The sequence below is a fragment of the Megalops cyprinoides genome, chromosome 1 (genome assembly GCF_013368585.1).
Source record: "Megalops cyprinoides isolate fMegCyp1 chromosome 1, fMegCyp1.pri, whole genome shotgun sequence".
NCBI classification, from domain to species: domain Eukaryota; kingdom Metazoa; phylum Chordata; class Actinopteri; order Elopiformes; family Megalopidae; genus Megalops; species Megalops cyprinoides.
Window position 1 is genome coordinate 51,072,764 of NC_050583.1, and position 288,358 is coordinate 51,361,121.

A 288,358-nucleotide genomic window follows, 5' to 3' on the forward strand; every position below is an offset into this window, starting at 1 on the left:
ATAAATCCAGTTCTCTTGGTTTAACAATATATGTAACTTCACACATATTGTTGTCCGCTGGGGGTGATATCACTTCTCATACCCGCTATTAGGAAAAAATTGCATTAATCTTTAATGAAAATAAATCTTTTACAGTTGCTAAACTATTTGGTAATTACACATTAGAGTCCTTAAACATGTTTATGATATCCATATGTTGATTTTGTCAAATTTGATAAAAAATAATTGAAAAACACTGGAAGCTAAAAAAAAACTGATTTCTGATCTCTTTAGCTGAAACCCTTCATCATCTTGGAAAATGTAAAGGCCTAGTCAAGCAACAGGTAAAATAAAATTAATAGCTAATGATCCCATCCTAATTTCTATGTAGCACCTGAGCTGGAGCCAGGTAGAAGCAGCTGCACTGGAGCAGCTCTGGAGTCAGAGAAAGGGGTTGTTGGAGCCAGCCTGGGACCGGAGTTCACCCCCTGGAGCCATTAAGGAGCTGGAGCCAGCAAACCCAGGGCGCTGCCAACCCATAGCACCGCCAACCCTACACCTTTGAATGGCACAGGATATGAATGGAATGAGGATGGAAACTATTTTGTTAAATTCTTTCTGTCTTTCTTACCATAACACGTGATTACACATACATCATGTGTCTGCAGTGTTTCATGATGGCATTTATAAAAAAACACGTTCTGTTCTTGCCACATCTGTGAACGCCAATTTCTCTGGCCACATCCACATTCCGATTGATGAATTGATATCAAAATTTCAGTTATGCAATTGCACATTTGCTTTGTCATGACAGTGACAGTGATTGCTCCTTGTGAATAAAACAAGGAGGAAACAAAGTTCAATTTGATCAAACAGATCTAATCAAAACTATCCACTGTGACAACAAACATTTAAATGCATGCATACAGTAACTGTTGAGTGTAGAAGCACAGGGTGTCCGGAACTTGAGAAAAGAACACGACCGGCCAGTGAGAGCACCCTTGATTTTATGGTGACATTTTAATCAGTGAGGCCTCTAAGCTACACTAGCTAATTTGCCGTTCTGAATGTGAAGTTCACAGCAAATACACTGGCACATACAGTATGAAGCAGACAATCCAGCAACGCGTTCCAGCCAATGGTCTTCACTGGGCAGGAGAACAGAACATGAGCGTAAACAGGTTTTAAGCCAGCTTGCTGAGTCAATCTAACACAGCCTGAGCACCACACATAAATACATCTAATGGTCACACGTATATCTAATGGTCTGATATCTGATCTGATATCTAAAAAAAGTCTGATAAAGTCGCTATAGTAAATTGCCATTGGATGCACACCTTTTAACACACAACCACAATCTTCTCACTTGAAAAATAGCTATTCATTTCCCCGCAGGCACTGGCAATACCTAAACAAGAGTTTGGGCTCGTTTGGTGCACGTTTGTGCATGTTTGTATCATGAGTGCTTGATGGCACTTTGCTCATGGGTAACTCGGTCAGGCACAAATCTGTACAGCTAGTGAGAGAGCCATGCCTTCACATCCCCACCTCAAAGTGGTAAATTCAGCTATTAGCTTTATTTATTCCGGTGAATCCCATTGAGATAGAGATCTCATTTTCAAGCGAAACCTGATGTACATAAAATAAAATTAAAACAAAATAAAAACATTCATAAACAAATAATCTAAAAAGAATTTACAGTACAATTTAATTAATAAATCAGTAGAATATTGTATTAATATTGTATTAAAGTAACACATAAAAGAAATTTATGCTTGCAGCGGTGGTCACTGCGCTTTGTGCAATGTTCATGGCGAACTTCCTCTTCATCAGAACGAATGATATATCTCTCCGGAAATTAACTACTAGTATGCACTATATAGGTTCACACAGTGATAAAAGGGCTTTAAAAACAAAAGAGGAAAAGTTACATAGCCATTAGAAAACGCATTGTAAAAACACATGACTCATGAGATGATGGTAGAATAAATGAGGGTGTGTTTGTGTGACCCTGTTTGTCAGCTTCCTTTTGCGTTAGACATCCATGACTGTTTTGGCTTTGTCACATATATTTACTTTCCTTTTTAGTGTGATTGCGAAACTATAGTTAGTGTGATTGCGATGCGAAGCGTCGCAAGCACGCTATTGTTATCCGATAGTTTTATTCTTCTTATTCCACCAAATTTTGTATCGCTTCTCCTCCCACAGTTTTCGAGATATCGACCCCAAACCAACTGTAACCCGTCTGGTCTGTCCCCGATCAGGTTGCTTGTATACAGCTAAGCCGTACCCACACTCGTTCTCCGGTTTTTGACGTTTTTCATCCCTTTTTTCCCATAGACTCCCATTCATTTTCAAAATCACCCCCCCTCACACTTCATGGCCTTCTCACTCGGTCACTTTTCACCCCAGAGCCACCATACCTCACATGTTGCTTCGGGACAAATCACCCAACACTCACGCAAGGCTGTCTTGACCCGCACTAGTCGTTTTGTCATTTTTTTCATCAGTTTTTTTACTCATTTATTCATCCCTCCATCCTGCCATTGACTTCAGTTCATTTATCAAAGCCCTATCACACGTAGTTGTATAAATTAGCTAGTACTGCGTCCTCAAACAGACTTTGCTCTTAGCTGAGAACTACTGTCTCATTGTGGAACAGTACACATCTTGTCCCTGTACTGTTGCTATACTTACTGTATGCACTTTTGTATGTCGCTTTGGATAAAAGTGTCTGCTAAATAAATAAATGTAAATGTAAATCTAACCTTCTGTATGCTGTAAAGGAATTACTCCAAGCCATAAGGGCTGTATTCCAGCTTTGCTGACCAGTTTAACTGCTGCAACCATCAGGACCTGATTGGTCAATGTCATGGTGACAGTCATAGTGATATTTGGAGGTGAGGGAGAGAAGGTGGGACCTATCTTGCAAAGATTCTACATGTAACATCCTGAACTCTAATCCCTGTGCCAATCAGAAATATTGGATACCAATGGCAAGTGTAATGGCTAGAGAGGTGGGAGTACAATTCAAACTTGCAAACTGGAAACTAAAGTAAAAAAAAAGCAGAACACACAACAGCACTATAGTTAAGCGTGTGCTTCAACAGATCCTCAGTTTGACTGTTTGTGTTGTGAAAAACAAATTAGTAATTGCAACCACTGTAAGCAACCACTGACTGGTTTCAAAAATCAGTCCTGCTGTTCCGGCATTTTCATTCAGCTCTTCTCACATGGACACAGTGGAGGGACATTACGTTATTGTCATTTAGCAGACGCTCTTATCCAAAATGACTTACATGGGTTATTATTTTACATGATACCCATTTATAGAGCTCAATATTTACTGAGGCAATTCTGGTCAAGCACCTTGCCCAAAGGTACAGCAGCAGTGCCCCAGTTGGGAATCACACCAGCAGCCCTGCTCCTTACCACTACGCTACAGAACCACCGTCAGGCCTATACAAATGCACTGACAGTATCACATCCTGTGGATACATGTGTCCCTGTAAGAGACTTGGCAGACCTCTCTGCAATGAGTCACTCCTATCTTCCCAATGCCCACGATTCCTGTGCACAATCTGGTCCTGCACCTATGTAGCAATGGTGAAAACATCAGTGCTTTCTGATTGGACAACAGCAGCACCAAACATACATCAGCTTCCTACTGCCACATGCTGGTTTGCAGATGCTGCCGTGCTGCCCTCATGTGGGGCTACATGATGTTTATCTGTTATGGTTACAAGAGTGCATTTTTTCTGGCTATTTCTGTCCATACTGCACTATAGATAAACTCTAAAGATATGAGATCAGTTTTGTTGTTAAACTGGCTCACAAATTTGCTCCATATGCTCACAGTCTCTTAAGGTGTCATATGATGATGTCATTGCTCCTTCTCCTCTCACATATCTTTCAGTGTGCCTCAGATGTGTGTGTCAAGTACAGTCCTTCTATGCTGACTGTCAATCCATAAACTGGATAGATATAGTAAGCCATTAGGCCAAGACAGTATAAAGAATGTGGCATGGATTTCTTGGATTACTGTCCTCAAAAATGACATCAAGTTCATGATAATCTTAGCACAGTTTGGTTTGAGCTACAGCTGTCAGGGTTTGCAGGGAAAGGACCTACACGCAGACAGTATGGGCAGGTCAAAAAAAAAAAAGATATTCTTTAATGACGGATCCAAAACACACAGGCAAAAATGAAAGTGAGAAAAACAGTCCAAGTCGGTAGCCAAAAAAATCCAGAGGAAAAGCAAATAACTTCAAAAACAGCAGCCAAAAGAGTAATCTGGGACAGGCAGAGTCGACAACCAACAGGATCAGAAGCAGTTTACTTACAAGAGGCAAGAACAAAACAGGTACAACACTGAGACAATCAGGCAAAGAACAAAGAAAACAGCAGGGTATGTGTAGGCAGGCAGATGATGAGGGGACGAGGCACAGGTGTGTGGAACAGGCTGCAGGTGATGGGCATGGCCAAGTAACAGGAGGGCGGGGAGGCAGGCAGGCCAAGGAAACACAAGGACCTGAAAACTTTCTGTGTTAATTAAACACAATGCCCTATCTTGGTTACCACCAACACAGAAACTTTAATTCTGCTCATTTTCCCGTGATGCACTTGGTCCCTCTGCTGCAACCATGATAGGTCTTGCCCTGCGTTCATATATCCATCAAATGACAGTATGTGCAAGCTTTTTTAAAACTTCCTTTACTATTTTTTTGAAAGGGTACAGTGTGACTGCAATAATTACAATTTTACATATGAAGTGCTTTTCTTGCACTCCTCACAAAGTGATTTCCAAAATATAAAGCACAAAAAATATATACTGTACTGTGGATTGATACAATTACAATCCAGTGAAAAAAGAGTACATGGTGTGGAGGAATGTCACGAGAGCTGTAAAGGGTTTGACTGTGTCACATGACATTCTGCATGTGAAGAATATGTAGGTGTGCAGTTTCTGTTATTAACTTTGCAAAAAAAAAATGTGTGAATCAAGATATTTTGAAACTAGAAGATAGTAAAAGCATCTGATGATGACGACACTATGTTTTCCTTTTTTGTTTTTGGCCAAAGCTTGCTGATCTTAGCTGCAATCTTGAGGTTACAAATAGTTAAACACACAGATTAAAGTCCAGGAGTAAAAATCACCCTTTCCTCATATGAGGGATAATGGGAAAGAAAAATAGAGGTTTGGCATCTGTATGTATTATATGCATAATTCTAAGCCTGCTTTACCCCAAAGTATTATACCATTAGAAGTCTTCAGGAGGTTTTACTGCAGAGCAGCAATTTGCACAGTTCTAGTCAAAGAAAGAATGTGGGAGAGAACACATTTTGTAGCTTTGTGTGTGCTGCATTTATCGAGACAAATTATCCAATGGTTCCTCAGCAAGTCCCTGGGGGTGCGAGTGCTGACGCTAGTTGTACTGCAAAGGAACATCGGCCAAGGAGGCCTGCGTGCTTTCTGCTGGTTTACAGTTTTACCTGCAAAAGCAGAATGAGGCCACCAGAGGAGGCTCTCGCGCTGTACAAGCTATCCACAGATAAATGGAGTGAGGAGTGAAAAAAGGTGAGCAGATCAGCTGAAGAAGGCTGAGTTTTGCAGAGGACCGACCTTGGTGATCTTGAAGCTTTTTTTTTTTTTTTTTACCTCAGGGTCAATTAAGGTCTTTCATTCATTTGTTCAGCAATAAAGCATGCTCTTCGACCTTGATACATATCCAACTAATCTTCCCAAAGTAGCCAAGATGTTCAGACTTCAAAACTCGTGCAGCTGGACCTTGAGTTTTTCACGCTGTCTTCTAATCATAATACATTAAATTTTATTAGTTTAACTACACAAGTTTATTTAAAAAACATGAATAATACGTTGATGTTCTGTGCTTTACGTTTCTTATGATTATTAAACGCAAACACAATATATTATATGCTACACAATTCTTGCTATTTCAGCGTCCCGGGATTGATACGTGATTGACATAAGCACGAACACGTTTGCATGTAATGCCACGCTACTGCTGAAGTGTTCGCCTCCCATCGAGTCAGGTCTGTTGGTGTGAAGGTAGTTTTGCTATAGCCTAATTTCGTGATCATCTTGAAATCCTGTTATATTTTTCATCTTTATTAACACGTGAGTGGGACAGGGCCGTGATTCAGCAAGGTATATTATAAATTATTGATCTTTAAAGAATTTGGGAAACTTCCCATTTTTCTATCATCTCAAAATGTGGTGCGTACTGGTGATGTCTGATTTTATGTTTAAACAGCAATGCAGCAAATGTCTAGACACGAGCGAGAGAGGAAAGCGTCTAACATCGCAGCAAGTATTATCAGTTTTCATTTTTCATGTGATGTATGCCAGTATGTATGTTTAGCTACAACCTTTTATGTTGTGCTTTCTGCGTATGGAACACAGTTTGATCACAGACCGTAGCGACCCATAATTGTCTTCATGCCAGAAGGTTCGCTTACCTGCCGTCTGCTAAAGCATAATGCGGTAGCCTTTTGTGGGACGGACACTATTAAGAGGAGCAGTTTTACACGACAAACTATTGTTGAGAATAACACCTGGCCAATATCGTCATTTTCTTCTTTTCCGCAGTAGCCTAACTGTGGATCGGTGGTAAGTGCGCTTGTATTCGGACTTTAATATCTGTTACATGGATGGGTGCGCGCCTACGCGGTGTGGGCGTTGTTTTGCGGATTGCTGGTGTCACCGCATAGCGTTTGCCTGGTTTGGATTGATTGCTTGTGCAGTAAGACATGTACTGTATCAACTTAATTAGAACATTATGATGGAGAGAAATTTGGGTACGTCTGGGGATATGACGATATCAAACGACAGCAGTTATGCAAGTTTTGACTTTGTTTATTAATGTTAAAAAACATTATTATGCTTTCACGAGCGCCAGGTTGCCAAGTTTTAAATACAGGAATCAATAACACGATAAATTTACGTCAACGCAGACTTCATTTTTAGCATGTGTATGTGCGGACTACTTTAAAATATAAGCCCATAACGAATTGCTGTCAAAGTGCCGTTTTAACAAGAACATGGGACACATGCTTTAACCACACGTTCAGTTACGATTGGTCAAATAAAGCGCAAAATCAAAATAATCTACTATAGAGCGAATTAATTTAATTGTTGAAGGCAGTTTTCGGGATGCTCTTCGGCGAGGCTACCAGAATAAGCTCCCCATGTGACATATTCAAGTAAACGAGAGGGACGGCACTAACTACTTCCTGCCAAATAGTGACTCTTGGATTCAAAACGCTTGCATCAAGAGACTGCGTTCGCAACAGTCCGAAGCGGTGGTGGGCGACTGAATGAGAGCACCTGATTTTTGGCGGTGCGGGTACTTTTTTTAACTACAGCAGGTAAAACCGTTTTACTTCGATTTAATAGCTGTGCTACAGTATATTTAGGTATCAAACTTTACCAAGCTACGTGTATATGAACTTGATGGTTGTGATTTTAGTTGCGACTTTCGATGCACTCCGAAGAAATAGGCAAACTGTCTGCTGGATAATAGAAGTAAATCGATTTTCATGGGAGTTGCACGTGTCTAGCTCATTAGATAAGTGGTTAAAGGAAAATAACTAGCAAGAGGTATCTCAGATCATCCATAGTAAAAGAATATTCACTAGGTCAGGATAATGAATTCAGTGGTGGCACTCGATAGAGTGGGAACTATGGAAGCAACGAGCACACAGTTCTAGCAATATTCAGATTACTGTCTGAATTTGGATATAGGCATGTTTGTATTGGGTAGATTTGCGTTCCACGCGAAAGTTACTTGCCAACTTGTTAAACAGACGTGATGTAATTACGATGCAACTTGAGAGCATTCTCGCATATCGGTGTGCTGAATTATAGCAGGTGTCGCATAAATACAACCACACAGTCCACAAAAGGGGTATCAGATTTGAATGTACAGCATCTTTGATAATGATTAAAAACGAATATAAACGTTTATCCTATTCTCTATGCTTTCCCATAGTGAAGAGGACACCTTTGTAGTGGGCGCTTTATTAATCAAGCAGCAACACTTTAATGGCAATCATCGATGGTCAAAACTATTGTGGAAAATATAGCAAAAGTAAAAACTTTTGCTATATATATATCACTTCATCGGCCCAGGGCGCTCACACTTTGATTACCTGAGGTGACACATTTATTCAGAGACAAAGTAGACTGAAATTTATCGGAAGTATAACTTGCTTATGTTCAGTGTACGAGCAGAAAAGTTTGCAGGACATTGTTTATTACTTCGGGGTGGGGGACAAGATTGTTCTAGCCGCGGGTCCTGTTCACTTCACAGACTCCCCCAATTCCGAACACAGACACTGTATATCATTGTAAAAATAAACATAACCAGAAACAACATCTGTTCTTAAACATCTTGTAAATGAGAAGAAAAGTAAACGAAAGTGGTCTGGCGTATTTTCCTCTTCGAAATCAACCTGTTTCATGGTACAAGTGTAAACCAAGCATGTTGGATCCATTCCGTTAACCCTTTTTTTTTCTTTTTTTTTTCATCAGTCATTGAGTAGGCTATACAGTAAAGTACAAAGTTCCCGCAGTCAAAATAATGTCAACATGTACGGGGTCTTTGATGCACGTTTTGCTATTATTGTTTTTCAAAGTTGGTGTTTGTGGGAGTGCAGTGGTGGCTAGAAGTGATTTTATGTGAGGTTGCTATGTCAAAATTTAGTAATTCTAAAATGAGCCTTCTCCAGATAGTGTTTGTTTTCTTGCACCAGTTTATCAGTAATAGGTTTTGAAGAGATGGGTCTAAAAAGGAGTTAAGGGTCATTCTGTATGAACTTGTTTAAGAGTTAAGCCCTTAAAAGTAAGCTCTGTAAACTGGGTTTAGTTGTTTGGGCCAGTGTTGAAGAAGTAGGTTGTCTTCACATTCTAATATAAGAATGCAGAGAAGCAGCCCCATTGGTATGATGTACATGGGAGCATTGGGCAGTTAACCTTGTACCCACAGTGTTTCTTTGACTGTATCCTTGCAGGTATATTTGAATGATATTCTGAATGTGAACAGTGTTTTCATTTTATGTGTCATGAACTTTTTCTACTCCCGAATCCCTCTAATTATTACTGTACTCACTTGAATAATATCCCTTAGTAATACAGGGTTAAGGGCTTGAACTAGCAATGTCTCCATACAGCAGACAGAGAACAGTATCAGAATATTTAGGAATGTCTTGTGAGTGTTTTAGCTCTCTAGTACTCATAAATAGGTGACCTGACCCTGCCGATGCTTTGAAATAATGCAGGGCATATCCAGATTTGTTGAGGCCTGATAGTCATATATTGAACCATATCAGAATCATTGTATAACAGTATGATTAAACTTCATGAAAGAAAAAAAAATGTTTGAACACATTATGTGATGATTTCCTTTCATTCGCCAAGTTGAGAACCTTAATGAACACAGGGGTTTTTTTGTTGTCCACCATAATCAAAACAAAGGATGAGCCTGGATCCTATTCCCAGCTCTGGTATAACTGTGTCTTGCTTCAAGGTGCAATGAGGTGAACACACTGGCAGTGTGTTACATATAAAAGAACTAAATTAACTTGTCTAGTGTGTATTACATGGCATGGTGGTTACAAGTATTTTATGAACTTGGTTGTAGGTCCTAGAGTTGCTGGTCCCTAGGTCTGTGTGCTGCACTGTACTATAACTCTAAATGCCCCTTCACTGCTCAGTATACTTGACAGTGGACTGTTGGCTAATTAGAATGACACAAAACTCACCATGCATGCTTCAAAACGTGTGCGTTAATTAATACAACATGTTGCTTTCTGTCAATGCATGGTTCACAGCTGTAGAAAAAGAGTTGTTACCCAAAGTCAGTCTTTTTTTGTATTTTTACCTTTTTTTAAACTAGGCAATTGCACGCTTAAGAGGAGTTCTGGGTAAGCCTCTCGCTATTGCGCCTGTGATTCCTCTCACAGTCAGCAGCAGATCAAAGCCGAACCCAAGGCCCAGCTCCCTTTGATCATCAAATATAACACTTTAAAGAATTTTATTTGCTGTAACCTGTCTTCAGCTACAGAGATATCCATTTCCAGGACAGGATCGTTTGAAACGGATTTGAAGAACCGCTCCCCCTGAGTTTTGTGACGCCCATGACAAATTGCAGGAGAGCATTGGAAGCATGTAAACCGACACGGGTGAATTTTCATAATCTGCCATGCCCCCCCTTTAGGAGTAAGAGGGACAACCCAATCAGAGGTCAGAAATTCACCAAAGTATTACAAAACTTTAGGGCAGTTATTGGCAAAGCTTAAAGGGCACCTTCAGTCCAGTAGAAATGGCTGGTGATAAATCTTGTTTGCATGCTGTGCACATCACGATGCATGATGGGAGATCAACAAGAGTAGATTTAAAAATAGAGCGAAGTGAACCCCCTGCATGAGCAAACTCCTGTCCATTGGCCTGCGCAGGAAGACGAAAATGGAAGTAACAGGATGCGAGTCTAGGTAGCGCACAGTGGGTTTCACCTTCCACAAATAAAGGATTTCCCTCATGACGCATTGTAAAATTAGTAGCATACAGTAAATGTGTGAGTGCGTGAACACACAACTCTGTTCTGTGTTCCATTACAAAAAGATCTGTGGGCTTTTTCATGCCTTTGCCTACTGGGCTTGATGACGGTTAGCCTAAACTTTTTAAGGTTGGCTGAGTGCATCAAGGACAAAGAATTGCAGTGATACCCTTTGCTAACTTGTACTTGAGACAGTTACTTTCCTAGCTGAGCAGCAAGCTGGTGAGATAGCTAGCCTAGACCCTAGCTGGGTAGATGGACAAATGAATGAAAAATCATGCAGTATGGAAACCTTTATTTGTACCTTTGGGGAAAGGCGTAGTCTACTCTTGTTTTGCGGTTGAATATTATATTCGTTACAGAAACACGTCAGCCTATGTTATGTAGTGTCAGTTGTTTTCAGCAAGTTTGCAGGACAGTGTCCGGCACCTTGCCAGATAGCAGCATTGAGGGCCAGCTGGATGCAGTAGTTTTGCTTTTGGAAGTGGATGTGTATAAATTATAGTCTTTTCTTTCCCTAAAGTAGTCATGTCCATATTGCAATTATCTACCATCCCCATCATTTATGTCTTCATTATGAAAGGATCATAATGTAAAAACATTGAAGGACTAAGAACAGAATGTTATGTGCAATGTTATATCATACTGCTGTTCATTGTTGGTGGATCATTGCATTCTTCTGGATTGCAGTCATGCTGTTTGTTTTTTGTTCTTATAGGAGAAATTCAGATTTAATGAGCTCATGATCAATAATGTGAGGAAAGTCACATGGATCTTTCTAAGCATGAGATAAGCATTCAAGAGTAATCTTTCAGCCTAGATGTTTACACCAAAGAGGTAATCCAATAACAATAACTCATGTTTTCCATCTGATTAACAGACATAATTTTTTTCCCTGCATATATTTTAGGTATTTCAAAAGCATTTTTATCCACTGAGAATGTAACCAGTGAAAACCTGTGTTGTTTTCACAGCTTAGCCAGTGATTCAGAAGTTATGAAATGCAGACGTCTTCAGTACATCTTTTTCTCACTCTCCACCACAAAGTTTGCTGCAAAACAGCTTCATAGAAATGTCAGTTTCTTAGGGCTTAGCCTGGCGAGACCTACCGTCTTCCACTTTTATTCCTGAAAGCCCATAGCAGAATTTGAAGTATTTTACATTTTGTTCTTTGGAGATTGGCTCTGTAAAGTTTGACTTTTTTGTCGTCTGGTGCAGTGTAGCTCAAGCAAGCCTGTTGGTGCAAGCTTTGAATGCTGCAGGTGTCGCTGCCAAAAGTCATCTTCAGCGGCTCAGCAATTTCCTAGAAAAAAATGATTCATTCTCCCTTTAAAGTTTCCTTTTATTGCAATAATTCATGTCAATAGGATATTCTTGCGGTCAGAGTACTTACTACCAGTAGGTGGGTCAGAGATTATGTGATTGCCCCCAGCTGTTTGATGAATTGGGGATGTTATCAACATCTAGCACAGTATTTAGTTAATCCATTTCAAATATTGAGAATCATGTGGTTAACCTTTCAGTAGCAAAAGTTGAGTTCACTTCTTTAGGTTCACATAAACCATAAACTACCCCATCTTGTCTGCAAATGCAGCATTAGTTTACTTTATCAAAAACACAACTTTGAGAGCATTGTGTTGTTGCAGGCTCGAGAGAAACACGGAAATGAGGGTTCAAAGAAAACATAAGCTTTGATGCTTCAAAGTATTCTTAGTTCCCGCTGTCTTGACAGTCAAAGGGTCCTGTTGAACTGAACTGTGCAATAACTCATTACAAATACAGCAGACGACTAGTGCAATTGCCTTGGAGGTAAGTTAATTTATTTGTGTTGATCTAGACTCTGACTTTGCTCATTCTCTCACTGTTTTTCCAAGCTCGCTGTCCAAGTGGTGCTGCCCCCATCCTCCCACAAACTGCTTCCCTCCAATAATTCATGGCAGGTCCAGTCTCATGAGCTAGATCAGAGATGGTAACATTGTTACCGAAGATTTTGTCATTTATTGCATGGTTCTGTCCAGAGCAACCTGAAAAGACAGAGCACGAGGTGCATCTTTTAAAGTTGCAGAAAGGTAACCTGATGCAAATGAAAAACACAGTTCTTCACAGGAAGGAGAAGTAGAGCCACTGGCCCAGCTTCTTGGCTCCACACTGAGATTTGAGCTTAGATTTCTGCATGCTGGCTAGCAGTGGTATTGTTGCATTGGTGTTGATGAGTTGTCCTTGGAAAACCTATTACCTTACTCCATCTGCTGTCCATGTTGTTCTTAAAAAGAAAATGCTGATTCATAATCCAGAACTACTTTTGGGATTAATATGGATTTAAATTTATGAAGCCTGGAATGAAAAAAAATATATTTTTAAAAGGTATTATTTGTTAAACTGTTAAGTGTTACCGTTTGGATGGCCATTAGGCTAATGGTTATCCAATTACCTGCATATCCCTGATCCTATCTCTGAACAAGATAAACAAAAATTGATCTGGATAAAGCCTGATGAAAATAAAAAGGAAGGAATTACTGAGTTGTATGGCTGGTAAAGCGGATGTTTCTAACGGTGTCTAAGGAATTCACTTTACCAAGTGCCACTGTAGTTGAACATTTATTGGAAAAGCTGAATACAGGTATGTCTGCATGGAACAACAAATGGTTTTCATAGTTGTGTGGTTAGACTGTACACTTTGCACGTTGTCGGGCCGCAACAGTAAAATGCTATGCGGAAATGCTATGTTATCACAGCTATAGTAAGTAAGTATACTCTTCACCATACCCATAACCACATGAGTGTGAACGGATATGTAGTATTGTAATGCTGTAAACCATTTTGTTACTGAAAAAAATGAACTGACAGGATTTTATAAACCCCATCCATTTTGTGGTCATTTTCCTCAGGGATAGGAATACTGGAGAAGCTGTTCCCACTTTATCTGTGGTAGAGAAAGGGGATTAGCCTCTGTTAGCATCTGGGGACAGCCAGGCTAGTGCCCAGTCTGTCTGTAGTAGAGAAAGGAGATGAGTCTCTCTTAGCATCTAGGGACAGCCAGGCTATCTGTTATGATGAGACGGGCATTCCACTGACGCAAGTTGTAGAAGTATATTTTCCAATACATACTAGAGACTGGCATAGCTGGCATGCTGTTACTAGGGAAGCAGTTCTGCCATTTCATTTACAACTAATTACCTTTTACTCCTGTTCCCTCTTTAGCTAGCGCCTTAATATTGTGCTACTCTACTGTCATTAAAATATTGCCAAATGTCTGGGTATGCCATCTACCTGGAGTTCCTCTATAACATCTAGGCAAATGCAGCAGACTCTCTGCCCAAAATGCAGTCAGTCCAATTAAACACTTCTAGCGTTGGCTGAAATGAAGGTCATGTGACAGTGACCTAAATTATATCTTCACCCAAGCTCTCACTCACTGCAGTGTTTTGTAGTGTCTTGGGGTGATTTGGTAGGTGAAGTGTTGACTTGTTCCCCTGGTGATAGAATGTTGTGTTACGTCACACTGGGGGCAAGTTGGAGTGTTTCCTTCTGAACTCCGCGGCCTGGGAATTCATGAGGTCTGCTGAGGTCTACCGAGAGAATGGTCTGCCAGAATGCCTTATTTTGGTTGTTAAGTGACGTACTTCAGAAATACCATAGGAGTTGAAATGGATGCCTGAACAGTGAAGTTTATGGCAGGAAATGCTTTGTCTCATAAGCCGTTTTACTGAGAATTATCTTAGGAATGCAGAAAAATAGGATAACTGCTCTGCTGGCAGGCTGCCCCAGAAATAACCTGAAATGAGAGCTTGTGTAAGTGCCGACACTTTGTATATTCGCTCTTCAAGATTATTACTACTTTTTTAATGCGTTCACATCATGGACTCGTGGTGGTTGTTGTGCAACCTGAAATTGGGACAGAGCTAGGGGAACTCCTAGGGTATTACTTTGGGAATGAAGTATTTATACTTCTGTGTGCAATTTGTCTAAAGTGGTGTGTTGCAATATGCTGTGAAGTTTTTTTTTTCTACCCTTCTTTTCTTGTATTTTTTTTCTGTGTTTGAAACTACTTAAAAGTGTGGAGTATTTAGACTGCATCAGAGCTTTTTTTCCCCCCTCTAACCTGTCTAGAGGACAACTATGACCTCATCATTACCTCACCCTTCTCTGTAAAGCTTATCAAAAACATGTGGGCCCCATGTCTTTCTCTTGAGAAATTACAAATGAGTGTTTGGATATGGAACGGAGTGACTGTAGCTTCGGTTAAAAGGGTGCATGCGTGGGAGTCGCTGAGGATGGATATCTGGACCCTGCCTCCATCTGTGTCTTATTTCTTTGCTCTTTTTTTTAAATTCTGTTTTCTCCTGCTGGAAATATCCAGAACACCTTTCATCAACTCTTGAAGACATGTAGAAAGAGAAACTGGGTGTTGGTCTCAAACTCCTGTGTTAGGATTTAGGAAAGTGTTCAGCCTTACTGTTATTGTATTTTGACCTTAAGCTAAGTACCTGTTTAAGACAAGCATTAGCCTACTGTTTTCCAAACTTACACATTGTTGGTTTGGCAGTCACTGAAATTAATGACATATCCATTACTTAAGAATCCCACACGTAGCGTAACACTTGCATAACATTCCATAGTGGTTATACTTAATGCTGCCCTTGGCGTTCCTGCATTCCTTAAGTGTGGACATTTGATTTGAATAGCCTAGTTTTGAAATGTGCAGTATTTTAAATGGCACAGCCAATAATGAGGCAGACTCTCGCATGGTCTTCTGTTTCATGTTAAATATTTGAATGCGCTCAATGTATGTTTGCAAATGTAATGTTCCCAAAGGGGGGGGTCAGACCGTTGCCATTGGAGAAGGAGTGATTGTGTTGGATCGTCTTGGCTCTAGGGCTTCGGATATTTTTGTTCTTTCAGGGGGAGCATGTGGTCCGGAGCCCATGGCATGGAGAAGTTTTAGAGCATTCGATTTGGCAGAGGGCCTGAGAAACCTCTCTGGAGCTGTGAAATCCTTTTTGGGGGTGAAAAGGGAAGTGGGGTTGCATAGATATTAGCTTGTTTTTTGTTTTTTTTGTAACTATGGCTACTGGATAAAACTGTACCATGAAAGGTGGGACAAAATGAGCCAATTTATTCATTTATTCATTTATTTTTTTTATTTACTAGAATTATTTTTTGTTTCGTTTTTGAGCTTATACTATCTGTGCTGTTAAGATACCAACTCATTAACCTTTTGGCTTTTCACTGTATTCCTGGGTGATTGTGCATTCTCAGTTTCAATTGCGAAAGGCTCCTGTATTCGAGTGGCACTAATGATGTCTTACAGTTCTGAGAATCCACTCCTCTAGGGTCTCCATGGACTTCCAAGCGCATATTTTCCAGGTCGTTGTTAATCACCCTGTTCATTGTCATTTCATATTTGTGCAGCAAAAACCGACTATTGCAAGTGACAGGCTAGACATTCTGCACACTGTCCAGTGGTGTGTTTGGTGTGGTTTAAAATATGTCATTTGACTGCAGTTTGACATCCAGAACGGCTCTGCAGCATGAGGCGTCTGGAGTTAAAGGACAGGGTTGAGTGGGCATCGCAGCACGTTCCTGATTCACGAAGGCACATTTTTATCAACACGTTGTAGGCGCGGCTGCTGATCCCAAACCAGTGATAGATTGCGCTTTTGCATGAGTTTATTTCAGGATGTGCATTCAGGGGTCAGGAGGAGCTCTATGGCACCACGAGCTGAACTCCGCGGTATGCGCAAAAATGCCCCCACAGCTCAGAGGATTAAGTTTGGCATTCCATTCATTACTGCTCTGGAAGTGCATTCAGTCGGGCTCCTTTATTGAGGGGACGTCTCGGTGATGTTTTATGATGGTGTAAAAACGTCACCGCGAATTTATCTCCACCTTTCTTTGCCCCTTTAATCACGGTCTGACTAAATAGCTTGAGTCCTGCGGATGAAAGCGTGACCCATTTAAAATGAGACTTCCCACTGAGTGCTGTGGCTTCCTAATGAAAGGCATTTAGGGAGATCAGGGGGGTGAGCTAGAAGGTAGGGTCACGCTTTATTTACGGTAAGCGGGCTGTGGAGATTACCAATGTAATTACATTGTAGTTAAACATGGAGTGACTGTTTAAGTACAAGTGAGGACTGTAACTGCTTTGTAAGTACACGTGGCATTATAACATGTGTAAATGGACTGCACAGAGGTTATGGCTTTGGGTATGGAGATTGGGGTAGGGCTCAAACAGGTTACACTGCATAGATGCATGGATTTTCAGGTGTGTAGGACATTTGCAGGTATCACTCTCAGAATGTGTGGTTCTAAATGAATAATTATGTCCATAAATTGTTTTATTTGCAGTGTCTAAATATTTCCAGGCTGGAGTACTAACCTGTGCAAGCACGCTGGTGTGTTTGCATGCCTAAGTGTTTGTGTGTGCCTGTATTTATGTGCATGTAGTTTTTTTGTCTCACACGTCAGCTACTGTGTAATTGGTCATAAACAGCCTCAGTGCAGTATTTCAAGTGGAGTAGCCCAGAGATGCCAACCCCTATGAATTTGGTACAGCTGATTTTAAGCACCAACTATGCTGCTACGATTCCACACCAATATATGTTTTACTACTTTGTTTTTCACTTAGGTATGTGTAAACTGGGCATTCAATTGGAAATTTGAAATGGTCATAGCATGGAAGTGATGAAATGGGTTCACTCAGACGTGCCTCAGTAAATATCAAGCTATGTCAATGGATTACATGTAAACACTGTAACCTGTGTAAGTCGCTCTGGCTAAGAGCGTCTGCTAAATCACAGTAAAGTAATGTAATGTAAAAATGTAGGTATAAACTGTGGTTGTTTGTGTTGTACGATGAAATTAATCTCATCTGATCAACTTGGTATATAGAGTCCAGCAGACCCTTAAATGCCCTGATTTATGTAAACGTGTTGCGTTTTAAAAGGTCAGTGAGTCCCCTCGTATTGGCGTTTCAAAGATGTTGTGTAAAAACAGACCCGGGTGGCAGGGATGGGTCTCGCTGCGGGCAGATACGGAGGGACAGTATCATGTTTACTACGTCTGGTGAAATGAGATCCACTCATGCAGGGCGCTCACTGGCATGAAATAAGGATCACTTATTGCTTTCACAGCGAGCGATCCGATGGAATTCACTCGGAGCTATTAAAAGACCCGCGTTCTGCGTGTATCAGTTTTGTCTCTCTGTTGTACATTTATAGTGTCCCCATGGGTCTTTGCAAAAAAAAAAAAAAACGCATTGGAAGCGTTAAATCAACATGCCTTATTGCACCCCTTGTATCTTTGTTTCTTGAGCTGCTTCAGTGTTGGCCGTAGGCGTCCTGCGTTGTGCCGTACGGTGTTCGACCGCGTCTACGAGGAGGCCAAGGTGGTTCTCTGCTGTAAAATGGACATCGCTGTGACATGCCATCTGGCACAACTGTGCCACTGCCACCCCCCACCCCCTGACACTCCCCAGTGCTCACGTCCAGTCACTTTAATTAGAATGGAACCCTGGAGGGATGTGGCAAAGGCCACGCTAATTAGATAGATATGAAGTGGGTGTGTATCTGTGACTACTCCTTGACAGTCAGTGACATATTACACTGATTGCTTGTGGTTCTAGTAAAGGGCTCATTGGCGAAGCAGTATGGGCATATAGCATAGAACTTCTGGGATTGTGACAGCTTCAAATCCCTAGCTTAGCAGCGCCCTTAGTCTTGAGCAGTGGTCTTTGCTTAACCCGAATCTCTGTGTGAAATATCCACTGCATAAATGAATTATGTATGAAATATATGCTCTGCAAGCAGCCTTGTGTAAGAGCATTCACTCATCAAATTATTGAAAAGTGACTATCCTCCTTCCAATAAAGAAGATGACAGTAGGCCTTTTTTTTTGTTAAAATTCTCAAAAAAAAAAGAGCTGGTTAGGTCTGACGTCTTTGGGTAAATGTTTATGGTCCCCTCGATGCTTATTGTTACGGTCGAAGGGCTTCAGGGTGTTTCATGTACGTCAAAAAAGCAGGCGTGTTGTTTGGGATGGCACCACAGGGCACAGTCACCCAGATGGGTGATCTCGATGCGTAAATGTCATGTGCACCCAGTCGCCTCGCTGCTGAGCTGCCCGAAGGCCTCATGTGAATGCCATGCAGCGCATGTTGAACAAACAGTCATGGAGCCGAACCGTTGTTGTCATTCATTTGTCATTTCAGAGAAGACGCCTTTTTGGTCAGGGCTCGACAGTGCGAGCATTTCACTTGCATTTGTGACTAAAAATAGATGTGTGTGTGTGTGAACTGTAAAATGTATTTAGGAGAACGTGTGCAAATAAAAAGTATTACAAAATTCAGCCCAAGCAGCCTCTGTTTTTTTACCAGTCTAACCATAACCAGCCAAGAAAAAAAGAGACCTTGGCAAATTGAGTTTCTAACTGGTTTTCTTTGAACAATCATAAGGAATATTAGCTAACGTTAGCCAAATTAGCCAACAATGAAGTTAGGAAACAGATTGATTAGAAGTCATCACTTACTTGAAACCTAAAAATATCCTTAAAATTACAAAACAATCAGAGAATTTTTTTCACATTTTAAAGCGCCTTCCTGGTAATCATCATAAGCTGCTTCTGGTATCGGCATGTGATCGCTGAAGTAATGTGTAAATAACTGTGAAGCGAACGTCACCAAAACCTCATCGAGAATTCAACAAGAAGCTGCTTTGGAGTGTCCACAACTGAAGACTTGATGCGGATCAGCTTGGAGGGGCCTTCAGTAGAGCAATTTGATCCCAGTCCTGCTGTGGATCGCTGGCTGAGCTCAAAGCAGGCCAGACAACCTGTTGTGTCCTTTGACGTCCTTTGTTGATGTCCTTTGTGTCTAAACAGACTGAGCAAATTTTTTTGGTCTTTAGAACTAAGAACAACTACTTTATTATAGAGGTGTTCATACTGTTTATACTGTTTATACAGTTTAAAGCAGTCTAAAGTATAAATAATTACATAATTATTAAATACAGTTTGAGGCAGAAATAATTAAAAACCTAGTGTACTTTTTGTATTCAAATTAAATCGTTTTGCTTGTAAATGTCTCCTCGTATCCCTTTATTAAGAAAAAACACATTATTTGATAAATTTTCGTTGCACCCCTAAAGATTTTTTTATACACTTTTTATTTATTTTTCAACTTAGGAGCACATGTGCTGATCATAACAAGAGAGTTCACCACAAAAAATGTCCTTTTTCTGTTATAAACTCTGCTGGTTTTTAATGTGGCACATATTTCGTCATATTGTGAAACCGAAAACAAGCACGTTAGAAAGCGAAGTCATTTGAAGTCACCATTTCCTAATTTCTTTTCCTTTTCTTTTCACTTTGAAATAAATTGACCAAAGCTGCACTGTTTGGAACTACTATTCATAAGGTCCGACATAACAATGAAAAAGAAAGTGGAAAAATCTATTCCAGGCTGGCTGTTCGGTTACGTATGGTAAACATTTTCAGCTCCGGCCTTAAACGTATTCCTGTTCAAGACAGCAACCCTGCGTCTTTATCCAGTGACTGATAAAGACATTAAAAGTCCTTCCCATCTGTGTGTCTCCCATATCCAAAAGTGCACCAGCTGAGCTGTTTTATTATTTATGAAAAGGGGTTATGCACATATTGTATGTCAGATTAACTCAGCAATCAGAGGCCCAGATGTCGTTGATCTACTGATCAAATATTCTGTCCCGCCCTTACTTTGGGGGATTTTGGGGAACTGCACAAGCCAACATCTTAGGGAACAAAAGCTTTATTGCATATTGGTATACATGCATGCAGTATCTCTGTCACTGACCCTGACATGTATTTCATTGTAAATACTACATTCTGTTACATTCATTTGTAATGAAGGTGATGTAAACAGGGCGAGTTTTCCCAAAAGCATTTGTCTTTCCTCAAATGTTTTGTCTGTACTGCTCTAATGGTGGTTAATGGTGGTTAATGGTGGCTAATTGTAAAATGAGCCCATGTAAAATGAAGAAGGCTACAGTTTCACGCAATGCGGAAAATGGGTTAATAACCAGTGGGCTACTTTTCACGCATGTCTGTTTTGGACTTGTACTGTACTGTATTTATTCCAGATTGCATTTATTGATATGGGTGTGTGCACAGCCATGTGAAGTATTCGCAGTCAGTCTGCAGGGCATTGCATATGGTAGCTGGGTTTCTCAGGGGCCCTGCTAGCGGGGCTGACGGCTGATACAGACATCAAGTAGGTTTTGCCTCTTATCAAAACCACCCCACAGAGTTTCCACGCGGGAAGTGTCGGGAGACGAGAGAGATGCTTCATAGAGGGTGCTTGTGCAATGTCACTCCCACTTAAACGCCCTGTCCCATTAGTGCGATGGATCGGAGTGGAAGGAGGGAACGGAGTCCACCAGCCCCGATGAGTAGTCAGGTCATTTACCCTGTGGTGCAGAGGATTCTGGGAGAAGCTTACCAGCCTGTCTTTCTCTGTTGTTGGCAGTAACCAGGTTATGATTTCCAGCCTGTTTGGCTGACCTTTTTATTACATACGCTTGCTTTATAATATTATATATTTCAATAGTTTTCATATTCCTCAGTTTATGATGCCATGTCAGTGAAAATAAATTAAAAAAAGTTGTCTCTGAATGTAATGTTGGCCTGCAAAAGCATCCAGTTATGTGACCTTTGTTTTCCACAAAGAAACTGGTACAAACCTCCCTTTTTTGCATTATTTTACAACAGAGAGAAAGACAAAACCCTGAGGTCTTATTCATAGTTTCCTACTCTTGGATTGCGTGTCACGTGCCAGAGGAAAAGTGATTAAATCACGAAGGCATTCATCACTTACATGATTCTCTGGTGGTGATGGCCTTTCCCTGCAACCTCAAGGCCAGTGCTGAAATCTGGTTTTGATCAGAGAGGTTTTTGCATCTCCCTTTACACCAGTAACCCGATCCTGCAAGACTGCGGAAAAGAGTGATGAATTTTATATGGTTTGTAGTGGGCAGAGTTGACACAGTAGAATAAACAAATTACACAGATCAAGCTGGTATTGGGCAGCACAGAGAGATGACAAAATAACAATGATGGAAGTAACAAATGCTTGAATGCATTTGATTGCAAGCTGGTTTCTCTCAAAACAAGGAGTGCAGGCTTGAGTTCTGAGGGTGTACTGGGTCAAACTTTAAGTATGGCTGGACTGAATTTTGTGAGAGGTCTGTTTGTTTAGCTGGTGACACCTGCATTCACAGGATGAAAAGACGGCTGAGAAAGGGCTGACCCATCTCTTCAGACCCTCCTTTGATTAGTAGCTGTTTGTGCCTGTGGTCAAGCCACATGCTTTATGAGAGATGGCAACACACCAAAGAACTGGGGACTTGGCAGCAATGACGCTTCTGACACATGAAGTTATAAAAGATAAGGCTTTTAAAAGGGACCCTGGCTGAGCAATAAAGCACAGTATTGTGATTTTAAACAAAAGCGTGTTGTAGAATACGTGCTATATTTGGATGATCTTGCCCTTGAACTCGGTCAAGGGTAAATATTCGCTCCTGTAGAAGCTTGAGTTGCATGTGGAGCACTCCGATGGGACACTGGAGCATATTTGATGCGTTAACGCAGTCTGGCATACAGTACAAGTCAAAAGTTTGGACACACCTGATTAAGATAATGGGAAACATGCATTCAAAAACATTTTGATCTAAAGACTTAAATGCCTGAAATTTCTTTCTTAGGCATCCATCAACTTCACTATTTATATTTGTCTATGCATGAATTTCTTTCCAAAAAAATTTTAATTTAAAAAAATCTTTTTTGTTACTTTGAATAATCTGTTTAACATGTTGTTTTATAGTTTTGTTATCTTTACTATTATCCTAAAATGTGGAAAAGTAGTAAAAATAAAGATAAGATCTTTCATGAGTAGGTGTGTCCAAACTTTTGACTGGTACTGAAGGTTAAAGATTAGGACATCAGAGAAATTCATATATACAGTAATTGGGGGGAGGGGGGCTGTAGCGAAGGGCGAGAGCAGTCACAGCAGGCTCTTTGGCGTTGTGGTCAAGCTGCAGGTTTGGCACCCTGTAGACCCGGGTTCGAGGCCGGGTGGGGTGACTGCTCTCACCCTTCGCTACATATGGTGTCAGAAGAGCACTCTGTTACAGGGGGATTTTGCTCCATGTTAGATGGAGCTGAAGAGGCAGCGAGGCGAAGAGAGATCGAGGCAGAGGCAATATTCCTGCTGTGGATCCGTCTGATCTAGGATTGACCTCTCTTGCTGTCCGCGGGGGGTACAGCGGGGAAACCATTGCATGGACATTGCGCATATATTTGCGAGAAGTGTGGGCAGCAGTGTGGTGTAGTGGTAAGGGAACCGTAACCGAAAGTTTGCTGGTTTGATTCCTCGCTTGAGGCACTGCTGCTGTACCCCTGGGCAGGGTACTTAACCCACAGCTGCCTCAGTAAATATCCAGCTGTATAAAGGAATAAGTCACTCTAGATAAGAGCATCTGATAAATGACTAATGTTATGTAATGCAGAATTTCTCTAAAAGTTGCAACCCATAAGGATTCAGTATTCTGAATTTTGTATAAGTACTCGTAGAAAATAAAGTATTCTCTCCTTGGTAAAGCATTGGCTGCAAAATTAACACAAGAAAAGAGTGAGTTTGGTTTTAATCTGCAGAAGAATGCATGTATTAATCTACAGAATCCATCTGTTGCTGTACAGTTCAGTGTCCAAAATCAAAGATGACTACAAAATGATAATAGAACAGAGGGAAGAATATGAGTACTTGATTTCTGAAAATGGGAAATCCTTCAGGCATCATGAAGTTACAGGTTTAATTGGCCAACAGTTCTAACTCTTAAACTTTGTTGTTTTAAATGCGTGTTCTTTTAATTGGGAGGGACATTTTGGGGGGGCTTTGGGCTGTTTTTATACAGTAAATGTAGCCTGGAAGTAATTGCTAGTACAAAGCTGGAAATGGTGTTTTGCATTTAATGGACCCTATTTTAATGGGGGGGGGGGGGTGTGCACTGTGACATCGAGAATGTGGCGCTCTTTGCCAGATATCGGCCCCAGCAGTGGCAGGCCGTCTGTCTGAATATAATAGCAGTGCTGCTAAGAGTCCAGCCGTTTCTCTATAAAGCAGAGTCAACACAAACCAGATTAAGAGGCTTTCAGAGTGCATTGCAGCACAGGCAGAATCGTGCAGGCAAAACTGCTGCTATCAGGGAAAACCTCAAATAGTCTGCTTCTGCCGTCCGCTCCGCAGGCCAGCGTGGGATGCCGCACCTCCAACACCCCCGCCCGCCCCTTTTTTTTTTTTTTTTTAATTTAATCAGACAAAAACAATTTTGAGTCGCATGCTCCGGTCCATTTGTTCAGGAAACGTTCTGGTCATGGCAGCTTCTGTCATTTAGGGACTTCATCTGGGATTGTGACTCGTTCAGATTTTCCTTAGAATTTATCTGCTCAATTTGTGAACACATTTAAATCAGGTGTATTACTGTGGGAGCATTAAGGTGGTTAGGCTTTGCTCTAGCTATTGCAGTGGTTATAGAATTACCTTTGTGTTGATGTCTTTGCTGATCCTACAAGCACCATACACTGACCTGAAGTGACACTGCGCAGACAGGTACCTCTGGTACTTTTCCATCACTCATTGAGGTCTGATCAGTCGATGTGTTCCATGTGATATTCTATTTACTGTACAGTATATATGTATAACATAATATTTGTAATGTCTGATTTGTTTTCAAAGAATCAAATCCCAAGTGTTCAAGAGCAGGGCCCAAAGAATTACTGGAAGTAATTCCAGTAAATAACTAAATAAAGTAAAGTAAATAACTGCTGGTTCTTATTTGGGGGAATGGCATTGCTGTTGGACAGCTGAGTAGGGTGCAGAATCCTTTCTGCTAATATCCAGCTGTATAAATCAATATTATATGGAAGAAAGATAAGTTTTGTATCTTCCTGGATGATGCTGTTGGCCAGACAAATACATAATTGCAGTAAAAATGTACTATGACATATAACAACCATTGTATTGGTCATGGTAATTTGACAACCAAATTCACAAAAGTTTCTGAAGTTTGTTAGCCTGTTAGAGCAGACACAGAGGCAGGATTGTCAGACAGTTCATCGTTGCATTCTGCCTGACTTCTCTCTCTGTAAATGTACTCCTCTGATCACCTGGCTTCACAAGAATGGTGAAAAGAGGACTGCGTGGTAAAGCTGACACTCGATACAGGGACATTGTGTTCTGGCCGTGCCAAGTTGCACGGGTGCTTGTGACAAACCACCGAGAGAAGTTTGCCCAAGCTTTCTGAGCTGCCTGACAAAATCCAACTAATGACTGCACTTATGTAACGGCTTCAGCGGCTAAGTGGGGCCGTGTCCTCGATTTTTAATTAAGTACGGTGTCTGCTTACCATCACTAAATCCAACGGCGAAACATTGTACAGCGTTCTGATTTCTCTTGGGGTGGGGAAAAGCCATCAGTTTTGCAAAACCGCAGATTGTTTTGTCTCGGTTTTAAGTGGACGGTGAGCCTGTGGAATTAGAGTATATAATTGCATGATAACTTCCTGGTTGCATGATGTACTTTTAATTAAATGCTATGTAGCATCTTTGTAAGTAGACATTGTTACCCGGCAGCTAAAGTTGAGCACGAGTTGGCCGTTTATGTAATTACATGTGTTACCTTGTTAACCTCTGACCTGCATCTGTGAGGTCACCCCTAAGTCTGACCCCGTGGCCTTCACATAGTCACAAGTGCTCCCAGATGTAATTATGCTTGTGTACATGTGCATAGTTAAACTGTACTTCCTTCCAGTTCCATGGTGTTCTGTCTAGCTGCTGTGTGTTTATTGTGGCCCTACTGCCCTCAGTGTTGCATGGTCCTATGGTCTGTTTCATTTAGGTAGGGAGGTGTTGACTGTTCTTACAATTACACTTACATTACATTTCACTACATTTGTATATCAGCCACTCTTATCCAGAGTGACTTTCAGCATAAAAGAACAAAAGTGTGTCCATCCAAGTTAAATGAGCAACAGTGTCAGACCAGGCTAACAACAGTGTCAGACCGGTGAGTGTGAGGATAAGACCATTCAAGCAATACCACAAGTTAACTTGTGCTAATTTGAAGCTAGACAACCTGAAAACTAAGGGAAGTCAATTACATACACTGTGATGGGTTATCCAGCAACTTGCAGAGAGAGGCTCTTCAATAAGGGACACAGTTTGCAATTCATTTGATGTTCTAAGGGTCTTCTGCCTAAATCCCCCCCCCCCCCCACACACACACACACACACACACACATACACACACTACCACCAAAACACTGTGTGAAACTCCACTTACAGTACAGAGATCTCTTCACTAGCACTTTCAGACAGGGGTAAATGGACAACATATGTTAAGAAAAATACTCTGGATGTTTCATTTGCTAAATAAAATGTGTTTAAATACTAAACCAAGTAATTGATTGTTGTTTTCATGGTCGAACGATCAGAAAAATGGAGTGATTAGTCTTATCCATCTCAGCTCATGGGCTACAGATGTTTTCCAGGGAAGACCACCTGAGAAGTCATGCAGTAAATGTGCTGTGATTCTAAAAGTGAATATGGAAAACATCAACAACAAGAAAAAACTACACCCATAATGCAGCCCTCTCCCACCCATTCAGTTACAGCTAACGCAATGCAAAAGTGTTTGTTTTGTTTAGAGTCTGTTTTGTATTAAATTAAACAAAAAAGAATTGTGTGTGTGTGTAGCCAATAACTTGCCAGTGTGACTTGTAGCTTAGCAACAGTTACATCTGTCAGTAATGGGAATAACATCTCTTGTAATGGTGGCTGTGGAAAAAAAAAATGTTCTGTGGGGGGTGAGGGATCTTCAGCAGTTCTGAGGGTGGTCCTCAGTGGAAAATGCCCTGAGACATGAACTGTTGAACTGTCCTGCTTGGACTGTCTCCCCAGTTGCAGCTCAAATATTGATACAGTTGTGTTTATATACAGTATATGGCAGAGGCGTCTCTCATGTGCAGCCGTGGTCCCAAAGCAGATGTCCTTCTGTTAGGCCATCAAAGTGGGCTTGTGCTTATTATATTACATTACATTACATTATTGTCATTTAGCAGAGGCTTTTATCCAGAGTGTCTTATAATTTTATCAGTTTATACAGCTGGATATTTACTGAGGCAATTGTGGGTTAAACGGCTTGCCCAAGAGTACAACAGCAGTGCCCCAGCGGGGAATCGAGCCAGCGATCTCTTGGTCACAAGCCCTGCTCCTATCCACTACGCCACACTGCTGCCACAGTCCCCGTTAGAGCGCAGGCCACACCCACCCAATCTAGGCGCTAGGACCATTGCTTGGAGCCCTGCTGAGTGTTTCTCTGCTTGAGTGAGCAGAGACCTCCTCTTCCCTGAAGGGAGGGATGGGTTTGCAGACCCTAAATCCCTAAACATCACACCCCTCTGCATCCGTGTTCCTGTTCCCCTTCCTCTTTGCCAGTTGCTCCTGAGTTCACAGTCATTGAGCGCTCTGTATTTGACCTGTACAATATTGTGAAAAGAGTGCTTCATCATATGCTTCTGTTATTGGTTTAATATTGTTTTTTTTTTTGTTTGTTGCATTCTTGGGATTTCACATTATAAATATATAATTCTAATCTTTTTCAAGCTCTAGGAAATCTTTGATGTCCAAACTGCAATCCAAATCAGCAAAAGTATAGTGAATCATATAGGTTATCTTTTTGCTGGTTTTCACGCTGAATTATATTTGGCTCTTGCTCTGTTGCTCTGTTCACTGAAACAATAAAAACTACAAAAGTTTGTTAATCACTTATAAAATCAGGTTTTGGGTGTGTTCAGTCAACATTTCACTTTGGTGTGCTCTGGAGGCTTTTAGAAAACATGATTGATAAAAAAATAATATATCATTTGTCTCTGATTTGCTTCTAGGTGAGACAGTCCTAGCTGTGGGACAGAGGGAAGAAGAAACTTCAGAAGGTAAGTGGACAGTTTTGCATTGAAAGTCATGTGAACGTGGCACTGAAAATGTAGGTTTTAATGAATTTACTCCTTGCTGAGCACCCACCCTGCTAAAGTCACACTGGAAATTTGACATTTGAGGTGTGTCTGTATTTGCTAACCATTCCAGCTGTTCCAGTGTGTTTAAAATGATGTGGATTATCAGCAGTTCTTTCTGTTCCTCTGTGTCTGATGCCTGGTGGGGGGTTAGGGTGCGGCCAAGGAAGAAATGAGGGACACTTTGTAAAATGCAGGCTGTTTTATGTGGGTCAGCACCCAGTGATCAGGTTAAACATGCTTCTGGGGACTGGCGCCTGCCAGCTTCAAGTGTGGTCATTCACTGGGCTGTGCAGCTGGTCGTCATGGAGACCAGTTTATTTTGAAGTTACATGACACTGAAGTTGAAGCTTCCTGGTTGGTCACTGAATAAAATCACATCTGAAAGGCGACAGCATGTGTATTCTAATACGATCAGATGTTCAGGTCCTGCATAACTTTTGTTCTCGGTCTAGGAGTTTGTGGGCACTAGCAAGAGGTTCCAGTGCTGTTGTGCTCCTGGAGACCACGCCTCTTCAGAAGTGTTCATAACAAGTCACCAAATCAGAATACTTAAAGCTTCAACACTGCCAGAGACAGAACTTTCACTGTGATGTGCACTGAGCTGACTGACTGGAGCATATATAAAGCTCCAGACATTCAGTATATGGCTGATGTATAGTGGGCCAGCTGTGAATTAGACAGTGACATGTTATGGAATTTACAAATACAGGGTTGGATGGAGGAGGAAGAATTAGGATCTCTGTGTGGAATGTCTGCCCAGCGGTCAGTCGTCCTTGCATTTGGTGGCTTTCATGTTAAAAAAAAAAAAGAATCATGCTGATGTCAACTGGAAAAATGTCAGATGAATTCATTTTTATTTCTTAATTATACGGTACCAAGATTTCCAATCCCCAGTTTCCTGCTCTGGGGATATAAAACGTCCAGGCGCACAGAGCCGTTGAGAGTAATTGTATTAGCGTGCGTGCTGTCCGGCCCGATCTGCCGTCCCCCCCCCCCCCCCCCCCCCGCCCCGTCGGGATCTCGTTGGGCGAGACCGCAGTGTCTCTTGCTAATCGGGCGGATATTTGCAGGTCTCGCTGGCAGTGGCCAGGTCCCGGCCACACTGACGTACCTCATTTCCTGTGTCATGCCAGATGCCACTGCCAGTTGCAGCCCCCCCGGCCTGCACATACCCGGCCGGCACCGCTGTCACTCGGGTGGGCTCATGCTCCATTATACCTTTTTATGTCGCGCCCCCCCACCCCCCCCAGCCCCCAATAAAGCAGCCAGCTTCATGGTTGGTTGTACATCGATCGCTGACAGTGTCTCCTAGCAATTATCAATAGAGTCATCTGCAAAGGCCATGTTAGGGTAGGACTGTCCAGCAGCCAGGACTGTCGAAATGGCATTTAGGGCTCGGCTGCAGTTGAGAGGTGGGTCAGCCAGCACTTTATATCATGGCCTCCATGGCTTTACTTTTGGGGACATTTAGGTGTAATTGTTCATCTCCGTATTGTTATAATAACACAATTAAAAACAGGTTTGCAGATTAGGGGTTTTGCTTATTCCACATAATGTCACTGTCATTAGCGTTTCTGTGTGCTTCCAGAGAGGCCTTTTGGTTTTTCACATTTGTTCTGGAGAGTAATTAGGCTATGTAAATCAAATGAAATGTTTTGCTTAGCGTTTTATTTTCATAATCATTTCCTCCAATTATAGACAGCGCAAATTCTCAGGATTATATTGTGCTTGGCTTCCTGGAAGTTGATGAATTGATACTGATCTGTATTTGCAAATTAGGTGTTTGCGTGGAGGAAAAGTTAGCTGCTGGGTCATACTGTAGCACATTCCACTTGGTGCGAAAGTTCCCCTGTCAGGTTCAGAGTGGAATTCATAGCATTCCCTCTCGTTCCTGCCTCTCTGTCTCTCCATCCTCAAACCTGTAGCTTTCCCCCCTCTCCTCGTCTCAGGGCTTGTTTCATGTGATTAATTTATTCCATTCCGCTGAAGCAGTCTGATGTGACTAATGTCTGCGGAGGACTAGAGCGGAGGCCTTTCTGCAGCTTTGCAGAGCCGTTGGGTTGAGATGCATTGTTTCCAAAAAGGGGGGGGAGGGAGAGAAAAGAAGAGATAAGAAGAGCCACATGACCGGCAAAGCTTTTTTACGAGTGGATGGAAGTGCTGCTTCAGTGTCTTACCAGCTGGGGCAGAATCATTCTCGGTGACTCTGGCAATGCCACTAACAGGCCCCCCATCACGAGTCCCTCAGCAGGTATGAAACTGCCTCCCCTCCTGATAGGTTGAAACCCCATCCCTCAGCCTCCCCTGGAAGATGGAAATATTTATAGAGAGTCTCTGCTTCCCACAAAGGCCATGTGCCTCACTGTGATGTCATAGAAGGGCTGCACTGGTACTTCTCTGCTAGTGGAGGTTTCAGTGGCAGGTGTGATGTCATCTCTGTGTGACTATGAAATGACTCTAAGTAGGGTTTTTTAAAATAGTATAATAATGACTGCTGGATAATTATAGAAGCAATTTGGTTCAATAGCAGAGTACCACCCAGACCTTTACCTGACTATTTAGCGTCCACTTCCTCTGCCCACTCTCCCACGCTTCTCTCAAGTAACAGCGTATTTTGAGCTGGTCAGAAGAACCTCATGTCCATTATAGGCTGGTAAAGCACTTGGTTGTATGACATCATTGACTTGACTAAATTTTGAGACACAGATATAAAGTTCCAGGGCTGACGTAATGTTTTTGAATTGTGTCAGGGAGGGATTGCGAGGTAGGGGGATTTTTCTTGCCCGCTGGCATCCCTCAAGGCCATTGTCTGTCTTGTGTTGGCAGCTTTGTGATTTACCCTGTGTCTCGAGCGTTGTGTAATTGCTCCCAGTCTCCCCGCTCTCTGCCGGCCCCGGTCTCCAGCCATCCGTGTCCAGGGCCGACATATCGTATCTCCCACACTCTGCAGCTGAAGGATTTCTCCACCAATCACGAGGCTTCGCTTTGGATCTTATCTTAAGGAAAACAAGTGATGCGTGCGGGGACTGGATCCTTGCCTGTAAATCGTGCACTTTCTCATCGAGTGTTTCGGCCTGCCTCCATGCACAAGCTGCTTCTAATAGGCACATTAATTACACTCCCTTGAAACCTATGGCTTTGAGCAGCAGTGAGCTGTGCACTGCATTTGGGGCTGGGTGGATTGCTCGTCTTACCAGCGATAGCAGCAGTGAGTGATTGAGCCAGATGTTGAAACTTGCTGCTGTGTGCTAAGAGCAATGGCAAACTACTTTAGTGTGGTGGTGCTGGGCACCTGTTGCAAAGGACATTTTGCACTGGTCTTTCCCTGGTTTACCACATCTGTTGTCCTTTAACTGTAGCATGTACAAAGCTGCAGAGTTTCTTTGATGAGGCCAGTGGAGTAGCACTTATCTCTTACCCATTGGTGCACACCTTACTGTGGTGAACTGTGGTACTTGTAGTGTCAAAAATACACTTGCGTGTAGCTAATGCCTATCAGAGGATCACGTTCATCTGATTTCAGCACTCCTACACAGCTGCAGAGGGTGTCGCAGTGAGACAGGTCTAACGACTAATTGGTGATTCTAAAATAGAGAAGCTGTTTACTGGATGTCCTGGAGATGGATCACGAAAGCCACGGTGGTCAAGCAGCGATGGAAATGTCACTGCAAATTACCCAGAGAGAGCTGCGCCTATAAGAGGGCAAGAATCCACACCCTGTGCTCGGTGGTGATGGATGCCACAGAGGTCAAATTCACACCCCCACCTCTCTCTCTCTCTCTCTCTCTCTCTCTCTCTCTCTCTCTCTCTCTCTCTCTCTCTCTCTCTCTCTCTCTCTCTCTCGCTCGCACCCCCTCCTTCTCTTGGGGTCTGATTTATTCAGAGAGAACCGGGTGGGTTCCTAACCCTGGGTGTGGGTCCCCTCTCTCCCTCCAAAGAACTGATAAGTAAAGGGAGGATGCAGTTGTGACCTGGCCCTCAGTAAGGATGACCTCATGCGTTCTGGATGTAGCTAACACAGTGCACTGTGTTTGTCAGAGAGGCCTGGAAATAAAAAATGAATAAGAGTTTTGGAAAAGTCGCTGGGTGCTGAGCAATTAAGCAGAGCGGTGTTTTCCATGATAAATCTCAGCTCGGGGTCTGTATGACTCACGGTAATGGATCAGTTTATTGTTGTTTTCACCCGTGTTTACAAAATCTTAAACTGACGCAAAGTTTCACTGCAAGACATAAATGCTTCACCGCCAGAACTAATCGTTCTACTCATTTTAGTTCAGCGCACTGATTAATGCGATCAATTAGGCTTGGGCCATGAGTGAGCAATTCGATATCAGCAACTCATGGTGTGGATTTGGAAATAGAACATTGAGTCCTTCTCACACTTGTGGATAGAAGTTAAGCAGACAACACAAAGTGTGGCAGGTATTTTGTGAGGGGTAGCGGGAGCTTGGGGGGGTTATGGATCTTGCTCAGTGAGGTTGGGTTTAGTATGATGGGGAGTTTTTAGTACAACATCCTCCATGCAAACTTAGTCTCTCTCCTTGAGAACCAGATCCTTGTGAAAAATTGGGTCTTTGGACTTGTATGACACATTATATTATTTTTTGTATAGCAAATACATGGGACAACTCCTAATGCTTACAGTTTAAAGACTGCTGTATTCTGTGTACACCATTGGAGCAAATGGTCTTAACTGGCACCCTTGAGGTTAACTACTGAGGATAGGGGGCATTTGTAGTGCTTTGTGTGGAATTCCAACCAACGACCCACAGGTCGAACCTAGTCCATTGCTGTAACCTCTGCTCAGCGTTCTGCTCCTTAGGCCATGGTCATCTCTGGAACCCTCTAAGGGAAGTGGATTTTGTTTTTTGCACCCCCCTCCCCTTTCCAGCACTGGTGGTCTGTGGGTCCTTTGTAGTCCCGAGAGGCCACAAACGGGTGCTTTGTGCTCGGGAGCTTGGGAAACTCCGACGGGACCCAAATGTGCAGTGTTGCGTCTGGCTCCTTTGGCAGTGTCAGGCTAGTCCAGCGCTCCATTCAGCTCAAAGGGCTGTTTCATTTGTCTTCTCATGAGAGTCAACTGGGCCTAATGATAATCACAGGGCCTGCCAGTACTGCCTGATCGGGAGGAATCTCGCATCTCTCAGACCTGAGCCCTCATGGAAAAAATAGGTCCCTTTTTTGCAGAATAAACTCATATCATGAGTAGGAGTGGGAGACTTTGAGCTCTTTCATCACTGCTGGGAATGTTGCTTAATGTTTATAAAAAAGGAAATCTGAAATATGCTTCACGTGGCTAAAATATTAGTACTTGAAAATGCTGATAACTATAAGGTCATCTCAGATAGATAAATGAGAAGACCAGAGACTCCCCCAGTTCTGATAACTTCTCTTCATAAGGACTGGACTTTGCTACAGGTTTTTTGCAATAAGAAAATACACCAACACATCTTATGATCTGACATACTTTTCATGCATTTTTGGTATTTCCCTGCCCCAAAACAGATGGTGTCACATTTTGGATCAGCCCTCGGAGCATCTTGCCGGTCTGCTTTAGCGCAGAAAGATCGAGCCTGCATTATGCAAATAGTTACGCCCGCAGGTGCGAATTGCAGAGATTGAGACGCTGAATTATCAGAGCTGTTGGGAATTCTGAAATGTTCTGTGAAACATTCATTCAAGCCATGACCCTTCATTGTGAATCCCTCATTCTCTGACACAGGAATCCACCCTGGCCTCTCTAATGAAGGCCCGATCTCCTTTTTTTCCCCAAATATGCGATTTTTGTTTCCATTGTGCTAGAAAATACTTTTTATCTAATATCATCACTGTGGCTGGCAGTGTATCTGGAAATGTGTTGCAACTGTTGTTTACCTCAGTTTGCCGAGTGAGCTAAAGGCCTTACTTTTTGATGTAGCTTGTAAAATGGAAGTCGCCACAGTTGCTGTACGGTTGACAGACTCTGTTAATCCATAGGCCTACAGTATCTGCCTCTTTTCTTGTCTCGCACAGTCCATTAAATTTTAAGATGCACTTGACATGTTGGCATTTTGGTTGATGTTATAGCCGACAGTGACATTTTGTCTATCTCCTGAGGGGCCCTTTTGCAGCCTGTAGGAGAGCCTCAAACTTCATTTGTTTATAGACGCTTTAACGAGTACAGTAATTAAATTATTTGACTTGGAAATTCATACTGTACAGGTATGGTGTTATATACAGGAATTGTTTGACCGAAAGCTTTAGATATAGCCTAGACAGATACAGTAGATGGGTGGATAAATGGATGCTAAATCATTTTGTGTGTGTGCGTGCCTGCTTGTGTGCATGCGTGTGCATGTGTGCGTGTGTGCAGACCTAAAATTTGTATATATTTTATTTGTGTAAAGCATATTGTTAAATTTCTTTGTTTCATGTTGTCAAGATGATGTCTGTATGCACACTTTTTCACGATTCTAAACCTCTAAACAACTTCTAAACACACACACACACACACACACACACACACACACACACAGTGTGCACACAAGCATCTGCCAGCACACACACATGCACGCAAGCATGCACAAACATAGGTGGACCCCCCCCATCTCTTCCACATGCATAGACACACACACACACACACGATTTCACATGAGATGAGATCAGAGGGTCGCACAGTGATTGGCTTTGCCTCAGACTCCAGCGTCTGGCCCGTGGGGTAATCTCTTACTTTCACCCAGCCCTGGGGACCCATCTCACCTTGTCTGGAAAAGAGGGGGGCCCCCCAATTGTGGACTGACTGATTGGCTGTCTGCCTGTCTCCCCGCTGATCTCTCCAAGACATTAAGTGTACAGTATAGGTCAGGCGTATTGGGTATCACAGCGTTTCTCATGCCCTAGACATTTGCTCATTAGAGTCCACCCCAGTCCAGCTTTTTGTCACATGATATATTTGGGGGAAAAAAAAAAAACCGGGTAACATGAGCTTGCACGTCCATAAGTGGAGCAGGACGTGGCCTTGGGTCATGTCTGAACCATCTGCTTGTGAAAAAGATGGCAATTGTGAATTTAACCCTTTGCTCCAGGTTTGTCTTTGCGGGGACGGTGGCAGCCTTTAGCATTTCAAGTTATGGAGTGTAGGTATATCACAGTGTATGTTGATATTCCATATTGAATATGGCATATAATGCTGCACATTTTGATATTTGCTCTTCTGTGTACAGCAGTGTTTTAGCCGTTTTAAAGCAGTATTGAAATGTTACTAGTTGCTTTTCAAATCTATTTCATGTTGTTTTTACTTCATGTCAAGGCCCTTGTCCTGCAATATGTCTCTAATAGTGTTGACTCACTGGACTGTTCCATTTTGGCGTCTGGCTTTGTGCTGAAAATTTGAGTAATGTCATTTTTTTCTTGCACGGAAGACGCCCAAGGCAGCTGTTTGCTGAGTAAAAGTTCTTTTGCTTGACACACGACACACCACGTGGTGTGTCCCTGCACTCTCTCCAAAACGCGTGCAGCCAGGTCCATGGTGCTCTGACCATTGGACCAGACCATGTTGCTGCTTGTGCTGTAGAACAGTGGTCGGCCAAAGCACAGATTGTAATTCAGTGTCCAAGGAACCAGACATGAAAATAACAGATCTCTGCAACAAAAAATAAATAAATAAAATACAGAAGAGCCATCCAACATGACTCAAAATGGCTCACCCATCATGGCTGCCACCTCATAATCCTCCCTCATGGAATCTGTGCTTAAATGTTATTCTGTCAAACCTGGTCAAAACCTTTAAAAAACCATCATGCCACTTTCAGGCTCTGTCAGACTATTTTATGAGCCTGTCAACCTGCTATAGCCTTTCAAATATATAAGCATATACTGTATAAATCGCAATCTTGTGAACCATAGCTGATTTCAGATCAGCTGATACTTATATCAACACATTATATTATTATCATAGCTTAGCAGGTGCCCTCCTCAGGGGCAGGTTACGTGTTTTAGATTTGTAACCTGCGTGCAATAGTGCGGCTGGTCCACATTGGGACTCGAGCCCGTAGCTCTGCTTACTGACGTCTACATCGCACTGCTGTCAGAAACGAGTCTGCAGAGCTGTGACACTGCCATCGCTGTGACCCTTCCAACGCCTACAGCAATGGCAGTGTCACAGAGTGAGCGCTCGTTTCAACGGACGCTGATCACAGGGTAGGCCATCCAGCCGCCAGTACAGCTGCACTGTGGAGGAACAGAATGCTACATTCAGTAGGTTACCACACACACAACCAAAATTGATACCTTAAGAATAAACATGTATGCAAGATGTTTCATTTTAGTGAACTGGCCCACTGCTACAAGGCTTGTGTTTGTAGGATGCTTGTGTTGCCTTCACTGGGGACAGGTGTGATTGTCCTTGCTGGGCTGTAGTGTTTGAACAGCGTGAGCAGCAGAGCCTGCTCTCTCTCCTACATGTTGCTATGCGAGCATGGTGCAACATCCAAGCGTCCCTTTTTTAAACTGGAGAATGCAAACGGCCTGCAATCGCCACATAAAAACCTGCTAATGTTAGACTGCCATCCCTGTCTGGGGCTCATGTGGTGAAGGAGTTATTTCGGGCAGGTATGTGGTGTCTGTTTAAGAGGATCTTGCTTTGTGTGTGTGTGTGTGTGTGTGTTTCTTTGTGTATGTGTTTTTAATGGCATGGTTTGCTGCCTGTTTGTGGTCCAGCACCCTCACGCAGACAGTGGCTTGTCCCACTCCCAGTTGACCAGACTCTGGGAACCCATCCGTCAGTCAGGGACAGCCTGGCAGCAGAGGGAGAAGAACCCACCAGTTTCTTTTAGTTGGATGGGATTTAGGCCATCTAAAAAGTATCCCTTGTTCTCCTAGGGCATGCAATAGTTTAGAAAATAGTAGCTGTGAAAATACCGTTGTTACTGTCATCATTTACTTTTTCTCTTGTCGGCTACATTGAGATACAGGTAAAAAGTATTTAAACTGGTAAGAGGTAGCAGATTGTTTTGTTGTCATGATTTATACAAGCATACATGTAATGTAAATCTTTGGTGGCTTTTCCCCCTGTAGGCGTTGTATATGACACATGGTTATTGGTAGAAATTTAAGCATTACATTACATTATTGGCATTTAGCAGACGCTCTTATCCAGAGCAACTTATGTAGGTTATAATTTTTTTACATTTTACCCATTTATACAGCTGAGTATTTACTGAGGCGACTCTGGGTTAAGTACCTTCCCCAAGGGTGCAACAGCAACGTCCCAGCATGGAATCCTTTCGGTGACCAGTCCTGCTCCTTACCTTAACCAGCCATTTTTACTGGTTAAAATGGCTCCTGCTGCACTGACCGAAAGGAATTGCAGTGTGATATAGGCCCTTTAATTGCTTGGAGAATGATGCATACAGACATGTCACGTCTAAAATGATGCTGTATAACAAATATCAATTAACATGGGGGTGGAGGCTGTTTTCAAGAAATGTCACAGAATATTTTGGTCAGGAAAGCACATTTTATTTATTTATTTTGTTTATTTATCAGGGGAAAAAAGAAAGGGTTCTCTTCAGAACAAATCACCTAAATATTCCCCAGCGTAACCATTAATCAGTCAAGACACAATGGCACCTTTTAAAAAAGCAGACATTCAGTTGTTAATTCAGTGCCATGTAGATGGCCTGTCTTTATCTTCCTTGAGTTGACGAATTGACCTTAGAACCACAGGGAAGGCTACATTAAAAGCACATTAAAATGCCACATTTGCATTCCATGCCATTTTAATTTTTAGGTTTTTTTGTGTAAGTATGTATAATACCATTTTTTTTGACGCATGATTACATTAAAATCAAATTTCATGTAAACTGCTGATAGGTATATAGAAAAACGTTATGAAATGTACCATGGGAGCAACATGTGACATTTCAAATCTTACATCTTTCTTATTTCTCTCAGTGCATCATTTTTTTCCCTGACTCTACTGCATGTTTGAGCTCACTTTGCATCTGCACAGGTAGCTCACCACTTTTAAGGCACCCAAAGGACCTGCATTGCACTATGGGGTGCTTTCTGATCATTTACGTAACATTACATTCATTTAGCAGACACTCTTAGCCAGAGCAACTTCCAGTACAAGAGAACAGAAGTGTATCCATCCAAGTTAAAATGAGCAAAAGGAGTCAGACCAGGCTAATAATGCTCCCAGACCTGTGAGTGTGAGCACAACACCATTCAAGAACTACCATAAGTTAACTTGTACTAACCTCAAACTAAGACAGCTGTGAAAATTAAGGAAAGGCAAGTGCATACACTACCATTTATCACGCAGTCATTACGTCACGCTATCCATAACACATCACAATACTACAAGTACATAAGCAGCAAATAATACAAGCAGCAGGTGCTATTTAAAAATATATTGACGGTGCAGCAAAACCTGTTTGCCACAGTGTTGTGATTGATCACTCTCTTCTTTGGGTTGTAAATACAGGTTAAAGCCAGTAATGCACATCTGAGCATGTGTGAAAAATAGCAGTAGTAGGATTCAGATTGTGATGACCTGTTGAGGTTAATGATTTGGGGATGATTCCGTCAAAGTGCAAAGTGGTCTGCCATTGTCTTTCGAATACAAAATCTAAGGCTACAAGTTTGTTTATTGTTTTGGCTGAAATAATGCTGTTTTAACTGAATATTGCTCTGAGTGTGTTATTTAAGAAGGTGTAGCCACTTGCTGCATATCCTTGGAAATACTTCCATTGCTCTGAACATAGTTTGGACAAAAAAAAACATGTTTTGTGAAGAGGAGGTCATTGCAGAGGACGTTATTTTACTGTAGAATCATGATAATTTGTTAGACATTCATTGTGACGATTCCTTGCTTTTTTTTGCTTCTGTGCAAGAGAGATGATAAAGGAATATTTACCAGCTGAATATGTTAACTCCTTTTCATAAAAGAGAATGGGGGCTTATCCCAGAAAGGCGTCCCAGTGGCTGTGTGACTCATGAAAGGTATGTAACAGTGCTGTAAGCCTCCTCTTTGTGCTGGGTGCAGCCTTCCAGTTTTGACACTCTCCAAAGGGGGAAGGCAAGGAAGAGAGCTCCTACATACGAAAGCAGAGAGGTGGAATGTATGCAGGTGGGGGGAGGGAGAGGGGGGCGTTCCAGTGTCTGGATTGTCCGTGCTGGAAGCAGCTGTGGATTTTTTTTTTTCCCTCCTTTTTTTTCTTTGCAACGCTTTCGGTCCATTATTCAAACTTGAGAAACCAGTGTGAGTGACACGATTGCGTTTGCGCTTTCGGGAACAGTGGAAATGGGGGTGGTGGGCATGGTCGGTCCCTCGGAGGCCCTCTCCGATTAATGTGGGTGGGTATTCAGCCCCTCTCTCTGCGCACCGCCCCCCCCAAAAGTCTCCACCTACCAAATGGGACACAGAGTACAAACTCTTCAGAAGTGACCAAAAAGAGGGGTGCTGGATAGGGAGTCAGGCTGCCTTGCCTGTCATTGCCTTGCATGTGTTGGAAGAATTCTAATCAGTCCCCCCCCCACCCTCTCCGCAGGCTTTGCTCTCCCCAGCCTGTAGATAAAATCCCCCTGGTATCGTTTTCCCCTCTGCGTGCTGTGAGATAAACCAGGTCATGTTGGGGAGGGAGGAGGAGGCGGCGGAGTGGAGCCGTGCTCGACCGTCCCTCCTCTTCAGAACCAGCAGGTTCCACTCGCCGTCAGAATGTGAGGGGGGCGGAGGTCGGACGGAGAGACGAGGCGCTGTGGAATTCGAGAGCTGCGGGGGATTTGTCAGACTCCTGGGGTGGGGGGGCGTGCAGGTGAAGCTTACTCACCGGGAGTCGGGCGCCAGGTCTTTCCCAGGTTAGTCAAGTGCTGCTTTCAGCTGGACAAGGTGCTGCGATGCTTACTCTCGTACTCGTGATTTGTGAAACTCTAGCCAATATCCCCTGTGATGCCAGTGTGCTGGGCATAATTTTAACATTTGGATATTCCAAATTGAAAGACTAAATTACTACAAAAAATTTGTCAGTACAAACTGGATTTGGAGTAGAATTTAGCTTATGTTCCATGAGTTTCCAAGGTCAAGCTCTTTCCTTTGTAATAAGTGTGTATGTGTGTGTGTGAGTGCATGTGTGTTTACTTCCAGCAAATAAAGATTCATACGGCTTCGGATTCGTACGGACACAGATACGCATACGGACAGAGTCCCCCTGGGCTGTCTGTTTCTGCCGGGCAAAGATGGGGGCTCAGATGGTCTCACCCCAGGACAGCCCGACGTTCCATGCCTATGAGATTTGCGGTCTGTCCAGCTTTCCACGGAGAAGTCGACCTGTTCCTTTTTTTTCATCTCTTAGTTAGACTGTCGGCTGCTCTCAGGTGTGTATTATTACCTGTGTGGCAACCCGCAGCTCTGGGACTTGCTTTAAGTTCATCTGCATGCTCTGTACAGTATCTGTTTGCTCCTTGCGTTTATTGCCTGCGGGCCTCGGGGAGTTGTTAGTCATCGGGAGAAGCAATCCTGTCAAAGAGGGTGTTTGTTTCTCCCCAGTTTCTGTTTACCAATATGTACTTACACGGTGATAAGAGGCGATAAGCAGCAGGATTTTTTTTCTTTTTTGCAGCTGATGGGAGATTTTGGATGAATGCACCTCTTTCACGGCTGGATAACTTGCTGTGAAAACTCCTCGGTCCACATGACGCTCTGTGTGCTCCCCTCTCGAACTCTGCGGCGTTTGCGTGCTCTCATTTAAGGACCGAGGACCAAGTGCACTTATGGGGAATGGGCTTAACTGTTGAGAATCCGCTGCATGTGAGGTTTTCGGTTAGCCTTAATAGGATGAAATGTGCAGCCCGTATAGAAGGCCTCAGATGTCTCTCTGTTTATTTAATTTGCTTTCATTCATTTAACGTTTATTTAACTCAATCCCTGTGGTTGCTGTCATATATCATTATTAAGTGTTGTTTGTGCTGTTGCAGGCCTTGTCCAGGCCATTGTCAGTTCTTTCCCCTGCTTAACTCTTTGTTTGCGGCAGGCGACCCATAATCAGTTGATTTGTAACACTGACCTTACTGGGTTACATTTGCCAGTGGGATAGCCGCAGAGGGCACTGCAAAATGCACAACAGGAAGTTGATTTCAGTGAGGGTGAATGCTAATCTAATTAAATTAAGATAATTGCCAATTAGGAACAAGGAGTCAGTGAATGTCTTTCTATATAGTGTAGGTGCATTTGCAGTTAGAATTACTATGACACACTGAGAAAGACGTGAAAGCAAAGTTTGGAAATTTAATGAGGAAGATCAACTTTTTTTTTTGCTGTGTAATGACCCCTCAGCCTCTCATTTCTGAGTTAGCAGGCTTTTCGGAGAAATGTTGGTTTCTGCTCTTACGGAAGGCTCTAGAAGGGATTTTTTTTCCTAACTGATTGGTGATGAAATGCCTGCAAATATGTCCTGATTGAACTTGCAGAATGTAGCTGTAGACAAAGCTCCAGTTTGGATGTGTCTCCAGTTATTTAGACAGGAAAACGCAGCTTGGCGAGCTACTCTCTCTTCAGGCAAACCGTAAATCACTGATATATGCTGTTCCCAGTGCACTCAGTGCCAAAGTTGCACACACTTTGCTCTGTTTTTAAATCCTAAACCTGGGATCCTAGTCAAATATTTATGTAGTCTCCACCCCGAGAATGCTAAGGTCACATCGTGTTCTTTTTTTTTTCTTCCTTTTTTTTTGCCTTTTTAAAATATACCATACTTTGCAGTTGTTCCACAGAACTTAAAATGCCTTGTGTTGAATGCAATTTTGGTTTCTACATGGGGGCAAAAAATTAATTTCCCTTGCAAAATTATTTCATAGTAATGTGTTTTCCTTGTTTTTTTTTTCTTCTTTGTATTATCACAAGGGACTTCTTTTCCTCAAATCGATTTTTCACAAAAAGAGTTTCTGTCTCAATTCTAAGAAAGATTTCAGCATGTAAGGGTAATCAAAATAAACTAAGGAAGCTGCGTGGGTCATTTTTAATGTTTTCTCAGTCTGACTGCGCAAGTGAGTTTATTTTAAAGGACGTTGTTAAGTCATAGTAATTCATGAGAACAGACAAACTATGCTCCCCAGTGTACTCTCACTGTGCTCACAGTGAAGCAATTTCCAACGCGCACTGTGTCCATCCAACAGCAAATCCATTCTGAAGCCAGCTCAGTCTGACCTCGGCCAGAATTTCATAGCGAGGCAAGTAGAATTTACGAAGCCTCTGAAATAAATGTCATCTACACCTGTTTCCTTTGATTTTGTTGCACCGTTTTTCCACGTGAAATCTTGAGGAGTTGATAGTTATACCTCACATGGAGTCCAGGCCAGACATAAAAACCTGCCTGATATCTAAGCTGACGGTGCTTACACAAAATATTACTGTATGGTTTTCTGGGCCAGGTGGACTCCCAAGCACAAAACAGGGTGTTACCGGCCCCTCTGCATATCAGAGGGGTTTACGTAATGGTGCTGTAATGAGATTCGCTTTAATCGTTTGGCGGAGTGGCCCATGATTATGTCACTCTGCAGCATTGGTTCCAGCTGCTGAAGTCACCCAACAGCTGGGTTCACTTAATTCTCACCCTCCAGAAAAACAACACTATTTCATACATTTATTTATTTATTTACTCGTTTGTTTACTTACTTGCGTTCCCCTGCAAAAGCAGTTTTACAACGTGGACGTGAAGTCTGCTTTATTTACTGCGGTTGATTTGTGCGGTCATGCTGGTGCGAGTCTCTGAGAGTCGTAACCTGTAGGGTTAGGAAGAGGAGGGAAACCTGTCTTTTCGCGCAGCTAGATTGGGAATCGCTGCGCAAAACTCACTGTTAAACTGAACCAAATGGGCCATAGCAAGGGCTTTGTCAAGAACTTAAAAAAGGTGGGGTAAAAAATGAAATGAAAACAAATTTCTGTCCAGTGATGCAGGTGTTTGAGGAGGGGTGTAACTATCTCATATTTTCTTGTGTCAGGAGATTCCTAACGGTAAAAAAAGGGACAAGAAGTTTTTCTTGGCATTGTCTAAAGAAGGGAGGACTTGTCCATGTCCCATTGCTGTTCAAATACTGTTTGGGATGCTGTATGAAGAAGCTTGTGGTGTTGACATGGTACATTCAGCGCGGATTTCTTGAAAAGTGTGATATTGTCACATTTATCAGGGAAGACACGCTAACCAGACTCTTCTGATCTGATCTTTGGTGGTCTGTACTGTTTATAAATAACAGATCCTCTTAAGATTCTGACATTGTACAAATGATTGTAGTAAAAACTGTTTGCTTCCACTGAAGTGTAATTAAAGACATCTGTTGATATATACCTGGATTGGATTTTCCAGGTAGCCTCACTGTGATAGTTTGTTTATGCTCGGACATAGGAAGATAATAGCTTGGTAAACAAGTCAACTGTTTCCCCTCAAACAACGGCAGAAGTGTAGAAGTGGGTGGAAAAAAGAATAGCCTTTTTTTGGCTGAAGATTCCCTTTTTTTTGTGTTGAATGGGCCGGAGCCCAGCTCAGGCTTGGCGGCTGGGCTAGATTTATTATGACCAGTGGGTGTTTCTGGGTTTCTGCCGTGTGAAAAGCCCCAGGAGAACAGAGACATTTGACATTTGGGGTGGGGGCTCTCCACTTCTTCCTCCCTTTCCTTCTCCTCCTCCTCCTCCTGAGGGTTGACCACAAGTCAGCTCTACTCTACCTCAAAGGTGAAGGACAGGGAAAAGGAAGTTGCTCATTGGATCCTCAGCCAGAACTGAACCTCACTCCCCCCTGACTCTGCCCTCAGCCCACCTCCCGACACCACCACACCCACACACTTACTCTCGAGAGCTCCTTTCAGTGCAGCAAAGGGACAAGATGGGCCTTCAGTGTAGTGTACCACAACATTGGTCTGGGTCTAAAAGTGTAGATTAAAGTCATTGTTTTTGTTAACATTACTTTTTCAGTAATGTGGTTAGGTTGTAGTTGTGGTTAGTGTATAGTTTCATAATTAGAAATTGCATAAAGAATTAGTAGTGCAGAACGCTACATACATCTGTCACACCATCCCCATGCTATACCTCTCACATCACAATACCCCATTGTCATCACCTTAGGTGATTATCATGGCCATGGTGATGATCGTCAGTCCTTCAACAGTGTCGCTGTGTCATTGAGCTGGAAAAAAAAAACATACAATATATTGGCACATCTCAAATGAAGGCAGCTGCAATCACTAAAATCCAGTATACAGTTTAGCCAAGTCTGCTCACTTCCATCTGGAAAGCATTAAGCTTGTTTACATTGTTTTTTTTTTTTTTTTAAGGGGGGTCTTGAACAGGACCACCAGCTATTTCTAGCTGCAGACTCTCAGCTCCACTATTCTGCTGTCCTGATCCAGATGGCATACATTTCATACATAACTGACATTCATCCACAGGCACAGAGTGGATAAAAACACTCCTCATTATGTGCCTTTTGAAGACATCCACATGGTGCAAAAAAGGGACATTACCTGCAACAAAAAGAATACAGTGCTTTTTGAGTGCTGTGCCTCCAGGCCCTTCAGTCTAAAGCGAGCCTAGCTATTACGTCAGGCCAGTTTTCCTCCCATGAACCTGAACTCTGATCCTCTGATTCCATACAGCCTTAGCTTGCTTGCAGTCATCTCGGATAAAAGGGTTACTTCCTCAAAACGAACAAAAACACCGCCTTTTGGATACTGATATGCCCTTATTGTGGCAGTGATAGTCTGCACTTTCTGTACTCTTTCTGTGCGTAGCTGCTATTGTCAAGGACGTGATATATGGGCTGGCACTATTTGTAGTAGGATGTGTCAAGCCAGGTGTTCGTCAGATCCTCACTTTCAACTTTGCTGGTTTGCTCACTTAAAGTACATGACAGTAGTCTGAGCAGGACTCCCCTGTGCAATAGGTGTGACGTTTACTAATCCTCTCTCATTCTGTCATGAAAAGCTGGAAAAAAAGGAAGGGGGGGTTAGAGGAAGAAGGATATCAGCTTGCTTGTCAGGCCTTGTCACTTCCTAGACAACAATAGATATCCTCACATCCACCTTAATGTGCGTACTTCTGGTTAGGAATCCAACTCCCCCATACCCCTTAAAAATAGTGCCGGTTGCACTTTGCTTTTACAGATATGGACAGTTTTTGCTATTTTGGTATGAAGTGATTTCTTTTTATACTGAAGGCAATCATGTTCTAACATGTTTTAGCATTGCTAATTAGCATTTTAGAATCAGGCAGTACATGACCACGCAGTGTACCTTGTTTTTGGGTAATTCGTGGTTAGTATTTGGTTGGTGGTTGGTTGGTTTTGATGAAACTTTGCGAACTAGATGTCATCCAGATGTCTAGGACAGTACAAAAGAGGACACTTGGGTAGGGATACAGAGTTTAAGGGTAGGTCCAGTCTGATTTTTAGTTAAATAATTTTAGGACTCTCCCTATTAAACCCATGGGCTCAAGAAAAGAACCTGGGTTTCAGATGCTGGTGCATCGGCAAATCAGAACTCACCAAACGGAGGCCCTTTATTGAACCAGTTCTCTTATCTGAAAAGCTAATAAAGGCCTCCATGTTTGTTAAGGTGCTGACCTTGCTTGCCTTTTCTACTGGAAGTGAATCTCAGGAATGGAAATTGCAACCGTGGAAATGATTTAATGGAAACAGGGGAAAAGAAACTGGATTGGAATGAACCAGAGAGAATGGGTAGGGATTGAAAATGAAGTGAGACTGAATCGATCGTTCCCCTGAGTTGCGATTTGTGCCCAGCTGTTGTCGTTGCTGCTGTTGTTGTTAAGGCGGATGACGTGACTGCAGGAGAAAGTCATCTCTCGCGGCTCAGTGCGTAGTTGCTGATACGACTCCATTCGCAGCCTTTTGGATCAGACCTGCTGTTCTGTCCTGTGAGGCAGGATCTGCGAGGAAATGAGTATCAGAAGGATTGGAATAAAAAGGAGTTGAAGCTCCACGAACAGGATGCAGAAGCAATATGAAAAGGTTCTGAGGGCAGAACAGAAAGAATGTCAGAACGCTGCTGTGGTATGTTGGCCTTTATGGTGAAAACGCATCATGGCGCACGTCACTAAAAATGGGCACAAGCTCAACATTGCAGAGTTTAATATTTTGAGACACACAAAAAAATAAATGGACACATGGAAAACATCTTAATTTGTGTGTTGGCCTGTATGTGGTTGTAAGAAATTCTACCCGTAGTGTAAATGCTGATCAGTACAGGAAAAAGTAGTATTTCATTGTGAAAGACATGAGAAAAGTGCAGTGACCGCTGACTTTTGGCTGTCTTTTGGGAGAGGTGGGGGGAGGAAACCCACAATTCCCATGGAGAGAGATGGATTAACTCCAGTCACTCCGAATTATTAAAGATTAAACCAGCTTTATATCATGAAAATGAACAAAACGCCAAAAATCAACAACAGTTTGTTCCCAGCAGTGTGTTTAAATGACAAACAAACAAGTAGAGCTGATCCAAACAGAGGGCCGCTGCCCAAATGATGCTCTCCTCCCTTCTGCATTTTTGGGGTACAGTCCTCTTCTTGGGACACAATCTCAGTCCCTGCAATCTGGTTATAATTTTGGCCGTAGCTCCCCCAAGAACCTGCACGAATTCCTGCCGCATTAGAGAGCTCGCATCACGCATTGTATCAGTTTCCAGTGTCAGCTCCCCCGAAAAAGGGGAACGCCCAGGCCAGACTGTGCTGTGTATGTCCAGCTGCGGATGAAGTTATTGATTGCAGGGCCACATTGGCTGTTGTTTTTCCTAGCGTTGTCATTTCCTCTGCAGCTGCTCCAGGCTGGGAGAGTGAGAGAGAGGGGGAGAGTGAGCAAGAGGGAGAGATGGGGGGGAGAGAGAGACACGGAGAGACAGAAGGAGACAGAGAGAAAGATAGGGGAGAGGGACAGAGAGATTGAAGAGAGAAAGAGAGACAGAGATGGGGGAGAGAGTACACGAGAGAGAGAGAGAGAGAGAGAGAGAGAGAGAGAGAGAGATGGAGAGAGAGGGAGGAAAGTGGGGAAGAAGGATAACAAAACACAGCCAGCCCAGAAGAGCCCACAATCTAAACATTTAGACAGTGTCTCTTTTACTTTGTTTTCCTGCAAAAAAAAACAAAGAGGGGAAAGAAATCCTTAGATTGAATGTGTTTGGTACAGGACTTAATTGTATTTTAATAGCAGTGTTTTAGTTAATTTTTTTTGTAATGCCTTTTCTTTGTTATTTCTCTTTTTTTGAAGTATTATGGTTACCCAAGATTGAATCCTGTATTCCAGCCGAGTGACATCACTCATGGTCTTGGTCAAGTGTTTGGCTGTAAAACCTAAATGGGAATGGCATAGCACCAGCCCATCTTTGGGATGCTGTGCTAAAACACCATCTTTATCACCAGCAAATATTTTCAACAGTCAATGAACTGTGTAATTTTAAGCCCCTTTTAAGCCTTTAATGCAGCAATTTGCAGAAATGAACCCTTAACTTGTCATGAGAAGAGGGATGTGATGATATTGTCAACAAAAGTAGCAATTACAGCGACCTCAGGATAATGTTTGGTGTCTGTGGTGATACGACTAAGCTCAGTAGCTGAAATCCTCATTATGATATGAAGTGTTTAGAGTGCTCTAGTTTGACTTTGAAGAACGGTTTTACATTGTTTAGGGAAAAAAAATGATGCATGTTGTTCCTGTCAAAGTAACATGTTTCCACATTGTATTTACTTGAAATCGTAGGCTTGGGAAAGGAGAAGTAAAATGTGGTAAAAACCACTTGAGAAGGCAGGTATAAATTAACGGAAAGTGGTGGGTGGGGTAATGGCACCCTGCACAGGAAGCACTGAACCCCAAGTTTTTTTTTTCTTTCCATTTTCACAGCATTGTCTGCATGCTCAGCTGACTCCAATTCCGCTGATAGCATGAGCCATGTCCCCCAAGACCACCCAGTCTGCAGAGGGGAAGAAGCTCTTAGAGGACTCTTCCGTTCATTAAGCAGGATAAATCATTAAAGGAGCGTCTGCTTGACCCCACGCCTCAGCCTTCTTTTGCCGACGGTGTTTATATGACTTATTTACGGTAAGGAGGACCAGAGCCATGGGTGGGAAAAGGCCCGTGTCAGTACGGTTCAGGGAGGAAAGAGGGAGGCGACTGGTTGCAGCCGTCAGAGGCCGTTCGTTAGAGAGGCTCATTAGGCGGGTCTCCACAGAGTTTCGGTAATTGCCGAATCCGCCTTCGCTCAACTTTTGCTCAAGCTTGGCAGGTAACCCGGAGACATGGAAGTAATTAAAATTCCTCTGGACCATGTGGAGGCTTGTTTACTTTCCACGTGCGGTCCGGGGCCTGTGATCGCTGCGCCGTCTTTCGCTGCGACTCGAGTTCCGCCCGAACCTCAGCAGGGATGTGTGGGTCCCCCCAGCGTTCACCCCCCCAGCGAACAAAGGGGTCGATAAACAAGAGCCGAAGGGTCACTCAGGCAGACAAGAAGACGGATTAGTAGCGGATGGTCAGTCAGGAGGCAAAGCGACATCGTGGGAGGAGGGGGGTGGGGGCTGTCGTCCACTTCGCCCCTCCCTGTCCCCTGAGTCCTAATTGTAGACTGTGCGTTTGCGTTTTCTTGACGTTGCTCTGCTGCTTTACATACATAATTAAACTGTAAACAACTCCTTGCAACATCGGAAGGGTGAAGTTTCAAAAAAAGTTGTAATAATTAAAAACAAGCTAGTTGTACAGTGAGTCTTAGTAGCATGGAAGTGTGGAGGGAAATGCCCCCACTGCAGATGACAATGATGAAGACAGAGGAAATCCAGGGGGCAAATGGCCATGCCCAGCCGTTATACAAGGTATTTATGCTGTTATGCATGGTTTTGCAAAAATTGACTAGATGGAGAATGTGGCTGACCATTGGACAAGCCATTTAATGGACCAAGACACAGTGGTGTCCGATTCTCCCCCAACAGGAAATCTGGTTTATTTAATAGTGGGGCGTGATCTAGGTCTCCCTTTCACAAATAATAAATCCCCATTCCCGGTCACACAAAGTGGAAATATCGAATTCTTCACCAAGGACTTATCCCGAAGTCCACATGCTGTGGGACGTCTGTCTGATTTTTAAAACAGAAAGTGGGGGGGGGGGCTGCAGGGGTGGGGGGAGGGTGGTGTACTTGAAACGATCCGCCTTGAGGACGTAGGAGGGTAGACTTCCACAGGAGCTGTGGTGTATCGATTTAGCGGCTAAATCTGAGCACTTCATCTCAAAGGAATCCCACGTTCCCACCGTTGTCGGTATGACGTCGCTCCGACGTCTGAAGAATTGTGCGTTTGATTCCTGTCGGGGAAATCATCCCCACTAGTTGCGCAGCGGCCCACAGTTTTTGCCGTCCCAACAGTGTGCGTTTCACGTGGAGACTGTGCTTAATGTCTTGGAATGTCTGCACATAGCTGGAATATCGGCCGACGCAGCTGAGAAATGTATCAGGTTTGTCTCCTTTGGCCGTATCTAGAGTAACGATGCGCTGCTCCTTTTTTTTTCTTTGGGACCGTATGTGTCTCATCGTCTTCATTCCACCCCTTAGTTACATAACTGAGGCTGTCATTTGGATAGGGGACAGGCTACCTGCCTTTTCTAATCACTGGCTAATTGAGAGGTAACTGATCCCTAGCGAGGAGCCGAACCCTGGAGTCCTTGAAGTTTCCAATCCTTCGTCTAGACAGTTGACATTTATGCTTTGCGACATCCTGAGTCAACCAGAAACTATGTGCCCCCAAGGAGTTTTTTTTTTTTTTCCCCAACCTGCTCCACTACTAGGTGAAGGAGATAATGTGGTCAGCCTTTTGTGTCTGTGTCTGTGAACAAGATAACTTAGAAGGAAGCATTGGGACAAGGAAAAAATAATTTGACAACAGTTAAGGTAGCAGAGATACACATTGTAGCAACTGTTTTGAAAAGAGTTTGCGTGATTATAATAATTCAGAGCTAAGAGGAATGGCCCATACTTCATCCGTTGTCTGTTCTCTATTATTATTCATTTGTGGGTATAAAGGCTCTTGAGCTGAATTGGATTGCCATATCTGTCCCTCTACTTGTGTAGAAATACCAAAGGTGCATTGAGAAAAGGAAACTAAGGCAAAGCAGCTAAGCCGAGGGAATATATACCTCAGATGATTTGAATGTTTGATAGGACTCTTACTGTAGTGTCTGCCTGGAAATGACTTGGATAACCCCACAGCTAACCTTTAGAAACTGTTGTAAGTGAGCCAAGTTTATGGGCAACATGTATTCCTTTCCGAAAGTCTGACCTCTCTCACTATCGCTCTGGCCGATGTCACGATCCATCTTTGTGAATGAGAATGGTCCCCTGCTGCCTTAGGAAGTGTGATTGTACGGTTAGTCATTTCTTTTATAGAGCTTTATGACACCAGTCATTTTTAGCCTGTTTTTTTAGCCTGAATTTTCAACCTCCCCTTTACATGTTGGACTCTGGCAAATACAACCGAGATCAAGAGTCCGTGGGAGGGGTGAGGAAACAGCTGGGGAGGTGACCTTTGACCCCGTATCCTGACAGCGGGGATAGGCTGAGAGGGCGAGCGGTTGTAACTTACAGTAATCAGCTCTCTCTCTTTCTCTGAAAAGAGGAGGGGAAAGGGAAGAGGAGGGAGCATCCAGGACGTTGTGTGGGAGAGCACAGGACGCAGAGGGTGGTCTCACGGGGGTACAGTGGCCCTGGAGTCAGAGGTTTTGGAGGACCATCATGGCAATTTCGGCTGCTCAAATGATTACCCTGACTGTCATTTCCAATATGGTGGCACAGTTCTGGAATTGTCATGTTATAAACAAGAAAAAAAACATCTGATGGTGACTTTTGTTACTGTTGTTGAAATCTCAAGACTTCAGCTGGGCATGACGTGTTGAGGGAATTTAACAGGAAAAAATCCTACATGACATATGTCTTAATTTTTCAGTATTGCTGTTTTTTTGAATGAATGCATTGCGTACTTATAATCAAAATGACATCTGTTAAGGTTTCCTTGAAGTATAACTGAAGCACTGAACATCGATTCGAGTTTTATACTCTAAAGCTCTTCTTTGGCTCAAATATGTGTTAAAGCACTCATGACATTACATCCCCTGACTGAATATGGAGCACCACACAAGAAGTTATTTCAGTGTGACACTGAATGACATGTTCAAAACCTGATTGTTTAATGTTAGCATTGTCAACACTTCAAAGGATGCTGCCCCCCCCCCCCCCCCCCCCCCCCACACACACACACACACACACACACACACACACACACACACCCCTCTTCTTAATCCTGTGCAGGCCGAACCTCCCACAAGAACACCCCCCCCCTCCAACTATGTTCCAGCTGCTAGGAGAGTCTTGGCCCGGTGCCCAGTGCTCTCACGTCCTGTCAGGAAATGCTGGTTTCCAATTCATCCTCTCATTCAAGGCAACCGCTGGCGAACAATGGTCATTTAAACTCCCCAAAGCATGGCCATCATGAGAAAGCCAATAAGCCCTGGTGCTTCCTTCTCCATGACCAGTTTAACTGTAAAGGGGGCAGGGTGACACACACACACCCCCCCCCCCAGCAGTGAAGAAGGGCTATGAGGCCAGGAGCCACCCAGTGTGTGATGTCGACAAACAGCCTTTGCTTTCATATCTGAAAGAGCTCCTTTCATAAAAAACTGTTGGAGCAATCCAAATAAGTCTTGCATTAATTTTGAGTTTCTCTGAAAAACATGGGCTTGTTCGGTGATTTGGTCTATTTCCTCACAAATGAGCGCTAACGGAGCAGCAGCAGTGGCCCCAGTGGCAGTTTGGTGAGGCGGTTCTTAAACCGTGAGACCCCTGATGGCACTTCCGACAGCCCGTGATTGATGCTCCGCGTTAACAGCCGTTTCTTCGGGGTCCTCACGGTTTGCGCGGCATGTCAGAAATCAATCGGAGTGACGACCGCTGACAGGTTCAAGAGCGTAACACGTTTCTGCGCCCATTTCCTGGGCTGTTTCAGCCCTGCTGTGCCGGCCGGAACTCTTAAAATCACTGAGTTTGACCTCGCAGGATGAGGTCCACTGCAGAACCTGATTTATTGCGTGCACCAGTGAGCACCACACTCTTACGCTGAAAAAGTATCTTCTCCACATCCCTGACAGCAGCGTGAGATTTATTAAGAAAGATCCAAAGGAGAAGCGATGTTGATGTAAATATTGAACCAAAAGAATTGCATGTTTTATTTGCTTAGAAGACACCATCCTTCATGGCTGCACACCTTCCATCGTATGTTTTATTCATTAATAGTGCTGGAAGTTTTCAGAAACAATTTCAGGTAAAGTGCCTTGCAGACGTTTTTAATGGGGTCTCACCAGGGATTTGAACATGCGGCCCATCTGGTTACAATCCCAGACCCCCGTAGTGCTACAGCACAGCACTGCACTGCTCTGCTGCAGTATAGCAATATTAAAACGCATGATTTCACATTTCCACTTGTTCGCGGGCGAGACCGCACTGCAGCGGTTCAGGAGCCTGGCTTGTAAATTGCAAATGTGGCAGATTAGATTCCCAGGTGGCTCTGCTGTTTTTTTTTTTTTTTTTTTTTTTTCCCTCATTGCAAGGTGCTTCAGTTGAATCGGTTCACTGCGTATTCAACTTTATAAATGGAAAGTATGCAAAATGATGAGCTATGTAAGTCACCCACAATAAACCTAAGGGAGTAATTAAATTATTGTCTTTTTCCCTCTGTGATGCTGACAATTCAATTACAGCATATCCCTCCCGCTCCACTCACTGGTTCCTGGAGACTAAAGAACAGGCTGGATGAACTTGAATCTAATTGAAATCTAGCCAAACTTTCACTGGTCTAGCGTTGCATCAGGCTTCCTGTGTAGTGCTTTAGGCCTGGACGTGATTTGTAGAGCTTTAACACAATGATGGAGAGAGAATGAGACTGGTCAAGGTCTGTTCTCTGATCACGGTGTTTTATTTCTGAAGGGGAAGTGTGTAACCTCAGGTAAAGCAAACAGTAATGCAGGACATTCACAGAGCACAATAGCAATCTAACAAATATGGTACCTGGGTCTGCGTTATTTGCAGAAGCCCAGCTGGCTGCCTGTTTAGTTATTACATCATCGCCATAAATCCCTTTTTAAACCCACTGGCTCAGGTAATGTGGGGGCCTTGGGTTCCCTTTATTGCCGACAGTTTTGTAACTTTGCCACAGTGCCATTGAAAGGAAGCATTAGGGCCCTGCAGTTTAACAGATGCGGCATATTGCGTAGTGTCTTGTGGCTCAGGCTTTCTTTTGAAATCATTTTTCCCGACCCTTTTTCACACAAAGATCACAGGCAAGTCTGGTCGTGGGTTTCGGTTGAACCCACGCAGGGTTTGAGCCCGGTAATTGAGTCTTCTCTGTCTGTCATCTACTGTGTCCCCTGTCCTGAGACTGTGTGGCTGAGCATACCGATGCTTGAAAGGGTTTTGTGTACGAAGCATTTGGAATTTGGTGGGCGCACTTTGATGCTTGACAGGACTCCGGCAGAAAGCAGCAGGACCTGTTCACAAAGCCTGCTCCCAGCCGTAAATTAGGCTTTTATATGGGGCACTTTGCATGGGACGCCAGGTCAAGTTCATGTCAGCTAGGAGGACAGCTGTTAGCTGTGTTGGTGTTCTTTTATTAGTCTGAATAGCGGCTTGTCTATAAACCTTATCAATGGAACACATTTGAGTTTGAGGAAAACAAAATGGTTATGTGAGTGGCTGAAACTGATTTTTTACTGGTCTCTCAAAACAAAAAAAAAAAAAGAAAAGGTGTATGCTGGAGTGTGTTTTTCGTGACATATTAATAAATGTCTTATTTTATGAATGAGATCTCCATCAACAGCCTGAAACATCTGCTGGGCCCAGAGGAGTTTTGCGCCCAGCGATCGCTTTTTCGGTACCCTACCCCTGTGCGGGATGAGGAGGTGGCGTAGCAGTACGCATGAGTGTTTGTTTTAAGTTTCCATGGGAACCCTGGGAGAATCTAGTGCAGGGCAGATGTGAGAAGCCAGAGGGGTCAGACAGATTGCAGTGGGAAGCGTTCTGCTTTTCATTACGGCAGCCCATATGCCCCCGGTATCGCGGCCCGCCTCCCCGACTCCACGCGGTTTCCCGGAATTGTTAAATCAATTATTCCAGGGAACCGTTTCGTCTTCCTTGGGCTACGCTCTGCGGACGGAGGAGGTGGGCCTTGCCGTGGTCACCGAGGCCCAGGTGTGTGGGTCTGTCCACCGCATGGACATTACCTGTTGTTCCTGTTTGCAGCTTTCAGTGTGTAAGTTCATAAATAGTCAGTTGTTTGACCAAAATGCTTGAGCGTGACGCTCCCAAAACGTCTCCTCCTTTGGCAAGCATGAGAACAATGACCACAGACAACAAGGTCCCCACTGTACTTGGATTAACGGGACACAGACTCTGAAGGATTGTGATTGAATGAGCAGGGAGACTGTCTCATTGTGAATGCTTTCTCCATTGTGAGGGGAAGGGAAAAATTTTTCCAAGAGAATTTTAACTCCTCCACAACCATGCATACCCCCTTTAACTGGCCACAACCCCGCCTACCCCTTTAATTGATCACGCCCACCCCATTTAACTGGCTATTCTTACCCCTTTAACTGTCCACAGCCACACCTATGTCCTCAGCTGGCTACACCTACCACTTTGAAACTGACCACACCCAATCCATGCACAGATATGCTTCCCCTTTAACTGGCCACAGCTGTTTAAATGAAAGAAATGTTTACCTGTAACTATGGCCTCGTTTAGTTTTCCTCACTGGAATTTGTCTTGCAGCTTCAGGAGACAAGTAGGCTGGCAAAGCGAAGCAGTGCATTAGCAAAAATGAAAAAGTGGAAATAAGTGGAGTTTTTCACCCTCGTTTATTAGAGGTCATCATCTTTTGATCCGATGTTTGCTCTACATTATTTTTTTGCTTAGCACAAGCCCTCACCCGGGGGAAATGCTTGTATAGCGTGAATTTCACATACTTTCCATGTGTACTGCTGAATATTTACTGCAGTAATTTAAATGCCACACTTCGCTCAGGGGTACAGCAGCAGTGCCCCTCCTGAGATCTGAAACCTGGTAGCCTCCCAGATTTAAATCCAGTCGCTTAACCACTGCTCCACACTGCACCACTGTTAATCTGTTCAATTAACTTGTTTTCTGTTATTTTTATATATCTATAAAGTGTCAAGCATAAATTTAACCCGTATTGGCAAAATGCTACTTGGGACTATTTATTAAGGAGCAAACATTATTGAAAGAGGCTTATATGCAGGGGTCAGAAGATGCTTTTCATTCCTGGAACATCATTTTGGCTTCAGTATTGCCATGAAACGCATAGCTGGACACAGATCTCTTGTGTATCTGGTTGTGAATCATGACTTTGATAATTGCATGCTTATTACAGAACCATATTTAGAACCACCATGTGATTCTTGCTGCTGGTCAGTTTTTCACTCAGTAAACAAAATGCTGTCTGTGTTTGACCCTGAGAGACAACATACAAATCCTCATTGAACTGACTGATTGCCAGCTTCTTACCATATCACAGACATGGCCAAGGCCTTTACAATTGTCTTGTGAATGTTGCCAATCTCCATCAAGTTATAGTTGAACTGTGAATATTGAGTTACTTTAAATATTTAGTGAATGCTACAATGTAGTAGGTGCTAAGAGTAATGTACTGGTAGATTCCTAGTATCTGTGGAACTTGAAATAAAAAAGATTAATGCTAGTTGGATGTGAATTTGAAGAATTTGTGTAGTGTTGCATAGTGGTAAGCAGCAGCACTTGTAATCAAAAGGTTGCTGGTTTGATTCCCTGCTGGGGCACTGTCATTGTACCCTTGGGCAAGGTACTTAACCCACAATTGCCTCAGCAAATTAAAACTGTATAAATGGATAACATGTAAAATTGTAACGTATGTAAGTTGCTCTGGATAAGAGTGTCTGCTAAATGACAATAATGTAATGTAATGTAACTATGGTCTTCCAAAAATGGTCAAATAGCATTGATAGTGGTAAAGGGGAGGTCAGGGTGGTAAAGGGTTGTGTTTCAACCGTGGTCAATGTCACTGCCGTCTGGATATGTCATTGCAGTCTCAGAGCCGTCTGTGCGTGTAACAGACTGTGGACAACCTTGCATGGTACTTACAAATAAAGTGCCGAGAGCGTCTGGCGGGAGCTGTCGCTGAAATTCCACCGAGGCGGTCTCTCGCTGGACTTCGCCGTAGGCAGTTCTTCAGATTCCGATCTCAGGTTTCAGCCAGGTCTTGTGGTCAGCAGGGTGTGGGTGTAACACCAACACTGAACTGCTGCCATTAGGCTTGTAATCTGGTAAGAAGTCCAGATAGACGGGGCTCTCAGAACAGATTAGCACTACAGTTAATGCCTTCCCTAAAACCTGAGTTTTTTTCCTCTGAACATGGATGAAATGGAATTGCAGTGTAGATTATACATGTAGCTAGTTTTTGGTCTGTGCTTGAAAGATGAAAGTGTTAGCTTTTTAAGGGAGACCTTTAAGACATCTGTCTAGCCAGGTTGCTAGGGTTGAGAACCGAAACTCGGTTCCAAATTAGAACCAAATCAAAAATGCCAAGTACCAGGTACCCGTAAAAAAATTGAATTTCAGTTCTGCTTATTGGTTCCTTAACGCGATAACCCTTTATTATTGCAAACAAAGGCTACATATCTGCAAGGACGTACATAGCTATCTGCCAGGACTAGAGGTCGACCAATATGGGTTTTTCTTTGGCCGATGCCGATGCCGATCTTTAGAAATCAAGGCAGCCAATGACCGATATATGATGCCGATTTTTTTGGCTGATATGTTTGGCCGATTTTCTTTTTTTTTTTTTTCTTCATCTGATAAAATATAACAGTTAAGTAATAAGAAGTGATACAGAAAATTGCTTAAACATTTATTGAACAACACTTATGGTCTGCCTCTCCAATCTGCATTTTGCGTCTGCTTTGCAGTGCACTTGTATATTTTAAATAAAAATAATGTGTACGTTAAAGGTTGGAGACCCCTGGCCTAGAACAATAATGGATTCAATCATTGAAAACTATTTTAGACGTGGATTCACAAATCGTGAAATTCTAGGGCTTTTAGATTCAGGTTCAGGTTCAGGTTACTTTATTTGTACCAAGAGGTAGATTTGGTTTGCAGTAAAGAGTCCTACACACATGTAGTAACAGACAGACAATTGTCATACATCATTCATCTTCACACTTGCTCTACAGGCAACAAAGACCATAACACATGAAACATAAAACATAACATAAAAGTTCTCAGGGGTCCATTCTTTCCCAAAACATTTAAAAGTATACTAAAAGACAATAAAACAGTCAGTAAAGGAGTTAACTCAATTAAATAAATAAATAAGATAAATAAAAAAAATAAAACTGAAAAGAAAAAATAAATTAATTAAAATTATTTAAAAATTAACAATTATACTATGAACAATTATACTATGTCTTATTCTTTTGTGTGATGGCTGCTGGAACAAAACTGTTTTTGTATCGTTTTGTTCTACAACTTGGAACTAAAAACCTGTGACCAGAAGGAAGGAGCTGAAACTGTGTGTAGGGGGTGGGAGGCGTCACTTAAAACTGAGTTTGTTATTCGCTTTAGATGCCTGATATCTAGATGACATACATAGTATGAAAATAAGCCTCCAATCCTAGAAAGAACGCTGCAAGATCCACTGACATTATGGTAGTCACACTGACATTGTCGTGACAATAGTCAATGTACTGTATGTCATCTCGGTATTTCAGTGTTCGGAGAGACTATAAATGATATTGACAGCTACGTTTTATTCAAACACAATCTCTGGATGGCTCTGTCTCGCACCCTTCTCTGCTGTTTACCGTAAGCGGCACCAGAGATCAGACACAGTAAGGGCCTGGCATTCACACTAGACTCTGTTGCGTGTAGCCTAACCCCAAACCATGAGATAGTATCTTAAAATAAGGAGATAGTATCTCATTATTTCGACATATTATCTCAATATTTAAACATACCATCTCAATATTTTGAGATAATTTGTCGAAAGATGGATAGATACCATTTTCCTAGGAAGTTACCAGGTAGTTCTCCTCAAAAAGTTAGTATGTAGAGGGGAACATCACAGGGGTATGCTGGTAGAATGGCAATCTGATTGCCGCAAGAGGCAGCGGCTCATGTGTTCCACAACAACAACGCTTAGCTGCCGGCAGATGCACCTGCCTATTAATCGGCTTAATATGCAGCACAATTGGCCAATGCCGATAATTTTTAAAAATTCCAAAAATCGGCCTGATTAATCGGCCGGCCGATCAATCAGTCGACCTCTAGCCAGGACCTGTCTACAGCATGTCCATTTGGTTAGCCGTTTTGCGCATACGGCCATAATGGTGTGATTAGCCGTTTAGCATGTTTGCTAAAACCAGTGCGATGAGAACACTAGATTGGAAAAATTCTAGCTAATTTTAGCTTTGAGGAAACGGCAATTTAACGTTAAAAATATAGCATATGCTAACTGAAAACTATAAGAAGCTTAATAACGCTGATGAAAACATAACGCACCTTGTAACATAACACGCATGCGTCATAGCATAAAAATAAGTTATGTGCAAAAGGGTTAAATACGAGCTAGCATGCATGGATAACATCACAACAGTGTGAAAGATGGACCACGGTAGACGGTCAAAAGTGTGGCTTGACTTTAGAAAAGAAAACGATGACAAAGCACTGTGCAGTGCATGTGGGAAGCTAATTAGCTGCAAGTTAGGTTGCACATCAAATCTGACCAAACATTTAAGGCAGCATGGCGACGATCTGACAGACTGTACAGTGTTTGATGTCTTGCGATAGGCAAGAATAAGCAGAATCAGAATCGCAATCGATAAGCAGAATCGGAATCGAATCAGAAAAGAGAAAATTCAAACGATACCCAACCCTAAAGGTTGCACAAGCTGAAGTTTAATGGTGTTATGCTCACACTCAGTAGTCTGAGATTGTTGTTAGCCTGGTCTGACACTGCTGCTTGTTCAGCTTGAATGGATACACATCTATTCTTTTGTACTGGAAGTCACTCTAGATAAGAGCGTCTGCTAAGTGAATGTAATGTAACCTGATGGTTTTGGCTGAAACGGTGTCTCACACTTACTTCTTCACACAAAATTATATGTATTATTAAACAAGCATTTTATTAGATATTTGAACACCATTGTCAAAGTGAAATGTGTGGGTCTGTGGGGTGAAACCTGAACAGTACAAAGGCCTGCCTTATTAACATGCACGTATGTCAGTCAGCTAGCTTTGTACACCACAGTTGAGTGTTTGTCGGCATTGACTATTGACTTAATTTCACTAGGTGACCAGTCGCCCCCTCTGGCTTCGGTGGATGAGTACCAAGGTGTCAAACTCCAGGGTATGGCCTCCTTATGCAAACATGTAGCACGGTGATATCTGCACCTGGCCGCCCTGGTGTGAAGTTAACAAAAAGGCACAAAGTTCATAGAAGTTTATCTTTGTGACCCAATGACCCCCTATAGAATAACAAACAGGGCGGAGTCTGTAAATAGGACCAGGTTTGCCTGTTGAGGTGGAGCGTTTTTTTCCGTAGGGGTTAAAATGATCTCCGCCCGAGGGGTCCACACTGGGGCAGTAAGCCGAAGAAGCTCCGCAGAGAGCCGTCTCTGTTAGCCCCAGTGAAAGCAATTGCAGCGTGTTAAAGTACGCATCTGCGGGTCGCTCATTAAAACCCATAATTGCAGAATAACGAGCAAGAAGAATGTTTTGTGTTTGCGTTTCGGGACATGGGGGTTTGTGGAACTCTTGGCGGGTTCCCGTTCTTGTTACCCCTGGTTTGCTTTGCCTTAATCAGACCCATTCTTAATTTCCAGTAGCGGGGACTGAGGGTCATTAACAAACAATCTAAACCTCAGGAAGATTACATAATGCTGCATTCAAATTTGAATGCAAATGAACAGGATGAGCAGGCGGAATCACTTCGTTGTCAGGGATGATTTCCTAAAAGATTAACAGCACAGAGATTAGCCAAGGAACCAAAAAAAAAACAGAAGATTGCGCCTTGGTTGCATTTTCTGTTTGCGTAATTTTCTTGAATATTTTTGTGTGTATTTTTTATAATGTCTCAGCTAGTTAGTATTAACATATGCATACATGTTTGTGTTCAGATCAGACCAATATGTCCAAAAGATTTGCCAGTGCAAGAAGAAATGAAAGATGACTTCATCTCACAGTTGGTAACAGAATGGGCAAAGAGAACTCAGAAGTACAAAGCACATGTCATCAAGTTTTCTTTTATTCTGTTTTATTTCAAGTGCGTGTGCCTTAGTGCAGCTATCATATGCCCTCCTTTCCTTTTTGGTGCGCAGGCAGGTCAAGGTTGTTTTATTAGTCCCATCAAATGCGATAATGTTTTCCAAAGTACAGAAACACCACTGTACCTCATTTCTCCGGCCCTTCCAAAGATGAGGCCGGTTTGAATAAACAGTCTCAGATACTGGCAGGCCGCGCTTATTTCCGGCACGGGCATTGTTAAGGTGCATCCGGCCGTTTTGAAAAGGATGGCATGGTCCTCGCAGGAAGCCCTGTTTGGCTTTTAACTTTCTGTCACATGCAGTTCCTACGGGCTTCCCTCCGTCCTGCTGATCGGAGCTGGCCCCTGAGCGGGGACCCAGCGGGACAATGACAGGCAGTGCTGTGGCCCGAAGCCACGCGTTCATTTATATTTCAGAGGCTGCCTCTTTTCGCCGCGTGCGGCTTCCTGTTAAGCCGTTTTCCCTTTTGCAGAACTTATTTGGTGCCGTTCCATAACAGCTGAATAAAAGCCTGCGATCCCTTCTGTCGTAGCTAAGCACCCATTCAGCTACAGCGGTAATGTTGTTGTTGTGTGTTGTTGTTTCTGCGGCTTCTTGCTTAAGGACTACAGTCTAGATCGAATCAGATAAGGATAGGGTTGTTCGGTGGGGGTCCAGAGTTGTGTTTAGCATAAGCGGTTTTCCCAAGGGACTTGGAACATTTGCTATGCATTCTACAAGCAAGGAATGCTGTGATCGCTATCAAGTTTTGCTGGATTTAAAGTGCTTTGTTCAGATTTAACCTATATCTCTGTCTCGCTTTTTGGTATGTGTTGGTATGAAAGATGGTACTACGCTCTCAGGAGTGTACTTAAGGACAACCTACCTGTATGACAGATTATGATATTTAATACTCTAGCAACCTTTCCCCCTCAGTCACTATGGTGCCTCAGCTCCATAGAAGGCTTCCTTATGCAGTGAACACAGTTTGTAACAACTTCAGTACATTATTGTCAAGATTCAGATTTAGAAATCTTAAACAACAAAATAGTGTTTTTGTTAAATGTCACATCTAGGAATGTAGCCTTTGTGGTTCCTCATTTGTTCAAAGCTCAAGTCTACCACTTGCTGTTCTAGGTGGATGTGCTTGCAGAGTAGATGTGGTTGTCATTGCAGTGCAAATGTTTTACTGCGATAGGTTGCACATCCCAACCTATAATTTGTGACCTACAGACTTGTCAGAGAATTGTCCGGAATGTGTACAGTTAACACCCAAGTTGCTATAATCGAATCAGTTGTTGCGTTTAAACTTTTACCCTCACAGTTTCCTTATTAGCACACAAATTACACAGCCTCTGTTGTAAGCCACATAACCTGCAGCCCATCCACCACCCAAGTGGCCACTCTTAAGTATTATCTTAATTTGACCCTCCGCTGCAGAAGAGAGGGTCACAACCCCTGACTGAACTTGTGACTCCGGGCCTAGTTTCGTTATACAGGAAATGCGAATTACCAGCCTTGGGCAAACAACGGTCTGGGCTCTCTTTATCTTCCCCGCTCTGTCTCGACTCCCAGCCGAGGAAGTCCACAATTGCATGCGTGAGTAAGCTCCAGTAATGACAGTCTGTCCGGCGTCCTACATTACAGGTTATAGTGAAGTTCATTACCAGTGTGGCAGCAGAGTCATACAGTCACTGCCTTGTGCTGAATGAGAGAGAAAGGTAAACAAATGTGTCTAGGTTAAACATTGCCCACTGCCAAAGGATCTCAAAAGTAGTGTTTGGGATTTTCGGATAGTAATATGCTTGAAGTAATTCTTATTATAGATCTGTTCTCAAGTTGTTGGGTTCCTATCACTCGTATAGCAGCATATAAGATTAATTATCCTAAAGTGACAGGTAGAGTCATTAGGACAGATAGGATGGGAAATTCATGCCACAGTGATTTAACTGTTAAGAGACATTACTGCAGAGGTGGCACAGAGTCAACAGTCGTCCGTGTTGCTGTGGCAACAGGTTGTTTGTTGATGCTGCGAGAGTCGAAACTTGAAAGAGGAACTCAGACCTTGTGTCTGTCATTTGTCTGCCAAGTGTTTCAGATCATGTCATTTAGCGGTCTGGGTTTTTGTTTTGATACCCTGTGAAGGCACCAGATGTGTTCTCTGAACATGGTGTAGGTCCTGCCTCAGTGCTACTGTGTTCAGTGACAATGTTATTCATTCTTACTCTCATTTGGCAGTACAGCCTATATCTAGCCGAAACTTATTTCAAATTTAATTTAAACTTTAAAGTACGTACCAGGCGCACATTATAACCTGATTTATAAGAACTTTGACCCTTCAGATGTTGAAAGAATCAACGTTACAGATTGAAACCGACAGAAGAGTTTGTTACTCAGCTTTTCAGCTGAGCCAGTTTGGACTCCAACGTTGGCGTAGTTGTTTCAACGAAATTAGTTTGCGAAACAATAAAAAACGAAATCCTTAAAGGCCCCTGGGGGGTATTTGTTACTGCTGGGAAACAAGACACTCCATGATGTAGAATGTTTGCATTCCAGGCTTTCTGCATCATCTCGTGCCCCCACCCCCACCCCCCCACGTCTGATTAATTCGGCGTTCACTCCAAAAGTTCTGTGGGAACACCAGAGTAATGATAATAAACTGTTAAATGAATGGCAGCAGGTATTACTTCTCCTGGCCTGACTGTAGATGCATTAGTGGAGTTAGAAGGAGGCTGACTCACAAAGCATGGATTCCCTGGTGTCAGCTCAATCTAAACCTCAATCTAACCACCATGGTGTTTTGTCCTTCTCAGTAAGTAATGGATTCAAGTGAGTATTGCTTTCCTTCTATTCCAGCACTGTATTTTCTGTTAATTACACTTTCTATTCATTTTAGTGTATTTGCCAACCTCATGACATTACATTACATTATTATGTTATTGTTATTTCGCAGACGCTCTTATCCAGGGTGACTTACATAGGGTACAGTTTTTTCATGTTGTTCATTTATACAGCTGGGTATTTACAGAAGCAAGTGTATGATAAGTACCTTGCCCAAGGGTACAGCAGCAGTGCCCCAGAGGGGAATCAAACCAGCAATCTTTTGGTTACCAGCTGTGCTCTTTACCAATATTCTATACTGCCACCCAGTCGGTAGACAATTGGTCAATGCCAATAAAATATAATAATTGCTTAAATTTGTTACTCAAAGGAAAAAAACTTAAGTACCATGGCTGTACTGTAACATCGAATTTCCCTTCTAATATTTTTAACAATGGACAGTTGGGCAGCATGAGCCTCATATTGGATGCAGCTGCCATATGCTGTCAATCACTGACTGATATGAGCCAATCAAAACATTCTGCTCACCACAGATACTGTAAACACACTGATTGGTTCAGCTTGCCAAGCCTTTGAAATCACATGATGGCTTCATCTAGTGTGGAGGTCATGAAACCTCACCCTCCCCCCATCTACAGTATTTTTGGCTTCAAATTTGAAAAAATGTGGATACATTACATTCACAGTGAACAGCCCCCCCCCTTCTTGGTGTGCTTTTAATGTGGAACTCCGGATGTATGCTTAAAAACACAGAGGTTGGATTCGCTAAGAAAAATGTGAGATTGATCAATGAACAGGTTTGCCACCCCAGGGCTGTAACATGAAGCGTATTGCTTTCAGGTGGCAGAGTATATGACGTTCAGGGTTGGGGGGCCCAGATATTGACTCAAACTGACAGATGTTCCCAGTAGAGTAGAGCAGCAATACTGGCCTTTGCTGTGACTCTGCTCTTTGGCTTGTTAACTCAAATTCTACAGTGGGCAGTTGGAATTCTTAGCCTGAGTTATAAATTTCCAGAAGAACAAACGAACAGTGCAAAATCATTTCACATTAAGGCTGCAGCGCACAAATTTGTGCATGAATTTGCTTTGCACCACGTAAACCAGGTGCTCCAGCTCCTGCCTGCAATTCTGGAACCTGCCTCTCTCGAAAGACTTGTACGACTGATGAGTTGTAGCGTACTCACTGAGAAAATGTCTGAGCTCATTAGTTCCAAGTAGGTGATGCACCAAAATGCATAATCACTCTCTTTTGTGAGGACGTACCTCAAGGGATCGGTCAAAAATAAGTTGACTCAATACCTAATTTTCCAAAGCAAGTGTATTCCCTCAAGAAGAGTAGAGTTGTAGGAGTGCTGCTGGAAGATTCAAATTAAAGCAACAGCATTGATATTTCTGCTCTTTGTGACCATATAAAGTATAGCCCCCCTAAGAGAGACAGTGTCTTGAAAAAAGCCCATTGTATTATACTGTTCCAGCTGTTTGGATTCTGTAGTTATTGAGCAGCAATTACTGAATCTGTGCAATATGTGTGTGGTGAACATTGTTCCTGATGTTTTGCTATTGCTAGTATATATAAGAGGAACAGAATACCTAAGTCCTTTACCTCCATAAAATATTTAGCATGAAGAATGGGAGGGCTGCAAGTTTCCGCAAAACTGTCTGAGAGTACATTTCCCTAACAAAAAGCGACATGTGGACTGATCTGATCGATTTGCATAGGACTCTTATCTGATGCATTTTCTTTTTTTTTGGTGTACGTATATAATAGCTGCATTTGTTCACAGTGCCTGTCCCGCATTTGCAAAAAGTCAAAACACATCATTTAACTATCAACATGATCAATTTTCGGCTTTACTTTCCCTACTGCGTTAAAGATAAGCCAATGAAAGTGTGTGTGTTCCACCCAAGGCCAGTATAAATGGAGGCGATTAAAGGGCAGTGAGCGTTGTGAACACATTAAAGTGGTGGTGATTAAATATTGATGGAACCTTCCTGATGTTCTCAGACCTGCTGATAGAGGTCTCTCTTCCTCTGTCCCGCTCTCTCTGCATAATGTATTCAAACATTTTCATTTTGTGTTTGCCCCCAAGTGAAGCACTGTGTTTTGGCATTTAACAGCAGTGTTTGTGTGTGTTCTTACTAACCAACATAATGTAGTGTTTTGTGCTGTACCTTGCATGTTAATTTATTATCTGAAAGCAGCATATCCTACTTGTTGGTGTGGATTGCTCGGGGGCTATTTAATTATATCTTGAGTATCAATGCTTGTGTCTACAACATTTTGGTTATGGCACATGTACATATTTTTGATTAGGGAGACATGCTATTAATCTTGGTGTCAAATCCTGTAGTTATGCCAAGCATAATCTTCATAACTATAGAGGCATGCAATCAGCATGGTTTTCCTGCAGCAGTTTGCTACTTTACAGCACAACAGACTTCAGATATTGCCTCTATGAAAAATCATAGCTGAAGGTTTGTAATTTTCCTTACCCCTTGATGTGCATCTTGAAAGAGGTGCGTTTTTCATACGAAGGTGAAAATTATTGGACATGTACTGGCTTTTATTGAAGGTTTGTGACGTTTTTCTGATTAACATTTGCTGTCAAGGAGGGTCTACAGAGCGTCACAGTTTGGTATGTGTGGCCACCAATGCAACCGCTGCAGACAGGGGGTACAGGTTGTGTCCCAGAGTGCAGGTGCCTTCATTTGGGACTGCAGAGCCTCAACAGACATTGTTGATTGGTGTCTGACCCCTGGGTGTCACACACTACCCTAAATAACCTCATAAATATTCCGTGGGGCTCACGTCAAGTCGAACATCCATGGCTGAACTGTTGCATTGTCATCATGCAATAAGCACATTGATACACGAGTAACAGGTGGAAATCCACTATCCTGCTGGAATGTTGTTGTGTTGGGATCAGCCTGCAGGAAGGGAAGAAGGTCAGGTCTCTGGACATGAATTTATCAGTGCTCGGTCATTGTTCCATTGATCACCAGAGGCAGAGTTCTAACAGCCCAGCCCAAAAATTCCATCACACTGGCAGCTTCCCATTGATTGATCTGTTGTACAGAGCAGTTAGGATACAGTTCTGTGTGTTGGTGTTGTGCTTGGTGACATCCATCAGTGTGGTCCAAGCAGAACCTAGGTTTATTGCCTAAGAGTTCTTTGCTGTAAGGCTGGTCAGTCACTGAGACCATCTACTTATACTGCATTGAACAGCCTACACCCTCCTCTGCTACACTACTGAGTAGAGTGCTGTTGTGACCTGGCTTTTCTAAGGCAGTCCAGAAATGATCTTGATGAAGTCTTGCACCTTTCATTGAAGGATTGTGTTTGGCCATAACATCTCACCAGGTTAGGAATTGCTAGCTGTTAGCACCTCAGATGGCAAGCAGCAGTAAGTACAGTACAGCACGGACTCCATCTAGCATTTGACATACCAGCATAGCAAAGGCATTCTTCTCCAGGGGCATACTGCTTTCCTTTATGTGTTTTTCTTTCTTGAATTTTGACAATCAGCAGGTAAAATCACTTAATTAGCTCTGCCCAACCGTATCTCTGAAGTTATGAGGTAATGTAATGTTTAAGCAACAGCCAGAACCACTCCAGCGGAAAGGCATGAATGAACAATGAATCAAATTGATGGCTAAAGTGTTTCATTTCCAAAATCTGTAGTTTTTCTAAAAACACATGCGTAAATGCAGATGTGTCTTTTGATGCTGCGTATATATGTATGTAAACTCATTATTTGAAATAAAGCAAGGCAGCAGTATAGCATGGTGGTAAGGAGCAGGACTCGTAACCAAAAGGTTGCTGGTTCAGTTCCCCACAGAGGCACTGCCATTGTACCTTTGGGCAAGGTACTTAACCCAGTGTTGTCTCAGTAAATATCCAATTGTATAAATGGATAATATGTAAAGATTGTAACCTGTGTAAGTTGCTCTGCATGAGTGTCTCCTAAATGCCAATAATGTAATATAAATCAAGAACTCAACTAAATGATAAACAACAGGGATTGCAGTGTTCTAGCGCTGCGTAATAAAGCAAAAAATAATAATAATTTTGCAACTTTAAATAGGCACCGACGATATGAATATGAACCTTTAATTCTGCTCTGATTGACGAGGGCTGGGGGAGAGGTTACCGAAACCCTGTGCTCCAATTGGTCGGGCGACAGTAACGCGCGCTCCGGCAGTGGGTGGATTAGGGCAGTCACGTGGTCCTTTAGCTTCTTTTCGCTTAGACACGCCAACACTGAGCCCAGCGCGCACACGCACTTGCATACAGTACGATCACAGCTGTTGAAAAGAGAGTGCAAGGCAACACCGCGCGTGTCATTGCGGAATCTCGGTGGACCGAAACTGGTACCTCTTACGGGGCTCGATCTCGCAGGATTGCAATTTGGATGTACAGCAAAAAAGTAGTGAAACAAAAGATTGTTTATACGGGTCGTCTTGGATTCTGAAGTGAAGAAGAAACTATGTTTCATGACTGGAGAAATTCTCAGCGAAATAAATGACACGTTGAAGAAAGCATTAAAAAGGTTTGTTTTAGTGACGTTTTTCATCTTACCTTGGTTACCATTGTTTCAGTTTTAAATGTGTGTTTTTGACGCTTATCTACGGTATGAATCAGTACGTATATAACACGGGTGTGCTCATTAACTTCGCTGCTGCTAAACTCATTCTCGGCGTTCATTGTGCATAAAGTCCCCTGTACAGTAGCTGCAGTTACTGTTTTTTACGTTTTTTTCTGCTTCGAAGTACTTTACATCGTCTTCTGAGTAATGACGTGAGCCACACTTAGTGGCAGGTAGCTACAGGGTTTGTGCATGTCTTGTATATAAAATCTATGAATATTGGTATTCACAATCCAAGCAATTGTTCAAATGAAACCGTATTGGGAAGGCGTGTGCGTTTATGTTCCCGCTGTTTAGTTTAAAACCGAGCTCTGTTAGTGTCAATGCATAGCGAAAGTACGCTGCACATTAGATATTCTGCTATAATTAGAACGGATTCTTTCCTGGTATTGTTGCCATGTGGTTTGAAACCTAACCTAAAACCTTTCAACGCTATTAATAGAGGTGGTAGCTAAAAAGAGAGGGTGTTCTCTTCAAGTAATTTTGGTCTGGCTGGAAGAGACAGTCACTTTAATGAATGCTTACGAAAATGAAGAATACCGATTCTCACCAAACCCCTAGACGAAGTTTTAAAGTTGGACTATGGCGCAAATTTAAGAAATGACTTCTGTTGGGGATCGAACGACTTTGTCGTTTCCTTTGCCGCATTTTAAAACCAAGGTGTTCAGGTTACCATATCTGAGCGTGGTCCACGGCAAGGATCAGCAAGGATCAGCATTTTTTGAGTGAAACTTCTGCCCAGGGACGTCGCATACCTAACCATGAGGGATAATGTACCCTACAATACGCTGTTGATTTAACCGACACAGAATGCGAATCTTGTGACTTTACCGATATAGTAGTGTCCTCTGTTTTTACCAGTGGCCGTTCTAAGTCGTCGGAAACGCGGCGCTGACAAACGCGGCAAAGCGTTGTAAACATTGGAGGCGGGTCAGAATTTTATTTGGAAACACTGCAACTGTAGGGTAAGATGATTACTTTCACCAGTTTACGGACGTCCTGACAAGTTGCACACCGTTTACCGACTGTCAGGTCGCCAGCTTAGAGTAATTAAATGTTTGTTTTACAATGTTTGTGAATGCATTGTCTAAGTAGCCTGTTTGCACTTTGTTTGCGGTGTGGTTTTTTCGCTTAAGTGATTAGTCCTAAAGTTCTGTTTCTCACTATTACTGTTGTAGTGGTTAGAACCGACAGATTATGTAAGCAAGTCACTTACTATTGTTTGGCTGCATTTATTAAAAACGCTTTGTTTATGTATGAAGAGCTGTTTCTAAGTTACAAGCATAGCGTGAGAATTTTTTTCCTCTCAAAGTTACAGTTGAGGGTTTAATTTTCCTGGTCCATGAGATGGTACCAACATGACTTTGTGCTCAGTCCCAGAATTAATTCACTTCAAAAGACAATGCAGTTCATCTCATAATTCCTCAAAAGATAAAAAAAAAATATGAGTACATAAATTTTTATGATAAATTATGTCATTGGTCTGTGTCAGCTGTGGCAAATGTTGGCACCAAAGAGGAGGTTAAGAGTTTCATGTCTACACAGAAGCAGCTGAAGTCAAGACACGCTGGTCTTTGCTAATTTGACGTCTGAGCAGGTTGTTGTTTACCTGTTCTTAACCTCTGCTGATACCGGCCCTTAGGGATGGGAGTCTCACACTGACAGAGCACTGATTAGTGTCCCTAATTATTATTAATCTGCAGACAGCCAGAGCCACAGCACTCTGACGTCGCTTTGGGCATTTTTTTTTTTTTTTTTTTTGTGTGTGAATGTTCCGATTAATTTTGACACAGCAAGTGACATCACGGTCCCGTTTGCCCCTGAAGGTGACAGATGGTTGTCCGGTCGAGTCAAAACATGCACCTCCTGGATAACTCTACACTGGTAAAAATGATCCAATCACTGCGCTTTCTTGCTGGCAAAAACAGACTGGAGCTTGCAGCCCATTGGAGTTCCTGGTCCTCCCAGCAGCTGTGTGTTTTGAGCCCTGGAGCTTAGCATTGTCACACTCTCGGTGGCAGCAGTGTAGCATAGTGGTTAAGGAGCAGAACTGATACCCAAAAGGTTCCCGGTTCGATTCCCCGGTGGAGCTGCTGCTGTACCCTTGGGCAAGGTACTTAACCTACAGTTGCCTCAGTAAATATCCAGCTTTATGAATGGCTAACGTTGTAAAAAACTGTAACCGATGTAAGTCTGCTAAATGCCAATGTAATGTAATGGCTGTCAGACATATGGTAGAGATATGTTACATGTCAGAGGGGCGGAGAGTTGGGAGGGGCAGGGTAGAAAGTAGCAGCATGGCTACCCGCTCCCTGTCAGGCCTGTAGCATCTACGCTCCCTCTAATCTGCGCCAGCTTTTTAAGTGGCATTTGACCTGAATGAGCAGCTTAGCAACGCAAGGCAAAGAAAAGCACCTCCCCCGAGTCAAATCTTAGGACGGCAGGGGTTGTGGTGGGGAGAGGGGGGGCAGCCGATAGAGAGACTAACCCTTAAAGGAGCTTGTCACGTGACCGGTGTGTTTTGAACACAATCCTAACTGAAGGTCTTTTTTTTTTTTCCTTCCCCCCTGCCCATCTCTCTGGAAGACTGTTGATGCACCATCTGGTGGAGCACGGTCTTTCCCTGCCAGTCTTTAATGCGGTTGAGCTTAACTTCCACTCAAGGAGCCTCACCATGGATCTCGGATAATCGAGTCTCTCTCCGCACCTCTCCTCCCTGTCCCAGACCCTCAGCTGGACAGTGGGAAAAAATGTAGAGTTTTAGGGGAGATTTATGGGAGAAAAAAAAGCCCATTTACACCCCCCCACCCCCACAGCCTCCTCAGCTGGCAAACGATGAGACAGTTTGGGACAGGAGGAGTTGGATGAAAAGAAGGGGTCATCTTGTTTGATTTCAGCCTTTTTATGATGCCGAAGCTGTTTGAGTTAAGCCTGTGTCGTCAAGCCTTTTATCAGAGGCCATTGTTACTGCAGGATTTTTTCATTCTGCTGTTAACTTTTTTATTTTGTCAAACTTTCTTCAAGGCCTGCAGTGTGTACCCTGGTAACGAACTTGCAATTTGTACACCAGTAACAAACCTGCAGTGTGTTTACCCCGGTAATGAACTTGCAAAGTGTGTTTTGTGGTATTTGGCTTTAACAGCTGTTTTCTCGTAGTTGCGTTTCATTTTTGAATGTCAAATTAGGGGTTCCCCATGGGACTGATACTTCCTTCTGCTTGGCCGGAGTTCTGTGGGTTGCTGTCGTGCCGCACGTGCTTGTGTGGTGTGACTCCGCCTCTCTTGGTAGTGCCCTGTAATGACTCTGTCACTAAATCTGCCGCCCTCTCCTAACTTCTCTGCAGGTGAAGATCAGAGCCAAGCACTGAAGCATGAGCGCAGATGCTAGCCATGGGGTGGTGACGACCCCTCCCGCACCCAGCGGGGGACAGAAGGAGAGGTACTTTGACCGAATTGACGAGAACGACCCCGAGTACCTCCGTGCCAGAAACATGTCCCCTGACCTCAGGCAGGACTTCAATATGATGGTGCAGAAGAAGAGAGTCACCCAGATCCTGCAGAGTCCGGTAAGTGCTACTGTCAACATCCTTTCCAGTTCTGGTGTTTGCAGCCCAGTCTTGATTGAGTTTTCCAGCAGGTTCTGAAAAGTGGGGTTCCCAGAGGTCAAAGCCTTGGCATTCATACTTGGCTGCATATGTTCTTGCCAAACCCCAAAATGCCATGAGGGAAAATCCGGCCAGAAATGGAGGGAATGACACATCAGCACACCAAATTCAGGGGGAAGGAGAGGGTAATACAGTCCTCTGTGTGGAGTCTTGTTTATGGGAATTATGCAAGATCCAGGCCTGTTTTCTTCAACCCAATGTGTATGGCCAAAGCAGCACAACCTTAGCAGTGAAGGCCCCCTGACCATTAGAATGTATTACTGCCAATCCTGGAAGTCTCCCTATCAATAGCATGTCTGCACTGTGCATTTAACAGCCCTAGATTAAACCTGAACCCTCAGGTGACAGTGCAGAGTAGAGATTTGAGGCAGTCAAATACCAAGCTGGATACCACTCTTAGACCTTTAAGTAATGTTTTTCACCCCAATTGCTTTTTTTAAATGAAATATCCAGCCGAAAAGTACGTAAGGTTTGGAAATGCTTCCGGGCAAACGGCGTCTGCTTAGCGGGTAAATAATGCAACGTGAAGGGCCTGCCAAGGGACAGTGTTGGCCGTTTTATTTTTAAAAGTTTAAAACGCGATCTGCGTTCCCGTCGGGCCCACCGCGGCTTCTGGCGGGCCCCCACGAACAGCTGTTTCAGAAGTCAGGAGATGGGCACATGTTTCAGGGCGTCTCGGTTTCGCTTGACATGACCGGGGACCGGGTGCGTGTGCGGAGTGAGGCTATTTTTTAAAATAATAACAAAAAAGCACGATTAACCGGCACCAGGTGCTTCCCTGTTGGAACCGGCTTTGTTTATCTCCGCAGAATGGCGGTAGCCACTATTGCCAGCCGCACACCGAAAGTCAACATCACAGCCTTCCCTACGCCACGGGCTTTTTTTTTTTTGTTTTGCTTTCCTTCGTTGTAAGTGGATTAGAAGGGTTTCCCCCTCTGCTTGTTTGTCTGCCGTGTTTACCCAGGGAGTGCCATCCCCTAAATGACATGTTGCATTCAGATGTTCTCTGAAGTGTTTTTTTTAAGCTGCGCATATATTTTTTAAAGCCTGTGTGTGACTAGCGGTTATGTAGAGATACAAAACAGTGTACTTTGTGGTGTATGACGGAGGAGTCAGCGCCTGCCATTAAAAGGATCAGTGTTAAAATACCGTGAAGCTGAGCGCTGCTTTTTGTTACCGCCATTTGTGAATGACAGGGGGGAAAACTATTTTTGGGCCATATGTACGCTGTAGTGCTCTTGATATGAAACAAGTGCTATGCATAGAAGGTTTAAACAAATTTCAGCACACCTGTTTTTGTTGTTGTTTCTTCCCTGCATTCCATGTGTGGCAGAGTGGTGTAGTGGTAAGGAGCAGGGGTCCTGATCAAAAGGTTGCTGGTTTGACTGGGGCTCTGTCGTTGTATCGTTGGGCAAGATACTTAACCCAAAAAAAATTCCTCAGTATATGTCCAGCTGTATAATTGGATAATATGTAGATGTAGAATAATTATAGCTTATGTAACTCCTCTGCTAAATGTACTCTAATGCAGAGTCTTTGTGATTTTTGTATCGCTTCCTGCCATGCGCGTTTGAAACAAAGCATTTAATTCAGCTCACTATGCCTTAGCCTCACTGATTTAATGGTTAAATATTCTTAGCCAGTCAAGGATGTTTTCACTGGCAGCTGTTTGTCAAACGAAGACATTTTTGAGTTTGGTCATTGTGACTAACTGCATGGATTACTTGCAGCCCCTCAATGTGTGCTGAGTGAAGTCCCCAGGGACTGGGAGGGTTTTTGGTTGGGGGGGGGGGGGTTGTCATACTCATCTTTGAACTGTTTTGCAGGCACACCCAGTCCTAGCAGGACATTCTACTCCGCTTACTTTACTTGCTTTAGTTCCATTTTTATTTATTTATTTTTTTATTTTTTTATTTTTTTAAAGCATAAATGCTCTGAACATACTGATATTTGAAGGGGTACAGTCTGTCTCTTCTGCTTGCCCTAGCTAAGTGGCCTGGCTCCACCCCTCTCAGTCTGAGCTGGTCAGCAGATATGAGAGGTGACCCCATTAATGCCATGTGATACGCTGGATCATATCAGCGGTCACACCACCCTGCTGAAAGCCGTCTGGGGCTTGGGCTGAGCCTGGACGCTGCCTCGATGTGAACCAGGGCTGCCGTTGGAGACAGTCCTGGAGGGGCCTGGTAGGGGTCACTCCTCCCCCTGGCCCATGTAAAACCAATGACCCGATGCGGTTATGGGAACACTGTGCTGGAGGAGGTGCCGCATTTCAGATATAGAAAGAGTAGGAGTGTTAACCCCGGTGTCCTGGCCGAGTTCCCAGGCTCCCTATCTCAATCTGGTCATGCTGTCACCCTGGCACTTGCATTTCCTGTCCTTTCCCAGTTCCGCGGGTCTTTACTGTAAAAGCAGAATGAGCTCTCGTCCCACTCTCGCCGGCAGTGTAAAGGTTAAATCCATAAAGCGAATAAATAAACATGGGCAGTCAGCTGCTCTCTGCCAAAATGGAGTGAGCGAGCTAAGAACGTCTCCCTGGATAAAACCGCACGGGCTGTTTGAGCGTCTGACTGTAATTATACGCCGTGATTGTGCAGCATGTGTCGAAACTCCCCGAGCGCAGCCAGCTCTCCTTTGATCTGCTTCCACGTGTCGACATATTGAAAAATTAGTTGTGTAGATTTTTTTTTTGTTGTTGTTTCCCACAATTTAGCAGCGCATACCACGGAAGTAACACCTGAGGCAGACGCTTCGGTAAACCGGAATTAGGCCCTGGAGGAGTCTAGCCTAGCGCAAAGCAGCAATCTCCACTCGCAAATGGAAAGCAAAAGAGAAAAAAACCTGAAACCCAAAAAAAACACCCACTGGTTGACAGCTCGATTTATGGCGCGTCTGTAAAGTTTCTCTCCCCTCTGCTGACAGCTTCCTGCGGGTAATAAAGTAGAATACTGACATAATTTAAGGCAGGGTCTCTGACAAATTGCGGTCCAGATCTGTGATGTCATATGTCATAGCCAGCCTGTTGGGATGACCCGGCTCGCTTCGAGATGAGTTTGTAACCACATAATCTGCATTGGAGACACAGAAGTGGATAGACTCCCATCATACATGCATTTATGATTTTTTTATGATATTGCTTTTCAAGACGTTTGGTTGTTTTTGCAAAACTGCCATCGCAGTACTTTGTTGTCTGCTGTTCTTTAATGGGGAGAGAGAGCAAGACTCAATTACTCCTTTGGCCTGCTGGGGGATGTTTCTCAAAGGCCTGGATTTCTCTGGTTCATTTTTTGTTTTTGGGCAGTACAAGCAGAACCTTTAAAGTGACAAACCAGCTGGGGGGCTGAATGATTCACACTGCAGTTCTTTAAATCTTACCTCTGTCCCAGTTGGAATTATGCAATGCTTACACATGATCGCAAGTTCAGCAGTCATTGAAATCAGTGGCGCAAGAATGTTGTTGTGTGTTGCTGCTGTGATATACAGTATGTTGATGTTAACTATTCAAATGTAATGGGAGTGATTGAAGGTCCCTCATAAGCTGACATAGATGTGGCACCTTGGAAATTTGTCCTTTTCTTTTGCTGTCGTGGTGAAACATTTTAGATGATGCATTAATTCTCTCTCCAAGACAGCAGAGTAATCTGTTTACACAAAGGGACTTAATTAAAATGACAGCTAATTATGACTTTATTTTGCTTGAGATAAAAAAACAGCTGCCCTCTTTACCAGCATTCTTCATCTAGTCGGTGTGCGCGGGGTGCAGGCCTCTGTGGAGTGCGGGGCATCTCCAGCCCGGTGGAGGGGAATAAAAGGCCAGCACGAGGGCAGCGTGTGAAGGGGGGCGGAACCACACTGTCCTGCTCCTCAGCGGCGACGGCGGAAGTCCGGGTCGAGCTCATACAGGCCTCCGCGGCCCATCGCCATGGGAACCACACAGTGAGGGGCAGCGGAATGTTAGGCTTTTCACAAAATCCTCTGAAGCTGGTCCCTTCTTTTTACTTTTTTTTCCTTTGGAAAGGGTGCATGGGATTTGGACGCATCATGGGCATAACTAGATGGCTGAGCTCCATTGGGTTGCCCACATGGTGTTAAATTGGTGGGTATTAGGCGCAGAGGGTTGTCCCTGTGTCTTGTGTGAATTGGTGATGAAGACGGTGCAAGTAAACCACAGAAGCCATTCGTACACTTCCAGCAGAGGATTCAGAAAGGTTGAAAACCAATGTGACATTGGTTTAAAAGTTGTTGTATAGAACAATCCTACACCAGCTTGATTGTCACCTTCTTAAATCAGGCTAAGTGGAGTTTTCCAGGCAGCCCTCAGAACAGCTGTGTTGGAGAAGTGCTAGGTCAGAGGCTGAAAGTTTTGCCATGTGTTTGTGCATCAGAACTCAGGAACCGATTCAAATAAGGACCTCTCCACATTTGTGCGATGGAATGCAGCAATGGAAATGATTAGATTTATTTGTCATATGCTCTTGACCAGAGTAACTTGGAAGGCCACCATGGCAGAATGCTGGAGCAACAACAGCATAGTTACACAACCTACCCAGTAACACAGGGGATTGAGTACCACATTAATTATAATTGAATTTGCCATGATTAAACATTCTCTCAATGTCCTTTAGTTATTTGAATCACAGGAGTATCCATATTTTGAGAATTTCCCTGTAACTGAATCCATTAAATTTATGCTAATGTTGTTAGCAAGCATTATTACTTTTTAAATCTTGTAAATTGGCCTAAATATTATCCTAAATATCAAGCCAGTCAGAGTGCTGGGGGGGGGGGGGGGGGGGCTCTGAACAGAGGAGGAGTGGGTGTGAGTTAGTTGCATAATTTCCACAGCGGAGAGAGTGCTCTGCATTGACAGCCAGAGCAACAGCAGAATAATAGCCTTAATTACCTTTTGATCTCTGCGATATGCACGCGTTAGCTTGTCCCAGTGCGTTCACATGTGTTTCCCCAGTCACGGTTCAGCGTACTTACTATAGTAACCAACCCACAAGTGTCATCAACTGCGTTCGACACAATGGCGGCGGTTGTTCTCCGCCAGCAGCTCCGCGAGGAGCCGTGTGCCTTTATAATGAGTCCCAGCCTGTTCCCTGCTTCTGTGTTTCAGTGGGTTCCACCTTTAAGGTTCAAAAGACGTTTTTATTCCACCCACACAAAATTAAAATCCTGTCTGACATGTCGCAGAAGTCTTTATAGCTTCTACAATTGAACTGGAAAGAAATACCTCTCCTCTGCATTTATTTTTCCATGCTGTGTGTGTGTGTGTGTGCGCGTATGTGTGTGTGTGCGCGTGTGTGTGTGCACGTATGTGTGTGTGCACGCGTATATGTGTGTGTGCGTGTGTGCGTGCGTGCGTGTGTGTGTGTTTGTGTCTGTGTGTATGTTTAGGTGTATTTGTGTGTGCTTACACTGATCCTCTCAACCCTCTCACTCTTTCACGCACAGATACACTGGGTTTAGCGCTGTCCTCCCACACCCTGCCTTTCCTGTATATGTAGCAGAGCAGATTATCGGTGCATACGGTCTGCACTGAAATCCACGCTGAACTTTACAGGGGTTGTCAAAGTTCTATAGGAACCCTCCTAGAAGGGGCCTTTTACAAGATGTCACCTCACACGTCTTCAGTAACAGGCCATGCATTCTCCTCTGGCTCCTTTGTCCCGCCACACTGTCCCAAATCCAGTGGTGTCACGCTGTCTGGGGACAGTGGGACAGTGGAAGCCTTGGGGCCAGGGCTTATGGGCTTTCCTGGCCAGGCACAACAGGGCGGGGCTGGAGACGTGCTGCAGAGTGCAACGCAGCACAGGCTGTTCGCAAAGCGCCCTGAGCCGCTTCCGGCGGAGGAGGAGAACGTGCCGGCCCCGCCAGGGCGAGGATTAGCAGTCCCTGACGCTGTGGCTCACTGACTGGCCAATCCCGGCAGCTCGTGATGAGTGTGACACTTAAGAGTAGGATTCTAATCAGGGCACGTTTTACTCTCACTCTCACTCTCTCTCTCTCACGCTCGCTCGCTGTCTCTCTCTTTCTCTCTATCTCTCTCTCTCTCTCTCTCTCTCTCTCTCTCTCTCTCTTCATCACCTTCTGTCTTTGACTAGTACTCTAACTCTAGTACTCTTTTTGTAACTGGCTTTCTTAACTCAAATTTAAATGTGTTGGAACGGCAACAAAAATACATTATTTCCAAAAGCAATGTAAAATTAATATTAATAAAAACAACAGAAGCTCTGAGGAGTACGATTCTAATCAGGCATGCTTTCTTTAATTCAAATTCAAATGTGTTTTATTGGCATGACCCACAAAAATGCATTATGTCCAAAAGCAATGGCCTCAAAATAAATATTAAAAATGGCTCTGCTCTGTAAGCTCTGTTGTGGCTCACTCTGTACCCTCTGTCCTGCAGACTGTGGAAGGCAGACACAAACCAGGCCACTATGCCTGCAGTCTGCTGCTCTCCCAGTAGGATTGTGATTTTTATGCCAGTCTTGGAGGACTTTCAATTGAGCTGTTATGTTGAATTTTTTTCATGTATTTTTTTCTTTAGTTTCTCATATTTTGGGCTGGAAACCAGGAAGTGCATGTCGGACCCCTGCAGTTCACAGTGACTGTATTAATAATAAGCAGTGATTACTCAGTAATTGCGGTCTCTGTGTTTGGTCTCTGTTTTCCAGGCCTTTAAGGACGAGCTGGAGGGCCTCATCCAGGAGCAGATGAATAAGGGAAATAACCCCACTGGGCTGCTGGCCCTGCGGCAGATCGCAGACTTCTTCATGACCAGCACCGTGGCCGGCTTCTCCACCTCCCCCCTCAGTGAGCACCTGTCGCCTTTCACTGCCCTATCGGTGGATTTAACACGTACATTTCCGTCTGCTGGACGTTACAGTTCCAGGGAACTCGAAACCATTAAAGTCAGCCCCAGAAGTCGAAATCGATAAATCTAGTTCTAGACGCTGAAAACATTAAAGCTACCTGGTCAGAATGTCAAAATGGAAGTCAAAATGGTTAAAGCCAACTCCAGAGAAGTCAAAACCATTACATCCAGTTCGAAACCATTAAAGTAAGTTCTATAGAGAAGTCAAACCCATTAAAGCCACTTCTGTAGAGAAGATGAAACTTTAAAAGCCAGCTCGGCAGAGAATATGAATCCCTGAAAGCAAGTTGTGTAGAGAAGGCGAATATGTTAAAGCTTCACTCCTTCGCTCCATTTTGGCCTGTGTTCTTTCCTGGTTTTCCACATGTGGAATTTGTTCAAAATCATGACATTGGCATGCGGAACTAATGTCGAGTCGCTAGAGTGTAATACAGTGGCCCTGTATGGCTTCCCTGGTATTCAGAGGGAGTGCGTTCCTCGTCTCAGCATCAGATACAAAACATCAGAATTATGGAAGTGTGGCAAAAGATGGATCATAAGGTTACAAGGCCTCGTTAAACCTCGAGACAAACATTGAGCTGTGGGGTCCTTCTTCAAGCAGTGCCAACCACAAAGATGGAAGTACTATGACTGTAACAGTTATGAGTACTTACGTTCTTTGATCGTATCTTCCATTTCATGTAAATTGCTTTCTTTTTACCTTTACAGTCGTAGTAATTGGTTGTAGACATATAGTTTACATCATACCACAATGCTTGAGTCTTGAAAGCAAGTAATAACAACATGAAGTAAACCCACATTATACTTGATTTACATTACATTACATTACAATCATTTACCCTACACTTTAGAATGTAAGTGTAGAACATAAGTGTGTCCATTCAAGTTAAGTGTGTCAGACCAGGCAAATAACACTTCCAGACAAGTGAGTGTGAGCATAACGCTATTCAAGCCCTACCCCATGTTAGCTTTCAGCACTTTTAAAGTTTTAAAGTTTAAAAAATACCTTCAGCAGCAAGTCCCCACAAACTGGATTGCACTCAAAGAAGCGTAGTTTCCTTGAGGGTAGAGGTGTCATTATGTTAACTGACAGCCCCCAGGTTAGAAACATGACTCATTTCCCTAGGCCTGGGGATGGTCACCCCCATCAACGACATGCACGGAACAGAGTCTTCCACTCTGGTGAAGGGGGAGAAGCAGACCCGCTGCAAACTGGCCAGCCTGTACAGACTGGTGGACCTGTTCAGCTGGGCCCACCTCGCCAGCTCCTACATCACAGTAAGTGCAGCTCTCTCATCACTGTTTTCCCCAGCTCTGAATGCATCTCGGCACTGGGGCAGCAGTGTAGCATAATGGTAAGGAACAGGGCTTGTCACCAAGAGGTTGCTGGTTCGATTCCCTGCTGGGATTCTGCTGCTGTATCCTTGGGCAAGGTACTTAACCCAGAATTGCCTCGGTAAATATCCAGTTGTAAAAATTGTAACCTGTGTAAGTTGCAGTAGATAAGAGCTTCTGCTAAATGACAGTATTGTAGTGTAGTGTGTAGTATAATCTCCTACAGTTTGGCCTATGAGCTATCAGTGGTGTGATTGACAGGGGAAGTCCCAGAAGGTCTTAGTGACATTGTACCTGTATTTCTGGAATCAGATATCCTGCAGCACATTCAACATCTGCCAAAAAAGGGAGGAAAAAGCATCCATATTTATTCTCCTACAAGCACTGTCATGCTTAGTAACGCAATGTGTAGGACAGCTCCTTCCTGGCCATGAAACGCAATGCTTGCTTTGATGCTGATGGAGACAAAGTGCCTCATTTGCCGTAATGTAATAACATTTGCGTTTGTAAAGCCTCTCTTTATTTTTGCCCCCCCCCCAACCCAGGTTCGGGTCAGCAAAGAGCAAGACCACATTCTCATTATTCCCAGAGGTCTGAGTTTCGCAGAGGCCACGGCGGCGAATTTGGTGAGTTGCAATCACAGCATTCTGAGGAGTCGTTTCCGCATAAGTTTACCGCGCGCCAGAAAACCCGGGCCCGTGCCAGGTGCGGGCGTAGTTTTTTTTGGCAGCACTTCAGAGCTGTTCGAGAGAGAGAAAGAGAGAGGCCCCGGCCAAACGGTGCCAATGTTTGAGTCATAGTTAATCAGCAATTTATTTAGTTAAATTATACAAAGGCAGTATTAGATTAACTGAAATCCAAGCTTTTGGCTAACACGGTCACTGAGAGGCCCATGTGTAGAATAATCCAGCAAAACTGTAATTAACGAGCACGTTCAGGCTTTACTGTATGCTTCTCCTGTGCTCACATTTCTAAACAGGAATCCATGTGTGTGAAATAAAATGACGAGGGGCAGATTATATATGTTTGCATAAGAAAACATAACCTGAATTTCTTGTAAATTATGTCCACAGAGGGGATAAGTGTAGTAAGGATTTCTACTAAACAAATAACATGACCCTATATCTTAAACTTTTCCATGCTGTTAGTTTTTGTGTGTGATTTATGGTGGTAAATACAAATGAGTGGTGTCTGTGTCACACGTCGCTGAGCTGTTTGCCTCGCTGACTTTGCCATTAGAGTCAGCAACGGCTCAGCCGGGTGGTTGCTAGGCGCCTGTGTTGCTCGGGGTGCTGCGCTGGCCTGTGTTCTGACACTCTTGTTTTGCACTCTGCACAGGGTGAGCCTGACACACTGCACTGGTATGAACAGGCGTGTGCTCCGGACCTCATCCACAAGGCCAGACCGGGTCACCAGGAGTGTAGGCACTCGGAAAGCCGGAGTGATTTGTTGTGGCGTTAGTCAATGACGTCATTTTCCCGGGAAATTGAAGGTTGTGAGAGGACATTGTTTTCTTTTGGTCATTCCTGGTAGGAGAAAGAGTGCACGAGCAGCTTGTCATGAATGCCTCCTTCCATGTATTCCATGTTAGTGAAAAGAGTCCTCTAGCTTTTTTTTAGTTTGCGGTGGCATTGATTTCCTCCAGTGATGAAATGTAAAATCTTCCCCCCCCCCCCCTTTTGGGCGGACACCTCTTTAGCCTCAGGAAGCCGTGAAGTTTGTGTCAGGTCAGAGTGAAAGATTCGTGTGGGTGGGGGATGTTTTGGCACCTCTGGGGGGTATTGCATAGTCTGAGGTGAACGAGAGGGCGCCTGCAGGGTGTTGGCTTGCAGCACGGAGAAAGCACTTCCCTTTATTGCAGGACATAAACAAAATAGAAGAGAACTGAACCGGCACTGTTCATGTGGGCTGGGCAGACTGGGAGTCTTTTCGTTCTTTGGCTTCTCTAAGTGGTAAAACGGTGATGCTGCGACTGCAGTTTAGGCTCTCAGAAAGGCAGTGAGGGACAATAATTTCTAGGTTGGCATCTTCCTGGCACAGCCAAAATGCACTCTTAATAAACTGCTGTGATCTTTCTCATAGTGGGGTCCCATTTCATCATTTGAACTGCAAGTGTGACATCATGAATAGGTTACTCTGTATGGATGACCTCATTCCATGTAGCTCTGGAAAAAAATGATCCTAGAGGCCCAAGATGGTAAAAACGGTAATGCACAATTATTTTCATATGTCAGATTGTCACAGTTTTTATATGCTGCCCCTTCAGGGTCCAAAACAAAGGCAAGAAACCGCTGGGTTTAGTTTGACTTTAGCTTGGCTTTCACGCCTATCACGCAAACACATTTCATGTGGTGCTGGCTTCGACAATCAGGACGAGTTGTCGTGATCCTCCAATGTAAATCTTTCCTGGCCCTAGGAAATGACATCACCAGGGTGGTTTGTGCCTGAGGTCGTTAATGCCAGCTGTTTCTACAGAGGCACATCCCTTGAACACACAATCACCAGTGTCCACTGCACTAAGTGCTATACGCAGTCCTCAGCTCACACATTCAGCTTTTGTTACATGTTGTGTTTCATTCTCACCCACTGACTCACAGAGTTCTAGGGGAAGTCCCGTCACAGTCAAGGGGTTAGTTCATTCAAATTACTGTTTGTTTAAGGCTGTTCAGATAAGGCTTCTTGCACAGCTATCCTGGATTGTGCTGGTTCACTGTTCCTTGTTTGATTTGTTGTTGGGGGTTGGTTAGGAGCTTATCATGTTTGTTTTGCATCTTTTGATGTAATTCTCTGGCTGAGGTTGGACTTCAGTTGTACATCAGACGTAGCAGCTTAGGCCTTAATTTGGAACAAAGAAAGAAGTGCGTTGAACGCAGATGACATGGGAGTGAGGGGTTGGGGGTGGGGGGTCCAGTATAGGATGAACATACGATGTAGCCAGACATTCGATCGCCTCTCATCCCGACAGCTGTGGGTGAACGGGATGCCGGACAGAATTATCCATGATTCGCTGAAAGGTCAAGGACAGTCCTGCTCTGACGGCGTTTAGTCGAGCCTGCCACGTACAGCACGTTATTGATCAGATCATCGGATCCCTGTTGTTTTGGCTGTAGTCTGGTTAGTAATTTTCAATGTGCTCATGCTTTGTTTAAGCAAACAAAACAAATGCATTTGCACCTGAGTAGGGTTTCCTCAGTTTGTCAATAGATGGACTGACTCTTGATTTCAGCTGACGGTTTTTTCAAAGCTGCCATGTATTTGGAAGGTCTTTTATTTAGGAAGGTTTACCATTTGAAATATAAAATTTGTTTTATTTTCCAAGTATTGGTGGCCACTTTGTTCAGAGCTAGCAGTGTTAGAACCAATGACATCCTTGAACGGATGCAGTATATTCTCATATTGAGCAAGGCACCGGACCTCACTGCATGAGCAACAACCAATGGTCTAATAATGTACCGGCAATTAATTCATCATGCATGAAGTTTATTTATTTATAATCTGGTTTCTTCACCAATAAGATAAGGTTAAATGTCCTTTGACAGCATAGTAACGCAATTCCAAAGGGTGGCGTTATAAATCTGATTGACTGATAATGTGATTACCTCACCAACCAGTTCAGAAATAAATACTGTAATTTCCTCCATCTGAAGATAACCACAGGAGGATGCCGGTGTAACAGTAAAGTTTAGCGTCATTTCTCCTTGGTTTGACTACTCAGCAGCGCACCTTAACCAGGAAGGGGTAGATTGTTAACCCTGTGTGTGTGCATGTGTGTGTGTCACACTGGTTAAAAAAGTAGTAGCCTGTGCCCTGCTCCTGTTCCAGAAGCGGTTTACTTTCAGTAAAAGACAGTAGGTCTGTGTGATCCACATAAAGCACTCTCTTTTCTACAAGAAAACAGAGTACAGGCCTTACTTCACTATTGCACTGTTGACCCTCTGCCTAACATCTAACAAAGATGTGTCTTCTCCTCGCCCCTGCAGGTAAAAGTGAACATCATCGGGGAGGTGGTGGACCAGGGCTCCACCAACCTGCGGATCGACCACTCGGGGTTCAGTCCCCACGCCGCCATCTACTCCATGCGCCCCGATGTCCGGTGCATCATTCACATCCACACGCCCGCCACCGCTGCCGTGAGTGACCCCGCCGCCACTGCGCTGACCACACCCACTCACTACGCCCGCTCACTACACCCTCACCGAAGAGGATCTTTAACAAAGAAAATAGTTTAATCTAAAGATTTTTAAAAGCATGTGATTGTGTGCTGGGGCCCATATATACACGCACGCACGTATATACATAGATATTTATAATTTTTGTAATTAACCAGTCACTGATGTATTTGGCTTTGTTCACTCTTTTTATAATTTACACTGTCAAAGCCTTGAAGGTGTGCGTTACACAATCTCATAGATATTCATTATTATTTTACATTACATTATGTTACATTCATTTAGCAGACGCTCTTATCCAGAGCAACTTCCAGCACAAAAGAATGGAAGTATATCCATTCAAGTTGAAAGAGCAACAGTATCAGACGAGGCTGACCCTCCCAGACCAGTGAACGAGAGCATAATGCAAATCCACAAGGCCTGTCCCTGAAGCTGTTGTGCACAAATCCCGCAGGTGTCATCAATGAAATGTGGAATCCTCCCCATCTCCCAAGAGGCCCTCATCCTGGGCGATGTTGCCTACTACAATTACCAAGGAAGCCTGGATGAGCAGGAGGAGAGGATCGAGCTCCAGAAGGCCCTGGGCCCGTCCGCCAAGGTACTGCTCCCCCCCCCCCCCCCGGGATCAGTTCGGGATGTCACCCTTTCCATCACTCCGTTCTCACTTCTAATGGCTGTGCACACACCTGTCTTCAAGCTGCTGGTGCTGAGGAACCACGGAGTGGTCGCCCTGGGAGAAACCATAGAAGAGGCCTTTCATTACATCTACAATGCCCAGTACGCCTGCGAAATCCAGGTAAGGCACCTGCGTTTGCCTGCACTCCAGCAAGCTTGGAGAGTGTTCAGCCACGTGTCCAGTCTATTTTCTGACAGGTGAAACTATCAAGCTGTCACATATTTGGGAGGTGACATAGACAGAGAGCTTTCTGGTGTGTTTTGACTGCTGGACGCCCAGGGTGTGACCCGTGGCAGCTGTTGGTGTATGTTGAAGGGCCAACGCGAGGTCTCCATTTTCATGTTCGGTTTTAAGTATCGCAAACCAGTCTGGCGACTGTCTTGTTTTTTTTTCTGTTATTATTATTATTATTATTATTATTGCATAGAAAAAAGCTTTTCTCTCATGGGTTTGCCCTTGTGAGTTTGGTGCCAAGTGTCTCCCCTTTATGATTGGTGCCTGTTTGTCTGCTGTTCAGTTTAAATATCATTTTCTCTCCAGTTAAATTGATTGTTTGAATGTTTCCAAAATGTTGCTTGTGCAGTTCCCAATGGGAAAGTGCTTTACACACAAGTGTCTGCTGGGAAAGGCCTAGTGATCTGCTCAGCATCTGTTCCAACAGACCGAAAGCAAATACATCAAGTGTGTGGGAGTCAAACCGTCCAAAAGCTGTATCAGACAGAACTCTGTGTTCTCTCAAGCGAGACATCCTGGACACGGAACGTTTCATAGGACGGTGCTGCTCATAGGATGATCGTTCAGTCAGCCAATCAGATGCGTTTGTGTTCCAAAAGCTGAGTGTACCACAGAAAATAAGCAAGGCAGGGTGTAATCCAAGAAGATGACGAAGTGGGAGATTTTTGATGGCAAAATCAAAAATGAAATGAAAAAAATGGAAATATAAACACATATGGTACTGAAAAAACTAAGGCCTGAGATAAGTCTGACCGCAGCTGGAACGGAGCCAAAGCTATCAGACTCCACTTTAGCATACTGCTTTGTTTGAGTGGCACACGACAAAGAGCCCAGGTCAACAAGACCTTGCAAACCATGATACACAGTCCATGGACTTTCAATCACCAGCGCCTCAACAGAGCAGGAAGGGGGCACCACCACGCCTCCGTAGGGCACCAACACACTTTTTGATGGGGGGGGTGGGATTGATCATGATTTGTCATTTCGAGGGTGTGGTGACCTAGCACCCCATCAGCAACATTAGAGCAACAGGTCATCTTCCCTCCTTTTGTCACTTCTACCTCTCCCCCATCTGTTTGCTAGTTCCCTGATTAACGGCTTTAGGGAACGGGCAAATGCTTTTGCCTTAGTACAGCGTATAGCCATGAGAAGCTCATGAATAATCTCTCTCTTCTGTAGCAGCTTTTAATAAGACTGTTTTCGTGTTGATTCTCAGTTACCCGCTTGGTAGTTAAAGCTCTGGCTTTGCCATTGAAACTTTAGCTTCAGCAGGTAAAGCATACAAATGTGTTGAAGTGTGCAGGATTTTAACTGTGGCTTTGTTTCACAGGTCATGCTTGTGGCTTTTATACTGGAATAAACCCATTTTATTGTTAGTAATTACATCAAGTCTCCAATCACGTTTAGGTGGAAGTGGGTGAAAGTGATTTTGTGGCTTGTAAATACAGAGGAAATTACATCAAAGTGGGCGGTGCCCCTCCTGTAATAAGCATACAAAATCCCTGCTTGAATCTCAGCCATCAAACAAACCAAACAATAATCCATGCTGCAAAGCCTATTTAATCGCTAAAAATAAACCGTCATGTTTGACTTGTGGAAAAATGTCCTTGGGTCCTGATCCCATTACATACAGTAATGGCTCCACAGCTTTAAAAAAAAAAAAAAAAAAGTCAACAGTAGTGTGGCGCAGTGGTAAAGAACAAGACTTGTAACCAAAAGGTTGCTGGTTCGATTCCCCACTGGGTCACTGTTGTTGTACCCTTGGGTAAGGTACTTAGAATTGCCTCAGTAAACAGTAAATATCCAGCTGTATAAATGGATATAATTGTAACCTGTGTGAATTGCTTTCAGGTGAGCGCATTCTCCTGTGCCGGGGGAGTGGACAACTTAATAGTGCTGGATGCGGAGAAGTACAAGCCACTGACCCATGGGGTGGCCATCGCTGGGGTCAACATGGGAGGCCAGCACAAGTGGAAAGTGGGAGAGCTGGAGTTTGAGTCTCTCATGAGGATGCTAGATAACCTGGTGAGTGACCTGCGCAACAGTTAGTCTCAGAAATATATGTTTGTGTGTGTCTGTCTGCCTATAAGAGAGTCTTAGAAATATGTTTTTGTTTCTGACTGTGTCTATATGTCTGCATCTGTGACTGTATGTGTATGTGTGTCTCTGCGTCTGTGTCAATGCGTGTGCATGTGTGTCTAAAGTCTACATACATACATGAACATTTTTGGACTTACATTTACTGAAACAATAAAAGAAAAAGGAAGCTTTGTTGAGCAGTGGTAATGTTTGTTACCCCTATTAGATATGCTTGAACACTCTTTGAACCAGGTAAAACCCAGCACTGTAATGGATTAGCAATGGAGTCAGAGAGTGCAGTGAGTGAGTGGGAAAGGGAAGTTCACAGCTCCCCTGGCCCCATGAGGTCCAGCCCCTGCCCTCTGAGGTCACCTCTGAGCCCAGCACAAGGCGGGAAGGCTAGCAGCAGACTTCTCTACCTGTTCTCCCACTGAAGAATGGGTCCCACAACTCCTCCATTTATTCTTGAAGCCCATCTGGTGAGATGGCCACAAGGACAAGGTCCTGAATGTTGTACAGCTGTGGCCACTGTAAGGTCGGTCCCTCCCCACTCCGCAGTGATTAAATCACATCGCCAGACAGCAGCAGTGCGGCTGGGTTGGGGGGGGGGGGGGGGGGGTCTTAAGAGCAGCGACTGCACAGTCATACGGAGTTGATTGAGCAGAAAACTCTCAGCATCTGCTCGCCAGAGCCCGCCAGCAGGGATTGAGTGGCTTTTTCTTTTAAGTCGCAACCACGCAGGTCGCTCCAGCTTTGAGGCAAAACTGGCGTAAGGCATCCTCTCAGACACTGGTGTCACCAGACACAAGCAGTGTTGCAGAGCTACTACTTTCAGCGCTCTGAAGCTGATCACTAACCAAGGGCATACTGTGGGCAGTCACTCAGACCACAGATTATCCTTACATTACATTAATGTCATTTAGCAGACGCTCTTATCCAGAGTGACGTGCATGGGTTACAGTTTCTACATGTTGTCCATTTATACAGTTGTCCTGGAATTTGCTGCGGGCAAGAGCAAATGTAGTGTAATAAATGAAGCTCTGCTTTTTTTCTTGGTCGCCAGGGTTACAGGACGGGCTACGCCTACAGGCACCCCATCATCCGTGAGAAGCCGCGGCACAAGAGCGAGGTGGAGATCCCGGCCACGGTCACGGCGTTCATGTTCGACGAGGACGAGGGCGTGCCCCGCTTCCCCTTCAAGTTCCTGGCACAGAGGCAGCAGCGCGAGAAGACCAGGTGGCTGAACTCACCCAACAGCTACATGCGTGTCAGCGTGCCCGGGGCCGGCCAGGCCGAGGACAGCCACACCCGGACCAAGACCATGGTGAGCACCCGTCAGCGGGCCCTGCTGCCGGCTTACCACCCTCACAACTCTGTGTCCATTCTGGGATGATCCCGTGTGTCCTCCGCAGTTCTGTGACAACTCTGTGTCCATTCTGAGATATCCCTGCGTCTCTCTCCATTCTGTGATAACCACATCTCTCTCCTTACTGTGATAACCATGTCTCTCTCCTTACTGTGATAACCATGTCTCTCTCCCTGGTGCGATAACCATGCCTCCCCTTTCTAAGATAACCTTGTCTCTCTCTCCATTCTGTGGTAACGACATCTCTGGCTGTTCTATGATAGCTACGTCTCTCTGTTCTGTGATAATCAAGTGTCTCTCTCCTTTCAGTGATAACCCTGTGTCCCTCCATTCTGTGATAACCCTGCGTCTCTCTCTGTTTTGTGGTAGTCATGTGTGTCTCTCTCCATTCTGAGATAACCCGGTGTCCCTCCATTCTGTGATAACCCTGGGTCTCTCTCTCTGTTTTGTGGTAGTCATGTGTGTCTCCCTCCATTCTGGGATAACAGTGTGTCATCAAGCAGTTGGTGCTGCCCATTAGAATAGTGAGAAGACTCACTAGAATTGTCATTTTTATCCTAGAATGGTTAGAATTACTTTAGTGTGTAAAAATAAGTTATACGCTATAACCTTGCAAGCTAATAATATGTTTTGGATTGTTGTTTATTAGTGTTAAAAATTGCTAAGAATTCCCTTTTTACGGATGAGCTCTTTTTCATTTAATACTACTTATAGCAGCTTTAGTCTACTTCATCAGTCTGTACCCTCTCAGCTAGTGTGCACTTTTTCATTTTTCTTGGTAATCTGCCAGTTGATTTATGATTTGGGATTTTGTCCAATTTGATGTCAGTATTAGTTGAAAAATGGACCGATGTCAACTTGTCCAAATGTAGGATTTAGTCTGAGATTTTAGCTCTTTGCCTTAAATAAGCACTTCACAATGGTGGTCACGGTTGTTGAATTTTTGTATCAGACTGCCCTCTAATGGAAGAGTGGAGAAATGCATCTGCATTGACTGTAATCAGCTGAAACATGGCATGATGTAATGTCTTCCTATTTAAGCAAATGATTTGAGTTTGTGCTTAATGTAATGTTAAGGTGTTACATGCTCTCAAAATGTAAATTTTTTTTTTCCGTCAGTGGATGAAGTCAGAAGACGCCAGTAATGGCAGTGGTACTCCAATTAGGATCGAGGACCCAAACCAGTTTGTTCCTCTGAACACAAATCCCACTGAAGTCCTGGAGAAGAGAAACAAGGTACCTGTGTTAGCTACGTTATTTCACTTGCTAAACAGCCTTATTGTTTGACCACAGGAATGACTCCTCTATGTCAGTGGAGTCAGTGGAGATGGCTTAGAATGTTTTGGCCAAAGGTTACGTATGCACATCATGTGTGGTCACGTTACTTATGTGCCCGTCTGTAAATGTTGAGTCAATCCCAGATTTGACCCAATTAAAAAGAAGAAAATGAGTCAGTGTTCCTTAGCTCAAGACCATAATGGCATTTTTGGTGCCACTAAGAGTTTTTCTGTAATTTAAGTTTAGCAATTTCTCCCAAGCGAATGCCTGTAACCTGATAATCACACTGATGATTCTCATAGTAAATTGCTCAGTTTTGATAGAGTATGATCAGTGCAAATTCTGGAAATACTGCAGTTGGCGATTCATGTGAAAAAGTAAGGTGATATGTTGAATTCTCCAAACTAATAAATTAATAAGTGCAAGGCGTAACGATCACTGTAAGGTATATCGCGATGAGTACTGATGACAGTAACACTGAACATTGTAAGGAATATGAGTTATTGGGATATTTTATACATCATTGTAGGTAGTATTGATTGTTGTGATGAGCATTGATTATTTTCATGAATAATCACTGTGTTAACTGTGGTGGAAGTTGGATCGGTTTAGACAGAATTGATATTGATTACAAGCGAATATGTACAGTACATGTTGATATTGATAAATGTGAATGTAGCTCACAGTGGTAAAGATTGGTTATGTATTAATATAGATCACTGGCTTGTTTTGATCAGTGATCGCTGATTGCCTCTCTGCCGTTGGTTCACTTTCAATTGTAGAGGTAGAGTATGTATGTGTAACATATCCTTTCTGACTTATATCCAGCAGTTTCTCAGTTGCTGTTTACATTGTGTCGAGGAATCATTGTCCATTTTTCCCATTTAATATTATTAGGGTGTTTACCTGTTTTTTATTTATTTATTTCAAGTTCACAGTGACAATCTGATTGCAAAGGGTGATATACCAAATGGAAATTAATAGATGGAAAGGTTCCTTAGGAGGCCAGGAGGATTGTCAGACCGTCATGTTTATAAATATAATTCAGTCCTTTTTGGCCGCCTGTGTCCTGGAAAGTTTAAAGAGCATATATTCCCATATCATAAAGGAACAGGGTTGTGCTTTCACAGGAAGCACCAGCCCTGTCACGACCCATTCAGCTGCAGGTTCACCACTGCGGTCTTGTTCAGGAAGGCTGGGTTAAGTGAGGTTGGAGTGGTTGAGAGAGGGTTGTTATTTTTCGTCGTATTATTCAGTATCTTCTGGTCCCCTGTTTCCTGGAAGGATGAAGGAACTACTGCTTCATTCCCATATCAGAATGGAACAGGGTTAACAACATGTGCTCCTTCACAGGAAGATCACAGCAGCCCTGTCGTGACCCATCCAGCTGCAGAGTCACCGCTGTGGTCGCATTCAGGAAGGGTGGTCTAGTTGTGGCTTAGGGTGGTTGAGAGAGGGCGGTATTTTTCTCTAAATCTGTGCGCTGCTTACAGATCCGAGAGCAGAACCGATACGACCTGATGACAGCTGGGCCGCAGTCCCAGCTGCTGGCTGGCATCGTGGTGGACAAGAAACCCGGACCTGTGAGTACCTCCTGTATAGACACCTCTCATCTGGTAGTCCAGGACAGGCACTCTCACATGGCAGAGAAAACCACATCAACAGGGAGAAACAGAGTTCAGAAGCACCACTGCATGCTTTGTCTTTCGTGCAAGCAGACAGGAAAAATGTTATCACCTCACATCCTATATTCAATGTAGCATTGTTTAAACACTCTGCATTACCCAATAAGGAAGTGTGTGTAAGTGTTATCAATTTATCAGGTAAAAGAAACGTCCTTAATGGCATCAGGCGGTAAACCAAAAACGCTAACCTATTTATCAAATTATCCAAATACAGTTTAACATACAGCTATGAAAAGGACAAAACATATTTACCTTCTCTATTGAGAGAGGACAGTGTTTGGTTACCACCACTAGGTGGGGCTATGCGTTAGTGTTCTGAGCCAACGGGCCTTTTTAAAGGAGCCTGCATTTACAAGGAGCAGAGACAGGAAGCATTGTGTAACAATGAAGATGTTCAGTGGTGTTATTTTTCATTTGCATCGGTCTAAATTTCGCTGAAGGATGAGGTCCACGTAAAGGTAATGCTAACATGGTGTTTTTGAATGCAGTGTGCTTCCAGTGTGCTTTTTTTTCTTTGTTTAATTTTAATACTGGTGGATTTTAGTGTTTTTTATTTTTTTAGTGAAAAAGTGATGGTCTTGCATGTCAGAATAATTATTTTAAGCCTTGCCAAATTATCTTATCTGTGTGTCAAGTGAAAGATAATAAGTAGCAACTGAAAACAATTCAAAAACTGAAAAGCTCTGAAAATATGGCATAAACAGTCTTCAGTAAATTATGTATTTGCTCATGTATGGTGATTTGCATGGCCTACATACTAACACATGACCCATTTATACCGTTACATATGTAGTATAAGTGCTGTGCTTTCAGTTGTAACACCAGGGCCCTATTCAGGATTTGAACCCCCAACTCCACAGTTCAAGTGTAGCCAGACCAAAACATGTTCAAGGGTAGCCTGTGGCCAAGCATTAAGGCTGTCTAGCAAGTAAAATCAAATCGGTAACACAGGCGCCTTGTTTTCCCTTATACTGCCTGGTCAGTGACAGCCCGCGGAACATGTGAGAAACCCGCGGCTGCCACGTTCTATACAGGGACGGCTCTGGTCATATGGATGAGTTTCATCTGCTTTTGCAGCCGCAGGGCAGCCGATCGCTTAGACGAGCTAATCTGATTTCGCCCGTGCCTCCGTATCGACATTTTATATCGACGTGTCCCTTCGCGGTGGCGTGTCACCCGCTCTGCTCATATCATACTCTGTCTAATGGGGTTCCCTCCATAGGGTCCTCTGATCCCACTGTAATTTAATTGAATCTTAATGAGGCGGATTGAAACGGGAGAGAGCTGCTTTAGAGTACAAAGCCCCCCAGCACTACCACCACTCAGTGCATGCAGGGCTGTGGAGAAGCTTCCCACAAAAGAACAGAACAGGAAGAGCAAACATTTGAAAAGTATTAATTTAACAATAAATCATTTAATTTATTACCTGCGTTTAATTTACTTTTAATTGGGCAGGTGTGGCTCATTAAGCAGTGGGCTGGCTCACAGAGATGAAGACAATTATCACTTAACAATTAAACATTTATGGAATGGAATTGACCAATGAGCTCCCTTATTTACAAGGATGGAAATGGAAAACAATCCTTAGACATTCAACCGGTGACAATTTCACAAGCTGTTTTGGGGGAAAGGTGAAGATTCTCCTTCACAAGGGTCATTGGGCACAGTGAGCGTGAGGCTTCTCCTTTTTCCCATAGTTTCTGCTTGGTTTGACTACCTAGCAGCGCACCTTAACCAGGAAGAGTTGGAGTGTTGCGTGTGTGTGTGTGTGTGTGTGTGTGTGTGTGTGCCACAATGATTAAAAAAGTAGCCTGCACTCTCTTCTGCTACAGATTAGGGGTGCAACGAATAATCATTAATAGCGACGACTAGCTATGACTAAAATCAATGGCCAAATTAGTTGCTAACGAATTTAATTGTCGATTAGTTGGTGACGTCATTGCGTGTGTTTTTCGTGCTGACTCGGAATGCTCAGACATGTAGCCTAAGCTACATTGCTTTACTGGAGTGAACAATAGAGATGGCAACACCTTCCCGACCAAAGACCTCAAAAGTGTGGCAGCATTTCCCTCTTAGCCCTTTCACACATAACTTGTTTTTATGGTATGTAGCGCGCGCATGTTACGTTACATGGTTCGTTATGTTTTCGTTATGCATTATTAGGCTTCTCATAGTTTTCAGTTAGCATGTACTATATATTTTAATATTAAATCGCTGTTTCCTCAAAGCTGAAATTAGCTAGAATTTTATCCAATCTAGTTTTCTAATTGCACCGGTTTTAGCATATGTGCTAAACGGCTAATCGCACCGGTGTGACCATACGCGCGAAAGGGTTAACTCTGCCAAGAAGGTTGTGAACTGCAACATTTTTGCAAACCTGACCCTGCCTGGCATGGGAGCACATCAGTTATGCTTGAGCATCTGAAGAGGTGGCACGTTGGCTCTCTGGATGATGAAGACTCGTCTTGTTTAGTTAGTTAGCTAGCTAGCATAGCTAATATTAATGTTAAAAGCTATGTTACTACATGTTATGAACTGTAAAATTTTCTATTTTGAAATACATTTCCTCTTGATCAATAAATTATTAATGAGGTTAAACATACAGTGTAGCAAATAATAACCTATTATTCACAACAATCCTGTTCACATTCCAAATGTGACCTAACTTTACAATGTTAAACCAGAGTCCATCTACTGTTTAGAAATTCTCTGCTCAAACATTGCATTGTTGTCATGGCGATGTTTATGTCTGGAGATAGTGTTGCTGCCAAGTGCACAAGTTTAGAGAACACTGGAGAATTTGATACTTTATGAATCGCAAAAGATTACTCGTGTCTATGCGTGCCCGCCCATTGTGGATTGCATTCGAATTAATGGGTTTGTTGGATCTCATATTGCTGCCATGGATGGCCTTCTTCAAAGGAAGCAGACTTGTACTCCCCAGAAAGCAACTGCCCTCACTGAATTAGTCCTAGTAACCATTCATTCAAAGACATATGTTTGAATGAAGTTCTCAGCTTTATTGTGTTTGTTATTTCACATACGCCTAAAAGAACCTCAAGCTAAATGTAAAAGCCGATAGATAAATAAGAGCCATTGAGTAATTGTGTGATTCATAATGCGGATAGTCGATTATTCGTTTCAATAATCGATGGATTATTCAACTATCAAAATAGTCATTAGTTGCAGCCCTACTACAGATGGGGTTTACCTTCAGTAATAGACAATTTGTGTCAGGTCAATAGGTCTATATGATTCACGTAAAGAGCTCTTTTTTCTATAAAAAAACAGAGTGCAGGCCTTACTTTTTAATGCACTGTGTACCCTCAGCCTAACATCTAACAAAGATGGGGTGTGTGTGCGTGCGTGCGTGCGTGCGTGTGTGTGTGAGTGTGACAGTATTGTCACTCAGTCTTTTGTGTTACAAACCTAAAGATCCATGGTTCAGGGTCCTCTCTTTTCAGTGTGAAGTGTCTGTGTGTGTGTGTGCACGTGTGCATGTGCATTTTTGCATCTCTTCATTTGTGTGTAGGTGTATGTGTTATTGTTGCGTATGTGCATGCCTGTGATCGTGTTCGTGTTTTTCATATGGGTGTGTGTGTGCATGTCTGTGTGAGGTTGTTGGTTGTATAGGTGTGTATGTGCATTCCTGTGCGTGTGTGTGTGTGCGTGTGTGTGTGTGTGTGTGTGTGTGTGTGTGTGTGTGTGCGTGTGTGTGTGTGCGTGTGTGTGCGTGTGTGTGTGTTTGTGTGCGCGAGCGTGTGACCTCATGCGCGGTAGCATGCCGCGCACCACGCTAATGCTGCCAGGCCATCCACAGCCCTTCGTGGTTCCTGACGAGGAGCAGATGGGTCCCCTGCCTCCAAACCCCTTCAGTCAGCTGTCCGAGAAAGAGCTGGAGGAATACAGGAGGGCCGTGGAGCGCCGGCAGCTCGGCATCGAGGGTAAGACCCGCCCCGAAAAACCCAGGCCCAGCTCTCACTCACCGGTCAGAGTCCAGAGAGACCGGTGAGTGAGACCTGACCTTCCTCAGATTCAGAGGACTGAAAATTCAGTGAGTTTAAGGTCAGCAATGATACAAGGTCAGGATTTGGCCCAGACTGAAAGCCCAGCACTGAGATGCAGAGTTCCAAAGAGGAAGGTTAACAGAAAGCTAGGATCATTCTCTTACAAAGTCAATATATGACCTCTTTATTTGTTACAATTTAACACATACATTTCATTCGAAATAAGTGTTGCTTTGTAGCTGTTTGTATAAAGACAACATGATGTGATTTATTCCCAGCCAAGAATATGGCTCTTATAGGGGTATTTGTAAATACTCTGGATTGTTTTTAAATTGACACCCATTCTGCATGCACCTTAACAATAAGTCCGCACGTGGCTCCGGCAGACGTGGTCCAATCTCATTTTGGTAGTTGTTGACATATCTCTGCTCTTGAAGTGTAGAGACCAGGCCTCTGGTGTCCTCAGTGCACATGTGTTAGCCCCGCAATAGCCAGTCAATGTTGATCATATTACAGGGAGGGAGGAGGGGTGCCTTTCAGAGGACAATCAATGCAGTGTGGATAGCAATACATCAAAGGGGCCGTTTCAATGTGCATTACCTGTGTACAGGATTAGACCACCGTGATCTCTGAGGACATAAGAGACCGCAGAGACACACACACACACACAACATCTCACATTCTGTACTCAACTCTCAAGAGGAGCCAAACAAATCTTTTGCCGAAATAGACAGGTTTCCACATAACCACACATCTGATATTTTCAGAATGTATGATGCATGCCTTACTTGCCGTTAACAGTGACATGTTTGCTTTGCCTTATAAAACAGTATTAAGTATAGATTGCTCAAGGAATGTTCAATGTTTTTTTTTTTTTTTGAAGGGAAGATATGTGTGGGATATGGCTGCAACGGTTACACTTCTAACATCCGGGACTGTTGTAACATGATTGTCCTAGATTTGATCAAAGCTTGCTTAATAATGTATTGAGATGTGCTGTAACAAATCGGCAGTCAAGGCTTAGGTTTCTCAGTGTGCACACAGCTGTTTGGATGCATGCTAAGGTTATAGAGAGGACATGGACACACACACACACACACACATTTCTAATCCATACCTTATCCAGCAGGCCATTGAATGGATGAGCCCCTACTTCATTCAGATGAACTTTATGTATTCACACAAATCTAGATAGTGACATACTAACTGTAGAGAGATATTATTAAGGCCAGTGTTAACCTTTGCATCGTGTTGACATCATATTTGTGCTCCTAGCGTCCCGCTGCAGGTACGGCCGACTGACGAATGCATCTTTCCCTCCAGATGCAGTGTGACACGACCGCCTGTGCACGGCTTTCTAACACCTGTCTTTGGACACTAAACTCTCCCCCCTCCCCCCACCCCTGCAGATGCTGAGCACGAGCTAACATCCGATGACGGTTCTGCTCTCTCTCAGTCTCAGTCACAAACTCAGTCTCCACAGATAACTCCGGCGAAAGAAGGTATCGGAGAGAGAGAGAGTGTGAGAGAGAATGCATCCTACTTTTGAATGGAAATACTAATTTTTGTTCTGCTTCTGTTCCTCTCTGATGATGTGTGTGAATGTATGTGTGTCTTTCTGTTAACAGTATTACTGCACCACAGCTAAACTAAACTATAAGTAAACCTCGACTGCTGTGTTGAGCAGTAAATGTCCACATGCAGTTTGGTCTCACTCCAGTGCTGGGAATAACCAAATTTCTTTTTGGGCTTTTTTGTTTGGTGTGGAAACAAATACTCTTCATGGAGCATTACCTGTTTAACCGGGAGATTAAATGGCAATCCAGAGTGTTTGCATTACTGTGAAACCAGGAAGCCAGGTGTTCGCGCAGCATCGCTGATAAACCATATTCAGGACAGCCACTTCTCTCCCACCACCCAATTGTCCTCCTGCGATTACGGAGATGTTTGCAGTAAACACGGTCAAGATCGGGGGCCGTTTGATCCCCGGTCTGTCCGTGTTCTTTCATCCACCCATGAATGCAGCTTCCCGTCTCGCTATTACGGGATTTGGGATAAAATCAGTACTGTTGATCAAGCAGGCTTTTTTTCCAGGTCAGAAGGGGTCAGTTGTTGCGCAACTCTTTCGTGGCCTCTCGATGGCACGGCGGCACTTGAGATGGCTTACGCGTCAATGTGAGCAACTTTCTGAGTTAGAGGCGGGGACACTTGTGCTCTACATACGGTAACCATGGCGCTTGCTGTATCCTGTCTTGTGGGGCGGGGGGGTTACATCACTGCCAAAGGCACATTTGTCAGGGTGGCGCCTTGTTGTGTGAGCGCCCCAGATTGTCTCATCAGAAGAAGCGCTTGCCGTTCAGGCGGTCTACAGTCTGATGAAAAGCAAACAAATTGGCCGATTGTTTAAGAGACATTTTAGCTCTTTCAACGAGTAATACACAATATACTGCAGAACAGACATTGACTTAGTAAGACTACACTTTAGTCTGAGGCTTTTTTATGTGTTTATTTGAAACCTGGAGCCAAGTTATTGCTTCTTTACTTGTAGTATATGGTAAGTGTATAGTGGTTGTGTAGGAGACAGTTTAATAATACCCTTACTTTCGTTTTGGCTGTTTTGACCAGTCAGATGCGTGCTTTCTGGTTTTGAATGAACACAGGTTTGTTGTTTGTATAAAGAAACAAAATGCATGACAAGGTTCTACCAAAATCTCCCCTCTTTTCCCAACCCTTTTTTGGTCAAAAGGTATTGAAGGCAAATTTAGGATTATTGGGATTATTGTAGATTATAGCAGGATTACTTCAGAACTGTGCCCCAAAAGTTTGGTTGTTTTTCATGTGGGGAAAATATCTGAATATTTAAATGTGGGTCGTCACTTTGTGTACTACCAGGTTTCCCAATGTGGGGGTGCGCGGACTGCCTCTAGGGGGTGCGCAAGGCAAAAAATTGTAATGGTGGAAATTAAAAATAATAATTTTTAAAAATCTAAAATGTACTGTTTGAAGTGGGTTTTTTTTAGTTTGCATGCATTTAAAAATATAGCAGCTATGTAATCATTAGAATCTAAAATATCATATCCTGTTCCCCGGATATGCACCTGCCGACCTTTGTGTGGAGTTATCCAGCTTTCTGGCCATTGCCTGTCATTACCGGTGGCTAGCCCAGCCTGTGGCTAACTAAGTATTAACTGGTTAAAATCAGGAAAACTGCCGTGCAAAAAACGTTGTTCAGCTGTTGGATTCGGATATCAGAAATGAGGGAGGAGATGGAAATATTGAGTGTGAAAAGGGATCGGAGACCAGAGAAAGGGAGGGAGGAACGCAGGAGAAATGGAGCGGGAACAGGAGGAGAGTGAGGATAGAGAGAGACTGAAAAAAAAAATCTTCTATTTTTCTTCTTTTCTTAAAAGGGCGTATTTGTTTCTGTTTGGCCCAGGTTTCCTCGCCACCCTCATACATTTTCTTTGTTCCACGGCTCATGCCGTGCTTGACTTTGTTGCAGTTTGTTGAAATATTATTGCAGTGCTAAATGCCACGCGCATTTTGTTGCATTCTCTCCTAATCGAATTTGTTAGCCTTCGATTGTTCTAATGATTATGATCGTAAATAGCGATAAACAATTTTTATGTATTATTAAACTTGATGCAAATATTTAATTTCGCTGTAAATCTGTTGCTGTGTAGGGCTTAACCCTCTCCTCTCCCTCAAAAATTCCTTGTACTGTATATGTTTAGATGCTTATACACACAAGTTTAGCAAACAGGAATACATTGAACATTATAATACACAAATCAGAAAGGGACTGTGTTTGACTGACTTTGCTGTCATGTAGCGGTCAGGTTGATGTAGGACCCAGCCTCAGCGGTTGAGTGAACCGTAACGTGCACGCGGCAGGTTCTGGGGACACTGACGCACTGCTCCTGTCTACCACAGAGAACCACACGGTCATGCTGAACGGGAAGGACGACTCGCACGAGGCCGAGGACGATCTGAGCAAGCGTGTGAGCCAGCTGACCACCAGCGTGGAGAGCGTGGAGATCACTGTCAAGGGCGGCGAGAAGATCGAGGAGGCCCTGACCCCCGAGAGCTCCCCCTCCAAATCCCCTAGCAAGAAGAAGAAGAAGTTCCGCACCCCCTCCTTCCTGAAGAAGAACAAGAAGAAGGAAAAGGCCGAGACCTAGAGAGAGAAAGAGGGAGGAAGAGCTGATCCTCTAGGGCTTTTTTGTTTTGTTTTGTATGTTTTTGTTGGGTCGTTTTTATTTCAGTTTTTTTATTTTATTTTATTTTTTTTTATGAAATGATTCTGTTAAAAATGACACGGCATTCGGGGAAGAAAAATAATGTATATTCGATTGGTCACGTGAGTTATCAACTCTCAATTCAGGGGTGTGGGCATAGGGTGTTTGGGGAGGAACTTGAATTGGTGCGCTGAAATCAGTCCCAGTAACCTGACTCTCCCAAGTTCCAATCTCTTCCATTAAGGGCTCATCACAAATTATGACATCATCCTTGCTTTTTAAAACCCCACCCCCTACAGCCCTTTTCATATTTGATTTTAATTAGAATATACATGAAGTGCATTATGTATATACAATTATACATTCACTGCACAGTACTTTTTTTCCCAGGCATTCTCGCTACCTTAAAGAAGTCTCAGCCCTCTTAATAAAAACCATGTCATTTTTTTTGTTTTGTTGTTTTATTGTTTCTTGTCTGCCTCCACTCATGTCCTGGTCACATGATCCTCAGCGAAGCACAGTTGGAATGGCACGCAGAGAGAGATGTGACAGCCACACTGGAAAACTGCTTATGAAAACAAATAACAGGGTTCCCCCCCTAGATTGAATGGGTCTAAACTTATCGGGTCTTTACAGGTGGCGTCTATGAGACCGCCTGTATTACGTTCAGAGAAAAGCTAGTAACTCTGCACTGACTCATTTTCTTCTCAGCCTGTGTAGCGTTGTATCTGGAGCCTTTCTACTCTTTTTTTTTTTTTTTTTGCCAAACGAAAAGAAAGCATCACGTTTTAGTGAATTTTAATCTCATTTTACATTATTACTTTTAATCGCATTTAGATTTTAAAAGACAACAAGGACTCATCTCATAAAGCAAACCTTTTTTTGTATGTAACTCAAATCTGGTATTAGTCCAATCAGTTTTGTACTCATTTCTTATACTTTTACAAACAACACAGATTTTGCGCATGTTTTGCAAGAATCTAAATTTATACCGCTGACAATTAGAAATGCCTGTTTTTTGTTGTTTTTTTTTCTTCAAATTATATAGCATTGTTATAAAGGCATTGTAGCTCAGATTACTAAAAAATATATAAAGAAGATATATAAAAAACTGGATTAAGTGATTATAGATTTTTTTAATTATATATATTTTTATTTTACTGTGCTGCACTTTTATTTTGGTATATAACAAGTCACATGCAGTTGTTTGGAGGTTTCACCAGATGAAGAAGTACTGGAGGAAAAAGGGACAAGTTTCGAAGGTTTTGGGAAGATCAGAGGGTACATCGGCGTGCAGCATACAGGTTAGGGTTTTTGGAAAGTGTTTCAGACAAAGGATAATGTTTGTGTCATTCTTTCAAATATATATTTGTAAGCTCAATACATATTATTAAAATGTTGGTTCCCCCTCCCCCCCCCCCCCACAAAAATATATATCTTTTGAAAAATAAAATGGGCCATTGGAACAGGAGCAGTGATTTTTGGCATATATTTGTTGTTTGGTGTGTTGGGTATTGAAGCCATATATTTTCCTGTGGTGTGACCGCTGAGACAAGGGTTGATGGTAGATCTTCCTGCATGAGCAGGTGCCAGGAAGTACACTGTGCACCGGGTTTATGGCCAGTCACACTCTCACCCATATTCTTAATGAGGTGGGCTGAAAGGTTACCTGCAGACCTGTCGTGGAATCAGTCACCAGAGGTCACATTGTTGCTTGTTTTGCCTGTGACCCCCCCCCCCTTTACACACACACACACACACACACACACGTGCACATACATTTTTGTCCTTTTGAACACGTTTCAAATAAAACAGCAACTCTGATTTGCCTCATTTCAAACTTTTTTTTTTTTTTTGCAGTACAATGTGGTTTTGATGGCTCAAATAAGCTGAAGGTTGTCCAGAGTCAGAGCTATTGTACTTTGAGTGAAATCTGAAATGTGGAAAGTGGCTTGTCGTTTGATCAGGGGGTGGTGAGGACTGGACATCCCAGCTCGCAATGTGAACCACTCGCTTTGCGCTTTGATACAAAGGGAGAGGTGCTGTCGAAGCAGTGTAAATGGCATGTGACCTCCAGGTGGGCAGGGCCTGGGGGCGAGTAGGGGGAGGGGGGGGGAGTCAAAAAGACCAGTGGACAAGGGTGCGAGTTCGAAGGAGCGTAGTGGGGAGAGCCTGTCTAGCTCGTACTGTAAAAAAAACACCCTCCGGGTGACACCCAGTTCCAGCTCCCAATTTGTCTGTTGTCATGCCATTTTCTGTCAGGAAAAAACTACTTTTCCTTTTCTTTCCTTTTGTATCCTCATCTTTTGAGAATTAGTTTACTGAGCTTCACTGTGCTTTCATTAACCAATTACAAGCCCGAAGCGCTCTCAGATGAATGTGTGTGGCTTTCTTCTCTCCAGACATTTGCACCTTGTTTTGACTAATGCCTCCCTTCCATTTTTTGTTTGTTAAAAAAAAAAAAAAACAGCTTTGGCATGCGAGTATGAGCCAAGCCTATCTCTGACCTGTGAAAACTATATAAATGGTTATCTAACAGAGTTGCTTTTAGATGTATCGCTAATCCATGTAAATGCACAAATAAAAAATGTATTTTAAGGAACTAAAGCTATTTTATTTTATTTGTGGAATGAAGGATGTGCTCTCAAAGGAGAGCTCAAATTAAGGTGCTGTGGCAATTTAGATTCTCGTGTGACCAGCTCCCTGCTTTTTTTTTTTTTTCGTTCATTTTTGTTGATTTCAGTCACATCACAAGAAATCATTTTTCTTTTTGAGGGGGTGGGGCTTGTCCACAAGCATTAAAACCTCTTTTAGTGGATGCTGTCCTCTCAAGATTCATACCCAACCAATCTCATTATCAGCTTTCCAAATCTGAGGTCAATGACACCATCATTTCAGGTATTTAAATTCCTAAAAGTGCCAGTTTTGGCCAATTTTTTAAATCTTTATACTTTTTTTACACAACATAGCAGCAGAATCAAACTCTTAAACTTTATGTTTGTAATGCATGGTATGGCCTCATGGTCAGTAAGTAGCCATACAACCTGTGTAATTTTAGCTGGTCCTTTTCATTATTTTATTATTCATAAAATCATTGTTATATATTTATTTTGTTTGTTTTTTATATATAATATCACTTCACACTGTTACTTGTAGACCTTTAAAGAACATAGAACTCAGTTCCAACCCACCCCACCCACTCAACACTGTAAGGGCCTGACAGTGCACTGTATCCTCTCCAAATGTGCTGCTTGTCGATGTGTTTGTGTGTGTGAGGTTCATTAAAATGCCTTCAGAGAGAAACATCCATAAAAGCATTGAGCCCGCATTCCGTATTCTTTAGGGTACTATGGAACCGGACTCTACAGGCCTGGACGAGCATTCACATCCACCAAAAAGTGCAACTTTAGCAGAGAAAGTCAGATAATACATGAGAGGGCATTTGAGTTGAGATTTTTTGGGTTTTTTTCTACTGAAAAACAAAAAAAATGCCACAACTTCATTTCTCAGAAGAGGGGATGACGGCAAAGGCATACCATTGTGCCTTGATAGGGTTACACCCGAGATCCAGCACATGAAATATGCAAACGACTCGTGAGGAGTTTGATGTGCTGCACAGCCTTTGAGGGGATATGGGGATACAGGGTGGGGGGGTTGTCAGTGTTTCCATTTCAGTCAAGGGTTTCCTGTCCTCAATGCATTGAAAGATTTGCTATCCGTCTAAAGGAGGCTTCAGAAATTGAATGCATATGAACACTTTTGGTCTTTAGTCTATTTTCTAAGTCACCACTTTTCGTTTACACATAAAAGCTAGATGTATACAGTATTTTTGAGACCCGTGATCTAAATATCCATTAGATATTTCTCCTTTTCAGTATCAAATTGATGCAGCACCAACAGGGTAATACCCTTTAATAAATATGACCGATTTATGTGACATTGCTTCCCGGAACAAAACACGCACGCCATTACTATGTTGTTACCATTGGACAGTTATGTGCGTGATTGTGCGTGATTGTGTGTATGTGTATGTATATATATTTAGACAAAGGGAGATTTACTGCGGCTATTACAGGTTAAAACAATCACATATCAGGTTTAGGTTATTTATTGTAATCCTTCACGGGAAGATTGTGTAGTACCCAGACAGTGGCTTTGCTGATGACTGGCCAGAGGTATCATACGGAAAAACATGCATTCATCTCCGCAGCACATTTACATACACACATTTACCCACCCTACATTGCATTATGGTAATGTGTTCTGGTGTAGGGGCACTGCTTGTTTACAGGTCTCTGTGGCGGGAGTGAGGGAACAGGAGCATCAGAAGAACAATGCATTGACTCACTGCTCACGCACACTGTGGAGAATGCCTCTCCCTCTCTCTCTCTCTCTCTCTCTCTCTCTCTCTCTCTCTCTCTCTCGGTGTTGCTCTTTGCAGAGTGCGCTTTAAAGGGCTTTCTTGTGACGAAACCCCAGACCCCTGAGAGAAACAGGAACCATGGAGACAGTGTTGGGGGGGGCGGGGTGGGGGGACTGGAGCAGGCGGGGGTGTGTGTGTGTGTGTGGGGGGGGTTGGGGGGGGCACTCTAGCGGCCCTCTGCACTCCAGACGGATCCTTGCTGTGAGTGTCAAAACAATGCCCCAGCTCAGATCCAGATGGATGCCCCGCCAGGGGCAGGGAACATGATAGTCCGGCTGCGCTCCCCCCCCCCCCTCGGAGACAGCACAGATTCCCAGGTGAAGGGGATGGGGTAAAGGCAGAGCAGGCGAGAATCGGATGCGTTTACCCTTGGCCTGGTGCTGCTTCATGGAGTGAAATGTCTGTTTGCTGTATGCATATGTACTCTTAGCTATCCAGTGAGGTTAGATTATATACATAGCTTTTTTTTAAGGGAGGTCTTTGTAAGACCATCGGTCTGGTCAGGTTGCACAAGTTAACTTGTGGTAGGGTTTGAATGGTGTTATGCTCACACTCCCTGGTCTGGGAGTGTTAGCCTGGTCTGACACTGTTGCTCATTCAACTTAAATGGATACAGTTGAATTCTTTTGTGCTGGAGGTTGCTCAGGATAAGAGCATCTGCTAAATGTAATTTAATGTAATGTATCTGAGGACAGCGGGAGATTTCCTAATCAGAGTGTCCCCTTGTTTCGAGGCGTGGGTTTGTGGTTGGGTGTGTGAGTGCGCTGGGGGGTGTGGGGGTGTTTATTTACAAAGCAACAGCATACAAATACCAGGTGTTTGAGCCAAATTAACAATGGCATTTGTACTGCCCACACCTCTCGGACTACTCCTCAAAGGCCAACAAAGTAGACCACAAACGAATTTGCATTTAAACTGATTGCCTATTGTTGAGTAAATTCCACCTCATGCAAAGGGTTATAAGGCAGTCTCCTCCTCCCCGCACCTCTCTGATACATAATGCTTTTAGGGGGATAGGTTGTTAAAGGGTGTGTTCTATAGGCTTAAACTGGTCATTATGAAAATGAAACGCTCACCCCCCTTCCTTGCGCCTGCTATGCAAATTTGATTGTCTTAGCTGACTAGTTTGTCCTGTCCGTTCTCAGGAACCACTTCTGCCTCCCCCCCCCCAAACCGTAACCCCACGCCCGGGGTATGTACCCACACAGAGGTGGAGGAAGGAAGGAGTAGGGTGTCCAGGGAGGAGCAGATGGCACGCTGAAGGACCTCACCCTCCCTCCTCACAAGTCCGCACATCCCCTGTGCCCTGACCCCCCAACACAGGGCGCAACAATTGAGCTCAGACAATGAGTACATGGGTGCATTTGTGTGAAAACAGGGGTGGGGGGGGAGCGGCCAGTGGGGACCTGAAAAGAGGTCACACAGGTCCTGACAATGACAGACAGGACAGTGTACAAGGCCAGGGACAATGCTTTAATGGAGACACTGGTGTCTCTGCCACAAAAAGGGGGGGGGGGGGGGGGCTGTCCTCTCTCACAGGGGCCTCTGTATGCTTGAGTCATCAGCCAGCCCGCCCAAAAAATGGGTTCCCCTGCAAAGGGGTCAGAGAGGTACAACTCCTCAACTATGGGATGCCTCTGGCTCCTGTCTAGAGGTTGCTGCCTGTTTCTTTTTTTTTTTTTTTTTTGAGCCAGAAAAGAATGTGAAGCAAGGGTAGGATTTCCTTACAGGACACTGATGAGTCCATTCGGACCCCTTATTGTCCCTGTTACTGTGTGAACTTCACATATGAAGAGAAAAACTTGATTTATTTAGGCCATTATGTACGTATTTTTGAATAGTACCTATTTAGATGTAATGTATGTGTTTATACATTTGCAAGTTTTTAGCATATATAAAGGGTTAAAGACAGAGTAGACATGCAGAATTAAGGTTAATTTATGTACTTTGTTTTTAATTAATAAACTATGTACAGTGTAAGAGAGTATGTGAGAGACAGTGTGAGTGATCCTAGAATCACTTTCAAGTGAAATGTAAGTAAAATATATCACAAATTTTTCCTGCCAAATATTTTCAACCAGGGGATGGAGTCTTTCCTTAAACGTATCATATACTGCAGATAAAACTGTTTCTTTGAGACAGAAGTGTGATATTCTGCAGATACATTATTTAATTCCTTTGAGATACATAAACGCTCGAAGCTGTGTTTTTACAGAGCCCCAATGGTTGCATTGATACGTTTGTTTCAAACTGTACAAGTGTCAAATGTATTGACCTGCTCATAGCAAAACAGATCTGCTGAAGCCCGAGAATCGCTCAGAACCTTCTTGGGCGTGTCTTTGTTTGCCCCCTAACTTGAAATTAAAAAGGGATTAGCGCTGAGGCTGCTGAAAACGACAAGGGTAATATCCTGCTGCAGCTAGTTCCCTTGACTGGCTGCCAGCTGAATTTTTGAGTGGGTGGGGGAGCCAGAGGGCGGGGGGGTTGAAGGGGAATTCGATCCTCCCTCGTCCTCCTCGGCAACAGCCGTGTGTCGGGGGGAAGCCTCAGGCTTTGCAGATTAGACAGGATCAGATTCATCCTGTACTGTACCTGTTAGCTTCCCCCTCGTCCTGTCCGCCTCGGGTACAGAAGCACCAGCCTATTTTCAAAGGTTGGCGCCCCGCATTCGGCGGCCCTCCTCATCCCCACAACGCAGAGGGCTTTGAGGTCAACCCCACCTGAAGCGGCCGGGGGTATCTATCTAGGTCACCCGGCCCAGGAGGTCACCGCAACGTCCGGCCCGGTTACAGAACACCTCCTTACGCAAGCAGCACGACCGCGGTGGAGGCTTACTACCTCCCGCTCACTCTGCAGGAGATCCTTGGAGATAAGCCCCCGGGAATGGCAGCTCAGGGCACTGTAATACCAGCATGGCACATATTCCTCCCTACTCTCTGTGCCGGTGAATGTGGGAGTGGGGGTTACATTATGCAAGCACTACGGAACACAATACAACCGATTATGAGAATGAATTATATAAACTGGAGTTCTGGATCCTTAACTCCTGTAATCTGTTTGTTTTCCCCTGTCCAGACCACACGCTCTGGCCCAGATTTGACATGTAATTCATATTTTTAAAAAATGTGATATATTTTACAACTTGGAAGAAGCTTGGGTTTTCCTTTTTAAATGAGGTGTATGTGAAACGTAGCAGTGTGGAATGACAGTGTTTGTATCACTCCCACATTTTTCTCTTAAAATGAAATTTGTCCCAATAGTCAGATATAAAGGTCTTGATGTTTTTTTCATCTTATATTGATTGCTGAACGTTCGACCCCAAAACAAATGTCCTTGGCTATTCATAGTTTCCTCTGAAGTTCTTCTTCTTGTGAGAAGGGCCTCTCTCTCTCTGCCAGCTTTTTTTTTTGGTGGGGGTGGGGGGGGGGGGTGTCGGCTGAAATACACTCTATAGGAGGGCATGCTCTCTCCGAAGAGTCCGTTACTACCACGACTACATCTGCGGAGAGGCGGACATCTGCACCCTTTGTTTCGAAGGCCAAGCCAACCCCAGCGCACGCATGGCTGCCCCCCGAGTGGGGGTCCCGCTCTGACCACGGCTCCTTTCTCTGCCAGGAAAAGTGACTTATTAAGCAGTCAAAAGGCACAATGCAAATAGACTGTCAGACGGAAATAAATTCCATTCAGGGCAGATCTTTTATTTCTGCTGCAGCTGTGCAGACTTGGTATGAAACACAAACTTTTGTCTTTTCTTTTTTTTTTTTTTTTACATTGAAAGATTTTTTTTCCCTCTCTCTGCCTCTCTCTGTGGAACAATGAAAGCCTGTTTCTGTTGTGCGGAGAGGGAGATATTCTTGAAAATTGGTCACACAAGCTATTCGGCTCTCTGTGGGGGGAGACTACTGTTGGAAATGACTGTATGTCTTTGGAAAGATAATGTTACCATTATCTGCAAAATTGTTACTATTACATCTTTATAAATTGTTTTGATACAGCGCTCTGGATTTCAGCCCAGAGCAGTTGCTTGAAATATCAAGCTTAGCAGAGGAGCAGCTCAGTATTGCATTTTTTACTCTCTCTCACACTTTAACGGATTGTAATGCATACATAGGAGGTGAATAATCACAGAGAATGCTTAAGCCTATGCACGCATCGATTACTAAAATAGATTTTCTTAATTCCATACAGCGCCACAGGTTACAGTTTTCCCTTGAAAGCCCATGTTAAGGCTGACCCTGGGCTTATGGCCTTGTAGCATGGGGGGGATCATTATAATGCATGTTAAATCGCCATTCTGGGACGGTTAAGTTGTGCAAATGAATGGCGGCGCTTTTGTAAAACTGCGCAGATGTTCAAAAAGGGGGCTCGGTGACACAGCTGCAGGCTGGATTATTCGGCTCGGGGAGCCAGGGCAGAGCTGACGCTGCAGTGCACGGCTGGCCCTCTCTTTGTCTGGGGGGTGGGGAGGGGGGGGAGTCCAAGTTCACTGAATGGAGGGCCTCATTCTTGGTCAGGATCATCCTCCACCCTCCCCCGCACCCCCACATCCCCCACATCCCCCCATGACCCCCCTCTCTCTCTATCCCAATTGTTCTGTGAAGGGCCATCCTGGTTCCAATGGAAACCCTGGCGAGAAGATTGGTTTTCGGGATTAGCGGCCCTTGTGGGCTGGTGGAATCGGCCTGAGCAGCCAGTTCTGCTGTGAAAGAATCCAGCGGGCTCTATTCACCGAGCTCAGACAAGGTCCGACAGAAACCGAGAGGGCTTTCTCTGATTCCCAAAAAGAGGAGAGAAAAAAATCAATATATCTTTCAGTCATGTTCAATAAATACTCACAGATTGCTTTACAATTCTTTTGTGTTCAGATATTATTGTTTTGCTCTCAGTTTTTTCCCTTTGAGGGTAATAATCACAATCAATGTGCACATTTTTTTCAGAATGCATTTAAATGAGGCAACATTAACATCAGAGTAACTAAATTAGAATGAACAGATAGTGACCATTGCAGCAATGTAAGCACAGAGGCGTCAGCTCATTGTGAAGGATCAAAGGTGAGCCTGTGTTCATGAACACACAACTGTAAATCATGTCGTTGTTTGAACTTCTCTCAGGCTCACCCCAGAGTAAATGCAGACAAACCCAGACTGACCATCTGCACCCCCAGGAGAGTTTAAAAATTGTTCCATTGATGGAAAAAGGCTTTTGTTGAGGTGTAGTGTCAAAAATAATATCCAGATCATTAGACCCATGAAGATTTTAGTGCTGATTAGAGGAGGCGGGTTCACTGTCCAGGGTGGGGTGGGGGATTTGAATATCCTGTCACAGTAAAAGCAGGGGGGTTAAATGGGGTAATTAAATTGTCAGGGTGATGAGCATGGGGCGGGACCTGAAGTGCATGCTATAATGGTGATTTTGTTGGGGGCCCCACTGGAACAACTGCTCACCAGAGTAGTAAATATGTACCTCTATATATAAATATTCCTTACAAATTCACACCTTGTGGAAGACAATTGCATTGTGGTGATGGTGGTGGTGGTGATGATGAGAAAACAGAAACAATAATAATAATACTGTTACTCATACTGTTAGTATACTACTAAATAAGTAAGACTCCACTATCATCCTTATTAATCTTTTATTGTTATTAATATTTAAATGACATTTTCCAAAATATTTTCAACGCAACAGTGGGGATACTTCAAATAAAGGAGGACTGGTGTGGAACGATGTGGGGATTTTGACTCCAGGACTGTGACTGGAGGAGGACGGATTGCAATAAATGCGCTTGCTATTTCACTTCAGACCGCCTCGCAGAATGCCAGCGCTGAGATTTCGGCTCCCGTCTCATGAAGGAGATCCCCCCCCCCCCCACCCTCCCCCCTTTCTTCCTAAGGACTGTCTCGGCCTAACGGGATTGCCACAGTTGAAGCCTCGTGGATAATGAAGGTAATGGCGTCAGAAAGGACTTTGGGAAAGGTCAGCGCTCACGGGGGTTCCACTGCGGACCCCGTCCCTTCTCGCCTCACAGTACGGGGAGAGATGCACCACAGTTCACAACTTAAATCAAATTTCACATGGACATTATATCGAGAGTGTTGAAGCACATGGAATTTCGAATTTCACTTTCCAAAGAACCTGCTTTACGCAGAGAGTAGTTTAAAGGTTGCCACTCATTGTGTCTGGTTCACTATTATTTCATTAGCAGTTTTTTAAAGCAGCTCTTCTACGTGTGCTGTTGTGAACTAGAGCAACGTGTGAGGCATAGGCAGTCCTCACTCTGAAATGTTCAAAATGAGGCACGATAATGAGAGAATGCGCCCAGAAGACATGCGTATTATGGGATATGTAATAGACTGCAGCACCAGCACTAAAAAACTGCACAATGTGACATGTGAGACTTGTTTAAAGTCAGAAACGGAAGCCAGGAAACCGAGGCGAGGCTAAAATAATAACAGCGAAAACGACAAGGGCCTCCCCTCCTCGGGCGTAACAATGTTTGAAGATAAAACGGACCTATTCCTGTGCCTCCAGTCCCCGGGAGCAGGGGGTTGCTGGGAGGGTTGGCTTTGGCTGAGGTCACTCTTCTCAGGATGTTTGTCCTTCTTCAACCTGCTCTCTGACCCCCCTCCCCCCATCTCCCCTCGTCCCCTCTAATTTGGTGGAGCCCCACCACGCTGGGGCCTCATTTTCGCCGTACCCGGCAGTATCAAAGGGGTAGGGCAGGGACGATTTCCTTGATATATGAGACAGCGGACAGTTATCTAACGAGCGAGGACACTCAGCAAGACTGTCCATAATGACAGGTTAGCTGAAACCTCCAGCAAACAGGATCACTGTGTCATCTACCCTAATTAGAAGGAGGTGACATTCTGTGTGTGTGTGTGTTTTTTTACTGGTGCTTTTGCCACCAGATGGCCCTGCTTGGGAATAGAGTGAAACAATGGTCACAGGGAGCTAAAGGCTAATTGTCTGGGGAGCAGAACGGCCTTTTCCCACCAAACGAGTTCCTGGATCCCTTACTTGGAGGGACGCCCGTGAAAACAGGTTGATTTCATAGGTTTGAAATATAAAATCTAGTGAGGTCCAGAGAGAAAGAAATAGAAAGCAATAAAGAGAAATTCAGGTGGTTTAAGCTGAAGTGGTAGAGGAGCTAAGGTGTGGAATGGGATGTTTTGATACTGTATCAGTGCTGGGAAAACTCTGGAGAAGGAAGGAGGAAAAATAGCTTGACCAAGATAACACTCAGGAAGTTTTCCCTGGGTAACGTGGCCTTTGTCAAACAAAAGAAAGCAGAGAAAGGTCTAAAAATCTCTGCGCAGATAAACATCTCAGTCACAGCAGAAGTCCTGCTGGTGGGCTCTCTGAATTCACAAGGAAACGGGACACTCCAGAGCTCGGTTAACTTTTAATTCTATCCCACAGCACAACATGGCTTACATCCTGTTTAATTGTGAATGCCATAAAAATTGAAATCCTTGTTTTTGCAATGCTTTGAGGAGGGTCAAAGGTCACTGAAAACATTCTGATCGTGTGCCATCACTGTCTGTGTGCACACATGTTTTCAATTTTGAGAATTCCATAAACTATTTTTGCATTTCAAAGGTCTTTACTGAAAAACATCAACAGCAATTGAAAGCAATACATTGTGCAACCTCAGATATTTAAAAAAAAATGCTCTCGCACAATGTTCTAACCAATATTTACCCCTCTCTGAAGAACTTCTTGAAAGAAAAAGTGGCTCAGCACCTTCACATTTGGGTCACACCGCAAATTATATTTGGGTGGTCAGTCAAACAATAATTATCTTGCATTTTCTCCTTTCAAAACGTAATTCTGCTTAAATGCTTTTGTCAGATAACTGTTGCTGACAGGTAACAACAAGAGGTGAGTAAGACGAAGGCAGAAACTTTTTTTACCACCCACGCTAGTACCTTTCCCTTCGTGCCGTTTGTATTCACCATGAAGACAAACAGCGCTGAAGACGGATGGCAGAACAGTTCCTTTACCAAACAGGGGCATGTTCGCGCAAATCCGCTTTCACGAGGTTTGCTGAACCTGTGTCCTGAAAACCTGCGGACCACTCTATACAATAATGCCTTTTGAGCTGTCCCCTGGCAGAGACGGATTGTTGTTTCTGTGTGTTCATTCAGTCAGCCTGCCCGTTTTACCTTTAAGCTTGGAATTACAGTAATTGCCAAGCAGAATATCAAAAAAACAGCACAGTGTAAAGGGGTAAACGAAAGGCCTGTTTACTTAATGAGGGGCTCGCTTTTCATGACAAATACTTTTATTAGTTGTTGGAGAATGCAAAAGGAACCCACTTTAACTACACATAAACATGACAAAAAGACCAGGACGTGGTCCACTAGTGTCCTTTTACTGTATTTCAATTCATACAAAAATGCATATTGACGTATGAAAAGGAGTTGAGGACATTTACATATACACTGTGTTCTTTTAAAGTCAGAATAGTTAACTTTGGCAGTGGGTACAAACAGAACTTACTGTGACTAACATTACTGGGCCTTAGGTACAATCAGATCGTATCTGTTTCCTCAGCGTGATGTAGGTTGGTCATTCTGCAGAGGAACACACGTAAATTTGTGACATTTACGTAAATGCCAGCACATCTGCAGTATATTAAGCCATTTGCGGGGAATACCTCCCTTCAAAGTAGTCATTATTACTTCCTGCTTAATTTTCCCTCTGCAAGCTTTTTATTTTGCAGGATATGGTAAAACTTTATTTCCTTTGAGAACGAAATGAGGATTCAGCTTGCTCATTTTTCCCGCAGATAATGCTGGCAGGAGAAATATATAAAATATCAAAATTATTTCTTGTCACTATGGAGGCATTATAGTTTGGAATAGGCCTGTGTTATTATGTCTTGGATTGCATCATTTTTGAAGGAGGGCTGACTCTATATCTGAATGGTGTGAGACAGAGAAGAACTTGCTAAATATTAGTATTAGTCACCCTTTAAACTTAGGAGAATAGCATGTTTTTATTACAACAATTGGTCATAGCTTACTTATTGTGTAGGCTAGATTTTGCTTTTGTTTTGCATGTGAGTGGCTCTTAAATTAAAGAGCGTAAAATGTATTTTAACTGTAGTTTAAAGGGAGACAGGGGCCATAAATGGTCATTATTGACACAGCAACATTCAATTACCCACTCAGGGGTCAGCATATATTGTCTTTAACTCTTTTTGGCCTGGGTCATGCCTTCCTTAGTTAAAACACCTCACTACAATAAATACCATCACACTGTTCTGGGGTTTATGATGTTCATAATTAAACCAAACATGTAACAAAAATAATCAGAGGCCTGGGAAAGAAAGTAACTTCATACATACAGTAAGCAAATACTAGTGCCTTTTTTCTTAAACTCACAAAATGATCAAAATTATGTTAGATCTGTATGAAAACTGAAGATTAATTGGTACTTGCACCATTTATATATTGGTCCTGATGAAATGGGTCATTGTGTATAGTAATAGAGTAATAAAATACCCTGAGCATTTTGTGTCTTGTCTTGAGTTTCCTTAAATATGTAATGGGGGTTTGTTAGGCCTAAAGCACTCCTGTAATGTGAAAATTAATGTTAATATAAAACAAAATAAACTAAATGTTCTCATACTGTAAAAAATGTTCTTGGCATTTAGTTCCAGTGAAGTTGACTGTAACTGAAAACATGAAAAAGCATAGTTTTAATTACTTGTTTACTTACCGTTTTTATAAACCACTACAATACATGTGCTTTTTTACCTTCTGGGCTGCTGTGAATTAGGCCTTAAGTGTCTAATCCCCTCTGTCTTTTTTACCAGTGGAACCTGAATGGGTAAAGGAAACCTGATCAATAAAAATGAAGGACAAACATGTTGTCAATTTACTGGAAAAAAAAAAAAAACAGTCAGTGCAGGAATCGATGTAAGACTTTCAAACTGCAAGAGATGCGTTTGTGTCTTTTGTTTAGTGAACTGTGCACATTGCTGAGTTTCTCAAAAGCCCCCCCTCCCTTCATCAGAGAGCGTTCAGTGATTCTCTTGTGCTTTGAACCCTCAAGTTTTCTGTGAACTTTACATCAAAAACAAGCAGGCTGCTGCTGTCCCTTTGAAGTGGCGGATATTGGAAAGGACTGCACTGTTTTGTCTGTACTTGAACGGGAAAGGAGGCTTGTCGCAATGAAAAAGGCAGCAGTCCACTGGAAAGAGTCCATGGGAGGGCAGGCACCCTCCCTTGTCTACTCTGTTTGCTGTTTGTGTAAATTTAGTACCTTTGCTGTCAAACTGCTGATTTCCCCCCATTAACAATGTTCCAATATTAATTTTTGCTATTCTAATACATTCCACGTGACTACTGATTAAATAAAAGATTTGATTACATGACAATGGAACTGTGTTTGATTGAGTGAGTGACCATTACAGCATCCTCATAATCTATAAATCAAAACATATATTTAGGCATTTATTATTTGGAAGATATCCCAGATTTTTTGCAGATTCAATGGTCTGTTCCTAATGACAAAAGAAACTGCATACACAAAATGTAAACATAGCAAACATAATTTACATGGATAAAATGATCTAGATGCAATTTTAGGTACCACAGCAGAGAGTGCTTGACCGTGCTGAAATCCGACATGGGTCCCAGCGTATTTAGCCAGTCACAGAGACGCGTCTTAATACAACGGGCGTAAGGACCATGCGGAAACCGATGGGAACTACCATCCCATACATTCTACCCCTTCTCATTCATTGATCGCCTTCTCAAGAAGGAACACACAAGACAAGCTGACACTAAAGACGTCTGTCTGAAGGGAGAAATTATCTCAAAGCAAAAAGAAAATGGTACGAAGTGAAAGGCAACAGAAAGAGGTGAAATCCGAAGATGTTTTTCTGGAGTCCGAGACTTCTATGGATCAGCAAGATTTTAGCGACATGTCTGCTTGTCCTTTCAATGACGTCTTCAACTCCAGTGACTCTGCTATGGACCAGATTGGCACTTTTCTGAAAAATGTACAAGTTTTGCTGGAAGCAGCAAGTTATATTGAAAATAATGAAAAGAAAGATGGAAGTAAGTCGATTTGTGTATCATGGACGAGTTCGATTGTTTCATTTGTTTCAGGAGAACAGAAATATCATTGTTAACAGACTCAGACAACAAAGGACTGAGTTGCACGAACTACATGTAACTAGCCAGATAGACTAGAATCATGCATGCAGCACTGTAATATATTGTTGGATTTAAAAAAAATATTACCATATTGGGAGATTTGTGAGAGAGGCTATATTTTTCGATTTCAGCGTTTAACTTTTTTAAACAGACATTTCCCACGGGAGTACACTGCATTTGCTCAGTTTTAACAAGACAAACAGTAGTTTTGAGATGGGAAAGGACCTGAAATACAGGCTAGAGATTACCCTACTGATTAGGCATACGGGAAAACAGTTTTAATAATTGAGAAGAATGTGGTTGTGCAACGTTATGGTGAATATCAAGACCACTGCCGTCGCCCCACCCCCATCTAATGAATGCATTTTTACACACAAACATAAAATAGCTAGTTGCTCTGTATGAAATGTCCTTTTGTGCCTGGCAGCCCGTGCGATGCAAGAAAAGCCTCCTGACTGAGAACAGAGACTGCTAAACAAACACACAGTGACTAACTCAGTCATCTTAATGCCTTATATGAAATACCCCATAGCTTTATTGGTGATTTCAAGGTAAACATAACCGATTCAGTTATCTAGGTGATGTATTTTCATGTCATTTTATTGCTGACTTGAGAGAACATGATTTGTAGAAAGAGCCGAGCATTTGTGCGCCGAAGCGAAATTAACGCACAAGCAGACAAAAAAATCTTGTTCACCACAGAAGACGCTATGCAATTAAAATGTGTTTCTAACCCAAGGCCATTTGTAAAGCTGGTTAAATAAATAATGGATTTTAAATTACATTACATACTATTTAAACGTGTGATTGGGGTCACGATTCCTGTCATAAAGTTCACTTCAAACCTACACCTGGAAAAAGTGCTAGGCCTATTCTTACCATAGGCTATTGTGCTATCGGTAGAGGAAATATCAGCTATTCAGTTATGCAATAATGAAGGAAGTGTTTACTCATTACTAAATGTGGATGCATTCAGTTTAGATTTTTTAACTGCTTTAGTTAAATAGCCGGAAGGCCTTCTGGTGCTCATTAATCTCATCTATAAGCATTTTAAGTCATTTCACCACAGTGAACCAATATCTTCATAATGTAATGTACAGAAGGTGAATGTATGTAAGTAAAATACGAACAGAAGCTTATTCTGTAATACGCTTCTGGTCTGAGAATTATTGTCATTAGTGTTTTTTTATACTACATGTAGCTGCAATCACAATAGTGTATTAATCGATATAAGCCTCTGCCTTTATTAAATTAATTCCACGCCTCAAAACGATGACTGTAGTGACTGTAATTTTACTTCTGACATCTTAAAACGCTCAAAAGAAATTGTTGTTTTTGCAAACCCGAGTCCCAGACTGAGACCTATTTAATTGTGTATTTGCTTCCTGGTATTTCCAGGAGTACTCACATGGTTTCCACATGGAGCAAACTCGCTCGTTATGATTGGATTAACGCGAGTTTGCTGGCCGAACTTAGCAGCGCCGTTGTCCAATCAAGCGCATCTGTTGAGTTGACGTCAGGTGTTGCTGGGCTTGGCGTAGGGTTCTCAGAAAAACATGTCCACGGATAGGATTTGTGGGATGTGTAGGCTGCAAGGAAAGCTTCCTTGAAACTGAAAATAAATGTGCCCGAAAACAAAGGAGACCGTGTGTCAGCTGGGGAGTTCTCTTATCTGTTCCTTATCTGTAATAAGCAGTATTATTCAGAAATATGCTCCACAGTTATTGTGACATGCTGTGCTGTAATGACGCTATGTTTCGGCACGATTTACAACTTACCAGTTTTGCATGTGCTAGGAATTTTCCAATATGTTGCAGGGGGTTAAAAAGCAGCGTCCCGCCCTGGATTCTAACCCATCACCCTCAGGTTTAATATGCTTCCCCATTGTCGCAGTACCCCTTATGATTAAGTGTAACAAAAATGTTTGATAAATAACCTGGAAATCGAGTTACGTAGTTGTACAGATCATGCTTTCTGTTCCAGGGAAATGACACTGGGTTTTGATTAAGTTATTAGTTAATGAAATAGGTTGCAAGCGGATGTAACATTACTTGCCACCAATACAATTACAGCACAGTTTTGTTTTTTGTTTTTTTTTTCCCCCTCAAAATGAAATACGGCGGAACTCGGTATCCCACGTTGCTTTGCGCTGGGGGGTGGGGGTGGGGGTTGGCTCCTCCCCTCAGCTGTGAAGCCAAGTAAACAAACTGGGGGAGGAGTAGTAACAGGCAGCAGGGACTTTGCAGGCTCTGGGCTTTCGGGGGAATTTTTATATCGTTTATATCAGTTTTATACGATTTGTAACGGTCGTTTTCCTAAGAATTTTTAATACTTTGCTATTCTGATCTTAATTAGATTTTTTAAGTCGGATTTGGCTGCAAGTAAGCTAGCTAGCTCAGCTAACGTCTGCGCTAAGACATATTTTCGGTATTCCGGTACCTAGAGCTAGCAAGGTTTACGGAAAAAAAAATAAAAGACTAAAGTTACCTTCGAAGCAATACTAGTTATATGAAGAACGATTGTTCATATCTTTAATCTGATATCTGTTTGTTCAGCAATATTTCTTTATAAAATATCATAACCAGCAAGCTACATTCAGAAGGATGACGGCAGTGCAGCTTATTAATATCCAGAGGTTATTGGAAGCTGCAGAATATATAGAAAGGAGGGAGAGAGGTACGTAGCTAACCAGGGAATGACATTCTCTCAGTGTAGTTTGATTGCCAAACTATTTATTTTATTGCAAATCAGAGTTTATCGGTATTTTCTCGTCAGATCTGTTTGTAATTTAGAAGACGACCGCCTGTAACACAGTAGTCCTCACATTACACCGATGATTGTTAGGTAGCTAATAGATAATATTAGATTTTTCACCTTATTTTGAAAATGTTTAATATTTAATATGCTGCACATTGGAGGGGTGTCACAGCTTATCCAACGATAAGGATAGCTAACACGATGTTTGTCTCTCCACCAGAATGTGAACACGGGTATGCTTCGACGTTTCCATCAGTTCAAAACACAAGCTATCAGAGACAAAGGAAATTTCGAAATAAAAAGTACAACAGCAACAACAACCACAGCAGGTAAGGGATTTTTTAAAATTAAAGAACATGTTTTATTCATTATGTTTAACGATGTATAGCTGGCGCCTATCGTTGGAAAGCCAGCTCACCAGCTATACATCATATACGTAGCCTCTCATAAATGGAAAAATCGTCTACAGCAACTGGGTAGTTAAATGTTCAACATTAAAGGTCGACAATGGTTGGTAGCTAAACATTATTGATTTTAACGATGGTAAGATATCGAAGATAGGACATGTGACGACATGTTCTGAAGTAGTAGCTAGCTCGCTGTTAGCCTATTCAATGGTAACTTCAATTACATCATGTGGTAAAACGTTTCGCTGTGGGAATCGCTTGTATTAAAAATTGCTCGGATCAGAACATTTTAACTTGAGGTGATGTGATTTATTAATGTATTCGGTGGGCAGAATATGCCAGATGCAGTATTAATTTTGCAGTTTCTCACTTCAAATGGCGAGCTGTTTGCTTTCTTAGTTTGGGGGAGGGGAAGTCTCAGCAGCTCCAGCTAGCTTTCATCAGCTGATTGTCAAACTGACTGCAGCACGGAGGGTTAGGGACCGTCTGTGACTTACCGTATCTGCGTTGCTTACAAATGTCACCAGCGTTTGATGAATTTTTAATGCATCGAACTTTTCTGTTGATGTGACTGCATTTTTCCTCTTTCTTTCAATTTAACTAACTTACATTGCCAAAAGAGGTCAATAAAGATATCTTCTTGTCGTAAGGCTACATGCCAATATTTACCAGTACGTGGCAGTGAATTGTATCCCGACCCCTTGTGTAAAAAGCTTTTTATTTACCGCAAGCGTTGATAGTTAGCTAGCTGCCTAGGTGAATCTGTGTACGACGTTGTTTTAAGCTAAAGACAGCTACCTAATGGGGTTGAATGGATTCGTTACATAATTAGCTAGATCTAAGGTGCAAAAGGGATTATGTTACCATTTCAAGAAACCCATCTATAGCATCACTGGTTTGTGCATTGTGATCTGGTGCAAGGGAATGATTTAAAATGCGTTCTTTCGGTTTTAGCGGTTACAGCTACCCGGTTCAAGTCGTTCGCCATCGTCGCACGAATACCTGTCAAGCTATATATGTCTTTTGAATAATTGGCCGCGATAGTCAAGCTATAATTAATTACAGTCGTGAAGAACGCGTCCTGAAGTCGATGATATGGGGGTGGAGCATTCTAGGACCGAAGACTAAAATAAGATTACCTCTTCAAGGTCACATGGCTAAAGAGAGCAATAGTAAAAATCTGTGACAATTGGGTTATTTTTGCTGTCAGGGTAAATGCTAAGAGGAAGTATTGGCGAAGGCCTTCTCACTTTACTACGTTAATGTGTAATTCCACATGCTCTCAACGAGTGCAGAGATCGCTCTGTATCTTCTTTAGGCAGGTATAACTGAGCTGCCAATACATAATTTTATTTTTTAGAAATTACAGCGGAACATACAACCTGTGGAGATCGTACAGAAATCGCTGTCTTTTTGGCAGATGTAACCGACCAGCAAGTAGCTAATTTTCTTCTTTAGAAATTACAGCGCAACCTGCAACCTAACATGAAAATACATGCATCTATACAAACTAATATGCAACCAGGAAGTATTTGTAGTGACCCAAGAACTAAGGTTTTTAGTTTGTTTTTTGGTGTGTCTTTTGCACTGTAGTTTGTGAGATTACTCCAGGGCCTTTATAGGCCGGTGGACGTCCTCACCTATGCGACCGATCTTCGCTTGCACCCCCCCCCCCCCCCCCAAACCCCCCAGAAAAACTGCTTCTGTGTATGCGTGCGTGCGCGCACGTGTGGGGGCTTGTGTCATCTTTTCCTTTCAGGCATTCTGCATTGTTAAGCTGCAGACATCCTGATAACGTTATTTTCCTGCAGAATATTTTTTGTTAGTGAATGGGAAAATATCTCGACAAGCAAAAAAAAAAAAAAAAACTATATTGACTATCTGACAAGGAAACGGTGTTGTAATGTAAAAGATGTAGTTGCGTGTCTGCTGGGGAGATGAGGGGGATTGCGAATTATGATTGTCCGCGGGTGGCCTCACGAGGCCATGTCTGCATGCACGGGTATGGACACAAAAGATGAATCGCTTCTGAGATACAGGAAGCATATCCCTTATGTGCTTTTTTTCTTTTCTTTTATTCATTGGTATTTTAGTTCCTGTTGTTGCAGCAGTGTATATATGCAAATGCATAGGCTTAGAATTCCATGGAAAATAGCAAGTGGCTGCTCACTGGTTCATACGTCGGTGTACCATATCTAGATATGAGTTTTTCGGTTTCCAAAACAGAACAGCTGAAAGCATGCCCCTGTGTCTGTTTTTTACATGTAGTTTGCTTTCTTTTTTCCCCATTTCTTGCTCACTTTCTGCCTTAATTGAACTCTTGACATCAGCACCAGGGTTTGCTCAAATTTCACGCAATTTCGGTCACAGTGCATAGATATGCATGGTATACTTTCAGTTGCCCTAGATATAGGGCCATACCAATCCTATTCTTCACACAAATCAGTAACTTTTGCAGCATTCACTCTTTCATCTCACATTTGACAGACTGATGTTCTGTGGCCTCTTGATTTGTGCACTTTTCATAATTTTTGGTCTGTGGCTACACCCAGTAAGGTTTTGCAACACACCACCCTTTTTGACCATTGCTTGATCAAACTCTCATTTGGCACATGCATCATTTATTCTAGAAGTCTGTGAAATATTAGTCACCCTCGGCCAGAAGACATGCCCATGCTTGCTACCGCACATGTTTTTCACTCATGTTAGTCATTTTTGTTGCATTTAGCATGCATGCTCTGCAGATGTGATAGCTCTGCTGATCAGAGCTCTTTAGCCCTGTACATGCCCAGTCATGCCCTGTGTGGTAAGCGCCATTGTTTTGCCCAGATGCACACAACCTAGTTTTCTAAACAAGAAATTGCGTGCCTATTGTCACCCAGTACGCTAATGCGCGCCATAGGTTTTAAACACTGTCTCAAGGTTTGCTCTTGACCAGGGCTCAAAGGTATCAGCCTTTTGGCTTGAAAGCCCCGTGGTTGATGGCAGCCTGTAGTGTAAATTAGATTGTCATTGATCACACATCCTTTACATATCTCCAAGCGATTAATGTGGGATGGGAAGTTTGCTGTGGAGACCTGTAAGGCTAATATGCCAGTACCTTACTCGTTATAATGTAAATGTTGTACAGGCCGTAGCAGTCAAACCCATGAGTATTTGCCTCTGTCTCTGCAGTATGACAGCCTATATTGCATGTATGTATGCCACTAAATCCTGCAGTCATGTGCACCCGGTTACACAGCAGTAGAATGACAAACGGGAGAAATGTCTGTTTCTCTTCCTGGTGTGAAATCAGGGCCACGGGGTCGGCTGCACGGTGCCCGCAAGGAGCTTGAGTATTAATAGTAGGGGATGAGTAAGTAAATGCAGGAAAGTGGTTGCAGGGACCCGGGAGCTGGTTACCCCCTGCTGCGGGGAGCTGGCAGTTTGCTTAGAGCCTGGCTTTTTAAACCATCATGCGTGCCTGTTTCCCTTTACCGTGTTGCCATACAAAGTCTTCTCTTCGGGGACCTGATGATTCACTTTACATTATTAACACCCCTCCGGCCTCCGCAGGCCTGGCGTTGGGGCTGGCTCCGGCGCAACACCACGGATTTCTGCACAGCTGCGGCTGGCACAGAGGAAATACGCATTCATACACGTGTTTGTTTGTGCATCCTGGTGCAGTAATGTGAAGTGATAGCTCGAAAGTGGGTTGGGTTGTGTAGGCTGTATGCAGTGTGCTGGGGATGTTTTAAGTTGCATGTACCTGCTTTATTGTTTTTTTTTTTTTTTTACAGTGAGGGTATGTGGGCTGCAGCGGACACCCATTGTAACCTGTACCCTCTCTTTCTCTTTCTCCCTCTTGTAGGTCCACACACAACGAGCTGGAGAAGAACAGGTGAGTGGACTTGGATTTTCCTCAAGAGTGTCTCTAGTGGGTGACAGTCCACCTTTTCACTGCAAAAGTAAATACATAAATAGATAGGTCAATAACAGGAAAATGAACTTTTAGCATTTGTGAGAAGATTGTAGTTGGGACATTAACATATAGGGATGGGGCCTCTTCTTCCAGGGGCGTCTCTCCAGCAACAGGTTATTAAAACCGAAAGTAAGATGTGACCTAGTTCTGCTAATCTAAGGGCATTCCCTCTCCCTCAGCTCGACACGCTGCGATTGGGTTGTGCAGCGGCGCCGCTGTTGCTAAGGTTTCAAGTTACATCGTTAAGGGCATGGGTGCCAGACCGAAGTGGAAGCGAGACAATGCCTCGCATGTTTCCACGCTAGTAGGTTATATAATGTTGGGCGCAGCTGGTTTCCACTGAGATAAGTAAACTTTTCCACCTTAATGAGGCAGATTCCTCCACACGGGGCAGAATTCGAAACTGTGGGCTCCTTGTAAAACCTTCACAAGGGGACAGCACATACAGTAGATATTTTGTGTGTAGGAAAAATTGCCATTATTAGCATGTAATGCAGTACTTTTACTTTAAGGCATTTTTTAAAGATAGTGACACTCGTTTCCACTTAGCTATCATGTACTCCAGCTGGTTTTTATTATTGGTTGTCCACAAAGGATGAACATTTTTAAGGTGGTATTTGCAAGGAATCTCAAGCTGAATCACTCAAAGTTTGATGCCTGCGTACAGGGTGAGAGGTGATGGGGTTTACGTGTACCTGGACAGAAAGATTATACAGTCCTTCCAAAGAAATGACAGGGGCTGTCTAATTCATTATCATTATTATTTTATAACAATATGAATAATTATAATTATGGTTATAATAGTATAAACTATTTTAATTGTAGTGCCTCTCACTCCACAAACCACTTCAGAAGAATTTAATCAGCAGACGCCATGAGTTGTGCTTGATTTTTTTTAATATTGCTGAATTTAGGTTCCATATTTTCATTTTAGTGTGTGTATTTTTTGGCTTGCTCTAAACTGTGGACAGTATGCAGAGATGAAATAAATTGATCCATTGTGTTGTTGGTATGTACAATACACGTTAGCAGGAGGGCTGTGTTAAACGCTAATACCACACAGCCACTGTGACTGGTTTCTGCAGATAACGCCCACATGGGTTTGTATCATTCACATATCATACAGCGGGGCCGCTGTGCAGGCCGCGGCTGAGATCAAGCTTGCGGCTGGGAAGCGAAAAATATGACTGCTCTGTATGAAATATGAGATAAGGTAATACCAGCTCTGAGAAATGAGGAAGGAACTTGTGGAAAATGTATGACATATTATGACATATTATCTGTGTGTTGTTCAGCCACTCGGGTATTCAGCAAATCAGCTGGTGAACAGTAAAACAGTTTACAAACACACTGTCTCCAGACTTAAAGCTAAGATACCTGGCTCTGACAATTAAGTGACCTGTTGAAGCATCTCAACAGAGTTCATTTTGGTGTTAAGTGAACACCCTCCCAGATAATGGCATTGCTATAACAACATGTGTGCTTTTGTAAATGGTAATCGAGTTTAGGAGGTGGTTGGCTATGTATCATTGGTAAAATCTATCCTGGCGTTCCCCAATTCTCCTCCTCAGCACTGTCTCTGAGGGGTGCCCTGAAAGAGCATGATTGTCCACATTTTTACTGCTCTTTTGTCTTAAAGTTAACCCCGCTTGACAGCAGACGAAGCAGAGACGGTGCATTTATCAGATCTTGCTCTATCAGGTTTGGTTTGGTGGGACTGGCCCTGCCCAGAGCTGAGGACTGATGCTGTTTAGCACTCTATCACCACCTGAAATCTGGAAGGCTCTTCTGTTCAAAGGGCCAGGCGGAATCAGATGACCCCCGGTGATGCTGCGCTGTTGATGCGAGCAGGAGATGAAAGCACTTTCCGCCACATTCCAAGTGCACGGCATCATGGGACAGTTTAAGATAAGACAGCAGGCCGGGGGGGTGGGGGTAGGCATCTTTTTGTGTTGAGTGTAATGCATAGAATATTTCTGCTGCTCAAAGTGCACAAGAGTGGAGTCAGCAAACATTATTTCATCAAGAACCGTTGTAGTTATAATTTATTTATTAACTTGTATGTTCATTCTGCAGATGTCCTAAATTCTGGACAAGCTGCTGCGCAGTAGAAATACAGTACAGAACACATACGGGGAATAAGCAAGTACAATATAGGCCAAAGAATACATGTGTAAGTCAGCACAGAGCCGTCCAATTAAAAAGGGGAGGATATTATTGATCCATGTCTTTCAGTAGAGAACCGTTCAGCCGAGGTGATGGCATGTGACATATAATCAGAAGGTTCTATTTTTTGAATCCTGTTCTTTTTAATCACTTCTGTGTAAGCAGGGGGGGTAATATTTTTAAACCAGCCCTCCTTGATCGGGAGCGGTGCCATTCAGATCCCAGATCAGCTTCGGCAGGTCCAGACTGCGGTAGAAGAGGACTGGGGGCTGTACCGAGGCTGGGCCATCAGCAGCTGTTCACGGGGCGGCCCGTGGCAGTCAGCGAGGGTGGGCGGAGCCCGGAAACAGATTAAGGAAGTGCAAGATCTCCAGGCAGCGCTGCAGGCCGGCTTTATATAGCAGCACATGGTGTGCCGATGTAATGGGATAGACCATCTTTAAGCCCTTCCCAGATGTGTCCTGTTTGCTTGGTCCAGACTGAGTTCTGTTGCCTTACTGGGTAGTACTTAATATACTTAAGAGGAAAGTTGGAAATTGTGCAATGTGTCATCCCTCCTGGTTTCATGTAGGAGTCCAGCACGTTTACCCCAGTGGCCATCCCCCACCGCCACCTTCTGCAGCGGCTCCTGTTGTGGAGTCAGTCTTTCCCCCAGGACAGGGGATCTCGCAGTGAAGCCCTTCGCTTCCAGAGAGATAGAAGCCCCAGCGAGTGGTGCGATCTCAACAGAGGCGGCTCCGCCGTACGGAACGAGCTGCATTTCCCTCTTGGCGCACCTTCGCACTTTCGTATATGCTGTAAATCTTCACCTCTGCAGAGGGGCCTCCCCCCGCGAGTGCAGAGCTCAGATTTATTAGGGTTCCCGACCGCGCTCGCTCGCCTGTGTCGGGGCGTTAACACGCCAGCGTCCCCCCTGCTGCCAGGGAGTCCATTACCCTCGATCCTCGTGGTTACACTGTGAGAAGACGCCCACGCGAGCGCCATGCTGTACGTTTCGGCCTTCCCACAGGGGTGGCGGGGACAGGCCGCAGCTTGTGACCTCGACGTGATGTTTTCGCGAAACCTCAGCACAGGTTTCGCAACTGGGGTAGGAGGGAAAGGCGGGCTGAGCACTGCCTGTTCCTGGAGTGCGTTCATGCAGTGTGACCCCGGACGTCTGTTCTGGACCCTGTTCGTCCCCTCCCCGTATGACGTGACGCCGTGTGAGCTTTTCTTGGCTCGGGAAAGCAGCTTACCGGGCTTGATCTTTGGTCGCACGTGCCCGGGCACGCCCTAATCTGGGAGAGGTGGCCTGCGTGACAGACACGAATCAGAGGGGCGGTGGCCCATGTAGCTCCGCCCACCGGGGACAGCAAAGGCTGGCAGTAGCTACTTAGTGCTACTCAGCGCCACACGGCGCAACGCATGCGGGGACACTTAGGCTGTCGCAGGAAGAAGAGCGTTGGGCAGGGTTTTAGAGCGTTGCTAAGGCGGCGTCTCTAAGGCAGTGTCTTTCGTTTTTGACCTGACCTTCCCCCTAAAGCACTCCTTTCTGTTGTGGAAATAGAGCGGTCAGTGAGTGCTTCAGCGCTCCCAACATAAAGCTCATGAAGCTCCTGATATAAAACTTGTGAAGCTTCCGACACAAGGCTTCCGACATAAAGCTCATAGGAAACTTTCTGTACCAAGCTGTTAGAAGGCCAGGCAGTGCCTACTCTTTCTGTCTTTGCTTTTTTCCCTGAGAAAATATGCATGCATTTATATCAATCTACATACATCTAAATAAACACTGCCATTAGAGAACTGTATTTTTTGTGTATGCAGTCACACGGGGACTAGTTTGCAACTTCCGAACAGTAAATATTTCAAGGCAGAGAACTTCTTGGAATTGCAAAACGACCATCCTAAGTGCAAGCGTGACAGGCCACCGTCAAGCAGCACGGCTCTACGGACAGGAAATGGCGGCGAGTTTAAGCCGACCAATAGAACGGTGTATGCAAATGAGCCCTATTACTCAACCTCAGTGAGGAAGAATACCAGGCTTTAATTCGGGCTCCTCCTTATCTGGGACCAGAGTTTGCGATTTCTCGGTATGAAAATGGGCAGCTATTTTGCAGAAAGCCACAGCAACCGTTAGCCATTATTCTGATGAGTGTGCATGACTGCTTACACGCACTTGTGTGAGAAATGAGATTACTATCACATATCAATTTGGTAAATCTTTGTGTATTATTAGTGCTCTTCTGCACCACAGTATATATAGATGTAGTTATTGCATGAAATTTGCGCTAACCCGGATTTACCTCACCAGCGTTAGCATTTTAGTGTTAGTAAATTACATTACATTATTGTCATTTGTCTTATTCGACTAGCGACTTGCATAGGTTACAGTTTTTGCGTGTTAATCATTTATACAGTTGGATATTTACTGAGGCAATTCTGGGTTAAGTACCTTGTCCATGGGTGCAGCAGCAGTGCCCCAATGGGGAATCGAACTGGCAACCTTTTGGTTACAGGCACTGCCCCTTACCACTATGCTGCACTGCTTCCCCTACAAATGCCAGTGGTGTTTTTGCTGCCTTTTATATCCACAAGAGAGGGGAATTTTATGCCCACACTGCTATATCAAATGGCCTCTGTCCCTCTGTTTTTCTGTGTTGAAAAAGAAAAGAGGTATGCCATTTCACAAGTAACCCTCATTGTCACTAAAGGAGCCTATAAAATCATCACGACAAACAAAATATAAAAAGAAATGACAACGTGAAAACACGCCAGAGGTCATAGCAATCAAGCCTCGCAATCAACATGTGTGCAGTAGTGGGCTATTTAACTGTATTGATTGCGCTTAGAGACAGCTGGCCCACAGCATGCAGTGTCAGTTGCCTAGCCTGGGTTGAGTTAAAATGATGTACAGGGTAAGTGGAAGTGTGGATTAGGCGGTAACTCGGTGTTTGCATGCGAGTGCCCACATGCAGTGTGTTGAGCGCGTAGCTGTTCAGATGTGGTTGTTTTAAATGTTTAATCCTAAGTTTATGACCCGAGGTGAAAGTGGCAGCGGGGGGCAGGGGGCAGGGGGCAGGGGATCTCCCATGATCCTCTGCTTCTCTCCTGTGTGCGGGGCAGGGGCGAGCTCAGAGCATCCCTCTGCTGTGGGCTTGATTAAATCCACCGCACGTGTGAGCTAATCCATGTGCTCGCTGTGGGCCAGAGTGGGCTTCGCTCCCACACAGCTGTTGGTGTATTACCTCTTCCAGTTTCTCTCTCTCTCTCTATGTCTGTCTTTCCCCTGTCTGTCTCCAACTCTTTCTTCCTATTGCTTTCCTCTTTCTGGCTCTCTCTTAGTCTTTGCTTCTCCCTCATCTGTCTTTGTCCCCCAATGTTTCATTCTCTCTCTCTTGCGCTCTCTCTCTCTCTCTCTCTTTCGCTTTCTGTCTATTGCCTGTCCAAAAGTCTCTCTCTGACTATCTCTTACTTTTTCTTTCTCCCTCCTCTATCCTTATTACTTTCTCTTTCTCTCTCCCTGCATGTTTTGCTGTCTTTCTCACTTTCTCCTTCTGAATTCTGTCCTTGTACCCTGATCTCTCTCTCTCTCTCTCTCTCTCTCTCTCTCTCCCTGTCCCTCTCTCTCTCTCTCTCTCTCTCTCTCCCTGTCTCTCTCTCTCTCTCTCTCTCCCTGTCCCTCTCTCTCTCCCTGTCCCTCTCTCTCTCTCTCTCTCTCTCTCTCTCTCTCTCTCTCTCTCTCTCTCTCTCTCTGAAGCAGCTCTGCCACGCTCCAGTGCAGAGTAGGTTAACGGTGGGGGTGACATTGACGTATATCTGACTAGTAATTATGGTCATCATTCAATGTTATTCATGTGCCTCCGATTTTCCAGATCCACCATTGACCACCACAGAGCCGGGAGTATAAATACAGGGGTGTCCTGGAAGAAAACTGACAACGTTCAGTTTCCTCTTCTTTATTAATTCACCCCTTTTTTGACACCACGGGACATAAAACGTGACAGTCATCTTTAAGGTGATTATAATTGTGGTAATGAGTTCATGTGAAAAACAGAATGGAGAATATATCCTACACTATGTGGTCAGTGTCTCACAGCAAAGCCTGGATCTTCACCTTTGTGTGTTGCCATATTCTTCCTGAATGCCTGTGAAATCCATGCTTTTCATTGTTGTCATCTTGTGATTCTTCAGTCCCGAAAGTTAAATATTGCTGTTTGCTTCCAGTAAACTGGGGGATTATTGCCACTGTCCTCTGAAAGATCTGGTTTGGAAAGGCTTTGCCAGACACTCATCACTGACACACTTTGCACAGTGGTATTACACAGCGTAGATGAGACCTCAAGGGTTTTTTTCCCCAGTACAAAGATCTGCCCTTGCACAACATTGACCACATGGGTTAGATGGAAGGTTGACTTGAGGTTAGGTATGTACCATGAAACCACCCAGCTATTTTTTTCCTGAATATAACCACCATGTTCCTTGCCATTATCACGGAAGATTATAGTAAATAATATGTCCGCTAATGGCCCTTCCCCATCTGCCTTGAGCGCATAATGGGGAAGAACGTGCCTTTTGCTCAGCAGAGCCTCGGGGGTTAAGTTTGGCTTAACCTTTTGAGAGTAGAACACAAGCTCAGAAACCTGACTTGTATTCCTGGAAGCTATGACAAAAGGAGTGTATGTTTGAAGGCTTTTGGTGCAATGAGGAATTTACCAACACATGCGTGAGCGCCCGAAGCTGAAGGGTGATAATGAAAAACTTATGGAAGCATGAAGATTACTCCTGCTCTATACAGCACGCACTCGCAGGCTCATTAAATACAAACGAACATCTTTCGTAAAAGAGAGATTGCCATAAGAATATATTGAATGCGTTTATTATGCTTCCTATTTAAAAAGCATCCTAATGACTCCTCTTAAATATCAGTAACATAATATAAATTACATTATTGGCATTCAGCAAATGCCCTTGTCCAGAGTGACTTGCATAGGTTACAGTTTTGTACAATTTTTTTTTAGCTGCTGGAGATTTACTTTGGCAATTGTGGGTTAAGTACCTTGCCTAAGGGTACAACAGCAGTGCCCCAGCAGGGAATCAAACCTGCAACGTTTCAGTTACGAGTCCTGCTCCTTGCCACCATGCTACACTGCCCCCCCTAGGAATATAATTTTGTAATTAAATAATACAGAGGGAAATCCCTTCTTTTTTCAAAGGCCGGGCTTTGCTAGAGCAGTTCAAATGGAAGCCAGCTGACCTGCTGCACGTTTGGTCTCGGGGGGGGGGGTCTGAGCGAACCATGTGACCATCGAAAGCTCTGTGATCATGTGAGGTGGGGGCAGGGGTGGGGGGTGGGCGTCTTTCACAGGAGGGACTGATGATCGTTCAGAAAAAGCTCATTGTAACTCCGTCAGTCAGAAACACAGGCCTTCGTGCTGCGCTCAGTGGAACACTGAGTGTTTGTGCAGTTATGTCTGTGTGCAGTCCCTCAGCCTGTTGGCTGGATGTTGGATACCCCAGATAGCAGCACACAGGATGCGTACAGAACGCCAAGGTAGAAGAACAAAGGCCACTATGCTCGGGTGAACAAACACTTTTTGTCATGCTTTTTAGAAAAAAATGCATGTGCCAACTGCTCATAAAGTATTCATAGATTGTTACCGCCTTTTCAAACCGTTCTCCCTTTCACAGAAATAAGTTAAGAAACCAAATAGAATCGAAAATCTGTTTCCGTATCAGTATCTGTGGTTACATTTTAAAAGTCAAGTCAGCATATCCCTTGGAACACACAACAGTTTAACTAGTATTTTCAAACTATGTATAAATTAAGGTGGTTAATATTAAATGACATGTTTTGCTTTATAGAAAACCCTGGTACATCCTAAAGTGAAACAAACCTCTTTTAGCTGTATAATTATTTTTCTGCTTTTAAAACAAGTCTGCTGTATGTTACCAGTCTAAATGTAGGTAGTATTTTTGGCAGAAAGCCTATTGAAACCTTCTTAAATGTCCTTAATGACCGGTCTGCAAATCCTCAAAGTTTGTATTTGTGTGAAATCTGAGGAGGCCAAATATTGCTGAAAAGCAACCCGGTGGCAAATTGCACCTTGTGTGAAGGGAAGTGCTGATTTTGGTTTTCGATGGCACACACAAAAACCCCACGACGGTGTCTCCAAAACCCCAGGCTCTGCTGAGAGCAACAAATAGATTGATTGCCCTCAGACCCGTCATTACTGCGTCTGGAGAGCTGTAATGCACGCTCTCAGATTCGCCCAGGCAACTTAATAAGCAGGTTAAATAGGGGAAGCATGCATGTGGAAAATGCACTTATTGCATTGTTGAAAGGTCATGTATCAAAGCACCGAGCACCACGCTCAGTGTTTTCTTTCTAAAGACTATTTTCTCAGTACATCTATACCCTTCTGTTGTAATGTAACGTCGGCTGTGCATGTCTTCTGGTTTTTTCTACACTGATTTACTACATTTATATTTATATTTACATTTATTCATTTGGCAGACGCTTTTACGAAAGAGACTTAGAAGTGATATACCGACTGTAGAACTGAACCTCGAACCCTTCCTTTTTTTACACCTGGTCTGGCTTTTTCACTTCCACTGCAGAGTTAAAAGCATCAAGTAGGTGCATCTAACAGCCATGAAAAAGGACGTTGCCGACAGGTTTGTGAAAATAACTCACTTCTCCCCCACGGGCCGATTGTCATCACAAAAGAAAAACTGTTCTCGACAAACAATGCATCTTTTGAACATGACGCACAGATGCGTTAGCGTGTCACAAAAGCTCCGAGATCCCTAGCTGTACTGTTAAACGCGAACGGAGCGGGCTGTTGACGCAAGCATCGAAGGCCACGTGTATGTGTGTGTGTGTGTGCCCGGGCTTCTCTGGCGGCCGTTTCCCACCCCCCATCCTCTGACGACGGCTAGAGAGCAGCTCCCGTGGCGCGGTCCTTCCCGAGTAAAGAGGCGCGTTGGCTCAACAAAAGAGTTTTTCAGGGGCGCGCGAACAGGACCTGCTCAGGCTGGGGGTGAATGCTCCCGGGGGCGTCTGTGTAAGCACAGGGACGGAGATACACGTGGAGGAGGGAGCGGCACACGGCACACACTCAGGATGAAGAAAAGGCCTGAGAGAGAGGGGGAGGGAGAGAGAGAGAGAGCAAGAAAGAGGAGGGACAGAAAGAGGGAGACAGTGAGGCAGAGAGTAGGAGTGGGAGAGAGCAGGAGAGAGAGAAGGAGGGTGGGAGAGAGGAAAAATAGGGTAGGAAAGAGAGGGAGGGATGCATCGAAGAAAAAGGGTAGGAAGAGAGAGAAGGAAAGATGGAGAGAGGAAGAAGGGGGTGGGAGGTGAGAGAGAAAGAGAGAGGGATGGAGAGAGATGGAACGATGGGAATAGGAAACAGGGTAGGAGGTGACGAGGAAGAGAGTGAGTGGTGGAGAGGAGAATAAATGAGCAAGCAGAGTGGAGAGGGAGAGAGAGGGGGTTGCGTGCATGCTGGGCTCCGTGCCATGCCTGGGGCCTCCTCTCCACCCGGTCCGTGCTCCGTAGGCCAGCACGTGATCACGTGAGGTGGGGGATGGGGGGGGATCGGGATCGGGAGATCCAGGTGACCGAACAACAACAACAGCCACGCTGAAACCCCGCCACGGTACGTCCAGAGGAAAACTCCCCCAGCTTGCACGCTCACAACAGATGGGGGGAAAATGCTGCCTCTGTGGCCAGAAGTGAAGCGATTCAGCCGCCCCCGACAATGCAAACACAACCGCGTGACCTGGGAGGCTTAAGAGAAGCCCCAGTGAGCTGAGACCTCGAAAGCAGCGCGGAATTCAACTCCAGCTTCCCCTTTTTCTTTTGACCGCATTGCCCTTTTTGTTTGTTTTGATGTCGGGTTTTGAGGGTGGACGAGGGTTTTGTTTGTGGCTGGAAGCTGAAGAACTTCCCAGTAAAGCCATTGAGCATTGTTTACGCTGCACATATACAGACTTTCCGTCAACTAGCAGACAGAAAGCCCCAATAACTTCCCCGTCAGGTGTTGGGGGGGACTTGCTTTTGCGGAACCTTTACGCCGGGTTAAGAGGGACACTGATTCCAGAAAAGCGGGAACACCAGGTTAAGTGACAGCCGACGCACTTAGGGATCATCTACATCTACATCTACTGACTGTGTAACACCAGATTAGGCTTTCAAATGTAGAAGGGATGCAACATGGAAAAAACGTTTGGGGAAATTACAGCTATGTTTAAGTCAGTAAGGCTAAACAAACCTTAAATTTAAAGTGTAAAGGTTTACTTGTATTGATATCAGTTTCATCACACCACATTGTTATCATTCAGCAGATGCCCTTATCCGGTGTAACTTATACAGGTAACAATTTTTACGTGTTACCCATTTACCCATCTGGATATTTACTGAGGCAATTGTGGGTTAACTACCTTGCCCAAGGGTGCAGCAGCAGTGCCCCAGTGGGGGAATTGAACCAGCAACCTTTTGGTTACGAGCCCTGCTCCTTACCAGTATGCTACACAGCCATCAGTTTCTTAATATACATATATGTAATTCATACAAATACTTGCAGTTATGAAGGAACATCAACCTTCACAGCCGTGGGGTTTATGACCTTAACGTGTGCGTTTGCAGCGTGGGTCTGTGCGGTTTCCCGAGCGTCGCTGTGTTAGGCAGCTTCACGGGGGCCGCGTGCTATAAACAGTTACGTAATCCAGCGCAGATGGAGAGACAGGCGCGGGGCTGGGTGGCACTGGGGATCCGCGTGTAGGGATGGAGGGGAGAGCCGCAGATGGCCAGGGCGCGATTTCCGTTTCGGCCAGAGCCGAGGGGCGCCTCTGTGCCACCGTGTGCTGAAGCACCACAAACACGCAGTGTGTTTCTGTCTACATGTAGGCTGTGTCATTTCCTGGTAGTGTGCAGGAATCGGCCCAGATTGTACATTGACGCGACTCCTTGACATCACAAAAATGCATTTCAAAGGAAAATGGATCAGTAATCTCTGTATAACTATCAGTTTTTGTATCGCTGTGCAAAAACACAGTGATACGCAGTTATAAGATGCAAGTTAATGCAATCAGTACTTTAAATCTGAACTTCTATGTGATATGAAATTGTTTGCTTTTGCGTTGCATGTCGATCGATCTGTCTCTTCTTCTGAAGCTAACATTCGTCACCCGCAGCTGATGTTTGCAGTTGGAAAGCTATGAACCCTCCTTTGTCTGTACTGTATTGCCGCATAGGAGAAGTGTACAGCAGTGACTTTCTCCCGATAAACTTTGAGGGCCTGCGCACTATAACTCATAGCAGCTGAGGTGAAGCTGATTCTGCCTTCATGGGCTTTGTGGTTTTATCTTCAGGTGAGCCATGTCTCAGTGTTCACAAAACGAGAGACTTAAAAAAAAAAAAAAAAAAAAAGGAGTCCTTCCCACGAATCTCAGTGATCCCCTTACACCGGGACACAAGCAGGGCTGGGGACAGAAAGCCGTGTGGTTGCCGGGGAGGTTAAGCACAGAGAGTCCTGTGTGTCGGCGCGGGTGTACACGCGCATTCAGGTGGTTCCTGATGCACAGTGGAAAAAGGAGGTGGGGGAGAGGGGGAGGGATGCGGGTTGAAGCTTTTGAACTCTGCCTGGTTTTCCTGTTGCGGTGAGCGGGCCGGAGGTTATCAGCGCAAGATAACATGAGATAGCGGGCTGCTTATCTGTCGCAGCTCTGTCTCTGGAACACGGAAGGCGGTGGCGCGGGCGGCGGCGGCGCGGGCGGCGGTGACAGATGGGCGGGACGAGACCCGGGGATGGCAGCTTGCGTTGATCAATCGGAGATCAGGTTCGGGGAAGCGGGGAGTAAACCAGGGAGCGGTACAGCAGAGGGTGCGGTGCATCATGAGAGATCAGGGTGCAGGAATACGAGGAGATAAGAGGCTATGTGGGCCCTCTCGTGTGACCGGGTCAGACTGTGGAGCCTGAGGAGAAGGCCCAACAGATCCCTGTTGCCGAGGGTGTTCTCACGCTCACGCTCTCTCACGTTTCGGCGCCTCTACGCCTCGTCCATATCATAACCAGCACCTGTCCTTGGGGCAGACAGAGGTGACGTTTTTAGGACAGCGCTCTGAACCGCTCCAAGACAGGGTGCTGACATGATGGTGGGTCTTGCTGTGTGGAAGGTGCGTTTGTGTTGCACGTCAGATGGACAGAGTGGGTCGAGGGAGGGGAGGTTTCGGGCTTTGCGGGAGTGGGGATGTCACACCTCTGATAACCTTTTATCTGATGACCACTGCGAAACGCTTCTGCGCGCCTCATTTGCTCGCCACATGAAAGGGAACGCTATCTGTTCGATCTGTCAGACGCCGTGTCTCTGGCGGCTACCGGCTTCCTGTTTTGCGGTCACCCCTGAACGTCCCTGTCCCTTTTTTCGCTGTTCGGCAGGCGGGCTCACCTGCGGCTGTGCCTGGAAAGGTTGAAGGCGCTCATACCGCTGGGACCGGACTGCAGCCGGCACACCACCCTGGGACTGCTCAACAAAGCCAAAGCACACATTAAGGTAGGCCGCCGAACCTTCCTGCGAGACGCCCAAACAGCACGTGTGGTGTTTGCACTGTTGCAGAGCACAAAACTAGATTCATGTGACTCCATCATAGGGTACAAACACACTGTGGCTTAATCTACTTTGGTTGTTGGCAAACTGCTCTCCTTGCAGTTTGTAGTCACACACACACACACACACACACACACATACACACATACAAAGTGCACTCTGTTTGGCTTTCAGACCAAAGAACACCTCACATACTGGTGCTCAGTGTAGAGCCTGACTCTCTTGCCCTCTAACGCACAGGAAACATGCTTGCTGCCATCCAGAAAAACCTGATTCCATTGCCACAAACATTTTTACATGGTGTATCCCCTGAGTCCAGTTTAGTGGAACAGCTAGCCGACTATACGTTAGCAACTGTAAGAAAACAAAACAAAAAAAAAAAAGACAAGACCTGCAAGACCTGCCTTTGCAGGAGGAGATCAAAGCCTGCGACTCTGTGGGTGCGTTAGCGAATGCATGCACATGATCGAGGAATGCAAACAAGCCAAAGCCACGGGATAACCTCCCTGAGAAGGATCAGGGGTTATTTGTCGGAAGACCTCAGTAAGAACGAATGTACGGATTCTGCAACGGGGGGGTTATGTACCTGACCTTTGACCTGAAAGAACACAGGAATCACGGATACGTGCAGAACTCCGCCCACCACTCCTCGGCCGATGTGGCCCTTTGTTGCGGTGGAAAAAAAGAGCCGTGGCTCCTGAACCTGGCTCTGCTTTACACTTGGTCTTTGGACAGAAATGTCAAGAATCACTACACTGCCCAAGTTCTGTAAATCAGGTTATTTACACAGGGAAGCCAGTGTGGATGAACATTGGAGCAAGCCCTGCCCTTAACCATCTACTGCAGAAAGGGGAAGATGATCTTTTCATATACATATATGTAATGCAATAAAGTGTGGTTTTAATATGCTTTACTGTTCGTCACTGCCATTTTATTTCGTGGAAAAGTGGAACTGAGGCACTGCACAAGCTGGCTATGTCAAGAGGAAGGCAAACAGATGAGAGTGGCTGGGGTTTTCACCATAAACCTTCCTCAGCGTTAAATGTCCACATTGTCTGTCAGTGTGACTTTCAGTATTATCAAAGTGCAGCTAGTTTTGCAGCACACAGCCTACGTGCTAACTTTTAGCGTTGGCTAAGTAAAGTTGCTTGGAGTTCATTTACTCTGAGCAGACTGACTGCAGGCTACTCAACATTGTAGTTGAATTCTAGAAGGCACAACAGCGCCACGCAAAAGGCTTTTCTCACTTTGGGGTCATTTTATACCGATGAGAGGAGCACCGTCATTCCCTGAAAATGTCAAGGAGCTGCTCTGTCCTGGGTCTGGCCCAGCTGAGAGGGAAAAGCCCTGCAAGGAGTGTCAGGCCTGAGGCCTGCTGATGTTTATCAGAGCAGCCAGGAGAGGGGACCACCCCTTTGTACATTAGAATGAGAATTCTGCCCTGGAGCATTCAAAAGGGACACTCCATTTTCTTCACTGGTGGGATGACTTGCTTCTGTGAACGTGTAAATCTCATTTTGTTTTGCTGTGTAGCTTGTTTATCGGCAGGGTACATTTTCAGAATTTCCAGACTTATCTGACTGTTGACAGTTTAGGGTCATCATTGCACTGCACAACATTGATTGCGGAAAATGATCTAGCTTTAAATGAAACACTTTCGAACACATATTATACATAATATTTTTATTTATTGTTCATTTCAAAATGCCATATTCTGTACTGTGTAAAAAGTGATTGAAGTTGCAGTTATTCATTTTTGAATTTCATTTGAAAGACTGTAAAAACATCTTTTTTTAAATGATATTTCCATATCCACAGCCTGCAAGCAGACATGCACATGTAGCAAATGTTGATCAACCACTGAATTCTCTGAAACCACAGAGCATCACTGCAGTATCATGTGACAGGGAAAAAAAAAGAGATCGTTTCTGATCATTTGTGAAGGAACCAAAGGAAATACAAGCAAGTGTATTTCAAATGTGATTCACGTCCACGATGTCATTTTGTGGCTGATAAAGACTTCTGACAGACTCTTGTGCTGGGATATTTAAATCCCACCTCTAAAGGTGTCTTTATGAAGAAATACCGAGAGTGGTACTCTTTAAAGTGTCCCAGAGGACAGCCCTGCATCTTCATCTAGATCAGCCAGCGCAGGGTGATCAGCGATGATTGCAGCTCAGTATTTTCACTCAAACTCACAGGAAGCACGTGGGCGGCTTGGCAGAAACGTACACAGTTAATGCAGTAAGTTGCAGCAACGTACACGCTTAATGCTCCTCTTCTCGCGTAATTACAGACGTGGAATATTCGCTCTAATCTTAAATAAATGGTCTACATCTGACGCAAATTACCGTCTTAATCTGTCCGTTCCTATTTTCTGCTGTTTTGAAATCGGACCCACAGCTGACGTTTGATGCTTGTGTTTGGAAAAACCTTAAACTGATGGGATCTGTGACCTTTGTGACAAACTACCAACCAAATAACCAAACCGACCTTGCAATGAAGTATCATGCATCATGTATCAGAAAGGCCTGTGCAGAGGTTGAAGTAACAAGATGCTCTGGAAGATTTCTTGAAAACGTGTACAATAAACATGGTAGATTATTGCATGAAGTGTAGGTGAAGTAGATGATGTCCTACCACATGAGCGTAGGTGATTGGACCAGGGGAACATTAGCCTCTGTATCTAGTAGAGATTCCCTGACAGAAATACAGCTTGACAGAAATACAGAGCACAGATCAGATTCCCCCCCCCCCCCCCTCATAAGAGCCAGCTGTGGTATGTTTTTGAAAGGGGGTTCTGAACCTCTTTCCTCTTTTCTATCCTCGAAGAAACTTGAAGAAGCAGACCGGAGGAGTCTGCACCAGCTGGAGCACCTGGAGCGGGAACAGCGCCACCTACAGAGGCAGCTGGACCAGCTGCAGGTGGTCTGCACCGGGGATGGGGAGAGGATACGAACGGACAGCGTGGGCTCCACCCTGTGCTCCGACCGCTCCGACTCCGACCAAGGTGAGTGGCGTAGTGGTAAGGAGCGGGGCTCGTAACCAAAAGGTTGCTGGTTCGATCCCCCTCCGGGTCACTGCTGTTGTGCCCTTGGGCAAGGTACTTAACCCAGAATTGCCTCAGTGAATATCCAGCTGTATAAAATGATAAAATTGTAACCTATGGTAAGTCGCTCTGGAGAAGAGTGTCTGCTAAATGACAGTAATGTAATGTAATGTGATAATGGACCGTCACCCTCCCTGTGAAAAACCAATGCAAGCTCTCTCCCACAACCAAGCACTAAGTCTCTCTTCAGTTACGAGCCAAAGTGAAAGTGGGGCCCAGCTGTGACATTATTACATTACTTTACATTATTGTCATTTAGCAGATGCTGTAATTAAGACCAACTCACACATGTAGGTTACAGTTTTATCCATTTGTACAGCTGGGTATTTACAGAGGCAGTTCTGGGTTAAGTACCTCGCCGAAGGGCACAACAGCGGTGCCAGAAGTGAGGAATCGAACCAGCAACCTTTCAGTCACGAACCCTGCTCCTTACCGCAGCGACGCACGCTGGTGCTCTGTTAAGGAGGAGGCAGGAGTCCCAGCATCGCATGATTGGTTTGCGGCGCAATGTCTGGAAGCTTAAATAATTCACAGTGTTGTTTAGCTTGCCTGTTTAACGGATCGTTACGGGAGTCTGTGTTTTTCCAGAAAGCTCCCCTACTTCAAAGTAAGGTGTAAAAAAAAAAAAAAAAAAAAGCTCGGGCTTGTCTTCTCTCGCTGCTTCTCGCTGTAGCGCTAATTCTGCCCCCTCCCTGTGTGCGTTGCGCAGAAGAGATCGAGGTGGACGTGGAAAGCACCGAGTTCTCCCATGGAGAGCTGGACAGCGCGAGCACGGCCAGCACCAGCGACCTGGACGACCACAGCAGCCTGCAGAGCATGGCCAGCGATGAGGGCTACTCCAGCTGCAGCGTCAAACTGGCCTTCTCCTCCTAGAGCCCGACACGACCGGACCAGACCGGACCAGACCGGACCGAGCCGCATCAAACCGCACCGCAACGCGCGCTGAGGGTGACCCGAACACCGAGCCAACCACAGGCCTGACACCGGAGCGGTCTCTTTTGCAGCACAGAGCGATCGCAGATTCTGCCACTTTGCTTGCTCTACTGTTTGTTTCTTCCAAGTGGTGGGGGGGTGGGAGGGGGGCCATGCCAGGGGTTTTAAAAGGGCAGCCGGTGAACATGAGTCCATGCATTCGGTGGGGTGAAAACAAGCAAAAAACATTGTTATGGCTAGTTAACGTTTTTTGTTGGTTTTTTGAAGGAGTCGCTCGAAACCGCAGCTTGGTTTTATTGCCGAAATTTATTTAAAGAATATTTATGTTTTAAAATGGGAACGACAGTTAAAAACTTTAGTCTGAATCTATGAAGAACAAGCCTTCATTTTCATACTAAAATGAAGCACTTTGTAAAGATTTTATTTTGAAAGGGGTGACTACCTTGGGTGGGCTCTATGTGTCTGCGTCAGTGTCTGTGATAGGGGCTCTGATTTGGTCGGCTGCGTTAAAACTCTGGTTCTGCCCGGAAAAAAAGGAACAAATAGAAATTTGGACGTGTAACCTGTGGGAACACAATTTGACCTGCCATATCGGCATCGTCCTGGCCCTCGAGCGTTGTTTTTCTCGTTCTTCTTAACCACTGTTCAACACCATGACTTTGACTCTGAAATTGGTGCTATGCGAAATAAGCCCGACAGTGGCCCGGTCGAAACGGCTCGTGCGGACGGTCTGCAGAGTTTCGTCAAAAAAGAAAGGAGGAAAAAACACATTCCCGTTAACATGGGTATTTGGTGCATTGAAATTGCGGACTCAAAGATTTGCGATCTTCCGCAAGCAGCTATACCACAAAACTTATCCTGCACTTGCCTACGTTATAGCAGACCGTAGAACCGGCACGATGAAACTTTTTCTAACAAGTGTCCCTCCTAGCAGCAAGTCCAAAGCAATAACAGTTGTAGTCATTTGTCTTGACAATTTTGGCTCCCGTTTCTCTTCTAAGGCACACTCCTCTCCCCCACCCTCCCCCCGACCGTCCAAAAGCAAAGTGAACTTGCTTGTTTTTGTATATACTTAACATAGTTCAATTCAATTAAAGATAAAGGAAAAACGGAGAAAAAAAAGGTAGTGCCCATGGGTAGAAAATATCGCCTCTGTTGCTGTTTGTCTTGTGTTTTGTGCATTTTAAATTATATTTTTTGAAGAAAAAAAAATGTATTCTCTTCAGAGTGGCAGTCTTTGTGGCATGGACAGTGTTACTTTGTTCATTTTGCTGGCTGAAACGTTCAGAAGTTTCCATTCCGTAGTTGCCGTAAAGGAAACGTTACGCTTTAGTTCAAGACACAACGAGAACTACTATATTGGTCAGTGGACCTTACAGAGAAAAAAAAACCAACAACTGAGGACTTGTGTTGATAAATGCTGAGTTTGAGTGGCTCTCTTATTTATTAGGGTGTTTGTTCTCGAAGCTGAAAAGCATTCCACTAGTAGTATCGCAGGGCTGAGTCTGAAGTGACCAGGTGATGTCGGTGACTTTTTTTGTAAGAGAAAACCTCCAGACTTGCGATTTCCCAAATTGCACTTCCAAGGTCTAGCTTTCCTTTGTCTGTTTTTGTTCATATTTTAATAACTATCCAGTGTATTCCTTCATGAAAGAGACTTTTAACAACCAGATTGGGTTCTCTTTTTCTTCTTTTTTTTTTTTGAAGAAAAATCTATATTTATTTGAACGTACACCCCTTCCCACAAGCATCACAAGAAAAAGTTAACTTATTTTTTCCTTCCTGTTGTTTTTGTCTTATTTTTAAGCTTAAGTCTCATTCTTTATTTTCAGGTTTGATTGAGTTAAGATATGCAAAACAAATGTTTGTGTAGCCAATTTTTTTTCTCCTCTTTCATTTTCTGTGATGATTCATGGACGTGAACTGTAATCTCCCCCTGCCTGTTCCCAGCCACTGAGGGCTGAAAACCTGTTTCAGTACCTTCCTAAAAACAGGTCTGATTGGGAATCTTACTGTATCTGTACAATGTAGGACTTGGCCCTAATCCTTAAAACCAGTCTAACGTGCAAGGCAAACCCACCTTGCATTCTGAGTTGGCCTTTTGCAGGAAATGGGCATCTCTCCAATGGGAGGGCAGTGGTCATGCATTTAACACTGCAAGATGTCTGTGCTCAACGTGCGAACAAAGAATTAAAGTTTGCAACAAGGACATTTTTTGGGACTGTTTGTGAAAGCGGCATATATTTGTGGAGTAGCATGAAAATGTGACCTTAACAGCAAAATATCCATGATTAATGTCCTCTTGAGAGAAGGTCTTTTCAATAAATCACCAAACTGTCTTAACATCGCCAGTCCACTCTCGCAAGGGCAGATTACTTTTCCATTGTTCCATGTCCAAGATATTGGTATTTTGTTTTTTTTTCTTCTTTTGTAAAGAAATGCACTATGAAAAAGATCCATATTAAGAAAGTGTTTCCAATTCCACGTCAATGTGTTTCGTCTGTGTCCCGGAGGCCGCTGTGCCATGTGATCGCGGAGGACCAGCAACATTATTTTTGTGTAGATATTGGTTTTAAAGACACTGGCAAGGGAGAATGGGTCAAATGAATAAAGCTTTTCCACCCGAGTTACTCAGCTCTGCAGAGCTTGTGGCCGTTCTTTGTAGATATGCACTCTGATCTCGTAAGCTTAACTGCAGTACTTACATAAAACACCAAGACCTGTCGTGTCTGCAGCTTCAGCCCCCAAACCCCCCTCCACAACCCCCAGGGAAAAAAAAGCTAAATCATGTACCCCATGTCCACGGATCTGAAGCCTTGCTGGATTCTTAGGCAGCTTTCATGACCATTCTGAATGTCGACTGAATTATGGTTCCAACTGTGTACAGACAGCTTTGCTTTGCATTATAGGTTTTCTCTGATGCAGCTATTTAAACTGTTTGGAAGAAGTGATGTCATGGCAATACCAGAAGCAATGTATTTATTAAAATGTTAAATACACTTCAATTATCACATCACATTATTTACTGAAATGGGGCTCTTAGCATTACTCCTGTCCTGGGCACAAAGGTTCAGTCGTTTTTCTTTGTTTATGACGCTGCACTCACCGTTCTTAAAATCGTATGATTGGCTCATCCCATTCAGCCTGCCTAGTTTAACCAATCCACTCTTTGTAAAGATCAGTGACTCTGCAGAGTCACATGCAGCATGATGCATTAACATGCAATGATTGTGTCAACCACCAACCTTTCAGAGACTACTGAGAGCATACTGCATTATGGGATACATTGCAAATGCTCACCAACACTGGCAATATGCAATGTGCTCCTCAAACACAACTGACAAAAAAAAAATACATTTGTACCAGCTGCTTTGTCTTTCTGGTATTGTGTCTCAGGGTTTAAACACATCATCTGCTGAAAGTATGAATGGCATTCAACAAACAGGACATTTGTTGAGCAAAAACAGCATTTATTGTGCAGTAGCTTATCTGCTGCAAACTGCCTGTCAAACACATCAAAACCTTGCAAAACTCTGAATACAGGCCTACTGTGCATTAATCTTACCTCTATTTCCACAGGCTAACTAACTGCCTTACACCCTGTATTATTTTCTTTTTACTGGAGAGGTAGTGCTGAGCCTCGAAGCCCATGGCAGTCACATGATCTGGTGGAGGGAACACTGCCACCTTCTGGTGGAGACGCTGACTATTCCACAAAAACAAAAATCCACTTTAGCTGGACTGGGGTAGGTTTAAACCCCAAAGAGCAGCTGGGTAACATTCTTCATGGAGCATGAGGATTATGGTGATTAAAAGGTCGCCTTTGTGTGTGTGGGAGTAATGAATACAATGTATTTGCAATGTTATTCTTATCTGTTATGTGTACGCCTGCCTCGCAGCTGACTGACAGAGAACACCCTTAGTCATTAGCCATCTCTTCTTGAGCTGCCAGAGTGTAAGGAATTTTTTAGTGTGTGTGGGACAATTACACACAATTAAACCACATAATGAAACAGATGCAGCCTACAAAGCCCTTTATGACTTGTTGAATATGAATTACTGTAGTGTATTTATTATTTATGTAGACAAATTCATACATTTTAACATTTATTTCATAAAAGGTAAATGTACAAAACAGAAACTCAACATTAATTTAGTAAAAATCACAGTCCTCCAAAAATAGGAGGAATTCAATTAACATTTGCTTACTTTTACAGGTCTTTTGTCTTGTTCATTGTACAGAACCAAAAGGTATAAAATGATTCAAAATCGACATTCCGGTTTCACTTGTTATTACTAAGCAAAAGACCTTTTTTTCAACAAAACTCCCATTTGGTTTGAGTGCGCAGTCTTTTTTTGATAATACCAACTTTGTCTACAGGACTTGCAATAAATCTATCCAATGGGAGAAAAAAACATGCATTTCTACTTGTCTTCTGACTTCTCCAGGCAGTGTCATCTCTTACAGCATGTGTATCAAATCTACACAAGCTCTTGACCTGATACAACTCAAAATATACAGCTGAAACATAAAAAAAAAAAAAAACTTACTGGGACACCATTAAGTCACTTCTGATGTAGTCACTGATGAAGCCCCAATACTATGGAAATAATAATGTCTGTATATATATATATATATATATATATATATATATACAGACACACACACATATTTTTGTGCATATATGTGTAGGCGTTGCTTTAACCGTGACTGAACTGGGATAAGAATGGAAGCTTCCTTTAAAACTGCTAATCTGCTACTGGGATTGAAGACTTTTTTTGACATTTCCAGAGAAACTCAGGCAAGTCAACCCACAAGCCTGGCTGGTTCTGCTCCCCCTAACACAGCACACGGTTAACGCCTCTCTGTCCTTTGTTACTGCGGCATGAGGTGCCGAACGTTGTATTTGGATGTGTCCTGGTACTGGGTCATTGGTTTATCAGCTATTCCACATGTGCCGACCCCTACTTTCCCATTCACGCTCTCCGGTGATGCAAATATACTCCGTTTTACCTGGAACACAAAGGAGAGAGTTAGTTAGAACAGCACTCCCAGTGGAGAGCTTCAATTTGTTCTCAAACGTTTCACTGAAAACAGAAGAGAATGTAAAATGCCACCCTGTTCATATGAATAATCAATGCCATTTTAGCAACTGGAGGAGACTTTTCTAAAAATTACAGGTTTTCAGCAGTAATCCTGAACTGAAATTATTTAGAGGTGTAATTCAGTGCAGACTCCAGACCTGTCCTTTCTTGTTCTTTGAGTAGGCCTTGTTATTAAACTGCTGCCACTTAGACTTCTGGACTTCTCTCTCCTGCTCCAGCTCCTTCATCCTCTGGGCCTTCTTAAAGGCCTTCTTCTTCTTGTACTCCCTCTGCTCAGCGATCTGTTCCTTCCTGTGGGTCACAGATTCAGCATGGCACAACATAAGACCCATCCAAAGAGGATACAGTCATATAGGTAAACACGTCAGACCTAACAGCTCCAATACCGCTTTATCAGTCATTCATATAAGGAATTGGAAGAATTCTCATTTGATTTCAACCCCTAAATGTTTTAAAACTGATCAGAAGAGTGATGCACAAAACAATCTATATACAAACATTAAACATACATAATGCTAACTCAAAGTTAGCCAGGAATCTTAAATGTCATTTTCTGTCATAGTGCAGAACCACCAGGCTGAGGAACAGCTTCCTCCCGGATGCTGTGAGGCTGACAAATTCTGGATCTCACTGAACAATTGCTGCTATGATTACTATTGTTTCATATCAGGGCATTGCTGCAACTTGCGCCCACTTGGCCACCTTGTTTATCTTTTAGATTTTTATAGTCTTATTCCTATCCTCACATTCTGCTCACTTTATACTTATATTTATATATTTATTTACTTATTTTTATTTTTAATGGTGCTTTATTGTGTGCTTTCTTCTTGATTTTATTATTGCTATTACCTGAACCGGGACCTGAGTACCTCATTTCGTTCCCTTTCATGTACAACATGTTCTGGAATGACAATGAAAACATCCTTATCCTTATGTAAATAAGGACTGAGAAAAATGCATATAATTACCCATGCATAAAAATGATGGGTCTACTAATCTCTGAGGTTGCTAGTCCTATTAAACACTTATTTTTGATCTGTTCTGGGACTAGACAGTAAAAAAAAATGCTCATAAGAGGGCTGGAGTAGCTATGTGAAACTCTGCATGGTTATCACACAAGAGAGTGTAAGTGTCAAAATAGTTTGTCACAGTAAACTGAATAAAATGAGCTGCGATAAGTTTCCGAATTTTCTCAGCGTACAGTGTAATAACGGTTTGAAAATATCGCCCAAAGTAACGGGCTCCCAAGTAGCTCAACAGTCAAGGCTTTCATTTTAAATGCAAGCTGAGCTCTGCAGCCCAGATTTGATCCTAGCTGTGTCACAGCAGGGAAAGGGGTGAGCAGGTCGGCCAGGGTTTGTATGCCACATCACAAACCAACGACCCAAACTGACCTATCAGGTGCCTGCAGTCTCCTGTATAATTCTGCATATGTAGTGGCTTCCTCCAGCTCATGTCTGTGCAAGCTCAACCTGGGGGCCGTGGTGTGAAAAGAGGTGGTGGCTGACATAGGAGAGCACGTGTTTGCCTGCACTCTCCCAGATTGTTAGCAGGGGTTAGAGTGATAGGCAGCACTCTAACAACACAAAGGACCATTCCAAATTAGTGAAAAAGGAAAAAAAAAATCACTGGGCATTCAAAATTATGTATAAGCATTGATGAATGTCTCCTTCAACACCTCAAAGATAAATGAAATTGACTAACCACGACCTTACCCCTACACAGGTGGAAAGCCGAGTAATATGTGCAACTATTTCAACTTATACTGGAAAATGAAAAATATTCCACAGACTGTAATGCTAGATAAAAATACCAAGATAGACCGCTAAGTTACAACACCTGACCATAGAAATTTTATTTTATCTTTTGACAATAACTTCTTCTCTTACAAATCTAATGTTATTTTTAGCTCATAGGTTGCTGGCAAGCTAATTAATCACAAATTGCATCTGTAACAGCTTGTTACAGATGTATTGTAAAGTGTGTAAATAAAAAAAAATAGATAAAAAAAAAAACACAAACTACAGATTCAATAAACAAAATGATCATATGTACTAGGGCTGGGCGGTAAAACGACCTTTTAAGGCATACCGATATTTTCAAACGAGATACAGGATGAGACAATACCATTTATATTGATATAGTTTGATGTTGCGTTATATAACCCATTTCTTCCGTAAAGCTGTGCCAGTGTTTGCATCTCTCCTCTCTCACACTGTTCGCGCAACCCCGCCCCCCACTCTCCCTCTGCATCTGCGCATAAACCCGCTGTTCTGTCGATTTGTCCTACCTTATCAAAATGTCCTACCGTAGCATAGATTGATAGTCATATCTATTGATCTTTGCTACCCTATCGGGAAAAACTATCGCAAGTACGTTGTGCTACCTTAGAAGGTCGCTAATTCTTTTTTTTACCTTATCAGAAAATGGTTCTAAGCTAATTACATTATTGTTTTCATTAATTCACCCAACAGCAATTTCAAAACTGCTGTCAAGTAAATTTTAATAGGCATAGCCTACTTACAATTTATCCATCACATAAACTGTGTGTATTTTGACAGTCTAGATTACATGCTGACATGTAAATTTGTAGTCTAGTTTGTCCATCAACACACTCTAACCAATACCAATGTAAAACCTGAAGTAGCATATTTTGATATTCTAAACCTTATCAGAAAAGACTACTAGGATATAACTACAGAATGTACCGACAGTCTGAATTACCTTATCAGAAAGTGCTACCAATATAAATCTACAGGTAGCGTATTTTGATAATCTGAAATATCTTAGAGAGTGCTACCAACATAAACCTATTTTTATTTAATATAGGCTATTTATTGTATATGTTTTTTCATTTACATGTTGATATATTGTGCAGCTGTATATTTTCAAACAGGGTAGGCCTGTTGTTATTTTTGTCCTGTTTACATTTTTATTGTTATTTGCACAGCTGTATGTTTTGTTACGCAGGAGAGGAAAACCTGTAATGTGCTCTATTTTAATCAGTCTGTTATTGTTGTTGAAAACAACCGAAGGAGCATTCTCAGTGTTAGGCCTACTTTTATTTAACACAGGCTATTTATATTATTTTATATAATTTTTCATTTACATGTTTTACAGCTGTATATTTTCAAACAGGGAAGGAAACCCTGTCTTTGCATTTTATTTTGATCACAGTCTGTTTTAATAAAAGTGCTTGTGACATCTCACATGTGGCTTTGACTTACAACTGAACATTTAGCCCACTTTGTAGAAAATACTGGGATATATCGTGTATCGCCATTCGGCCTAAAATACCGAGATAAGATTTTTGGTCCATATGGCCCAGCCCTAATATGTACCCATTTCCCCATGTTCCCCATGATTATGAATTGGCTTTAACTCAGACATCACCCACTGTAAAAGCGTCGTGCAGTGCATTCCAGTAAGGTGAGCTGAGCAGAGAGGAGCAGCTCTCCCTACCTGGATTTGGACTTGCCCCTTTCATCCTCGGAATGGGTGCCCTGCTCCGCAACCTTCAGGTTCTGGAGCGGGATCACGTCTGCGTTGCCGTAGCCCAAGAACGTGACAGCAGCCGTGCCGTTCTCCTCGTCTATCTCCTCGATCTCGGCCTTGTACAATCTGCCAATAAATCACGTCTGTAAGCAGGTGAGTACATGTCTTATATGCAGGACCTACACATAACACTACGCCTATATGCTGGCATCTTAATGTCTGGCTTTCAGAATGCACTGTAAAGCAAGAGGCTAACAAACAGATACAAAATGACTGTATAAACAACAGTAGCTTGCTATTTGTTGGACATGCTATATGATTTTAAAAATCTGCAACTTTTCCTTCTGTAGAACATTCTTTGCCAGTTATGATGAAGACCCCATGATAACGCATGTTCATTTGGAAAGAAAAGCTTTTTATGAGCCGTGCCTGAGTGCGAAGTTACCTTACTCTGACAGCATTATGTTTGAGTTCACAGCCCAACTACACACAGTGAGGGCAGCAAAATGCAATGTATTTTGCAGTGCTCTCATAAAAAAAAAAAGACTCCTTAGCTGCGGTAATTATGGTGGAGAAAAAAAACCATCTGACTGCAAAAAATGTGTCGGTAAATGCACACTGAATCAAAATTCATCAATTAAATGGAGCATGATTTCTTACCATTGTAAAGAGACATTTTGATACAGGTAGAGGTGAGATCAGGTACTGAACTTACTGTCCGTCCTCATTCCACACGGCCATGCAGGTATCCCCCACCTTCCAGGAGTGGCTCAGGGGGGTGGCAGACATGCTGTCGGAACTGGGAGTGGCCGCAGAGGGCTGACTCGACAGGAGGTCTTTAGTCAACTCAATGACTTCCTGCAGGGCAAGTCAGGGAGTAAGTAAAATGCCTCCAGCCCTACATCTTCGGCATGTGGTCCAGTTACATTACGTTATTGTCGTTTAGCAGATGCTCTTACCTAGAGCAACTCAGATAGATTTGTTTTTTTTAAGTGTTATCTGTTTATACAGCTGGATATTCACTCAGGCAATGGTGGGTTGAGTACCTTGCCCAGGGGTACAGCAGCAGTGCCCCAACGGAGAAGTGAACCAGCAACCTTTCGGTTAACCAGCCCTACTCCTTACCCCTATGCTACACTACTGCCGGAACGGACTGATTAAAAAACTTTGTATGTGAGATATAACAATGGCTGCAGACAGGAGCAACTGATATGCAAATGCACTCATTCTTTGTTCTCAATTTGTGTTCTTTTAAACGTAACCTTACCTGTAATCTTTGACATTTACGTATGTGTTTTTTATTCTAAGTATGCGATGAGCCATTAACAAACCTGCAAGTCTTTCTGCAGTTTGAGCAGGTCCTCATTCTCAGGATCGGTCGACAGAGCGGCTTCCACCTGCTGCAGCTGGGCCTTGTAGCTGGCCAGCTGTTTAACCAGATCATCTGACATCTGCGCAAAAAAAATAATAATAATAAGCGCAGAGATTTAAAGATGGACATGGACGTAGTCAATAAGATCATACCCCCGCTATTCCACTGCGTTATCTGATTACACTGACACTTTACAGAGCCAATTAAAGCCCATTTTGAGACGGCGAGTGATTCATTTGCTTCATTGCGTTTCTCTTCATCCTATGGATAATGCGTCCTCGTCTGTGATTGGCCCAGACAAGTCACACGGGCCGAATTAGACCTTAAGAGGGACACGCGTAGTATGCGACGGGAAAATAGGGAATTCGCCACCGACAAAAATAAACAGCTGCAAACTCTCTCCCCAATTCACAGAAATCGTTTGAATAGTGGTTATGGAATTACTGTTTTACCCCCGGTCCCGTGTATTTAAGGGCATATGACCAGCTAAACACCTTGCCCACAGACAAACAGTGCACTGACTCCACTATTCAACACCGAATACAACGCAACGGAAACGTCCACAGTTCTGCGCGTTAGCAACAGTTATGGCTAAGCCATACTACTGCGCAAAGATAGCTTCATCAAACACCTTTTTTCCGACACACAATTGCAGATGTTTTCTTAAGACTTGCCTATACTAGCTAACATTACCTATAAAACAAGTTAGTGGACAAACGGTTGCCAACCGGCTAGGAGCACGATTGTAGCTAAGATATAGTTAGATAAAACACACATTTACGTCACAAAGTATACCATTCAAAATTAAATAATGATGAATATAGCTGGTATAACGAATATAAAGGGCTAAGTCGAGAGCAAAGGTCGCGTCGCCGTCCTACAATCCAAAATTAATTTCAGATCTGGGCCTTGTTAGCTAACGTTAGCTACATTAGCTTTCCTCTTCATTGGGCCTAGTGCCTCACCAACGCCATCGTTTCGTAAAGACAGGGAGACCAGCTAGCAAACAAAATGCGATTAGGATGAATAAAAGCTCCCTTTCTTGGTTCTTTCGGTTATTTTACCTACCTTTCTAAATCAGACGTCAGAAAACCAAAGACAAATGTCTTTTGTGGTTTACTTCCTCTAAAATTGTCCTTATTTTGAACTGTCTTCACAACCTCACAGATCCTTTCAAATTCCCGTTATATGAATATCAATCTCGCGAGACTAGGATTACATCATACATGCGTTCGGTTAGTTTCACGCGAAACTTGATGCTGCCACTTGGTGGCGCAATTGTAATACGAAACCTAGGACAACTGAATCGTTTTAATAACAAAAAGCTAAAACCACGGTATCAGAAATGAATGTTTTATAAACTTTTGCTGAAGGAAGATTATGATAATTGTCAGTCACCCACACGTCGTCTTCAAAACTCGAAATTATCTTGAGAAAAAGAACTGAAAATATTCTAACTTTATGATCATCTTATGACATTTCTGACATTTTGGGGGTGCTTTTACTAATGGTATAAGGTACCAGCTATCAGGATAGTTAACTTACATGAAAAAAAACTCATTAGCATGTCTTCAATGGTATAAAATCAGACAATCAATAGGTTTTGATTTTATGAAATACCATTAACCTTATCTAATCAATCAGCCTGCAGACTATGTCATTTTCTTCCTCTTCTGACAAGTGTCAAACATGACGGTTTCAATGGAAGATTAAGACTGCAGTTTCAATTCCCTGGTCAAGCACTGCTGTTCTACCTTTCAGCAAGGTATTTCACCTGAATTTCCCCAGTAAAGATTTAGCTGCGTGGATAATATCTCAAGAATGTGTGCAATGTAAACTGACCCAGACAGGAATGTCTACCAAGTGAAAAAAATATGAGGTAAAGGGGTGAAACGAAAAAATAGATTTTGTGCTGATTAAGTATCCTTCACCCCTCCACTCCAGTCTGACAGCTGGACTGCAGTGCATTATGGGATTGTGCAGATATATAACTTATAGGTGTAGATTAAATGTTTTTTATCTCAACAGTCATTTTGTCACTGAGTCATTTTATGTAGGCTGAATCTGTGGGTGAATAGGAATTCACCTGAGGGTGTGCTTATACATGTTCTGACATGTTCTGACAAATCAATTCTGAGTAAATTGGCATGTGAGATCTCCTTCGTGCAAACCCCTGAGAGGGGTCCCCTGACTACTCACTCTGGGGTTCAGTTCTGCACACCACAGGTTACCGTGCCACTCGCTATCTAGTTGTTATATATATTGTGTGTGTAATTTACTTCCGCTGTTAATAGTGCGTTGGGGATAGGAAAGTACCAGCCCTTCTTGGGGAATTTGCCTCTGTGTGAGGCAGTGTGCCTTGAGAACATACCAAACCATAGCTTACTCACAATGAACATCCACAAAATCTCACAAAAAAGTAATACATTTCCACATTTGAATTCCCTGCTGTCTGCTGAAAACATTTACAATAGGGATTTTTTATTACGTAACGGAAACTGGTGAGCACTTGTGGGGATACAATATTGCTCAACAGGCCTCACAGTTCACAGAGGAGAGGGGTGGTAGGGGGTTGACAACAAATTTCAGACCCACAGGGAAAGTTGCGGGGGGTGTATTGAAGGTCACTATGTTATTGTCAGAAACATGTTCAGATAAAGAATAAAAATATGAACAGAACATCGGCTGTGGAACATGTCTGAACTCGAACCAGGACATGTAGTCCCCTGTTGTCAGTCCACCCTGATCTCTGTCACTAACCACAGTTTGCTGGAGTCTTGCAGACAGAGTGAAACAGAGTGATTCACCATTACCGTAACCCTGTACGACAGGATGTTGCCTCGGCCCCTCCTCGAGGATGACAAGTTTAGCCTTGATTACTGCTCCGACAGTTACCACAAGCAGCGATTGCCCGAGGACAGCAGTTTTGAATCGGCTCATTTCAGTTTCCCTTACCTGCCCCACACACCCCTTACCTCAGTGTCTGCTTTTATTAACATTTCTTATCGTGATGTTACCTGTCATGTTCCACTCCCTGCTTGTATTAATGACTCAAACATTGAAATTTGTCACTGTCTTTCGTCTGTTCAACTTGCATCAACTCAACCTGCTGGAGTTGTGCACTAGCAATAAACTTATCTGTAGTACTGGGCAGACTAATATTAGAACAACGATGAATGCTGAGTGACTAATCAAGTCTTTGATGCATTTAATCCTTTGCAATCTGTCAGAATCTGATTATTTCTTGTACAATATCTCGTGCACAGTGGCAAATTACACTACTATTTATGCTTTGGGTGCGTCTTTGTGTGCACGAGTCCATGTGTGCTTTTGTGCCGGTAAAAAAGTATTTGTAACTACTCTTCCATGGTCTGGGAGTGTTGTGAGCCCGGTCTGACACTGTTGCTCATCCAGCTTGAATGGATACACTTTTGTTCTCTTGTGCTGGAAGTCGCTCTGGACAAGTGCATCCACTAAATGCGTGTAATATGGTAAAATGTAAATGCAGAGGCTTTTCTAATACTCACTTGTACTGTAGTATATATTCATCTACATTATTGTCATTTAGCAGATACTGTTATCCAGAGCAACTTACATATAGTAGATGACAATTTTATCCATTTATTTAGCTGGATATTTACTGAGGCAATTGTGGGTTGAATACCTTGACCAAGGGTACAACAGGAGTGTTCCAGTGGAGAATCAAACCAGCAATCTTTTGATGACAAGCCCTACTCCTCACCGCTATGCTACACTGCTGTTGCTATTCAGCAATCAACATGCCTTACAAAGTTACATAAAGAAAATATATTCTGAATGAGGCCATTGTGGAAATGCATGGTTGTGTTCAGTGTATGAAGATATTTATTCCAGTCCAGTGTAAAGACGTTTTCATCTCCCACAAAGGCACATTGATTATTCCTGCCTATGATATTGCCGCCTGCCTGACCAACTGGATATGCAGGATTACTCATGCTTTGGCAGAGGCATGAAAGCTATGAAGCAGGATACTCTGGAAAGCTCTCGCAAAGGACTTAGCTGAACCATATGCCACGGAACTGTGAAGGGGCTGTCTGCATGATGACAATGGCATTTAATAACACTAATAATAACAATGATAACATTTTGGGAGCAGTTACTAAAGAGTGAGAACTCATCTGTAAGTTATAATAAGATCCACAAGGACTTTCTGATTCAACATCAGATGATGGTGCAATATAGGGTAAGCTCAGAATGCAGTATCCACAGTTATGGGCTTCTGAAATATGAGACAGTTCATTTCAGTAATTTCATTTTTTAATTTTCAGACCTGTGCCCATCTAGGACCAGACTGTGTTGTAATTTTCTCCAGTGCACAGATACGATTCATTTATTTGCTTACTTTGTAGATGATGTATGGCAACACACATACCTTACATTGGTCATGTTATCAGGGTTTTGATGCTAGAACAAAACATTTAATTAATTCTACTTTGTACACTACCCTGCTCATGGTGCAACTGCAGTCGGTTAGATTGGGATTGAAAGCTTCCAGTCACACATTCAAAGCTCTAGAGAAACTGGTTTTGTAGGGTAGGGTCCTTTTTCTTCACAGTGCTAGGGGAAGTGGATTTGTAGGGTAGGGTCCTCTTTCTTCACACTGCTAGGGGAAGTGGGCTTGTAGGGCAGGGTTCCCCTGCTCTTCTACCAGTCTGTGTGTGGTATGCAGGGTTAGACCAGGGCAATGTCTTCTTTGTGAGGGATAAAAAGTCATCCTTTATAGGCACAGTACCAGGTTTGTCCTCAAACAGGTATAATTACAAGTATGACTCTTAATATGCAAAGTCTGCCAGCGTATTTCCCTCCATTGTCACTTTGTAGTAAACTCTAAGAACTCTGCATTACTGCTTTCACTTGTAAGTTGACTCTTTATACTTTCATCAGACTTCATCGTGTGTCTGGAAGGTGTACTACACAGCGTGTAGGGATCAAATGTCTGAAATTAGATCTTTTTTTGGTTCCAGCCAATATCTGCCAGGTAGCTGTGCTTCACAAGGAGGGTATTGCAGATTATAAAAGGCAGAATCATACTGCATTTGTCTGGTGCCATGACTGGCTCTGTATCATTTGTGCTGGAGAGGGCTCCACATCACTTTCCTGCCCTGGCGGGCCATTTCATCAAATACCATTTCTGCCTAGCCATCATCATTCTAAGTAGGGCTCATGGAGACCTATTTCCAGACAGCTGCACCTCTCTGCCAATCTGAAGAGTGAGAAAAATACAATATATATTTTCAATATTATGTGGTACAAATCATAACAGTGGTGAAACTGAGTGCTGCCATCAGCTATGCGTTGCTAGAGAGCGTTTATTACCGCACACGCCTAGACAGCAGCCTTAAAGGTATTCACCAGCTGTGTGTGTGTCACTGCAGAAATCTGACATTACTGCCTGCCCCACCCACAGGCATAAAGTGAAAGGGAATATCCATCATAATTACTCCGTGAAGTGAGTTCACAGTCACATTATCATTCATTTCTCAGCAAATGTCCTGATCCAGGGTGACTTAGACAGCTTGCATTCCTGTGTGTCAACCATTTATACAGCTGGATATTTGAAACAGTTAATTTTCACTCGGGAGTGAAAGCATAGCACAGACCCACGCAGGATTCAGCTGAGTCCAGCTCCCTAGCCACTACACCACGCTGTTACCCTTAGACTGGTGACAATATGGAAAGGCAGGGAAAAGACATTGGCAGCAGTGTGGTATAGTGATAAGGAACAGGGCTTATAACTGAGAGGCTGCTGGTTTGATTGCTGGGACACTGTTGTACCCTTGGGCAAGGTACTTAACCCACGGTTGCCTCAGTAACTATCCAGCTGTATAAATGGTCAAAACTGTAACCTGTGGGAGTGGCTCTAGCTAAGCACATGTGCTAAACTTACAATAATATAATGTAATGTAAAACCATTTGCTGTTAGGGACATGCAGGAGCATTTATGATGAATCGATTACAGAATTTAAACAGCTGCTTATAATCATGCAAGAAAGTGGTTCATTTGGTTAATTGCTCTGTGATGAGAGATTTTATCTACGTTATATTTCAATGGTGTTGGAAAGCAGACAATTTGCTGAGTTCTGACGAGCTTGTATTGATACGCACCATGGCACCGCCGTGGTTTTGCAATGTTAGTCAAACCCGGGAGGTGAGAGGGATGCGATTTCTCGAACCAAGATGGGTCGTTGCAATGTGCGTCATCTGACAGGCCTTTGAAGATTCACGCGCTTCGTGTGCTGACAGAGGCCGCGGGATGACACACTTGGTTACGCTGGACACATACCAGAGGAGGGAGAATGGTGTGTGTGTGTGTGTGTCTGCGCTTGTGATTCACTGAGTGCCATTGCTGGGTGCTGAGCAGGCTCCTCCTCAAGCCATGTTTTGTCCAGGGACTTGTGCACGTAAGGGGTTTCAAAACAGGTCTCCTGGGGACTCTGACGATATTAGCGGCTCTTGTTTACTTGCCTTAAAGAACAGGGGGAGATGCAGGTGATACAGCACGGCCCTCTGCCCACTCCCAGACTTAATCCCCTGCTGGAGAGATGCTAGTCAGGGCTGAGTCAGTCGCGGAGAGAGGCTCCAACTTGCAAGACCCGAGGTGTTGAAACCAGAAGGCATGCTACCACAGTCACGGGTGGGGTGCGCATTCCGCCGTGTGCATGCCCGTCAAAGTATGCAGAGGGCAGAGCGGCCAATGACACACAGCTGCGTCACAAACAAGTCACTCCACTCCGCACCACCACTCCCTGGTGACAGGAAGTGAGCTCAGAGAGAAGGATACAGTTCTCCTTCTTCTTCTTTTTCCTACAGTATAATTGCTTGGCACCATGTAAACAACATATATTTCCCGTTAACATCAGGAAATGGTGTGTTTATAGATTATTATGAGGCTCTGTGTTCATTTTAGTTAGATGTAAGCATGTTGCTCTGAAGGATAACAGCTAGGCAGTATGTCTTCAATGTATTTAAATTGTGCTTTTTAGCACTGTAGTGCTAAAAGAGTTTTTTTTTAGCACTGTATTTCAGCTTGATGCTTATTTACTCTATTTCTGGCTGCTCTGTACTTATTTTATAGCTGTTCATGTTGTTCCTGTGATATGAATTTAATCCATCATGAATTATTAATACAGAAAGGAATGTCTGCCAAATGAAGAAAATATATTTATTAAATAATTATTTTTAGTGGTAGCAGTAGTAGTAATGTTAATAATACCAATATATTGATGTTATTGTAATAATTATGACTGGCAGTAGTAGCACTGGCAGTAATAATGATGATTTTAACATTAATGCAATTTTTGTTACTTATAGCAGTAGTAGTAGTAGCACAGCCTCTTGCTGATTTATTTTAGTGATTATCATGAATATTCCAGTCTGCCCTCATTAGCAGAGTCATTCGGGCCTGGGTACAAACATATCCATATAGAGTCACACACGGTGCAGGGTTTGGGCCAGAAGAGGCTCTTTCTGGGAAGGCTTGCTACGTCACCGGGCGCACGCGAAGAGCTTGGCAGGGACCAGCGAGAGGAGCAGACGCAGAGCAAATGTGAACAGCTTGATGTGGATTATTCACTGTTGCTGCTTGCCGGCAGGATGTCATCGTATAAACATGGCGCTGTGGGCCGGGCCCGAGGGTCCGGTTTCCTGCCCCCGATACGCAGAAAGGTGGCCGCTGGCCAGGTTCTTGCCCTCGCTCTGCTCTGCAGCACATGCGACGTAGTGGGAATCCTGAGGCTTCGTAAGCGTGACACGCTTTGGGGCACGGAAAAGGCCACATCTTGCCTGCAGATCGGGTAGAGATAATTAGTGTCTCTTATGATCCAGATTGTTTAGGAAAAAAAGAGTAATTATGATCATTTTGGAAGATAATAACATGTGTAATAATAATAAATGCAAAAATATTGCACAATCATTTTCATAACCCTAACACATTAAAACCAAAATGCATTGCCTTGAAACTTTATGTTTTGTCCAGCACGTTATTCCTAAGCTTCTTACTACACACTTTATGAAGTGGGGGTTTCTTTGCCTCTCAGTATCAGTGCAGCTCATTGCTTCAGGATCAACACAACAAACTCGACGGATCCACAAGTTTGGACTTGTTGTCACAGCCCATATTGACACCAGGGCCTGCCCTTCTCATGGGGAAAGTAAAAATGTGTTTCACAACAAGTGTGTGTATGTCTGTGTGTGTGTGTGTATGTGTGTTTCCTGTTCCACTGCTAATTTCCCACACACTTGCGTGCTTCCTCTGTGCTCACCCCACCCCCGGCACACCCACACGTGCGAGTGGTTTTACAAATGATGGTATCAGCGAAATAGTTTCACTCTCGACGCACAGCCTCAGAAAAGAGCTGCCTACCTTCAGGGGAGGGGCGGGGCTTTGAAGGAAAATCGCATGTCAAACAAAAATTCTTTATGAATCATCCCAGAATGCTTATGAACCATAACAAGTTTTTATTTTGTTTATTTCTTTAGGTTGACTGGAGGCCATGTCAGGTAATCCTTTCACTACTCTAAGAGAACACACATCCATTCTGTATGTGATTAGGAAATATAATTAAATCTCAGTGGAGAGGGTCATTTTTGGTCATTTTCCTCTGATATTTCAAAAAGCTTTTTAGAGCAAATATCTAAACATAGATAAACCTCTACACTGCAAAGATGAGCAGTACACGTGCATAGATGTGTTTGTGTGTATAATATAATACATAGTGTTTTTTTCAGTAAAAGGGAATTGATTTCAGCTTTTTAATGAAATTCTCCAGTAACAAAACAATACAAAAAATCTCCCCCATTTGGTCACAATGTTGTCCTGTTTGAGAGGCCTGTGAGTCTGTGGCAGAGAGCTGCTTCTGTTTCCTGTTCTCCAGGAAGTACACAGCCCATGGAGACCTGTATCACTCAACAAGTCCACCACAGGAAAGGTGACCAGTCAACAAGGAAACTGTACACCCGGGCAACCAGGCACTGACCCCCCCCCCCCCCCCCCACCCCCCAACCCAAACACAGAGGCGATTGTGTTTGAACACTTACTTATTGTCTCAGAAGAGGAGAGGACTTTTTTTATTGTCGTGCTGTAACCGTGTAAGGAGGCATGGTCGAGTGGGCAGCAGGACCTGACAACTAAATGGACAGAAGGCAGAAGTTAAGACTTTAATCAGGATGCAGCAAGCAAAAGGAAGCCAGTTGGACAAATTAAGTGAAAGTGACATTGTAGAAGGACCATGCATAACAATAATAAATAAAAAATACATTAAAAAACCACATAAGCAGGACATCATGTCAATGCTTTGCACTACTGAAATTTCACTCCACGCTTTTTTCCAACTATTACAGACGTTAGAAACTGAAACAACATATTCTGCCCCATCACTAACTGCAAATATATTATTATTGCACGATGCAGTTGTACAAACAAGAGTACACTATCTGGCTGGGAAATGTGGGAAATGTCCTTACAACCCACTAAACTATGCTGTGTTTCACTGTTTACTCCATTTTTTTCAGAATTGTTAGTCAAAGAAGAAATTCAAGCTGGCATTCAGTCCATTCATTTTACATCCACGCTCGGTGTGTAACTTTAACATTATGATATAAAACAGATGAATCTAATAGATGCATAAAACAGATATAGTGTGGGAAAAAACAAAGATAACATCACTCCATCTCATGAAAGAGTTACTACATCCCAAATAGGAACCCACTTAAAATAAATGAATTAATCAATAGCCACTGGTAGGAGTGAGATTTCACTGGACACACGTGATTTCCAATAAGAGAAGTACGCTGCAGATGTGTCCACAGACAAAAAGCCCACAGGAAAGCAAGTTCATTGCACAGCTAACCAATCAGATGGTGACTCATCGGCCAGCTGTATCAGGCAGGGGACTGCTGCAGTGGTCTCCCAGCTTTGCAGATTATCAGAAGCCACACTCTTTCACACTCTTGAGTATAAAAAAGGAAATCATTTGCTTGGTTGTACAGTAGACATACATTTTTAGAAAATCGCATCTGCTCATTGTAAGACTGTGATGCCACAACAATCTCCATTTTCCTCATATTGTTTGATGCTTGGTGTGGGTCAGGGTGCCAGATTGGCATATCTCCTTCCTTCCCCTTCTCCCTAAGTGTGATGTAGGGTTGTTTGTTGAACCCGGGGCATCAAATGCAACAGTCAGCTGCCACTTTAGCAATTTCTCCTAAAACGGGAAAGTCTGGTGAGGTCAGCATCATTAACTTCCTCGACTGTGGCAGCCGCTAATGCGTTGCGCGCAATGACGGAGCTCTCGAAAACGCAATGAGTCATTGTTGTGTCACATCTTGAAAATGAGCCCCTAATCAGGATGGGGGTGGTGACAATGCAAACCATCAGCACTTAAAGCAGATTGATTTGGAGAAATGGATCTTTGTATCACTGGCTATTCTCTGCCTCGTATTGTACAAAATGTACTGATGAATGGTGCATTTGCAACAGAAAAATGGGCACGCATCAGTTGGGTATTAATTACATGCTGCAAGTTGGCTGTTTCTTGGGGTTTTTCCTGCATGACATGATGGGGACGCTGTGATACCTGTGGGGTGGTCTTCCCGATGAGATGTCAAATGGTGAATTCCACTAGTTGGCATATTCAGCCATCTGACAGTGTTTTCTGGCTATACAGTCCTTCGGATGCCAGCATATCTGCTTTTGACCCCAGATTATGACTGAAAAAAAGTTCTCATTTGAGTAAAGGTTAAATGAAGAACTAGGTGTTCCTTTTTACCCTGAAATAACTCAGACTGCTCTGTGGCTTGGGGATGTGGTTTTGTCTTCTACAGGTTACACGCATGCTCGTGCCCACCATGATTTCCATTTTTGGGTGTGAAGGAAGTAGCATCATGGCTCGTTCAAACGGTTTAACCACATCCCCAACGGTTTTGTTTCATCAGTGTTCAAGGTGTCATATTTAGATCCCGGTATAATCACTGTAAAATACCATGCATGGAAATGTATGCGACTCCTTCCTACAAAACAGGTGTATTTCATATTGCTTTTCATCAACGAGTTTAAAATGTGGGCCATAAAAAGTTACATTACATCTGTTGCTTAAAAGATGCTCTTACAAAGAGCATTCTACATAGCTTATATGTCATCCAGTTTATACAGCTGGATATTCACTGCAGGAATTTGGTTAAGTACCTTGTTCAAGGGAATAACAGCAGTGGCCCGCCATACTTTTGGGTTACCAGCCTTACTCCTCACCGCTTTGCCACTCCGTTGCCTAAAAGCGTTTGACCTGGGAATTATACCTTGTCTAGACTGGGAAAGATCCAAACACACTTGTGTGTTACAGGTCCTACTGACTTTGCAAAATCCAGAAGGTTTGCATTTTTTCATCCGCGTCTGAGCTAAATGTGAGCTGGAGGGAATTACCTAGCAATGTTATTCTCAGCTCTCCCTCAGCCCCTCTGGGCATTCACACCGTCTCCTCCATTCAACAGCGGTCATCCTTGTGCGTAGAGGTTTTCCCATGGATAGTGCACATATGGCCCGCCGTGCCCTACTTCTACCTGCTCCATCAAACAATTTTCTCTTTACACCACCTCCCCTTGAAAATCCATTTCTTTTCCCTCTTCACAGCACTTGACCCACCTGGGCTTAATGGACAGATTCTTCAGACGGGCTATAACACCATAACACCACGGCACGCTGCTGAAACACTGTGTTCCAGTCCTTTGACGCTTGCAGAGGTGCGGTCCAGTTTATGCCCTTAATGCAGAATATTGATTACTTCATGAGAGGTGACGTGATTAGTGCAACGTGTGAGCTCGCTACCACCTATTAACAATAGCTGCATAAACAGACCGTCACTGTGTTGCTCATCACGCCATTCATTAGCAGTGAGGTATATCAGACTTCTGAGGCCTTTTTAAAAAAAAAGGTGGGTAGAAATCATTTCTGGAGCCTTAGCCTTAGCCTTAATCTGCTATGTTGCAGCTAAGTCATGACATTACTGTTGCTGATTTATATTGCTGACCGGTGGCAATGAATTCCGCTTGTATTAGTATGTTTGCTATTTCATACCATCAATGCTTGTGTGGTTACGTCAGTGTTAGTCATGCTGTGTGAAATTAGCCAATCCACCACCCCCACCCCCCAAAACCCCTTCCTTCAATACAGATCCAGCTCATTAAATGGCGTGCAAATGATTCTCCAGATTTCTCCAGCCTCTTCTTAATGATTGGCTACACACAGTGACACCATGCTTTTCAGGTTTTTTTTTTTTCAAAGTGGTTTTTTAAAGATAATGACTCAGGTTTGATATTTGCATTGAGATGGTTGATTCATCCAATCTGATGATCTCCATTGTTTTCAGAGGGTGGAGAATTTATACACTGACTAGCTCTCTTGTTCCCTTTTCTTCCCTTAAATGTGAATGAATAACTGGAGTATATATATATATATATATATATATATATATATATATATATATATATACACATATATATAGTGTGTATATATGTTTTGTTATTGGAGTAAAATGCTAAATTGTTATTCTAGCAGTGACAATGCATTGAAATAACTGAGGCCAAGGAACAAGCAACAGCTGATTTCAATCTTTTTTTCATGCAGATAATATACAGACAATATGTGCTTGAATGCATTTGTCATGCATTTTTCCCCAGTGACCCTGTGTATAAGGGAATTTAACAAATGAACACAATTCACACTCAGAGAGAGCGACCATGACATAAAATGTTACACTAGTCTACTCCCAGCCTTTGAGTTTAACGCTCTGTTAGTCATGAGGATAGCTGTCTTCTGGCCAGGAGGATACCAGAACATGAGGTTCATGTCACCTTCCCTTCCAGGATTCCTTTTGCTTTTTGGGGGACCTGGATGAAAGCATGCGTCACCCTTTGCAATCCCCACAGAATTTCTTCACTGTGTCACAGTCCATTGATCGCTGATTGAGGAGGCTGACCACATGACCCCCGAGAGCTGGAGTCACGTCGCGAAGGAGAGCAGGGAGACGGTATAAATTTAGCCACTTGCTCAGAAGCGGAGAGCAGCAGAGAGGGCTGGTTGGAGCTGCAAGGATGTGTCACCTTCCTTTTGCCACGGCCCTCCTCCGCTCCCCCCGAGGCCCTCGCCGCTAATACCCATAGGGGAAGGAGTCACACACCTCCTCCCCCAAAACAGAACAGAGATCAAGAGCTCAGACGTGTGAGTCATACACATAAGCCTTCACTATCTGCAGATAGAGTTCATTAAAAGATGGTATGGAATAAGATGTCAGCCAGGAGTGGGGCAACCTTCAGAAGCACACGTCTGCGAACCCCCCCCCCCCCCCCCCCCGAGCCAATTTAAAACACCCACATCCTCAGCTAAAATGGAAATTTCAAGGCGTAAAAAGCATACGCATGATGATTATCCACTTATCAGCTGGCTATACTGCTGGTGAGGTCATGTTCGACCATGATAATATTTGACTCCTAAGCAATGCGCCCGGCTAAATAGCTGTGGGGGCGTGACCACAGACATCACAAATGCAATCTGGTCATCCCTTCCACGGTGATGACACTGGCCTGCCAGTGATATGGAACACTCGGTTATTAGATCAGTACTACCAGACCAGGGTATGAGGAGATTTACATTTACACTGTGAATGTTGAAACAAACATATGGTGAAATCTTTCTTAAAGCCAGCCAGAGGTCTAACAAAGACAAGGGAGTAATTAGTATCACATTGAATAACTGGAAGCTGAATGATCTCTAATCATAGGATGCTGGAATGCAATGTTGCTCCATGGCTGTTCTAATTCAGTCCACACACATTCAGTGCTGGTGAAGTTTTAGGGTTAATCTTCTCAAGGCACAGGTGTGACACATGTTATTAGAATGACAGTTCCTCCCACGTGAGTTTAATACTCTTAAAAATGTTTTTGTTGAAACATTTTATTTCACAATAATTGCATTTCCCATCAGCATATGACACTCAAAACACATTCATTAAAATAATATTCACTTTTGCCAAATCAGAACGATGAATATCAATGAGGCAGTTATTTTTTTTTTTTAAAGGAACACTTTTCACCGGCAGGCAACACCACCTTATTACACAATGTAACAGTAGTTTCATGTACAGTGGCATGGTTGAGTGGACAGATACAAGGGCTTTTCTGGCTTCAAAAAAAGGGTTCCATAACGTACTGAATAAGTCAGTTCTGGTGACTTTTCAACTTTAAAAACATTGACTGAAATGCAAATATTGCAGTGGTGTGGGCCATCTCTCCCTGCTCTGAGAAATGGTTACCAACTCAATTCCCTCTACCTATTTAAATACGGACAATGGTGCAGTTATCTTTATAGTCCCACTACCATTCAGGTCAGACCGAAAAAAAACATGAGGGGCCTAAATGACAGTATAATGTCACTTCTTCTTACTTACTGCTTAGCTACTTGTGTTACTGCCATAACGTTTCGATGTTATGTGATTTATTGGTATTTCCCATAGTTTCTAGGTTGTCATAGTTTCAGATTAGCACAAGTTAACTTGTGTTGATGCTTGAAAGGTGTTGCACATGCACTTGCTGGCCTTGCAGTGTTGTTACCAAGGTCTGGAATTGTTGCTCACATAACTTGGATGGATAAACTACTGTTCTCTTTTGATAGGAGTTGACCTGGAGCAGAATGTCTGCTAAATAAATACATTATATGTATAATGTAGTAATATTTGCATACCACATGTTCTAATGCAGTAAAGAAAAAATCCATTTTATATATTTACTCGAGCAATGTGGGTTACTTATCCTACTCAGGGGTACAAAAACAGACCCCACAAAGTAATTCAACCAGCAACCTTTGGGTTATGAGCCTGCTCCTTACCACCAGCCCCTCCAACACACTGTTACCTGTTACCTGGAGAGATGGAAGCAGCAGTAGGCTTAGAACAGGTTTTGTATCAGAATGTGCCCCACCGCACACTCTGTAGAAGGAACTCTGATACAGTGATGTGGATTTCAAGGGGCCTCTGTGTGACTGGAACCCCCCCTCCCCCCACTCCCTCACCCCCTCCAGCTTCCCACTATCCTCTGGGATGCCTTCTTCTCCTGTCATTTCTTTTTTTTTTCCTTGGCTTGGCAGGGTGATAGAAGACAAAAAAAAACCTGGCCCTGACCGGAAGTGAGTGATGCAATTGCCCAGCCATGGTGCCTTTAATTCCAGCTGAGTGGATTTGGCTTTGTAACTCCCACACAGGTGAGAGGGGAAGAGGGGAAGTTGGCATGACAGCAGGGATGACTAAAGCTTGTCTGCCAGTCCGTCAGTCTGTCAGGAGGGAAGTAAAAAAAACCCCGTTCCAGGACCGTGGCCCTCTCTGTAAGCAAAGTAAACCCTTTAGCAGCATCTGTCCTGTAAAGGACATCCCACAGACCGAAACCAGGCTGCCCAGAAAGTGGTCATCGAGGAAGTGTTACAATACTGATGTAAATTGCTATTGTTCTCCCATTTGTAAGATGATGTGGAGGGAATTTTTTATTCATTTTCTTTTTTTGAGAAGTGTTAGACCTTCTGCCTTTATATCGGTTTCTGTGAAACCCTATGTAACGTGCTTTTCTGAAACTTAAGATGGTGAGCCTCGCTGACAGAAATAGCTTTATTGAGGTTTTCTGTGAGGTGTGGGTGATTCGCACATATGTGTACAGTCAAAGGCTGAATCACACATCCGCTTAAATGTAATCGCTATGTTAAAGCTGCAAGCTCCACCACTGACATGGCCAGCGGGTTTACGTCAGAGAATCTGTATGTTCTACAAAACCCCATAAAACATGTGAGAACAAAGAATGCCAAGTTTATTTGTCTTCATTGTTAAATTTCACATTTTCATTATTTTACATTTCATCATCACAATGTTCAGGTGTACAGTGGATAAGCCTTTCTCTAGCTGGAGAATATCTTTGTGTAGAATAAGGCCCAGCATTACAATAATGTGAATCAGGGATTCTGTAATTATAATAATATTATGATTCTTTAAATTTGTGTTTGCATTTAGTCACCTGACAAACATTCTTATCCAAAGCAACTTACAAACTAAAGGCTCAAAAACACTTCTCAGAAGGCACGTGAACAAGAGTCCCTGCAGAGAAAAAAAGACCACACCTGAACATGTGTCAGTCAGTCACATGGTGCTGTAACATACTGAACACAGAATAAGTGTTACAATAATAAAATCAACAATAGGGATGATAGGGTGGTGTAGTGGAAAGGAGCAGGACTCATAACGAAAAGTTTGCCAGTTCAATTCCCTGCTGGGGCACTGCTGTTGTACTCTTGGGCAAGGTACTTAACCCACAACTGCCGCAGTAAATGTTCAGCTATAAAAGTGGATAAAATTGTAATCTGTGGATAAGAATGACAGAAATGCAATGTATAACAACAAGTGCAGTCATACCCCACAGTAATTCGCAAGAAATAAAAATACTAAATTGTAATGAGATAAGGGAGCCAAGCTGTAGTCTGAAGAGGTGGGTCTTCTTTGTAACAGAGGATAGTCCTTTATTTATTTATATAGCACTTTTCATACATGTCTGTAACACAAAGTGCTTTACAGAAAGAAAAACTACAAGATAAGACAGGGATACACCATATATGTTCATGTCATACATGTTCACACATATTCATGTCACTGGCCTCTAGTTTTAAAGCAAACTTTTGGGACACAGAGTAGGCCAGCAGAAGATGATCGCAGTGCTCTCTCTGGTTGGTACAGTATGAGCATGTCTTCAATATATTCAGGTGTCATCCCATGTTTTGCCTTAAAAACCAAGAGTAAAATTTTAAAATCAATTCTAAAAGAAACTGCAAGCCAGTGCAGGGGTTTGAGTACCGGGATAATGTGAGCATATTTTTTAGTCCTTGTCAGAGCCCTGGCTGCTGCATTTTGAATGACCTGCAGTTTTGCAATAACATAGCTGGGGAGGCCAGTAAACAAGGAGTTGCAGTAGGCCAGTGTAGTTGAGATGAAAGCATGCATTATTTTCTCAGCAACTGGTAGTGATAAAATGATTTTATCAGCATCTGCATTAAGCTACAAGTCATTAACCACTTTAATAAGAGTGGTCTCTGTGCTATGATGAGACCGAAATCCTGACTGGAACTTCTCAAGAATGTTACTGTCATTTGGAAATTGGCTGAGTTGTTTCAAAACAATCTTTTCAAGTACTTTGCTAAGAAAAGGGAGGTTTGAAATGGCTTAGAACAGTATTGTCAAGATTAGCCTTTTTGAGGATAGCTTTAACAATAGCTGTTTTCAAGTTGGCTGGAAAAATCCCTGTGGAGAGTGAACTGTTGATATTGCTAAGACAACAGCAGACAGACTGCTAAAAACTTGCTTAAAAAATTTGGTTGGTAAAAGATCTAATGGGGAGCTAGCCGATTTCATCTGATAAACTGTTTTAAGCAGACCCTCTGCATTAATTACATGAAAGATACTCAACACTGATTCACAGGGAGTAGAGGCTGACGTGGCATCACTAACAGCAGATTCTATACTTGACCTGATTGTCTCAATTTTCTCCATAAAATGTGTAAGAAATGTTTCACAACTAGAGGATGGAAGGTCACTAACAGAGGAAGATGTAGGTGGATTTATTAGACCTATAGTAGAGAAAAGAACCCTCAAATTGTTTTTGTTACTTTCAATAACTTTCATGGCCAACCGGATGGCTTTGTTATAGCTCATAAGATGACCTTTAAAAATCTCAAAATGTACTTGCAAATTTGTAGCTCTCCATCCATGTTCTGCTTTGCCGTTTTAACATGGCTATTAAAAAAAATCCACCAACTCATCTGTAGATCAGAGATTAAGGGGGCTTAAAGATGTTTCAGGCCTAGCCAAATACTCAGAAAACTTGGCTGCAGCTGTGGAGTTCAAGCAGTGTTTCTTAGCTGTTCTAGTAATGTTCTTATTCATTACAGGTAATATAATATTAAAGAAGACACGGTAATGGTCAGAAACAGCAAAGTCCTTAACAGTAGTCTCCACAATATCTAGTCCTCGAGACATGATCAAATCTAGAGTGTGACCTTTGTTGTGTGTAGGCCCTGATACATGCTGTGTGAAGTCAAAGGAATCTATTAACACCTTAAAATCCCTTGCTTTAGAGTCTCATTCATTGTCAATATCCATATTAAAATCACCAAGAATGAGTATTTTATCATATTTGAACACTACAATAGAAAAAAATCAGAAAATTCAGACATGAACAATCGATTAGTTTTGGGAGGGTGATAGACCAAGGCACAGAGCCTAGCATATTGCGTATTAAAAACTGAGAAGTAACTCAAATGATGAAATCATCCAGAGCGACAGAATTGCATTGAAAAATATTCTTAGTAATCATAGCTAATCCCCCTCCTCAACCGCTTGACCGAGGCTTCTGGACCTGGCTGTAGTCGGGGGGGAGGCAGGAGGAACATGATCATTTGCTCTTGGCCAAGTTTCAGTTGTCATGAAAAATTCAATATTGTGTGATGTAATAAAATCGTTAATTATAAAAGTTTTGTTTGTGAGTGATCTGACATTTAATAGGCAACAGTTAACTGTTCTAACATTATGAACAGAGGGTGGTTGCACAGGAACATATATGAGGTTACTAACATTTACAGTGCACAATGGAGACGTCTTAGGCCTCTGTCTTTCTGAGGATATTCTGGCTTCAATTTTCAAAATAAGATTACAGTTATTGACATTGTTTAAGTCGGGAGGCAGATTACATATTTCTTGATCATTGCTAGATTTAACAGATAGTCAATCAGTTACAGCTTTCTGAATGTTACCAGACAGCACAGCAGAGCCTAGTCTGTTGAGGTGTAAACCATCCTGACCTTTAATAATGTCACTAATAAAGATTCTTTGTGATTTTCTGAAATGTTATATAGCCTGCTATTATCAGGACCATGGAACACAGAATTAAAACAGGAAAGTGCTAACATGTATCATCCCTCAGGATTAAGAATATAAAAGGAATATTTGTGGAAAGTGCACATACAGTAGATGAAAAGTTAAGGGGGGGGGGGGGGGGGGAGACTGGAAATAAAAAAGAGCCTGTTACACCACAAGCAGCTGACTTTGCTGTGGTTTTCTGTTTCCTCCAAGGGAGGGAAGTCTGGTTAACATGTCAGATCTGAAACAGTATCGTACCTTGCGGTAATCTACGTACTGTACAACTAATCTCTTTTTTCTACTAATCTCGGATTTTTTTTTAAAACCAGTGTGTCAGAAGTGGTCTGTGGCCTACAGTGTGGAAAGCCCCCCATCCAATTGAACGTAAAACGTTCACCCGGCCTTGCTCCTCTTCCTCTGTTGTGAGTGAGCAACAATCTCAGACATTTCCCGGGAGGAGTGGGGTAGAGATGGAGGGGGGGGGGGGGGTACAGGTGAATCATGTCATTTGTAATTCAAAAACAGAGAGCTAATTTTAGCTGGCTTTTTATGCATCGGACATCAGGAGCGTGACCACAGACATCACAAGTTGACCAGATGGGTGTCTGGCCCCTCCCTCTTTCCATTGTAGCCTGAGGCAGGACTGCCAAAATGGAACATTGTTGTTCCATAGCAATGATGCAGCCAGCACTGTAGCAGTGTTAAAAGCAAACCTTATGAATACATTACATTCATTACATTGCATTCATTTAGCTTTAACTACCTTGCAGTACAAAGTCTGCATAGCAAGGTGCTTGAGTGAGTCCACTCTTGATACAGGAATATGTTTACTTATTTGTATGAAAAAGTCTCTCTGGCCAAAAAGTATATTTTCAATCTTTTGCTTGATATACATCACTTTTTCAAAGAGTGCTTGTGTACATGTAGTTTCTGTCTTTTTAATGTTATGATGATAATGATAATTCACTAATTTTCAACCATCACTGTATCAAGGGAAAAGTAGACCTTTCCTGATGAATTTTACAAATAAAATGGGCCGTATTATAATTATTGCCTCACTGTACTGTTCACAGAGAGGATACCTGCCTGTAATTACGGTTGTTAAGACAAAGGAAATTGCTTATATGAATGTCTACATTCCATGTGACTGTAAATGTTTTCTAGGTGGATAGATTTACAAAAGTTAAAATTTGTAGAATATATTCTATTCAAAATGGTAGTCATGTTAATATTTCAAGTAAATGTAATGTAAATGTAATGTAATGTAAAAACTGTAATGTAATATATCTTATTTCTGCCAAGACAAAATATCACCTACAGAACAAAAATTAAATGATAGGAACAAGAAAAAAGGAAGAGCTTTGAACTTTGTTTAACCTTAACTGTAAGTTTCAAATACAGACTGAAATTTCAGAGCTTGCTGTCAGTTAGTCGGAATGACACTTTCCAAAAATGTAACAGGAACCTGCTGACTAATAACTGCACAGAACTGGCTGGAAAGCACATCTATTTACTTCAAAAATGGTGCATACAGTATATACATAATACACAGTACATTGATTCAAGTGGCTTTTTGGGTCCCAATGTTGTGTTTTTCTAATTATTTTTTCAAAATCATTTCTATTTATTTATGGGTATGATCATGAGGACACCTTAAGTGGAAACCCTTATCTTCTTGGACTCATTACTACAGTGTCAGCATTTTAAAATATTCTCACTTATGCATTATGAACTATGAACACCACAAAATCTCATTACTTGCAGTGTGTTGGGGAGTCTTTTTCCCCACCCAAGTCAGCCCACAGACTCTAAAAATGGTACCCAACGCCCACCTCCTTGGCAATCGCCCTTTAAGTGTTGGATAGAGATCAACCCTGTGAGGCACTGATGGCCCGTCCAAGGAGAACGCTCGTCCAGGGAGTTGCCCTACACTGCAGACACTAGATAAATCAGGGTGCCGGTAAGCCATCCAGGCTGAAACATAACCTGCCATGTTTATGATGTTGTGGCCCGTCTGCTCCAGCCCGCATTTGTCCTCATCCCTTCCCGCAAACACACTGCAGCCCTTGCTGCTTATCAAAACACTTTGTTGACAGACAAATTCTCGTTTAGCTTCCGCTTAGCAAGCGCGATGCTGTTCAGAGAACCAAAAAAAGAACCTGTGTAAAAAAAAAAAAAAAATGTAACCTGACTCCGCACAGCAGCTCTCCCTGAACTTCAGCAAATTGTTGGAAAGTGTTGTTAGTTCCCCTTTCTGGAAAAGAGAAAAAGAAAAAAAAACACCTGGGTTTTTCCATTCATGCAGTAGAGTTTCACATTACACTGACACAGGTGACATCGTCCATAGTGCACATATAATGATTTTTTTTTTTCCTGAACAGTAAATGGAAATAACAGGTCAACCAGGTCAGTCTGATCACAGGAGGCTTGTTGTGCCACCAGCCCGTACTGGAGCAGTGAATGCCCAATTAACTGTCAGGCTTGCATAACAATGACGGGACACAGTGTGCTGTCAGAACTAACAACTATCAAACAAATGGATGGGGACAGCCACAGTCAGTGACAATGTGAGTCAAAACAAACACAGCCACAGTGGGTGTTGTCTGGTGCAATCCATCTGGCAAGCTGACGTTCGAATGTGATTTTCTCCTGAGCGAGATCCACTAAATGGCTTTTCCTTTCAGCTTTGAAAGCTGAAGCTCTCAAAACTGAAGCCATCAGTGATCCTCACTTAGGTCCTCTGGTTGGCTGTGCGGATGACATGAGTGAACAGGACAAGGACCTGGAAGGTGACAGGCCTAAGGGCTGTGATGTCACCATGGGGAAGCCACAGGAGGGGACTACATGTATTGGCAGACCTCTAGCCAATCTTGGGGATGAACGTTGGTTGCTTGTTCCCAACCTCAACTGCGTGTAATTCCTTGTATATTACTTGTGTATTCGTACTTAAATGTAGCATGTACCCTGAATAAATCTGAACAGGTTTTAAGCTAGATTTTATTCACTACAAAGTCTCATGCATCATAGCTATCTGGGAACTGGAATCTGTTCATTTCATACCCGCACAAAAACAACAACGGCAAAAAAAAGGAAAGAAATAAGTATATACATATATGATAAATCACATTCTATGCCATAGTTTTCTCACCTGGCCAAAATGAGTGCCTTGAAAATGATTTTCACATTGCACATTCATTTGCATCCAGGGTGATGTACATAATTTAACTGTGTTTTTCCCAAAAATGTATCGCTTCCTTACACAGCAGTTAAAATACCAAACAAGAGCACAACAGGGGCACAAACATGCAATACAGACTCATCTTCTCAGTTTCTAGTTTTTCTTTTGTCATTTCAGTAGAAATTTTGACATACTACCACATACTGCATACTCTGAAATTCTTTCCTCTTTGAACGTTGCATACTCAATTCCCTGCTGGGGCACTGCTGTTGTACCTTTGGGCAAGGCACTTAACTCACAATTGCCTCTGTAAATATGCAGCTGAATAAATGGATAAAAGTGTAACCTATGTAAGCCACTCTGGATAAGAGCGTCTGCTAAATTACAATAATGCAATGTTAAGCAGTGCTACTGTATATTTTGCTGTAATATTTGCCATGAAGCATAATACTGAAACTGAGAAATCCTGCTTACAGTTAAGGACTATTTTCACTTGCTATTTGTCGTTGAAACATTTGACCAAAGGTGACTGCAATTTTTTTTTTCACTCCTGGGGAAATGCCGAGGTGATCTCAACGTTCTGTTTAAAGCAAAAAGAAAAAAAAAGAAAAGCAGGAAGCACCTGTGTTGTAAAGGGAAGCCTCTATTGTGTCTCAATTGTGTGCTAACTTTTCTGTGGAATTTACAGTTCAATCAGGAAGTTGCTTGATGGTATGCAAGCTATAATAATGCATTACAGGTCATTTTTGCCCCCCCTCCCCACTCCCTGGAACCCAACCAGAAGAGCTCTGGCAAAGACAGGACTGAGGAATCTTTCCACATTTACCTCGTCAGATACATTAAGTACAGGTCATACGACAAATTATCTCTAGAAGTATGCGTGTGTGTGTGTGTGTGCATGATTTTTTTTTTCCTTTGTATGTCTGAAAAAGCTAATCGCCATCCCCTGGGCAGCTATGACTGTGTCTTAACAAGGTGACCAGGAAGCAGTGCGATACAAAAGGAGGAGTCAGTGCAAGGTCTCTGGCTTGCCTGTTCTCACAAGATACCGAGAGGCAAGAGATGCCATCATCATTTGTAATGCCTTCAGAGGCCAAGCCAGCACATTATGCTGGTGAAAATGCATAAAGTAGCTTGCACAGCTCGCTGTCACAGAGATGACATTGTTTTTTAACTGTTCTCAGATAAGCCATACTTTCCACAGAAAATGCTTCTCAGCTGACACAAGGTCACAGATTCAGATGAACTTGTGGTCATCTCAGAGCTTTGAGAGCCATGAATGTACCGAATCCCATTCAGTGAGGCATGAGGGAGCATGCACACACACACAAACACACACACACACACACACACACACACACACACACACACACACACACACACAAACACACACACACACACACACACACACGCACACACGCACACACACACACACACACACACACACACACACACACACACCATAAACCTCTTCACACATTGCAAACATCCTTTCTCTTTTCAGAAGTCCCCAATAGAAATGCTGTAAGATTTGAAGATCACAATGTAGACAGCTTTCATTAGCAATAATAAATATTTAATTAAGTAGCAGATGAAATGGTATTTTGTTTTAATAAACAGGCTTGGTAATACACACCTTAGGCAGAGGAAAAATTCTCCCCGTGAGGCTTATAGGAGGAAACACTGGAAGACATATGGGTGGTATCTACCCTCACAACGCTTTAGTGTCATTCAGAGATTTAACCCAACCTGCATGAGTGTAACCTACTGTTTACGGTTTTATTCTCACTATCACTAGTTACCGTGCCGTCATATAATCATCACTACCTTCGGCTCTTCAACACCCATCATGCGTCGAAAATTCTCATAAAATTCTCGTGCACGTTTCATTCATAGATGAGATAATCATAACAATTTAAAACGAAAAACAAAATTCATGTCTGCGCTGATTGCCATGCAAGGAATGCGACTTTTAAGCCAGTTACCGCATTATGAGATTACAACATACGGATATAGAACAGGTGTCCTAAAGATGAGAGCAGGCGGAAGGTGATATCCGTTTTATCCCGCCAGGACATTCTTATTCAAATATTGTGTGCCTGCACGAGGATATCCAATCGTTTTGCGTTTATGGTAGCTCTAATGTCCTTTTAGGTCTATTTCAATCATAGTAGCCTATTTCATTTCATTTTGTAGAGGGTATACTGGAGCAAGAGCATTTTCTAAACGTAGGTCGGTTTATATCAAGCCGTAAAATAAAGTCTTTAAGAGGGAAGGAACCTGTGGTTCTTTCTATTCCGATTGCTAAAGATTAATTTGAATTTTCTCCCTCTTTCGCTAAAACGTACATAGCACTGACTATTCAAACGAAAACCTATGGTTTGTTGTGACTAATAGTTGATTCAAACGTGTAGCCTACTCACCCTCGTTAAGGCGGAGGCAAAGCACTGTCAACAGCGGTGTAGGCGGTCTTACCTAAGTCATGCCTTGTCAGTGTCCATATTTGGTTCGTGACGTCGCAAGCCGGAGGTTCCGTTCATATAAATCAGTTTCAACGGAATCCCCTTAGAGGAAATGTAGGCTCAGTCGCACAGGCGAGTGTCACACACTCCGTTCCTCACTCCTCATGTAATTTATCAGACTCAAATACATTTCATTTTCTTTCAGTGTTACGGCGACGTGAGCTGAAAAAAAAAAAAAAAAACAAGATGAAGGTCTCAAGCATAGACTGCCGCCGTCTAAGGAAAATTATAAAGAAGGAATGTGGAAGTTGCCTCATAGTGGATTGCCGACCGTATTTTTCTTTCTCCAACTCCAACATAAAAGGCTCCGTCAACGTTAACTTGAACTCCGTCGTTGTCCGGAGATCTCGGGGTGGACCAGTGCCTCTGCAGTTTGTCATACCTGACGAAAGGGCCCAGTATCGACTTCGAGAAGGCAGCATCTCGGCAGTCGTGGCTTTGGACGACAGGACATCCCATTGGCAAAAACTAAAAAAGGACAGCGTCGCACAGATAGTTATAAACACACTGTCGCATCTAGCAAGTGGGGCAAACATCTGTTTTCTTAAAGGTAAGGATCTTTTAGAGTTTGATTGAGAAAATGGTCATTAGGAATTCAATTTCTAAGTTATCTGTCGGGTTGAATGGTGTTCAAGCAGTAGACTAAGTGTATGAAAGTGGGTGCATTTTATCCTTCCAACATCAGATAAAATCTAAATTCATGTCGACATGTTCTGAGTATAAATTAGTAATCTGTACTGTTTTGTCTGTTTGGGAATGTTAACAACATTAGGGTTATATTCATGTCCACTGTGCGTCGTGGTCTGGGGGAATTTGTTCTGAATATATTCCAAAGGCGTGTTTCTAAAATTAATTTAATGACTGAAGTTGAGACAATAATGGCACTTGTCAAGGAGTTAGGAAACCATTTGAGAATTTTTTTCTGGTATGTGTAATATGTGCTGGTCAGTACCGTTGTTAGATCATTCTGCTTGTTGTAGCAACCCTCTGAGCAATGTGAATAATTGCACTCGGGATGTTTCAACAAAGCGATGAATTTTCAGCGTTCATAGCGTCACAGAGATGAGTCAGAACATAAGAAGCCTGAATGTGGTTGTGCATAGGTTTAGTCTGGTTGCTAAGTAATGTTTTTTTTCTTTTAAAATTGTTCACACTGCATATTCAGACATTGAAATAAAATGTCAGTTCGCAAACGTTTTTTTACGCTTCTGTCAGTTTGTTGCCAATTCATAATATAGCTAGTAATCCACAAACGAGTTTGTTTCCTAACTGAAAGGTTCGAATACCGTAGTATTAAGACGAAAAGTAGTATAGATACTAGAATACAACCAGAATGAATGTGTCATTGTATAGCACATTGCTACAATGAAGATATTGTTATGTACAAGTTCCACAGTGAAAGGGACGTAACACGATCCAAATAAAGCCGTGTTTTAATAATAGCGATCACAAGGTGCACAAGTAATCAAGACCCTGTGGCATAATGATGTTAGCGCTGTTAGCGAGGAGAGACTGGGTTTGCCTATCCTTATTGGTACGATACACCAGCTAAAATGTAATATAGATTCAGATTGCTGTGGTGCCATTCTCGAATGCAAGGATATTATGTCGGTGAAACTTTGCAGATAGCCTGTAATAGAGTCGCGCCTCTATAACAACAATAGGAAATGACATAATTCTTCATGGCGTTATCAACAAGAAGTCGACTAACTTGCACGTTATTCATTCTTTTGCTCGACAGGAGGATACGAGAACTTCCATTCCCAGTACCCTGAACTTTGCACAGAGCAGAAAACCATCCCGCAGAGCGGAACTGAAACCGAGAAAATACCAAGCGGCATCCACTGTGAGAAACTGAGCGCCTACCACAAACCAGATTACGATCAGGTACGGAGAGGGAAGCAGCGCCAGCTTCCTCATCTCACCCCCACAGACCCTATACCCTCTTCCCTTTACTGGAAACAGACGTTTTTAATCGGTCATCCTTTGAATGATTTGACAGAAATCCAAGTTCCAAGTTCTAAAACTGGAAGAGAAAAAAACATTTATATATCTCGAAGGGCAGAGGGTAGATTGTCACACCCTCCCAATTATACTACTGTCATCGAAAAGCTAATTATAGAAACACTACCACGAACAATAATTCCATAGTCATTTCCCCTCATATGATCGTTGTAAAGAGCCGAAATAGAAACCCGAAAATGAGAACTGACTATTAACCTCACTCTTTCTGTCCAAGGATTAATGTTTAGGATTTACTCCAGCATTCAAATCATATGAAAATCAGTCATTATTGAATTCTGACAATGACAATTTGAATCGTTTTTTTTTTTTTTTTTTTTTAACTGAGCCGCTCACTTGCGACCAATCACTGCAGTTTAATCACTGCCATAGCAACAGGCCCAGGCCTCCTTTCTAAATTTTGAATGCAGGAAACAGGAGGGTAAAATAAACAAACCTGGGCTGCATCTAGGTCAGGCTGTGGAAAGTCATGGACATAAGAGGCTGCACCTTTCTCTGGGTGAGGTGGTTTGATAGAGCAGTGGTGTCAGATGATGTCACTACAGAGTGAGTCACAAAGACTTCTTCATCTGAACGTTGTCTGAATGCATACATAGAAAAGAACCTTAACAGTCATCCCAGATTCTGGCAATAGTTCACTGGCACAGTCCATGCAATTTTAAAAAAATGTTCTTTACATAACTGAGCAAGTTGTTCTTGCATAATACAGTGTTAATGGCTTGCCCACCATTTCCCTCTGTCTGGCCTGGCTGTTGACATTTTTTTTTACCAGAGAAAACAGTAAACATTGCTCTTTTCAATCCTTGTGGCGTTTCGCCTCTGCTTTCGTAAATAATATTTGATGTGTGGAGACCTCCGCTACCTTCAAACCCCCCTACAATCCATCATCAAAGGTGCGACCAGTGAAAGATCTGGGTTCAAAGCCTTCCAGCTGCCATTAGAGCTACTGGCCCTCAGAGAGGACTACCTCTGATGACTGACCTTTTGCTCCTTTCATGGCAATATGGAGAGGTGTTAAGGTGATGAGCGCATTCTATACATTCTTCTTTTCCACCAGAAGTTGTGGAAGGATATCTTTCCTCAAGGTGTTATGAGAACCCATTTCCTTATTAGCAAGACAATGCTAACTTCCCTCTAACCTTCTCTCCCCTTTCTTTCAGGGCAAACCTGTGGAGATCCTGCCTTTCCTTTACCTCGGCAGTGCCTACCACGCCTCTCGTCTGGACTATCTCAGTGACCTTCAGATCACAGCCTTGCTCAACGTGTCCCGGAGAGACACGCAGCAATCCAAAGGCCACTTCCATTACAAATGGATCCCGGTGGAGGACAGTCACATGGCTGACATTAGCTCCCATTTCCAGGAGGCCATCGAGTTCATCGGTAAGTGCTTCCCACTCAGGGCTCTCATTGTTTTCCAAGGAAATTTTTAAAACAATAGTCTCTAAGGATGCGTGTTCATCCATCTGGCCACAGATACTGGCAGCCATCTTGTTGGCGGTCATTCCTATGGTGAGGTTTATTATCAGTCATAACAGATTGAGTTTTGTGGCTGTAAATGACATCCTTTTCTTTAGAAAAATGTAAGTCCTTAGTTTTGCTATATTTTCAGAGGTGCACCACTGTGATTCAGCACAGTTGCTGACAAATATGAAGCTATGCACCTTCTTGCCCAATGGCTGAATTATTCAGTCTTAAGGAGAATGAACTCTAAATATTAACTCTCACTGTTTTGTAATGGATTTAACAAGGTTACCTATGCAACAGCAAACAGAAATGCACTCCTTTAACATTACAGAAGGTCTGTTGGTAGGATGATGTTTTCTTGAAATCATTCAACTTTTTGAAATGAAGACTTAATTTGTCCTCTGCCTTCTATGAGTCTAAAATGGGCAAAGCTCCCAAGCTAATCCTTCCTGCCAAGCTTTCTTTGCAAATCCTACAGGAGGATGAATGAAATTGCTATCATTCATAGAAAAGCCTTTCACTCCCTTTTAAGTAAAAAAAACTATGCTTAATGAAGCCATCATTGCCAGCTAATCCTGTAGCTCCATTGCTGTGTGTATTCTTTGCATCAATAAATTAGGTTTCCTACCGATGGGTGTAAGCTGACACTGTTTATCTGTCACAGGTGTACAGTGCTTGCCTGGAGGTAAATTAGGAGGGAACTGAATGGGTGACAATGGAAGAATTTTAGACAATTAGGCATCCCATTATGGGTAAACAAAGATGTATCCGAGGAGCTATTTATACACCTGCACCTGCAGCAACGTTACCTGACCTGAATTTACGCTGCAGTCTGCAGTAGAGGTTGATAGGATTTGGCCCACCCTCGGGCTCTGGAGACAGCTGTAGTATGTGACAGGTATCAAGCCCCCAGAAGCCCCTCCAGAAGCGTGACATGACAAATTGTGGGCACGTTACAGGAGCACACTCATTAACACTCCCCCAGTGCTCTCCTCCGTGCACGGCGGGGCTCGGTGATTCACTCAAAGTGGTTTTTGAGTGAATTAGTGCCGTCAGTAACAATTAGGGTCGCTTCCAGACAGGTTCTCGCTGCGCTGTGTCGGTGTGAGAATAAATGGTGGCTGGGATTTTTTTTTTTAAAAAAAGGCTTTGCGTGGTAAGGCGAGTGGCATGCATGTGGCGATGTTTCACGCGCAGCTGTGCAGTGAGTCAGTCAGGGCTGCTTGGAGGTGGACTCTCAAGAGGAGGCGGGCTGTGTGGAGGACAGCGTAATGGGAGAGCACTGACCAAACAGTAGGGCTTCCTCTCTCTCTCTCTCTCATGCATTTGGGTGGGAGATGGAAAGTTCTGGAAAAAGATGCCAGGGGGGTGTCATGGTGGCATTCAGATCCCAAACTCTGAAACCCTCACTGTGGGTTTAGGCGTAGGAAGGCATCCTCCACCTGTGTCTCCACCTTAAAATGCTGTCATCTGTGGTTTTGACTGTGGAAAAGATAAAGTGCATGAGTCTGAATGCAGTCAAAATGAGAAGTCCCCTCACAAGATGTTCCACTCTGTTTCTCTCTCAGATTGCGTGAAGCAGGCTGGTGGGAAAGTGCTGGTCCACTGCGAAGCAGGCATCTCCAGGTCTCCCACCATATGCATGGCTTACATCATGAGGACCAGGAGGCTGCAGCTGGAGGAGGCCTTTGACTTCATCAAGCAGCGGCGGGCTCTCATCTCCCCGAACTTCGGCTTCATGGGCCAGCTCCTCCAGTTTGAATCGGAGGTCCTCTCCTCAACGCCTCCAAACACTGCTGCCCCCTGCAGTCAGGAAAGCGCATCCTTCTTCGCAAAGGAGTTCACCCTCAGCAAGAACTACGAACCCTCTGTGTTCACCTTCCCTACCTCCTTACTGGCCCCCATACCAATTCAGTGAATTCCAGTTCACCAATTTCATTTGAAACCCCCATTACTGCACTGCCTTAAATTGTTCTGCTTGACATCCTGTAGAATCAGATTACTTGAAGAAACAGAAACAAAAAAAAGGACAGGAATGCCTCTTGAACGGAGTGCACAACAGAGATTGCTGTAAAAAAAATGGACTGAGAGAAGCAATCTGAAAAGGATTACAGACAAGATTCACTTTGTCGCTTATCCCAGAAATGTGTAACCACTGACGCTGTTGCCTTTGATTTGCGTAGTAAATTACAGCACAGCAATTATACTGTAATATCTGCCTTATATTGATGATGTGGTGTTTGCCTATTCACAATGCCTGGACAGGCATTTCTAACTTATTTATTACGTTTTGTTTTTAAATAAAAGAGACTTCAGTGGAAATATTAATAAATTTCTTGCCAAATGTGGCATGTTGTGTTCATTCTTTATGTTTATCTTTACAATGTCCAATAGGCTTTAGCTAGGTATTGTCAACTGTCTTTCAACTAACAGTAAGTCTTATCATATCAGTTCATTATTGAACAAAACCGAGTCAGCTTCCTGACTCTGGGAATTATGGAAAGAGGAGGTTTTGTACACAACACTTTCAGGTCAAACACTATTTTGAACCCGTACCCTATATGCCCACAGAAGCATGACTCACATAATCTTATCATGACCATGTTTGCTGTTTCCAATCAAGGAATCTGATGAATATCCTCTTCAGCCCACATAGTTGTTACAGCTGTAATCAGCCTGGGTTAAACTATGGTTGGAGGTCATTGCAAAAAATGCAATTTTTTCCAATGGGGTTCTAAGGCAAACTGTACACTGACCTCTGTCTCTCTTTCTCCTTTTTATACCTACTGTGAGGTTGCAAAGCACGATGGCAGTTATTTTGTTGGTATCACACCCATGGAGGGTTTGGAACTGCACATCATCAGCTGTATTAAACACGTCTGCATTGCACACACAGGTTAAATATAAATTGTATGAACATAGAAATCCAATCCTTGCACTAAGCAGGTGGTGCTTCACCTAAGTCAGATGAGGTACCGAGTGTGAAGTGTTGTACTATGGAGCAAAAAGATGAAGTTGACCCAAGTGTTCAAGGCGAAAGACAACCCGTAAGTCATATATGAAACAAAAATAGGTCTGCTTCCATGTAAAAATTAGCCAAGTTATCAAATAACAAATGATACTTGTAATGTTCCCCTTCACTAAATTCCTTCAACATTCACGCCAAAGGTTCCCATGCCATCACAGGATGACAAGGTGGTTGGTGTATTAACCATATCTTTATGACAATTTCAGTATCCTTCTATGAGGCAAGTCATGACTTGTTCCATGCTTGTTTGCTTGATAATCCAATACGATTAATACACCTCAAACGTAATACTTTATATTATCTGAGTCTTACCCAATAGGATTTTCCAGGCACGAGAAAGATATTAAATGTAATAGGAGAAACAACGACATGAACTTAGGATGCCTATACAATAGTCTGTAACAGTGAGAGACCATCAATATTAATAACGATGCTAGAATCTGAGTTTACAAGACAATTTGTGTGAGCACATATAGCTACAACATAATCACATTTCAGCTTCAGCGGCAGCAACTAAACGTATAAACACTGGAAAGATCTGGAAAAAGAATTACGGCAACAGGACTAAAAATAATAGTTCCGCTCTATGACTACCGAGCTGATAGCTGTGGGAAAATGCAAGTCCAGCGTTCACTCCCACACCTCTGAAGTTCGGGAAACTGCTTTCTGAAATTTCTACTTTCTCACTCCAAAGCAAAGAAACTGCTATTCAAAGTATTAGGTAGCCTAATACTGTCCGTAGGATGCTAAACAAAATAAGGTGGTTAAGAATACATTAATAAGATGTGTCTCGTCTCTATGCGATACGGAGTGTTTCTTGTGAAACTGATCAGGTAAAGGCGTTTTAATACTCAACTAGTTCAGTTTAAAATAGTCTACAGTCACTGGGATTAACAGCATCGTCATCAGAAATATCCTGATGAAAACGTGTAATTATAAGAATATCATATATTCTAATCATCACTGTCCATTCTGTCAGCATAGATTTAGCTGACCTTGTAGTCATCCAGAGAGGATAAGCCATTGTAACGTTAACCGTGTTGTGATTTAGTGAGAACTGTCCTGAGAACCCAGTAAATTCAGGCTGAGATCGTGTTAGCCCCATGAAATGCACACTACCCCATGGCTACCGTGCAGCAGTGCCACGCTTGTACGACTTCCCCTGTAGTTGTCGTAGTAGCAGAATAAATGTGGTCACTGTACGAAGTAAAGTCAGACTTTCTCAGTATCCCTTAACGTACATGATTTTCTCAACAAGGTTCGCTAGTTACAAGCTCTCCGTTTCCACTCCCTACTGCCGCTCATCACTTACAACCTTGCTACTACTTTTCAGCATTGTTTTGACGCTGGGCTTTTCCACTCCCAGAAAATACCAACGTTAAAATATGCGGGGATTACAAGAGCAAAGCGTAAAGCCACACATTCCACTGAATAAGTAGTTTAAAAATAAATTAAATGAAACATATGTAGTGAAATTCATATGAAATACATCGTAACCATGACAAAACCATTCAATATCTCATACAAAGAGTTCCAAGTAATTTCTTTTTACCCTGTTGGATGCTTCAGCGATGCCAATTGGCACACCCCTATCGCCACATGTATTTGTAGTTTTTTTTTTTGTTTTGTTTTGTTTTGATGCGCTTGCTGCAAACATGTTCGGACAATTAAAAGTCGAATTATTGGATTATTATGCAATATTTTTTAATGGAAAGAGACTCTTCTTCAGGCGCAGTGGGTGTCTACTACCATCTAGGTGTAAGCTATATCTAGCTGAAGACTTCACCATGTGCAAATGTTCAACAGAGGTAGGGTAACTCTACCTAAGTAACCAAGAGAGTGGCTGGGGTAATCATTTGCTTAAGATACGTTGTATGTGACTGTCAGTTGGCTAAATAAACTAGGGCTTTGACAACCGCGATGGTCCACTAACTAGGTTCTAGTACCGTTCCGTTTTCACAACTTTTTTCAGTATGATGGTCAGCGCTTACTTAAGGCTTATCTTAGCGCTTATCTTAAAGTATTGGCTAGCCACTAACTGATTATGCTACGTTTGATAACTAGGCTACTGGAAAGTAACTAACATTAGTTACCAATGCATGATTTTGAATGTGTATTGGGTGAACACTGCACAGATACGTAAATGGCTGGATCGAAAACTGAAGCCTGTACTGGGCTCACAGAATAAAGTGAGCTATCCAGGTCAGGTAAACATCTGCAAATTTAGAGCTGATAAAGTTTTCTGTTTATTGAGTAATATAATTTTCAGTGCCTATTAACGAAGTGGCGTCACATGCGTGATTTTTTATACCTTTACACGTCATTATTCAAGGTTTTCGAAATTATAAGGACGAGGCTGTTGTCGATCCATTTAATTTTAAGATCTTAACTACATTACCAATGCCCAGATCATAACACAGCCTATTTCGATGTTTTCATTGTGTTTCTTTTTTTTTTTTTTTTTGTCTTTCAATAGCTGCCAGAAACGGATCTGGACAAAGTAGCTTTATGGCAGTTGGTTATTGTTAATATTTTTTTTTCCTTTGGGTTTTATTGGGACCTTAGAGGTTAAAGCTGCTGTTAGATCAGCTATTTGTACTTCAATTGTAATGCTTTGAATGGACAAAAATATTGTGCTGGTCCTTTAGTTTGTTTGTTAAAAACAATGCTCCAGTGATTAATTTTAGAAGAATGCTCTTAGTATAAAAATGTTATAACGGAGCTAAAATTACAGAGATATGCGTGGTTGGATGATATTTTAATTTAATAATTTTCTCAATTTAATAATTCAGATTAATCAAATGGCCACAGCCCCTGACTCATGTCATCTGAAACTCTTGAAAGAAGCAGAAGGAACACAAGATATCTCACTCATGAAATAAGGAGGTAAAATCATCATGAAGTTTGAATATGCTTTGTGGGGTAGATGGCTCTTCATTATGTTGGGGAGTGGAACAGGAGAAATTTTCTCACTCTGTTCTCAAGTCTGATGTTCAGTTTGGAAATAAAGAATGTGACACCATTAATGTACATTAACTAATCAGCCTGTTCCAGGTGAATAAATAGTGCTAGGTGTATGATGGTTAAAAACTAAAAGATGTGGTAATCCTGTCCTCATAAACATCTAGAATTACAGTTTACAGATTTTTAAAATTCCTCAAGTACAAAAATATGAGAGGAACTGGAGCTGGCCCAGTAACAGAAGTGTGATGAAGTGAGATGAAGAAAGCCCTGGGTATTATACACTATCAACGGTGTCTTCTGTGCCACACCTGTTCTTTCCATGTGACTTTCCCCTGCTACATGTCACCCAGGTTGGGTTAATTTCTGTTGTTTTGCTACTTTAACTAAATTAGGGTAGAAATCAATTCATTGCTCATGGGCAAACTCACAGACTCCCTGCTTCCACTGCCCAAAGTGGTGATACAAAATTCTTATATGGATGCACAGTGTTGCAGCCTCAGATGTCAAAAAAAAAATTGCTTCTCAGAGTCAAACTTTGATTTGGGAATGTGATCTCCTATCTCGGTGATTGTTAGTAAGTAATGGCAAGGCTTTTGGATCATATGTTTCAGCCATCCACTGAAATGGAGGCCTATAGGGACCAAACAAGATGGCCGCCCGATGCATAGCAGGATGAGAGGGACAAACTGGAGGTAAAGGACTGAGCCAAAGTCATGAGGAGCTCTGTCATCCCTCAGGAAAAGCTCATTTGTGGTAAAATGGCAATGATCAACCCTGGGTTCCCCTCCTGTGTCCAGTCCTTGCACACCACACAGTGCACTGTAGTACCTAAAGACTGAGATGAGGTTCCTTCTCTCCCCCTCTTCCTTTGTCTGAAAGAAAATGGAGCGCCTGGTCCATGAGCTGAAGGCCAAGATTTCAGCCATGAAGGAGGAGAAGTATCAGCTTAGCGCAGAATTTAGTGCTAGGAGCACATCACACAGAAGACAAAATTGGAGCTATAGTCTGAGATTTTGGCCTAGAAGGAGGACAAAGACCACTTGAGCATGGAGAGGTTTGAGCAGATCGCACAGAGGACCAGACTGGAGCTGAAGGTCAGGATCTCAGCCATGAAGGAGGAGAAGGAGCATCTGAGCGTGGAGAGAAAGGAGTAGATCAAACAGAGGACCAAACCAGGGCTGAAGGCCAAGGACCTGCAGGACGAGCTGGCAGGCAACAGTGAACAGAGGGTGCGGAAGCCTCTGTCTGCGTCATCACTGCTCGGGCGCCCGATCAAGTGCAACGGGATGGAAAAAAAATTCATCCCTGCGCCGCGCTGCCTTGATAATTTTATGTGCGGATACCTTATGGTAAGCTAACAAGGCAGCGCTGAAGGCTGGCTTAAACTGGATCTACACAACCTGACCAGTTTGGCCACTTCATCGGGAGAGGAAATAAAGCAGTCATTTGCCTCTGATTGCTGAATATGGTTTAATTTCTCAAGATTGCCATTTATAGTGAGTGACTACACGCATATGATTATCAAAGATGATTCTCTGTTCTGATTCATTATCACACTTCAAATCCAGTAAAAAAATAAAGACTCATGGAATGCTAATGCAAACATCTTAGTCTTTGAAGCGTTGTGAACATAGGCAGCTTCACTATACACATGCTTATTTGTTTTAATTTTGTATTCAGAAAGGATTAATCAGGGAAAGACAGAAACTTCTAATGTGCAGGAATGAGAGGGAAGAGACATCTCCACACTTGTGCTTTGAATGTAATAGTCAATATACCATTTGCAGATATATGCAAAATAGCCAGTTTTGTCATAATATTGTCCCCATACCTCCAAAACTTGGACAGGGCGCATAGCAGAACTCTAGAGCAAAATTCTACACAAAATACTGAATGGAGAGAACAATTCCACTGTACTTCTTTTTCTTTCTTTTTACTGAGGCCACACTGGAGGGGTCAGATTTATATGCCAAACAGGGTCATGGAAGTTAGTTTACCTCCAGGGAGGAGAGAGACAAGTGGGTACAGAAGGAGTTGAAGTATCTCAACTGGGCTCTTAAAAACAAGAAATGTCAGATTGCTGCCATTCACAAAGTGCAGTGTTTGGAATGAAACCTTTCAAAGAATGAACTTCTCCAGAGCTTGGATTAAGCCTTGTGCATTGCTTCTCTGTAATTCTGAGCTTTGGTGTTTTTTTTGTCCCTCAGAAATTGGACCAAGGATTTGAACGAAGTGAAGACTCGCATGGAAGAGCTTGATAAGAAGTATGAACACAAAAGGCGAGCTCCAGAAGTGAAAGAAAGTGAGATGCATTTTCTCTGAAACTGCTGTCTGTCGTCACAAATGTAGTGAGGATTAATTATGTTTTTTTATTACTGAGTCACACTTGCATTTTTCGTGTTCACAACGGCACGCCCTTCTGAGCTAGGGTGTTATTTTAAGCAGCGGGGGTGGGGGGGTGGGGTGGAACGCCTCAGAGGGACGGCCCCCATCAGGCGCGTTTCTCACCCTCGCGTGTAAACAAGCGGAGGAGCGCTGGATTAGCGACGGGCCACTGCGTCGCGGAGGCTTACCTCGCGCTCTTCCGCAGTTACCTGCCGCGGGACGAGAATGCGGAGCAGCGGGTGCCGGGGCCTCCGGGCGGGAGGATTTGGAAGAGAGGCGGCAGCTCCTCCTCCAAGCAGCCACCGGAAAGGTCAGGGCGTCCGCCCGTCAGCAATCTTCCTGGGGCTTCGCTCGCCTTATGTTGCTGCTTGGCCTCGTCTACCCAAAACCGCTCTGCCCCTGTGAGTCCATACCTGCCTGTGAGACCCAATCTAGCAGGCATCCAAAGATTCTCTGTGTTTTCAGGCAATTTAATTGAGATCTCAAGCAAATGTATTAAAAAGCTGTCCGCTGATTTGTCCAGAAATAGCACACCAACCTCCCATTTGTTGCGTTTCTTCTGGCAGGCCGTTTTAAACGCTATCGACAGCACCAACTAGGTGCTGGAGCACTTCCACAGAAAAGGCACTAACACACGTGATCGGGGGCATCGTGACAAACGGCTCTGAGTGCGAGCCAGCCTTCTGCATCTGTGTGGAGGTTATTGCAGGAGCCAGGTGAGGGCTGTGGTGCATGTGTTCCCCTTATGCGTCACACCAATGCCAGTATGTCAGGGTATTTTGTACTAAGCAGAATTTAATGAAGTATACACGGACACACACACACACACACACACACACACACACACACACACACACACACACACACACACACACACACACACACATACACACACACACACACACACATACACACACACGCAGACTGCACTACATTCCCAAATTGCACAAGGTATTCTTTTTGGAAAGGCCAGTTTGTTGCAGTATGGAGGTCTCCGTTCAGCTAGCCAGAGCTTTCACAGTAGACTGCTTCACACTGGAAGGTGTGTGACGATCCATCTTCGCAATAATTTCTCTAAGGTGCAGTGGTATAATGGCTTTTAACAATGTTCTGTTTGGTGAATTTGCAGAGAGTGGATTAACCATGACCATGGATTCCATGACCTCCTATAAAGGTCTCAGCACGCATGCACAGTTTTAGCTCCAGTGGGATAATGAAAGAGGAAGCGATTATTCTGACAAACCTAACATAATTTCACCTTCACACAGCTAGTGAGCCATCCACATGCTAACAAGCACCGTGTTACAGGTGCGAAGCACTGTCCTTGCAGAGGAAGGATTTAAAAAACTGTGCTCCTGGAAATGGCTAAATAGGGTTTCCCCGCTCAGCCTGTACTGGCTGGAGGGTGACGTCAAGCTGACGGTACAAACAACAAAAAAAAAAAAACAGTGAATGAAGAATGAGGATCCTCCGAAGGGAACGTGCTGTTCTGCCGTTGGCTCGATGGGACTTGTGTTTCACACCCACTGGATGTGAGATGTGTGTCCGCCGGGCCTCTGAGCCGGATGCAGAATGTTTGGAGTCGGGATCCTCACCCACTCCCGTTCGCAAGCTCCTGCTGGCTCTCTGTCAAATGTCACGTTGATTTTTGGATGTTACCATTGACCCAAAAAGCCCCGAATGCTTTGGCCCCTGCATGTGGTAGAGGTGAATTGAAGACATGCCTTCATAATTTCACTTGACCTTGACTGACATTTATTTACATGTTTTCTTTTTACCTTTAATTTTGTTTGTTTATTTTATTCATTTTGTAAGTTTTCATCCTGAACATTTTTGTCCTTTTTGTTATTTTATGTTTTTAGGGCTTTGAATTTTTTGGGACTTTGTATTGTTCTTATTATTATTCTTAAGTGGTGTTTGCGGCAGATGCAGCTGATCAGGTAAGCCATGGAGGTGCTCTGTCTGGGGGAGTTCACACCTAACACTGCAGAGGGCAGGTGTGGAAGTTGTGGGAGGGGCTGGTGCGAGCTGAAGGCCAAACTGAATGAGAACCTGAGCAGGAGCGTCAAACATATCCTTCCCTAGAGGCGATGCCCCACATTTCCATGCACGAACATAATATGACGGCCCACCTTTTGCAAATGAAGGGGCAACAAGGGCCTCAACAAAGCCATAGAATAAAAAAAAAATAGTACATGTTGGCTCACATTTATATGGCACTGAAGAGATACAGGTTAGAAGGGCTTTGATGTTCTTTATGTTGCTCGAGCGAGCAGGCAAACAGAGATAATGTCAGGGTCTGTCCTGCTAAAGTGGATTAGCTGCTGTGAGGTTGGGAAGGGCGGCGGTGTGAGTCACTGGCACCATGAGCCATTAGTGAGCGACTGAAAAGCTGACCCTCTGACGCGCGGAGACGCACAGGTGAGGCGGGACTGGGATTGTGTGTGTCTGTGTGTGTGTGTATGCGCGCGCTTGTGTGTGTGTGCGTATGTGTGGGATTGGCCCGTTACATTATGTCCCTCATCGGCTTTGCCGGTGACTCAAGACTGTTGGCTGAGCCTTTCTGCGAGGATTCTGGAATTCTTAGCTGAAATCCGTGTTAGGTTATCTAAGCTGATAAAGGATTATTGTGTTTAAAAAAAAGGGGTCCATGTCTTTCATCTACTTTGCTTAATAAATACAAATACCACTTAGATCTTATTGGGGGTTTGGACACAGTGCTGGTAAGCAGAGAGCGTAGCAGTTTAAGCCATTCCAGACTTTACTAGAAGCAGTTTAGTGTACAACAGTATGCATGTTAGAGGTGAACTGCCCTCCTTCTAGGAAAACCTGATGTGGCTCCAGCTGCTTTGTGCTGAGAGCATTTTTCCCATCCCTTGGGTTTGTCACCACAGCAGTGTGTGGTGTTAACCTTTATTTAAGTAGCAGACAGGTTGTGTGTGCGCGGAGGCACCACAAACGCGTCAGCAATGAGATCAACCAGCCAGTGAAACAGACGCAGCTGGCCGAGACTCGGTAGAGGATGTTCCAGGTATCAGTCAGGTGACAGTATCCCCTTTCGAGACAAAGGTGCTGATGAAGAAGAGGCAGCAGCCAGAAAAAAGGCATTTCTGCCAAAAGGTAACACAGTCATGCCCAAATTGAATTATGCACTTCATCGTCATCGTGCGCTCGATTGGCAGATGCCTTATGTAGGGTGACTTAAATAGCCTCCACTGTTAGATTGTTTGTTTATAGCACCCCACCTGGGAATTGAACCTTCTGGTTACAAGCTCAATGCCTCCTTCCATTAATGTTTGAAAGAAGGTTTAATTATTTTTTGGTAATGGGTGACCCTCTGATTTTCTTCCGTCATAATGTAATAAAAAAACTCAAAGATGCATCACAACTTTGGTTGTGCTGACTGTCTCCATCCAGCAATGAGGCTTGCAGAACCTGGGCAGAAGTGTAGCATGGTGGTGAGGAGCAGGGCTTGTAACAAAAAGTTTGTTGGTTCGATTCCCCGCTGGGGCACTGCTGCTGTACTCTTAGGCAAGGAACTCAACCCACAATTGCCTCTGTAAATATCCAGCTGTATAAATGGATAACATGTAAAAAAGGTAACCTATGTAAGGGTACTGTGTCTACCCTATGTCTGGGTAAGAGTGTCTGCTAAATGACAATAATGTATGTAACACCTCCTCCATTGTACCACGGTCCTTCCGTGAACGTTTGAAAGAAGGTTTAATTATTGTTTTTGGGTAATGGGAGACTCTGTGGTGTTCTGTAATAAGTAATATCAATGTAATGTATAATGTAATAAATAAACTCAAATATGCATCACAGATTTGGTTGTGCTGACAGTCCATCCGGCAATGAAGTCTGCAGAGCCTGGTAGCTAGTGTGGATGCCATGGAGTCGACACGCAAGTCCCTGAAGGTGGAGTTGAGCACTGTCACAGCAGAGCCTAGAGGACCAGAGGTGAGTGGATGGGCTCAACGACAAGATCCATCGGCTGCAACAAATGAGATCGGAGTGTAATTTGTAAGTACCTTCAAATGAAAGGTTCAGCTTCGAGTGAAATGTACGCATTTCTAAGTGTAATTCACAAGGGTCATTTGCTCTGTGTGTGCCGCATATGCCTGAGCAAACGCTTTCAAACTGACTTTTTGGGAGAGAATGGGTTACTGGCGCACAAAGACACTGGCTGAAAAAATCAGTGTGTCAAGCTGAAACAGTCTTCAATGGAAAGCACGCTCTTAGGAACTAAGCATTAGTAGGCCTTGTGCCTTGCTGATGTGTTAAAGTTCTCACTGTGGGCTGCAGATCATTATGGCATCAATGGACCCTTTTTCCCCCCTTCATTATACAGCTCCCATTGAAAAGGGAAAAGTCTCTCAATTTTCTAATAGCCAGCCTTTGTACTCCTCATTATTATGATTTCAGTATTGTTTATCTTACTTTTGTTTCTGATGATCTTAGTCTCATTAATAGGCCCTATTCATCTGGCAACGAGCTATGTTTTAAATAAGATGTCATTTTGTAAAGCAGCACTGGGTTGGCTTTGGTTTTGTGTATTACCTCTCAATGTGTGAACTCTTCAGTGGAACAAAAAGAAAAGTGATCCTTGAAGAACTGAACATGAAAATCTTACAGAATGTAAAAAAGGTGTGCATACTAGCTCGTGAAATGTATTATCAGTGCTTTTTAGATAACACAGCAGATATGAATGAAACAGTTTTCTATGTTCACATTACAAACATTTGATAGTTTACATTAATTTATAATTTCAACTTTTCAACACTCAAATTTTCATCGTTTTCATCTTGGTTCTGTTTAATGATGAGAAACGATTACAGGAACTATTTGTGCACAGAGCCCTGAAAAATGCTGAAATTATTTATTTATCCATTTTTTATTTATTTGTTTTCTTTTAGGCTAAGTAGCAAATGCTCACCCATTCTCTCCCTTCAACAGACTTTGGACACAGAGATATGCAAGATGGAGATTGAGATTAAGGATCACCAGAAGAGCATGGAGTGCTGTAAGAACACTGAAGAGGAATAGAACAACACCATCCACCACGAACACCAAAGAGCTGGGTGACTAACCAGCCATGTATCCTGCTGAAGAAGAAGGAGGAGAGCATGAAGAAGATCCATGACCTGGGATCAGTGAAGGAGGGAAGGGTCTGAAGGAGGCCTCTGAGATGTATGCTCACACTTGAGTGGGTAAGAAGCTAAGAAATACCTGCCCACGGGGTGACTCAGCACTCCTAACCGAGGCTGTGTGGAAGTGCGGAGGGGGTCTTGTCAGCTGGCTTAGTACCCTTGCTTTTATTGTCTGGGGTCCTTAGCTTTAGGCCCAGGGATAAGAAGGAGGATCTGTACACTTCACACCCTTGTCCTAATCAGTGATGTGGGTCCAGACAATGGGTGATTAACTAGATGTATTTCTCAAAGGTACATTTAGCCCTGTGAAGTGATGAGTTTCTGTCCCTCTGTTTTAAGAGTTTTTAAAATTTAATTTCATTTGTTCTGTGAGCAAAGCCAAGCTGACGAAGTACAGCCACGTCAGCAAGAAAGCCCTGGACCAGACCAGTTTTTTGGGAGCAGAGGGAGCAAGACAGAGTCTATAGCGTGGTCCCTCTGTGGTGGAATGAACTTCCAACAGGGGCCAAGACAGTGGGATCACTTGCCATTTTGTATGGATGCTGTTCATCTTGGAAACAGGTGTCTGAGCAAATAAAAAAGAAGAATATTATATTTTTATTAACTTACTATATATTTTCATACGTTTGTGGCAATCACAGTGTGTTGTAGTACAGTAGTAGTATGACTAAAAAAATCCTCATATCTCATCCTATTTTCTGATGCTTTTCCATCAGAGCAGGTGTAGAAGAATTTCAGCAAGGTGTTCCAGAAGCTCGTCGTGTCGAACAAGGCCAGGCTGGTGACAAAGCAGGGTGATGCTGGGGAGAGACCCCAAGACCAGGAGGGCAGGGCTGACATGGAGAGGGGGACGGGCTCCTGGGGTAGTGTGCCCTCAGGGAACCAGTTCTCTGGAGTGGGGATGAGGGTAAGTAATGCTTTGTGCTTATACTCACATTCCAGGGCACATCCTCTTTTTCTCCAATCACATTCCAGGGCAACTCCTCCATTCCTCCAATCACATCCCAGGGAACCACCTCCTTTCCTCCAATCACATTCTAGGGCAACTCCTCCATTCCTCCAATCACATTCTAGGGCAACTCCTCCATTCCTCCAATCACATCCCAGGACAACTCCTCCATCCCTCTACCGAAACCCTTGGGCATTGCCTCCAACTTAAGCCAGTGTATTCTGCCAAGTGCATTAAATGCGCACTGCCAATCAGTCGTTTTCAGCATTATAAAAATAGGTATGACAAACCAGTCCAAGCCCACGCAGAACGCTCTGCTTCTAAAAATCAATTGCTTATGAGATTCAGATCACCACCGAAAAGTGTATGTACACTATAAAAAAATGTTTACCTCATTTCAAGTGCATTTAAAAATGGTGTGTGTGTCCTTTTTTGTAGTGTACTTTAAAGTGTTATATAAGCATATGTAATTTATGATTAATTCCAATCTATTTAGAAAGTCAAGTCAAAGCTCTGATTAGTTACATTGATATTTTAAAGGCCCCCATTAGGATTTAACTAATGTAATGGGCACTGTTGACTGCATCTCATTCTTACCTGCATTAAAGTATGAACTGAGTAACTGAGGGCTGTGATGGTGTGTGCGTTCAGGTGTGTTCTACAGGTAAGTAGGGGGATAAAGGAGGTGGAGCGGCTCATTGTTTGAATAGTCTCTGGTGACCCCCACACTTACCTTTGCCACGACCTGTTTCTACCCGTTCAGTGAAATCGACCAGGCCTTGGACACTCGGCACAGGAGAGCTGTCTCTGGTAATTCACTCATCAGCTCATTAGCTTTCCACTAACCCTCTACTATGTGTAAGCCTCAACACAATCAGCATCATTTTACGCATGAATGCTTTCTCTCTGGAGAACTTTACTAAAAGCACTGGTAGGCAGTTCTCTCACACCTCTCCAAAATCATGTATAATTATTTTTTTAATAGTCTCATATGTCTTTTTTCTTAGACATGATTATGCAACTTCGCTGCATGTGCCCAGTGCATCACTACTTTAGACCTGAGCTTCTGGAGTCAGAAGATGTATTACAAATGTATTTGCAATGTTACGTACATACAAGTCACGATATTGTGTATATTATGCATCTGGGATTTATGCTGTGTACAGATGTTGACTGCGTATTGCCATGAAGTTCAGCTTGACACACACCCGTGCCAAACAGGCGAACACAGAACGTGTAGAACAGAAGCTGGTAATAGAATGTTTCTATTTTTGCTGTCCACAGGTGAGTCACATCTGTGTGGTGTTTGTAGCACAGGCAGAAGACTGCGGAAGATGAAAAAACACACAGGCAGATTGAGGAAGAGGCTTCAATCTCTCTTACGCCCTCTGCTTGCCTTTGTAGTCATGTCCAGTGTTTCTCAGTGGGGCGGTGGATCTGTGCCATTTTCTTTCGTTTTTCTTGATTGATTAGGTTTGCTTAACCCCATAGCAATATTCAAGGAATGGCTCTGACCTGATGAATTGGATTCAGTTGGAGCTAAAATGGGCGTACACATGATGAGTCATGCAACCTTGTTGTTGTTGAGAAGCTCTTGTCTGATAGGAAAACCTGGACACAGTACTTTATAGCCCTCATACACGTCCCTTGTTCAGTCACTGGATTCTTTTCAACACCCTGTCGCCGGTTTGTGGACTGTCTACAGCCTACGGACCACTGTTGGTAGGTACTCACCACTGCTGACCAGGAGCACCCCACAAGCCTTGCCGTTTCAGAGATGTTCTGACCCAGTCGTCTGGCCATAACAATTTGGTCCTTGTCAAAGTTGCTCAGGTCTTTACTCCTGCCCATTTCTCCTGCATCCAACACGTTGACTATGAGAACTGATTGTTCGCTTACCATCTAATCTACCCAGACCTTGACATGTGCCCTTGTTTGGAGATGATCAACGTTATTCGGCTCACCGAATTCGTTTATTTATTCAGAGTGGTCATAATGTTTTGGCTCATCGGTGTATAAATCTTCATCTGTATATTTAAACATTCTTACTAATATAAACTACAGTATCCATATACAGTGTTATGATATGTTCTTACGTGAAAAGTTGGGAATGACTACATGTGTTAAAGCAAGACATGATTCGGGGTAACGTTTCACAGGACGGGCCAGACAGAGCACAAACAGAAAATGGACTTAATCCATTAAAGTACCTAAAGGGTAAAGGAACACTCTAAACAACTCAGCAACAACTCGAAGACCTCCGATGTGAAAACATGTGTTGCCTTTTCCAGACTTCATTTCGCCGCCTTCTCACTCTAGCCTTGTTGGGACGCGCAGTGTTTTACATTAATGCAGAACGAAGGCATTGCGCTTAGCCTTCGTATATGTGCATTATGTAGTAATTACAGAGATAAAAAAAAACAGAATTTAGAGTAATAAAATGTGCTTATTTAAGTTACTGTATGGAACCCGTTTTAATTCAGTTTAAATTAGAATTTAGAGTAATAAAAATGTGCTTATTTAAGTTACTGTATGGAACCCGTTTTAATTCGGTTTAAATTGGGTTTAACTGGCCATTTCTTAAAAAAAAAAAACTGTCGTTCCACAGATGGCGCTACTGTGGAAATTTAAGCGCCCTCAAAACGAACCTCATTATAACCAATGCCAGTTTTTACGAGGAAGGCATTATTTGACAAAATGACGGTAAGAAGCCGTTTTGTGTTGTGTGGGTATTTTAGTTTTAATCTAAAAATAGAGAAATCTCTTTATGACAAGACTTAACTAATGTGGAAGTCATCCGGCGTCCCATCCTGAAAAAAAATTGCTCGATCGATTAATCTGGTAGAAAGATTAACCCCTGCATTTTTACTGTCGTTGGTCGTTGCAGGTATTTTAGGGGTTTTTTTATATAGGGGTTTTTATCAGTATCAGGATTATATTAGGACGATATCATTAAAGTCATTACATGCATTAATTTTCAACACTTACACAATGGTATTGCCTTTACACATTCAGGCAGTTGCTGGAAGGGCCAAGGGTCATATATTTATTTTTAGCCGATAGTTCTCATAAATGGGTTCGGCTTTAATAAATTAACTCCTGAATATCACCACTAGGTGGAGCTAAAGCACAAAGCCATCCAAGAGATGCTCACAGCGTAGCGTGTGTGCGCGTTTTCCTTGATGCCTGCTTTACGTATGTTTGTGCAACTTTTGTAACTCGAGGGGCTCTTTTTATTGTCAGCGAGAGTGAAAGTAATGCTCACGGTTCCTTATTTTGTGAGGAGATGTATTAAGTTGCCATGGCAAATATGGCATCACAGAAAGATTTTGAAAGCACAGATAGTTCTGTGCGTTATCAGGGTAACTGAGAGTATCGCGGGGCTGTGTTGTACAAGAGCTATGATAGTGGAGTCTCCTCATGACTCTGTTGTGGAATGGTGAGGACTGGGATAGAATACCCAGAAGTCTCTGCTGTTACTGCCCACAGAGGGAAGGTATTGTTGTTAATGTTATTATTAACCAATTATGCTCAGTGTTTTGTCCCATGGTTACGTCAGAAAAATAGGAAAATTACAGTCATTCTTGATGAAAGTTTTTGCCCCTTTCATTTTTCCAAGGTCAATGGTAAGGAGCAGGGCTTGTAACCTGAAGTTTTCTGGTTCGATTCCCAGCTCAGGCACTGCTGTTGTACCCATGGACAGGTACTTAACCTGTATTTCCTCAGTAAATATGCAGCTGTTTAAATGCATTACAAAAGTTGTAGCCTATGTAAGTTACTCTGGATAAGAACATTTGCTAAGAAAATAAATGTCAATGTACAGCACGGTAACATTAAAGAAGTTTGAACAAAGTTATTTTTATCCATGGACTACCTTAAAATCTCAGCATCCAATGGTATAATGCCAAGGCACAAAAGGAGGCTGAACAATCTTGACTTACTCTGTTATTATCCACAGGTTTGCGAAAAGCAACCTTTCTTGGGAGTGACGCACTTTCACAGACAGCGATGCTGTGTCTGCGTGTGTGCTGTGGAAGATTGCGGAGGTTTACATCACCACCAGCTGCAGGTATTAAAAGGCATTTAGCAGATGACAACATCTGCTATTATTCTTGGCTATTACTCACAATCTGTATCTTTCGCCTGGCCATAGTCCAGAAGGTCAGATTGACTCACTGGGAAATCAAAAGTGGAGTCTGGGGTGCCATTTCCTCTTTGTTTTTCCCCCACCACTTATGAATGTTAGAGGAAGCATTGATAATACGTCTGCCACCATGAGGTCCCGGATCTCTGTGTTTAAGGTAAAGGCCACGCCCCTGGTGGGGGTGAGTCAGGGAAAGACATCATTCTGGGATGCTCTGAGCTTTGGCCCAGATTTGGTGACAAGTGCCTTGTCTGTGACTTTGCAGAACGGAATTAAGCAAGTGTCACCATTTTCAGTTCCTCGCAAGTCTTTCGTTAGTATCAGAAACTGCCGAGCCCAAGATGTTGCATCATTTAAAAATAACTTTGTTCCATTTCATCATTCAGTATTGCAGGCAAATCACATTGAGATCTGACAGAATCTGAGCCTCAGAGGAAGAACATGATGCACAATGCGGTCGATTCGCTTAATTTATTTTTAGACGCCCGTTTTACTGTGAACGGACAGCATTTTCCCTTTGCAGCAGATCCTGCGAATCAGAGATGAGTGTGCGCCGCACGCAGGTGCCGAGGGAGGAGGTGTGGCTTAATCTAGGGCTTAAGGTCAGGCGCAGTCACTATGACGTGTCCAGACGGAACATCTCATTCGCGACCCTCGCCAGGTCACACAGCTCCCGTCAGCTGATCGGCGGAGCTGTGTTCCAAGAGCTGCTACAACCGCCGCGCTCATCAGCCACGTCGTGCTTATTACTGCCTCCATCTCAGAACAGAGCCAAAATTTGTGCCCTAAATCAACAGATGATCTCAGTCTAAAATCGTGACTGGTGGCAGTGGTAGTGGGGAGGAGGGGGGCGGTTGCTGTCTTGACAAACTCTGCATAAATCTGTCTGTGTTTATTATCATCTGCGTACAAGTTAATTTGTTGTCTGACAGGTGGCTGCAGGGAAACGGTCAACGCTGGGCCCTCTGTCCTTCCCCGGTGGTCTCCTCAACAGTGTCAGAGGACCGGTTAGCTCATTAGTTACACGGGGAGAGCTGTGGAGCCAACAGTTGCAACCTCCTGCCGTTCTGTATCCGGGACTTCCTGCTGCGGTTGGGCTGAATTACAGGGTCTCTCTTGACATCTCTGCAATGCAGCCATTGTCTAGCATAGAATAAGTATCATACATATTTTTCCCCGCAAAAGATTTGAATTAGCAAGTGTTAAGTGTTCTCTTTCCCTCAGTCAGCTGTGAATCATGTCACAGTTCAGGAAGTCAGGGTTTAATGGGTTTTAACTCTATACCAAATTTCTGTGGCATTTTGCCTAATTAAGGTTACCCTTTCTAAAATAATCTTTTTTTTTTGCTGGAAAAAAAAGACATTTAAGTTTTTGTCTTTGGTTAATGTATTAATCAGATCATATGATTTCAATCCACTTTGACTTGATTACAATTTAATCAACTTTGACTATGTTACAAATTAGAATTTACTTCAAATATATAAATAATTATTAATAAAATAGTTTACTTCAATAATTTTAAATGATCAGATACAAAAGACAAATTCAGCAGTTATAAATTTCCAGACAATGTGGGTGTGTTTATTGGAGAAGGTGGAGGTTCCTGTTGATGTGGGTGTAGGGGCACTGATATTTGGCTTGGAGTCCAAGAAGGGAACACACCTGACCATGAGGCCAAGGTTGTTGACCCTGCATGTGGCAACATAAAAGTGGGGAGATGGGGTGAGGGAGGGATGCAGTGAATGGCTGACATGGAAAAGAAGAGGTGAGTGAGATTCATATATCCGTAGATGGGGCCGGTTTATCTAGGTTTGGTTAGGTGCATAGGGATTGTCTGATAAAACTCATCCTGAATCCCCTGGCACCTTAAATCAGTATTAAGTCCATTAAAATGAACAGAGATGTTGAGATATGTAAAATATAGTATAAGATGCTGAAATATATGTGTCATGCTCTATATATTAAGTAAGTGTGTGGTGTGTTTTAGTTTCAGTTTTAAGTTTTAAGAAACCCTGTGAAAACATGGTCTGCGATGTGTCAACAAACAGTAGTTCTCTGTAAAGGGGTCAGCTCCAGTGTAACAGAAATGGACAACAACAGAGAAGAAAATGACAGCGTCGATTAATATCCTAATCATGAATTATTGTGCACCCTTATTTTATCTGTATATAAAATCTATATATAAAAAATTGTGCCTTGCCAGTGCCAGCTGTCAGCAGTGACATTTGCAGCCATTGTTGCGCGAGGCATTGCATAGCTCACTCTTTTTTTAAGCCTGCTTAATGAGATCATGTGTGCGGCACACTCCTTCCATAGCTTTGGTAGGCAAGGACAGGCACTCACAGTAACAGCAGAACCCCACTGCAGATTCTCAGGCCCCGCCCCCTGACTTTGGGGCAAGACAGACAGCAGGGGTTGGGGGGGGGTACATAGTCTCTTCTCACGCCATGGCCACATTAGACCTCCAGCGGAGCGCCAGCTTAACAACAGCAAATTACCCTGAACCTGAGAAAACAGCAACGTAAATCTCCGCCCAGCTGAAGGAACAAATTAAACTGGTGTAATCGCGCCAGTAAGCTGGGTAATAACTTCACACATGCCTGCTTAGACCCAGTGCCAAATAAACAGGGCCTGTCTCTTTTTTTTTTTTTTTTTTTTTTTTTTTTGTGAATGCCCTACATATGAATGGCATTCCCAGCTGCACTGTACAGTTTCAAGAAAACTGATCTTATGAAAAGGGAGCCTGTTCAGAACTTAACACTCCGTAATGGAGGCATTCGGCCAATTTAGCATGACCCGATTCCACACTCAGTTTTCTGGATTTACTTCCTCTCTGTTTTGTTAATATGTGTTTCACTGAATTACTGTGCCACCATTATTGATGTATGGTGTCACAGTAAGACAGTTATTTTCCAAGTGCAGATGACTTTATTTTTACTTTCATAATCCGTTACAATGAAAACTTAAAAAGGTGCTAGAGCTAAAGAAAAATACATGTAACCATATCATAATTTGCATTCCTCCCCAAAAATTCAAATTCAGATGGTTTGGTTAAATAGCCTGTTAGTTACTTAGTAAAAATGCTGTAATAGTTATCATTTAAAACGTCGGTCTCAAAACAAGGAAAGCCAAAGATTTGTTTTTTGTTTTACACAGCAGGCACATCCCAAGTCAACAATCCTTACAGGGCTATTTTTTAAACTACCGGCATGTCCAAAAACACATTTTATTTCATTACGGAAGAATACTGAGCAGGTTGAGGCACTCTGTGTAATCAGTATTGGCCTACATCCTTAACATCAAGGAACAAAGTGCTACATTTGCCCCTCTTGATGTCTTTTTATTTGAGGTGGAACACGATGTTTTCAGGTTCTTCACAGGCTGCTCCCCAGTTTCCTGTTGATGAGAAAATAAGACATTTCGGGGGTGCCCTTGTCATTTGGCTGCAGGCGTGCCACGTTAATAGTATCCTCTTACCCACCGGCCAAAAATAAATAGGGATTGTTATGCGGTACCCCGGACATGCGCGCGCTAGGGCTGCTGTAGTTGTCAACAAGGATTTCTTGTTGACGAGAAACGTTGATGACGTTCTGTGTGTTTTGCCATCCCTCATTCAAAAAAAATGATGTGCAGATGTAGGGATATGGCCTCACAGAGAGATGGAAAAGTTGGATGAGAGTCCGTTGACTGTAAATTCACCTGCTTAGATCCCAGCGGACAGATGTGTGCTGTTCAATACTTATCCTTCGGTCTGTAAAGCGGCGCCCCGTTTCGGTGTGGGTTACTGCGTCGTAATGGCTCAGCCTTCGAGCGCTGCTTGCCTGTGATAGGTTGACCTTTGTGAACCACGGGCCAATTGCAAGGGCTACATTTTTATTGTGTTTGCGCCTTTCTGCGCTGCTGCTCAGAAGTATGACTGACGGGACAATCAACCAATCGGATCACTTGTGTTGAATGCAAGGGCAGAGTACGGAAGATGAATCAGCGAGATGTTTTACAGACATCTTGACAGGGGTATCTTGACACATAACAACAGCAAGGCAGGGTAACTTACACCTTGGTTGCGGTCAAGAGGTACCCACTGGTGCGTTCATAGCATTTGCTACGTAATTACTATGAAGAGACAAATTTTTGATGAAAACTGGATTAAATGGTGCAATTTGAGAAGATGAGACAGAAAATGTGACAACAGGGCTGCTATCACCCCCACTAGGCCAGTGCCTGTAACTGTCTGTTTTACTCTGCATGGGTGCAGAAATATCCAACATATTTCACATGGAGCTGTGGCGAAAGACACCACCGGGCACTTCTAAAGTTTGAAACCTTGGGATCACTGACCAATTTCAGAGTGAAAACCTAATGTCCACAGAGCAATCCATTTGTTTATTGGCTTTGAGTCAGAATTACAGTGTTACTATGTTGTAAAAAAATTTTAACGAATTCAGATTTTTGACTGCATTCATTTGAAGGCCTTTTCCAACTCTGACCATAAATTGGCAAATAACTTGCAGAAGAACCATTTTTATGTACTGTTGCAAAAGTAATAAATTAGCTAAGAAGATGGCTGGCTGTGCTAATTTATTGTGACCCTATAACATTCCTGTTTACCTTACATTCATTTAGCTATACAGTTATGTTAGATACCTGTCTAGAATAGTCTCTGTCCTTGTTTATGGACTGTCATTTCCTGTTTGTGTTACAAAATTAGTGAACACATGAATGTAAATTTGTTTTAAATCGCAGGAGAAACACGGATGAGTTTCCTAAATGCGTGGGCTCTGAACGTGCCGAAAACAAACAAAAGCTTGTCCTGCTGTAAAGTGTCTGGAAGTGCTGGAAGTATGACGGCTCTCTGTGGGCTGTGCATTTAAATAGCACCCTGCAGAGGCAGCACCATAGCCACAGCATGCTTTTGGCTCCTCGTTACATCAAAGCTGGTGTCAGAGTGATGTTCAGATAGTTACTGCTTACTACTGTTATTTCCCTGTGTCCATATTATATGGACCTTGAAAATAATCCTGCTTGGGGATAACAAATACTGGATCAGTCAAAAGGAAGTTACACAAGACGCCTTGTTGTAGGCTATTATCTACACATTTGTTATATGATGAAAGGTTGCATGCATTTGTTTACTTTTGTAATGGTGGAGGAACTTTTATATTTCCTAGGTTATGCCATCGTTTCTGGTTTAAAAGAGAACAACCACTAAAGATGGCTACTCACCAAAAGAGCTCACTGAATCAGTGGCAATATATAGTACAGCCTGCCTTTTTGTAAGTTGAGACAGGTGGAAGGAATTTTATTTTTCCCCCAGATAATGTTGACGTTTTTGGTTTCAAATAAAACTGATCATTAAATATAAGTACAATGACATTAATCCACACTGACAGCCAGCCAGGATGTACCCCTGCCAAATGAAGTACTGAATCAGCCACCTCATATAACACAGGCCCTCCCTTTGATAAGGCGAGACCAGCGATACTTGCTGACGTGCTCTCACTCAGTGATATTCTTCCTAGGAGGTGATTTATGGGAAGGATCCTGCCGTTTGGCACACAGATGTGTAACCTCAGACAGACAGCCACCACAAAATGTTAATAATGTGACACTGTGCTGGGGGGGGGCTAGGGTTAGCGTCGTACAGCTGCTAAATTGATCCAGAACCTACTGAGTGACTAATGGCATTCCTCACGCCCTGAACTGCTGGAGGCGAGGCTGAGGAAGGAGACTGATGGTGTGTGTGTGTGTGTGTGTGTGTGTGTGTGTGTGTGTGTGTGTGTGTGTGTGTGTGTGTGTGTGAGTGTGTGCGTACATGCGTGTGTGTGTGCGTGTGTGCGTGCATGGGTGTGTGTGGGCATGGGTGTGTGCATGCATGCACATGTGTATGTAAGTGTGTGTGTGTGTGTGTGTGTGTGTGTGTGTGTGTGGGGGGGGGGCTCTGTCAGTGGAATCTTCCCTCCTTCAGTGTGAGTGTGTGTGAGCAGCCAGGAAACTCCGTTTGGTAAAGTGGCTTTCAACATCCACTTCCTGTCACTTCCTTCAAATCTTGCCTCAGCCCCGTGTATGCATGCACTCTCTCCTTTGAAGAATTGCTCTTGGTATACTCCTTTTACTTTGGAAATTGAGGAAGGGGGGGGGGGGCTGTGAGGGGAGGGGGAGAGAAAGAGGGAGAGGGAGGGGAAGGGGGAGGGGGGAGACCAAAGGGACATCGTTGCTGTCGGTCCTGCACGGGGGGCGGGGGGCTGGTGGTGGGGGGGGGAGCGAAGCTTGCCAAACTCGGCAGCGACAGCCACAAGCTGCCTCACGGTGTGTCGTGGGACAGAAACCCCCTCAGGATATACCCACGAGGCCTCTCTCAGGGAAGGAGATTCGGGCTGTTTTTGTGGGGCTCTCGTGCGTGGCCGAGGGCGGAATACAGACCTTGCCACCATGAAGCACGCCTGGGAAAAGGGTGTTCTCGAGGGTCATGCGGAAGGCGTTAGGAACGGGCAGACCAAAATGCCCAGCAAAGCCCAGACAGGACCCCCGGCAGTAAAAGCACTTTCTGACCCCATGCAAAGGTAAGAAAGACCTGCAGGGTGTAATTTAGGAACACTTACGAGTTAAGTGCATAATGCAAAAAATGTGCATGTATAGATTTTGTTGTATTCTTAAATGTAACTTCATTATCGTAAATTGACCTTCTCATTTGAATCGAATCAAATAATTAGATCAACAGATGAAAATGACAAAAATTTAACAGATATTTAATAGACATCAGAGGCTGTTCTCAGCTGACAATATCACCATATAAGTAATGTGCAAGGCAAAGGTGTCCAACCCAACAGTTCAAGGCCATTATAAATAGATTCAGTAACATCTACTTAAACCATTAAACCATTCATTTATACTCTGATCAGGGTGAATATGTTCAAAAGACAATTTAGCTTCTTCTTTGATTGTGTATATATACAGTGGATCACCTGCTTAATTTCAGCTGTCATGGATTAGTTCCCTTTAATGCTAGGTGGAAAACGTGCAAGAGATTATGGAGCCCCATAACAAATAATATTAACACGTGTTGACGCTGAGACACTTCCAGGGTTTCTTAGTGTAGAGAGTAAATTATTTACTTTGCGGTGAATTATGATGGATGTGCTAACAGGTGAAGGAAGTGAATGCAATCCAGTCTATTACTGACAAACCAGTACTGGTGGCTTGCCGAAGGAGAGGCCTTCAAGAATAAATTGCATGTTTCATTACCATTTTTCATAATTAATTTCCTTACCAAAGTATTCTTGAATAGCACAGTTGTGTATGTAGGTTTAAACTGAAACATTTGAGGATATAGTTGACTTATGCTTCAGAAACAGCAGAAATCTATTGCAAGGTATTGTAATCTTAATTTCTAATAAAAATTAATAGAACATTAATATAACATTTCTAGTAGAAATCTTTAAACAGCTAGTATAGTGCAGTAAAATGTCGCTTCAGGAGTTCTGTGTTTTTTGGATTTGTCAGCTGTGTTTGTGTTTGTAAGAAGGTGAGTGACTGTATATTTCCAAAGGGTCATGTCTTTATCACAATTAGGATATTATTCCTGTAACTCTGTACATTTACAAGTAAATTTCTCTATTGATCAACAAGATATTTTTTAGAAAATCTGTAGCATATTTCACTCATTGTTCCTCTGTTTACTTGTATTATTAAAACACTTAACAACAATAAAAGGAGGAGTACTGTTGTAGACTTGACAGCTGAATTATACGAGAGTAGATGAATTGACTGAACTATTGACTGTTGATGCCTGTGCATTAACTGTTTACTGGATAATTTGGAAATATATAGTGTTTTCTCTTGTTTATTTATAAATGAGTGTACTTATATTTTATAGTATCCAAGATGTGATTCAGATAACAGTTTTACAGAAATATTTTTGTACAATAAAATAAAATAAATGCATTTGTATTCTCTAATTTTCTAATGTGACTTATAATTCTGGCACATTTTCTGTTCAGTGTTCTTGGAAGTAAGAGGTCACATACAAATTAATGTGGACTACTATTAAAATTAGTCAGAAGTGTAATTTTGTGTTTTGGTCATTTCTTTGCTGCTGTCTTAGTCTCTAATGTAAAAGTAGATATACTGTAATATACTATACTATAGTAAAGTGTATTTTCATTCTGAATACATGTTGTGACAGCTGACAAATAGAAAATGGAAGCTGTGGTTGAATATATGTTGTAATAATTTTGTAAATTATAGGGTGATAAATATCCCTGAATCAGAAAGTATAATTATACATTTTTATCACTGTTTCAAAACAACTGAATTAGAAATAATCAGTAAGAAATTACCATTTGTTTCCAAATTCAGTTATAATATATCCAATATATGCTGTGGTAGCAATGGGGGTGAAAAATATTTTCTGCTTGACTTCAAAAAATTTATGTTGAAGTACTCAACAGCCAGATTGAATACGACATTCAGAAAAAAAAAAATTCCAATGACTGTTTTCAGGAGGACAACAATGAGGAAATGAGACCTTGTTTTGAGTGACATGTAATACAATGCATATTCTAAATTCTCTATCAATATAATGACATATAGTCCAAAATTCAAACAGAACTGTGTTAAACAATAAAGCGAGAGATATTCACGCGATTAAATGGGACATGCTGGTCAGGGTAGAGCCCAGCCTCCTCTCACTTGTTCATAGCGTTGTGTGTCTTTCTTGTCATAAGATTTCTTTATTACTATCTACATCTGAGAATTTGGAATTGACATTTGTGTTGGATTTGTAAGTATCACAATATGATATATAAGAAATTTTTGGTGTGTACAAGTTTATTTTTTGGTGTTTTTACATTTGTGATCATTCTGCACAAATGGTATACTCCTACTGAAGTGTGTACATGTGTGTCCACTTCGAATGGTCTTTCTGGGTCAGTGTTTGGAATTATCGTAACACTCAATTTTATCAGGTTAAGAGGTAGCTGAGGGAATGGCAAACCCCCCTGTGCCGATTCAATCGTGAACTCCGTATCTGTGGCTGCACCAGAAAGCGAAAGCTTAGAGGTAGCCATTTAAGGCTCTGCTGCCTGCGGCTTCTATTTTAAAACATTAACAATTTATGTATTTACACCCCCTGTCAATCAAGCAAATTTCTGGATGCTTTGTGGAAAATAAAACCTACCACTGCTCTTATTCAACAATGTTTCTGATATGTTTTAGCAAAATTATGAGTCATTTTGTATTAAATTTGTTTCATGTCAGGTACACTTAAAATGTTATGGTTGCACATTTTGTAAAGTTGTACTTATTTTTCAAGATCACAACTGTCAAAATTGATTTTTGATAATATTTTTTTCTTTTTTGGGGAAGTCATGTCACATTTTTCTCCCCTTTCAGTGTGAATTGCATTTGGTTTTTTGGTCTGCATGTTGACCACAACAAGAGAATTGTGCATGATTTATGCAGCTTGTCCGACATAAACTGTCATGAAAACTTCAAATTCCTGTATATACTTACTTATGTTTTAATGCACAGCTATTGTTTTATGGAAAATATTTAGTATGTCATTTAGTTTGGTACAGCTTGTAATGGATCTGCATTTGAAAGTCACAACAAATGTCACAACATTTTTCATTCACAAAAGCTTACTTAACTTGCATGGTAGTTCTTCCAAGATTAACAAAAAGGAAAAAAATCCATTCAGTGAATTTTTTCTTTAACTGCATGCAAAAAAAAGCATCTTACAACTGTATCCTAAATGGAATGGGATTAAAAAATACCAACACCAACCCTTTTGACATTTTAGGAGGAAAAATTGTCCCTCCACAGAAAAACAAAATCAAAAATTCTGCTGTATATTCTGCATTTTTGTAGATTTTGACTACATGAGTAACTATTTTTAATTAGCTGCGGCTGTCTCTTTTCTGATAAGCATTTGTGATTTCTTAAGGTATGTTTTTAAATGGCTTTATGGAAAGATTCACCATGAAGAGTGCATTGAGCTACATTGGGGTACTCCTAGTCATCTTGTGATGGATTGCAGTTAAACAGCATTGTGAGTGACAATATGTAGGAAGTACTGTTAACATATTAAATGGCATGTGTGGGGGTTTATTTTTTTTCGCCATTGTCCTCTTGCCCCTCTCCTAACCAGCTGCTCACTCTATATCACCCCGCCCATCGGTAACTGAGGGGGAAGTTGCCTCTGACCTCTCATGAGGGAGTTTTTGATGGAAGAAGCGGTCGCCATATTGGGCCAGTCAGACCTTTATTGAAGATTCTTACCCGCCTGCCCCCCCTCCTCAGACCTACTCAGACTCCTCTGTTTGCTGGCAGTGCGTCTTTGCTTGCACCACGGTGTGGGAAAAAATGCAACAGGAAAGGTAACCGTGACACGCGCGTGGTGGAGAATAGGCGCTCCTATTTTTTTATGTGTTGTGCTGTGCCTTGGTTCGAGTAACAGGCAGTCATAAGCCCGTGGTATTCTTAAGGTAAATTTTGTGTTCATAGAATGTTCTCTGACATCACAGTGCTCTTCAGCCACCATTGGCCTGATAGTGTGACCTTGGCAACCGGGCTCCTTGTGGCTAACAGTAAAAAGTTTAAGAGTCTTTGTTTAGGTTCCTGTTGCATGGCTCTGTGACCTCTTGCTTGACCTTGGCTGTTAGCCGCTTGCATGTTTCATAGCGTCTCAAAGGATGCCGAAACAACATCTGGAAAATCCTGCAGTGAATTTTTTTTTAAAGTTACCGTTTGCTCTGTGTGGTGCTGATATGAGGTATTTAAAGCTGGATTATGTGGAGGTGGCTCCTTGAACATAGAGGTCACTTGTGTCTTTCATTCTGAAATACCTGCCCCACTTGTGCTGTAAGATAGAATTTCTGTACGCAGGAAACATTTGGAATTACAGGTAATGTTTCACTATGGGACGTGTACTTCAAAAACAGTGCTTATACTGTATACTGGCTTGCAGCAGAAACTCACTTTTGTCGTGCACCCATTATAAAACAACGAAGATGCAAAACAAAAGTTTTTTTTTTTTTTTAACTTTCTGCATGGTTTCTAAATGTGGAAGCCACTGATTAGATGCCTCTGTTGGATATTGACAGACATGACTGCCCATATGTCTGTGGAACTCTCTGGGAGTACATGCTGTTTCTGAGAAAAAAAAAAGAGCCCCGTCTATCACCCTGTCTACCAGATTGTAGCAGGGACATAACAGTGTAGGGCACTCAAGATCTGTGGATGTGAAGTCTGCTGCCTGTGTTGTGTGAAACTCAGCACCTACAGACACACAGTTTTGCGCTTGCTGCCAGCTTTGTGAGGACACGATTGATGCTGAAAGTACTTGACCTTTTAGAGTAGGTTATTACAGCATGATATTGTCAGGCATTAAGGCCCTTATATCAGTCGAACTGTTGTAAAATTTATTTTTTACAACAGTCAAAGTACTGTAGTTAAAGTACAGCGTGTGGAAAAAAATGTGTGTTAAAGCAATTGTGGTGGTGTGAAGTGATGTACTTAAAAGAAACAACTTTGCTTTATACAGGCAGTACTGCAACTTGTAATACAATAACATAATGTAATAACATAAATGGAATTTTAGATGGTTTAGTAGTCAGCATCTGAAAGTATGTCAGTGATGGTATCTTGCATGTTAAGCTCCTGCTGTGTTAGCCAGATACTTCTAAATGTAGCTATATGTTATGTGCTGAACTATAGGAACTATAAATATTGTCTGTGTTATTGTAATCCGTGCCATGCTTGACAATATTATTGAGATGGTCTTGCAGCACAGTGCTGCTAACCAGCTTGTTGAACAGGATTGCAACATTGAGATTCTGTTGTAGAGAATGCCTGTAGTCAGGAGTCAGTTGAACAGCATTAACTAAAACATCGGTCTTTTTTGTACAGTTTGAGCACACAGACAGGTGCTCAAATCCCCTTGCTTTATTGAAAAATATCTTTCTCAGACACATAGGACAGTACAACTATAAAACAATACACACAGCACCAGATGTCTCTTATAAAACTGATTTAGAAGTACCATTATATGGGCACATTCACAACATTTGTGCAAAGCTAAACTCCCAGGCTAAATTTGCATTTCAGCTGCTCTCTGAATGTTTTTTTTATTCCAACTCTTCTAGAAATTGCCACATTATTAACTGCTGCATTGCAGACTGAGTTAGCAGTGTGATTATGTCAATTAATGTAAATAAGCAAAGGACCTATTGACTTTGTGCAAACACTTGTCATGTCCAGCTAAACACAGGGTCTCAGGGGATAATTTTCAAGACCTTGCTGTCCTTTTCCAATCAGACGGACATGTTAAATGATAATTGTGAGGTGAACTACTGAAGACTCTCCGGAGAACAGCCATGGTGCTCTCTAGGCAACAGCGTCCATGGCAGTGCTGACACGAGGCAACAACTGGTCTAATCTATACATTAAATGGCTGACAGTCATGTGACACATGGGGCTTTAAGTCTCTTGACAGTGCTCTTTGACTCTGCTGTGGTTTCACTGAAAACACAATGAATACTTGACCGTACAGTTAGAAGTTATCCTCAGTACTTAACTAGTGACTGAAATGAAGCTGAAGCTTTTTGGAAGAAAAGACAGGTGTTTTCTTGACATGCATCAATAATGCAATAATACATTTCACATTTTAAATATATTTTGGCACACAAATTTAGTTTTTTTTTTGTGAGATCGATGGATACCTTTTTTCCATGTGATAGATTTTGATGATGATTGTTTGTTGAAACTAATGTCACCGATTTGACTCCAATAGCTGACACAAATGCAAGATCCTATGAAGTATATTTGGATTAGTCTGAATGTCCTTACTGAGAAAATATTTATTTTTATTTTCAAACCTCAAATCCTTACTAAAGTAGATGATACTGTGCATGCTAAAGAAATCTCACAGTAGGTACCACAGCATATAAGCTTTGCAGTTGGGGAAACTGAGAAGGCACTTTAGTTAAAACTGGTCTGAACCAGTCTGTATTTTCCATGCGTCTTGTTTGAAGACACAGCCTTATGTTAATCCTCTGTAACTATAGTCACCTGAAAATATGGCAGGTGTGATTTAAGGTACTGTGATATGCCTTTGTTTCTTAAGCCTCAGAGGGTAACAAACTCTTGCATTCTGGCAAATTCTGTTCATAGGTGTCGGGGTCCAGTTTTGATGCCTTATTCGGTTTCATCATTAAAGCCCGAAGCAGTCAAGGTCACTCAGGAGAAAGACATACATTAAAAATAAAGGAGATGAAACAGAACCCTTTACTGCCCTTTTGCTGAAACCTGGGGCAGCACATTACTGAGTCAGTCAACAGAATTGCTTCGCAGCTCCAGCTTAACATTAGGTTTTCATCACTGGATTTAAACGCTTAAAAGGAATGTTATTTTAGATTTGGAACAGATGGTATGCTCCCCAACATAAGGACAACAAAAATAAAATGGTCCAGAACATCCTCAGACATCATCTCATTGATGGCAGTCGTACGCAGGCAGACCAATCCTTCCAGGGCTCATCAAATTCTTTGGGCTCATTTTCGCAAATGCAGATACGGATCTGAATGAAATGATCAAATGTGTGTAAAGTGTGGGTCCAGGAAAGACATTCTCCACAGTTACATCTATTGTAACACTGCATATAAATAGTTTTTGTGGTGTTTAAAAGAAACCCTGGATAGAACTATGAAAAAATAATCCTCCTCAGACAGTGTTTGCTTGGAAATAAACATCAGTCAGCAACAGCAAACTCACACCAATATAAACCATTCTTCCATTAATAATGTGTGGTATGTATTCCCGATTTGTATAAATATATTTTTCACTTTGTGTTGGGTGATACATGAGCCTGAGCTGGAAGAAAGAGAAGACTTCTATAAGTCTCACAGAATGTCAAATTAAAAGGGGACGTCTGTGGAAGATTTTACTCATGAACTTTTCTGTGACGTAGGTATGTGAAATCTTTAGCCGCTGACTGCATACAAATCAATTTTAGCTTTTATTTGACAATAAAAAAACACAATGTGTTCCTCTGGGAAGGGAGGGAGGTCGGGGTGGGGGTTTAACACAGCAGATGACACGGCTCTTTGTAAACCTGCAAATACCCACGTACGACGTCTCGTAATGCGGTCGCCCACAGTGCGTGGACGGTGTAGTCAGATAAACGTAAGTGGCTTCACGTCGAACCTTCTTCCTTTTTTATGCATTCTTCTTGATGAGCCGCCTGCTCTATCACCGTGTAGACGCTGTGACTCTGAAGCTCTCAGTAATGTGAGAATACACCTAGCAGACACGCCGCCCGCCTTGCAGACAATGTGTTTTTCTTTGATTTACGGCAGCAGTCAGCCAGTGTTGATACATTACAAAAATCTATTGTACATTTATTAATCTGTTCTTGGAGGCCCTGAGTGCTTACTCTTTTTTAGAGGTATTTCTTCTCTTTATGTGGCTCTGCATGTCAGAGAATTTCCCCCTTTCACAAACCCCTGAAAATCATTGGTGTTCGGAAAGTATAAAAGACCTGTAATTCCTTATTCTAAGGGTCGAGGGGGTTCCTGCGAAGTGAATGTACATGTGGGAACATGATCTTAAGCTTTAAACAGTGAATGAAGTACCTCGCTGTGGCTGCGGTGCTCTGCTTGCCAAACAGCTGAGTGGCGGAGTTTTCGGCACTTGTAGTCACTCTGAAGGCATTTTCCTTTCATCCACACCAGACTGGATACAGGAAATCAACGTTATACCGTCCCGCCCGTTCCAGAGGCAGCAAGTCGATAAGTTTAAGACTGTCGCACCTGTTTTTTTTCCCAGCAGATGTATTAAATGTGCTTTATTGGATCAGATGTGCTTCTGTGTTCACCTTGTACAACTTGTTTACTGTGTGCTTCTTTCTCAGTGTTGCTGATGATATAGCAGTTCCAATTTATTGTACCAGTATAAACCAAAGGATTACTGCTCCCATAATTAATATGCTGATGCCTTCTGGGAGTTATTTGTAAAGCCCTCTGTTAACATTTCGATCTGCTGTCTAAAAATAAACAACGAATAGATGAATACAAACGAAATGGATAGGGATGGGATAGAGAGCGGTGTCTGAACTTAGAGAGCGCAGCTTGCAAATTCTCGTTGCAGCTTAAAAGTACTGGAAGGTGCAGAATGCTTAAAATAATCTTTATATTAAGATTCTAATTCCAGAACTGTGAACGTAAGTAACCTGCGCCAGAGGCACGCCTTCATTTACACACAGGGGTCTGGCTATCTATAGAGCCTGACTAGCTGGCTCGCTGTCTTTATTGAGACTGTCCGTGTATTGAGACCCACACAGGCGAAAGGTGGCGTTTTGACTCAGGAGACAGCTAAAGATGGAGCGACAGTGACAATGACACGCCAACAACGTAAAATGATCGATATTAATTATCTTGCAGTCAGCGAAGCCCGGGCAGAAGTCCGAGAGGAACACGGTGTGTCGGTGGGCTATCTGCAAACGCGTGCAAGTTTTCCCATATTAATAACTACGCGGTCCGCCCCCTCCGTTCGCCAGTATGTTACACCCACAATGCCAATACGATGAGGGTCAGATTTTTCTATTAAACGTTTATATGATGTCGAGCAAGCTCATAACTGTCTGATGTGATAAGACAGTGATCATGAAGCATCCGCCTGATGGTCCCCGGACAAGTGGTAGGGCGTCTTAAGATCTGGTATGCCAGACATAAAATGCCACTTAAAGAGAGGTTACCCTATATAGGACACTTTCTGTAAAACCCCAGGGGTCAAAACTAGCTGACAGTAATACTATTTCAAATATGCCCCCAGGGAAATACAAACAGTGCCAGGAAGTATGGTCTTTCACGTATGTCTTTGTTTTGATATTCATGGTGCATTAAAATGGTTCCATATCTTTGACATTTGTCCACTTTATGGGTTATATTGTAAAATTATTTTTGCTACAGTCACAAGCTAGGTTGAATGGTTGAATTTATGGGGGAGCCAAAATGAAGTATTACAAAAAAATGTTTTATTTACTCACTGAACAATACTATTATGTTTTCATTGGCAGACTTAAGTGAATGGCAAACAGGTAAAAATGCTTACTTGTCAACACGCCACCTGTGTTTTAGACTTGCAAACTGGCCATGATGCTCAAGACAACATCTGAACATATCTGTTCCATGTAAAACATGCACGTACATTAGCAATACAAGATAGGGATAATAGCGTTGCTGCTGGTTAGTCTTGATGCATATGAATTTTTTGTTACACGATAGGTGATTCTGGCCATGGATGATTGTGCAAAGCTGCGTGAGTATGTGAGACCATCAAAGCAGTTGCAGGTTTAAAACTGGCTGCTTTTCAGAGGTGTGAGTACCAGGTGTTAACAGGCAATAAGGGAAGGTCTATAAGTAAGTAAAACTAATTGGAAGGGCTTAGCTGGTCATATCAAGTGTAAATAAATTAGCCACATAAGTGCCAAGTCTGACTTGTACATCTAGCTAAGTTCTCCTCCTGGAGTTCATTTTCAAATGCCAATTTTTTGGCCATTTGAGTTTCATTTGTACAATAAATAATAACTGTGAGGTAAACAAACAGTCTTAAATGCAATTTTCAGGAGAATTCTTATTAAATGGATCATTTTCTGAAGTATGTCAGTGGCAGTGAATGTGTGAAAGGGAATTTAGGTCTGTTATGGGCACTGTCAAAGCAGCAATTGCTACTGTGATGCTTTGAGCATATTTGCATGTACAGTATTACACACAGTTACTATGATACCATAGGATTTTCTTTTTTTAAAGCTTACAAAATTGCTGGAAACAGATGAGGATTGTAATTTACAGATATTAATATTTGCAGACTTCACAGTAAACTTTGTTTTTGGAATCATTACTACTGTGGGGATGTCATTGGACAGACAAATAACATGTTTCTGATCATTCACCTGGCCTCAAATGCAGTTAAGTGTGCCAGTACAATTATTTGATTGGCAATGTGTAATTACATAATTAATGTGTAATTATTGGGCTGTCTAAAAAAGTTACCTATAAAGGTTGCCTACCTGTTGTCTTGTAAAGAGTGTGAAATTGTTTGACCTGAAAATATTGTGGCCATCTGAAAGAAGACTGCTTTGTCATTATGATCCCAAAGATCCCACAGCACACCATAAAACTTGTATGCCTGTGACACTGAATTGGTCTTTTCAAACTGCTAAATGAAATTTGTGATAGACTGCGATATGCACATTTTGACGTGGACACGGCCTAAGTTTTTTGACCACACTCAGGAGCAAACTGATAGCGTGTGCCTAAAGTGATATAGAAATTTCTCAAAGGGGGGGGGGGGGGGGGGATCACGAGGGGGCAGCGTGCGGCATTCCTTTTCACTGCCCCTTTGAAAAGCAGTGAAACCAGAGAATCGCGTTTGGGAAAAAAAAGAACCACCCCTCTGTCAGCAGGCTGATCTGCCTGTCAGTCACCATCGAGAGCCGGAGGTGGCTTATCCCCCTTGCTGTGCGCTCTTAAAGGAAACAGCTGGTTCTGAAATAAACACCTCATTTTATGTCTGTTCAGGTCTGTTGTTGCATAAAGAGTGTTGTAGGAATTTACATCACATTTTTTTTTAATGTAGCAGACACTCTTATTGGGAGCAACCGACACAGGCTACAGTTCTTACATGTTATCCATTTGTACAGCTGGGTATTTACTGAGGCAACTGTGGGTTAAGGGTACAACAGCAGTGTCCCATCAGGGAATCACCCCGTAGCTACATTTAAATCATTTTAAAACTTAAACTCACACAAAAAATGTTGCTCTCAAACATTCTGTTAAACAACAAACTGTGTCCTCTTAGGGGAAACAGCACAGTTAGGTAAAGTGACATTTTTGCATGCCTTCATTTGGAGCCGATAGTCTGACTTTATTCTTTTCTTAAAAAATCACCTGCTGTACACAAACAGCGCTTACACTGAAAGCAGAGGACCTGGCTCCCCTCTTCACATGAGAGCTTCCCCTTAGCGAGCCCTCTTTGAGTGTTAGAGGCAAATGATGTTTTGATACACTTCATAATCATCAGCATGTTTATTTTGTCTTTGGGCTAGTTAATTGGATGGGGTTAGTTGTTGAAGACCAGTTTTAACGGATTTTCAGCAGGAACTTGATATCCAGTATACTTGCTGGACATGTTGACAGCTTTCTGTTGCAGTTACCTAATCACCGGCGAGGTTGTCACTGTTACCAGTAGAGAATTTTAAATGTTAAATACTTATGGTTTATTATTCTTTTTACAGGCAAAGTAGATATTGTTACATCCACCACATCTGTGTAACTGTTGAGTGCTCATAACAGCTGTTATGTTTGATTTGAGAAGAGTCATTGGCTACAGCACTACACCTATCGCGTTTCAGCACTGTAAACACTCCATATTGTTTGCACATTAGTATATACACACAGAAACAGAGACTAAACAGAAGTGAGATATTGATACCCCCTTTGTCCTTTTTGCCTTTCTGAGAAAACAGGGTTTGAACTGGCAACCAACATGGCACTGTTTATTGTAGATTAAGTACCTGTGCATTCCCATTTGCTTGAGAAAATTAATGTGAACACGGTTCTGTCACAAAAAATTTTATATTGCCAATGGATAATGGCAATCAATGCAGAAAGGTTTAGAAAGGTAATACTGTATTTTGGGGTTCTGGAAAAGATGCACAGTTCATGATAAAACTCCTTCTGCAATCATCTCCCAAATTGACTGAGATGAGATGGCTTGCTCCCCTCTCATACACCAGATCAGTGTTGCACACACTTTTTCACTGGTGCCCCTAACTGTAAGAGTCAGGTTTTATTGAAAACCATCCCCAAGAAAGTTATGATAATTTCATAAATGGGCCTCGTTGTAGCCTTGCAGTAGTGTGATGCAGTGGTAGAGAGCAGGGCTCGTAACTGACAGGTCACTGGTTTGATTCCCTGTAGGGCCACTGCTGTTGTATACTTGGGCAAAGTACTTATCCCACAGTTGCCTCAGTAAATATCCGGCTGAATAAATGGATGAAATTCCAGGTTGCTCTGGATAAGAGAGCCTGCCAAATGGCAATAATGTAATGTAATGAGTTTCGTTATTGTGTTGTGATTTTGCTTCGTCTTGTTGTATGCAGTGTTCTTGTCTGCCTGACAGTAGCTCAACCTCAGTGGAACCTTTGAGGCCAGATTACTGAACACTTTCATATGGTGTGGGACTCCATCTTTGGCTACACCAGCCCCACATTTAGTCCTCTGGGTGCCTCAGGAAACCAGGGTGAGCCAGGAAACCAGTGTCCCAAAAATCAAGTACGCCAACACCTCCTGGTATCAAATCACCAGCAGGTGCGTAGGGGGGTTAATGCAGTTTTACAACTCACCATTTGTAATTTTAGATACCCACCCCACCAATGTTAATGGAAAGCAATGCCTGATATTTGGTATGGGGTGTCCTGGAGTGTCCCATCATGTGTCACCTGATCTGGGTCAGCCAATGGGGTTTGAGCACTGCTGTGGCTGGCCGACATTTTGTCAACTTGTTGACAGTCAAAAGCTGGGCAGTTCTCGGTGTCTGCCAAGACTGCTCTGGGCCGTAGCTACTGTGCAGCATATGGAATAGATAGGTGGGACTGGAATTGCAAAAAATAATTTTCAGTAATCCGGTGATGTCAGCGCTTCCAAACATGTTTAACTTTGAACTGATCCATGAGATCACTTATTTTCCCTGTGTTAATAGATATTCAGGAAATTTGTACACAGTATTTTAAGAAGTGCATCCTTGTTATCACCAATAATAATATAAATGTGGGGCTGTTTAATATGGGTTTTTTATGTAATTCAATCTTCAAGATACAGTCACATATATCATACATTTGACATACAAAGTTTACACAGTGGCTGTCAGTCAAATTAAAGTCCTATATGAAGAGGCAAAGTCTCATTCAGTGTGGCCTATATTTACATTTTACAATTACATTTAGTTGCTACGGAGGCACTCTAATAAAGAGCGACTTAGATTGCTCTGTTTTAGCACTGATATCCAGTTATACAACTGGATATTTACTGATGCAATGGCAGGTTAAGTACTTTGCCCAAGTGCATAACAACTGTGCTTCAGCAGGGAACCAAACTATATTATTAGTGTTTGGTTTAATTTTCCAAAGAGGAAACCTAATATTAATGCTTGTGTTGCAAATGGCAGATTGGTTGCATCAGGCAGCCAAACATTGCTCAAATATTGTCAATAAGCTACAACAACTACAACAGCTACAACATCTGGCCTACCAGGCATGAGAATGAACAGAATCTGTCTGAGAGTGATATTTATATACAATACGTAAACAGCCAAAGAATGACGTACAAAAACTCCAGCTTGGAAATGAATTGGAATACAGACCCGGGCAGTATTAGTTTTAGCATTTTGGTCTGTGTTTTTAAGATTTTTTCTCATACGCCACAGCTAAAGATCTACTTTTGAAACTTCGACTCTGTTGACATTTTTTAAATGAATGCTTTAATATAAACAGCACTGTGGTAATTTCCTTGTAACGTCTGAATATTCCACCCCAACAGGGAGAGTGCAAACACCTTTGATACGCTTGTAGCTTCTGAGTGTTTGAATTTCAAATTTCAGGATGCTCAAAATGGAATATGGCTCAGCGAGAAGTGAGTCATATGACAGGATTTCAGGTGTGAATGACTCAGGCACTCCCACACCATGCATAACACTGAATAAGAATGACTTCATAACTAGGTTGACACCATTATGGGGGCGATCTAGTCAAAAGATCAAAGCTGCAGGACCTAAAGTTGTTTCAATAACAACTTAAAGGAAATCTTACTTTTGTGTTACTCATGCATTTATTACAACTTTGAATAAAACAAAAGGCTTATGCAAATTGTGACAACATTGCCTTCAGTGATTTTATTGGAAATGAAAACCATCGTGCTTTGACTGAATAACCCCAATTTTACACTGGCAGTATTACAATACAGATATCAATTAAAGCATCTTCAATTTCATTATTTTTGATGCTCTGTAACATAAGACCTAAATGCCTCTTGGAGTTCAATAATATATGGTTTATAATATTAATTTATTAATTAATTAACACCATAACGTATTAGCAATAATTAGGTATAAGATTATCTATGCTTTTGATTTTCTGTGGCCCACTGAAGTTGTCAGCCCACTGAATGCAATGTGTTTTGTGGCACTGTGCTACAATGACACTTCTTTATTCAGCATGTAGCCTTGGAGCTCGTGCAATGTTATTAAGCTTTAACTTAAGCCTTATTCCTTGCCTTCATGCGAGAAATAAGGCTTAAATTGTAGTATGGTATAAGTGTAGCCTTAAGCTTAAGTTACAGTATAGTATAAGTATGGCCTTAAGCTTAAGTTACAGTATGGTATAAGTATGGCCTTAAGTTTAAGTTATAGTATGGTCATCATGGAGGTCTATCTCTCCTGGTGTCCTGGTAGGGGCTATTCCTAGTCCCTACTATCTCAGGCTAAAGTACGCTCACATTCTTGCTGTGGGGATCAGTGTAGAGGACTTATCGGTTGGAGGTATGCTAATTGCCTCCTGAAGTACTGGTGCCATGTTGTGTGAAAGATGTAGAACTGGACAATATCCACTTGTCATCCACTTGCCGTGAACCAACCAGATGAGGCCCCTGTCAATTAACTCTCTACTGCAATCGATTGGCCCAGAGGGAGACGGCCCATGGTTAATGCACCATGATGATAGCTGGTATTAGGAAATTGGCTGCAAGGGTACGCTTGTTATTAATGCAGTTGCCAGTGTGTGTGTGTGTGTGTGTGTGTGTGTGTGTGTGTATGTGTGTGTGTGTGTGTATGTGTCTGTGTGTGTGGGGGTCTGTGTGTGTGTGTGTGTGTGTGTGTGTGTGTGTGTGTGTGTGTGTGTGTGCGTGTGTGTGTGTGTGTGTGTGTGTGTGCACGCGCACGTGTGTGTGTGTGCATGTTTTCCTGTGTAGGCATGTTTATGTGTGTGTGTGTGTGTGTGTGTGTGCATGTTTTCCTGTGTAGGCATGTTTGGGTGTGCATTTGTATGTGTGTGTGTATTTCTGCATGTTTTACGTGCATTGGTGCGCAAATGTGTGAGACGGTTTGTGTGCTCACATATGTATATGTGTGATTGTGTATGCTTTGTGTATGCGAGTGTGCGTGTGTATGTATGTGCAGGCATGTATGTGGTGTGTGTGTGTGTGTGTGTTTATGTTTGTGAGTGTTTTGTGTGTCGCTGCATGCGTGTGTCGCTGCATGCGTGTGTGTGTGTGCCTAAGTGAGTGGGATGATTCAGATAAAGCTGTCTGCAACAGGAAGATTGAAGAGCAGAGACATTTTTATCTCAGTTACTGATTCATTAACTCTTTCTTCCCCAAAAAATGAATGAAGTGAAATGTGTGATACTGACACCACTTGTCAGTATGATATACTGCCATTCCTAAGATTCATTACCATTTATACTGTGGCTGCTTTGTAAATATTTAATCATCATAAGTGCTTGAAGTTATACGTTGAGCTGTGCTTCATTTCAGTGGCTTCTTTTTTCCACCCAAATCTAGTTGTTGTACATTTATGGGTATTCTTTACTTTCTTTACTTATTTATTTTACATTTTATATTATAAGAGATTGTATGACCCTAATCTTATGACAGTCAATATGATGTTATTTATGCTACAGGGTGCTCTTCAAATAAAAGTATAAATACAAATACCAAGTGACCCAGACAGTCAGATGCTGTGCTCTGCATATAATAAGTAGTGCAAAGTTTTAATGCTAAGATGGTTGTTTAAATTAAGATGGATATCCATTATGCACTCAAATATCCCCAAAGTCTGATTATCTTAAAGCAATTCATGTAGTTTTACAAATGTGCAGCTGAACTTACTCTTACCCCTGAATTCAGTTACCCCTGAATGCAGTGTTACCCCTGAATAAAGTTGACATTTGATCTTAACTTTGGCCTTAATGCCAGTGGTATTTTCTTCCTCGTAATCAGTTTGGCAGGTTCAGCAATCACCAAATGAATTAAAACAGCTGTGTGAGAAAAAAAAAAACAACCTATGCATTTGTTTGCACAAGACAAGTTGTTGAGAGACAAATGTTGATTGAATCCAGATATTTGTACTTTGGGTTGAAGTCTGTCTTTTTGATAAACCTGCTTTTTACAGTGTTGCGTAAAAACCTACCGGCTTTGTGTCATTACATCCCGCTAATGAAACAATCTGAACCTTGCATGCAATCAGCAAACATACAACCAGCAAAAAAAAAAAAGATCAAACAAGCAAAAAAGAAGGTTCATTCATTTCGAGTGAACAGTGCCTTCCACAGTAGCAGTCTGAGGCAGGGAGGCATGCAGTACCCTCAGACAGACGTGCCCCTTAGCCAAGCCCCGGGGTCATAGCAGACTAAACACAAACAAGCCTTTGGCCGCGGCTCGTCCTCACACTTCTGCTGGTGTAAAGAGCCATGTCCAGTGATCCCTGTATTAAGTGAATGTCCAGCTGTATAAATGGATATGCGCCTCTGCTAAGCAAATGTAATGTAATAATGTCAATCCCCTGATGATAACTCGCTTATTGATGGTGGCGGCCCGCGATGGAACGAGGCGGCCATATTGGCCTGCCCCAAAAAAGGCACGTCCCGTTCCCCCGGTCTGCACTGCTGCAGGTCAGCCCAGAGGCATTGGGGGTGAAGCTGGCTAGTGGTAATCTGGCTGGTAGCAATATTAGCTCCAGAGGAATCTGCAGCCTGATATAATATAAATTGTATCCTCATGACACACGTTTGTTTTGGTAATTATTTTGATTTAATGGTGTGCGTGTCTGTTAACTGCAGAATATGTACACATGGGATATGCGTCATGTATATTTCTTAAAGAATTTGTTTTCACAAGCTGGTATGTCTTGAACACTGGTTCTTCTGACTTCAGTAATACCAACTTCAGTAATACTAACGGCAAATGGCAACAGCAGACATAATAACAAAGGGCCCTTAATGCCCCATTTCTACCGCTGCTTCCCGTTGGCAGTGGTTAACAGCAGTGGCATGTCAAACCCATTCTGCCTACAGGATCTGACAAACAGTGCTCTTTCACGCTTGTTTCCTTATTTTCCGCAGCTGTCCAGAACTACTGGCCGCCCTTAATTGTTTACATTCATTTTGTTAATGGCTATTTGCCTGCAAATCTCCCTTGCAGCTGGAAGGTGCCTCGTTGGACCACACGCTGCTGGTCCATTGTCATCTCGCCAGCTCGTATGCCACTGAACGCGCTTTGCACAAGGATTTTGCTGTTTTGCTCAGATGCAGTTATTTACCTCTGTTGTATTTAAAGGTATGGTAATCCATTCTTTACAAGAAAGAGATCACCTCAGTGACCGACAATGTTCAGAGGCAGGGTGGCTGGAAGTGTTTTGATGCGGAGATGTGGTGAATTTCACGGCCTGCGCTCCTCAAAGACCCGCTGCCATATTCCCTTGCATGCCCTGTCGCCTCTCAGCCTCGGAGGAGCGTGTGCCTTTCAGCTCCAGCAGAGGTGGAAAACGAAGATGGATTAATGGAGGAATTGAATTTTTTCATAACCGCTTTCATCCTTCACTTGGATCTTGCCATACATTACTGAGAAGGGGAATAACTCACTCGCACCTCCTCCCCTGACAAAGTCTAAAACCCCATTGAGATCAGTTATCCGAGGGATCCAAATTCTTAGGGGAGAAACCTGCTCTGTCCGCCTGACCCACATGGGACTATCCCACTAACACCAGTGTGTTGAGCCATTGGTTAATGAGCCACACCTGCCTAATTGAAGGCATGTTTAATACAGGTGTATGTCTGGAGAGCAAACTCACGTTTTTCCCTAGCATTATGGTTCTTTTCTTTGTGGGTTTGTAACATAAATTATTGTTTTTACGTTTTGCTCCTTTTGTTTGTTTTGTTTTTGTTTTTTTGGTGAGAAGTGTTGGCCAGCTTCTCCACAGGGGGGATTTGAAATGTGTTGGGAATGTTTACTCTGCTGTTACCTTATCATACGCACGATGGCAGGATGCTAGCGGGCACGCCACTCACCCTGTAAATCAAATCAGCTGGATGCGCCCGGCCAGCGGCAGACCCAGGCGGCTGAGACCTTGCCGATCTGGCACACGAAAGAATTATGAAAGCAGGGTGCAGGGTTCCATGCCCTCTCCTTCTGGCACGGAGAGGTGCACCGGTGAAGTGATTTACAGGGGGAAACCTGCAGGTCTGTCCTGGGTGCTGTGGGTTTTCAAGGAAAGTGCCTTCGCAACACTGAAAACAGAGGAGGTGCCTCAAAGCGTCCCTGCGCTTCCCAGCGGTTGGCATACTTTTCCATGTGTGGACAGAGGGGACAGAGAGAGGGGGCCACAGCGTTCCGAGGGGGGTGGGGAGGGGGTGCATGCCCCTCCTGATTGGGCGAGGAGGTGCGTGGAGCTCATGTGACAGGGTGTGATTGGCATTCACAAGCTGACACTGCTGACAGATGGTAATCTGCTATGCTTGCTCTGAACCAAGCCTGCACGAGGAGTGGGGGGTGGGGGGTAGCCGGGTGGCAACAGGAGCGTCACACTGCATCGGCAGTGCTCCCAAACGAGCCTCATCAGCACACTCCACCTTCTGCATCACAGGGCGCCACAGGATCCTCCAGTTCGTTAGCACTGTGCTTTCAGTTTTTCAGTTTAAAGTGCTGCTGTTTTATGCATGCTCAATGGGTTACGTTACATGTCACTGAAAATATGATATAAACCAGCATGAAACTGTTAGTTTTTCTTTTTTTTGTTTCATCAACCTTTTTTAAAGTGTGAAAATGATTTTAAATGTTTCTCTCAGCAGCTGTGCTAGATAGGAACCACATTCACAAAGGTAATCCAAACTCATCTGATTCATGTGAAGAACAAGAGCACTCTTTAACATGCAAGCAGACTAGAAAAATCCAGCAAACACTTCTGTGCTAATATCATGTGTCTAATATTTTCAATTGAATTGCACTGAATTGAATCGGATCTTCGTATATAAATGTGGCTTATAAACTGTTACACAGGGGTGCAGACCTTCTCTTGCGCACCATGGGACCGTCTGTGTGAGCCCGTTATGGCTGCTGACATCACCCACTGGAGTCTGTTAGTGCACGGTCATCTTCCGTGCATGGGGCTCGGGTCTCTGAGCTTGCTGCACCCTGTGTGCTGCTGTGAAGTTCACAGGTCTGATCCTCTAAGTGGAAGGGGGACGCACGTCACTAGCAATCATGTGAGGCAGAAGTGAAACTGGGAACATAAGTGTGAGGTTAGACCCTATTTTGGCGTATGCTTGCCCCACATTTATAGTGTCCCAGCTCTTTTTACAGGCGAGGCCCTGTGTCTCTCTGTACATGGTCCAAAGCCCACCAGAGGAGCTCACCTGGTCCCTGGTATCAAAAATCTATTTGACAGATACTGTCAGCAAGTTACAGGTAATTGTGTCGCTTTTCTTAGCTCCTGTCATCACTCCCCGTGCCAACAAACTCAAATATCCTCTAATCTGAGACCGAGATCATTGATTGGTAAAACGTGAGTGAATGTGCGAGACAAATGTTTTCTCATGGTCATTGCGTATGTCTCGGTTGAATATTTCGAGGTATTCTTGGTATGTAATTCATTAGAAGTGGTTGGCAGGGCTGGTGGGTTTAAGTATGAAAGCTTGTTTAGTTTATTTTGTCACAAAATAATGAGTAAACAGTGCAGTCAGAGGAACTGGTTTAATGAGTTTCACTTTACCCCCATGTGTACTTAGACATATATGACTTATTCTTTAAAACAAGCATATGCTAGTGGCAGCATCAGCCTGGCTCTTTTCCCTTTATTCTGTGACGACATAAATTAAAAAGCAGCTTTGATTAATTTTTTAGGTGACTGTAAAACCTACCCACAACTTATGACTTTTTGTGTACTCCAAGTAAAACAAGAAACTTTTGTTTGGAGAGAGAGCATTATTTTCCAGAACAGTACTGTGTTCATGTAGTCAGTAAATAGAGGGAAATTTAAGTGAAATGATTTAAAAAAGGCCTTATGTAACATTATGTGAAAGGAAATTAAATATAGATAAGCAGTTCAATTCCTTTGGGTAGTCAGAAAGAAAATCAGCATTTGTTGTCTTGCAAATGAGCAAATACAAAAACTGTCAAAACGCGTAGGCTGTGTAAAAAAATAGCAGTTTGTTAGTGAGAGGAGGTGGAATATTTGGCAGATAAAATTCATTTACCGGGTCTCTGGACGGCACAGTCTCTGTCTGCACAGCCCTCAGAAGAGCAGCCACAGAGCAAAGCCACTGGCCATTCTCGGCCAGCATGGTCCAGCAAGCAGCTGCGTTTTTTTTTTTTTCTTTCAAGATGAAATGCTGAGTTTGAGCTTTGAAGAAAAAAAAAAACAACTTAATGAAGCAGCTGTTGAGCGATTTCATTCAGCTCCACAAGTCGTCCCCAGTCAGGAATTATCTCCGGGCAGAAGTGCCATATTTGAATGCAACCGGGAGACAGGCTTAGGGATTGCATAACTTGCTATCATTAGAGTTTCTGACTCCACAGCATGGGCACCTGGGAGTTGGAATGGTGTTATTTCTGCTTTTAACATCAACACAGTATTCCTACATTGTGCTGATTGTGCTGAAGTTTGTCTTCAAACTAAATATTAATTGTCAAAATTTTTTGTGCCGTTTAAAAAGTCATAGAGCTCTGTATATATGATTGCACTTCATGCATGAAACAGCTTTGGTCTACTCCTATTTTATTTGGTTATAACATTAATGGAATCACATGGGGCTGGAGTAACTTTATGTTGAAAGACTATTCTTTCCATGAGATGCACTTTGTCATGCTGTTGTTGCTCTCGTTCACTGCTTGCACATTTTCTTCACACGAAGCAGGCCATTTCAGGAGCACTGACACCTCTGTAGAAGCGCTGTTTCACTGGTGCACCCTCAGTGTGGCCGCTGAACACCTTCTGTCACACTCTGATGACCTGTCTGCATGTAGGTTCATCCGAGTCATATGCATATGCAATCTGCCAGCTCGACTATGACCCGAGGCCCATCTGTCTGCCATTTCTTACTTCTGCTGATGGCCTACAATATGATATTATGATAAAGATTTGTGCTGGAGTTACGCTGTGGGATCTGTTTTTCACTTGGATAGGGGGGTCAAGTATTTTCTTTCAGGTAGCTGTATGGCACAAATATATAGTACTTCTTTGCTTCCATAGTAATGTTTTCTGTTCTATAAGCCACCATGGATGTCGGCCTGTCCTAATTATTTTATTTTTTTTTATTCATAATAATAATGATGGATCGTATGAACATGACATCAAAGGGAAAGTTTACATTGCATTATTGTCATTTAGCAGATATATCCATTTATACAACTGGATATTTACTGGTGATTGTGGGTTAAGTACCTTGCCCAAGGGTATAACAGCAGTGCACCACTATGCTACACTGCTGCCAAAGATGCAGAAGATTGGGTTGATCCATAGCAGCACTTTGGGGTTCACTGCTTGCTTGACATCCACTGGACTCGGTGCATTTTATACACTGCACTTTCCCTCTATCGCACCACACATACTGCAAGAGCATTCCTCTCCAGGCAGCATTCTGAGTGCAGCTGTCCCATGCAATATTTTCGTTACCACCTGTGCAGTGGGACATGAATTCCCCTCCAAAATCCCACATGAACCCCTCCAATCCTTGAAAGCAAGGCTGTGGAGGTGCCGCAAGGCTTGAGGGCAGGAGCAGGACTCATAGCTGAAAGGTTGCTGGTTCAATTTCCCACTTGGACACTGTTGCTGTACCCTTGAGCAAGGTACTTAACCCATGATTGTCTCAGTAAATATCCAGCTGTATAAATGGATAACATTGTAAAAAACTGTAATTACCTCTGGATAAGAGTGTCTGCTAAATGCCAATAATGTAATGTAATGTAATGGGCAGAGGGAATGAGGAGTGACCAGAGTCAGTGAGGGAGGGGGGTGTTCTGTTTTCAGAGCTGCACTCGCCACTCAGAAGTTCACGTTATATATTTTTATGTCGCTTAATAAACTTGTTTTTTTTCCTTTAATAAATTATGTCTTTGGGGAATTTCTGTCACCTTGCCATTGGTGGGGGTACAGGGGTGAGAGTGGAGGGACCAGCCATAGGTCCGCCTCTGGCTGGGACCTCCCCACACGCAGGCCCCCAGGGGCCAACCCTCATGACTCAGGCGCTGGCCCGGACAGCTCAGCCTCTCAGAGGGCGCCGTAAATCAGCCCATCTCTCAGCTGTCCCGGATACCGATCGCGGCCGATCCGCCAGCCAGGCAACACGATCCCGTCTATGTGCCGTGTGATCGCTTGGCAGTTCGGCCGAAACCTGTTTGATTTGATGAAAAGTTTAAGTGGCTTTTTTTTCTGCTTAAGATAAATTGGTTTTCCAGAGGGGTCACGTTTGCCTCTCGTTTAGCATGGACTGCTACTGGCGGTTTTTAAGGCCGGGGTCATGAATGATCCAATTTTTAGTAATATCAGGTATATTTATTTGTTTATGTCCTTGATATTGCTATGCAATGCAATCTGCAGTGCATACCTTTCAATACATCTGCCATTATCTGTCTGTGCCTGCCTATATAGTATTTTCCAGTGTGATGACAGAGTTTTCTGTTTATGTAACGTGTCAGACACAGTGGCCATGTGATTGCAATGCACAGGAAATTTCAGAAGCGAATGATAGCCTTGATTCTGATGTCTGATGATGACGAAAATTGGTCCAGTTTCCTCAGGCCTCTGTAGAAAGAGAGAGAAGCCCTTCTTGAGACAGCCATTCTGAGCTATGCGGTGGAATGGAAAACCTAGATATGTGTCTTCAGCATGTTTTGTGCTTCTAAGCAATCACAGATCTTATAGGCTCATAAATTACCATTAATCATAAAGGTAAAGGTAGTGTCACTGGTCTGACATTTGTGTGAGATTTGGCACATAGTGTACTGAGTGTTAGATACTGTTCTTTTATGGCCAAATCAAAGATTTAGTGTTTTCCTTTCACCTATTTCTACAGCCTGAGAGAGCACTTTTCCTGACTTTTACACAACAAGACGTCATGAACATAGCTACTGCAGATTCATATCACAGTATATGGTGCCCTCAAACGGTAGTTCCATTAATGATCCGTTAAATCCTATTTATTGTGTGCAAGCATGGGAATTCCTTCAGCTCCCTCTAGTGGAATGAAATAAATCTTCACCTTCCGAATCTAAATTATGTGTAAACAATGTTTTGTTCTCTCTCTCTCTCTCTCCCCCTGCCCCCGTATGTGTGTGTGTGCGCGCGTGTGTGTCTGTGTGTGTGTGTGTGTGTATGTGTAAATGAGACATTTGTGAGAATAGTTTTAAAGCTATTATATTAGCCTCTCTGTCCTGGGGGAGTTGAAAGCCTGCAAAGTGTATACCTGGTTGTTACCATGTAAAATAGCATCAGACAGCAAAGGATACGGGAGTGCTTATCTGGGTCTGTACTGACAATGTGGGGCTTACATTATATTACATTCATTTAGCAGACCCTTTTATCCAGAGTGACTTCCAGCACAGAGGAACAGGTTAGAAGTGTATCCATTCAAGCTGAATAAGCAACAGTGTCAGACCAGGACTTATGTAGGCCTTATGCAGAACTTATGCAGGTCTTCTGAAAGCCTTGTGTTTAACTTATGGGGGACTTAGGACATATGTAGGACATTTACACCTCATTTGTACAAACTGGGCTGTTATCCTATTTTCTGATCTCTGAAATAACCTGTACTTTATAATCATGATAAGTGTGATTGTATAATTTGTGTGCCTGCACCACCCACTCAGTTCTATGAGTCAGAGGTACTTGTATGAAATACTGCTGTGAAGTGTCCTTCCTTTTTAGCACCTCTTAAAGACTCAACATTATTCTTTGCACAGCGTTACCGCATTCATGAAGAATATAAATAGTTTCTGTCATATTTATGTAACAATATTGTGTAAAGATTTGCCGTTTAAGAGTCTTCTCAGTTCACACTGTATTTTTACTACGCAGACGTAGGATATGGTTATTGAACAGAGTTGAATCGTGTGATTTTTTAAATCACACCATTCAAATGTTTACAGCTACATTTATTGTTTGTATGTTTATATAATTCATACAAGAGACTTTCATTGTGTTGACCTCACACAAACAATTTAATCTCCACACCACCTCCATAAATGCATTTTGTACTGGGTATGCATTTACACCGCAGGAAGAAAAATGATTTGAAGCACTGAAGCATTATAAGCATCCATAAACATTCAGATTTTTGCAGACATCACTACACAATCATTTTGTGTAGTGAAGCTTCTCCTCAACAGCACAGAGGCCCACATGTTACTACTTGTATGAACTGTTCATTAAAAAATAAAGCATATTCTTTCCCCTGAAATGACATTCCCCTGAGTGATATTCAGGCTGTACAGACATCCCTTGCCAGTATAATTATGATGGGGAGTGAAACTGCCCCATCCCTGGTGATTCCTGAAATTAGTCTGCACCAACAGAGTACCGCCTGACCACCGCTTGCAGAGTGTTGGTGCATGGTGCATCTCAGCATGCCAGAACAGCATAGGCCTGAGTGCAGCAAACTCAGTGTCAGAATGTTTATGGTTCATCGTTGTGTGTGTCTAAAAAAAGGGAAACCTGGGACGGGGGTTCTCGCTCTAACCCCCCCCCCCCCCCCCCCCCCCCCCCCCCCCCAACCCGTTTTCCCCCCTTCTCTCTCCCTCTCTCCTGCATCGAATGCCAACAGATGGGTGTGCTGTAAATCTGTCAGATTGACACCTCGCTGGGAATCGGATGCTTGTGTGGTTAGGTAGAGGAGGGCTTGTTTATGGGTAATGGTAGCAGGGCTTGAGAAGTGTTAGACTGCAAATGCCAGTCCGGTTTGTGAATAATAACCACCTAGCTGAAGCCCACTGTCAGGTCAGTGTGGGGGTCATTTCTGTACACGTGTACTAATAATAATAATAATAATAATAATAATAAACATCTATTATCAGTTCGTAAGTGCTTCTTAAAGACATTACAATCCAACATTCACTTTGTTTAGCTTTGACAACCCAGTGTGATTCAATTGACATGAACGAGGCTTTGACATCTCTGAAAATGTGCATCATGGCATCTGACATGTTTTCAATGCCTATAAAATATATTCTCTCTATATATGTATTTGTGTTGATATGGGCTTCGGTGCTAAAAATGTTGCCGTATTTCGACGGTACGTTATTTTGCCTCCACAAGTTGTAGTCTTGCAGTAGAGTGCCATCTGGTGACTTGAAGCAGTAGGACATGCTTCGTCATATTTTTGTGTGTTTGGCATCAGGGAGTTCTATACAGTAGACGCAAAAGTTTTTCATTTCCGAGCAAACGATTAGCCTACATTTTTTGATTGTAATTGTATTATCATACTTCTATCTCAATACACGCCTACTATATGAGATAAGAAAATAAATAGATTGTTATACCCCGATAATCGACATTTAACAATAAAAAAGCAGTGAAATCACTGAACTCGTTTCCCTGATGTCTACTTAGTGTAGCTTAAGATGACAAATCAAATGTATTTGTTATAGTTTCACATTTTAATCTCTCGTTTGTGTGTTTTGTTTTACGACACTTTTCAGCTAATAACTAAAACTAATGAATCTTATATTAAAATTCACAACAGGAACTCCAAGAGTGAAGAGACCTATAAAAACGTAGGCCTACCGGGTATGCAACACGAGGAAGCAAACACGAATCGGGTTATTTTCTATGGAATCGCCCCATGCAGTATTTTAAAAGTGTTTCTTGTTATTTCTAAAAAAAAAAAAATCTCTCTATATATCTGTTCGACTACACGTTTGTTAAAAAAAAAAAAAAAAAAACATATCAGAAGGGCAAGCCATCCATCTCTGACACCTATTGCCTTTCCTAATTCGTGACCATGCTGGATTTTACCCCCTCATTACTCAGGCTTGAGCATATGCGCAAAACATCTCTCTGACACTTTGAATTGTAACTCAGCTGGCAACTGTAACGGTTTGAGAGGCGCAAATAACCGTGTGGCACTCTGTGCGGAGCGTCTGGGAACTCGGGAGCGCGTTGTCCTCCGAGAGGATTTTTAACGTAACCGTTAAAGTCATGAAAGGAATACTTTAATATAAAGGACAAGCACGCAGTCAAGCTTCCTAAAAACTAAAAGGTAAGGTGTTCTTATCTCTTTTGTTTGCGTCTTTGTTTTTGTTCTTATCTCTCCATACATTGACTTGTACCGACGTAAATTGCGCACAGTGACTCTATATGGTTTGTAGACTGTATCTGCCATATTAATAATAAATCGGATGTAAAAATTTCAGAATTTGGCAGTTTGTTCACAGATGTAATCATATGTGTAAGTAATGTACACAAATCCCACAGCGTAACAAACTTAATACTAACTTGTGTGTTAGTATTAATATATGTATTACTTAATTTCCTGTGTTCCACATAAAATATTAACTTATTTCTTGCTATTACAGTGTAGGCCTACATTACGTAGAGTATTATTCAATTAATAACGGACAAAATTACATTTTTTGCTCACTTTACAAATGTTACTCTATTTGGCGATTCAGTGATAATGAAATGTACACTATACACCCTAATTTTAAATGTGATGTTAATTTACAATATCAATATTCAAGAGTATTAAATTTATTTACGATAATGAAGACTCCACCAAGAAATGGTGAATGAACCCTTGCGCCCAAAGGGATGTGCGCGGTGGGAATCTGAATAAACTGGCACTTGCGGAGGGCCAGGTGTTCACAATTCACCCCTAACTGTTGTCTTGACAGCTGCGTGCGTGCGAAACGTCACACTTAACATCACAAGTTAAACTGCCTTTATCCCAGCAGGTTTCTCCCTCTACCGCTTTGTTATTTCAGATTGTTAAAGGGAACCGACCTTTTAAATTAAATAGACAATTATCGTATTATTATTATTATTATTATTATTATTATCATCATCATCAGTAGTCGTATTAGTAGTAGTAGTAATTCTAGGACTAGCCGTAGAGGCAGCAACAGTAGCATAGTAGTAGATTTGCTGTATACAGTAATGAAATACAAGAGTATTAGCAGTAATAGCACACAGTAGAATTGTTATTATGGTTTAGTATTCTAATGTCTTTTTCAGATAAAGCTCGATTTAAATAATTGATCTTGTCCTCTCGCTCCCAGAAATCGAATACTTCACAAGATAACGTAGGCCTACAGCTAGATACACTCCAAAATTTACAAACTTTTAATTAGAACACAATATAGGTTCTGGTATAACTTGGTGACTTTGAAATCACTGTCCAATCGAAAGTGAAAATAAATCCAAGATTTTAAAATTTGTTCATTGAAGTGTGTTAGTGTGGTGATTTATAAAAAACTCACTATACTTTCTTTTTTTGAAAGACATTTGTTCCTAATTTGTTTTTTGTTTGTTTTAATTTGTGTGGTATTTACATTTGTGTTTAGTAGAAAAGTTGATGGGGTTTATCTCTTCTCAATCCATAATTCTAACAGAAGTGTGCATTTTACTGGGTATTTCCTAAAATTACAATTATACACAAAATTTAAAATTCATATAGCATTTAAAAAATTGTTGTGAGCAGCATTTCTTGAAGAATTAATTGTAGAGCTTCAAAAATATAACACTGGTGCCTGAGGATTTTTGGCACAGAAGCCAATTAAAGCACCATGATGTCAGTTAACTCTAAATAAATTGTATCCTGTGGTGTTTCTAGTGTTACCAGGTTAAATTTAAGCAAATAGCAAGCACAACATATTAATAACACTCCATCCTCAGAGAACAGCAATACATGCAAGTGAAACTGTAGACCAGGTGGGAATTTCAGTATGACAGAATACTACATAAATACGTAACTCAGCCGTACCTTCCTAGAGCTATGCACATTCTTCTTATAGCTTGCTACACATTATTCATTTAAATGTTTGAAAAATGATATCGAAAAATTCATGTCATCTGCCCACTGGTGAGACCTATTCCGGGTAAAGCATTTTTCCCACATTCCATCTGTAGTGTACTGCCTCAGGAATAGGGATGAATTAGAACGAATTACAAAACAAAAACATTTGTTTGGTCAGTGAAAAATATAGCATTCACAATCACATTTATGATATTCTCAAAAAAGATTGCAGAAAGGAGATTATTTTACAGATTTAATCATAAATACAGAGACACACAGTATTTACATATTGGATGTCAACAATGGTTAAATAAAACACTGAGTGATAAGTGTTATATACACATGCATAGATTAAGTGAATTAAATGAATTGCCTCTGTCTTGTAAAACTTATCAACCTCCAAACCTGAGCGGTATGGCAGTTGGGAAGCAGGCTTAATGAACTGTAGTGCAAGGCGTTAGATTTGTCATAGCTAGGGTAGCGGTTACGGCTCGCACCCGGGCTGAGCACTTGTGACATTTCATCACTCCCGTCCCATCTGCTGGGAAGTAACGTCGGGACGGGCACTTCTCCCCGTGGCGGGACACAAGAGGGGTTGTGAAGGAGTAAGCGGTCGCCCACTGTGGTCAGCCACTGTGAAGCTGCTTTTGTGCCGGTTTCAGTCTCCTCGGGTCAGTGTTGCTTTTGTTCTCTGGGGGTGGGATTTTCACTTCTGGGTGTATAAATTGTTAGATGTTGGTGACAGATTGGTGATGTTAAAGGACGCTCTGGGTCGATTTGTCTGCTTCACCTCCAGGGTGGTCTTGTGTTGGGAGTACGCAGGGCTTGGTGCCTTGTTTTGCACATATCCAAGTGATCTTTCCAAGTGGTCTTCTCAAGCAGGTACAGCTATTGCCTGACTTAGCTTAACTTTTTTATGTTAAGGCTTAATTAGGCTTGTAAGTGCTGTGTGTGGTTGTTTTTTGGATCTACTATGTTAAAGATAAGTGTAAAATGTGAGCTATTGTGTTGATGTAGACTGAAACATAACAATTAATACCTCTATGTGAGCCGGACTGCATAGACCTATTAGACTGTAATGAGAGTAAGCCCAATAAAAATCATTTTTTATGGTTTTACTAGATATGTAATATATAGTCTGTTGTCTGTTGGTGTCATTCGTGTAATTAATCACAAGGGTAGTTAAAGTTTAGATTTGAATCTGGAGCATGTATTTTATTGCAGCCTGGTGTATAGTTTTATAATACATCCGTCCATAAATACCTTGGAATAAAGTGGTTAGTAGTTAAGCAGGTTGTCACTGTTGACATGTTAAGGCGTTTGTGAATATAAAATGTATATATAATTTAGCATGGGATGTTATAAGGCTTATTGACCAGTTTATCAAATGCCTCTGTTAGGTGCACTGAGTCAAAAATACGTACGTGCTGAAAATTATGTCAGGTTTTTTTCACTTCTTAATGTACTCAACCACAACAATAACAGCTATTACTATAGCTGTTGCTGGTAAATCTTTATTTATGTAGCATTTTCACACAAGACAAATAATAAATAAGGGAATGAAAGCAGAGGAAAGCAAATAAGAAGAGACACTTAAAAACAGATAATATTACGGAACATGAATAATTTGTATGAATCATAGCAACATGCTAAAGGTATGTTTTAGTTTATGCTTTTATGGTTGTTTATTTTAAAAACATTTTTGTGACTGATGCACTTTGGGAAAGAGGTCCACAATTTAAGAGAACACAGCTTAAAAGTAATAGTGATTTAACAGTAATAATTTATCAATGAACAATTTAAGGGTAACAGTGATGTTCTGGTGCTTGACTATGAAATGCTTTAAAAGTAAAATTAAGAGTGTTTTGAAATCAATTCTAAAATGTACAGAACAAGAGAGATGTGGGTTTTTTTAGTTGCTATGTATTAGATGAACTTTCCAGTACATGTGGAGAAAAGTATACTAGTCCTTGGCTGTTTTCAGGAGTGCTATTACTGTTTTTTAAATTTTTGGTTCCATAAAAAACCCCACTGTACTGTGTACCACAGTATTACCATAGATAAAGACTAACACTCTCCACGTGTTGCTGCATTTTGGTTATGAGTAAATATGCGTTACAGGCCGAACTGAGCGATGGCCAGGTCTGTGGTTTTCTGTCAAGCGCCAGCAGTTAGTTGAGTGGTGATGAAAACTCCTGCTTCCTTGGGCCGGGAGCAAATCTGGAAGCCAAATGGCTGGCCGCTCTTTCTGAAAGCAGAGATCCATAGAGGGAGCTTAAATTTGCTAAGGAGAGGGTTTGCACCAGTGCAATATCGCTGCAAATGATGATAACTTTCATCTAGTTGTTTTTCTTCCAGCAGTTCTTGCCATGAACAGTGGATGGGCATGCACAAGACAAGCCAGAGAATCATTAGCAGCTTAGGGACTGGACACATTATGCATGTGTAATTTGCTGTGGTTCAACTGGCCGTACAATTCTGAAACTTGGCTGCCTTACTCTGGACTGATGCAAAGATGGATAAAAGAAAAAAATTAACATAAACATTAATATTACATACATTATAATAAAGCTTTTCACTTTAATGAAGAAAATACTACTGGTTAATAATATTACTTAATGTCACTTCAATTCATGGTTCATAATTTGTGGATTAGACCAGTTCTGCCTAGTTACACCGCTAATAAAAACATAAAATGCATGGTCACCTGAGAAGTTGCTACGTACATATATACTTTAATTTACACAGGTTATGGTTATGACACTATGTTGGCAGATCTGACCATTTACTAACGTAGTTACATTAGAGCATCAGTTTAAAGATGAAAACAGGCCGCTCACATCTATGAAATATTTCTGTGTGCAAACCTATATTTGAAAAGGAACAGATACTTTCTGCGTGTTTTCATTTTATGAAATTTCATTATATATATATATATATAATTATTATTATTATTATTCATTATATTAGTCTGTGATGCTTTTCATAACGTGTGCTTGTCAAACAGATCTTAAGCTGTGCATTTAGCCATAACGGCATGCAGATAAAATCAAAATGTTTTTTATGGCACTGTTAATTTTGCATCAACCATTTTAGTTCTCCAACAGAAATGAAAGTAAAATGCTATGTTAGTTTGTTATGAATTTCATACACAGTACCGGTCAAAAATTTGGACACACGTGAATAAAGTAATGGGAAGCACACATTCGAAGACATTTTGATCTGAAGACTTATGCTTAAATGCTTGAAATTTGTTTCTTAGACAAATAGTAATAGTGAGGTTGATGCCTGTGCATTAATTTCTTTCCAAAAATGTAATTTTAAAAAATACTGTTTTGGCTATTTTGAAGAATCTAAAATAGATTCTTCCAAACTTTTTTGGTCTCTGCATGATTCCATTTGTGTTATTTCATAGTTTTGATGTATTTACTATTATTCTAAAATGAAGAAAATAGTAAAAATAAATTAAGTGTGTCCAAACTGTCTGGTACTGTATATATAGCATGATGTATGTTATCATATGATATATGTTAGCATGAAGACACTTACTTAAAATTGTGTCTGTAAGTGAAGTTTCTAGTAAATAAGAAATTAACTGCAGGACACAAGCTTTTGGATGCAGTAATGGTACAGGGTCACCGAGGCAATGCTAATGTCCCCTCATAGCTAAATTCACAGACTAGCCTAAAATGCACTGAATTAACAATATTTTCAGAGCTGTGTAAGACCATGCTTGGCTTTTCTGAGGGGTGCAAACACACAACCTTCCATTGTGTTTAATTCATTTAATATTATGACCTGTCTGAATTAATTGGCAATCCTGGCAAGGACATTACACCTGGATCTTCTAAATCTAGCTCTATCATAAGACTCAATTGGCTTTAGATAAGACTCGATTAACCTTACGGACAGCCAACTCCTTCAGACCCCATATATGTCTTTGGGGCTGTGTGTCGGGGGTAGTATTTTTAGATATGACTCATCTCCAAGTGTAGTGTAAACATAATCTTTATGAGCATACTTGTTAAAAATGTTCACTGTGTGTTATCTGTGACATAATACACAGTGAACATTTTATTATGCAATAATAAAAAAAAAAATAATAATAATAATAAACAAGCTATTATTAATGGTCAAATGTATAATTGTTCCATATTAGTAGTTAACATACAATGCTTACGGATCTGTATTGTAGCAGATTTTTTAAACTGTTTATAACAGGGAAGTTTTAATTTAAGAACTATGAAATGCCATTTTCAAGAATAGAGCAGCACTGCCTTACTGGGAATCAAGACCATGTCCATCAGATTCCGCTCTAACGTCTGCTTGTCGCATACAGCCTACATGGCCAAGCAAGGGAAGAGCAATTTGGCACATCTTCTTCTAAAATAGCTAACTGTGGGATGGCGGCGTAGCTAGCATGGGAGAGTGAGGCCACATCAATCCGCTCCCTCATGAGTGGAGTTACCATGTGATATCAATAATACACTAAACCAGCCTCAATGTTCTACTTTTTTTGTGGAGAACAGCATATTTTGATTGGTTACTAGGTTACTGATGGATAGCACAAGGTAGCTTCACCCTTGATACAGATCACGAAGACTCATACTCCCACTGCTGCAGAGACAGCACAGTGCTAATCATGTTAGCACACCCAGCACAGTAGTTAGAGATAGCTATCAATCTGTGTCACTTTGGCATTCTTTATGTTTTCATACCTGCCTTTTTGCCTTTTGGGTGCCAATGTAGCATAATGCTAAAGAGCAGGTCTTGTAACTGATAGGTTGCCTGGTCAATTCCCCTACTGGGGCGCTGCTGCTGTACCCTTGGGCAAGGTACTTAACCCAGAATTGCCTCAGTAAATATCCAGCTGTATAAATGTATAAAAAATTGTAACGTATGTAAGTTGCTCTGGAAAAGTGCATCTGCTAAATGACAATAATGTAATGTAATGTCAAAGTTTTGACCAGTTTGGAAGCAATGGTGCCATTCGTGCAGACAAGATCTAAGTTTTGCAGTGATATTGGTTCTCTTATCTTTGGGGAATTAAAAGATATTTGTTCAGTTGTTCCACAGCTTGTAAGCTATAAAACAGGACTTTCAAAAACTCACTGTCTGTCAGTCAGCGTTACCAGCAGTGAGTGTAAAAACGCAGCTGCTGGTGTCAGAAACAGGAGAAACCGTTGTTTTTAAAAGTCCCTTGGGCTTTTTGGCATGTTCCCCTAATGTAAAGATGGCTGCTTGTAAGAATTGCTGTACCTCCATCCCACATGTTGCTCATTCATCATTTAAAGACTGTTTTTGTTAAATCTGACAGTTAACATCTAATATAACACACTTTTGGTGACAAATTTTTAAAATTATGGTATGGATGGCCTGTGGTCTCCCTGGCATCATATTATCATATTAGTTTGAAAACATGTTTTAATGATTCATACAGCCTTGCGTTGATATTGCTCGAGTTAGAGTAGAGGTGTGATGGATTTTGTATATGAGCACACTCTCTTTTAACGTCCACCTGCACATATTATGTATTGTATTTTTTTTCTTCTGTTTACATTTAGGGGATATGTTTAAAACAATTTTTTGCTTTAAAAGTTACCGTCCATGAAGATATAGAGTTTGAAGAGTCAGTGGAAAGCCTAGTGGTGACAGGAATCATGCCTGTAGCACGACCTCATCGATTGAGTGAACGCAAGCATGAATGCCAAGAGTTTCAACTTGTTGTCTAATCATTTGATATGTTGATGGAAGAGGCTTCAGATGCAAAGAAATTCCTATGTTGTCCATCATTAAACTGTTTCAGTTAAATTACATATTATTTATTGTGAAGGAGAACCTTCACTTTTCCTTCAAAACTGTTTGTTCATTGTTTAATTGTCAATTTGTTAAATCTCTAAGGGTTGTTGTCTTTCCATTTTCAAGCTTGGCAGTAACTGAGTTTGGTGGCAGTGTGGCATAGTGGTAAGGCACAGGGCTCATAACTGAAAGGCTGCAGTTCGATTCCCCACTGGGACACTGCTGCTGTACCCTTGGGCAAGGTAATTAACCCAGAATTGCCTCAGCTAATAGCCATCTGAATAAATGGGTAAGATAATTGTAACTCATGTAAGTTGCTCTGGATAAGAGCGTCTGCTAAATGCCAATAATGTAATGTCATTTGAACAGGTCACTTAAGTGCAATTTTCTTTGTCTGTGTAAGCCAGCCATTGATTTGCCTCACTTGCCAGTTAACACCTGTTAAATACAGGTATGTGGCTGCAGAGCAAGAGGAGACTGAATTGGCTTGGCTGGGTGCTCAGACTGGTTCCTGTTGTTTGTTGGGTTTTGAAAATAAATTACTGTTTTTTGAATATTTGCTCTTTCTGTTCATGTTTTTTTGTGAAAGTGTCAGCCAGCTTCTCCAGGTTTTATATTTTGTTTTTCGTTACCGCTGCTGCTTTTGTTCCTTTATGTATGTTACTGGTTAGAGAGGTACTTACTGAACAAAAAAGAGGCTATGTATTTCATAACTTCATAAATCATTTTTTATTTTGACGCCAATTTACAATCTGCATTTTATGTGTTGACTTTATGAGTTGGAAATGTTCCTGTAAGGCCAGAGCATAGCTGGAGGAGCAAGGAGCAGACAGACTCGGAGGTGCTAATCCTGTCAAAAGATTTGGTTGCACCAATCCGTGTTTGTAAAATGGCACAGATTGTTCTACGTTCTGAGGAAATGCACATCAGTTAATGTTAGCCTGCTGCATATTAATAGCTCCTCGGACTTCTGCTCGACCTGACTGAGCTCTATAAAGCAGCGTTTAGTGAAAGTCTCATGCACAAGTCCCCTTTATGTGCGGGGAACGTCAAGGCCGTGCCCTTCCGCGGCTAAAACAACTTTCTCTTGGGCTGCTGCCACTTCTAATCTAATTGGCTTTGCAGCTTCCTCTGTGCGAAGAGGGCACAGGGATTGGCGGGGGTGAGTGATGTCAGGCTCTCATAGATGGTTTGATTAATAGTGGAAGACACTAAATTTAGCCCCCCATGTGAGCGCATCCATCAGATATCTGAAAGGACAGCCCAGTTAAACGGGGTCATAGCTTGTAGAGGGGAGGGGGGGAGGGGGTGGGGGGCTGGGGTAGATGTGGTGGTTGGGGTAGTGGAAAGGGGGAGTTGTCTGCTCAGCTGCCAAGGGCGGGAAGCTAGATTGTATCAATCCCTGGTTTTGGGGTGCAAATTCCAGATACGTATTTTTAGTGCATTTAAGGAATCTTTAGGGGTTGGTGTTTTTTGTTCGCAGTTCTGGTTCATTGGATCACCCCGCAAAGAAGCCCCTCCCCATCGGCGGCCAGCAGCTGAGCGGGGGTGCGCCGAACCCCCTGCTCCTGACCCCAGCCAGCCTCCAGCTCGCCCAGCTTCAGGCCCAGCTCACGCTCCACAGGCTGAAGCTGGCCCAGACGGCCGTCGGCACCAACACCGCAGCGGCCGCCACCGTTCTGAACCAGGTGCTGTCCAATGTGGCCATGTCCCAGCCCTTCTTCAACCAGCTGAGGACCTCCAGCATGGTCACCACGGGCGGGGCCCAGCTGGGGCCCGGGTTCCCCCCCAGGCCTCTGGCCTTCCCTGCGCAGGCCCCCGCTCTTGGGACATTGGTCGGGGGTGGGTTTGGCTGCGGGGGGGCCCCCCAGAACCCGAACCCCGGAGGGGTGAGGCTGAACTGTTACGGCGGTGGGTCCCCTCAGCCGCCCAGCCAGCACGCCCCAGAGTACAGGAAGAAGGCGGGCATGGCGGGCGGCACGACGTTCCCCTCTGACACTGACAGGCGCATGCAGTTCGGCTTTGCAAGCGGGGCGCCCAAAAGTGTCGAGGGGCTGCACGTGCCTGTCGGTGCCCAGACGGAGGCTGGGAGCCAGGCCGGGTTCCAAAGAGACTACTTTGGGGTGGACGGGCAGGGTCAGAACCTTGGTGCATTCCCTCCGGCGGCCACCCACAAGGAGCAGCAGTGGCAAAACCCTGCCGGGTTCCCCCATGCGGGGCAGCTGGACGTCCCCTCCAGCGCAGGCGGCACCTGGGCGACAGTGCGCCAGCCGCCGTTCCATGCGAGGGGTGAGCTCTATAACCCGGAGGAACCCACTGCAGATCCCAAATTTAACCCCGCCGGGGGGTCAGCCTACAGCACCGGAGTCCAGGGGTTTGAGGGTTATCAGCAGGTCCAGCCAGGGGACGAAGCCCTTTCGGGGGGCCCGCTGACCCTGCAGCCCCACCAGCTAAATGACTTCCATGCTGTGACCCCGTCACACCTGCCACACCAGTGCTCCATCTGTGAGAAGAAGGTGTACAACCTCAAGGTGGGTTTGGTTCTGCCTCCTGGATCGCTATTAGGGAAGCATTCGGTCACCTCCTGCAACACACTTCCTTCACTGTCCTTTTGTACCCTTTGCACTAAGAGATAACAGGAAATGTTACATATATACTTATTAACTAATGCATTTCAGTATTGGTGCCATTGTAGGTTGGCTGAAAAGCTGTACTTTTTATAATCTTTAAAAAGTTGGATGGATATTGGTTTCATGGATGTCAAGTATTAATATTATTAAAAACCAAGATTTTTTTTTTAAAAAATATGGAGCTCCTTTTGATGACCTTCAACTGCTCAACTGTGTTTGTTATGTATTTCGCATCATTTGTAGTTTCTTCAGACAGGTTATGTACTCCTCTAATTTATAGAGACTCATAAGTTCATTGTAAATTCACTTATGGTTCTGATTAAATTGTAGTCTTACTTGAAGGTTTACTTGAAATACAACATTCCCTGTGCACTACTTTTCTGGCGATCATTGTTGGGAAACCTTCGAAAACCCTGTCTAGACTTTGCACGATAACGATATTGTCACGGTCTGACATGAACCAGATTCCACTCCTTTAGAATGTGTGTGGAGCCGTTGTCTCTTTAACTATGCAGTGGTCAGGACAGTACGGCATGCATAGGGGAAGCCATTTGTGTCTGAGTCGACCAGGTTACCTTCTCTGACCCAGAGACCCAGAGCTGTCTGTGTCCCTTTGCAGGACTGGGATCAGCATGTGAAGGGGAAACTCCACTTGCAGAACCGCGCGCTCTACGCCGAGGGGTGAGTTAAAGCAACAGCGAAATCAATTACACCCCAGCCCGGGGCTGAATCCAACATCCTGCCTCCAACAGCTGTCCGAGTCAAAAATCCTTTCTGCTTGGTCAACCGATCATAACGGCTGACCGGTGCAGCGCAAATCAACGGCTTGACACTGCCTCGCCACCTTGATTGTGAAGAACTTCAGGCTGCGATAATCCACCGCAGACAGGTTTCCCTTAATTTGACCGCGCATTTGTCTTGATCTAGTCCTATTGGGAAATCAATTACGTGCAGGTCTTACCTTGTGCTTTCTTGCTGTTGTAGATATCGTCTTAACTGCAACAATTTCTCGCTATAACTGCTTGCTAAAGAACTTGTACATGGCAGTTTTATGCGTAGAATAAATACCGATACTCAGGACACTGGCGTTTTATTTTATACGTATGCACCATCTAGAGACTTAGCAGCCGGAATCTGAGCTGTCACGGGATATATCCAGAGTGTGCTTTGACTTGGACTCTAAAACTCGCCTTGTCTCTCGTTTTAGCCCGACGGTTGGATCCACTCTCTTTCCAGCGTCTGCTGAAGGATGTCTGAACTCCACGTTAACTAACTCCATGGCTTATTCTTCTGCCAGCAATCAAGGTAAATTGCAGCCTATCCTTTCAAATGTGTTTCGCACACTTGCATTTGAAAACGTTGTATCGAGGGGACGCCTTGTTATTTTTAGAATCGAAGAGCTGTATTTTTTCTTATAGTGCAGGTTAGAGCTGATCATACACGGCGCAACTACTTTGATACATTTGTTGTTGAGCACTCATAATCAATTAATAATTTATGCAAACGTATTTTACAACATTTTTCCATTTTTTTCCATGCTTCAGTATTTCATGTGCTCAAACTGTAAAAACTGTCTTTTTGTTTTTTTTTCCTTTGGCATTTATCAGACAATATAGACTATTATTTATTTCAGATTACAAACTGATTAACTGAAAAATATCTGAGCTCAGATTAAGTGACATTTCACAGATTTGTTAGTATTCTGAACAAATTAATTGTTTCTAGTGGATATTCTGCAGCCTTCTCACAATAAAAGCCCATACTATATTTGCACCAAGCGTCATTTAAAAATAAATAAATAAATAAATAAATTTACGTTTCAATTATTCTTAAGCATGAATGTCTGACTGATTTTTTTTTTTTAAATATTCTTAATAATTACTACTTACTCCTAATACTTTTTCTATTTATCTTAATACTTAGAAAAGGCTGCCCAATTAATGTGACCAGTGGCCTCTACAAAGTTGAGTTAAAAATCCTCGGTATGTCCTACTGGACACAAATAGTTTCATAGCACTGTCATTTTGAAATCATCATGACGACGTATGAAATGGCATGAAAATTCTGGCCTGGGATGCCATGACATTTTTTCTCTGTTCTTCAGAAATATCCTCTGGAAACAACTCCACATATTTACATGCTGCACCAATGACGGCACACCCCTTGTCAGGACCTGGATTTACTTTGACAGGATCAAAGGTCAGTAAATTATAAATTAACACTGCTGGAAAGTAGAATGTCTTTGCAGGGTAAATTAATAAAAATGAGTAAGCAATCAATCAATATTTCAGACTGAGAGCTCACAGTAGTTTCACAATATTGTGTAAAGGTTGGATTTAAATTTTTTTTTTAATTATTTAAACTAGTATTGACGCTCGTCCTTGAAAAACATTTTATGAACACTCTCACTTGCCTCCACCCACTTCTGGGTCTGACAAATGGGGGTGGGGGGAGGTCCTATAAAATTATTACAAGTCTTTTCCTGTACAAAAAGACATATATTCTACTGTAAATTTCAGGTTTTATAGTAGTAGTAAATATTTTACATTGATAATGATTAGAAAATAGAGGGAAATACAGTGATGTTATGGGCTAGTTGAGCCTTTCCCTTTACCTGGATTGTCCTGAATTTAGTGATTTTTCTCCATAGACACAATGATATGAGGGGTTACATTGAAGTTTGATTTTTATTACTCATGCTGAATATTTATGATCAAGTCAGCATTAATTAAGCTCTCTATAGGATGTAGATGGGGGACACTGTGTTTTTAAAACTAATCGTGTGAGAATTGAGTGTGAAGTAGACAAATTCAAGGGGAAAGTTCTGCTAAGTCAAAGGTGTCATTTGAAGGAGACAATAGGTGTAGTTTCCTTGTCATGACAAGGGTTAGCGAACAGCCCCTTTTGATGGAGGCAGGCAGTGCACGCTGTGTGTGTGTGTGGCGTATGAAGCATGTGACGCTGCTGGGGTCATCACGTGATTCGCGCTACGCAACTGCATCAGAGGCCCGTCGCTCTGAAAACTTGCCGGTGGAGGTCCTTGGCAAAGACAAAATGGCAGCTGTGGAAAGACATGCACGTGTACACTGGATGAGAATGAGATGTGGAAAATGTGCGTACAAAGTGGAAAAAAACACACATGCTAGCAGAGAAACGGGAGCCTTCCAGCATTAAGTGTTGGGGTTGGGCGGGATATTGGACACACCGATCGACAAAATCCGCCGTCAAGATGGACCCTTAAAGGGCCACATATGCGTGCTAGTTTTTTGTTCTGACCCACGTCCCTACATTTGCATTAGTTAGCTATGCCCATCTACACCTATGACATAATTACAAGGCAAAACATAATGAGCAATGGGGCATCTTGAACAATGATTTATTATTATTAATAATAATAATAATAATAATAATAATAATAATAATTCATTGTTTTTAAAAAAAATAAATTGTGCAGTTTGAGCTGAATTAGTAATTAATGTTGGTGCAGAAACAATTATGCACAAAGCCCTGCAGAAACTGTGTCTGACAAGATCACAGAGCCTCTGACTGGCCACCTAGTCCAGCTGTGTGACTGCAAACATGGTAGTAACAGAAAAAGGAAGTGATCGTCTACAGTAACAGAGGACAGTGACAGTGGCCTCTTAGATGTGCAAACTGTATTGTTGGGGTAAAGTTTAGCTTCAGATTGAGTGACGCACATCGTCAATGGGTCAATGGGTTCTGTGAAACATTTCTCAGCAAAAATGCAAGAACTTCTTAACCAGAATGGCCACCTGTACAGTGCTGTTTTTAAAAAGAAACATTTTTCTTTGGAAAAAGCAAAGACAAATGATGCGTAAGCACTTTAAAGAAAATCATTTGGGCCTAGGCTTCTGCACAGGGGAGTCGCCCCTGCATAAAAATGTGTGTGTATGCCTGTGTGTATGAGTCAGTCTACCTGTGGTATTGGTATGCAAATGTATGTGTGTGCACACAAGCAGACATGTACGTGTGATGTAATATCTTGCTTAGCAACTGCCATAAACTTGAAAGGGCAGCTTTTATAACTGAGAACCATGTCTCATTTCTTCCCCCAAATATCACAGCCCTGTGTCTTGTGGTCTTAACCATGTGTGCATATATTTATAAATGCTATGGTTGTAGCTCCTGAAATGAGGCCGGGGAGCGTTTGATGTAGAATGAAGGAAGACGCTCATGGAAAACCTGTATGAATCCCGATGACTCCCTGTTATTTACGAGTCCTTTCATCGAGAAGCCGCTAACGCTATGTACATGAGCTAATGTTAGCCGCAGTAAACGCCCACCTGCCCTTCCAACAGATTTTCCTTTTATTGCAGGTTTACTGCACAATGTCAGTGTTGCATGAACTCGTATGGCCTGAGCCAAAGCTTGAGGCTTGCTGCATGTGGTGTAGTTTCATTTCAAAGCATGGTGGTTTTGACTGTATTTCCCTGATATTTAAAGCATAATTCTTCAATGTTGCTAAGTATTGCATATATCCATCTGCAGAAAATGTCATAGCCATTCCAGAATTATTTTTCTCATTTAATCTTAATTTATAAAAAAAAGTTTGTTTGCGTGAACGAACACAAACTTGTCCTATAAAACATTGCCAACTACGTGTAAGTCAGATGTAAAATTTGGATTAGTGTTAACTGCCTTTTAGATAATTAAACAAGACCTACCTCGACCTCGTTTGTTGAATCTGCGGGAGACTTTGCAGTAGGGGAGTTGAGTTTCAGCGTCAGGGTTAGGTAACTTTATCTGCAGATACCCGCCCCCCTCATCGATGGGGCATCTGTTGGCAGCCCACACCTTGCTGTCCCCCGATGGGTATTCTACATTGAGTAAACAAACAGGAATGTGTCTGTCGGGGCCAGGTGGCGGTTATCACGCACAAACGTGGGCGTGAGACCTTTTGTCACAGATAAAAGACCCTCCCCCCTCCACGAAAAATAAGGCCATGTGCGAAAAGCTCTTCCCTTTAGTGACAACTCATTTTGGCTAGTTTTATTGCTAGGTCCTGCCTCTGAAGCTGGGCTTTTTGTTTTTATTACATTACATTTTTGTCATTTAGCAGAAGCTTTTATCCAGATCCAGATTACAACTTTATCCATTTATACAGCTGGATATTTATGGAGGTAATTGTGGGTTAAGTACCTTAACCAAAGGAACAACAGTGCTCCAGCTGGGAGTTGAACCAGTAACCTTTTAGTCACCAGTCCTACTCCTTACCATTATGTTACACTGCCATCCTAGGCTTTTGTACCCAGGCACCCTGATGAGAGCTCCTACAGCCACAACAGATAGGGGTAGAGTGCAGTGTTGCACCTATGGCATTTTATCGTCATCTGATTTCAAGTCAATAGTCAACCATTTTTTTCCAAAGAGTACATTTTAGGGTTTACTGTAGACCCTGGAAGCGCTCCTGATATATTTGATCATTTTATTTTTGGTTTTGCTTTTTTTTAACTGTTTTTCCCCATATATTATTTCCATAGATTTGCTGATGGTTATATCATGTGGATGAGCAGCAATAGGTAACACATCCAAACTGTATAATGATCAATGGATCTGTACATCACCTGATTTGAATTGATGCATGAGAAGGACACACACTTTGTGCATTTAAGTGTTCATTTGCAGTGGTTCCATTTCAAAGACGAAAAGTGCAGTGAGAATTTTAGGCACACATTTGACATGTATTTCCCAGTTTTAGTGTCCCTACTTTTCTGGTGTTTTGAATTAAAGGGTCAATAAATCATCTTTAATAGTCACTACTGTTTTTTTATGTAAACATGTCATATGTTTGTGGTGTGTACGATGCAGATTGCATTTGGCAGCCTTGACATTTGTGTCACCTCTCGTAACGGCCGTGCACAGCGCCGTTACAGTTTTAACAGCCAGAGTGTCACAAAGCCACCAACAGTGACAGCTTCCCCTTTGCACCCCTGTTCCTTCACATCAGTGGAGGTTTTGTTTCCAAGTCACATGTCATCTGTAGGTCTAAGTGCCCACACGGTTCTTTGCACTATGTGACTGGCCATGATCAGTCCAGTGGAGTTTTGTCCTCAATATTTTCAGCAACCCCACGACCAACAGGGAAATACATTTTAGGCTTTTTGGAACCATCAAAGCTTTCAAACAGCAATGCTCCTCTTGTCAGGCAAACAGGTTGAACCTTCTTCCATTATATTTCAGGGACATAAACAGGCTTTAGCGGTCTATTTCTGTAGTGGTCTGCACAGGCAAGCCTGGAGTGACCTCTCCCCCAGCATGCTCTGTGTGTGACTTTACTCTGGTATGGAGCTGGTAATAGAATTATCACTTTTATATCTGAAACCACTAATGTTGCGCCACAAGCCAAAAGCAATGAAACAGGGCTCTTACACCCCGACAGCCAAGCTTTGGAGGATTACTGCCGAGTTCAGGACCCTTCCCACAGTAGCACAGTGGCACAGTAGCTAATATTTACCCGTACATAGTTTTATTCAATTTTATTTTGGTTTTTTGTTTTGTTTCATAAGATTTAATGAGTCCTACTTGACATAATCAGAGATTGTACATTTTAGACTGAGCATTACATGGGAAGCCATATGAATTTTATTTGGGTACTACAGTACTTTATGAGTGTGTACAAATGCACTAAAAAGCAGAGTGCACAGACACTGAAGTCCTGGCCAAGTGGCTATGTTGTCAAATTTAATGGATGCACAGATTAAAGTTTGATTCAGTTCAATTTCATTACCTGACCCCAGTCTACAGCTGTGCCAAATCCTTAACTTTACTGACTCCTGGGCTGAATCAAAACCACAAATTATCTTGCAATATGGCACCATTTACAACAAACTGACTTCCCTTAAGATGGCGTTTGATTGAATCCCAATCACTTTAGTATCTTTATTATCATATGGTGCCAGGACATTGGGAGTGTCGTTTTTCTGTTGTTTCATAATTTGTTTGAATTGCACCTTCTGTTAAAATGACTTGGCTCTTTAGATTGAATCCAAGAGTTAGTGCTGTTTAGTATTATGTGGTATTATGCATAGTATGATGTATGGTTAGAAAATGATAGCCATAAACAATTACACTTACATAGGCAATACGGTTTTAATCAGAATGTAAGTAAAGGAAAGATATGCCAAATTAATCTCAACTCAATTCAAATTGCATGTTAATTTTATTTCCCAATTATTTCACTCAGGCCTTTGGTACATTTAAAAATGATCACTTCACGCTTACCACATAAGGCTCTGAAAGTGTCCACAAGGCAAAGCTTGAACACTACAATGTTTTAATGAGCTTTATGTCAAGGCCAGGCTACAGGTACAGTACCCAGGGCTGGTGTGACCTCCTTCTTCTCCCTGTACAGTAGAGACTGTAAAACCATGGAGAGTACTTGTTTCTGCTCAGAAATTCCAGTGAAAACACTGACCCAGCATGCTGACCTTAAGCAGTTCAGGAACTGGATTGTCTCCACAGATGGCCTTGTCCATCAGGCCATTCGGAGACTCCCGTGCACCCTCTGCTTTATATGACGGATTGTCCACTGGAATTACACGACCAGTCGTGTGAGCCTGTTGGATAAGGAATTCTTATGTGTTTTAGGCCAAATATAACCTAGGTGCTTGTCCAGCCTGAAAATCCACATTTGATGGGGGTGGAAGAGGTTTATAGAGGCATAAAAATAGGAGACATAGTAATATTAGTATAGGTATAGTAGTAAATATTTTCTTGACACCTGCCAATGCCTGTCTATTAAGATGTCAGGCCAACCTATGCTGAGAAGAACTGTGGCTTCTTCTGTAAGGTAGTGTTCTGTGTCGTGTTTTTATCTGTTTGTTTAATTTTGGTTTGTGAATATTTCTTTCTACATTCATTCTGAGCCATTCTACAGGCGTTACAATACATTCAGAGATTGCACTGTAAATTCTTGCAAATTCAAAATATGAATTTGATCAGAATCTGAACCCTGACTGAGTACAGAAAATAGAAAAAAAAATGTGGTCCAGTTTCAGAGTGACCACTGTATGCGAAGACCCCCCTCCATCCAGCCCCTGGTCAGCTGTCATGTAGTGGGGGGACATTTTTACTGTCGCGCAGCGTTGGGGTATAGATTTTCATGGCTCGGCGCAATGGGGGTCGGGCCACAGAGCAACAGGGGGCTCTATACTTGGCAATCCAAGGGGATTAGGGACAAAAGAGGACATGGACGTCTGCCGATATATCAGATGACATGTCTTTTAAATCCAAAAGAGAGAACCCTCATTATCACTGTCATTGCCCTTTTTTACAGACGCCTGTGCGTAGCAGTGGAATCACAGTGGTTTATGTGTGTTGCAATAGATCATGTCAGTGTCAGACAGATGCAGTGTAATGTATATTGCCATTTTTGACAGTGGCCATTCATTGTGCCAGTAGACCACCAAGAAGTATGAAGTGAAAACTATTGCCACGCCACAGCACACGCACAGAGATATCCTTTTACTGCCTACAGTACAGCCTCGCAATGCGATTTGTGCTTAAGTTGTGAAATTTCATATCCACTTCAGCAAATAGAAGGGTCATTTATTCAGTGCTGGGTTTTAATATAAGTAGTGTCAATGCAGAAGCAAAATTCATTAATTTAGCACTTGAGTTTCTAAGAAGTACAATACACACAAGTGGAAGTTTTTAAAAGTTTTATTCTCTCAGTCCAATCTCATCAGATTCCTCTCATTTCAATCCAACTATTCGGTTGTTACACATGATATGGGGTGGGTTTTGGACCCTAAAGGAAAAGCCCTGAGCATACATGTGGTTTGCTAAGAGGTTTTGGTTTTAGAACTGGACTGGACAAGAACTGGCCAGACAAGAAATCACACCAGTGATCTAATACAGAACAGATGCCAAGTTTGATGTCCCGTGATTGTTTATTCGTTGTGTTTCTTGGTGTTGATTTCAGATAAAATAAGTAAACGTGAAAAGTGCTTGGTCTTTCATATTGCATTTATATTGGAAGTGTGCATTTTGTCCAGTTCATCAATGAAGTACCTCTTTTCCTCTTTGTTTCATTTAATAAACTGCTCAAATGATATTTGTATGCTGTCTGGTGCCTGTCAGCCCCTCACTGCACCCCCCTCACCTCTGTCACATACAGTTTAGATTTATGCTAGGAGCATGTGGAAAGTAATATAACACATTAAAAAGAAATATAAAAGCACAATTTGAAGGGGTTATGGAAGTGTGAGCCTCTATGTTGTTATCCATCGATTCTTTGTTTATCAGCTGATTTCTGAGTAGTGTGGCAACTTACTGTTCAGCAAAAATGAATATGGTATTTACATTAGAATTTGTAAATATGAAGCTATATATGTAAGTGGTTTTGAGTTGATTCACTGTTCTGTTTTTGGCTACAAGGTACTTTTGTCCTGTATCCATTGATTCTTTGTTTATCAACTGAATGGCGTGGCTACTTACTATTCTGCAAAATGAATACTGAATTTATGCCGGAATTTGTAAATATAGAATTGTATGTAATTGGTTTTGCATCCATTCTCTGTTCTGTCTTTGCTGACGAGGCACGGTTTCTGCTCTAGTTTCCCCCAAGGAAGACCAGCCCCGGCCGAGTCGTCCACATCTGCAATCTCCCAGAGGGTAGCTGCACCGAGAATGATGTCATCAACCTGGGCCTTCCGTTTGGCAAAGTCACCAATTATATCCTCATGCGATCTACGCACCAGGTGCAGTGTCCCTCGCAACAAGATTCCATCATTGAAACTGTCTTTCACTAAGGGGGAAAAAGTAGATTGGGAGTTGAGTAGGAGGAGCTAAAAGTGAATGGAAGCTGAGTGGGAGGGGCTCAAAGTGGTAGGAAGTTGCGTGGGAGGGGCTGAAAGTAGATGAGCCTTTTAAGTGGGAGGGGCTAAAGTAGGTGGGGCGTTGATTGGGAGGAGATAGAAGTGGATAAAAAGTTGAGTGGATGGAGCCAAAAGTGGTTGGCAAGTTGAGTGGGAGGAGCTGAAAGTAGATGAGACATTATGTGGAAGGGCCTTAAAGTAGATGGGGAGCTGAGTGGGAGGAACTAAAAGTGTGAGGAATCAATGCAGTTAGTCAGGGGAGTGATTAAACAAACTGAATATGGACCTTTGTCTTTATTTTTCTTTGATAGAAAGTTGAGTTAAATTAATTGTGATTATATTACCAAATCTCTTTCTTTTCATTTATTTTATTTCTTTATTTGATAGACACCCTGGTCCCTAAGGGCTTAAAAGACTAATATGGCTTGATGTTTTAAATTTATATCAGAGATGATGTCTTTGAATGTCGTTTGCTGGACTTAATTGAAGATAAATTGGGCCAGCATTATCAGAAACTCTTTTAAAGCATTGGGTTCATTTCTTAATGTGTTTTGACAACAGGCTTTCCTGGAAATGGCCTATGTTGAGGCAGCCCAGGCTATGGTGCAATACTACCAGCTGAAACCGGCCACAATAAATGAGCAGAAGCTTTTGATCCGAATGTCAAAGCGGTACAAGGAGTTACAGCTGAAGGTACTGTGAATTTGCTCTTTCATTTAACTGTATGCTAATATGATCGTATTCTGTGATTTAAATACCTTCAAGCAACCCCCATTGTTTATTTTTATCTATCCAGAAACCAGGGAAGGATGTGGAGTCTATTATCCAAGATATTAATTCTCAGAGGGAAAGACATGAGAAGCAGGAGATTGACTGGTGAGAACTCTTTTTTGCTCTCTTTGGAAATATCAGTGTCTCATGAAACTCCCTTAATAAGTTCTGCAAACAATTTTCTAATTTACTGTTCATTTTAACAATGTGAACAAATTATTGTATTCTTGGAAATTATTTTGAGATCTCTCTTACAAGAGATTTTAATCTCAGTGAGACTAATCTGGTTAAGCAAAGGTTAAATAAATATTTTTGGTCAGTTAAAATATTTTGGTCAGTTTTTCTTAGCCAGCTTTAAAGAATCTTCGAAAGATTGACAAGATCTAAATCAAAAACAGTAGGGTTCTCAGCAGGAAACATACGGCCCTGTGCCATTTAGGCGAGACACTTCACCGTGGTGATGACTGGAACGTGACATCGGCTTGGTGTGCTGATGCAGTATTTTGCCAGGGGTTGGTGTCGCTTTTCAGTTTCAGGTCAGCACTAAGATAGTGATGCATGTGTTTGGTGGCAGTGACAGTGTGGTGTAGTGCTATGGAGCAGGGCTCGTAACCGAATGGTTGCTGATTTGATTTCCCACTGGGACACTGCTGCTGTACCCTTGGGCAAGGTACTTAACCCAGAATCGCCTCAGTAAATATCCAGCTGTATGAATGGATAACATGTAAAAATAATATATAACTGTAACAAATGTAAGTTACTCTGGGTAGGAGTGTCTGCTACATGACAAACACCTGATACCACCAGTATTTGATTCTTATTTTATGTGTAGTATTGTGATATATTTTGGATTCTGTGTTCTAATGACTTGTATCCTAGTATACTTAGCTTCTGTCAGATTGCACAGGTTTACTTGTAGTTGGGCTTGAATAGTGTTATGATCACACTCACTGGTCTGGGAGTGTTGTTAGCTTGGTCTCACACTGTTGCTTGTTTAAATCGAATGGATACACTTATGTTCTATAGTGCTGGAGAGTGTGTCTGCTAAATGAATGTGAGGTAGTGTAATATGTAATGTAATGATTGGGTACCCACAGCTACCCGCCGGACCGCCCCAGGTCCCGGAGCCCCGTGAGCCGATCCCTGAGCCCGCGGTCCCACAGCCCAAGCTTCACCTCCTGCAGCTCCGCCCACAGCCCCTCAGGGCCCTGCCGGGGCGAGTGGAGCAACAGCCAGGGCGGCCGCCGCTGCTCCTGGGACTGGTCCTCCCACATGCGCCGGGGGGCGGAGGAGGAGCGGGACGAGCCCTGCTGGAGGAACGGGGATGAGGACAGGCCAAATGGGAGGCTCCTGGCGGACTGGCGCAAGCCCTACTTCAAGCCGGCCGACAGGATGAGCCCCCGGCCGGTGGAGGAGAGGGGGAGCAGGGACAGGTACCCCAGGGGCAGCCCTCAGGGCCCGCCCTTCCCACCGTACAGAGGCAAAGAGGAGGAGTTTTACAAGAAGGAGGCGGCCTACAAGTCTGACAAGCCTCCGCGGCAGGCCTACCCACGGCGCGAGGTGAGGGCAAAGAGGAGGGATGTGCCAGAGCGCCACAGGTCCCGACACTCGGAGTCAGAGACGCTGGAAGATTCTGCAGCCGCGAAGACCCCCGAGGACAGGAAACAGGCGTCCCCAGCAAGAGGGACGAGCAAGAAACTCACCAGGAAACAGGAAAAGGAGGTTGGAGGATCAGAAAACAATGTATGCAATTTGAGGTTCTAACTCACTTTTCTGCTAAAATTTAGTCCTGTGTGGCAGGATGTTTTCTTTTTCTTCTGTGGAGAATCTTTGGATAAACGGCCCCCTTGTAGTAAAGAACCTGTTAGTAGCTAGTAGGGTACCCTTTGTACTGAAGAGAATTTTGTTTACAGTGTAACTTCGAGAGGAGCTTGTAGTGAGACCTCCACACACTGAAGGAAATTTTTTATTTATGCGGTATCTGTCTGACAAGATATCTGTCTGGTGTTGCAAAACCTCCCTGCAGATATCACAGTTCTCATTCAAGTTCATATCATCAAGTCCCTGGACAATTCCCATGCTTGTGATTAAATAGCGCATGGCTTTACAGCGTTCTTTGTCTGATCCATCAGAGACAAGCACAGGGATTATGACACCCCATTTAGAACTTGCACACAGGATGAACAAGATAACAATAACAATTAGCAAACATGAATTCTGTGAGTAATAGGAAATATAATTCAGTGAGTATTAAGAAATATAATTCATTGTTTTAATGTAAATCCTGTACAAGATTTTTGCTGCCAGATAGTTTCTCTGTGATTGGCTGCTGTTATTAAGAGGCTGATCCAGGATGTGTTGAACAGGTACTAGTGAGACTAGATGCAGCATTTAAATAGGTTTTTGGCAAATCACAGGTGTTTGTGGAGAGTCTTTATGGTATTTATCTGTTTCAGGAAGAAGAGGTTGAGGAGAATCGGTCAAAAGAGAAGTCAGGATCTCCTCAGAGTTCGTGTGAAAACGTGGAGGCAGCTGAGGCTGAGGTGGGCAATACTACTCAGCTACTGTACATGCACAACTTTTGTTTTTGTGCCCAAGCTAAGGAAAATGTTGACTAAATCACAGGGAAAGCAACTTTCCAAAATGACTTGGTAGTTGGCAGTTTTTTCTCTCTTTTTCCGCTTAATGTCTGTCTCACTGCCTCAACCCCTACAGGTGTACAGGAGTGCTGAAGTAAGACAAATCAACCCCTTCAATGTACTCACACGCAGGGAGTATTTCTCACACTACAAGTCCCATGGTGCCCCACAGTGAAGTGGGAGCCAATTAGAGCATAGGCTCTACTCTAATGACATCACTTGCATGTGCCTGTGTGGTGAGAGGAAAAGATCCTGCCAGCTGACCCAGCCACCCCCCCCCCCCCCCCCCCCAGCTTAACAAAGCCGATTTGTTAACTTGCTGTGGGCCCCCAGTTATTGTTGTCTGATTGGCTGGAATCAAACCTGGGCTGTGGGGCACACCCCGCAAATGAAACGAGCACCTTGTTGACTGAGCCACTTGGGAATCCCAGTGGTTTGGCAGTTAGGATAGACTTTACATTAATAAGGTGGCAGATCAATCTTGGAGGGTTTTTATTCATTGAAAAGCACTTCTTTTCCTTCATGATGGCCTTCCCAAATCTTTGAAAAAATATAACATGCAATCAGGAAAGAATTGTGATCCGATGTGATCTGATACATTTAAATGGTTTGTTCGTTGTGGGTTCAAGCACAATTCAAAGCATCAGTGATCATCAGGATCATGTTGACCATTGTAAGAGTCTGATTTGTTTATCTGTGATTCATGTAAAAATGCCATGGTAAACACCCATATATGTGTAATCCTTGAGAGTCCTTTTTTTGCATTTTTTGGAATCATTTAAGGTGTCCATTCGAGGGCAATCTTTGGGAGCCTCTCACGCTTGCACCATTTTCTGGCATTATATGTTAAACTCTGTGTTCTTTGCTCACCAGGGAGATGACTGGGAGAGCGGGGAGGACACGGAGGGGGAGATCTGGTACCCAGGAAACATGGAGGAGCTGGTGACAGTGGACGAGGTGGGTGAGGAAGAGGACTCCATCATCGAGCCTGACCTCCCGGACCACCAGGAAGAGGCTCCCGTCAAAAACGAGGCCGGGGAGGCCTCATGGGCAGAGGCCTGTCAGGGTTCGGAGAGGGAAGACGTCCAGGAGCAGGAGGCGGCCCGGGAGGAGGGCCCCGGGTTCGCGACCCCTCTGCAGGAGAAAGCCGACAGCGCTCCGCCTGAAATCGGCCCTGGAGGCCCGCCCACCTCAACTGTCACTGAGCGGCAGGACACCTCCGACCTCAGTGCCTTTCCCAGCCCGGCATTCCAGGCGGTATTTGACGAGGCGTGTGCCTGCATGGGGGTGGACACGCCCCTTGCCCCGGCACCACAGGATGCCCTAGCCAATCACAGAGACGCGTGCCAGGATGGTAGGCCCTCGGACATCCTCAGTGACTGTGAAACTGGAGGGCCGCTGCTGATTGCTGACACGGTCACTAGCGACACTCAGCACAAGGGTGAGCCCTCGGGGGAAACGCCAAGGAAAGGTATATTCTCATTTATTTACATTAGATTGATTTCATTTACATTACATTATGTTTTCGAAATTATCATCAGACGTGTTTGATGTCAGCAGCAATGTGGTAGGGAATAGGGCTCATAACTGACAGGTTGCCTGTTCAGTTCCCACTGGGGCACTGCTGTTGTACCCTTGGACAAGGTACTTAACCTGCAATTGCATCAGTAAATATCCAGCTGTATAAATGATAAAATTGTAAGTTGCTCTGAATGAACGCATTTGCTAAATGACTGTAGTGTAATGCATGTAACGTGTAGCTCACACAGACTGCTTTCACACTGATCTATGACCACTAAACAGTTATCTCTGCATATGAGTATTATATTCATCAAAATTCATTTACCCCCACCCTAGATCCAATCAACATTTGTCGCTAACTTTGACAATTAAATGCACTTGTTAAATGCACTTTTTTTCAGTAAACTTGTTTACAGTAATTTTGATGAATGCTGAAAAGTGACATTTGTACTTTTTGGATTGAGGATTCAGTCCTTCTCCCTGTGTATTTCACTGGTTAAAACCATCAGGGAAATATGATAGTACTGCTGAAGTCTTATTTAGAGCTACTAAAATATTGCCTTCATTGTTCCCCTGTAGACGTTCACAGTACTTCACTAAGAGAGTCCCCCCGGCAGCAGGACTTTGAAGTGACCACAGCTGGCTCCCCGCTATGGGAGCAGGAGAAAGTCCTCGGTGAGCACAGCATCCCGCTTGGTGAGTATCTGCACTTTCTGCTGACCTTATTAATTTCTCCCGCATCATTAAAAAAGGTGTTTTTTTCTGAAAAATTATACTTTCTTCATTCAGCTGCTACTTTCCATTCATACATCCATGGGAGCTTAAAATAATATTTAAACCTCTCTGGAACAACTTAATAAATGTCTGAAAATGAATGAGACCCAGGGAAAGGGTCCTCCCTCCCACTAGATTTACTAATTATACTTAATGAGCACGCACCAACTAAATGGCCTTTACACAGTAGATTCATAATGCTTGAGTGTACCTGGGTTTCTTTGTATTTGTTCAGCTGCTTATTTTTAGGCAAGAACCCAAGATGCTCTTTAAAACCATTTCAAATGAAACTATAAATTTGTGTTAAATGAGAACACACTGTCCCGGTACACTTAGCAAGGTGTGAAAGGGGCCCCTGGGAATTGTATTTTTAGATCAGGCATGCCTGGCATGACACACGGCACAGGGCTGTCCTCATGTTATGTAAGTGTTGATTTCATATTACTACAGTTAGGACAGATACATAATCGTCTGCCACCCCCCAAGATGATTGTCTGGCGTCTTTTGTGACGTAGCTGTTGTGCCCTTTGTAACACTAAGAAGGTTGTTGCTGCATTTCAAAACCAGGTGTTTTCATTTCTTATCAGTCTTGACATACATGTTCAGCTAAGGTAACACCTCTCAGGGCCATGACAGAAGTTAAAATATGCATATTTATTTCAGACATTTAAATGGAAGATAAAACCATAGTCATTCTGTTGACAGATTTTCAGCTCTGTCAACAGAATGTGCTCAGTACTTCCCATGTCTGTGAGGTCTTTGACTCCACCCCCTCATGAATATTCAAAATGTAATGAATCAGAACCCTTGTAGAGGCAGTGACAGCGATGTGTGGTCAGTGAATAGTGCATCTGATATGACCATTCATGTATTCATTTTTGACGCCCAGCCATCAGCTAACCCAGTTGGAAAGTATGAATTGGGTCATAAAGGAGTGAATGGTCTTCCTCTCATAGTCCAATTGCTGAAATAGATTGGTCCAGTTGATATTCAGTTAACCCATAAATTGGTTTGTTTATTCTTTTTAAAATAAATATTGATCTCTACCCTTCACTGTAAGAGCCGCTGTTTAGTATGAGTTTTTTTTTAAATAAAAGCCTCTGCTGATGTGTTCAGGGGTGGAGTTCATCGTGCCCAGGAGTGGCTTTTACTGCAAGCTGTGTGGCCTGTTCTACACCAGCGAGGAGAAGGCCAAGATCGCCCACTGCAGGAGCACTGTACACTACAGAAACCTGCAGGTGAGCCCACGCTAGCCCACCCTGCACATAATATTCACTCAATGTTTCTGCCATATCAGAACAACTGCAGAACATTTGCGCCTTAACTTTTAATGAAGATAATTACACTACTTTCAAGAAGATATTATGTTTGCTATACTTACAGCATTTTTTGTTTTGTTTTGTTCTCGATACAGAAGTAAAGTGTTGTGTGGGCTCCTACCAAAGTGTTAGCACTAGCGTATAGCCAACAGAAATAAAACTTAAAAAAACTGAGTTATGTCAGCACTTGTTACCCTATCCTGATACAAAGCACGAGATGGAGAGGTCAGTCACTAACCCGTTCGCCGAGATGGGGTATGTAATAACAGCTCTTGGCTCCCACTCTTCAGTCCATTACCCTCCAGACAAAAAGTGTTAGCGCAGGCGTATGGCCCCGAAGTCCAGCCAATATCACCAAGAGGCCAGGCAATATCACAGGTCTTAATTTGTGCCAATTTCTGGAAAACAAAGGAAAAAATAGTCTAGCAAGACAGTCAAGATAAGTGTGTGAGGACATGTAATCTCTGAAGTGAGTTTGTCTGATGAGTGAGACGGACAGTGGGTGTTGCCCTACAGTCTAAGAATGCACCCCCCCGGGCCCAAGACGTTGGGGGGGGGGGGGGGCGTTGGGGGTGTTCAGCTCGCTCTGCAGATTGCAGGCTTCCCCCCAGATCTCCTGGAGGAGCTGGGGCATGGTGTCCGGGGTCGGGGCGGGGCCCTGCGCGTTCTCAGTTGGATTATGTTCCTCATTAGTGCCCCCAGCCGCAGTATTTCTCTGGTGAAACTCTGAGCGCGTCTGGAAGCTGTGCGGACGAAAAGGCTCTCTGACATTTGACGGGACTGCATTCCAGAGCAAAAAAACTCAAAAACAGTTGCGCTGTCTGTCAAAACCGGGGCCAGACCTCTCTCTGGAACAGCATGTTCCTCATTACAGCCCGACGATGGAGGGGGTGGGAGGAGGCCTTCCCTTCCACGTCCCGTGAGGAGAGTGGCCAGCCATGGTTGTTTGTGTTAAGCAAGGCTTTTGGGGAAATGGCCTCTGTCCATACGCGACTCAACGCCAAAAGGCCTTAACACACAGGAAGCACCTGCCCCTCTCAGCACATTCCACATACTTCAATTTCAGTTTGGTGATTTTTTGTGTCAAACAAATCTTTGGCACCAGAATATCATATTTAAGTGGAAAAATAAGTTAATGTATGCTTTCATGATCCATTCCATTAAACCTCAGACTCCGTGAGTGATTGAGTGTTGTAATGATCATTTTTTTACTAAATGATTAAAAATCTGGTTCACTAGCATTCATTTGTATTATTACCCATCTTGATAAATAGAGGTTGATTCATGATTCATGAAAGGGTTGTGAATCTCATCCCTTCAACAGCCTTTAACTGTTCTCCCTTTCCCCCTTTACTGTAATCTTAGGGGTCACTCCTGAACACCCCATGTACTTCATTCAGATGATTTAGTCTTTCAGTCACTCTTCCCTCTTTATATTCATTATATTATCACATCTTTGTACCTTGCCTTTTGCAATTTCTCTTCTTGGTTTCTGTAATTCTGTCCTCATTGTCTTTTAAGTTTTTGTGGCTAACACAATAACTATCACCATCACTATTACTGCTACTACAACAACTACAAACAACTGCTTTCACCACCACCTTCCAAGACACCAACCATTGCTATTGTGATAGGAATCATAATGATGAGCTGTGTGGCTTGTTCCTTTTCCCATGTCTAATGCCATTCATTCAATCTGTCTGCAGAAGTATCTGTCCCAGCTAGCAGAAGACAGCTCGCCCTCCCAGAGCTTACACACAGAACCTTCATGTGCCGAGTAGCCTAGGCCCCACCCCACGCTTCCGGAGGGGTGAGGACACCCAGCTCAGGATGGACCGGGATGTCACAGGATGTCACAGGTCCACAGGCCCAGGAAGCAGTGGAGTTCTGCTGAAGCCAAGGGAGAAAAGAAATGAACTGGATATTCAGTGAATTAAAAGTAAACAGGGATTTTAATTACAAGTCTTGAAACAAGGTTAGAAGAATAGTAAACCTGGTTAGTATAACCTTGCTCAGCGCTCCAGTCAGTTTCATATTGCGTTTTAATGAAAGCCAAATGCTAGCTCTGTGTCAGATGAACTCTGTGTCAGTCACAATCCATTTACTTTCCTTGTCTCCAGAGCAGTGGGGATGTTAACAGGCTTTGCCAGAGGTGCTGTAGAGTTTGAGAAGAAACGAGGGGTGTACAGCTCAGGATCAAGTACCCAATTTGTATTTATTTATATTCTGTGTACATTATGTATTGATGGGCTTTAACAGAAAACCTCCCAAAACCTATATTTCAAGCCAGTTTAACACTCGAAGGGAGAAACATCCAGACTGAGACTACTGAGAATTTCAGAGAGTAGTGGCTTAGCTAATTAACTCACTACTGCTACTGCTTTATTTTTTCTGATGGCATCTACTCCTAACAGTAATGCTAATCTTTGTTTCTGAAAATGGACAGACCTCAAAAATCTCCAACAAGCATCATCATGGATGTGATTCTTTGGTCATCTGTCCATTCATAATGAAATCTTTGTAAAGAACAAATGACTGACTCAGCACATTTTGTGATGCTCCATTCTGGCCTCTGAATCCTAGGTCTCCTTATATACTCACATTTTGGGATAATCATCAGAAAAAAAATGAAAAATAAATAAATAATTGATTTGTTCTCCCTACTGATGACAATTTTCATTCACATGCTTTTTCCTGAATAGTGAACATCTAGCTATACATGTGTATCTCATAAATATGTTAAGTCATACTTGGTTCCTACAACCTCCATTTCACTCACAGCTTGTAAGAGTGGTATGAATTAGACTCACTGTCTCAGCCAGGCTATTCTTTTGCTTAAATCAGATGTAGTAATCAGCTGGCTTCACTGGCTCTGTGGAATTAGACATGGAATCTGAATAACCAGGTAACACAGGAGCTGTTAGCACCAGAGTGCTAAGCTTTGGCTTTCATACCCCATAATCATATAGAGGAAGTGTCCTTAGATGGTCAGTTTACATGGCTAACCAGCAGGTCTCCAGATCTGCTAACGGGTAATATAATGAACTGTGATAGATAGCGAAAGGCTTTTTTTTTGTGTCAAAGTTTGTTGGTTTTCTAATCTTATTGTTCATGAACAAGTGCCACCATAACAAGGTCAGACATTTAGGCAATACTGACAAATAAAATCCTGATACAGTGCTGTAAACTGTAGAGATACTTGAACTGGACCATGTGTGCTTGTTATTTATTGTAGACTTTTAATGAAAAATGGTATTTAATTATTTGTGTAGCAAGACAGTGGAAAGGGGTCATGAACACTGGATCTTGATATCTTTTTTCTGTTTTATATACTGTGAATACTGTTGCACCCACTTTTAAGATGGGCTTAAGGTTCATCCTTGAACTTTTTAAGGGGTATTCAGAAATACTTATTTAAATAAACATTTTGACAAAAGTAAACTGCCATCTGCTTGTTTTATTGTACTTGTGTGTAGGGCACATCAAGCTGTTTGGTAGAAGAAAAATGGTCGAAACTAATACATGCCAAAACTGATGAATACTTCAACCTCAACTTCAATAAAATGTAAACGTCAACCATTCAACATGCCATCCCTTCCACCACTATTTCTATTTTTAAGACTCTAGATGGTGTAAAGACCACCTCATACTTTAGAGTGGCGGTGTTCACTCCTAGTCCTGAGGATTCACAGTTCGGAAGGTTGTAAAGAAGCTTTTTGGCACATGAGCCAACAGGCGATCCAAGTAATTAAAGACCTGAGGTGACAACCATGTGGATATCCAGTAGACAGCACTTGTTTAGGCTGTTGATTTCTTGCAAACTTATGAACGACACTTTTGTAGAAAATGATCATTACTTAACAGTTTTACGATGAGACAGTAGTTTTGTTGACTACAGCGGAAGGTTTTCAGGTGAATTTTGACTGACTGGAGATATTATTCAGAATGAACGGACACAATGAACTAAACCAAACAAAAGTCTGTGAATTTTTTGGGAGTGCTGTCAAGAAATGTGAAAAAACGTGGAAGAGAATCAGGAAAAAACACGATCAAAGCTGCACTTTCAGTCATTTTTATTTGACAGTCAAAAAGAGCAGACAGCGGCAAATCAAGAACACTGCATGAATGGAAACGGAAAGCACTCCCTCTTGTGGTGTAATTTGGATACTACTGATTGGCCTTGTACTTCTGACGTACAGCAGTAACTTTACCGTTGTAATTTTCTGTGAGTCAGTCTTAAGTAAAAAAAAAAAAAAACAGTTTTAACAACTTTTATTTTAACAATATTTATTTATTTATGTCTTCGTTTTTTAAGAGGGAATATAGTTATGGTTAAAAACGCTTGCACTTTAAATGGTAAATGTTCTGGACGTTGTTTATTACATGGATTTAAGTTTATTAATACCACTGACACTTAAGGACTCTGACTAATTTAATGATTGATTATTAAACAGTGTACTTTATTGTGTAATGTAATTGTGTCTAAATAGTGTGTAACTTAATGCATATATAGCCCGTCTGTCAGAACTTGACAAAGGTATTTAAAATGGGCCGACCTAAATGTGATATTTGGTAACCTCTGAAATATTTGCTTTAATCCTTTACCTCATAATGTAAAAATATTGCGGATACAAAAAAAAGAGCTTTTAAAATATATATTTGACTATGCAAAGCTCTCCCAATGTCTACCTACGTTCCATCGTAGAACGTCTAGAACATTCTATTAATAACTTTTATGATTTTACTTTTAAGACGATTGTGACCAATATTTGAAACTAATGGATGGCATTCACAAATGTCACTAGTCACGCTATACTCCTGTGATCCATAGATTAACATCAAATTCTAAACAAATCACTATGGAAACAAGGCATACATTGTGTATTGAACATTGACATGTTTGAACGACATATCGCGGAAGAATTTCAGAACAATGATAGGCTGTCCTAAGTGTGACGTCATCTGTTTTGTTTTGTGATGTTTTGGCGAACTGACCCCCTAAACAGACTTGCTTTTCTCCCAGCCCAGTGTTAGAATGAAACGACATGCTTTTAAGCAATTGCTGCTCCCTCAAACAACTATATTTCATATTTTATCTTAATTCGAAAGCGAATACTTTGTATAATACCCTGTATTATTGTTTAGAAATGTATACAATCATGTACGTCTTACATAACCAAATGAATTTTAACCTCACTGCAGACACTTTCTCGAACGTCCAATCTGGCCATAACATGTGCAGGCATACATTTGTAGCACAACGTAAACAGAGCCGATTGCGAGCCTGCAACAACCAACCTAGATGGCAGCACACTCGAACCGAAAGCCATCGCTTCTTCAATAGAAAAATGTAGAAGGACGCCTCCTCCGCCCTTTCCATTGGTCTTCTTCCTTATCCGCCTCCATTCTTAGGGCCAATCAGAATTCCGAAGGATGGCGTCATATGACAGTGTTGCTGGGCAGAGAACACAAAAACAGCAGCAACAACACTCCAACTTGCAGCTTGCACAGGGTATAGACTGGTAAGTGATTTGTTTCCAGTCTTGAATGCTGTAAAAGTGGTAGGCTAATGCAAAATCATTCCTTTGTCCGAAGAACGGTGATATTTCTGAAAACATTTCCTAAAACGCAGATAGCTTGCTAACTCACTGTGTCCAGCTACGTTCGGGATAGATTTACTATCACTATCTAGCTGCGACGGTAACTGAGTATCTGCTGGGTTACTCTTAGTAAGCGAGCTTTGCTATCTTAGGTTTTAACAACAATCACGGTGGCCTTGGATTAGCGAAAATTGCTAGCTAGGAAAGTTCATGCATTCATCGATGGTCCTCTTTCTATAAATTAGCAATGCAGTGTGGCGCTGTGTTTGTATGAATGATGCACTCACCTTGCTAGCAAGTGGCATTGTTCCACGTAAGTTAAATTGCAAAAACAAAGTTTATCTGGCTTGGTCAGCGTCACTGATTTTTTTGCAGGAAACTGCTGCAAGATCAGCGGGGGGGGGGGGGGGGGGGTGCGGAACTGGGTCAGCTTTGTTTGGCGTGCATTTTACAGACTTGTAAATTGATGAGGAGTCGGTGCCAGTTTGGGTTTTTGGTGAATTAATGATTAAATGTTGCTTGTAATCTATACAAGCAATTAAAATATTTGTATTTGATATTTTAGGGAACAAGAAGTTATCCACTTCGCACGCTTTTTTTCGCAGCAGATCGCTTTAAAAACACCATGGCAACTGAGTGCGAGGCATGGCTTAACGCTAACCCCGTAGGTAAGTTGATCAGAAGTCAGCCGTGTTTATTTATACCACTGTAGCATGTTTTTGTTTATTTGTTTTGTTACCCTGTCGGTGACTTTTTTTATTCTTCCCCTAATCACAACATGACCCATTTCTGTCATGCACACTGTCATAAAGTCGCTGGTAACCTAAACACGGTTGCAACGGATCTAACCCGTAGTATATGAGGTTAGTTTTGAAGGTCTGTCATTTTAGGGATATTAAATTGGTTCTGGTGTTATGGAAGTTCTCTACATTATATAAAATTACCTAACCTATAGAACGCCGTATATCACCGTAATTGCTTCAGTAAGTTGCCCCAAGTTGCCACAACAAGCAAAGGTGGTTATGTAACATTATATGGTCCCTCGGGAATTGTAATTAAAAAAAAAGTAGTTAGCAGGGTGTGACTGTAATTTACGCTTACGTTGACATAAAACATTTCTCCAGCCAGAGGCAGTTCTCTTGTTAGACTGAATATATATTGTGTTTTAGTTTTTGTAACATTAATACCGACCTTTGTTCATGTAGTAGCATTTGGAATTATAGAAATATTTGGATATTTGTGAGAGAGCTTTAACTGGTTTGTTTCTTTTGTAGACTGTGGTGGGTACAGTGAGAATAAAATTTTTTCCACAGCTGGAACACAGAGGATCAGTTTTATTGTCTTAAATGCACACATTTCCAAACAACGAGCTTCATGAATGTTTTGTAGTCATACTAATTGGAAGCCTCTCCGTTTTATCAGTCTTTCATCACTAGGCTTTTAATCCTTAAATGATGTTTTGTCTTTTACTGAAACATGTGAAGCAGTGCTTGGTAGATAGGCCTATGATTTGTATGCTGGCTGAAAGCTGATACACTTGCGAGGTTAATTTGACCATCAGTGTTGACTTTGATTCACAGATGTTCATGTGTAATTTAATTCCTTTGTGACTGACCATTATTTAATGATAGTGATTTTTCTTTGTCATAAACTGCATTCATTTTGATTCTGTGCTTTGGAAAATAGGAATTTTTGGTATTTGGTATTTTTTGGTAATTTTGCTGTCAAAATGAGAACAGAGAAGATTCCCTTCTAAAAACACTATTGTTAGGTCTGTTAGGTTAATTTTGGATGACTAATCTGGAATGATTTAAAATAATCTGTCCATGATCTTATTCTTTAATATGTTTATGACATTGACCCCTCACCCCCCCCCCCCCCCCCCCCCCCAAACTGGCCATGATTCCAGTCGTGTGCCTCCTTTTGGAAATATCCGACGCTGTCCAGCTTGTGATATTGGAAATTTAGATTGCGGCGTGACATTTCATCCCTCCTTTCTGCAGAGGCGGACGATCTGAGCGATTCCTTCCTGTCCGGCGATGAGGAGAAGGGGGGAAGCTGGAAGGTCGATAACGAGATTAACGGGAACTGGATCTCGGCCCCCACTTCCAGCATCCACGAAGCCAGAGTCAAGGCCAAGGCCAAGAGGAGGCTGAGGAAGAACTCGTCCAGGGACTCCGGCCGGGGGGACTCCCTGAGCGACAACGGGGACAGCGTCCGGGGCCCTCTGGTGACGCCCACTAGCCCCAAGGGCAAACTGCTGGACAGGAAGTCCCGACTGGGCAAGGGGCGGGGCCTACCAAAGAAAGGTATGTCATGGTACCACAAATACAGGTTAGATAGAACTTTAATTTTTTTTTTTTTTTGGCTCCTCCCACCCACGTGACCCAACCACATTGTCATGGGGGCAGCAGTGTAGTATAGTGGTAAGGAACAGCACAACCAAAAGGTTGCTGGTTGAATTCCCTGCTGGGGCACTGCTGTTGTACCCTTGCGCAAGGTACTTAACCCAGAGTTGCCACAGCAAGTATCCAGCTGTATAAATGGAGAACATGTAAAAAAAAAAAAAAAAAGGTAACCTATGTAAGTCGCTCTGGTTTAGAGCATCTGCTGAAAATGAAATTGATGTAATAATGTGAGATTTTGATGTGCTTACTCTTATTAAAAGGAACTGAATTAGGATGAATTAGATCCTCAATAATGCTGGAAGAGGAAAACCTCTGAAAGCGGGGCACAAATTCAGCGAGACCTGACCTGAGAACCTGGTATGGTTCAAGAAATCTCTGGGATAACCCTACATAAAACCAGACCTGATAAATCTTATGTGGCTTTAATAAATGGATAGTGACTACATGAGTAATTACTTACAACTTTTTAATTGTTGCTTTATTCAGAGGCCTGTGATACCCTTGTCTCTGTGTAAACACTATGCTTTTGTCTCAGCATTGTGAGTAGCGCCCTGTAGAGTTTCAGTATGCCTTTGTATATGAGGTATGCATGAGGTTGCATCAGATTTGAAACAAGCCCAAAACATGTTGGCCAGCACAGCATGAAAAACAAACTCACCATTTCTATCGGGTGCAGTGCCCCACATACTGTAGAAAGCCAGGCAATAATTGCAGTTAAGCTTAATAATTAAGCTGGGACACACACAGTGTGTGCAGTGTATGCAGAACTAAATGGCATGCGATTTGTTTCACGGTGACAGAAATGGTCTCGTTCTCAGAGTGACCTGGCGATCACCCATCAGGCTGCTGCTGGCCACTGTCGAACTAGCATTTAGCCTGTCAAGGGGAAGTGGCATTGCAAAGTTAAAATGTTATTGTTGCAGGATTAAAGGGGCTGGCAGTGTAGCATAGTGGTAAGGAGCAGAGCTTGCGACTGAAAAGCTGCTGGTTCGATTCCCCACTGGGGCACTGCTGCTGTACCCTTGGACAAGGTACACTTAACCCAGAACTGCCCCAGTAAAAATCCAGCTGTATAAATTGATAACTCCAGGTAAGAGTGTCTGCTAAATAACAATAATATTATGTAATGTAAATCTGAGGATTTCCCAGTGTAGGAAGGTAGCCCATTCACATTGGAATGGTGAACACACTGAGGTAAAGATTCTAAAATGGGAAACCGCCCCCCCCCCCGAAATGATTGGTGGGGGTGCCCCAGGCGCTAATAACACTGGTGCGTGCGAGATGTTGTTTGGACCCAGGCATCCTCGACTAATGCCTTTTTACTCCGGGTGGCCATTAATCTTACCGGTTACATAAACTTAAGAGCCCGCATTCATGCCTTGTCATGGAACAGCAAGTGTCTCCTTGAAGATTTGTCCTCCGCTTGTAATTTGGTACTGAAACATAAATATGCCTGGTTGATGTGGAATCTCCCAGAGCGGCGCAGGAACAAGATGTGCTGGAAAGTGGTCACTCGGTCAGCAGAGCTAAATATAGATAAATATATGTATCCAAGGGATTTTAGAGAGGGGGGGTTTGGACATGCTGGCAGTCCTCTCGGAGACCGCGATTCTTAAATACGGGGCAGTCTGTCTCAGCTGGTCTGGCAGATGTCGCTTTTGTCTTAGCAGTGCAATATGCACTATCAGCGTCTGCCCTATAGCACATGGTCTCTGGGCTGATACGGACTTACAGTATGGTACATTGTTGGAATTGTTATGCAATGGGAAGGGGAGGTCTGTTGGGAAATGGCTTTGGAATTGCCTGTCAGTACCACCAGATATGGGGTTCAAAAAAAAAATCTGTATTTCACAGTATGTGCGCAGAGAGCGGTTACATAAGGAGTTTTTTTTTCCCTTCAGAGGAGCCGTGTTTCCCTTTTTTCCCCTTTGTATGTATATGTAGTAATGTGTCACGGTATTACACAAGCATTTTGTCTTAAAAAGCCTGTTTTTCAGCAGTGTATTCACGGTGATTAGGACAGCCTGTCAGGTGTGCACAGATGGCCACGATGACTTTGTTTAAAAGAAGTCGCTCAAGATGTAAATGTAAATGTTTACTTTTGCTTAGAAGAGTTTTCCCAGCCCCGCATTCTAAAGATTCTTGCTTCTGAGGCATGTCAGATACGTCTATGGAGTGGGTGTGAGTCAAGTGTGGACTGTAAAATAAAGCACTGGTAGACAGCAGTTCCCACACCTAACGCTGAGTGAGTAGTGGGTCTTCGATTAGGGCCACAACTGTCAGAGCAGCTGAGTGGTTGCTGTGTGTTCTCAGGTGGAGCAGGGGGCAAAGGTGTGTGGGGACCCCCAGGAGAGGTCTATGACCTTGAAGAGGTGGATGTCAAAGACCCCAATTATGATGAAGACCAGGTAATGTTTATTTCTAGTAATTTCTCTGAATTTGCTATGCACACCCACCAACAATCTAGAGACTGTGTCATATTTTGTGGTCTGTGGGTTCACTCATTTTGGAAACATTTAAGGACTTACACAGTCAGCCTCATTGAAGTCATTATTTTTGTGCTCGAAGTGTTGCAGTGTGAAATTTTTCAAATGATTTGTGATTCATTTAGCGTTATGCCTAGTTGCCTCCAAAGGTTTTCCATACTTGTCACCAGCCTGATTGCGAGTCCTCATTTCTCAAAGAAACTTTCAGCAAACAGAACAGTCAGTGTCGGTTCCACTACCCCGGTTTCCACTATAGTGCTGGAACCAGGCCGACGTGAGCTGGAACAGCAGCTCTTCCATTGCATTACCTGCAAGCTGAGCTGCAGCACGTGAGATCACGCTAAATGCTACCGTCTGGCCACATCAAGGTGACTGCCGGGACTTCCTGTGCCGCCCGAGGCTGAGATTTTCCGCTGCGCTGCTTAATCCTATTGTTGCTTATCCACCTCTGACTGAACCGCGATCTGGCGATGGCAGCCTGCCCCTTCCTCCCTTTCCGTGCTCCTCTCAATGTTAAGCTGCGATGTAGATCAGCGACACAGACTGCTAAATTTGTCCGCAGTGCGCTTGTAAAGCAAGCAGACCAGGGGCCCACGCTGCCAACGGAGTGAGCCAAGGCAGGTCGCCACGATGACAGAGATCATGGGAAAACGCCCGGAGCCGACGCTAAGCAAGCTAGCCTGGTTCCAGCTCTGCAGTGGTTTTGCTGTCATCGCTTGTGTTGATCTTTAATGATGGAAAAACCCCCTTCTCCCCCCTGTACCTTGGCTGTAGGAAAACTGTGTGTACGAGACGGTGGTGCTGCCGCTGGACGAGGACGACTTTGAGAAGACGGTCACACCCATCGTGCAGGAGTATTTTGAGCACGGGGACACCAATGAGGTGGCGGTAAGTCTTCATCTCCCGTAAAAAGCTGCTTGTTGTAAGCAGCAGTAGGTCAGGTCACACTTGGAGGTTGTCATTGAACGTGTATATCTGATTACAGCGGAGTTGGGTGTCAATTCCATTTTAGTTCAGTTGGCTCAAGAGGTGAATTGAAATTGTGTTCATGAGTAGAAATGTTATATTTCTGAAAGTCAGACTGGAACCTCAAGGAAAATGTTGGGTTGAGCACACCAAGTGCTTTATAAGGAAATGCACCAACCAGGGGTTTGTTTTCCATATGAAGAACCACAAACTAGGTGCCTCAAAATCAGTTCTGTGCAGAGTTTGTTGTGTGTATTACCACAAGCATTTTGTTTTATGCTGCCAAGACGTTGTCACACAATGAGAGAGATTCACACATTTAGTTTGTAGACAATCTTGTCAGTCTTTTGCTAATTTAGGTTATTGGTATTGTGACTCATCTTGTGAGTACTGTTGATGTGTGGATATTTCCTTATGTTTAATTGGCTGTAGTGTTTGCATAACACATATTAGTAAGAGGAAAGAAACTGTGGTAACTGTCTCTAAACACTGACATGGTGACCCTCCCCCTGTTAAAAAGCAGCAGAGGATTGTGGGAAGGCTGGCACGTGTAGCGTGACTCGGGTCGATGACCTGCAGTAACGGGTCTCCGTGTCGGTGCAGGAGCTGCTGGGGGAGCTGAACCTGGGTCAGATGAAGAGCGGCGTGCCCATGCTGGCCGTGTCGCTGGCCCTGGAGGCCAAGGCCAGCCACAGGGAGCTGACAGCCCGGCTGCTGTCTGACCTCTGCGGCCGGGTTCTGACCCTCAGTGACGTGGAGAGCTCCTTCGACAAGCTGCTGAGGGAGCTGCCCGACCTGGTGCTGGACACACCCGGAGCCCCGCAGGTAACAGCCAGGGCAGGGGGGGGGGGGGTGGCGAGCGCTGGACAGAGGCCTTGGGGTAGGAGGTTGTTTTACACAGCAGGAAAGCAGAGGGAGTGCACAACAATTCCTAAACCGAGCCAATTGGAAGAGGAAGTCCGGAGTCGTCCGAGCCCCCCCCTCGCCCAGCCAAACAGGAAGTCAAATGTAGGCGTCTCAAACAGCGATCACGCCGCAGTGTGCGCTCAGAAACCCCAGCGCGCTTTAAAGGGGACTTGCGTCTGCGCAAAGTGTTTGAGGTTTCCTTTTCTTCTTTCCTCTCAGTCTAAACAAGCAGGCTGTGGTTAACAGGAAGCGCTGCTGTGAGGTCGGCCCTCGGTGAGCCGCGTCTGATGTCAGTGCAGCCCGGGCTGGTCAGAGATAAATTTTCAGCTCTTTTCTTTCAGGCGCAGAGAGACATGAGCTCTCTCGCCCATTGTCCGTGCGTCAGCAAACTGCTAGCTCAGCGTAGGAAGTTTAAAGGGTTTTTCGTTTTTTTTTTTTTTTTTCCCCCAGCCCCCCACCCCCTCGCCTTCTCTTTCTCTCGTTCCCAAACACAGCGAGCTCAGTCCTGGGCAGACGAGCGGCAGTTCACCACCCTTACAGAATCTGAACAGAGACAATAGGCCGCTGAGCGCGGGGGCGCATTGTTCTCGGCAGAATCACTAGGCCAGCTTTTTCTTCTGTCTGAGTCACGACATGAGCGGCGCTCAGTGTAAACAAATAATACCCACGCCGCGCTCCCCGGTGTCACGCCAGCCGCTGGGAAAAGGCCCCCCTCTCGCCGACTCCCGCTCCCCATTGTACGAATTTGTAAGGGGCCCCAGATGTTCGCTTTTGTGGAGGTGGAAACTGTTTACGGAGTCAAATTTCAGCTAACTTCGGGGCATGTTTGCTGTTGCTGTTGACGTGACTTTGGTCGGCCCTCCAGGTCTGTAATTTCAGATCGGACCATGAAGCCGCCGACTCCCTCTCTAAAAACCCTCCTTTTTTTGCTGTAAACTGCCCAAGTGTTCAGTTAGGGCGTTGCTGTGCTGTTAATGTGATGATGGGGTTTCTGGCCTCAACATTATGTAATGCAGTGCAAAGTTAACTCGTAGTGTTTTTTGCTTTGTTTTTGTTTCGTCTCACAGCTTGTTGGCCAGTTCATCGCCCGAGCTGTCAGGGATGAAATCCTGTCTAAAAGTTACATCGAGAGCTACAAAGGGAAAGTGGACTGTGAACATGCAAGGTATATGTGTATATATATATATATATATATATATATATATATATATATATATATAATATATATATATATATATTTTTTTTTTTTTTAAACATTTACTTTTCAGGCATTCACTGCCTTTTTCCTTTTCAACTGTAAGGAAGATACATAAGCCCTCTCTTCTTTCTGAATTGACTGATTCCTCCTGTTCTCTACATTGACAGAGTTAACAATCCCTGGGTATAAATGTAGAAAATAAATCCCAACACAAGATTTTAGCTGCGAGGAAAGCAATTTATTCAAATTGATTTAGCAGTAAATTACACTTTAATTCAAGCGGGCAACTGCTAAGAGAGCCAGAGAGGGAAAAACTGAGCACTAGTAAAACACAGCATTGAAAACGTCTTTCCAACAACTCACTGAGTGCCAGCATTGATGAACTTCTCAAATCTCGAGATTAGAATGGCAGAACAGCTCCACGGTATTAGCTCTTATCTTTCGATTTATCAAGAGCAGGAAGAGGAGAGGAAACCTTGTTTGTTTTTCTTGAGTTGGCTGCCAGTGTTGTGGCAGGGGTGTGCTTGGTGACTCTGCGGGTCTTTGATTGACAGGGCAGCGCTGGACAGGGCGGCGGTACTGCTGAAGATGAGCCGGGGGGGTCTGCGCATCGACAACATGTGGGGCTCGGGGGGCGGACAGAGACCCGTCACTCAGCTCATCAAAGAGGTGAGGGGGGCGTGTCCTGTCCCACCACAGACTCGTGCATTTTTGAAAAAGTAACACCTCAAATATCAAGAGCCTGTTTGAACCATAAATGTAGCACATTCTTCTTGGTGTGCTCAATGCACTCGGCACAGCACCAAGTAGACTTTTATGTGCCGCAGGCTTGAGCGCACTGCATCCTACACATTAGTTCTGTCTGCATGAACACTTTTCTGGCTATAAAACCATGCGCTACTGTGTGCTCATCAGCCCGTGGCTCAGATGGAGCACTTCACTGTGTATTCTCTCTATCAGGTGAACCTTCTTCTGAAGGAGTACCTTCTGTCTGGCGATGTGGTGGAGGCAGAGAGATGTCTGACAGAACTCGAGGTGCCCCACTTCCATCATGAGTTTGTCTATGAGGTAAGGGAAAGCCTCATACCCTACATATGAGCAAATGTTCAGTGAAAAGAATTTGGTTGTGGAATGCATAAAACTGACTTTGTGTGTATTTATGGTGTGCTGTAAGAAAAAAATCCTAGGTGTAGGTGGGCGTTTCACTTGCTCAGTTCTATGCAGCTTCTTCAAATGTCTTCCACTATTGAGATTGTTTTCAGTTTATTTTATTTCATGGTGGTACTGATATACAGAGAAATGTAGTTTAAATTGACCACTTTCTGTGTTTTTTCTCCTCAAAATTAGGCAATAGTCATGGTCTTGGAGTCTAAGGGGGAGAGAACGTTCAAAATGGTTGTGCAGTTGCTGAAATTTCTGTGGGAGTCCTCTGTCATCACTGTGGACCAAATGAGAAGGGTAATGGCGCCACCTTGTGTATAGAAATGATACTGCGTGTTTGCATTTCATCTCTTCACCATTACTTATTATTTAGCAGATGCCCTTATCCAGAGCAACTCATATCAGTGTCAGTATTACTTGTTATCCATTTGTACAGCTGGATATTTAATGAGGCAACATATGATTGGATAACAGTTCTTCATATGTGGTTAATTGTTCTTGGACTTTTTTGTCAGTTGCAGTGTTATATTTGTGAAGTAAAATTTGAAATGCATTAACACTGCCTAGTATTTTGTTTAGGTAGCAGCTCAACATTTTAGTCACTCAGCATTAATCCACATCAGTGTGATTCATCACCTTTGTTTAATGAATGACTTCTTTTTTTGCAGGGGTTCCAAAGAGTTTACTTTGAGATAGCAGAAATTAACATAGATGTCCCCTGCGCTTACGCCGTACTCGAGCAATTTGTGGAGAAGTGCTACAGTGCTGGCGTTATTGACAAAAGACTGAGGGATCTCTGCCCCTCTCGGTAGGTGGTGTTTTATCTGCATTGGCCAGTAGCTCTTGCCTGACTTTGACTCTGACATTGACCAATCAGACTGCGTTTGCACACTGTGCCCCTCACAATAGGATTGTCACAGAGCGCTTTGCCAAGCGCAAAACATAGATTGCAAGCATTACATTGTTCAAAAATTCCTGGATCATCAATTTTTGCCACAGTGCCATTGACAAATAAGGGAACACTTTTGTGTGTACGTTACAAATTCCTTATAACAAAATGTGCTAAACCGTTTTTTTTAACGCAAACATTGCACATCAGCAATGATTTTAAATTGGTTTATTTAAGAACACAAGAGCAAACAGAGGAATCTCTGTCTAAGAAATTGTGGATGTAATTGAAGATTTGTAATTTTATTTTTTATAGTGAATAAGTTTAAGATCTAAGTGATCTTTGTTAGATGGGGAAAATGATGGCCCAACTCCTGGTAACAGTAACACACCTAACCCCTTAAATCCTTTGCTACTGGATGTGGTGTAGGAGTCGTATAAAAAAATGATGCATATTCGTGGCAACACTGTATATTAAGCCTGCACTTTTTATGTTTTCATAATGGGCAGTTCACTTTACATAATGCTGATTTTGCTGCATCAGAGGCTTTCTGTATGCAAACTCCACATGTCTGCCGATTGAGAAATCATATTTCCATGCAGGCAAATTAATTTTGAATCTACCGTTTGTTAATTTATATAACGCATACTGCATTTTTCTTGTTTTTGAAGCGGTCGCAAGAGATTTGTGAGCGAAGGAGACGGAGGACGGCTTAAACTGGAGAGTTACTGAGGAGCCGCTCTGGGAGCCAGCTCGTGCCAGGTGCATCCACAATACTGGAGCTACTTTTTACACTTCATATATTTGTTATAATGGTTTAGGTACAAAATCTCTCCTTTCAATGGTTAAGAATGTACATTTTGGAAAAAGGAGGCATGGGAAATAAAGGCACTTTTTTTCTTTTACGTTTTTTTCTTTTTTTTTTTGAAGGAGAGAAAGGTAAATATACCTGACAGTTGTCTGGAAATAAGCTAACTCAGAAAGTGCCACACCTCTGAACGATGTAGTCATTCCATGTTTTTTGTATTGATTTCACTGCCACTCCTTTTTCCCGACAGCAGTGTTTGTACAAGAATCACTGGTTTGTGTATAAAGCTTTATACTGAAGGGGGCACATTTGTTCAGAACAGTTGCTCCTCTTATTGGCTGCTATTGTTTATAGATGCTGTGCTTGAAAATTTTTCCTCTATCCTGAAGACATTATAACTGAAGGCAACAGAAGAACGCAGTGTAAAAGTTGACTTATTTCGGGCAAGTTTCACAAAATGGTGTCCAGAATGTTTATTTTTATATTTAAGAACACTGGTGAGTGAAATGTACCCAGTCGTGCTTGCTGTTTATGTTCAAAAACATGAAAATAAACTGCAATTAAAATCATTACTATTGTCCTTGTCATAATTTTTTAAATCCTTGTTTGGGGGGAAATGACATTTGACTGAAATTAGTGCAGAAATGAATCCTACATTTGAGAATTATTTAAGCCAGAAACACATTATTAAAAGTTTACTGATAATCTGAACTTTCACCGGGGTCATTTCAATTAAGATCTTCGTCCTTTTTCCCCTAGGAAACAAGCTTAAAGTTATTGTGGTCTCTCTGAATCAAAATAAAGATGTGGCAAATACTATCCCTAACAGTACTGTTTTACTTGGAGGTAACTGGCCACAGGTGCACAAAGTGATCACCTTAACCACTGAGCTATTCAACATTAGTCATTAATCGGTGTGGGGTCTGCAAGTGTATTTGTGCTGATCCCAGGAATACCTTCCCCATCTAAAAAAATGCAAATAAAAACACAGGAAAATCAATTTTGTCTAGAAAACTGCTTTAATCATTAAAATACATGTCCCAAAAATGTCACTGTACAAAGGAAATATTAAAGATGCCTTAATCTCACAGTATTTCAAATAATGTGATGAGGTGTGCTGCAAACTGTACTGTTTGTATATTTTTGAATCCAGCTAAACAGGGCTGGGAGTGACAAAGCTATGTCTCGGATATAATTTTGGACCTGTCCAGGAGGAAACTGATTCTGTTGACCTTTGGTTACTGCCAATACCAACATCACTTACAGATTACCTAAATTATAGTAATAAAATAAAGAACAAAATGTACATTCAAGACTACAGCTACAGACCACGACATGCTCAACCTGATGGCTACTGTATGCTCGCACAGACCAGGCGGTCGCACCTTTCGTAGTTAACACAAACTACTGTGATATGTTAGAATATTAGGTTGTGATTGTGGGGAGTGTGTGCTTCCATCGTCTGTCACGCAGGAGCCATGGCCACGCCAGTCACCCTGCTGTGGACTCCTGCTTCTCTCTCTGCGCCAGTTCCTGCTGCCGGATGGCCTCCTGCGCCTCCTGCTGCATCTTCTCCAGCTTCTCCAGCGTGACGGACTTCAGAGGCAGTAACTTCGGCTTGCAGAGGACCATGGTGGGCACGTCCTCCATGGACAGCTGCCCTGGAGAAGAGATGATGCACACATCTGGAGTCACTGGCAGGTCGCTCAGTTCTTGATGATGCCTCAAAAGCATCCACATGATTTGCTATAGCACCCTACATACTTATTCATACCCCTGCTTAAATAGGAACAAAAACATGAAATGACAGAAAAATGTGTTATACTTCAATCTTAACAGCATTGCACAAAACAGTCATTGTTCATAACTGCTCTTTTTTTTTCCAGAAAGGGTCCATAAGGGTCACACTTCTCTAATGTGGGGTCTGAATAAATATGGAGGGCACTGTAGATACACCCAGCAATAGACTGTTAAACAGGTGTCTGGATACTAAGACAGGTACATACCAGTAATATATTTTTTCAGTATAGATTTCATTTTAGCAAGCACCTTGGCTGCCTAGATATTGGCATGTATTAATGGGCATACGCTACAGTTTTTTTTCATATTCTGTTCAGCACATGTGCACATGAAGCGTAAGCTCTTGCTTAGCTCCTTGGGCCATGTTAAGAGTGAAATAACCACAGCAAGTGAATAAGTATTTTATCACATAGCTTGCATTTTGAGATATGCATGATTATTGCTTTCTAGTATCCTGTTTACAATTCTACTTGCAAAGTCAGGTTTACAGTGTCTTGATCACATATGACTAAGCATTTTAAACATAATAATTATTGGTTGTTGTAGAAAGCTGAATCTCTGGTTGTGTTCCATGTAAATAAATGGGATGCATAAACTTTTTGTGGTTATGGTTTTTCAGTTATACAGTGACTGCTTCTAAAATGTACAGTATGTGGAAATGATCCCACTGGAACTCGAGAGTTCACAGTGACAACACAGTGGGGCAGAAGTGTAGCACAGTGGAAAGGAGCAGGGCTTGTAACTGAAAGGTTGCTGGTTCGATTCGACTGCTGCTGTGCCCTTGGGCAAAATACTTAACCCTGAATTGCCTCACTAAATATCCAGCTGTATACATGGATAATTTTAAAAAACTGTAACCTATGTAAGTATCTCTTGATAAGAGCATCTACTAAATGACACTATTGTAATGTAAGTGCACTGTTATTGGGGGGGGGGGGGGGGGGGGGGGAGCCGCTACAAGTGGATACAGGTTTCTGCAATCTTTACAAAAAGCTTGATAAATTTTATTTCTTGCATGTATATTGTGCTTTGTAAGTATGGAGAATTTACAAAAATTACTAGTCTGCAACCAGCCTTGTGCAGGTTCCACTGGATAAGCCTGAGGATATGCAGAAAGGCTGAGGCAACACGGACTTTATAAAGGCAGGTCAAGCACTCAAACCCTCCAGCGTACATTAAAGGTCACCACGTGAATATATAAGTCTGATGTTAAAAATAAAAAAAAAAAGATTGAAAATTCACCAGGCCACAGCGGCAGCCACGCGAAAGCTGAGAAAGTAACGGTTTATACTGTAGTCAGAATAGATGTATAAACGCCTACACTGAATGCGTGGCAATCTCAGATCATGTGTTCTGCTTTGTAAAAACGATCTGTTGGAAATGTTTAAGGACACTCCGGGAACATGGTGTTCACAGTTATGTTAACAGTTACCTTTCCTTTGGCTTCAGTCCAGTCAAACAACGGCCGCGCTGCAAGCCGAGGCAAAGTAACGCCTACTCAAACCATTTCAAGCTCTGCATACCAAGATTCCCCACACATTATTTTGCGGGAACAATACTTAAAACTGTGCATGACTCTCGCTTATCTGTCAGAGCGTAATAATATGCGCCCATACCTGTTCATGTCATGAGCCTTGCTGTGCTCAGAAATTAAGTTAAGATATAAGAGTTCAGATATGTCACCTACACGCATGGATGTCAATGATCTCCGGTTAGGCAGATTCTAAATTTTTATAAAGGTCTCATAAAAGCGTGTGGGAGTTTAATGATAAATTCGTGTTGAAATTTTAAATAATAATAATAATAATAATTAAAAAAACAGGTTTGACCACCAGAAGTGATTTTTTAAGGTTTTATTGTAGGAACACACCGTGGTCCGTTCTTAAACATAAATAAATACTGTTAGAGAATGTAGTTCATTAACAACAGGTTGAATGGGAAGATGAAATATAATACAAGATAGTTAGTTAACACAGCTACCTTGTTTGGGAAGAAATGATCTCAAGGCATGCTGTATAGGCATGCTGTTTGCTATTCGCCTGAGCGACTAGAAACGTAAACATAACATTTTTTTCAGCTACGTTAGATAACTTACCTTGTTTGGGAAGAACTTCTCTGAACATTGACTTGACTTCGGGCATGTTCTGTCAAGCAGTTAGCTTGCTAGCTAGCTGGACCTGTGGGGAAGATAGTGCGCATTTTTGTCAGATTGCCAGGTAATTTCAAACCAGCTAACGTTAGCTGGATACCAAAGTTCGCCTTTACTATCGAGCACCACTAAAACAGATCAGTCAGCGGCTAACATGCTAGAAGGCTATCACCATTGATGTTAGATCGAAAATGCTGAATAGCTACCTGTATTGACTAGCTATCTTGATAATGTATATGATTTATACCGTTGTCGTATTCATTATTGTGAAATCAATTAAACTATTAAAGCAAAACAACTGCTTAGCTATTCAGTGCGTCGAATGCGCACTGTTCCATCTAGCTTGCAAGTTACCACGCTATATTTTGAATATAACAACTCGTGCTAGCTATCTACACCTAGGATATAGGGATGATTCTTACATCTAGTTATTACATTCGCCTCTAAAATACTGACATAACGTACATTTTCACACATTTGTAGCATACCTCGATCGTACGTTTAGGTACTCAGCACCAAGAAGGTTTGAAAATCTTGCAAGATGTAGTTTATCTTTCTGCGAACCGCAGGTTTAGGTTGCTGGGAGTTTGCTACCTAGCTGGACGGCTAATGTTAGCCAGCTAGTTACCGAGACGCTGAATCCGCTTAGCTACTACCTCGACTGGCCAATACGGAAAAAACAGGAAGTGGAAAAAATGTTTTGGGGATTGTGGGAAATGTATTCCAACGTTGACACATCGCTTCAATGACGTTTCAACTTGACAGATGACAGCTGATAGTTGAGATGACAGTTTAGCGGACGCTATAGCGGGCAGTTTAAATGAGTAGGAAATTGGCTTAGTTGGTAAAACTTATCCAGAGAACAAGCTAGTCTACAGTTCATGTCTTACCTAATTTAGCTAGCTAACTATTCCAGGGCAGTGGCTCTGTTGGCTATCTGCCGAATAACTTGTTTAGTACTGTCGAGAAACTAGTCACAGTTGTAGTTAGTCCTCCCTGCCTTTGTGGGTACTAGTTAGATGTTCACACAATGGAACTTTAGCTAACGTCAGACGGACTACAATTTTAGCTATTTCGGTAACGGTAGCTATGTAGCCAGCAAGCTGAAGTGCTCTGGGATTTATGGCTTGGAGACTAGCATGTATTTTCCTCATACGTCGGCAGATACCTAGCTATAACAGAACTACACAAGTCCTGTCTAACAAAATAAATTGTTTGTACAATGCCAACGGATTCAGATGCTATTGTAAGAGTTGATATTCTGGGATAGGTAAGTGCTGTCTAAAGAGTGTCGTCCAGGGAGATGGTTTCTGAAATGGATGTTCTGTACGTTCCGTGTGCTTAAGGCAAGTAAAGGACTGAAAATCTGAATCTACGGTTTGCCCACTGGTTTATTTGTTGTAGCACACGGTCTCACCTGCACCATAACCCAACGAGGTTAGGTCAGTTTAGTCTCCTTTTGCCCAGTGCCCACCCTATAGGAAAGGAGCACCCTTCTCTATCCAAGAAAAGTCTCGTGATACACTTGTAGCGTGCGTGTGACGCAATACGTGCGTGTGACGCGATACGTGTGTGCGATTATACGTGCGTGTGACGCAATCTAGTGGTAGGGGAGGGGACCTAGCAGCAGCAGTGTAGAAAAGGAGGAGGAAGCAAGGATGGCGGAGTCACACCTCTGAAGGTAAAACAGTTATATTACTACATACGTTTAAATACGCCTTTACGTCCATGTACATTTTTATATGAAGGGTAATAAACGTCTGTTTTTATTAGCCACCTCTCTCGGTGGGTGATGCGGTATTTTTATTGTAGCAGGGTGGGGAAAATGCACTCTTTTGTTCAGCTAGCTACGGAATGGCCGCTGTGTGGAGAATGTGTTTTCTTTTTTCCTCTTATTCAGTAGGGGAGCGAAAAAAGGGCGCCCGCAAAATTGTATCGAGGTGACGGATTCCGCCTTTGATAGCCGAGTGTCTGCTTGTAAACACAAGAAGGAGTTCGCCCAAAATGGTCATCCCTCTGTCGATGTCAGTTCAACAGCAGATCTTGGCTAGCTAAGCTAAGCAGCGGACGAATTGCGTACGGGGCTGGGGCTGTGCTCTCGCTGCAGCTCGTTTCCCCCTATTGAGCTCTCGATGGTCGGGACGCTGTTTCACGGATGACAGCTGCTTCTGCAGGCCTTTAGGAGAAACCGTGGCGCCCCAGTTCCGGGTGTGGGGTGTCGGTTATTATTGATAGTTTTTTGCAACCGATTATGGCCATAGCAAGTTGTCTTTGTTAACTCGTTGTCGGAAGTTATTTTTTTGTCGTGGTGATTTGTGGGGTATAGCTTTCCCCCCGTTAGGCACATCGAGAAAGGGCGATGATTTGTTTAGATAGCAAGCCAGCTAACTAGCGTGCGAGCTTATGTTTGCTTCTTTTCGGTAGTTCGCTAAATGTGAGCCGTAGTTTGCTTGCTAGATAGCTTGTATTTTGGTGGCTACTGTAGTCGGTTCTTTAATGGTGGTTATGAAATTAGCTTGATAGCTATTCGTGTTTGCAAACGGTACAGAGCGAATTCCAGCCAACTGGCTTGCGATCTAGATTTGACTTGACTAGCTATAGTACCAAAACTAGATAGCTATGATATCTACCTGCTCAGGGCTCGGTGTATTTTCGTAACGTTAGAATTCATTTCCAGTCAACAAATAAAGCTAGCTAGCAAGCCAGATGAACCTTAAATACACGTTGTCTTGTTTTGTTTAGCTGCCTTACGTTAGCGATTTTTCTCCCTGAATAGCTGTTTTAGCTACTTAGCTAATCAGTGTCAGTTCATTAAAATGTAGCAACCTGATTTAGCCAGCCGTTTAGTTTGTACAGTAAATTGTCTAGGAAGCTAATGTAGTCAAACCATTTAGCTAATGTTAGCTACCAAATCGGTTGCGTTTCGTGTTTTCTTTGGTAGCTAGCTTGCTAAATGGCTGTAAATCAGCTATGCGGTGCGCATCAGCTAACGTTAGCTAGCAGTCATATTAGATCGATTCTCTAGCTAGCAGGCAATTGTATCCTGCATATAAATATGTCTGATTTAGCAGTCTCAAGAAGATTGGCATTAGCTTGCTAACTAGCCAACCACTAGCCACCTCACCCAATCGTCTGTGAGTGAAGTTGATGTCAGTGAACGTAAAACTTGGCTGGCTAGGTGGATAGCTAGCTACAGTAATGCAGATGTACACATAGAAAGTAACTAGTTAACGTTAGATTACATTAGCGTTAGTGGTTCAAGCATCACTTGAGTTGTGAGAAGGTAACATACTGTAGCCGCCTAGTTGACATGGTTACTTTGTCATTTTGAGACAGATCACTGGTTACATTCTGAATCCATCTGCCAAGTAGTTACTAGCATTAGCTAGTTAATAAATAAACACGACACGGGGAAATGCGTTAACCGACTTTGAATGGAGGCCACAGACCGTCACTGTGGGGATTCTAACAGACTTGGTTTAACAAATAACCACTCAACATCTGAAATTGGTGCGATGGTGCTATAGTGATGCGCTTTCTGTTTTACCCACTTCCAATGGCGGTTCACAATCACAGCATGGTGACAGTTTGCGGTGTAGTTTTAAGCATAAAACCACCTTCGTAACTTCAGAAATTTGCAGTTGTGTTGATCAGGAAGGAAGAATGGATGAATGCATAAAACGGATGGATAAATGGCGTGCATTTTAGTATATGTGTTTACAGAGACGTGGAAACACAGTGGCAGTACTGGTCTTTACTGATGTAGCCACCTTAATATTTCCACAAGGCAACCATTGAGGAACATCTTAATGCATGTAGTGCCATATGGATTGAGCATGGGGAAGCCTGGCACAAAATATATTGAACTGAATGAAATTGCTTTTCTGAGAATGAGAATGTAAACACTGAGGAAGGTCTTTATGTGTCCTTTGTTAGTTTTTATTTTATTTTAAGTATATCTCAATAGGGAGTTATGCTGACATTCAACAGAATTGTGAACAAAGCATGGTGGTTTTCTGTGGATACAATGTGAATATTTTTGAAAGTGTTTTAGTAATAATCAGTTGCCCTTCGAGGGCTGGAGTGTCCTATGTATTATGAGTTTAGGAACGGAGCAGAATAATTTCTGCTTGTTCATTGGTGTTAGATATTAAGGGGTAGTGCAACTTCTGAGTTTGTGTAATATTATAAGGCCATCCCCCAAAAGTTATTTTTATTTGGAATTATGTGTTGGTACTTTGTTTCCATACAAAACTTTCTGGACAGTGTTAAATGTAACATTAAAAAAACACTGAGACTACAGTGCTGCGGGTTTGGATCCCAGTTGAAACACTAAAAACTTGGTCAAGATGATTAATTCAGTTTGCACTAGTAAATATTCAGTTTAAGTCACTAGCCGGCCTGCTAAGTATATGAAAAGTAATGCTCATTCATCCTAACAGTAGTATGTAATTTGCACACTCTTTCAAATACATTTATGTCACCATAATTAGAGAAAAAAATCACAGGTTCAGGTGTTGGAGACCATGAAGGTAGAACTTCACTTGCACCAAAGAGTTGAAAAAACACTATGTAGATGGTTGCAATTACTAATAATTAATTACTAACTTATTAAGCCTGTTTCAGATTTGTGTATCGTTATATGGCAGTGGAGTGAAATGCAAAGTGTAGTAATGTTTTAATGGTTGTTTTCATTTCTCTCTGGCTTATCTGTGATCTGATGTTAAGCAGTGTAATTCCATTATGTAATATTAACATTTAAAAAAAGTTCATGTCAAATGCTTATTACAGATTTTGTCATCATATTGTTGCCATCTTAACTGGAATAGTAGTAGGCCATTCTTCAAGAGAAAACGGAAGCATTACCTCTTGTCTTGTGCAACATTTGAAAACATGAGTGAAACAGTAGGTTTAGTTTTTACTAATTTAACTGGTCACCCATGTATTCCTAGGCAGATTAATAAACCTGGTCTGTCCCTTAGATGGCAGTTTGATTAAGTGATCTTTCTTCATTTGTTCCCTCATTTGATCGAAAGTTAAAGAAGAAGAGAACTCATTTCAAACTTCACCTGTGGTTTCCCTCTGATAAAAACCAAGGGAAAGCATTTTGTTGGACTTTTTAAATACTTCTTTGTCTGACTGGAAAGAATCTTGTGTTTGGTATGCATTTGGCTCTGTACATACAAGTGAACATTTTTCTGGGGATTGATTCTCAAATACTTCAGACCTTTTCTAGAAATCTTCAATTTAATTTAAAGTCTAACTGCATGTTGAATGATAATTGTCAGGAAAACAACTGATAACTTGTTTTGGGGAAGAGCCCTAGCTGGTATTTTAATTAAAGATTTGAATGTATGTTTTCAGCTTTTTTGATCAAGTCTCCACCTTAATAATTTTGTTTCAAGAGAGAAAACGTGTGCACCACCATGTAGGCCAATGATTTGCCTCGGATTTCACAGAACAGCCTTAGAAGTCCTTTAAGGTGTATCGCTATGGACTGAATATTGCTTTGTCATTTATACAGTGATCGACCCCTTTTACTAGAAAGGTCACATGACCTGTGGGGAGTCTAAGCTTTGAAGAGTGCTCCCAAAGATTACCCTCAGCGGTATTAACCTTTCAACAGCTCTGATCCGAGGCTGAGCGTGTTCTTTTCAGCTGGCCGGAGTGTTTGAGGGTGCAAAAGAAATTAACGCTGCAAAAAAGGAGAAAGCTTTTTGTCATGTTTACAAATGTAGTTTGTAACCCCTACAATGTGTATTGCACAGGTTATGTTTACATACCAGGAGGCGGCTCAAGTGCTTGAAATTGAATATTGTCGCGACCACTGCTGGATCATGTGAAGCGCGCCTATCAGATAGGTTAGCAAATGAAAGATTGATTTTGTTTGAACCATCCATTTAAATAAACATTCACTCTTAAATTGGTGTCAAACAAGGATAGACAATACCACAGTTTAATAAGAAGAAGCGCTTGTGAACCTCTTACGTTTTTACAAGCCTTCAACAGTGATTGAAAGTGGGCGAGTTTGATAGTTTTGAAAGCTCTGGGGCGTGAAACCATAGCAACGCATTCATTCACTGAACTCTTTGAACATGGCGTCCCGTGCAAGAGATGCATTGTATGGAAATACTTTGATAAAATAGCCGAAATGGCAGTGGCAGTGAGATTTGACACCCAGATACCACAGAGCCACTGGCACAGTGCCTCCCGTATACACAATCTTTCAGACAGCAGACAAACCGTTAAACAACGTAAACAGGCAGTGTGCAAAGGACAGCCCACGTAAATCACTGCGTTCTCTTCCGTAGCTGCTCACTGGCACGAGCTTGCCTATTTGGAGCTTGTCCCCTTCGTGCATACCGTCGTTACGTTTTGCAGAATGTGTGGGGCTATGTGAAGTCATCCCCCCCCCTTAGTTCAGTCCAAATGGTTCAGATGTTTGCAGGGTGAGTGTCCAGTACTTTTAATGAGCTAATAGAAGCAACAAGAAACATTAGAGGTCAACAAGCACTGTCAGCAACATCTGAACCGAGTGTTCAGCTGAAGATGAAAAAGCAGGTGAATGCACTGCTTTGCCAGTATTCACTTGGGTAGCTAACTAAACACATATATTTGAGTTGCAAAAGTTTTTGATGTGCTCCAGTAAATGTAACATTAACTTGCAGCGCAAGATTGCATTGCATAAAGCCAAGGAATAATATTTTGACTGCATGTTTGGAAAACTTGCATTTTGAGAAAACTATTATCATCAAATTTCATATGCTATTGTGTGCCATCACCACAAAATAGCTTAAAATAGAGCCTAGAATTCTGTATTGACATCAGACCTGTGTTGAACTGATAGAACTGTATAAGGAAAAGGCAACAGAATGCCATTTTCCCTTTTATAAAGTAAATGTTTATCCTAAAAAGCTTATTGACTGAAATTTACATTAGCGTTGAGATGTTTATGCTTCCATAATGTCATCTATCCACAAGAGCTGTTAGCTACAAGAGCTTGCTATTGAGGATGCTGTAGCTGGGGATTAAACAGTTCAGTAAATATATACAGTACATCGGACAATATTTCATGCTTCATATTTTGATAAGAAAATATATATGTGCACCCTTATGCATGTTTTCTGTAATGTGATATTGATATATAATCTAGAATTTTTTCTTTTATACTTGTGAGTTTTATTAGCTGGTTGTCGGTGCTCTTTCTTTTCGTTTGCAATGCTGTTTGGACCTGGAAGCGAGCCATGTGGTATCCTGGGTACTCATGATAAAGGGTCTAAATTATATGTCACCATGCCTTATTACTGATATTTTGTTTTCTGGTATTCAAGGTTTGATTTTAGTTAAACTTGGTTTAAGGATCCACAGACCGTCGTTGCTTGAACATCCTGATCTGGCATGATAGTTTTGTCGGTTGCCGGCAGTAACTGTAGCCAGTAGGCAGCAATGTTCAGATGATTTTGGCAGGCAGCATGGTGAAGCAATATTTGGCTGAAGTGTTCTATATTTTGGATTATTTTAAGTTTTTTTTTTTTAAGTCTCTTTTTGGAGTTTGTAATGAGAAGTTACATGTCACAGTTTCTCTGGTGGTGGTTATTGCTCTGAGCTGCCACCTCAAACGTCAGTATGGATGTTTGCCATTTTTCATACGTGGGAACTTGCATGTCATTTTAGGTATTCCCATGTTTAAAAGTTAAACATATTCATATTTGTGTGCAATCTGAGCTAGTGCTTAATTTGGTGAGATACAATTAAAGCATTCAGATATAGCACTGCTATCCACCACAGCTCTTTGCCTTATGTAAAGAAATAGGATACAGGATGATTGTTGACCTAGTAATATTTTTGTTGCTTAATTTTAACCTTTTTAGAATATGTGAGTGTCGTTTTTTTAGGAGGGGTATGAGAGACGTTCTCTTGCACTGTTAATACTTATTACTTATATTAACCATATATTTAATGATTTCATATAAACATAAAAATATATATTGTAGATTTTAGTGCTAATTGAATCTAATTGCAATGCACCTTATTGTAGATTCAAAGCCAGGATGGATAACAGATGAATTTTATAATGCCAGACAATTGAAGCTGTGTTCACCAAGTAAATAAGGGTTAATTTTGTTACTGTAGGTTAAATATAATTTTTTTGGATACTGTAAATAGAATGTTTTTTACAGTGTGAAGGAGAGGGATGACATATTTAAATGTTTTTTTCCCCCTTAACCCATAAATGTCTGTATTGTGCCACCATCATCAAAACACCTGTCATTGCTACATTGGGATTGTTACAAAGAGAACTATCATAATAGAGCCAGTGGAACTGCCATAAGTAGTCTGTGTGTTTCTGTTTTATAGGCATGAATCAACATGTTGTGATGGAGTGCTTACTCACATCGGTCAAAGTTTCAGTGTCCAGCCTGGACTCCATCCATGACAAGCTTTGCTGTGCTTTATAAGTAGCTAGCACCCTTTCTTAATCCAGGTTTTCATTATTCAGTACTCCAGCATGTCAGCGGACATCTTCGCATCCTTCATGTGTTTTAGACTGCAAAATCTGTTAGTGCTTCATCTTGGGCCTACAGCAGTCTTTGTAGGAGAGTGAGTGTATTGTACCAGGATACGTGTAGAAAAGTCATTTTAATAACTTCAAATATATAATATGTTCCAGATGGCATCCACCAAGGATGAAAAAGAAATCATGGCTGCCAGATCATAGTTTTATTGGTATTACATTTCTTGAGCAGATAATTATTGAAAGGGTCGAAGTTGTTTCACCATAAATAAGATACAGCTGTCTTACTTTTATTTTTTAGTATTGTATTGGAATGGCAGATGCTTTTATCCTGGGCATCTCACAGAGCAACTAAAACATGTTCTGCAACATTAGGGTGTCCCTTTGCGACAACATGACACAGGCATGTTATGACTGAAGTCTGCTAGGGGAAGAGCTAATTCCATAAGGTTCTTTTTTATTTTGTTTTATATATTTTTATATTTATACTATTATTATGATGTGAGGCATTAGTGTAGTGCAGTGATAAGAAGCTGGGCTTGTAAAAGGTTGCTGGTTCGATTCCCCGCCCAGGCACTGCTGTTGTACCCTTGGGCAAGGTACTTAACCTATAATTGCCTCAGTAAAATATCCAGCTTTATAAATGGATAAAATTGTAACCTACTGTACTGTATGCAAGTTGCTCTGGATAAGAGCGGCTGCTAAATGGCAAGAATGTTATGTAATGTATTTTACCTTTTGTCAAATATGTGTATTTATGAATATTTACTTCCCCGTTGATGTTGTGCCGGGTTAAAAACAAAAATAAATGTCCCTCATTTTTTATTCAACAGCGAATCCAAAGGATGAGAACCCTGATGACCTTTCTCATCTGAACTTTCCTTCAACCCCGGGCGAGGGATTGTGCGAGGTTCAAAACAAATATGCGGCAGATGGTCATTGCACCAGACAAGCTGCTTCAAAGAATTGGCTTTCCCATGGAGTTCTAGGTACTCCGGACCGCGACTGGGCTTCTGACTTTCGCATGTACGCAGCGGCATGTGTGCGCACGCGTTTATATAGAGGCGCGTCCCTGTTTCCATCCACCCGGTGTGACACCTTTTTTTTGTACTAAAACGAACAAGAAAGACTCAGGGTCCATGAGCAACCTGGCCAAGGCGACGTCAACATGAGTAGTTCTTTAGGAAAAGACAAAGACTCAAAAGAGAAGGACCCCAAGGGTCCGTCGGGAAAAGAAAGGGAAAAGGAGGCCAAAGCCTTGAGCAGCTTCAGTAAAGATGGCAAGGAAACCAAGACCAAAGGGAAAGATGCCAAAGAAGGAAAGAAGGATCCGGGGGGTGCCCCGCCCGCGGTGGCCTTTTCCGTGGACAACACGATAAAGCGGCCCAACCCGGCGCCGGGGGCCCGCAAAAAATCCAGCAACGCGGAGGTGATCAAAGAGCTGAACAAGTGCCGGGAGGAGAACTCCATGCGCCTGGACCTGTCCAAGAGGTCCATACACATGCTGCCGACGTCCATCAAGGAGCTGACGCAGCTGGCCGAACTCTACCTGTACAGCAACAAGCTGCAGAGCCTGCCGGCCGAGGTGGGCTGTCTGGCGGGCCTGGTGACGCTGGCGCTGAGCGAGAACTCGCTCACCAGCCTGCCTGACTCTCTGGACAACTTGAAGAAACTGCGAATGCTGGACCTCCGGCACAACAAGCTGAGGGAAATCCCGGAGGTGGTGTACAGGGTGACGTCCCTGACCACCCTGTACCTGCGTTTCAATCGTATCACTGCTGTGGAGAAGGACATCAAGAACCTGACCAAGCTCACCATGCTGAGCATCCGGGAGAACAAAATTAAACAGCTACCTGCTGAGATCGGTGAGTGACACCCCCACCCCCCTCGCCGCCACAGGAGAAGGTGGAGGCTGCATGCCACTCCTATTGAGATAAGAAATTTTCTGTGCGTTTGTATTGCATTTGTCTAAAGTGCTGGGTATGCTTGGGTCTGTTGGTTTTTCTGTTTACCAAAAAAGGAAGAGAAAATTCAGATTTAAGTTTATTATGTCGTAAGTTGTCGATTTGAAAGCTCAAATATGCTTCAGAATCAGTAGGTTGAGGAACTTTCTCAATAAAAGCATACTAATAAAATGTGTATTTCAACATTTTGCATCTCCTGTCCAGCTGTGAGAAAGCAGAGTTATTATTACTTGTATAGTACGAATTGTTTCCACTACCATTGAGTGAAACTGAATCATGCCAAATGTGGTTATTGTCTTGCTCCGGAAAGTTTACTTCCCGCTTGTTTTTTTTTCCTAAGGGTAACAATTATACTCTGTGATACAAGTGATATATAGAGCAGAACTTCCAGCTAAACGTAGGACGTAACTCCAAATGCAAACTAAATGATTAAAGGAAGTGTAAACACAGCCATCAGTTTGACTTTTTAAAATCCATGGGTGCTGTTCTCTGCTTTTACATCCAGTGCGAGATAACCGATAGGGCCTAGCAGACCTTTTATCGATATTATTGTTGTGCATATTTGTCTGTGGTTTGTGACGTGATTCGTGTTTCCTTACAGGGGAGTTATGTAACCTCATCACGCTGGACGTAGCCCACAATCAGCTCGAACACCTTCCGAAAGAGATCGGCAATTGCACACAGATCACTAACCTTGACTTACAGCACAATGAGCTTTTGGACCTTCCCGAAACTATAGGTGAGTGCTCCCAAACACGTGTGCTTTCTAGGAATGAGCTTAAAGATTAAAATGCATTGAATCCTTTTTCTCCCCCCCTTTTTAAAAAAAAAAAACACATTCTTTGCCCCGGACTGAAGATAGAAACGTAAATAGTTAAAAGTGGTTCATGATGTGTTCATGGTGAGGAAAAAAGTGCAAGCGTGTGTGTCAGGGGTGGTCCAAGCGGTTTTGCTTATAAGCTCTTTAAAAAAAAAAGACTGGTAGGCTTGTCAATAAAGCACTGCCTAAATAGGGTTGTTCCATGAGAAAGCAAATCCCAGAAAAACTGGTTTGATGAATCACACATTTATTTATGTGCCTTATAAGGGCCATTTGCTTAGTGCGTGCTTAGTGTGGCCAAATAAGCACTTCCCCCGTGATTCGTTTTCATATTTTTTCCACTTACAAAATATAAAAAAGCTTCCACTGCAAGGTTCAGTTGCATGGGAAGAGATTGGTGGGACTTACGAAGCACTACCTTATCTTGTGAAAATAAGTGCTTGTTTGGCACGTGAAAGACATTTATTTGGTGTGTGCTTGCCGCTGCACGTCCAGCTAAAAACTTTCCCTGGGGGTAATTTTCAAACGCTTTTTGACATGACTTTTTAAGTACATCTTGAATGCACCTTAAATGGTAACTGTTAAGTGAACTGCTGATGATTTTTTTTTTTCCTGGAGATCAGCAGTGTCGTTCTATTTGTTGAGGATTTTGATGTGTTGCTTTAGCCTTGGGATCCAAATCCACACCTTAAATAGACTTTTGTTTGAGCTGAGGAGGTACATGGATTCTGAAATTGAACTTGATGGTATAAGGTGTTTCAGTGAGTCCCTGTGAATACAGCTGTTTGTTGAGGAGTAGGAAATGCACTGTGGAAACCTGGGACTCCAGTAGCAATTGGAAAAAACATACCTAGTCTCTGTGTGAGTTCAGACAGTCATAAAGTGGTAGAATTTGGGGATCCACAGTGTCATTTTTTTGCAACTCACACACCAAAATAAGTGTAACATTTGATCCAGTGATTGAAATGCACA

At 42.6% G+C, this 288,358-nt stretch overlaps 8 protein-coding genes across 16 annotated transcripts in view; 6 read left to right on the forward strand and 2 right to left on the reverse strand.

Annotated features, from left to right (window-relative positions):
* The first annotated feature begins 6,062 nt into the window (after positions 1-6,062).
* On the forward strand, positions 6,063-99,079 carry add3a (adducin 3 (gamma) a). Of its 8 annotated transcripts, none has more exons than XM_036524800.1 (17): positions 6,063-6,148; positions 27,527-27,574; positions 70,843-71,064; positions 77,844-77,982; positions 79,170-79,321; positions 79,924-80,004; positions 83,359-83,508; positions 84,002-84,145; positions 84,245-84,343; positions 86,309-86,482; positions 87,600-87,860; positions 89,022-89,138; positions 90,674-90,763; positions 91,306-91,323; positions 94,686-94,809; positions 96,282-96,374; positions 98,806-99,079. In XM_036524800.1, exons 3-17 carry the CDS (start codon positions 70,870-70,872, stop codon positions 99,051-99,053), a joined length of 2,085 nt encoding a protein of 694 aa, XP_036380693.1. In that variant the 5' UTR covers positions 6,063-6,148; positions 27,527-27,574; positions 70,843-70,869; the 3' UTR covers positions 99,054-99,079. The 8 variants fall into 8 exon arrangements, with proteins under 8 accessions (XP_036380693.1, XP_036380685.1, XP_036380669.1 ...); XM_036524792.1 differs by lacking the exon at positions 6,063-6,148 and adding an exon at positions 6,425-6,610; XM_036524776.1 differs by lacking the exon at positions 6,063-6,148 and adding an exon at positions 7,278-7,368.
* Positions 99,080-114,303: 15,224 nt separating this feature from the next.
* On the forward strand, positions 114,304-138,715 carry mxi1 (max interactor 1, dimerization protein). 2 transcript variants are annotated; one of them, XM_036531542.1, is made up of 6 exons: positions 114,304-114,608; positions 117,685-117,793; positions 121,722-121,751; positions 134,417-134,531; positions 137,418-137,595; positions 138,404-138,715. In XM_036531542.1, the coding sequence occupies exons 1-6, from the start codon at positions 114,380-114,382 to the stop codon at positions 138,565-138,567; spliced, it is 825 nt and encodes a 274-aa protein (XP_036387435.1). In that variant the 5' UTR covers positions 114,304-114,379; the 3' UTR covers positions 138,568-138,715. The 2 variants fall into 2 exon arrangements, with proteins under 2 accessions (XP_036387435.1, XP_036387426.1); XM_036531533.1 differs by lacking the exon at positions 114,304-114,608 and adding an exon at positions 116,963-117,383.
* Positions 138,716-143,310: 4,595 nt separating this feature from the next.
* Positions 143,311-149,778, reverse strand: LOC118780799 (survival of motor neuron-related-splicing factor 30-like). The gene is made up of 6 exons (XM_036533497.1): positions 149,669-149,778; positions 148,560-148,679; positions 147,944-148,086; positions 147,196-147,354; positions 143,871-144,024; positions 143,311-143,641 (listed from the first exon to the last, which is right to left on the reverse strand). The coding sequence occupies exons 2-6, from the start codon at positions 148,677-148,679 to the stop codon at positions 143,504-143,506; spliced, it is 714 nt and encodes a 237-aa protein (XP_036389390.1). The 5' UTR covers positions 149,669-149,778; the 3' UTR covers positions 143,311-143,503.
* Positions 149,779-173,328: 23,550 nt separating this feature from the next.
* dusp5 (dual specificity phosphatase 5) lies at positions 173,329-179,087 on the forward strand. The gene is made up of 4 exons (XM_036543289.1): positions 173,329-173,818; positions 175,010-175,155; positions 176,451-176,670; positions 178,323-179,087. The coding sequence occupies exons 1-4, from the start codon at positions 173,455-173,457 to the stop codon at positions 178,670-178,672; spliced, it is 1,080 nt and encodes a 359-aa protein (XP_036399182.1). The 5' UTR covers positions 173,329-173,454; the 3' UTR covers positions 178,673-179,087.
* A 22,708-nt stretch (positions 179,088-201,795) lies between these two features.
* Positions 201,796-257,497, forward strand: rbm20 (RNA binding motif protein 20). Its single transcript, XM_036548296.1, has 14 exons — positions 201,796-201,934; positions 237,707-238,754; positions 239,473-239,534; positions 240,061-240,158; positions 240,958-241,052; positions 248,432-248,575; positions 249,254-249,385; positions 249,489-249,568; positions 250,561-251,206; positions 251,920-252,006; positions 252,976-253,573; positions 254,203-254,319; positions 255,514-255,635; positions 257,423-257,497. The coding sequence occupies exons 1-14, from the start codon at positions 201,804-201,806 to the stop codon at positions 257,495-257,497; spliced, it is 3,435 nt and encodes a 1,144-aa protein (XP_036404189.1). The 5' UTR covers positions 201,796-201,803.
* A 3,687-nt stretch (positions 257,498-261,184) lies between these two features.
* pdcd4b (programmed cell death 4b) lies at positions 261,185-272,648 on the forward strand. The gene is made up of 12 exons (XM_036530949.1): positions 261,185-261,238; positions 261,882-261,984; positions 263,320-263,625; positions 266,038-266,132; positions 266,985-267,098; positions 267,780-268,001; positions 269,150-269,247; positions 269,835-269,949; positions 270,241-270,348; positions 270,628-270,738; positions 271,110-271,249; positions 272,002-272,648. Exons 2-12 carry the CDS (start codon positions 261,942-261,944, stop codon positions 272,060-272,062), a joined length of 1,413 nt encoding a protein of 470 aa, XP_036386842.1. The 5' UTR covers positions 261,185-261,238; positions 261,882-261,941; the 3' UTR covers positions 272,063-272,648.
* A 503-nt stretch (positions 272,649-273,151) lies between these two features.
* Positions 273,152-276,748, reverse strand: bbip1 (BBSome interacting protein 1). Its single transcript, XM_036542695.1, has 3 exons — positions 276,576-276,748; positions 276,034-276,115; positions 273,152-273,799 (listed from the first exon to the last, which is right to left on the reverse strand). The coding sequence occupies exons 2-3, from the start codon at positions 276,077-276,079 to the stop codon at positions 273,630-273,632; spliced, it is 216 nt and encodes a 71-aa protein (XP_036398588.1). The 5' UTR covers positions 276,080-276,115; positions 276,576-276,748; the 3' UTR covers positions 273,152-273,629.
* Positions 276,749-277,703: 955 nt separating this feature from the next.
* Positions 277,704-288,358, forward strand: part of shoc2 (SHOC2 leucine rich repeat scaffold protein) — a 15,706-nt gene continuing 5,051 nt past the window's right edge. Inside the window, exons 1-3 of the mRNA XM_036536491.1 lie at positions 277,704-277,768; positions 285,436-286,467; positions 287,168-287,305. Coding sequence (XP_036392384.1) covers positions 285,771-286,467; positions 287,168-287,305 — 835 coding nt within the window. The 5' untranslated portion in view covers positions 277,704-277,768; positions 285,436-285,770. The remainder of the gene's footprint in view (positions 277,769-285,435; positions 286,468-287,167; positions 287,306-288,358) is intronic.

What these genes read in the sequence shown, in the direction of transcription:
- add3a (XM_036524800.1), top strand. Translation starts at nt 70,870, where the DNA reads ATGAGCGCAGATGCTAGCCATGGGGTGGTGACGACCCCTCCCGCACCC. An exon ending in ACACGCCCGCCACCGCTGCC is followed by an intron (nt 83,509 to 84,001) that starts GTGAGTGACCCC and finishes CAAATCCCGCAG; the next exon opens with GTGTCATCAATGAAATGTGG. An exon ending in TCCTGGAGAAGAGAAACAAG is followed by an intron (nt 89,139 to 90,673) that starts GTACCTGTGTTA and finishes CGCTGCTTACAG; the next exon opens with ATCCGAGAGCAGAACCGATA.
- LOC118780799 (XM_036533497.1), bottom strand. Translation starts at nt 148,679, where the DNA reads ATGTCAGATGATCTGGTTAAACAGCTGGCCAGCTACAAGGCCCAGCTG. An exon ending in AACTGCAGAAAGACTTGCAG is followed by an intron (nt 148,087 to 148,559) that starts GTTTGTTAATGG and finishes CTTGCCCTGCAG; the next exon opens with GAAGTCATTGAGTTGACTAA. An exon ending in AGGGGCAAGTCCAAATCCAG is followed by an intron (nt 144,025 to 147,195) that starts GTAGGGAGAGCT and finishes TGTGACCCACAG; the next exon opens with GAAGGAACAGATCGCTGAGC.
- bbip1 (XM_036542695.1), bottom strand. Translation starts at nt 276,079, where the DNA reads ATGCCCGAAGTCAAGTCAATGTTCAGAGAAGTTCTTCCCAAACAAG. An exon ending in AGAAGTTCTTCCCAAACAAG is followed by an intron (nt 273,800 to 276,033) that starts GTAAGTTATCTA and finishes TCTCTTCTCCAG; the next exon opens with GGCAGCTGTCCATGGAGGAC.
- pdcd4b (XM_036530949.1), top strand. Translation starts at nt 261,942, where the DNA reads ATGGCAACTGAGTGCGAGGCATGGCTTAACGCTAACCCCGTAG. An exon ending in CCAATTATGATGAAGACCAG is followed by an intron (nt 266,133 to 266,984) that starts GTAATGTTTATT and finishes CCTTGGCTGTAG; the next exon opens with GAAAACTGTGTGTACGAGAC. An exon ending in TCACTCAGCTCATCAAAGAG is followed by an intron (nt 269,950 to 270,240) that starts GTGAGGGGGGCG and finishes TCTCTCTATCAG; the next exon opens with GTGAACCTTCTTCTGAAGGA.
- dusp5 (XM_036543289.1), top strand. Translation starts at nt 173,455, where the DNA reads ATGAAGGTCTCAAGCATAGACTGCCGCCGTCTAAGGAAAATTATAAAG. An exon ending in ACAAACCAGATTACGATCAG is followed by an intron (nt 175,156 to 176,450) that starts GTACGGAGAGGG and finishes CCTTTCTTTCAG; the next exon opens with GGCAAACCTGTGGAGATCCT. An exon ending in GGAGGCCATCGAGTTCATCG is followed by an intron (nt 176,671 to 178,322) that starts GTAAGTGCTTCC and finishes TTTCTCTCTCAG; the next exon opens with ATTGCGTGAAGCAGGCTGGT.
- mxi1 (XM_036531542.1), top strand. Translation starts at nt 114,380, where the DNA reads ATGGTACGAAGTGAAAGGCAACAGAAAGAGGTGAAATCCGAAGATGTT. An exon ending in AGCAACAACAACCACAGCAG is followed by an intron (nt 117,794 to 121,721) that starts GTAAGGGATTTT and finishes TCCCTCTTGTAG; the next exon opens with GTCCACACACAACGAGCTGG. An exon ending in CCGCTCCGACTCCGACCAAG is followed by an intron (nt 137,596 to 138,403) that starts GTGAGTGGCGTA and finishes TGCGTTGCGCAG; the next exon opens with AAGAGATCGAGGTGGACGTG.
- rbm20 (XM_036548296.1), top strand. Translation starts at nt 201,804, where the DNA reads ATGAAGCACGCCTGGGAAAAGGGTGTTCTCGAGGGTCATGCGGAAGGC. An exon ending in TCATGCGATCTACGCACCAG is followed by an intron (nt 248,576 to 249,253) that starts GTGCAGTGTCCC and finishes TTTTGACAACAG; the next exon opens with GCTTTCCTGGAAATGGCCTA. An exon ending in ACAAGGAGTTACAGCTGAAG is followed by an intron (nt 249,386 to 249,488) that starts GTACTGTGAATT and finishes TTATCTATCCAG; the next exon opens with AAACCAGGGAAGGATGTGGA.